This window comes from Canis lupus, chromosome 32, assembly GCF_048164855.1.
Source record: "Canis lupus baileyi chromosome 32, mCanLup2.hap1, whole genome shotgun sequence".
In the NCBI taxonomy this organism is placed as follows: domain Eukaryota; kingdom Metazoa; phylum Chordata; class Mammalia; order Carnivora; family Canidae; genus Canis; species Canis lupus.
The window spans coordinates 15,413,358-15,701,715 of NC_132869.1; the positions used below are offsets into that span (position 1 = coordinate 15,413,358).

The 288,358-nt window shown below is 40.4% G+C and overlaps 1 long non-coding RNA gene and 1 pseudogene across 13 annotated transcripts; one reads left to right on the top strand and one right to left on the bottom strand.

Moving 5' to 3' along the window:
• The first annotated feature begins 922 nt into the window (after nt 1-922).
• Nucleotides 923-178,184, top strand: LOC140622624 (uncharacterized). Of its 13 annotated transcripts, none has more exons than XR_012022321.1 (9): nt 923-1,140; nt 65,212-65,400; nt 71,517-71,693; nt 72,545-72,599; nt 73,133-73,185; nt 73,269-73,386; nt 73,617-73,725; nt 109,504-109,656; nt 175,809-178,184. It is a non-coding gene; the product is annotated as an uncharacterized lncRNA (long non-coding RNA). The 13 variants fall into 13 exon arrangements; XR_012022320.1 differs by having other exon boundaries at nt 931-1,201; nt 71,521-71,693; XR_012022316.1 differs by lacking the exons at nt 109,504-109,656; nt 175,809-178,184 and adding exons at nt 165,271-165,419; nt 165,659-166,085 and having other exon boundaries at nt 934-1,140; nt 71,521-71,693.
• A 90,818-nt stretch (nt 178,185-269,002) lies between these two features.
• On the bottom strand, nt 269,003-270,012 carry LOC140622591 (large ribosomal subunit protein bL9m pseudogene; annotated as a pseudogene).
• Between the last annotated feature and the right edge of the window lie 18,346 nt (nt 270,013-288,358).

The following is a 288,358-nucleotide window of genomic DNA, read 5'->3' on the forward strand; positions in this document are numbered from 1 at the left end:
AAGAAAAGAATCAGTGAAGATGGACTCAAAAGAGGGGAAAGATGGTTAGGCTTTCAGGAGTTAGTGGGAAGCTGACTGTAGCAGCTCTTTCCAGAATGCTGAGCTGTGATCACATCCAGTTCTATCTAGCTTCTGTAAGGTTTGAAGACTCTGGAGTCTCTTCTACTAGGGTTTTATTTTCTAAATTTCAGAGATAGCAGATGATTATTGAATGTTTCACATCAGATTTCAATGTCAGCTGCTCTTGACATTTTTTTTGACGGTTCTTTCTTTCTTTCTTTTTTTTTTTTTTTTAAAGATTTTATTTACTTATTCATGAAAAGACACGGAGAGGGAGAGAGAGAGGCATAGGCAGAGGGAGAAGCAGGCCCCGTGCAGGGAGCCCGACTCAATCCCGGGTCTCCAGCATCACGCCCTGGGCCAAAGGCAGGTGCTAAAATGCTGAGCTGCCCAGGGATCCCCCTGATGCTTATTTCTGATTGATTTTTACTTCCTGGTAAATTTTTGCAACAGATCCTAGGGGGAAAAAAATCACAATGTCAGAATTCATTGCTGTTAAAGTAAGCAAGAAAACAAACAGACAAGCCTATAACCAATTAGCCCAAACTCCTCCACGTTATTGGAGTTTTCTATTTTTTCCACCTTTAAGTAAACATAGTATCTGCCAAATTTATTTAAAAAAATTTTTTTAAAGATTTTATTTCTTTATTCATGACAGACCCACACACAGAGAGGCAGAGACACAGGCAGAGGGAGGAGCAGGGAGCCCGGACGTGGGACTCAATCCCAGGACTCCGGGATCACGCCCTGGGCCAAAAGCAGATGCTCAACCGCTGAGCCACCCGGGCATCCCATATCTGCCAAGTGTAAAGTCTGGGTCACTTTGCGCCCTGAACCCCTAAAGTGGGGGGATGTTTCTTCCTCCCCCACGCGGCTGCGGAGGGCTCCGATGAGCGGCACCCATCGTGCTGCAGGTGGCGCTGTGGACTCGATGCTTGGTGGCAGCGCGTCTCCGGGCCCTTCGTCCGGGGAGGGCGTCCGGCGTCTTTTTAGTTAAACTGCTTCTATCAGCTCAGCGTCTGCGGAGCAAGTCTGAGACACAGATTAGCCGATTTCCGACCCTGAGCGGAAGGTCAGCCGGTACGTGCTCAAACGCGGCGCTCCCCGCAGGCCGGACCGTGCCCCGCGCTGGGCTCCGCAGGTGCGCGCACAGGCCACGGCGTGACCCGGGGGTTTCCAGGGAGCGCCTCCGCCGCGCAGCCTGTCGGGGTTTCGTGCGAGGCTGCGGAGACCGCGGTAGAGGCACCGCGGCAGCCCGCGCGGACCGAGGAGTCGGTGGAGCAGATCCCAGCTCCCCAGGGGCAGCGCGGCTGCTTGGTGTTCCAGGTATCGCCCTGCAAAGGGGGCATCCGCCTGAGGGAGCCTCTTATTGCCCCAAGTCTGGAGCTTTTTGTTGTTGTTAAAACCCTTGGTGCCCAGGAAACTCCGTCTCAGACATTGTGCGTGCTCTATGGTTGTGTGATTGTGCACGCGGAGCACCTAATAGCGGGGTGCCCAGGGGGTCATTTGTCAGCCGAACTGCAGGATCTCAATTTCCTTAATTACACTTGCAGGTTTCAGGCTTCAGAAAATGAATCCCTGTCTTATATCCCTGTCTTATTTTTTTTTTAATTTTTATTTATTTATGATAGTCACAGAGAGAGAGAGAGAGGCAGAGACACAGGCAGAGGGAGAAGCAGGCTCCATGCACCGGGAGCCCGACGTGGGATTCGATCCCGGGTCTCCAGGATCGCACCCTGGGCCAAAGGCAGGCGCCAAACCGCTGCGCCACCCAGGGATCCCAATCCCTGTCTTATTTTTAGGGAATCTGAACAGGTAGAACTGAGAGCATTGGAAAGCACCTCACAGAACCGTGTGCTGGATGACCTTCTAGGATATTGCAATTCTAATTCCCTAAACGCATCTATTAAAGGCATGTCTAACTTGGAGTGTCTCTTATGTTTTCTTGCACTGGAGGGAATGAGATGACACTTCCCATCGTGTTTCTATAATGAAGGTATTAAAGTTGGATTTGATTATTTTGATTTTTTTCCTGTTTATTGTTTTCGGGTGACTTCTCTTTTTACTTGTGACCAGTAGATGGCTCTATGGCGCTCCTTGTATTGACACGCGTTCCGTTGGTGCCACTAAATAGATGAGGTTAATTCACCTCTGCCCTGGCCAGTGGGGAAAATCTTGGGCTGTGTCATTCAGTCCCGCAGGTGAGGAGAATGGGGGGTGAAGGCTCCCCCGCCCCTTGCCCTCATCAGCATCTCAGCCCTCTGTGTCTCGGTTTTTTGAGGGCCTCAGTTTGTGTGTGAGTTGTGTGGAGACAGTAGTCAGATGATGGAGCGGTTGGATACTAAGTCTGGGGCACACGGGCGACAGTCCTTCTGGATGGTCAGTGGACAACATGCTGGCCAGTGTCAATAATAGATCATCCCCATGGTAGAGGAAAGGATGATTAGCATGGCTGCTCTGCCCTATTCAAGAGGGCCTACTTGAATAGAATGGAGTCTGGGTCACCTGTGAGCATGAACGCAGTTTCCATTTGTTTTTCTGGTGCTGGTGTTTATTGCTTGAATGCAGGGGAATGTGGGGGCACATCCACATGTCTGTCCGAATGGAGGCCCTTCATCAATTCCCCACATCACTTCCCTTTTGTCACCCGTCCCTCCTCCTTCCCCATCATTCACTCTAGGGGCGAGGGGTGGGGAAGACTCACCCTATGGGTGTTTGTGCCCAATCATATATTTTCCTAAATCTTTTTGTCTTACTCTTGTGAGGAAGAGATTGCTAATGCTCACTCACATCTGGCTCTTCTTTACTTCTTGGGCACATGTGAAGATGAAGCTTTCCAGTCTCTCCTATGGTCAGGTAGGGCCATGTGACTTGTTCTAGCCAAGAAAATATGAATGGAAATGGTACTTAACTGGTTCCAGGACGTATGGACTAAACTCCATCCCTAGCCCCCACCCCATTCATATGTTGAAGCCTTAACACTACAGGACCTTAGAAATGTGACTATATTTGGAGATGGGGCCCTTACAAAGATAAATGTGGTCAAATGAGATCAAAGAGGGGGCTGCTAATCCAATACGACTGCTTCTTATAAGAAGAGGAAGACACACCACGGTGTGCATATATAGAGGGAAGACCACAAGGAGGATACAAGAAGAAGGTGGCCTTTTACAAGCCCAGGAAAAGCCAAATCTGCTGACAACTTGATTTTGGACTTCTAGCCTCCAGACCTGTGAAAAATTAATTTCTATTGTTTGAGCCACCCAGTCTGTGGTATTTTGTTATGGCTGCCTGAGCAGACACACAGGCTGAAGAATTTTAAATTTTAAAAGGGAGACCCCATTCTCTTTCTTGTTTTGTGGTACCGACTTTCATGTGTTCTAGATGATGTTGCTAAAGATTGAGGAGGAAGACCCAACCCAAATAAGTTTTCCTGTGCCAAGTCACTGATGTTTCTGGTTGGTTTTTGCTGTAGGATAGCTTAATATTAATCAGGAAGACTGATTCAACTTGGACCTTGCCTTTTGAAAACAAATGCTAAGCATTTGACCTTTTATATCTGCAGTTCCATGGCATGAATCCTCCTTGAGGCAAGCCATGCTTCATGTCTGAATGCATGACTGGGGCTGGCTCACAGGGTAACTGGGAATTGGAGGTGAAAAGAATTGGTTAATACATCAAAATATTCTACTGCTACAATTACATAGGCCTCAATGGACCTAAGAGGGTTCCTCTTAGTGTTCAAGCTGTGCCCTCCAGGTCTCAGAGATTTGCTCAGATGCTTCCGATGGGTGTCACAGACAAGGGAAGCCTCTGGCTTTTCTGTCTTTAATGAGAGCAACTCTACCTTTGTCTCTTCAGGGTTCTGTTGAGGCTTAATTTATTTATTTATTTATTTTTTAAATTTTTATTTATTAATGATAGTCACACACAGAGAGAGAGAGAGGCAGAGACACAGGCAGAGGGAGAAGCAGGCTCCATGCACCGGGAGCCCGACGTGGGATTCGATCCCGGGTCTCCAGGATCGCGCCCTGGGCCAAAGGCAGGCGCCAAACTGCTGCGCCACCCAGGGATCCCTGAGGCTTAATTTAAATGAAGAGTTCTATTGCTAAAGAAATTTTTAAAAATCACTGTGATAGTTCCAAACAGTCAAATAAATACCGATTTCATGAGGATATATAGTCTTTGTACCTTGAAGTTTTGTTTGATTCAGGCAGAGCACTGCAAGGTCATGGGGTTCAGTTCTGCTCACTTCCTTGATCTTCTAGTGACAAAAAAAAAATCTCTGACTCGTGGAAATAGACATGTACAAAGTAGAAGCTTTACTTATTGTGGGTCTTTATGTATTATGTTTAAAAGGGTATTTATGGAAGATACCAATGGCATATAGTGGTACAGTAGTGATACTAGAATCATGGCCTGAACTCTGGGTTTCACATACTGTCACTTCCCATCCTGTGCTTACAGCAGACATTGCTAATTGATCACAGAGCTAATCATTGCAGAACCCTGATATGATCCTGCAGTTCTCAACACGGTGTTCTATGCAGCCTCTTCCAACTAATTGATGTTAGTGCATGAAATGAGACCTCTTTTATCTTTATGCATGATCGATAATGATTGGAATTCATCATTGATGTCTTTGAATGCTGGATTTTAGAGTTGTATAAAGTTGGTACCAGAGTAGTCAATACTTCTGGAAGCCCACAATGGCCATCCTGATTTAAATTCAAGTTTGAAGGCAGCCCCGGTGGCCCAGCAGTTTAGCACCGCCTTCAGCCCAGGACGTGATCCTGGAGACCCAGGATCGAGTCCCATGTGAGGCTCCCTGCACGTAGCCTGCTTCTCCTTCTGCCTCTCTCTCTCTCTCTGTCACGAATAAATAAATAAAATCTTTAAAATAAATAAATAAATAAATAAATAAATAAATAAATAAATAAATAAATAAATAAATTCAAGTTTGAAATGTGTTCTATGTAAAGATCCTGTTGAGTTTGAAATGAGACCGGGTCAAGATCCTGGCTGGTAACAGACTGCATACCCAATGTGGTAAAACTAGAGAATGTACTGAAGGGTCTCTGAAGGGTCTCTGACAGGGTTCAGGGGAGGATCAAGGAACCCTAAGAGGGATGGTGAAGCACCCAGGTATTAGTACAAGTGAAAATAAATTCTCATCTTCTGGCCTGAATGCAAACAGAAGGTACAGTGTTTAAGGATACTGGGGATCTGGAGACCTGGAAGAGGCCCCTTCTATATGAACTGGTCCTTGGGCCTTAGGCTGAGGGACAGAACCAAGGGAGATGGAGCAGAGAGGGAACTGGGGGAGCAAATATCCTGACCCTTCTCTCCTTCTGCCATTTGATCTTTCAGTGCCTTCTAATGTCTGAGCCCTATGTACTGAACAGACCCTTCAGTAAATTCTTTGCCGTTTAATGAGAAAGCCAGAGAGTGAGGAGAAGCTCAGGTAATGCAGACCACAGAGCTTGGCCTCCAGGGTACAGAGAAGGGAGAATGGATCTGGTGGATGGGATGAAGAGTAATCAGCGTAGGGAAGTATCTGTACCAGCTCGCTGAGAGCAGAGACTTGATCTGACATGTTCATTGCTATATCTCCAACGGGGTACAGTGCTGGACACATAGTAAGTACTAAACACTGATCTGTTGAATGAATGAATAAATATCCTGCATACTGGACATATGGCCTTTATACCAAAATGCCCAACTTGGAATTTAGGAATTATCAGGACATTCTGTGGATGTGTTAGACATGGCCTTTGTCTACTAGGAAGTGGACTTTTAGCATACAACTAAAACAGTGTGTTTAATTTGATTCTACTTCCCTGTAAAGTGTTGGTTTGAGGACCCAATAAGTTTCTATATGTTTTACAAAGAACTTCCATTTCCATTTCAGTTATCTATTACTGTAGAACAAATCACCTCAAAACTTAGTGACCTAAAGCAGCTCTTTCCTTTTGCTCACAGTTTTTTGGGTCAGGCGTTCCAGAAGGTATCAGCTGGGTGGCTGAGGGGCTGGGAGGATCTGTTCCTAACATGGCATCTTCCTCTCATATCTGGTGTCTTAGGGGCTCCCTCGCCTCTCTTTCTCCACATGGCTTCATACTACAGGGCCCCTCCACATGTCTTGGGATTCTTGGAGTTTGTTGATCTCAGGGTTGTAGCCCTTTTTAATGGTGGCTGGTCCCCTAAAGACAAGAAACAGAGTTTCTGGAAAAGTTAAGGGCTGTGCCTGGAATGGGCACAATGACTTCTGCTGTATTTTATTGGTCACAGTAATCACAGGGCCAGCCCAGATTCAAGGTGTTGGGGATACAGGCTCCACCCCATGATGGAGCAAGTTCACACTACAGAAGAGCAGGTGGAATGGAAAATGTTGCCAATTTTAGAAAATACAGTCTGTTGTAACCCATTTGTATAGCACTTTATTTAGCTTGTTATTCCAGTCCTTTCTCAGGCTTCTCTCTTGATTTTAGCTACAATTTGTTAAGCACTTAGTGTACGCGAGGCACTGTGCTAAGTAGGCCTGTCCATTATCTCCATTTAATTCTCACAATCACCCATCAGTTATTTCCATTTTGCAGATGAGGAAGATGAAGTACAGAGAGAACAAAGATCTTGCCTGAGGTCACTCAGGTACTAACTCAAAGTGGTTTGGTTTTAGAAAGGATTTATGATGCTTTCAAATACATATAAAGCACAAAAGTGAGTAAAACAAGTAGATTAGAAAACTGTAGCTGAGGGGTGCCTGGGTGGCTCACCCAGTGAAGTGTCTGCCTTTGGCTCAGGTTATGATCCCAGGGTCCTGGAATCGAGCCCCACGTCAGGGTCCCTGCTCAGCAAGGAGTCTGCTTCCCCCCCTCCCCCTGCTCGTGTTCGCTCTCTCAAATAAATAAAATCTTAAAAAAAAAAAAATTGTAGCTGAGCGAAAGGGAGGATGAAATTGGTGGGAGGTTAGTGTGCACAGGGCCTGCCCTTGGGTTCTGGGAACTTGCCTGGGGTAGGCCATACATTTGGCATTAAGACTTCTAGTAGCCAACACAATGAGGGCAATGTGAGCAGTTCATATGAGAGAGAGGGGAACTAGTGTCACTATTCCTATTCTTGATGTTGAGCTCAGGAAAAGGATCCTCTCCATCTTTAGCAACTCCCAGTGTCTGTTTTCATAGGGCTGTTTCTCTCAAAATGCCTCAACATAGGCTGAGGCTTGAGACAGCCTCAACAAGAATTAAAAAATACATATATATGTGGGGGGCACCTGGGTGGCTCAGTGGTCGAGCATCTGCCTTTGGCTCAGGTCATGATTCCCGGGTCCTGGGATCGAGTTTGGCATCGGGTTCCCTGCAGGGAGCCTGCCTCTCATGAATAAATAACCGAAATTTTCAAATACATATATACATACATATATATATTTCAAACATCTTCATTAATCTTGTATAAAAATAAGGTCCATGGAGGGGATCTCTGGGTGGCTCAGCGGTTTAGTGCCTGCCTTTGGCCCAGGGCACGATCCTGGAGTCCTGGGGTCGAGTCAGTCCCACGTCGGGCTCCCGGCATGGAGCCTGCTTCTCCCTCTGCCTGTGTCTCTGCCTCTCTCTCTCTCTGTGTGTGTGTGTCTATCATAAATAAATAAAAATAAATCTTTAAAAAAAAAAAGGTCCATGGAGAGTTCCTGGAGCTAAGGGTGCAGCATGAGGTTGCACTTTTTAAGTTACAGGCCAGGCTCCTGCTGAGGCTAAGTATGGGTATTAGGGGGAGAGGGGTGCTGCAAGCAGCATTTGGGGCAGGGGCGAGCGATGCTGCACTCCCACCCTCCCTGGACCCCTGTTCCCCCGCTCCCACCCACCGCACCCAACCACTTGAGGTGGGCCCATCTCAGAGAAGGCTGAAGCGGCAGAGGGGCCGCCAGGGCCCAGTGGAGCTAAGGACCACCTTCCTTGGGCCATGGCTTGCCAACCACCATCCCGCACTGAGTCTATCTGCAGAAATAGTGGGCTAGAGCGAGAGGTCCGAGGTGACCTGCGTGGGGGTGGGGGGGTCCCGGAGGGGCACTGGTGAACACCTCTGTGGCCTGTGTCTGAGCAGATGTAGGGTTGATTCTGCAGATCTGTGATGATACTTTCAATGAATATATCAAATATATGTGATATATATGATATATCACAAATATATGATAACATTTATATATATGTTACCATATATAATATATAAATGATATATAAATATATAAAATGACATATACAAATTACATATAACATATCATATAAATGATATATATAAATGACATAATATCATATATAAATGATAACATTTAATATAATATATAATATATATTATAACATTTGATGTAAAAAATGTTCCCCTCTCTCTCATGTGAACTGCTCACATTTCCCTCATTGTGTTGGCTATCATATGTATATATGATAACATTTGATCTTAGGAAGCAATGCCCTTGAGTAAACTCATCATGCCTACCTCCCTACCCCCAACCATTCAGAAAGCGTTAGTCTGGGGGATCCCTAGGTGGCTCAGCAGTTTAGCGCCTGCCTTCCGCCCAGGGCGTGATCCTGGAGTTCCCGGATCGAGTCCCGCATTGGGCTCCCTGCATGGAGCTTGCTTCTCTCTCTGCCTGTGTCTCTGCCTCTCTCTCTGTGTCTCTTGTGCATAAACAAATAAAATCTTAAAAAACAAAAAGAAAATGTTAGTCTTGGAGAGAGTTAGAGGATGGTCTCTCAAGGCTCCTTAAAGGGGCTGGGGGATCCATGAGATAGGGGGTCTGGGGGGGGCAGTGGCAGGGAGGATTCCCTGGGGGAGAAGCTTTCTAATTCCTGCCTGAGGGAGGTGGGGTTTTTCTCTCACTACTGCTCCTGCTGGTGATTTTAAACCAAGTCATAAAATAAATAAAAATGTAAGAGAAGAAAAAAAGAAGAGAAAACTTAAGGAAAATGGTAAAAGCAGAGTAGAAGTCTAAGAGAACATTAAAATAAAAACATTGAGACTTGGTAAGAGAAAGTTGAGAGAAAAAGAATAGAATAAATGTTTTAATAAGAGAATAAAGCCAATACAGATAAAAGCTCAAGACTTAAAATAGTCATGAAAGATGAATTAAGTAAATTTAAGATAAAGGAAATAGAAGAACAGACAGAATCATTGAAAGAAATTGAGCGGAGTGTGCACACACACAAAGAAGCCAAAGTCAGATTGAAGTTAAAAAATAAAGTTAGCAGACTATGAATAAAATTTTAAAAATAAAAATGAAGAATTAAAAAGTAACGAGATAAAGAAGATTTAAGATAAAAGATACAATAACTTAAACCAACAAGGTCAACAAGGTGAAAGAGTAAATGCATCAAAGTAAAAGATAAAACATCAAGAGAATAAAAGACTAAAAATGGAAAAACATGCTATAAAAATGTGAAAAACATAAAAGTTGATGGGTTTGAAGCTTAAGTACAAGATAAGGAATTCAGAATGCTTTTCAGTATTAGTACTTTAACAAAGAGGATTAAGGGAAAATATTTTAAAAAGAAAATAAAAAAGCTTGAACAGAAAGGGATTGATAATAAAGGAAGAAGAAAGGAAAGGAAAATTTAAATTAGCACAAACCAAGACAATAAAATCCTTAGCAATAACAAAGAAAAAAAGCCAAATAGCTTTGTAATAGACCCAGAATGTCTACCTGATAGACAAATGTCGAACATCACAAAAATAATATTTATCTATTACAAATTCCTGAGGCAGGGCTGGGTCGCCATATTGGAGGATCTCCCGCAGTAGTAGCAGGGACATTTTGGCAAGATGAAAAAGGCAGGATAGGTATGAGATGCCCTTTACTTTCTGACTAGAAGGTTGCGCTCTCTGCCTTCAACACTTTCTTTTTGCAATATCAACATGGCAGTTGCTCTGTAACTCATCCTTCTGGGGTTGTGGTAGGGCACAAGCATCTTGGGAAAAACCCATATGGGAAAGTAATTCCACAGATGGTGGGGTACAGAGAAATGAGGGTAGATGGGAGGAGGAATTAAATTAGCTCTACTCAGATATACAAATGGTCAACAAGTACATCAAAGGTGCTTAGCATTCCTAATCATCAGGGAGATGCAATTCAAAACCACGATGAGATATCACCTCACACCTGGTAGAATGGCTATTATTGAAAAGACCAAAAAGGGGCACCTGGGTGGGTCAGTGGTTGAGCATCTGCCTTTGGCTCAGGTCATGATCCTGGGGGTCCTGGGATCAAGTCCCACATCAGGCTCCTCTTGGTATCAGGTAACCATCACGTAACCAAGATACAGAAACCACCTAAGTGTCCATTGATGGATTAACGGATAGGTGATATATATATTAGATATATCACCATGTAAAAAAGGATGAGTTCTTCTATACCATAAAAAAAGAATGAAATCTTATCATTTGGGACAATGTGGATGGATCTTGAGGGCATTATGCTAAGGTGAAATAAATCAGATAAATAAATACTGCATGAGCTCACTTTTATGTTGAATCTAAAATACCAAATTCAGAGAAACAGAGAACGGATTGATGGGTGAAGTGGGTGAAGGTGGTCAAAAAGTACAAACTTCCAGTTATGAGAGAAATATATTCTGGGGATATAATATACAGCATGGTGACTATAGTTAATAACATTGTATTATGTATTTGAAAGTTGCTAAGAGAGTAGATCTTAAAAGTTCTCATCACAAGAAAAACTGTACAACTGTGTGAGTTGATGGATATTTACTAAACTAACTGGGTCATCCTTTTGCAGTATATGCATATATTAAATCATCATGTTGTGTACCTAAAACTAATACAATGTTAACTGTCAATTATATCTTGATAAAATTGGAGCAATTTTTTAAAAAGTAGCTCCATTCAGTGAAATAGGAATTGAGATCATCTGAGCATGAGAGAGTGGGACCAAGAATAAGTAGGGTACAAATGATTGGGTACAGGGGAAAGTCCAGCAATTCAACACTTCACCCCTAATCAGTGCCCAGCTAGTGTTATGGGGAATAATAGAAATGCAGGAAATGTTGAGAGGGATTTGTGTACTTGCCATTGGATGAATTAATATAGTATATTCCATTCCAAGATTTCAGTATGAAGGATTCTGCACACATGGGCAGTACAAGTACAGGGCTTTTATTGCTATTCTTAATGGGGAGCTGTGCTACCAATAGAGGCAGGGAGGTGGGCTATTTAATATCCACTCTCAAGTTTTGGTGGATCAGAAATATGGTTGCAACCAACAATGAACAGTGAAATTTTAGGACTTAAGGGTAATTGGGAAAGGTACTGATTTGAAACTCAGGGCACCAACGAGGTTATTACAGATAGTTGGATTGCTAATACTGCTGCTAAAGTACCTTTGATTCCTGGCATATTAGACAATAGATATAAAATACTCCAGTGTGCTTGAAAAAATTTTCTGGGGCAATAGCTGCTGGCAACTCTTCCATAGGTAATTACAACACAAATTCTCACACATCTGCTTAGTGGATGGCCTATCAGTGATGCTTAATGATGATGATTTGTTTCTGGTTGGATGTGTTAAATTGTCAGCTATCAAAAATTTTATGTGTGAGACTGCTGGGAATAATGAGATTGCAGGAGCTTTTCTAAAGTATATCCTCTACAGGAACATCTCTGCGTCCTGTGCACGATCCCACACCTGTTTTTGTGAAGAAGAAAGAATCTGGACCATCAATTTGAATACCAATTAAATGGTTTAAAGATGTCCTGGTAAATACATTGATCCTGGATAATCCAGCCCAACAAAAAAGCCTTTGGCTAACAGTGCCTGGCACAGAATTAGTTCTCAATAAATATTAGCTAGCTATTGTTGGCTCAGCCACACTAATGCCAACATTCATTGAAAACGTGCTGGGCACTGCTATAAGCATAGCTCATACATTCATTATCAGAAGGTTCCTTGCTATAAAATAAAAATAATGTGGAAGACTTGGAGATATACTCTAGGTATTACATATAAAGATTAAGAGAAAAAATTAATTGTTAAGTGCTGAGTGAAATTATATTAAGTTGCCTGAGAAAACATAAAATATGCATCTGGGAGTTGGATGACAAAAAAAAAGAGAGGACATACAGAATTTAGATACATATAAAGGTTATCAAGGTGACCTATACTAAGGGAGGGGGAATTCTAGTTTAGAAAAAACAAAACTCTGTATGGTATACTCTGCTTTTTGAAAGGTCAACGTCTTAGCATCAAGCCGTCATAGCTTTGAATTGTGTCTGGGAGCATCTGTGCTTTATCCCTACTTTGTGCATCCATTAGCAAGGTGTGTTCTAAGGTATCAGAAAAGTCTATGAGAAGTTATTTTTTTGGATCTGGGAATGCTTGAACTATTTCCCATATAAACTAATGGTAATTGTTTCTTCACTTTATGGCATTTCGGCTTACAAAAGGTTTCATAAGAATGCTCTACTTTTGAATAACAGGGGAAACTCTTAATGGGGGGTCCTACTGCTCCTTAGCCCTTGGAAGCTCCTGAAAATAACCCTGAATGTTTCAGATTAACTCTTTGGTCCTTGAAAGAACAGATAAGATGCTCACCTGAATAGAGAAATTATTGTCCGTCTGTTGTGGTCCCAAAGTTTAATTACATCACTTAAACAAACTACACGGATTTTTCTTTATGAGCCAGTCATAATAATTATAATAAAAATACAATTATAATATAATTTATGTTTATGTAATTGTAAAATATAAATACAGATATAGTGTTTTGGCTTGTATCGTGACAAGCACCTTAGCTATTTCAATCTAATTTAACACTCCACCAACAAATTGCCAATTCTTTCCCACATTTTACCATGAGCAAACTGAGTTAGAGAAAGTTAATTTACCCAAAGTCACACCTATTAACCTTGAAGACAAAACTTCCATTTTTATTTTTATTTTTTTTTACCAGCGAAAGAGAAGTTTATTTGGGAACAGCAGCGAATTTCAATCTGGGACCGGCAAGCTACTGAAAAAACGATTGGCAAGTCCAGAAAACGAAGGGGAAGAACCCTCTATAAAGGAAAGTGGGAAGCTGGGAAGGCTGTAATAAAGAGAAAATCTCCCCCCAGCCCCCAAAAGAGCAAAAGTCCATTGGAGTACACTGGGAGCTGGAAGTATAGTGGCTTTTCATTGGCTGAGTTGTGACTGTCTCTCATTGGTCGGGCTGTAGGAGACGTGAGAAAATCCTTTCTTTTTTTTACTGGGATGGCGGAGCAGTGTCTGTGCACAAAGTCTGTCTTCCTGTTGGATCTGTAATTGAGACAAGCGGTAGAGGATGAGAGCTCCCTCTGCCAAACTACCTGACTCTAGTTTAGAGAGGCTGCCTTTTATTAATTTTCGCATTTCCCCCTTTACATCAAGATCTTCCTTTGAAAGCACTGCTGATCAATAGTCAGGTTTTTAATATTTAGTGGTTTAGTGGTTTAGTGTCAGAAAGGACCTTTTCTGGTAGTTATGTCCTCATTCATAGTCATTGGAAACCACTTCAGGGCACATCAGAGTAACAAGGAAGGCTATAAGAGAGAGAACTCTCAGGCACTTCCCATTTGAAGTCTACATCTTCTAGAGGTTTTGAGTGTCTAGCCAACATCACCTTGTTGGGTACATCCTTTTTACAAGAGATGAAAGAGTACAGAGTTGAAAGTAACATGACAATTCTAAACTGGGACAATGTGGATGGATCTTGTTGGTTCTGAGCCAGGACCCTACATCTGAAAGTAGCCCACTGAAAATACCTATTGGACTTAGGGAAGAAAGATTTCTTCTTGTAAAGGCAAACTTGGGGTCAGGTATGCCACTTGCAAACCCTCTTAAAGTGGCTGCGAAGTAAAGTAGTGGAATACTGCGAGAGTGCACTGAATGAAATAACCAGACACATTTGGGAAGTTACAGTGCAAATATAAACATGAAGCAATAGTTAATGAACTTTTTGCAAGAATAGCAAAACTTCTAACAGATGTAGTAAAGAAAAACATTGTGATCTCAAAAGAATTGTTTTGAAAACAAATGTTATCCAATAATATAATCTGTAAAGTTGTAAATTCAGAGATCATGAATTTGAATAAGAATCCAGTATCAGCTAATAGTTTAAATTTTTGAAAAAATGGACTTTTATGAATACTGAACCTTCTAATGCTTTAGAAAAAACAAGTGAAAGTTGACTTGTCCTGCAATTGTAATGAGACCTGTTTCTGAAAGTTCAAAATCAAAAGAAGAGGAAGTTTCCCCCTTTTGCAAGGGCTTGAGAAATGCAGACAGGGACATTGTTTTCTCATAGAGAGAAAAAGCAATAGTGAGAAAAAGATATACAAGCCTGGTCCAGACATCTTGGGAAAGCTGTCTCACCAGATGTCATCCGCTTCAATTCTGGGAAATCTTTACTTTCAGGTCACCAGATTGTGTGCAGGTTCAGTCAGGGTATGGTGCCTTCTTTAAATGTGTCATGTGAATCTAAGAGTCTATTTCCTGGAGTTTGGGGGCAACATGGGTTGGTTTGCAGTTCTTGATAAGGGTCATTCCAGTGAGGTCATTCTGGAGGTGTCCTTTCCAACAGATGAAATCTCCAGGTTGTAAGGTGAGATGCTTAAGGCAATTGTCTCCTGGGAATGCATTGTAAAAAGATTGTTCTACCAAATCATGGCTATTTTTAATAGAAACTATTAGACTTTATATTATTGAAGTATATCTCCTTTTATCAACTGGGGGTCGAGGAGGCAGGGGCCATATAAATGCTTTAGATATTCTATGACTGTCTCAAAGGGTGAATCTTTGAGTTCCCAAGAGGGTGGATCTGAGATTTAGAAGAACCAACAATGTGGGGCCAAAGTATTTGGAGAATGTCACAAATTTTGCCAGTTGAGTCTCAGTAGTGCCACTATTGTGTTTGACTAACCCTGAGGATTGAGGATGATATGCACAATGAAAGTGTCATAAAACTGACCAAATAGCACAAAATTGTCAAAAGCACCTGACTAATAAAATGGGTTCCCCAATTACTATGAAGTCTGAGAGGGGTTCCCCAGGTAGGGATAATCTTTTCTAATAGAAGCAGCAATGGCTTGTCTACAAGAGAAAGCTTTGGTCCAGTGAGAAAACATACAGACCATGACTAAAACATGTTTATCCGTGAGAGGGGGAAGTTGGATGAAATCCATTTGTACAAACATTAACAGGTTTTTCTTGATTATATACTTCAGACAGCTGGGGCAAGTGAAGTAGCCACTTTTTGTCGCCTTATTAACCTTTCGCCATCAATACTGGTCCATGAATGCTATCATTTTGTCAATAGACCAATGGTTTAATGCATTTACAGTTGTACATAGTGGAACTTTTAGAATTTTTGGTAGGACTAGCTTGTTTGGTATAAAACAAAGATCTCTCTTTTTATGAGCCAACAATTACTAGATTTCCAATATTGTTTCTCCTTTTCTGGGGCCAATTATTAGGCATCTCTGGTCAATTTTTCCAAATTGTTATTTGGGAGAACATCCCTTTGGAATATGACAGAGGTCTGTCCATCAATCTTCTGAGCAGTAGTTTTGGCAGAAATATCAGTAAGGTGGTTTCCTTTGGCCTCCAGGAAGTCAACTTTGGAATGTCACGGAATCTTAATAGTAGCTAGAACTATTGGCAAAAGTATGGGACTTAATAAATTTTGGACACAGGAGCCACTTTTAATCTTATCCCCATTGGAAGTAAGGAAACCTTGTTGTTTCCATAACGTTCCCAAATCACAAGCTACCTCAAAGGTATACAGACTATCCATGTAAGTATTTGGGGTTTTACCCATGGCTAAGGTAGAAGCGAGTAAGGGCATATAACTCAGTCTATTGGGCTGAAGCAGCCAGAGGTAATGGTGCTGTCCCAATGACTTCAGGAGGAGTTGCAATAGCATACCCATTCTGACACTTACCATTTTTTATGCTAAGAACCATCAGTAAATCATGACAAATCTGCGTTGGTTAGAGGAGTTTCCTGTAAATTGTCACAAGGAGTCAAAAGTTGACCTGTCAATCTTAATCAGCTATGAGGGGTTTCATCAATGAAGGAGGGGAGAAGGGTGGCAATGAGAAAGAGTTATATGAGGAATTAAAAGAAGGATTTCCTAGAATGTGGGGCAACTGACTGTAAAGTGTTCAGTGCGATGAGAATTTGGGAGGGCTTCTATTGCATGGGGTACAAGATGGTTAAAGGGGCCCCTGTGATTATTTCTTCAGTGGCCCTAACTAAAAGTGGCAGGAAGGGCTCTGGGACAAGGGGGCTATCCCCATTCTACAGGGTCTGGTTGTTGGTTAGAGTACCCTATGGACAGATGATGGTTTCCATGTTTTTGGGTGAGTACTCCAAGGGCATTTCCTTTCCTTTGCATACAAAGAGGGAAAAGGGAAGTTGATAATTAGAATGTCTCAGGGCAAGGGGCTTTGTTAGGCTTTTCTTAAAAGTCTCACAGGCTACATCATCCCCCTCTTTCCAAAAAATAGGGTTAAGTTTTTTGTTTTTTAATAAGGCATGTAAAGGCTGAGTCATAAGAGGAAAGTTTGGAATCCAATTTTGACAGTAGCCTGTCAGTCTAAGAAAGCCTCGTAATTGGTGCTTAGTTTTAGATTTGGGGAAATTCAGGATTCCATGAAGTCTACCTGGGTCCAAATCCAGTCTTTGTTCAGAGATCAAGTGCCCTAAATATTGAACCTGAGTTTAAGCAAATTGCTCATAAAAGGTTTTATGTCCCTTCAGGCCAAAAGTTTTAACAGGTGGATGCTATCTTTCTGTGAACAGGTTTGAGAAGGGGAGAAGAGAAGGAAATCATCTACATATTGTAACAAGGTAGAGGCTGCAGAAAACTTTTACCATCCAAATCAGCCTTTAAGGTTTGTGAAAAGTAAGAAGGACTCTCTGTATATCCCTGAGGCATTACTGTCCAGATGCATTTTCGTTCTTCCCAAGTGAAAGCAAAAAGATATTGGCTATCATTATCAACTGGAATATTAAAAATGCACTACATATATTAATTATAGTGAAAAAAATTGCCTTCAGTGGGAAAGTCAGTAGCATCTGAGGGTTAAAAACAACACGGTGCTAAGGGATAATAATGTTATTTATTGCCTAGGGGTCCTGGACAAACCACCATCCTTGGCTATTGGGCTTCCTCATAGGTGTTTATTTATAAATAGAGGTGTTCCAGGGATCAGTAGAGGAGATAATAAGGCCCTGAGCCTTGCAATCTTCTATTATGGGCTTGGTGCCCTGAAGGGCATCAATTTATTATGGGAAGAGATTTTGAGGAATCTGTTTGAATCTTGCTGGTAGGTGTACTGTGAATTCTGCTAATATCTACTGAGGATTTTGCCCACAGAGGGGATGGTAGCTGAACCAATAGGAACAAAGGATGAGTATCCCCAGACTCAGCTGTAGTGTCATCAGAATCAGAGCATAGAAAAGATGCTGAAGGGTCACTTATTTCCCTTTGTTGGCTATTTTGGTTACTACTGTCAAATTCTAGAATTGCTTCCTCCTTTTGGGAGAAATTCTGGCATGTTTACTAAGAGATCTTGGCACAATAAATGAATAGGGGCAGGGGAACTAACGAAAAAGGGTGTGTATTTCTCAAAGGGCCTAGACAAAATAGAATAGGCTTAAGGACAGGAATCTGTTGAGGCTTTTTAAAGACCCTCACTATTGTTCAAAAACTTTAGTACTCTGATGCAGGGACTGCTTTACAGCAGTGGGGTTAAATACAGAGGGTGTAGGTCCAGGGTCAACAAGGAGGGAGAGGGATTCATTCCCAGCCTGGAATATGGTTTATCTGAGCCAACCAACAGGGAGGAATGGGAAGAGCTCCTGTAGTTCCCTGAAGTCCTGTCATTGGGAATTAGGAGGACACTGTAAAAGTTGCCTAGAAGGCTGAAGGCACTTGGTGTGCTTAAATTTCTAACCATCTTTTTTCCCCCAATGTCCTGGTTCATTACAATAATAGCAGAAACTAGATTTCTGATTTTGTTTAGGGGCTTTCATTTGCTGGAATTGAACATCAAAAATTTTAACAGTTTTTCCTCTAGGTGACTCATGTAGGGTACACGTTAACTGGGTTTAATTAATTAAATTTAGAGTGGACATAATTTTCCATTCCATCCCAGTCCTTTTAACTAAAAGGGAAAGACACAGGTTAAGCCTGTTAATAAACATAAAATTCTATGCTACCAGATGGATTCAACATTCAAGGAAGACCAGAATATTCTTAAAAGATAATTTGGAGTTGATTGTAATAATCATGAGCAGATTCATCAGGCTTTTGTGTGCTAGCCTGAATTTCATTCCAATCAACAGGCTCAGGAAAAGCTATTATTATTGCTTGATAGAGATTTCCGGTGCGTTTTCTAGCATCTTACCAAAAATTAGGGCTTTGTTTCTGTAAATTCCTTTTGGGATATTCCCTTCTGGCTAGTTTGACCCGATGTTTGGCCTGAACCTCACCAACAAGTGTGTGAACTTATTAATATAATATAAGCCTGAGAAACCAGGTTGGTAAGTTTAAATAACTATGTTAAATTCTTCACCAAACTTATGGGGGTCCTCAGTCTCTTTAAGAAACACAGTGGGCACCAGAGTGGCTCAGTGGTTGAGCATCTGCCTTCTACGCAGGTTGTGATTCTGGGGCTCCTAGAATCCAGTCCCACATTGAGCTCCCTACAGGGAGACTTCTTCTGCCTATGTCTCTGCCTCTCTTTCATCTCTCATGAATAAATAAATAAAATCTTAAAAAAAAGGTCACTTATTCTCACCTCTTTAAAAAGAAAGAAAGAAAGAAAGAAAGAAAGAAAGAAAGAAAGAAAGAAAGAAAGAAGAAAGAAAGAAGAAACACTGTAACTATGGCTCATAATTTGACTTTAGCCTGGGGAACATAAGAAACTTGAGGATTATTTAGGTTCTCAGAAGATTTAATTTTAAAAAAGCAGGTTTTAACTGACTCAGAAGAGGAAGGAGTAGGGGAAAGATTTGAAGGAAAAGGAAAAATCAGCAGAGAGAATAGAGGAAAATGGCACCAGAGGCGGGGACTGACACAAAGTGGCTGCCACGTGTCTGTGGACTGAGAAGCTGGGGGAGGGGAAAAAGAAGCCTCAGAAGAGATTTTGACTTCTTTCAGTTATTTACCTTAGTTAATTTAGACATAGGACTTTGCAAAGACACCAACCCAGAATCCTGAAACCATCTGGAAGCCTCAAGGTACCTTCTAGGATACCTTCAGGTTTTTTCTTTTTTTTCCTTGTTCTTTTAAGGAGCCATGACTTTCTTTTAATTTTAAGAAAAACAAGTTTGGGGAGATTGAAAGTTCCACAGAATGGCCACTGAAGTTCTGAATTACTTTTGGCTAAGGCAGTCCATTTATTTATAAATGTGCATGTGGAAGGACCATAGGTCTTAAGCATAAAAGCAGCCAGAGTCCCAGTAGGGAGATGCACCCTCAAAGCATTTTTGAAATAGCCTGTCCTGGAAGGAATCAGACCAAAGGCCAGCACAGTTCCAGGAGGAATAGCTTGGTTCCAAAGCAATCAGACTGAAAGCTGGCACAGTTCCACCAGGAACTGTCTGGTTCCAAAAAGGAGTCAGACTGAAGACTAGCACAGTTCAATAGAACAGTCCAGTTCCAAACAGGACTCAGATTTGAAGGCCTGCACATTTCTTCTTCTTCTTTTTAAAAAATATTTATTTATTTTAGAGAGAGTAAGAGCAAAAGAGAGAAAGAGAGAGATAGAGATTGTGAAAGGAAGGGTGGAGAGAGAGAATCTTTAAGCAGATTCCCTGCTGAGTGTGGAGCCCAGTGTGGGTCTTGATCTCATGACCCATGAGATCATGACCTGAGCTGAAATCAGGAGTCAGTCACCTAAGCAACCCAGGCGCCCCTAGGGCTGCACATTTCCATCACAAACAGTTGGATTCTGAAAAGGAGCTGGAATTAAGGACAAATGAGTACTCTCAGAGGGAAAAACACAAACTGAGGCCTTAAAACAGATCCTGAATAAAGCCTGGAGAGATCAAACACAAAATGTGGAACTCAAAATCCAAGAGAAAACCTACCTTTAAACCCCAGGTTGGTGAGAGAGCAGTGAGCTCAATGGGTTCTGTGGGTACTGGCCCCTTTGCTCATTAGTCTCAGAGTTGTTGAGGGACCTCCCTGAATCCCCATACAGGCCACTGAGTGATGTTAACCTTAAAAATAAAACTTCCAGAGGTGCCTGGCTGGCTCGGTCGGTTAAGTATCCGACTCTTGGATTTGACTCAGGTCATGAGATGGAGCCCCATATTTGGCTGTGTGCTCAGTGGAAGGTCAGCTTGAGATTCTCTTCCTTTCCCTCTCCCCCTCTCCCCACTTGTGCATGCGTGCACTCTCTCTCCCTCTCTAGAACAGATAAGTAAAATCTTAAAAAAAAAAAATCCCAACAAACTTTCAGTATTTTACTAACAAAAGATGGATTTATTTGTGAATATCAGAGAATTGAAATCCAGGACAGGCAAGCTGTGGCAAAACCATTGGCAACCCAAAGAACAAAGGAGACAAATGCTCTTTTATAAATGAAAGCGTGGAGTTGGGAAGCCTTTTTTAAACAAAAAGTCCATTGGTGTAAACTGGGAACTAGAAGTGTAGTGGCTGAGTTGGCTGGTGACTGTGGTGGGAGGGGCCGGGAGCGGGCATGAAAAAAGCCTTTCTTCTTCCTGCTGGGAGAGTAAAGCAGTATCCATGTGCAAAGTCTGTGTCTTCCTGTTGAATTTGCAATTGAGGACAAGCGGTGGAGTGTGAGAGCTGCCATGCAGACTGTCCTGACTCCATTGCAGTGGGGTTTCCCTTTATTGATTTTCACACACGCACACAAGCTAAATGGTGTGGTGCTGATTGTATATGACATATTATTTTTAAAACGGAACCAATTTCTTTAGAAATCAGCTTTCCTTTCAGAATATTCATTAATAATGAGATTGTTCTATATCCACATTTGAAATTACTTGTCCCTAACTGTTATTTTATGAGGCATGACACTTCACAGCATAATTATCGGGTTATTGGGAGCCTGGCCCTTGCTACTGTGTGGTCCTACAAAGTATTGAATTGCTTAGTGCTGCTTCAGTTTAACCATCAATACATTAAAATCATATCAATGAAAAAAAACCACCCTATCCTTGGCTACTGTGGGAATTTGAGTGCACTGACAAGTAACCAGTTGACCAGGGTTCTAGGGTGCCCTGGGATGTGGGAAAACAGGGCAAATGACCACTTTTGACGTTGGGCCCTCTTTTGGTGTTCTGAGACTGATTTCCAGTGTGTGGAGGGAGAGATTTCCTAGACATCAAGCAATTCTCCAAGACCAGCTGGGTGACCTATAATTCAGTTCAATTCTGACAGTATTTACCCAGAGATAGCATCAGAATCCCTTGTTTAAAGGCTCAGGCCTACAAGACTGCTCACCACCCCCTCCCCCGGCCCCTGCTTCAGATGCCAGTCACAAACCAAGGTTGTCATCCTTGCTTCCACCTGACTGATTGTAAATCAAAGATCCCTAAGACCTTTTCCCCAGGTTTGATTAATTTGCTAGAGTAGTTCACAAAACTCAGAGAAAGATTCTACTTTCTAGATTACTAGTTCATTATAAAAGGATATATACCCAGGGACAGCCAGATGGTGGAGATGCCCAGGGCAAGGTACTGGGAAGGGGTGCAGAGCTTCCACGTCCTCTTCAAGCATGCCACACTCCCAGCACCTCCACGTGTCCACCAACCTGGAAGCTCTCCAAACTCTATCTTCTTGGGGTTTTATGGAGGCTTTATGACATAGTCAAGACTGATTAATTCATTGGTCATCAGCAGTTGAGTCAACCTCCCTGGAGGAGGAGATGGGGTTGGGGAAAGGGACTTAAGTTTCAGACCTTCTAATCCTCAGGTAGAGTCCAAATGTCATCCATTAACATAACAAGAGATGCCTTTGTCACTCTTAAAATTTAGGAAATTCCAAGGGTTTTGGCAGCTGTGAACAAGGAATTGTGGATGAAGAACAAATATATATGAGAAATAAATTTTGGTCATCTGAATGCCCAAATGTATAGTTCTTCTAAATTACAGTATGGCAGGCCCCTAAAGGAGGGGTTGTAAGAGTTCTTTTAGGAAAGGAGCTGGAGGGGCACCTTTTTCTTTCTCTTTCTTTAATTTTGATAGGTGAGGAAAGGTTAAGTGAGGTGTCAAAGGTCATACGATGAATCCCTAGGCAACGTTTGAACTCAAGTCTCTTGTCTGATACGTAAAGAGCCTTTTCTAAAAGAATCCTCTTTCCCTGTTGGTGGGAATGCAAGCTGGTGCAACCACTCTGGAAAACAGCTTGGAGTTTCCTCAAGAAGTTAGAAATAGAGCTACCCTATGACCCAGCAATAGCACTACTGGGTATTTACCCCAAAGATACAGATGTAGTGAAACAATGGGATACCCGCACCCCACTGTTTATAGCAGCAATGTCTATAATAGCCACACTGTCCTTTGACAGATGAATGGATAAAGAAGATGTGGTAGATATATGCAATGGAATATTACTCAGCCATCAGAAGGATGAATATCTACCATTTATATTGACATGGATGGAACTGGAGGGTATAAGTCAATTGGAGAAACGCAGTTATCATATGATTTCACTCATATGTGGAATATTAGAAATAGGGCAAGGGACCATAAGGGAAGAGGGGGAAACTGAGTGGGGAAAAATTAGCGAGGAAGACAAACCATGAGAGACTCCTAACTCTGGGAAACAAAGGGTTGCAGAAGGGGAGATGGGAGGGGGATAGGGTAACTGGGTGACAGGCTTTAAGGAGGGCGCTTGATAAGATGAGCACTGGGTGTTATACTATATGTTAGCAAAGTGAATTTAAATTAAGAAAATCAATCTTAAAAAAGGTCCTTTTCTTTTTCACCACTTTTATGAGGTTAATTCTTTAAGGATGTTGCTCAGTCTACATTAAAAAAAATGAGAACGTTGGCCATTTTTGTTTGTGTTCTCACTCTAAATGTGTGTGTGTTTTTCCATAGTATTACTCTATTAGGATGAAGCAGAGGTTATTGGGGAATATTACAAGGTGAACAACAGTGTAGTTTCAACAAAAGCAAAAGCCTGCCTCCTCTGGAATAGGTCCTGCTAGTGTACCCCTGCGTCATCCAGGGCTGAGTGAGGAGCTACTGTTTATAGAGTGGAAGTAGGCAAGAGTCAAACTAAAGCCTGACTTGAATGCTTCTGTTGTACCAAGTCCAATGACCCTGGGGTAGGCAGCTTCTAAGCTGGTTTCCAGTGAGACCCAAGTCCTGGCATTCAGGCCCTTGGGTTTTCCCCTCCCCTTGAGTGTGGGCTGGGCTAGGTGATTCGCTTCTAACTGATAGAATGATGATCTATGAGCAAGGGTTATGGCGTGGCACATTTGAGATAAGGTTACAAAAAGACTTTGGCCTCCCTCTTGCTCCCCTTTTTAGTTATCTTGCTTGCTCACTCACTCTTAGGGAAGCTAGCTGCCCTGTTGTGAGCTGCCCTATGGAGAGGCTCACATAGCAAGTAAACAAGGGAGGAGGCTTCCAGTCAACAGTTGGTGAGAGTTGAGGCCCTCAGTCCAACAGCACTCAAGGAACCGAATCTTGCCAACACCCAAATGAGTGAGCCTGGAAGAGGTTATCTTCCTCTTGTGACTGCGGCCTGTGAGGGACCCTGAGTCAGGGGACCCAGCTAAGCCACACCTGGGTTCCTGACCCACAGAAACCATGAGATAAAAGTGTGCATTTTTAAAGAACTGCTAAATATTGGGGTGATTTCTTACACGGCAATAGATAATGAATGCAGACACACATGTTCACTTTCGCTGAAGCGTAGTTGTTAGAGGGCTGTGGTAGTGTTCTATCCTGCGTCCCCACCTTAGTATTTTTTAGAATTAAGCTTCTGCCTGGTACAAGAATATTCTTTGCCACAGGTGTGAATTAATCTTTGGACAGCTTTACTGCCTCACATTTAGCACTCATGAGATTCTGATAGTCAACAACCTTCACAGCATCAGCCATGGCCTTGTATCGCTGGAGTTCTGAGGTGATAAAATGTTTACAGACAAGCATCTGAAGCACATTGAGAATAATGATTTTTTCCCCCAAAGCTTCCAACATTAATAGGTTACCTTCACCATCAAGCATGGCCTACTTATTTTGCAATGCACAGTAAGACTTGGAGCACATATAAATGCTATGGAAGACCCCTTGAATTTCCACATGGTTTTGGGCATTTTAGCGCACTTGCCGTCCCCTGCCATTTGAGATCTACACACTAGGATACTCAGAAGCAATCTATCCCATGCTTTTCCCTCTGCTCAGTTATGTGAAGTGCTCAGTTAGGCAGGGATTATGCCTGGTGGGACACTCAGCCTTGTGCCTAGGGCTATCTATAGTAGTGTGTACACCCAGAGATTGTTTCTGATGTTAGTGCTACGGAAATATACAAGCTGCCCCCAGAACTTGTTAATTGCTTGAAAGGATTGGGAATTATGTAACAAAAGAGCTGCCAAAGATGTGGCTTTTGAGTATATCTGCTAAACAAACATGAGACATCCTGCAAAGGGATAGTAGAAATAGCAAAGACTTGGGAATTGGATGGATCTGAGCTCAAATTTTGGCATTATTGCTTACTAGCGTGTGACTGGAGGCATGTCACTTATTCTCTGGAGCTTCAGTTTCATTATCTATAAAGTGGGTAATAATATATGATTTGAAAGATTATAATTTGTTTAATAAGGTAAAACAAACTGCTATATATATATATTTTATATATATATTATATATATATATTTTTGAGTATATATATATATATATATATATATATATATATATATACAAAAAGAATAATTCTTTTTGTTACCTACTGATGTCCTCCTATGAGTCTCTTAGGGTCTAGCATGGTACCTATCAGACAGACAATACAGAACTCTGGTTCTTCAGTTGCTGATAAAGCAAAGGGGTGAGGGTCATTGCTTGCAGGGAAGTGCTTCACCGATACAAATATCATAGCTTTGCTTTGGGTGGGGTTGCTCAGATACTGTGTTTCTGTGAATTAAGAGTTTACAGAAGTTAGAAAATCCTTATCAAAGGATCTTCCTCCTTTTTGAGAGAGTGAGCAGTGTACCTTGATTTCTTTTTCCAATTAGCAATGAAAAATAATCTTCCCTGCCTTTTAAAGTCTTTTTATTTTGAAATAATTTCAAATATACAGGCAAGTTGTGACCCACAGAACAGAAAGTTGCACGAAGGACTCCTGTATGTAGTTCATCCAGATTCACCTGGTGTTAGTATTTTACCACACTGGCTTTCTCTCTCTCTCATTCTACCTACCTATATAAAATGATTATTTTTTCTGAACCATTTGATAGTAAGCTGCAGACATATGCGCCTTTACCTCTAAATATTTCAGCGCAGATTTCCTAATTCTGTTACATAACTCAGCACAATGATTAGAAAATTTAACATTGCAGAAATACTGTGATCTAATACACATCCCATATTCAAACTTCCAACTGTCCTCATAGTGTCTTTTATGGCTATTATTTTCTCTGGCCCAGGATTTAACACAGGATCAAACATTGCATTTCGTTGTCAGGTCTTTTTAGTCCTTTAATCTGGGATAGTCCTTCAGCCTTTGTCTTTATGACACTGACATTTTTTAAGAGTACAGGCCACAACTTTCTAGAATGTCCTTCAATTTGGATTTGTCTGATGTTTCTTCATAATTAGATTCAGTTATATATTTTTGGCAGGAATATTATAGAAATGCATCACATCAGGAGGCACTTGATGTCAGATTGTCTCATTACTGGTGATATTAACATTGATCACTTGGTAAGATGGTGTCTCTCAGGTTTTTCTGCTGTGAAGTTACTATTTTCCTCTTTGTAATTAATGAATAATTTTAGGGAGATACTTCTCTGCCATTTTTTGAGCATTTACTAAGTACCAGGCTGTTTTAGTACTATGCATACTGTACCTCATTTAATTCTCACAACAAAATATGAAGATGTTTATTTCTGTAGTCTCACTTCTTCCTCTTTCATTTTACAGATGAGAAAACTAAGGGTCGTCTAAGGTCATACAACATGGCTGTCTGTGACTCCAAAGTCTATACTTGTTTGTATATGTAATGTGTTCCAGGACTAGTCAAGCATCCAGAACTCTTTTTGTCCAGAGCCCATTGTTCACCTTAGGTCAGCTTGTGTCTTTAGTAGAAACTAAAGAGATTGCCTTCATGTTTCATAACTAAGATGAGAAGGATTGAAGGAACACAAGCTCTTTGCTCTAGCCATTTAGATAAGAATAGACTGGGTTGGTCAGCCGACTCAGGTCTGTCCATACATATTTATAGTGTACAACACTCTATGGTTTGCAAGATGAAACTGACTCTTTGTGCTATACTGTGAGGGTGTGCATATGCCCTGGTCATTCACCATGATTAGAAGACTTAACAAGTCACTACTCAAGTGGCAATACCAAGGGGAGGTATTGCTTGTCATGTTATGATACTTTTTTTTAAAGGGGAGATCCATGACAACAGACTTCGGAAAAACAAAAGTTATGAGGGATTACATAAAGAAAAAATGATCAGTTCTCCTATGTGTGTGCACCTATCAACAAAGAGTCAAAATATTTGAGGCAAAGACTGATAGAACTGCAAGGAAAAATAGATAAATCCACTATTACAGTTGGAGACTTCAGTGCCTCTCTATCAGAAATGGACAGATCAGGGGATCCCTGGATGGCTCAGCGGTTTAGCGCCTGCCTTTGGCCCAGGGCCTGTTCCTGGAGTCCCGGGATGGAGTCCCATGTCGGACTTCTGGCATGGAGCCTGCTTCTCCCTTTGCCTGTGTCTCTGCCTCTCTCTCTCTCTCTCTCTGTCTATCATGAATAAATAAATAAAATCTTAAAAAAAAAAAAAAGAAATGGACAGATCTAGCAGGCAGGAATCACTAAAGACATAGCTGAACTCAGTAGTACCCAAAATCAACTGGATCTAATTGACATCTGTCAAATACTTCATTCAGTGACAGCAGAATACACACTCTTCTCAAGTTCACCTGGAACATCCACCAAAGTGGACCACATTCTGGGCCATAAAACACACCTTAACAGATTTAAATGAGTAGAAGTCATACAACGTCTGCTATCAGACACAATGGCATTAAACTAGAAATCAACAGCAGAAAGATCTCAGGGAAATCCTCAAAGATTAAACAACTTCTAAAGCACTTCTAAAGAACACATGAGTCAGAGAAGAAATCCCAAGAGAAATTAAAAGCATGTTTTGAACTAAATAAAATGAAAACACAACTTATAAAAATTTGTGGGATTCAGTGAAAGCAGTACTGAGAGAAAAATTTATAGCATTGAATGCATATATTAGAACAGAAGAAAGATCTGAAGTTAATTATCTATGCTTTCATCTTAAGAAACTAGGAAAAAGAAGAATAAATTAAATCCCAAGTAAGAAGAAGAAAGGAAATAATAAAAATTAGAGAAGAAATCTAGGAAATTGAAGATAGGAAATCAATAGAGAAAATAATCAAAACCAAAAAGTGGTTCCTTGAAAAGGTCAATAAAATTGATAAGCCTATAACTAGGCTAATTAAGAAAAAAGAGAGAGGGCACAAATTACTAATGTCAGAAGTGAGAGGGGACATCATTACAAATTCCATGGATATTAAAAGGATAATACAGGTATATTATGAACAACTTCATGCCCACAAATTTGATAATATAGATGAAACAGACCATTTCCTTGAAAGACACCCTCTGCTAAAACTTACACAAAAAATAGACAATCCCCAAAGGCCTATATCTATAAAGACATTGAATCAATGATTAATACATTTCTAAAATAGAAAGTAGTGGGCCCAGATAGGTTCACTGGTGAATTCTACCAAACATTTAAGGACAAAATTACAACCAGTTCTCTATAATCTCTATATCTCTTACAAGCATAGGAAATATTTCCTAAATTACTCTGAGGCCAGCATTATCCTAAAACCCAAACCAGACAAAGACATTATGAAAAAAGAAAACTATAGACCAGTATGTGTTATGAATATAGATGCAAAATTCCTGAACAAAATATCAAAAAGCCAAATTAAACGGTATATAAAAAGAATTACATACCACAACCAGTTGGGATTTATCCCAGGTATGCAAGTCTTGTTCAGTTTGAAAATCAATTAATGTAATGTAATTAATTACATTAATTGAAGAAAAATCACATAATCACATAAATAGGTGAAGAAAAAGTATTTGACAAAATTTGACACTCATTCATGATAAGAACTCTTTGTATATGAGGAATAGAGGAGAATTTCCTCAACTTGATAAAAAGTATCTGCAAAAACCTATGATTAACATCATACTTAATAGGAAGATACTCAAAACTTTCCCTCTAAATTAGGAACAAAGCAAGGATGTCCCCTCTCATCACTCCTTTTCAATGTTGTATTGGGAGTCCTAGCTAATTCACTGAGACCCCCCCCCCAAATATATTGTTGAAAAGGAAGAAATAAAACTGTCTTTGTTTGAATATGATATGATTGTTTATATAGAAAATCTGGAAGAGTTGACAAGTGTAAGTTCCTGGCTGGTATTTTTTTTGTTTTGTTTTGTTTTTAATGTAATGCAAGTGCCTGACTTAAGCTTTTTTTTTTTTTTTTTCAAGATTTTTAATTTATTTGTTAGAGACAGAGAGAGAGAGAGACAGAGAGAGAGGCAGAGACATAGGCAGAAAGAGAAGCAGGCTCCATGCAGGGAACCCAATGCGGGACTTGATCCTGGGACTCCAGGATCACGCCCTGAGCTGAAGGTAGATGTTCAACAGCTGAGCCACCAGGCATCCCAACTGACTTAAGCTCTTGATTGTAAAGGCAACCATTTCAAAGACACCTGGCTACTTTGAATAAATGCGTTGCCAGCCACAGGACCAAATAAAGAGTCAAGCTACCGCACACTCCCCACTCCAGTTTCATTTTGTTTTAGAGACTGCTGCTTGGCTTAGATTACTCACCATTTGACTTTCTGTTTTTCCCTTCTTGTGCATTGATTCCTACTCCTTTGTTAAATTCACCAAGAAAGAATAAGTCATAAAACTATAGGCCTTCACTCTCCACCCCAATAAAAGCAGAACCCTAGGTCCACACTCTCTTTCTCTACCCATGACGTTACTGCATGGCCCCAGGTGTGCTGTGTACTCTCTAGGTGTTGTGAGTTAAAACCTTGTCATTCAACATTTCCTGATAGTTACTGCTGAGGGTGTCTTGCAATCATAATAAAAGCAACATAGAAATGCCTGGGTGGCTTAGTGGTTGAGCATCTGCCTTCAGCTCAGAGTATGAACCCTGGATCTGGGATCGAGTCCCACATTGGGCTCCTTCGGGAGAGCCTGCTTCTCCCTCTGCCTGTGTCTCTGCCTCTCTCTGTGTCTCTATGAATAAATAAGTAAAATCTTTAAAAAAGGTGTATCACTCTGGTGGGGGATGTTGATAATGGGGACATCTCTTGCATGTGTGGGGACAGGGGGTATATGGAACTCTCTATACCTGTCATTCAATTTTTCTGTGAACCTAAAACTGCTCTTAAAAAATAGTCTGTTAAAAAAAGTGGATCCTGATACAGTCAAGTGTCTTTATTTTCCTTAATGACTACAATAAATTTTTCAGGATGTCTCACCAATTAATGACAATGTATATACTTAGATTTTGTTGAATTCAGTGATTATTTGAGGAAGGAGACAGATGGGAAGGGAAAGGAATAGAGAAAGTTGAGGAGGTGAAATTATAAAGAGAGAGAGAGTGTATAGGTCTGGAATGTGTGTGTATGTCTATTAGGAAAAAAGGCCCAACCGGAAAAACCAAAATGCTTCTTTCAGCCTTTTCTGACAGCAACATTTTGCATTTTGAACTGTGGGCATACAAGGAAATGGCTTGCCCTTTGATTCTCGCCCCAGGGCAGCCTGGACTGTGGAAGGATGCACTGCCTCTGAGAGTAGAAGGTTCTTCTTCTTCTTCTTTTTTTTTTTTTTTTAAGATTTTATTTATTTATTCATGAGACACACACACACACACACACACACACACACACACACACACACACAGAGGGCAGAGACACAGGCAGAGGGAGAAGCAGGCTCCATGCAGGGAGCCCGATGTGGGACTGGATCCTAGGTCTCCAGGATCACACCCTGGGTTGAAGGCGGCGCTAAACCGCTTAGCCACCCAGGCTCCCCAGAAGTTTCTTCTTGATCCCATAAACTGCCTGTTAAGGCCCAAGCCCAGCCCCGAGGTCTGCTCCTTGCCATTGTTTTCAGTTTTCGGGCTCAACCACTGGAACCACCTGCAACCAACTTCAAAAGGTAGCCGGGTAGGGGAGGGGCACCTGGGTGGCTCAGTGGTTGAACAACTGCCTTTGGCTCAGGTCGTGATTCCAGGATCCTGGGATTGAGTCCTGCATCAGGCTCCCTGCATGGAGCCTGCTTCTCCTTTTGCCTTTGTCTCTGCCTGTCTCTCTCTGTGTCTCCCATGAATAAACGAATAAAATCTTAAAAAAAAAAAAAAAAAAGAGGTAGCTTGGGGTCAGGATGGCAGTGGAGCTTAACCCTCAGCCATCCATGTGATGGCCTATGAAAATGACAGGTGAAGACGTTGAGGAAAACCACTTTCTGCTGGAAGGCACACATTTAGTCAGTAAAAAAGGGATGAGAAGAAATAGGAAAAGATTCTCTAGATATCCAATGGCAGTTATCCTTGTGGAAGGAAGCGGCCGGGGCTGTGGGGGAACATGGAGGCCGCACAGTCTGAGGGTGCTTGAGTTGTGTGAGGAGACCGAGTGACAGGACTGTCCCCAGAGATGGCCGCCTCGTCAGTACCAGCAGAGTCATGCGGTAAGAGGGATCAGTCAAGGAATTGGACTGGATGCCTTGAGAAAAGTCTCTTCTAATGTGAATCTCTCAGGGAAGATGAAAGTGGAGGGGAAGGAAGCCGAAGCCAGAGAAAGGTAGGAGAGAGAGGAAGAGGGAAACAGAAAAAGAAAAACAGTGAGAACCTGGTGACAAAGTAGAAGGCTTTACACTTTCAAAACCAGTCTCCTTAAAGTTCTTGACTGAGCTATTATTTTAAATTAAAGAATAGGATCAGGTCATTCACCCACTTAAGGGATCATTAAGTGTTGATAGAAACATTTATGCATAAATAAGTGGTTAAATTAAAAAATAGGTAACAGGAATAATTGAGAATGTTGCTGATAAGTTTGGATTTGTGTCTTACTAATGATTTATCAAAGTATTTGTCACACTGAAGTTTTCAGAGATGGAGTAAAATATACCAGCCTGTGTGTCTTCACGACACTAATTGGGGGGTCTGAGCTTGTTAACATGCTTCCCATGTCCCTACCTGTCCTAATTTGTTCAGGCTGCCGTAACAGAATACCATAGACTGCGTGGCCATAAATTGGGTAGGAAGTCTAAGATCAAGGCACTGGCAGATTTGGTGTCTGGTGAGGCCTAATTCCTGTTTTGGAGATGCTATAACCTCACAATGCAGAAGGGGCAAGAAATCCCTCTGGAGTCTTTTTTGTAAGGGTGGAGCTCTCATGACCTGATTGCCTCCCAAAGGTCCCACTTCCAAATACCATCTCATTGGGGATTACATTTCACTGTGTGAATTTTGGAGGGAGACACACACATGCAGTCCATAGCATCACCTCCCGAGTGTGCCCCGATTATCTTAGGGTCTGATGACTATGAAAGAATGATAAATTGTAAATTACTAGGCTCACGTGAGGAATGTATTATTGCTCTAATCCTATTTTATAGCATCAATAGCAGGGATATATAAAATCATTTCTGTTTTTCACAAGAAAAAAGTGATGTTTAGTGACATAGGCGGTTCACCCAATGCCACTTGAGAGGTAAAAACAGGCAGTTATCTTGAGGTAACCAGGTGGTCCTGTCTTCCATTCTTAGCTCTGCTCTTTAAGCTCAGTTCAGCGATTTATTTTATGGCTGGATCTCTGTATTGTCTGAGTCCTTTGAGGACGATGTTGAAAAATACCAGTGTTGAGCCTGGGCCCAGACCAATTCAGCTAGAACTTGAGATGGGAGCCCAGCATCAGTTTTTATTAAAATCTCCTCAGGTGGTTCTAATGAATGAAGGTGGCGAACCTCTGATGTAAGCTGTCTTGACTGATTGGATGTCAGAGACAACCAAGTAACATTTATGGGAGCTATGGGGCTGGTGTGGGGCTCCCCTCCTTCTGTGATGCTAACTGGCCCTAGCCAGCACTGTTCCTCTGACCCCTACATGGATCATCTACGGAGGTTAGCAGTTTGATAGAGAACCAGGCAACCCAAAGGGTATGTCCCTAGTGACAGGAAACCTAAGAGGGGAGTTGAACCAGTAATGGGGCTTCTTGTGGCCAAGAACTGGTCCTGCTGCTTGGATAGGGGTACCTGGTGAAAAGATAGGACTGCTGGGGAGGCAGAGCTACAGAGGGAGGTTGGTAAGGTGAAGGATGTGGAAAGCAGTGTGAAGTGGGTGAGCAGGAATGTCCTGGTGGGTAGAGGTGGGGAGATGGATGGGGCTCAGGCCTCGGGTATTGGTGGCCTGGACACAGTGGTCAAAATTGTGCCACGGCAGAGTCAGCTATATAGAACTCAAGGTTAGTCCATCAGGTGAAGAGTGGAACTCAACACTGGGGCAGAAGAGCCACAGCACTGGGGTCCCAGAACGAAGATGCAAACACAGAGATGAACCTACAGGCTGGGAGCAGTGGGGGCCTCTGCACTGCCCTCCCACCCATCTAAGCTGCATGAGGAAGACCCTCCCTGCCTGCCCATTTAGCCTGCTTCTAACCATATAATTAGTGGGCCCCGGGGCAGAATGAAAATGTGAAGCTCCTTGTTCAAAAATCAGGGAAGAGTGATGTTCAAAGTACCAAAACAGAAAGCTTTTTCTTTTCTCTGATGGTCTCTCCCACAATTTGTCATAGTGATTTATTTTTTATTTTTGAAATATTTTGTGATGATTTTATTTGCTATTTACCATCTTTTTAAGTTGAGTCAAATTGAAATTTGAGATTATTAGCACAGATTTTACTCTTCAACTTCATATTACACAATGCCAGTTTTATTTATTTATTTTTTAAAATTTAAATTCAATTTGCCAATATATTAATATAACACCCAGTGCTCATCAGGTTATGGGCCCTCCTTAATGCCCATCACCCAGTTGCAAGGCCAGATTGATTGATTGATTGATTTTAAAGATTTTATTTATTTATTCATGAGAGACACACGGAGGCAGAGACACAGGCAGAGAGAGAAGAAGGCTCCCTGTGGGGAACCCAATCTGGAATTTGATCCCAGGATCCCGGATCATGCTCTGAGCTGAAGGCAGATGCTCAATCTTTGAGGCACCCAAGCATCCCGTGATGCCAGTTTTAAATGCAAATATAAGAGCATTCAACTCCTATGTAGAACCACCAAAGTTACACAATTTGTATTTCATGCAAAATACATGCATATGTATTTTGTTCTGACCAGAACAGTGGAAACACTACACTAAACTAACTCAACTGTTTTCATTCACTTTGTGATATGTACACATTTTACCAACACACTCGACCTCTTTCTTGCTAAGTTGTAAGGAAGGAGTAAGAAGAAGAGAACTGTGGGTTGTACTATCTTTTCCTTTTTCTTTTATGTCATCATTTTCAGTGGGAGTGATTGGAAGTTACTGGTAACTTCCAAGGAACACAAGTAACACAAGTAAGAAAGGGTATGACAGGGTTCCTTGGTCATTCCACTTTCTTAGGAAGACCATTGGCTTCTTCTCTGCTTCTCTGTTCAAAGCAAATTCTGGTTTGAATGAAAATTATGGCTTCTGGGGGCTATCAGTGCCCCCCCCAAACTCTGTTGTAGACATAATATGTACCTTGTAGTCACTTGGAGTCTCACTGATGCATCATGGGTCCATGCAAATTCCACGTTCATGGGGCATCAAGAATGCTCTATGCTGACAGAGTGGCAAGGAAATGACAGACTATGTAGATCACGCACATTACCTCTGCACACGTGCATGCTCCACTGTCCCATGGGGCTTCACTTAAAAAAAACAGTTCAAAGATGAGGATTTCTAGGCAAGAGCAGCAGAACATTAAACCAAGCACAAGATCCTCCTGTGGGCAGGACCCTGAGTGACTGCTCAGGATGTATGTCCATGAAGCTGGCCCTGCTGAAAAGGACAAGCTGCCCCTGGCAGAAGTGCTCACAAGAGCGGGGAACAGAGGTTGTTTTTTGTAACCCAACATGATTTCCTTCTGGTTTTATTTTAATTTGGATTTTTAAAATCAAGTTGCTCATTTTTATTTAGAAATGTTATCACTTCTGTAATTAACCTCACATTACAAGCCAAATCAGCTCCTGCCTAGATTAATTTGAGCAGGGAAATACAGAGCTGGGTGAGGAGCAGGATTAGCAGCTGGGGAAGTCAGAAATCCCTGAAAAGCTGTCAATCAGGCTTGTTGGATGGAGCAGAGGGAAAAGCTAAATGCCTAGTTACCACATCTGAGAAGGCATTGTGAGAATGGACCAGCACTGGACTGGGTGACCCAGCTGGGTGGAGAGGGTAAGGAGGAAAGAAGTCGAAACAGACCCTGGGGGGTTTCAGCAGAGACGACGGGGTAGCTGTCCTGGCTGGTGGCCTAGGGAGCCTCGGGAGGGTCCAGGCAGGTATCCAGGACTGTGCATGACAGAGTCTGACCTCATTACTGGCAGTAGGTTTAAAGGATAAGATGCTAGTTTCTGGGGAACAAGCAAGGCTGATTCCAGCTCCCAGAGGACCTAGAGGCAAGGAAGGTGAGGACTCAGGAGTCCTGGGAACAATATGGACAATGGTATGTAAGGCAAGTTTTACTGTAAGAAGCAAGGCAAGAAGAAGTCCTGGCACTGGATCTGGCTATAAGGTTAGGGCAAGGACACCCCCAGGCTCCTCAGATGTGAGTCCCTGAGCCCCAGTGGTCCTTCCATTTCTCTGACTTCAGGGTCAGCCTTATAGCCCGAGGAAGGGCAAAGTGGTCCCAACTGGGAGTTTGAAAACTTTCAGGACTGGGGAGGCAGGAGAGTTGTTACCTGCATGTATTTTATCAGCTAAAAAGCATTGGTTTGCTCCCTGATTTATATTTTGTATATTGGATCAAACAACACTTTAACCACTGTTCCCCAAAAAGAACGTGGTTTGCAAATGATCCCGAAACCATACATCCATGTTAGTCTGTTAAGCAATTCTGGGCACTTGGAATTCACCTAATTGTGTGCTAGTCTTTTCCAATCAGGAGTCCTAGTGCTTTAAGCATTACACACATGATACACAAACACGTAGATAAAAATTCACAAGGCAAATCGTTTGAAATTGACAAGCTGCAAATCAGTCAATCCATCTATGGATGGGAATCAGTGAGCTACTATTAAATATTCGGTAATTTCCAAACTGTAGCCTGTGGCCAATGCTTAATGTGCTCAATCAAACGGCACACTTCTTTATCTGGCTGAGTATGGATAATGTGACCTGTCACACTTCCAGAGGCTCTGGCATAGGCTGGGGTGCTGTGATTCCCCATCACTGGAGGCCAGGGTCACTTCAGGATTCACCACAGTTCTGGAAGGCTCCAAGCTACAGAAAATTGTGCTTCCTCTGAGCCAGGAATCCAAGGGTATCTTGTCACCGGGCACATGGCTGATGTGTGTGAGGGTGTGGGGCTGTATAAGTAGGGAGCCTCCACTTCCAAAAACGAGTCCATCGTTTTCTGACTATAGTTAGTGACTGCAGTGCATCTTAATTATTAACATATTGTCCCTTGGCTTCCAAATCACGACTCCTGCATCTGTTTCTTGCCTCCTCCTTTCCATAATCCATGAGTTGTGCACATCTTTGGGAAACCCAAATAACATCTCTAGCATAGGGAGAGGGAAAGGCAGGTGGTTTGAATTCTTTGGCATTTCCCTGAAGTGGACTGTAGATCTGATCCAGTGACTTAGTTCCCCATATATAATTAACTGGGAGCCCGTTCCCAGCTCCTACTGAGCTGCCTGATTTACATTGTGAAGCTAGCAGGTGCAGGGCTGGTCTGTCAGCCAATCAGAATTTCCGAGGACAGACAACACAAGGTCACGAATGAAGATTGTGTCTTGACAGGTCTTGAAGGGAAGTGAAAATAACCAGGCTTTGATCTGCACCTATGGTCACTGTGGACTCAGAAAGATGTCATTTTTAGATATTTCCTGTGTTTTCCTTTAGAGTCACAATACGTCAGGCTCAGCTAAATGAAGAACTAAATTAAAACTGTCATTTCAGTTCATAAATAACAGATGTCTAATGCATTTAATTATTTATAGTCTTGAATCTTTCAAAAATGAAAATGACTATACACATTTTTAATGCAGTTCCTGGTAATTTGCCGCCTGACTGATAAGATTTGCCAACAATCCTGGCTTGCAAACATGAAAAATAAAACTGAGACTGTCTCGTTTATTTCACGAGACTGTTTCTGTACTCTCTTGTGGCTTTAACAAAATCTAAATTAAAGTGAAATCTAATCAAAACAAAATGATGTTCATATACTCATTAATAATTGGGTTTTCTAAAAAAAAACTAATAAAAATAAAATAAAATAAAATAATCGGGTTTTCTGAGATCATGTAGTAGGGACCTGGGTGCCAGAGACTTTTGCACGGCTTGGACAATCAATGCTTTATCCTTCTCCAAACTGTCTCCTTGCCAGGAGGTTGTGACTTCCCTGATCAAATCTTAATAGAGAAAACTTACACATGGGCCCCGAGCATGCCTCCCAGATCATATTTGCAAGCTTGGCGAAAACCGAAGTATGGTTAATAAAGGCTAATGTGACTTCAGTGACACCAGGAGGGGCCCTTCTTCCCTCCTTTCATTTGGGTGAAAAATCTTGCGGTTTCTGTTAAGACTCCAAAATGACTTAAAATGATGACTTAAAATGGCCTGGTATGTCTGGTACTGAGAGTAATTTTTATTCAGGGGAGAGAGGAAACAATGAAAGCGTCTCAATTATTTGAGGATAACTTTCTTGGTGGGTAAAGATAAAAACATTTGCTTTTAGTCTAGTGGTATAATGAGAAGTGAATTATTTGGGGGTCACAAAAACCTAAGTTTGAATCTCAGTTATAATAGTTAGAAGCTGGTGTACTTGAGTAAAGTTATTTACAATCCCTAGATGGTAATTTCTTTTTTCCTTCATTTCTTTGTTTCAAAAATGGACATCATAATATCTGCCTCCCAGGGATGTTGTAAACAGTAAATGAGTATATGTCAAACACCTGTACTTAGTAGGTATACTATAAACATTAGGGATGTTTGTGTCTGGCTGGAAGAAGAGCAACAGGCTTCTAATGAGTGAAAATATTTATATTAGAAGTCCCCTAAGGTTTATTTCAGCTAAGAGTACCTGTATCAACTGCTGCCCAATACTGCTATTTTACTCATGCAAAACCCCTCATTGACTTCCCAGTTCTGCTCAGTACTTCCCTTTGTGATTTCCCTGGGTCACTTTATAAGTCATTCTTGCTCAAACATGTGCTTTGGAGCAAGACTGCAAGTTTCCCCTGCAGAGAAAGACTAATTTGTCCCTAGCTTATCTATGGTCATGTGTAACCCCAGCATGGTACACACTGGTACATCTCAGAATTCCTGGCAGGCACCCCAGAGGTGGTGGCCAAAGCCTGTGTCTCACTTCCAAATGCTGGCAGGGACTACATGGAGCTCCCAGAGTATGGGGACTGTGCTGGAATGGGGAGATCATGTCTGCTTAAAATGGGGCAATGGCTTGTCTTTAGCTCAAGATGATTTTTGCCATGCCTGAATGTGGGCCCAATATTGCCAGGTCTTTAGATTTCTCAAAAGAAGACAGATAAAAAGGTATTTACATGAAAGCTTCCAAATTTTAATGGTGGCAAGCTACTCACATTAAACAAAACAAAATAAAACCTGTGAAGATCAATGCTGTGCCATCTAAACAAAGCAGGCCTGTGGCTTTCCAGTCTGACCTATGGGCTTACAGTATTTCATTGGCCAGACTCCTGGGTGCCATTTATCTCTCTGAGGTCTTAGACCTCCTGGGAGCAGCTACAATTTCTCCTTTAGTAGCTATAAAGATTTCTTTCTTTCTTTCATGGGGTTCATGACATTTTGATATAGCCATTTGGTTGCTGTAGTGATATTCATATCTATTTGTGACCATAAAAAAATAGCTATTGAACTTAAAAAAGTGAAATGATATCTTTAACCCTCAGTCCATCCCTGACTTTCAAGCCTCCACCCTCCTCCTGTCCCTGAATCTCACCCCAAGACTCCCCATAGGGAAGAGGAGCTTAGAGAGGAGAGAAGAATGTTTATAGTGTACAAATCTTGGTGAAAAAGGCTTGCATTTTAATGTTGTAAATTTTGGCTCTTTTGAGATGACCCAGTGTTAAAACAATATCTTACTTAAGATCTTGAAGAAATGGGTGTTTTAGTCCCAATTCCTCACGGCAGAGGTTGTTCCTCAAAGACTGGGATATTGTAGATTTATGGTCTCTTTTCACAAAGCTTGGGACAGATAGATTTCAGAATTCAGAATTGGTTTGAATTTTGGAAATATAATATATAATGGAATACTTTCAGTCTCATTTGGGAAAGCACCTAATAATATCAAAACACCAATATTTCTGTAGCAAAATATGAATATTCACACTAAGTAAGATAAACAAAGACTATAAATAGTTCCATGTTAGGTCAGATTTTGATGCCAAATGAATTGCAGAAAAGATTCTGGTTTTGGAAATCAGATTTGTGGATGAGGGACTATAAACCTCTACAGGAATCTTAGTGGTCATGTTGCTGTCTGGTGGCAATTTCCTTAGCATGGCCTCAATGGAAAATGCCATTTTGATCTTCTTTATACTAATCTATGCTTCCTTATCTTACTGAATCCAGAGTTACATAAAGCTATTTTAATTATTTTATTTTCTAAATCCCTACAGTGAATATATATTTGTAATTGGAAAATATTAACAATTTCATTTGAAACTGTAAAGCTGGGGCAGTAGCCTGTCCATAGCCATTGTGTGTGTGTGTGTGTGTGTGTGTGTGTCCTGCTGAAAACAACTTCAGTTTTGCTTTTTCAGTGCTATAGCATGAAGCCCTGTTGTGGTTCCTTCATTAGGAAGAAGTGGAGGGAGATCCTTCCTTGCTCACCAACCTCTCATCCCCTCTTCATCCCTTGACCCTCACAGGAGTTAACAGGCCTCTGTGTTTCTACACTCTTAATAAGGTAATGGCAGAACACTTTGGTTTCTGGGGGGATGAAGAGGCTCCCCTGGGAGAAGAGGAGTAAGGCCTATAAAGATGGATGGATGGGTGGATGCTGAGTTCATGCTGGCAATCACTTCGGAGGTAGTAGGATCTTAGAGGATGACTGCGTGGGCTCCCAATGGGTTGATAACTGATTGTGGTGGCGTTTAAAGCCCAGATTGCTTCTTGTGGAGGAAATAGAGCTGGCCTCTGCTTGAGCAAAGCTGCAAGGACCCCGGTGTCTGAAGAAGGCTCGACAGCACCACCAAGAGGCAGACAAGGGCAAGGGCAGAGAAGGCAGCCAGAACAGATGCGGGGGGTCCTTCTTGGCCCAGAGGAAAATGGAAGGGGCTTGCTTTCTGAGCTATGTAAGTTCCTGGGGGCCTTAAACCAACCAAAGGAGAATGAGGAGCTCTGAAAGGTAATGCTGGACTTGGACTAACCTTGAGAAAAACAAATGTGACATTCCCCGTACCTGAATACTGAGGCACTGTCTATAATTATTACCATGAAAAAATAGGTTTATGATATAGAAAATAATCCTACCAGTTTGAAGAATTTGAGTATCTCTTGTTTTATTCTATAGTATTGTGTGACCTATGTAATAGTGTTATCAAACAGGGAAAAGAATGAATGGACAGAATTCTGACATGATGGGGAGATATTTGATATCTGTAGGAGGGTTGGCAGAGAGATGACAGAGAAGGAAAAAGCCGTAGAAACTAGGGATTGGAGGGAATCCCTCTATAGGTTTACCAGGGGTCAAACAGCTTCTAGACAAAATCATAGTTAATCAGTGGTTTCCAGCCTAGGATCTTTTGACCTTGAGATCGATGCTATTGTGCTGGGACTCTATGAACATTTTTTTTTTTTAAATCTCTGAAAGTCAGACAGAAATTATGCATTGCTCTCTGAAAGGGCTGTATGGGCTGGCAAGAACACATGCTTCTTTGCTTTTGCTTAGGATTCTATTGCTTGAGTGTGGGAATGGTGAATATGCAAACTGATCAGAAGCTATGTATGCTTCTACGGCATATGAATAATTAATAGAAAAGCGGGGGAAACAAAGTCATTCATGAACCAGCAGGTGTAGTTTGTTTGATGATCAAAAATATCGCCAAAATACAGTATCGGGTAGGGGTATTTATAAGAGAAATCTTTAGGATAAGATCAGGAAAAGATCAGGAATGTGGACACAGTTCTGTCTTCTGTTCTCTGAGACCATGTAGCCAGTCATTGCCTGTGTCTTGCTGTTCCACTAAATGCCACCTGTCCCCATGGGCTATGCTGATGGGTGGCAGCTGACTGCCTCCCAGTAGATCTGTTGTTTAAATAATGAAATCAAGAAGGAGACTTTTGTTTTTAGAAGAGTGGAAGATTACAATTTTCCTTGTTGATGAACATTTAATCATACAAATTTTCATTTTTTTTTTTTTAAGATTTTATACATGTATTCATGAGAGACACAGAGAGAGGCAGAGACAGAGGCAGAGGGAGAAGCAGGCTCCCTGCAGGGAGCCCAATGTGAGACTCAGGGTCATGCTCTGAGCTGAAGGCAGATACTCAACCGCTGAGCCACCCAGGCATCCAAGTGAACTTGGACCAATTCTTTTGCAGCTTTGTTGACATAGGATTCTTTGGGTCTCTTGCCTTTTTTTTCATCACCATTTTCTTTTACCATTTACTTCATTATCCTGCTGTCTGTACTCTGCTTCTCTTTCCTCTGTGTACAATTTCTGTGGCTTCTGCTGCTGTGCCTCCCAGTCCTCCCTTCCAGCCCTGGCCTGTCGATATTTCTCCTTTATATGGTTCGATCACTTCAGACCTCCTATTATTTTATAGGTACTATGCTGGCTCATATATGAAGTTCCCTGCAAAGACTAGTCACTAAGTAAACGTTTACCTCTTTCTACCATTCTTACTGACTTCTCATGCAGAATAAATCTTATTTCACCCTTTCTGTGTGAAGCCATGTTATTAGGGCACAGAAAAATCTCATAGCTACTCATAGTGGTGGGGCTATGTGGGGAAGAATATGCACACATGCTCTTACATATCTGTCCCAGCATTCCTAAAGGTGCCTGGTCATGGGGGAGTGTGCAGCAGAATACAGTTGGGATTCTGCTCACAGTCGAACACTCCTACAGGGCCTGTGGTGTCTCCCTATGGACCCCTTGGTCTGGTGCACTTAGGGGAGGACTCTCACATGCTGGTAATCCTGAAGTTAGAGAGTGGAAAGGGAAACACTTCCTCCAAGCCCAGGTTTGCACTAAAACCTGTAGCATCCTTAGACAGCCGTTTAATTGGGTTGTTCAATTGTGATTCTCACTTGGTTGACAGAGCAAGCCTCTTCATTCATGCCTGAACCTGATTATAGAAGGTGTAGGGTTTGTTAGTGGCTACCTCCAGCACACACTGTGAGGCTAGGGATAGTCTGGCCCAACATGCTCCAATGCTCCCAAATTGAACATTAAAGTTCATGTCCCCCAGACACAAAAGGGCTGTATTAGTTTCTTAGGACTTCCATTCTCATTTCCATAGACTAAATAGCTTAAAACAGTGGAAATGTGTTCTCTCACAGTTGAGGAGGGCATCACAGTTGAGAAAGGCAGAAGTCAGAAATCCAATTGTTGCAGGGCTGATTCCTTCTGGAGGTTCTGAGGAAGAAACAACCCAGCTTTCTTCCTTCACACAACTAAGAGGCTAGCTTAGGTCCTTTGCTTGTATGTCTTGAAGACCACTAAAAGGATACAAGTCATTATCCCCAATTTCTTTGTTCTTGCCCTACCCCACCCTACCCTTCCCTAGGACTCAGGTAGAAGAGCCTGACAATGGACAGGCCTCAGCCTTCTTTAGAGATTGGAGCAGTGGGAGGGTAAGGCCACACAAATAGGTTAAAATAATAGCCTCTTACATAATAGGATACATGTTACTAGGTAGGAGATCAGAAAATTGCTTTTGGCCAAAAGGGCGGGGGGGGGGGGGGGGGGAGGGGAGCGGGGATCACAACCATAGTCTCAGCCCACATCTACCTGGCCAAATCTCCAAGTGGTGGAGAACAGAAAACCTCTGCTTTCCAGGGTATCAGAGAGGCTACACATTTTAGTACTGGTGCAGTTTGCTGTAGCTCCTGGGCCACCTGCTGTCTTTAATGCTGAGAGGAGAAAACAATCATTTGTGGTTGTATTTGTAGATCAGTGGTTTACAGTGGGGGTGGGGAGTTCGCATCCCCACCTCCAAGCCCACCCCCAGGTGCTTATGGCATGTCCAGAGACATTTTTGGCTGTCACAACTGAAAGAGGGCGTGTGCTACTGGCATTTAGTGGGTAGAGGCCAGCAATGCTGCTAAACATCCTCTAATACACAGGATTGCCTCACGGCTAGGAATTATTTGGCCCCAAATATCAGTAGTGCTGAGGTTGAGACACTTTACTATAGACTTAACTGGTCATTTCTTGCCACCACGAGCCTCATTCTCTTACCCCATCTCAGCTGCATTCTGCCCTTGACTTGTGCTAATCTCCAGGGAACGATTTCTAGGGAAAAAAATAGGCTATTTCTGGAAGAGGAGATGGGAGCTTGAAATTAAGAAATTCTGATGGAGGGTTGGAGAGAAAGGGAGGTCAGAGCTGTTTAATTTCCCTGCCATCAAGCATAAGCAATAGTGTTCAAAGAACGAGGAGGGACAAATGGCACATATGCCAAGCGGAACGCCACGCACAAATAAAATGCAGTTTGAGCCAAAAAGCAGGGAATTGAACAGGCTGTGAACCAACGGCGTCCGTTTTCAGATGAAAAGAGGATAGTGGGTCCCATCAGCCCCCAAAGCATATTGACTCGGCAAACAGATTTCACGTTGACATTTCCCGGGAATGACAAAGGCAGTAAAATACCAAGAAAACAATCTGATTCCAGTGGTAGTGGACCTGCTTCAATGATGCTTTCGAACCAGTGCTGGATTTCACAAGGCAGCGCTGGGGCGACGCTGCCCTTTCCAAACTTGCGTGGCAATATTTTCCATCATTTTGACATTTCATTTAAAATGAAATATAGGAGATATTAAAAATTCATGTTCATGACAGGTATTATTTGTTTGACTTTGAAATATACAGTGAACACGCTGTTAATGAACAGTGAGGGAAGTGTCAGGATTGTGTGCGCGTGCATATTCATGCACCGCTTCCGACTTCAGAGGCAAACAATTGCAGAATCAAAGAGGGCTGACCTTTTATGGTTCTAAAATCCATGAGCGTGTGGTTATGAATAATTGAATACAGAATAATAAAAATGACCCTTTTTGGGGGTAGTTCAGGTGAAAGCAAAATGCCACGACTTTATCCTAGAAACACGAGCCTCAATTATTTCTGAATTTGCATGAATTACATGAATATCTCACTTGAAACGTTACTGGGATGCAATCACATTAATTCATCCAACTGCCAGCATGCCATCTGTGCTTCTCCGTAATCTTTCCTCCACCCTGAGGACTGTGTGGTCCATGGCCTTGGAGGGGAGAGGCTCCCTCCCTCTGAATCCTCTGGTCTCCTCCCATTTAGATTTGATGAGGAAATTCCTAGGCTGGGAGACACATTTTCTGTGCTGCTGTGGATGAAGGGGAGGAAGGGGACTGTTGTGTGTTAATCACTGTTGGCCTGAGAGGAGGAAGTGGTGTCAGGCCTGCTGCTCTGAGGGAGGGGGAGGAAAAGAGCAGGAAGGAGGACCTGGCTCCTCACAGGACAAGAGCCCAGGGAGGGAGTAGCCTTCTTTTTTCTTTTATTCAGAAACATAATCAAATTTATTTTTTTGCTGAAAACAGTGAGGTGTAGAAGTGCCTCATTCTGGAGTTTTCTTTCATGTAAAATTCTGTGAACACATTCCAATCTTCTCACTGTTTTCCTTTATAAATTAAATAAGAGTTTCATTTCTTCATAGATCCTTTCAGCAGGCCTGCCATCTGCTGGGCACAGGGGGGAGACGGGCGCACGGACCTTAGAGACGTCTAGTGGGGCAGGACGGTCAGACGCTAGGAATTGTGAAAGAGAAGCAATGCTGATGGGGGAGGGTGAGTTACTGCAGATGTGCCTGATGGGTATTGGTGCGGGTGGGGCAGGCCCTGATCGGCTTGGTCTGGAAGTCCTGAGAAGCTTCCCTGGAGAACCTTGAGGAAGAGAGGGAGATAGCCTGCTTGGGCAAACAACAGGTGGGAAGGCTCTGACCAGGACAAGAGATGCCTTCCTAAGATGAGAAGATGATCTCCCACCTGCCACAGGGTGACCAGAGCAGGGAAACACCAAGAGAAATCAGCTCTCAGGGATGAAGCATGGTGGGATTCAGGAGGCCTGGAATCTAGTGCTGATTCTGCCATTTATTAAGGTTCAGAGAGGTTGTGATATTTATCAAAGATCGCCCAGTCTGTTTACTCATTTGTAATTTCTCTGTGTGGGGAGTAGAGTGGGGTGGGGAAGTATGAGGCGTTTGGGGTCTGATTTAGTGATCTGAAATTCCGTTTTTGAATAATCATTAGTCTTTTATGTTTGCATATATATGTAGAGGATACTGTAAATCAGTATTTGTGCTTTTACCTCTTTAAGACTTTTTTTTTTTTTTTTTAAAGATTATACATATCCCATTGGACTATGGCACTAGAATATAAACTCTAAGAGAAAAGGAACCTTGTTTTTCTTGTTCACCACTGCCTAGGAGAATTCCTATCACACAGTGGTTATCTAAAAAATGAGGCTGAATGAATAAACAAATGTTAGTAAAAATTTACAGTGTCTGTTAACATAATGTGAAAGGCCAAATTGGCCACAATCATAGGGACGCAGACCAGGCCCTTAGGTTAGGTGAGAGAGCCAGGGGGAATCTATGGGCTATAGTGTCAATAAGTTTTATTTTTTTAAAGATTTTGTTTATTTACTCATGAGAGACACACACACAGAGAGGCAGAGACATAGGCAGAGGGAGAAGCAGACTCTCTGTGCAGAGCCTGATGCAGGACTCCATCCCACGACCCCAGGATCATGACCTGAACCAAAGGCAGATGGTCAACCACTGAGCCAGCCCATGTCATAAGTATTGATCCCAGCGAAGTTTTTACTTTTTATCCAGATTCTTTTGCATCAAATATATTCATCTTTTATGTCAGCAAGTTTAACATACCTTAATTTTCAACAAAACATAGACTTTCCTGAGTGGGCTCTAAGTGGGAGATGATAAAAGGAGCAAAAACCAAGAAGGTGGGTAGGACATCAGTCACAATCAGAACCGATCCTACCATGGCTTGTCATTGAAGGGCAGTCCGATTTCTGTTCTTCTCCTCCCTCATTTTCTCTGCGTCAGACCCTATGTTTAGTCAGATTCTTTACACACTTTCATCTCCCCTCCTGTTTCTGACATACGATTGTTTTCTGTCAACCCAGTAAGGCTTTAAGATATGTTTGATTTTAATTTCATTCATTGCTTTTTCTTTCTGTAGAGAAAATAGTCATCTAGAAGGAAAGACATTTAGTGGTTTTGTTTACTTTTCTGAAATATGTGATATTGTAAATTGTACTTTTACAACAGAGTTATTTTTAGCCATTTGGTTTTTTTTTTTAGTTTGTTGCCTCCAATATGTTAATGGTTCTGATTTCAAAATGACAATTTTCTAATTTTTTTCAAAGTAAATAAGTAAAATTCTCAGTAAAAAACCAGAAACACTAAGTAAATTTAATGGTACAGCTCCATACATGGTCATTTATATTTTTATATTTTCAGGTAAGTGGACTGGAAATGTTCTGTTCAGACATTAAAGATTGGGGTGTCGCTTTTGTTTTTTGTTTTCTTCATTCTGTGAACTAGCTAATTATAAAGGAAATAGTGTAAAAACTCATCTTCATTAGTAACCAATTTATCAATAAATCACATCCCTCACTGTTGTTGAAAAAAAAAAAACAACTGACTTGATGTAATAATATCTTTGTTCTATAGCACTTAACCCTTTCAAGGGTGTTGGTGTTAAGATCTTAAAAAAGAAAATCTGCCCACCCTCTGTAATAGGGGAGATTTTCTTCATTCTGTAGATTGGAAAGATGACACCAGTGAGAGGATGTCCCTAGGGTCACAGAGTGGATCAGTCCCAGCTCACTCAAAGCAGGAAGATTCAAGGTAGGTTTAATGCAGAGATTACCCACAAAGGTTTGCACTGGTGTAGGGAAACATGTTAAGAGGTAAGGCAGATTCTAGAACTGTAAGCAGTGAGGCTATTACTCCTTCTAGGTCTGAATGCATGAAGTGATTAGCAGAACCCTGAGATAGGGAGGGATGTGTGGAGAGGCCACTTGAAAAGAGCTGAGACCTTTGTGGAGGGGTACAGCCACCCCACTGTGACACCACAGGTGGAAAGCCAGGGGAACAAATGGTTCTGTTTCCCTCTCCTCCATCCCACTGATTTGTTGCCAGAGCTCCCTCTCCAGAAATCCCAGCTGGAAGCCAGGGGCAAGGTAGTCCATACAACCTCCTGGCACCAGGTAGGTTAGGAGAGAGTGGAGAGTGATCTGGGAAGCAAAGGTGTCTGCCAAACCCATCAGTCTCAGGTAGCGTTGGGACTGGAGGTCACGTCTCCAGATACCCCACCTGTTATGTGTCCACATGCTATGCTTTCCTCGGGAGGGGAGAAAGCATAGCATGGCACCTCATGGCACCTGGCCTCAAACTATCTGCGAGCCCTCTGTGGTTTCATCACTATAAATTTGGGATTTCTGGTGAGAAAGCAAAACTTTGGGTGGATATATCATTTATCCACTTATATCCTTAACATGGACTATTGAAAATTGGCTGTATATCTTTTTTTAAAAAAATTATTTATTTATTTATTTATTTACTTACTTACTTAATTAATTAATTCATTTGTTTGAGAGAGAGAATAGGTGGAGAAGCAGAGGGAGAGGAAAAGATGCTTTGCACTGAGCACAGAGCCAGACTTGGGTCTTGATCCCATGACCCTGAGATCATGACCTGAGCCAAAATCGCCTTGGATACTCAACTGACTGAGCCACCCAGGCACCCCAGAAGTTGGCTGCATATCTGATATCTGTTTCTCCTGACCATATAATATAAAAATTTGTTTCCTTTCCCCAACTGCAAGTTGATTTTTGATACGGAACAACTGATTATGTACTCTAGCTGCACACATCAGCATGTTGATTATGTGAAATCTCATAAGGAATTATAGTCAATGCCAATCATTGTGTAAGTGAAGGTCAGATTTTACATCTTCTATTGGTGTCATCAGCATTTTTAGGATAAATCTTTGAAGCACACAAATTAATATTGGGATACATGTCAGCACGGAAGGCATCTGTGAGAAATTAAATACCTGTGGCCTACGGAAGAGAGAGTATAGGAGAGAAAGAGAAAAAACAAACAAACAAACAAACATGAGAGTCCCCATGCACAGAATTGTTGGTTTAAACTACAAGGAGACTATGATCAGTCAGCTTTTTAAAAAGTGCTAAATAGGGCTCAGATATTAAAGTTAGTCAGAAATACTGCTTCCAAATTTTAAATTTTTAGTGAGTGAGCAGCTGCGGAGAAAGACTTGTGTGCACTTGTGTACACAGGCCACACAGGTTGCTGGAGCTTCATTTAAAATTATACTTGGGGGTGTGTTTGTAGAGGGAATGTATTCCTCTGGGTTAAGACAGACCTGGATTCAAATCCTGGCTTCACCACTTACTAGCTGATTTTTCTGAGCCTCAGTTTCTTCCCATGTAAAATCGACACAATAATAATACTATTTACCTCCCAAGAGTTTTATCATTTAGATAAAACTGATGTCTTTTGCTAGAATAATGCGGTATAACAAATAAGCACAAAATCTCAGTGGCCTAGAGTATTTATTGCTCATGTGTCTGGAGGTCACAGAGATGTTCCTGAGGCAGTTCCATTGATTTTTGACTGGGCTCAATCACTTGTCTGGGTGTTGACTGGCTAATGGCTAATCTTGTATGGCCTCATCTGGGTTGACTGGGGTGACTAGCTGTGCCCCACGTGTTCTTCATCTGCCCCACGGCTAGCTTTAGCATGATCTCATGGTGATGACAGAGGCAAGAACAGTAGGCAGAAACACAGAAGCACTTTTCAAGCCTCTGTTTGCTTTATGGTGGCTAACACTTTGTTGGGCAAGGTAAATCACAAGATGGAGACCTAAGGCAGAATGGGAGGACACTACAAAGCTACTTTGCAAAGAATGTGAAGAGAGAACTGGGGCCATTAATACAACCAATCTACTGCAGGACAATGAGGTTAAAATGAGATGCTACTTGCAAGTACTTAGCACATGGCCATCATTTAATAAATGGTAGCAGTTATTATTACTCCCTATTTACATCACATCTAGTGTCTAAGGTTTTATTTTTGTATCTGGTTTGTGTGTGCTACTTCATGAACTGATAGAAATTCTTGCTTTGAAATAGAATGAAGAGATTTGGGTTCAAACTCTGACTATGAACCTTACTCTTAATACAACCTTACTGTGTGATGAGGTGGAGTGGAGTGTTTGCTGGGACCCAGACAAACCCTGGTTAAAGACTTTGACCACTTTAGGCTATTTGATCTTGCGTATTAACTTCTTCTTCAGTCTCCTTAGTTGCCAAAGGGAGATAATTGTACTTATTTTTGTGAAGATTAAATAAGAAAAATATGTCTTATATCTTTCTCAATATTTGTCACTAAGCTACTGTTCAATACATAGTAGCCATTGTTATTTATAACCATAGTAATCTTGTTTACAGAAAAATTAGGAAAGCAGTGGCCAAAATTCTATATATAGATGATAACTATTAACATTTGGATCGTTGGGGCACCTGGTGGCTCAGTGGTTGAGCGTCTGCCTTTGGCTCAGGTCATGATCCTGGAATCCTGGGATGGAGTCCTGAATCTGGTTACCTGCGGGGAGTCTGCTTCTCCCTCTGCCTATATCTCTGCCTCTCTCTGTGTCTCTTATGAATAAATAAATAAAACTTTAAAAATAAAAAACATTTGGATTGTTCAACCATAATGTTCTATGCATGTATTTCCACAATTAGACTTAGATTACTTATACTATTCTATACACCATTTTCTTTCCTTAATATAACATGATGTCTTTCCAACATGAACACACACAGATCTGGTGCAGTTATTTTAATAGATATGTCTATCCACCAGGGAGATATAGTCTCATTTATCTATCCAATACCCTATTGTTGAATCTTTAGATTGTTTCCAATTTTTCATCATATTAATAACAATGCAATGAATATCTTTTTACACCTTACATCAACTTTAGGTTACATTTTTTTGTTAAATTTTTGGAAGTAAAATTGCCATGTTAAAAGGTATTCACTTAAAAATGTTTTTATTGTTAAGTATGACAAACATATAGAAAAGTGTACACAATCTAAGTGGACAGCTTAGCTAAGTGGATATCATAAACATTCATGTAATCACCAGCCAGCTCAAAAAACAGAACAGTGCCAGCCCACAGAGGCCTTCCTCTGGTGTCCCCCTTAATCATCAACCTTGCCTACTCCCAAAGATAACTGCTATCCAGACTTTTAATATTAGATTTGCCTGTTTTTAAATTTTATATAAATGGATCCATGGTATGTATTCTTTGTCTCTGTGTTTTAAAAATCAATATTGTGGGGGCGCCTAAGTGGCTCAGTCAGTTAATTGTATGCATTCAGCTCAGGTCATGATCCCAGCATCCTGAGATTGAGCTCTTCATGGGCTCCCTGTTCAGCAGGGAGCTTGCTTTTCCCTCTCCCTCTGCCTGCTTCTCGTCTTCTTCCTTGCTCATGCTCTCTGTCTTTCTCTCTCAAATAAATAAATAAAATCTTAAAAAAAAAAAATCAGTATTGTTTTTGAGATTCAACCATATTGTTTACATAGAAATAGTTCACTTTTTTCATTTTTGTATTTTATTTCATTGTATAAATATATACTTAATTTTATTGCTGTTGGACAAATTGGGTCATTATCATTTGGACTCAAGAATAATGAAAAAAAAAAAAAGAATAATGTTGCTATTATTGTTAAATGTGTGTGCTTTCTTGATGTGTGTGTGCACATTTCTGTTGGGTATACACCTAGGAGTGGACTTGCTGGCTTAGAAGGAACGTGTATATTTGTTTTAAGTAGATAGTGCCAAACTCTTCACAGATGGTTATTCTAACTGACACTCCCTTCCGCAATACAGGAAAGTTCCTATTTGTTCCACGTTCTCTTTAATGCTTGATATTAAAAAATTTAGCTATTTTGGTGGGTGCATTGGTATTTTATTGTGGTTTTATTTTGTATTTCTTCAATAACAATGAAGTTGATGAGGAATACCACTTCATGTGTTTATTGGAGCCGCCTGGATATTCTCTCTTCAGATGTGCTTATTCAAATCTCTTGCCCAGTTTTCTTCTGGCTACCTGCTTTTAAAAAATCTGATTTGGGGATCCCTGGGTGGCACAGCGGTTTAGCGCCTGCCTTTGGCCCAGGGCGCGGTCCTGGAGACCCAGGATCGAATCCCACGTCGGGCTCCCGGTGCATGGAGCCTGCTTCTCCCTCTGCCTGTGTCTCTGCCTCTCTCTCTCTCTCTCTCTCTCTCTCTCTGTGACTATCATTAAAAAAAAAAAATCTGATTTGTAGGAGTTACTTTTATATTGTGGTTAGGGTCCTTTGTTGAAATGTGTTCCAAATATATGTTTTCTCACACTTTGGTTTGTTTTTATACTTCTGTATAGTGTCTTTTCATGCCTCTAAGTTCTTAATTCAAAGACAGTCAACTGTATAATTCCCATCTTCCCTTTTATAATTTTGGTTTTTTTGTGTGTGTTCTGTTTAAGAAAAATTTTCCTGATTTGGATAGCAAGAATCTCCTCTATACTCTTTTAACAGTTTTTCGGTTGCTGTTTGTTTGTCTTTCACATTTGGGCTTACAGTCTATCTGGATTTGAGTTTTACATAGAATGAAGTAGGAGTCAAATTTTATTGTTTTCATAAGGGCATTCCATTGTCATCCTTTGGTGACAATATTGTTCTTTCCTCATTGCTCACAGTGCCACTTTATTATTTTTTTCAAAGTTCTTCTTTTTTTTTTTTTTTAAGTAAACTTCATGCCAACCATGGGCCTCGAACTCACTACCCTGAGATTAAGAGTCACATGTTCTACCAACTGAGCCAGCCAGGCGCCCACCTTTATTTTAAATCAATGTTCCTGTATGTATATCTATTTGCCACTAATCTATTTGTCTATAAACTTTACTTTCTAGAGGGTATTAATTTTATTTATTTATTTGACAGAGAGAACACAAGTAGGGGGAGTGGCAGGCAGAGAGAGGGAGAAGCAGATTCTCCACAGAGCAGGGAGCCTGATACTGAACTTGATCCCAGGACCAGGACCTGAGCTGAAGGAAGACACTCAACTGACTGAGCTAGTCAGACTGATTCTGAGAAGTTTCCTAGTTGTCCCAGCTATAAGTGAAATTGCAGAAACAAAGGCAGTCATTAGCAATTCATGTTCTCTTTTCCTCCACCCCTGGTCCTCTCAAATATCTCTCTTATTTCCAGGAATCTACCTTCTCTCTTTCCTGTTTCTACACTCTTCCTTCTCAACTAGATTCAGAAAACTTTGCAGAGACCAACAAAAATAATGATAACACAACCCTTTCCAGGGCCATTGGCATTTTTTAAAGGTCTCCTTAGGATAAGATTCCTCCCAAACCAAAAGGAATGGGTCTCTCATGGTAGGATGTTGAAATTTAAGGCAGCCACAGATGGTTGATTTGTTCATCTGTAATAGGGTGAAGCAGGACTGGTTGACATCTTGTTCTGCAGTTCAGAGAAGTCACCTAATTAATGTGTGGGAAACAGGAATAATTAGTATCGGAAGATATATTTCTGATTTTTTTTTTTTTTTTTGGCGAGGGTGTGGGGAGCTTTCTTAGTGACCTTTAAATTTTACTAAATGAGTAATGATTTATTCAGCTTCCTGCAAAGATTAGCTCTTCTCTTAATTAATTGTTATGGAATTGCATGACTAGACTGCAGGCCTTCATTTAAAACTCTTTTAAGCATAAGTGAAAAGATAGAAAGGCCTTAAGGTGGACCTTCCTTCAGCAAAACATTACTTGTCTCCATCTGGTTCCTTTAATGAAATGTTATCCTACATGCTTCCCCCTGCTAGTTGTGGCCCCAAGACTTGTGCTTCAGCTGCCTGGGTCATTTCCTATTAAGGAATCTTAGGAAGACCTAAGTGACTCCTTTCTTTATTTTGGGCCCCGCTCCTGGCAGGGGTCAGCTGACTAAGATGTAATGCAAGGCTTGCACCCTGTTACCTACCCCCCTTCTCCTTCTAGATTCCATGTGGTTAGATCAGACTATATAAGATTCAGTTCACTTTGATTCAGTTCTCTTTTTTGAGCACCTTCTGTATGCTGAGCACTGAGGTATGTACCAGGAATACAGAGGCGAATCAGGTAAAGCAGGATTCCTGCCCTCGTGGTGCTTATATTCTAGTGGAAGGCTGGACATAAAATAAATAATGACAATTATGAGGAAAGTTTCGGAGGACACCAAAGCTACTCACATTACACATTACATGCAGGAGGGAAGGCAAATGTCAGTCGAGGGCTCTTACCGCACTTTGGCTCTAGTTACCATAAAATTCAGACAACCATGGCTCTTTTTCTCTAACCCACAAAATTTAATTACACTTAACAAACATTTATTGAGCAACTAATTGATAGGAGGCATTGTGGTGCATGCTAGGAAAACAGGACTTGGAGAGGAGGAGCAGAGCCCAAAGATGAGTAGAATTTGATTCCTGATTTCAAAGGGCTTGGGATTTAGGGATGGGGATGGGTAATAGGACACAAACATGAAAGCAATGCAAAATGTACTCTAGGAAAGGCAAGTGTAACAAGTGAATGACTTTGAACTTAGGGGAAGGAGATGCAATTGAGGGGAGGCATTGTGAAATGCTCGATAAGGAACAGATATTTATGGTGATTCTTTATGGGATGGTCTTTTTAGGTTCCCAGCCCCAATTCCAACATGGGTAGGGGAGGGACAGGGGAGTTCCCTCATGTGCAATACCAAACAATTTACAGACGTCAGTAGAGAGTCTGAGCAATCAATTCAATTCTGACACCATCTATCCTGAGATGGCATCAGATTCTACTGGTTAAGGGCTCAGTCATACAAGAGTGCCCTCTACCCCCTACTTCAGATACCATTTGTAAGCCCTAGGCTGTTACCTGGGCTTCTGACCAATTATAGATTGGAGGTTCCAATGACTGTCTCCTTAGATTTGATTAATAGGCTAGAGGATCTCACAGAACTCAGGGAGACAGTTACCATTTACCAGTTTATTGAAGGATATAATAAGGGGTATGGATCAACAGCCAGATGAAGAGATACATAGGGCCAGGTACAGGGAAATGGTGTGGAGCTTCCAGGTGTGCCATTCTCTCCACACCCCAAGTGTTCACCATCCCAGAAGCTCTCTGAACCCAGTCCTTTTGGGTTTTTTAATGAAGGAGCCATTACACAGTCATGATTAAGTCATTGGCCATTGGTTGATTCAACCTCCAGCCTCTCTTTCATATGTGGGAAGTAGGACTGAAACTTCAAACCCTCAAATCACCTGGTCATTTCTCCTGGCAACCAGCCCCTCTTCCTAGATTATCTAAGGGCTTTCCAAACGCTATCTCATTAACATAACAAAAGACATCTAATTCACCCTTGTTCAGGAAATTCCAAGGGTTTTGGGAACTGTGAGCCAGAAACTGTGGAGGAAGATCAAATTCACCTAAGACATATAAATTTTGGTTATTCAGATTTCTTGTAAATCACAGTATCATGGATGGGCAGGGTTTTAATCAGAAATTATGGGGAAAGGCTTCTGGGTGGAAGGCGTGGCATGAGTAAAGATTCAGAATCAGGAAGCTATAACTGTGTGTGTGTGTGTGTGTGTGTTGGGGGTGGGGGGTGGGTGGGAAAGTAGAGGCTGGAAATGTAGGTGGGAAGACCACAATATGAAAGGCTTTACATGGGGGATCCCTGGGTGGCTCAGTGGTTTAGCGCCTGCCTTTGGCCCAGGGCCTGATCCTGGAGTCCTGGGATCGAGTCCCACGTCAGGCTCCTGGCATGGAGCCTGCTTCTCCCTCTGCCTGTGTCTCTGCCTCTCTTTCTCTCTCTCTCTCTATGTCTATCATGAATAAATAAATCTTAAAAAAAAAAAATGAAAGGCTTTACATGAAAAAGAGGAAAAGAATGCACATCTAATTTGATTGGCAATTGTTATGGAGGGAGAAGGTGCATTATTGGAACTCTGTGCATGGACACGTTTTTCTGGCCATGGAAGAAAGGGTGGACGTGTTGAGATAATTATTTGGAGGTGATTGGGATGCCTGGGTGGCTCAGCAGTTTGGTGCCTGCCTTCAGCCCAGGGTGTGATCCTGGGGTCCTGGAATCGAGTCCCACATTGGGCTCCCTGCATGGAGCCTGCTTCTCCCTCTGCCTATGTCTCTGCCTCTCTCCCTCTCTGTCATGAATAAATAAATAAAATTTAAAAAAAAAATTGTTTGGAGGTGATTGAAATAGGCTTTGCATAAGGGCCTATGAATGTTAGAGGTGAGACAGGAAAACTAAAGGGATCCCATGAAAAAAAAAGTTGTATTTTTTTCCCCTTTGCCTCTTTTCCAGCTTCTATTCTTACTAGGGCCTGCACCCCCACCCCACTCTACACAGCCTTGTAATGCAAATAGTGTATGTCCTCCTTGTAATGGACAAAGAGGTAATGGTAACTTTGGAGTCTTCCAGCATAATAATGTCTAAGCAGTGACCCGGCAAGGTTGCCACACATTCTCTAAGACCATGAACTCCAAACACTTTGATGCCAAGACCTCTGGCTTCAGGAAATAAGTGACTTATGGAGGACATCTGGACCCTGTCCTTGTTTTAACCAGTTCCTGGATGCCTAAGAGAACAACAGACCACAATTGCCAATAAAAACCCCAGGCCCCAAGCAAAAATGAAACTCATGCTCTTTTTCTTTTCAGAGTCTCCTGGATGGTCTATCCATCTCTCTCTCTAACTCCAGTAACTCTGCTTTCACTTTCTGCTGGCTCATGTTTGATTTCTATCCTGCATGAAGCCAAGGACCCTTTTTCCTAGCCCTTTGGGACTCCTTCTGGGTCCTCAGACCCAGACTGCCTGCATCAGATAGGGTAGGGAAGGAACACTGTGGACAAAGGGGCACAGAATTGAACTATAGAATGACCCTTCCTTCTCTCTCTCTCTCTCTTAAGATTTTATTCATTTATTCATGAGAGAGACACACACACACAGAGGCAGAGACATAGGCAGAGGGAGGAGAAGCAGGCTCCATGCAAGGAGCTCAATGTGGGACTTAATCCCGGAACTCCGGGATCATGCCCTGGGCCAAAGGCAGATGTTCAACTACTGAGCCACCCAGGCGTCCCGACCCTTCCTTCATATTCCAAGATGATTCTATGATTTTGAGCCTTAGTAGCTGGGAGAAAGATGGTGTCTAAAGTGGGCAATTATAATTTGTGTGTATGATTTTCCTGTATCTACTATGTGAGGATATATAGGAAGCAGATTCTTATTTTCCAAAGAGAAAAAGAGGAAGCTAGAAGGGGCTAAGCCTCTCATTGGCTCCAGGAATCTAGGTGTAGGCACTCGACACAGGTTTAGTCAATTCATCTGTTGAGACACTGAATCTGGGACATTGACGTGGGGATCCAGGGACACACCTCCCATAAAAGCAAAGCCATTTGATGCCCCTGCACTCACCTTGCCCAGTCACACTGAGGCTCCTCCCCATCTTGACTATTATCCACTTGACTACAGAGGCCTAGGATATGTCCCTGTCTTCCCTTACCTGTTTTTCCTGGGCCAACATTATACCTTCCATGTTGATCCTACTGTAGGGTGGTGAACAATCCTGCCTGTGGCCACCAGCAGCCCAGACCAGGGCTCATCTCTTCCAACGTTAAATGAGTTCAGAGGCTAGAGATGTTGACTCACTGTTTTCAGTGTGTGTTCCTTAGCCACAAACACATTTTTAAGGGGAAGTGGAAGCAGTGAATTTTAACCTTTAGCTTTCTGGTTGCTGAATAAGTAAGTGGACAGCCTTGAGACAAGATATCTTAAGTACATATTTCCAATGCACTATTTGCATAGTCATCCATTTCCTTTATAAATACGTGTCGTGGCAGGAGAACAAAACCATGTGTGCCTGACTTCCATTATGGCCAGCTGGCAGCCAGGAGGGGGGATGGGAAAGGCCTTGTGGAAGGAGCTTATGGGGGTTCTGGGATCAGGGTTCTAGTCCCATCATTAATACCATGTAGAGGTGTGGTCGTTATGGTGAACTCTTCATTTGTCTCCTCATTTATAGTAAAATCATTTTGGCAGGCTTTAAAAGTCACACTAGCTGCTTTTACTTCCCAAACATTTCCAGCTGTCCTTAAATGCCATCTAAATGCACTTCCACGATGCAGCCTGCTGAGCTTTCCTCACTGCACAGGAATATTTGAGCAAGTTGAGAATTTGACACTTCCTCTGCTTCCTTCCTGTCCCTGACTGTATTGAAGAAAATAAGCCATAAAGAACAGAGGGTTGGGATAAGTGAATTGGGAGAAAGGTATTCTGGGTTCTGGATTTAACTGAGGAAGTTTTTCCATTTTTCTGCCTGGGGGATTAATGAAGGTGATTTTTTTTTCTTTCTTTAGAACTGGGAAAAATTGATAATTTGTAAATTGCTGCATGGATTTCAAAATTTGAACCTTTTCTGGTGTCAGGATGACTGAATAAAAATGATCTAGGAGGCTGATTAAAAATATAGCCTGGGGTGCCTGAGTTGAGCGTCCAACTCTCAATTTTAGCTCAGGCTCAGGTTGTGATCTCAGGGACATGGGTCAGGCTCTGCACTCAGCGGGGAGTCTATTTGAGATTCTCTCTCCCTCTCTCTCTGCCCCTCCCTCCTCTCTCTCGCAATAAAATAAAATCTTTAAAAAAAATATATAGTTCCTGAAGTTTGGATTGGAATCCAGGCATCTGTATTTCTTTTTTTTTTTTAATTTTTTTTTAAATTTTTACTTATTTATGATAGTCACAGAGAGAGAGAGAGAGAGATAGAGGCAGAGACACAGGCAGAGGGAGGAGCAGGCTCCATGTACCGGGAGCCTGATGTGGGATTTGATCCTGGGTCTCCAGGATCATGCCCTGAGCCAAAGACAGGCACTAAACCGCTGTGCCACCCAGGGATCCCTGGGCATCTGTATTTCCAAAAAAAAAAGGTTTGTGGTCTTATTCCAATGCACAGCCAGGCTTGGACACTTACGGGTTCTAAAGTTGACATCCTGAATCTTGCAAAAATATTGAAACTTATTTGAATGAACAACAATTAATGGCCTCATTTGTTCACTAATATTGTTCTTTGCATATGTCTTTTTTGTCTACAAGCTTGAACGATTGAGGGCAGTGGCTATTCTTAGTTATCTTCGTAACCTCGGTAACATCCAATAGGTATTAATAAGTTATCATTAAATTAAACCAGAAACACTGTGCACATTTATCCAGTTCAAATGAAGGCAATGGTATGTTCGGTTTTTTACACTAACAAGGGCTGCCTGGGTTACCTGTTCCTGTTTGTTTTTACTTTCATGGTAGGGCTTCTTCCCCCTTCTCCCTCTTGCTTTTGCCTCTTGCCTTTTTTCCTCTGCTACTCCCTATTGTGTTTCTTGCTATAGAGAACTGCATGACAGTATGAAGCCCCAGAAGAAGCTCGTATTGGTGTGAGTGGCTGGTTGGTTATCTCAGCCAAGGAGGATTAGAAAACTGTCTTTGGATTCTCAGTCCTGTCTTTTCACTAAGCCAACAATTCCACCTCTCTTCCATCCTGTGAATAAGACAACACAGGATGTTCTTGTTTGTTTGTTTGTTTCCTTCTCAAAAACACAGCCCTTCTGCAGGCGACCTCACTTCCCATGTAGGTAGGTGGTCCTTGGCACCCTTGGGGTCTTGCATCACAAAATGACTGCAGTTGCAGAGATAAAGGCAATGAAACAAATGCTATCAAGGCTTTCTTGGAGCTCCTAGTAAACGGATTTACAGGCTGCAGCTACAGCACAAACTGAAACAGTAATTGACCCTGCTGACCGCCTGTGATTATTCAAGGTGCAGTAATCTCAAGGGGCCTCATTCATCTCTTTGCTGGAGTTTTAGCTGACTGCAGAATAATTACTGGGAATTCCAGTTAAGACTTAGAAAGATTTGTCACTGGCTGGTGGGTACCACTGGCTTAGTAAAACTCAACATACTTATAATTAGTATAAGCCTGCTACAAGTAACCTCTTGTTAAAATGCAAATTATTAGAACATCTATTACCAAATAAGAAAAGTTTTAAAAAAAATATTAGGGATTCCAGGCACAGGAATGTGTGGTGAACTTGAAAAGCTTGATGCCAATTATGTGCTTCACTGAATTAAAATGAATTGATGTTATTAATAAAGACTCAAATGATCTACCCTGCCAGCCCAACCTTTTACCACCTTGCATTTTATTAGAACTGAACTTTTCAATTAAGATCTGTCTTCCCACACTTACCAAATTGAGTTTTCCAGACTTATGATTCAGTCACAGAAGCTTCAGGAACATGGTAGGGGCTTGGGTGGGAGTAGAGGTGGTGGGTCATGCCCAATTTGCCATGACAGCTTGCTAGTCTCTAATGCCATATTTCAACTTCGTTCAGAGTAATGTGGTCCCTTGTCTAGGTCCCTGACACTGAATAATTTATTCAATAAAATAGTGCAATTTAAAGGAAAGTGAATGAAGATGTTTACACTTGGTGGCAGCTCTCTAAAATAATATTTGCAGTGAAAATTGAGATGAACTGGTCTTTATTTTGCTAAGAAGAGAAGGAATAGGTAGGAATAAAAGTGTTGAAAGACCTCTTATTATTCTTGACTTAGTTTGTCCTATGAAGAGCTTTTCCAGGCAAATGGGAAAACATTCAATTTGAAATTCTGCCTAGAAACTAGATTGAGGGACTCCTGGGTGGCTCAGCAGTTGAGCGTCTGCCTTGGGCCCAGAGCGTGATCCTGGAGTCCTGGGATCGAGCCCTGCATCAGGCTCCCTTCATGGAGCCTGCTTCTCCCTCTGCCTGTGTCTCTGCCTCTCTCTGTGTCTTTTATGAATAAATAAATAAAATCTTAAAAAAAAAACTAGATTGATTTGCTGATGTTTGGCACATTAATTATTTTATAAGTAAATGGAGATATAATTTTAAGGCATGAGTCAGCACTTCTTAAAGGATCCAGAGTATGTTTCTTCTGATTCGGGTCTTTTTAAAGTGACATGATTATTTTGGAGGCTCTTTTCCACCTTCACCTCCTCTTTTCTTCAGCTGTGATCCACCTATCTTACCGGGTTACTCAGAGTTGGGAAGAAGTGCAGTGGCACTGCTGGCCATCCTCACTAGTTTATGTAACCACTTCCCTCCCTCTGGCCAGTATCAGTTGGACAAAACTTGTGGTTTTTTGAGGGGTGAGGTGAATTTCTTTGTAGCTCTCGTTTTTTTATTATATGTGCTTTTCAGCTCCCTACCAGTTTTTCAGTGGGATGTCTCTTTCCACTAAATGTTGGCCTTGTGGTGTGTTGGTCTCGTTTCCTGCTGTCTGCCTGGTGCTGTGAACAGTGCCTCGTACCCAGGGACTACATACTGATCCCCCTCTGTCTCAGCTGGTCGGTTCCCCACGCTGAGCCTAGACCATCCCTTCAGCTGTCACCCCCAACACGATCGACTCCCCTCCTCACTTCTGGGTTGTACTCACACTGTTCTCCCTACAGACCCTGCTTCCCCTCACACCTCTCTCTTACTAAGCAAATCCTACCCATCCTACTATATGGGAGATCTGTGTCCTCCATGATGGTTTCTACCAGTCCACAAAGTCCTGGTTTCCATAGTCTGACTGTATCTCACCATCATATGCTGTTCAGATCATGTGCTGCCCCAGGGCCTGGCTTAGTTCTTTCAGGGTTTCACAAGAGATGGTGTTTGTCCTCATGGATTTAGGCCTAGGTGAGTTGCATAGGTCCTATGCCTGAAACTTGACTGGTATGTATGGTCCTTCAAGCAGTAGGCATGGCACAGAGGCCTGCACTGGATGTCCAGGAGATGCTCACTGCTCACTGTCAGCCCTCTTTCCTCATCACTGCCAGGTGTGATGCCTGCCTTACCTGGAATGCTACCTCTGTGGCATTCTTGGTCATGACTTCAGGTCAGATCAGAATATGGGTAACATTCCCTCCCTCAAATTTCCTAAGCTTCCTCTCATCTTTTTTTTTCTTTCCAGATTTTATTTATTTATTTATGAGAGACACAGAAATAGAGAGGCAGAGAGACATAGGTGGAGGGAGAAGCAGGCTCCCTGTATGGAGCCTGATGTGGGACTCAATCCCAGGACCCCGGGATCATGACCTGAGCTGAAGGCAGATGCTCAACCACTGAACCACCCAGGTGCCTACTTCCTTTCATCTTTCTGGATAGTACAGCGGCATGTACAGAGAGGTTGCATTCTTAATGGTTGGCTTTTTCCTGGTGGCCTGTGTTCTAGCCTGAGCCCAGTTGCTTCTTTCTGTCTCTGGCTGCTTTTGCCTTTTCCTCTCTCTTTCCACCCATAATATAACGTTAATTTTTTTAAAAGGTACATTTTGAATTTGGTCTGTAACCCTCCTATGCATGAGACCAGTCACTCTCTATTAAAAAAAAAAAAAGCTTTTATAATTTGTACTTTTCCCTGTCATACTGACCTTCTCTGCACTTAGTTCAAATTACTGGGCTTTTATTGTATTGAGCTACTCTTTCACCCTTACATTTCAAAAAATGCCTTTTTCTGTCAAATTTTATTTAGGAGGGTTAACCGAGGAATATGACTATATGTAGAATGTTGACACCCCATAGGCTCCTTGAAATAGATGACCTTGGTTATGGGTACTGAGATAATTAGCAAAAGAAAATTGACAGAAACCAACTGCTTCCAAGATAGCACAAGGTCGCAGTCAAAGGAAGGACAGCAGAAATTGAACAGACAAGCTGATCAAAGACAAAAGCTTACCAAAGGACTTGGATTTTTTAAAGAGAATCTTTGGGGTGCCTGTTATTCATTCAACAGTAATTCCACAGCGTGAATTGAGTAACTACTATATTATCTATCTACTATATTGTTCTAGGCACCGGTATTATGGAGAAATGAGACAGGCTGAGTGACCTGCTCACAGTCTAGCAGGGTGGGAGTCAGGGGAGTGGCAATAGTCGAATATATAAAAAGGTACTGTTATGGGGAGAAAGGGTGGTAAATTTAGTTTTGAGTTCAAAGTACCTAAGTATATCTAAGTGGGACTACCACTAGGGGTTGATTTGCCCGTTATAGAGATGTTCAAGCGGGCATCGCATGGATAGCCATTAGTGAGCTTGCAGAAAGGCTGGCCGTTTGGACTAGATGAGCTCACAGAGCATATGAATGTTACTCTATTTATGCTCACAATCGCTCAGTGTGATACCTTGTCTTCAATAATACTCATGGAAGGGGGTGAGGGATTCTGTGAGCTTCTCAGCCCTTGGCCATAACACCTTCCTCTCAGAAGCAGAAACCACAAAGGAGATGTCTCCTTTCTGTAATCAAGGTTATGAAAGCAATTAAAATGTTCCATGGCTTATTTCCTGCCTTTCTAGACTGCTTTGTAGATTGACATCTGGAATGGCCTCCAACCTGGCAGCCCTGTTCTAATTGAAAGAAAGGGGAAATGTTTATATTTCTTAGGAAAAGAATGCAACACCACTCTCTTTTTCTTAAAAAAAAAAAAAAAATTTAAAGCTGTTGAAGGATGGGGGGGAACAGTTTTACCACTTCAGTAAATTTGAAACAATAACTTTTTTCCTTGTTACCAAAATACAAACTCATCACAGAGAATTCAGACAATACAGATAAGGGAAATAATGCAATAAAAATCCACCATCCTGACATAACCACTGCTAAAAAAACATCTTGGCCTTCTGATCTTTTTTTTAAAATGAACATATTGATATATATTTCATAAACAGTGGGCTCACACTATGCATACTGTTTTTGTTTTTGTTTTTTTAATTTTTATTTATTTATGATAGAGAGAGAGAGAGAGAGAGAGAGAGAGAGGCAGAGACACAGGCAGAGGGAGAAGCAGGCTCCATGCACCGGGAGCCCGACGTGGGATTCGATCCCGGGTCTCCAGGATTGCGCCCTGGGCCAAAGGCAGGTGCCAAACCGCTGTGCCACCCAGGGATCCCTGCATACTGTTCTATAATCTGCTTTTTTCATTTAAGAGTTGTATTAGTATGTTTTATCAGTTTAGAGGTTGTAAGCATGAGTTCACTTTACTTCTAATATTCTAGTCGAATTACTCTGTGGCTCCAAAATACAGGATTATCTTTCTTGGGATGCCTGGGTGGCTCGGTGTTTGAGCATCTGCCTTCGGCTCAGGGAGTGATCCTGGGATGAGTCCGGCATCGGGCTCCCTGAAGGGAGCCTGCTTCTCCCTCTGAGTGTGTCTGCCTGTCTCTCTGTGTCTCTCATGAATAAATAAAATCTTCAAAAAAAGAAAAATAATATCTTTCTTTCATTTCTCTCTCTTTTCTCCCTTTCTTTCCTGTCTCAGAATTTGAGCTCACACATCAGGGTAAGAAAACCCAAGGGTATTTGCTTAACTCTGAGACTCAGTGTTGGTCACTGTCCTGCCATGGAAAAAGACTAGAAAATCTGTAGTCAGGGGAACTGTTCCATTCTCTTGGGTGTTGCTGTTCTTTTATTTTTAATTCCAGTGGAGTAAATATACAGTGTCATATTAGTTTCAGGTGTACAATATAGTGATTCAACAATTCTATACATTATTCAGTGCTTATCACCGTAAGTGTGCTCTTAATTTCCTTCACTTATTTCATCACCCATCCCCCACCCACCTCCTCCCTGGTAACTGATAGTTCGTTCTCTATTGTTAAAAGTCTGTTTTTGCAAAAAAAAAAAAAAAAAGTGTTTTTTTGGTCTCTTTTCTTCCTTTGTTCAATTGTTTTGTTTCTTAAGTTCCACATATGAGTAAAATCATATGGTATTTGTCTTTCTTTCATTGACTTATTGGCTGTTGCTGTTCTTGATGCTTCTGTGTTGTACCTGACCACTACCAAAAGGTCTGTGGTGATGTGGGCATACTTGCCATTGACACTGATGGTCCAACAGCCTGGGATAGTCATTGACCACTGAAGAAAATGACTTTTGGAATGATGTACACCTTAGCTCAGAAACAGTTTTTCCAAATACTATTGGAGGGGGCAGGGGAAAGTTTTTTGTTTTGTTTTGTTTTGTTTTTGTTTTTTTGTTTTGTTATATATTACATTCAGCTGGGTTGTACTGTCTGCTTGGGCTCCTACAAACATACAATCACACAGTTGCAGGTTGGGTTCCTTAGAAACAGACACTAAAATGGAGTTTGGAAAAAAAAAATGGAGTTTGGGATTTAAAATGTTTATTGGGGATCAATACCTGAGAAAGGAAAGGGGAAGAAGCAGGATTGGGCAGAGAGAGAAACTGAACTGTAGTTGTGGGTCTGAGAAAGGCTCAGCCAGCCTACTGGGGAGCTCTGGAGTGAGTATTGCCCATTGGGGTTGTACCTCACTGGACTGAAATAGCTGAGCCTTTGTACCCCTGTCTCACTCAGTCTTTGCACTGGCGCTGTCTCAGGGAAGGACATGACCTTGGCCAGGCAACTCTCTGTAGCTGGGGTACACCTGAAAGATCCCTGCTCTCCCTGAAGTTGGGGAGCAAGTCCTTCCCTGAAGAGGGATCTGCATGGTGCATCTCTGACCTACTACAGCCCATAGTCTCCTTGGCTCCACTTCTTCATATATTTTGTGGGGAGCAGCTCCCCCAGGTCATAGCAATTGTTATTACTTTCCCTCTTCTATAGTCCACTGAAGATTTCTGTCACCTTCATTGACCAGGTCTGCTAGCCTCAGGGACTTATGTAGTGGCTTGAACCTGATACTCAGTGGTCTGAGACCTTGGAAACTATGCCCTTCTCTGGCACAGTTTGTTGTATCTGTTTGTTTATAGTCATAATCAGGCAAGGGAGGGCCTAGAGGTGTCCGAATAAATTACCTGAATGCCACCCATATTCTTCCTTGGCCCTATTTTGTAACAATATTCCTACCTTATTCTCATGATCAAGGATAATTACTTTATTAAGATGATGACTCCTCTTTCTGCTGAAACCAGCGGGACCAGGCAGCAGCTTATAGTTCAATGGGGATTTTGCTAGTTCTCTAGTAGGAGTTTCTTCTCAGGGACCAGATCTTAAACCCTGTGGGACACATAGTTGTGGGGATAGGAGACACATATTTTTTAATTCAGTTATTGGGAGTAATGGTAAGTGGGGTTATTTTTACTTCACTCTTCTTGTGCCCAGACCTGTTTATTCTTTCTACTGCAGACAGTGTCATGCAATGATATTTCATGTAATGTCTATACTGTGTCCTGGAAGATGGCATCTTATTCTATCAGAGTATTACTTCTGAGATGACACTTTCTTTGTGACTTTCACAGGTTTATCCAACATTCTGTTAGGCCCCAGCTCTGGATATTGAGGAATAGTATATGATCAATGGATTTTGTGATCATGGACCTACTTCTAATCCTGGCAAGAAGAAATATCTTACCACAAAATACCAAGTGACCATATATCAGGATTTGCCAATCATGAGTTCCATCAGACCTGACAACACATATGACCAGGTGGGCATAGCTATCTGTTGTAATATGAAAATTGTACATCTGAGAATGAGCATGAGCAAGATCAAGAGGTTTTCTGCTTCTTCCAGGGCCCTGTAGCATGCCAGGAGTTGTTTTTCAAATAGCATCTAATTCCCTATGACAGATAGCATGACATTGCTCTAGAGCCCCAAACCATGGCATCCATCACTGTTTTTTTTTTTTTTTTTTTCCATCACTGTTTTAACAGCACCCCTTCCCAGTTCATATCCCAAGTCTAATCTCACCAGTAACCTCTAGTTCAGATGGTATAACCTTGCTTTAGAGTCCCAGGGACCTATACTGTGATTCTCTCACTGGAGCTTGTCACAAATTCCAACAAGATTTTTTTTTTGCCAACCATTGGTACCTGTGTTATCATAGGGTCTGCTGGATCATATGGCTTAAGTGGCAGGCTATTTCACTGCAGTTTAGACCTTTGAACTCTTTCTGGCTCTGGGCTGCACTGAAAGCTGGCTGCTCTTGGGTCACCAGGCATATGGATCAGAACAATAGTCCTATTTATAGGTGTACAGTGTGTTCCAATAGAACTTTTGCACTGGTGGAAATACCTGATATCTGTGTTTTCAATATGGTAGCCACTGGTATATGTGGCTATTGAGCACTTGCAATATGGCTAATGCAACTGAGGAATTGAAATTCTAACTTAATTTAATTTAAATTTAAGTATAAATGACCTTGTGTGGCTAAGGGCCGCTATACTGGATATTGCAAGTGCAGAACATACTGCCTCCAGAATCCAAAAGGGCTTGGCATGTTTTCCTTCCTTTTTGTGGTAAGAAGTACAAGAAGCCATACTTTATTTTGAAATAAATTATTGGAGGGGATGTCCAGTATACTCCTGGTCTTTAGAGCCTAACGGTTTTACCAAAATAGTGGTTCCACTTTATGAATCTTCATAGGGTTATGTGAAATGTGTGTTTCTTATGAAATCTAAGTGATAGCTACCTCTTTTGTATCTAGTACAATCAGCATATTATCAACGTGATGGATCAATATTGTGTGGAATGTTCAGATGATTCAGATCTTTTTGAATTCTAGTTTGACAAAGTACAGAGAGTTAACATAGTCCTGAGGGAAAACTATAAATGACTAACATCTCTCTTGCACAAATGCAAAATGTTTCTAATTCTTTTTCCTGATCTACTCATCAAATCAAATCAATAGCCATATACCATGTACCTGATGCCATGCTAATTTGCTGTAGCAGATGTCACATGTGACATATGGTTCCAGCTGGGCTAGTGTTTGGTAGAGTTTGTGGTAGTCTAAATCAGGGGTTAGCAAACTATAGCCAAATGTGACCTGCTGCCTGTTTTTATAAATAAAGTTTTATTGGAACACATAGCCACACCTACTCGCATGTTATCTGTAACTACTTTCACATCACAGTGGGAGAGTTGAATTGTGACAGAAACTGTATGGGCCACAAAGCCTAAAATGTTTGGTATCTGGGCCTTAATAGAACATGTTTGCTGACCACTAGTCTACATTAACCCTCCAGGATCTATCCGGTTTCTGTAGGGGCTGGAGTGGAGAATCAAATGGAGATATTATGGGAGGCAATTACCACTTGATCCTTTACATCTTTAAGGGTGGCACTAATTTCCACTATTCCTGCCCAACCTCCCCCACTGTATTGGGTAATACCAACTGCTAATTGTAAATTTAGCACTGGAGAAATTGCCACCAGGTTAATCTGTGGATCCAGTGATCCTACTATAAACCAGACCCTGGCTATGGCTCCATTTATTACCTATCTCCCATTTATCCCTACTCTCATAAGGGTCCATGATAATATTTCAGGTCTTCAGCTATCAGCTAAGGTCCTCAAACTCTATATTCCATAGCCCTGGCTGTTTCCCTTTCCCCAGTGTACATTTACCCAAATAAATGGTCATAGGTCCCTTTGGGGAAGAGTCAGAGCAATGATAGTCAGAGCAATGCTGTGATATTACAGAGTCCTTCCTCCTGGGTATCAGGCAACCTATTCAGTGGGTTCTAGATCTGAAAATTGGCTCAAATGTGGAAACTGCATAAGGGATCATGCCTTTTGTAGAGGAGACTGTATTTGGTCTCCTGGTAGTCCATCATTAATTTCCTCTGCTGATATAAACTGAGTAGTACCCATGTATTTTGCCTTTAGATATTTGGTTTCTATTAATCATCTGTGTAACTCTCTATACCTCAGGCTTCATGACTGCTGTGCCAGCCCTGCCATTCATTACCATTACTGCAATCCTCTGGCTTTGAGCTGTTTACATCTACCATTTGTTCTCTTTTGTTTTGGGGCCCTATTATCCCCATTGCTATTAAGGAGCCTTGTTCCATAACAGCCTTGCCTACCATCACCTCTGGCCTGTAGAAGAGCAACAAAACTGAACATTTTAGCATTGGTGCCTCTCTCCACCACATTAGAGTCTTGGCAAATGGTAGGTCTTCTGGGCCTTTCTGTGGAACATAATCATTGAGCAGGTCTTCTGGCCATACATAGTATCTCAATTTCATTTCGGCCACTTCAGTCAGTCCTTAAATCCCTTCCTGCACCATTTGCCGTGATAATCCTGGCATTGCAACTTTGTTCAGGGATCATCATCTGTAATTATTAATTAATGTTCTAGGAGCCATTTTTATAGCAAGCTCATACTATCTGTTGGGGTCCTTGTCAAGGGATAAATTCTGTATCTTTGGAGACCACTTCCAAGTTGATGAACACTTTCCTATTTTAAGTTTGTGTTCCAGTCACCTTGATTAATCACCCTCAGAATCCGGTCCCATATGCACATATACTACTCTGGTATATGCTGGTACATGGTGGTGTATTTTGGCTGGGTTTGTGGCTTCCTTGAAGACATTGTCCCTTTCTTTCCTTATCAGGCCCAGCATATTCCCAGCTGGGTTATGCTGTGATTTAACCTTAGTTATAGGCCTAGTAGCAAGGGAGGTAAGTGAGGTAGATCTTATTGCCTTCTTGGGAAGAGATCTTTGCATTGTCTTCCAGGATGAGGTGGAAGGGGTAATATTAGCTCTTAATAGGGGATGGGCCACTTCTGTTGGTTCAGAAAATTCAGAGTTGTCTAGGGAGTCAAAATGTTCAGGGGCTTCCTGCCAGATGTCTTCATTGCATATCAGTTACTAGGTTTTCCCAAGTAGGGAGACCTTGCCCTGACCTTGGTGTAATAGACCTGCCATTGTTGGGCATTTGACCTTTTTTTTTTGTAATTCAGTCACTTGGACCATTAAATCTTGGCCTTGAACATTGGTTTCTTCTTTCATTGCTCTGCAGGAGATAAAGACTTCTTTGTGCTACCAAAGTGGTCCTCTGGCTTTTACACTTGGTTTCCTATTGCTTGTTAATTTACCTTAGCAACTTGTTTATTTCTAAGGAGCATCAATACCCCTTGACAATAACTACCTAATCTCATTGTCCTTGTAGTTTTGCTTGTCTTCCCTAAATTTCAAATGCTTGATATACTGCATCAATGGATGGTAAGAGATAATTTGTATATTCTCTTTCTTTTTGTTACTAAAACATATCCTATTAATATGATAGTTAGTTTGGTAGATTGGGGATCCCTGGGTGGTGCAGCGGTTTAGCGCCTGCTTTTGGCCCAGGGCGCGATCCTGGAGACCCAGGATCGAATCCCACATCGGGCTCCCTGCATGGAGCCTGCTTCTCCCTCTGCCTTTGTCTCTGCCTCTCTTTCTCTGTGTGACTATCATAAATAAATAAAAATTAAAAAAAAAATAAAATAAAAAAATAGTTTGGTAGATTGGTTTCTCAAGGGCAAGGCCATATCATATACAGTTTTATATAAATGTATAAAACTGTTTTTGAATAAATGTATATTTTAAGGGCAATGGGTTTTTAAAGATCTCTTAAGTTTTATCATAGATTACTGTCTCTATTACCTATGAGTAGAAATAGCTTAAAATCTGTTTAAAAAATCCTATAACACATTAATTATAAGAAGTCTAGCTAATATTAAGAAAGTACCTACTGTGTGCCAGGAACAGTTTGATTTATTTATTTATTTATTTATTTGTTTGTTTATTTATTTATAAAGATTTTATTTATTTATTTATTCATTCATTCATTCATTCATTCATTCATGAGAGATGCAGAGAGAGATTGAGGCAGAGACATAGGCAGAGGGAGAAACAGGCTCAATACAGAAAGCCCAATGCGGAACTTGATCCCGGGACTGCAGGATCATGCCCTGAGCTGAAGGCAGATGCTCAACCACTGAGCCACCTAGGCATCCCAACTTTTTTTTTTCTAAGATTTTATTTATTTATTTGACAGAGAGAGAGCACAAGCACAAGCAGGGGGAGTGGCAGGCAGAGGGAGAGTGAGAAGCAGGCTCACTGAAGTTTAATGCAGAGCTTCATCCCAGGACCCTGGGATCATGACCTGAGCAGAAGTCAGACACTGAATTCACTTAGCCACCCAGCACCCCTATGTGCCAAGAACTTGAAGGGTATTCACTCGTTTAGTACTCCTATCAGCCCCATGAGGAGGTTACTATTCTCATTTTTTTAGATGAGAAATAGGAGTTACAGAGTGGTCATCATATCCCCAGGGCTACACTTATTCTTTTTAAATTTTTTTTCTTAAAGATTTTATTTATTTATTCATGAGAGAGAGAGAGAGAGAGAGAGACAGACAGAGACCCAGGCAGAGGGAGAAGCAGGCTCCATGCCGGGAACCCAATGCAGGACTCGATCCTGGAACTCCAGGATCAGGCCCTGGCCTAAGCCAGGCACTAAACCGCTGAGCCCCCCAGGGATCCCCATTTATACTATATTTTAAATAAAATTACTCAAACTTTAAAAATATATATCTTCTTTAAAAAATATGGAGTGAGCTGAGAATATTTTCAACTGACGTTGTTTTCAAAAAGTCTATATTGTTTGTGGAATTCTTTGGTTAGCAGTATAAAAGCCAGATTGAAAACAGACCTCATACAACATAGAAAAGATACCTGTGAAGTTTTGGGCTCAGTGTAGTTATAGGTCTAATTAAGCGTTTTTTTCAGTCGAAGGCACAGCTCTTGCGTCATTGGTTGCTTGACTTAGAGACAACGTGATGTGTAGTACCCAAGAGGGATGACAGCCACCTCCCCTTCCTTTCATTAAAGCCCAAACCTGCCCTCATTACCTCAGGCCTTCTCTGTGCCAGCTTTTTAACATAATCACGGTATCACTTAATGCCAAGCTGATCTGGGTCCTGCTAATAGGCATTCGGGAATGGTGATTAGGACTTAGTGCATGGTTCTTATTCAAAGAGGACTGACCCAGCTATCACATGCTATAAATACTGCCCTGACAGAAGCTTGAAAATTGGTTCTGGTTGATTGTCTTTACATGGTGCTGTGACTCATTGCTTAATTTCTTCCTGATGCTTTTGCCATAAAGGTTCGATAGCCTATAATTTTTATAAAAGATATATTTAATTCATGGTGTTAAAAAGGGTTTCAGGTAACTAGTCACATTTGTAGGACATCATTGCTAGGATAGCATTTGTACTTAATATCCTTTATTTTTATTTTTTAAAGATTTTGTTTATTTATTCATGAAAGACACAGAGAGAGACAGAGAGAGACAGAGACACAGACAGAGGGAGAAGCAGGCTCCATGCAGGGAGCCTGATGTGGGACTGGATCCTGGATCTCCAGGGCCGAAGGTGGCGGTAAACCACTGAACTCTCCCCCCCCCTTCCCCCGGGCTGTCCTATCCTTTTAAAAACAAAAACAAAAACAAAAACAAAAACAAAAAACAAAAAAAACCCAAGCATAATAGGTTTAGTTCATCTGTCATTTTTATCAATAACAAATACATTGAATACCTATTATGTGAGAGGCACATAAAATTGATCCTGTGTGCTTCCCTTCTCCATCCTTTCCCCCATCCCTGCCAGCTTCTATGTACTGTACTCATTTGTAAGAATTTCTATTAGATTGGTCTCCTGTTTCTCATACTATAGGCAGATAAAACACACTTTGTGTTAGATCCCAGAACAGAAATAATACTGAAAGTATTTCTAATACTTATGTTTTTTTTTTTTTTTGCAACATGAGGCAGAGTCTAAGCACATGCTCCATCCAGTCCACTGCCCTCAGCTCTTATACACACCATAAATGCTGATAACACTGATCACTTGCATCGGATGCCACTGTGGACATTCAATCTTCTAGCCAGTGTCCTTCTGCTCCCAATTCTACACTCCAACCCAAAGTTCCACTATCTTAACAAAGGTAAGCTCTCTGAAGACAATATTCGCTCACAGTTTGGAGGCTGGAAGTTACAATTGAGGTGTCAGCAGGTTTGGCTTGAGGCTGCCCTTCTTGGCTTGTAGAGAGCTACCTAATTGCTTTGTAGCTATATGATCACTCTAGCTTTTTTATGTTTAGTGTTTGCATGGTATATTTTTTACATCATCTGATTTTACCTTTGGTATCTTTCTCTTTAAAGTGGATTTCTTGTTACTCTACCATGGCTGGAAGCAGTTGTCTCCCTCATACTTTTCTGAACTACTTTGTTCTTTCCTGTAAATGTCTTTTCTTTTTAATCAGCTAGACTTTGATTTTTGTGGTTTGCAATCAAGAACCTTGGTGTTACGATACTGCTACTGGGAGCAGACTATAAACAACCAATCCTCAAAGGGAGTTGAGGGATACAGGCTCGCTCTTTGGGGGCAAAAGTTGGTAAAAATCCCTTTATATTAGGAGATGGTCTTCTGGGTGCTCAGGGCATGCAGTGGTGAAAAGAATCCCTTATTATCCCCTGAAATGAATATCTCACTGAATACCAAACTTAGAGAAATAAAATGACTCCTGGGATTGAGGGGTATGAAGGGAGTAGGTAATTTAAAACATTATGGGATGGCCGGACATAGCCAGACCTCACAGGAAGGGAGATAAGGGAGTAAATATCCCTTATGACCTTCCTCGTGAACTTGTCTGTTGTGCTTAAGGATCTCCATTTCTCTGATTTGTTATATTTTGAGTAATTTTGGATTATATCATGTACGTTATCAATGTAATATTGTAGAGACTCTGAATGCTCTTTTTCATTTCCTCTAATGAGTCACGTTTTTTCATTCCAGCACACTTGATTAGATACGAGCTCCCAACTCTGCTTTTCTCTAGTTCCAAACTCAGGTCAGTTCTGATCTTTTACCTTTAGGTGAGGTACTTCAAGGCTGTTCCTTGCATACATGGCTCTGGAGTCAGCCAGACATGTAAGGAGGCAGAATTTGAGTATTCCCTTTCTGGTTCTTTTCCTTCCCAAATTGTTTCTTTATCCAATGGCTACAGTTACCCTGGACTCAGTACTCTGATTCCCTGGGCCAAAAAAGTGGCAATTTTCTACACATGCTTGATGCTTTATATATGCTGACTGAGCCTCCCTTCAGGTTATAAGAGAAGCAGCAAAATGGAGGACTTATTCCATGTAATGCCCCCTCTCATGCATCTCATTCTCACTAGAATCTACTTCCCTCCACTGTCTTGTGCCTTCATGTAGCTGCTTCTTGTATATGTCTGTATTTCAGAATATCTATCTGTGGAGGGTTTATTCCATGTGGAATATGCAGAGGTTTCTCCTACATGGAGCAGGATGTTTCCCTGGCTATTACTAGAAACTCAATCCTTGTCCTAAAACATCTCTTTGTTTTTTCTCTTCGTGTTTCCAGATGGTCCCTATTAACACTATTATGGTTGCAATGAATCCTTCAAATGCTTTCAGGTTGGTGGTAAAATTGGGGTTCCCGCATGTTACATGTGGAAGGGGCATTAAAGATTATTTAGCAGAACCTCTTCATTGTGCAGATGAGAAAACTGAATCTCTAGGAAGCAAGTCCTATGATGCTGGGGAAGATGAGCCAGAGTGATCTGTGAGAGATACCCGAGTTGGCCAAGTGGAGACGCATCTTCTCAAGACTGAAAGGTAATTTGTGAAACTGGCGGGGAAGAAACTTTCTTTGGTGTCTTTTTTGCAGCAGTGATAAGGATATTACAGATTCAGAAGCTTGAAATGAGTAAGAAAAAGGATTTCTTTGGAAATCTTGTCTGAAACTGCCATAAATTTTAGAAACATCCAGTTGGAAAACACATCAAACATGTCTTTTCTGAAGCAAGTTGTCACATTTCATCACCATGGCTGGTTTTCTATTTCAGTCTCTGTCTCCTGAAGCAGCTGTGTTCACGCTGAAGAGAGGCTCGGAGCTTGAGACAGACGATGACATGTGTTGCCTCCAGTGAGGAGCCTTTACCAAAAGGCTTAAAGGTTCTCTTAGTCTTTGTTTGCTTGTCTGTTTGAATGAGAATATACAGACTTCTCCCTAATGTCCTCCTCCTTCCCTCATCTCTCCTTTCTCTCCTACTCCATCCCACTGACAACATTTGGAAAAGATGACCTCAGTCGAGTCTCCTACCAGTAGTCACTCTTTATGTCAAAATTGAATCTTGACACCTTATTTATCCACTCACCTCCGTGGATTAGATGGTTAAAACTTCTTAAATTTACACTTTCTGGGTTTTCATAGTTGCTGTCGTTTAAACTCCAGAATCATAAAAGTAAGTTAAGGGAGTAGGGGAAAAACTGAAGCAAAATCAAGCAAAAAACTTGGTGGGTGGGTGTGGCATTTGAACATAGCATCAAACACAAGCACCTCGAAGTAGAAGTGTATAAATACTTGGTCCCTAAATTACATACATTTGATACAGATTGCGGGAGATTGTATCTTGAAATAGAAAGAAAAGCGGATTTTTAAAAGGTAACTTCATTTATATTTGGCAACTTTGTATTTGGAGCTATACTCCCCTCCCTGGCTCAGGGACTAGTGCGTGAGGGGTAAGACGCTGTCCTGCTAGCACTCTTGGGACTTGAAAGCCATTTGTTCCCAAGGATGGCAGCTTTCAACAGCCAAACAAAAGCACTCAATTCTTTTTTAAATGAGTAAAGAGGGAGCGGATTCATAGACCTGGAAGGATGCATTTCCTCATACATAAGCACCACAACAGAAGACTCTATGAAGTGTCTTCCTGCTCTGAGAATGAAGGCCCTCTTAGTAATGTGGTGAGATTTTTCAGATTCAGCATTTCAGTTGAATGCAGCGTGTTTAGGAGGCATTTACTGTAGGGGTCAGCACCCAGTGGATGCACCCAGGTGTTTATAGGGTGGATGAGCAGTGGAGTAAATATATACCTTACTGTCAGCCCATAATAGCATCTTGTGGCTGCTTTCCTGAGTTGGGGTTCACACCAGTAACCCCACAGGTACAAGTCTTTTATTTGGAGATCAGAAGGTGAAGAAGTAGCAATTGGACATAAAATGGTTTTCTCTGAAATCAGTTATTAAAAATAAGCTGTTGCCATCACTATCTTTTTCACTTTAAATGGAACTGACACTATGACCAAATAATTGGTGGTAATTACAGGCCTGGTGTCAGATTTAATAAACCACTCAAACCATAAATCCTCTAAAGATATGGTTAGTTCTCTATCATAAGATAGGACTTTCATATCCTTTAACACCTGATTACTGTTGCTTGTATTTTTCTTCGATATATTTCCTGCCTTTTTAATAAAGAAGCTGTCATTTCTAATAAAAATTGAAAAAAATCATCCAGGGAAATAATACAATTGATGGGTATCACAGGCTGAGACATACTGAATAAGTCCACCTCTTTAAAAACTTGCAATAAAATTTTGACCCTAAGCTGGAACTTGGGTTGAGATTATAACTCACTGCGTGAAGTGAGAGGATTTCTCATTTCTGAGGTTTCTTAGTCTGGTCCTCTTGTCTCTGGAAGGCCTCTTCCCTAGAATGAGTAGTGGCTGAGTAGAAGCTGAACACCCTTTCTACTCCTTGGGGAACAGAAGCACATTCCTTCTTTTTGGCCCATGTGATAGAGTGAATTCACAATATATTACACATTTTTGTGTTAGAATTCTGTACATCCATGCCCTTTATCATGTGACTTTGCAGTCTCTCCCATTAAGGTGAGGAGAGCGTATTTCCCTATTGATGTTGGGACTGGTCATACAACTTGTGGCTTGCTTTGGCTCATGGAATATCTGTGGAAGTGGCAGTATGCTGGTTTAAAGTCAGGGCCTCAGGAGGCATCAGGTATTTCAGTTTATGCTCTTGCACTGATGACGTACATGAGATAAACATGGCCATCTAGCTTCTGATCCAAGGAAGATGAGAGACTCATGGAGCAGATCTGATCCTGACGGATTTGCAGTCTGAAGCAGAGCTACTCCAGCTGACTTGTAGTGAGCCAAGAAAGTAAATGCTTGTCGCTATAAGCTCTTGGGTTTTGGGGTGGTTTGTTATATAGCATTATTGTGGCAACAGTTGACAGTTACAGATCTCTAGCAAGGTAGGGAATGAGCCTGTGACCTAAGGGTGGCTGATCAATTGCTTTTGAATGAGCACTTAGAATGGAATCATGGGAACTGCCCAATACAAATTTGACCCCAAAACTCCATTGGTTTGTCTACTGGCCAATTTTGAAACTCTGGAGTTCTCACAGGACCTCAGAAAACGTCGTCTTAGCAAATTCTCACGGACCTGGACAATCTCTGTAGACGCCAGGGCAAGTGGACTGAGGTGTCATACGTGCAGGCTTTCTGGGACCTCTGCTCTTGTCCCTCCCTCTGCTCCCCATGCTCTAGCACTCAGGTCCTTTTGGCCCGGCGCCGCTGCCTCCCTCCCTTCAACCTATTCCCTCAGCTCCAAAAGCCCCCGAGTCCTTTCCCCCTTCCCCTCCCTTGGAGTCTCCTGAGACCTTGGCCTGTCCACCTACTGGGGAATGCCAGCCCTCCCCCTGCCTATCCGAAACCCCCTGCCCCCTCTCCTTCTCCTCCTGCCTCCCAGCCACACACTTCTTTACCGTTTCTGGCCCCCAACCGTCACCCCCTACCTCCCCTCCAACCTCCCTTCCGATCTCCAGATCTCCACGTGCGCAAAATCCCACAAGGCCTCCTCCTCGCCCGACCTGGCCTGCCCCTGCGAGAGGTGGCGGGTGGCGGGAGCTGGAGGGGCCGTTCGGGGCCACGCTCCTTTCTCGCTCCAGGACTTTTCCCAAATTGAAAAACGGCTGGGCTCTTACTCTGCTAACCCGGGAAACTATGGCCAGGAAGTCCGTATTTGGCGCAGGCCTGTGACTTGACTTGGCCCGGTTTGCGCGTAGTCCAGGCCCCGCTCGCAGGAGGAGAGGTTGCGTATTCAGGTGCTGCCCCGGAGCACGCGCGAGGGCCGGGCCGATGCCGGCGGCGGTGGGTGCTGGGGCGCCCGCCCTGGGTCCCCGCGCGGCTCCAGGCTGGCCAGGGCGAGCGCACGGCCACTGCCTCCTCGGGGCGCACCGGCCCGCGGCTCCGACAAACTCCGGTCGCCGGGCAGGACCCAGGGGAAAACCCTGCAGTTTTCCTTAATAGGCTCCCGAGGCCGAGGCCGTAACCCAGCGCCTGCCTCGCGGCGGGGCTAGTGTCTGGGCGACCGTGTCATCCCGTGTCATCCCTCAGTCCTCCCGCATCGCCGCCGCAGGTCCTCCAACTCCCATTCCCTGCCAGGTGAAAGGGCATTTAAGGTCTTTACCTCCCGAGGGGAAGCGGCTGAACCTCAGGCAGGCCAGGCTCCAGCCAAGGTCCAAGTCCAGAGCCCCGCCTTGGTGGCGCCCTGCGGCCCGCGGGCTCCGGACGCGCAGAAAGGGGGACCCCCCCGCCCCCGCCCCCGCCCCCCGCCGGGGCTTGCAGCGAGGGCCGCTGGGCCCGCGAGGTCCCAATCCCGAGGAGCCAACGCGGCCGCGCCCCACTGGAAATCCGCCTGCCCGGTCTCGGGGATCCCCGGCGCCTCCACGCGGAGGAAGCCCTGAGCCCAAGTGCAGCCAGTCCGGCCTCCCAACGGCGACTGACGGGCCCAGACTCGCACCCCCTCCCCCAGGCCGAGCCCAGGGTCCTGCCCGCGGTGGCGGTGGCGGTAAGTCCTGTTGGACGGGGCGGCCCACTCCGTTCTGCAGGAGCGGCGGTGGGAATTGATGGCACCTCCTCCATTCCACGGACCACCCCACTCCTCTCCTGCAGCCTGGATGGGTTCCCCTTCTCCATTCCTCCCTTATAATCCCTTCCCGCCCAGCTCCTCTCCTGGGCTGGGATATCCTACACAAACTCCAGGCCACCATTTGTCTTTCTCCTTCAGGTCCCCGTGCAAGGCTATAATTGGAGCCAACTGGGGTTGGTCTGCCTGGAGACAGACTTTAAGGAATATTCCCAAGCAGCTGCCAAAACTCCCTTTGTTTCGGGGGAAATTCCCTGTCTTCTCAGGTCCAACGTGGGCTGCCTGTTCCCCCTTGTTGGTGGGAAAACATGGGTCCGCTCCTCTGTGGGAGCCGATGCGCTCTAGAACCAGGAGCCCTTTCCCTGCCTTCTGGCAGCACCTCCCTCTTCTGCCTCCCCCTCTCCCTCCCCCTCCTCCTGTTTCTGCAGCACCCCGGTAGGGCCTGCCTAGCTGGCTTCTAGGCCATCCTCGGTACCTCAGGTGCAGGGGCTCCTCCTCCCCTCACCATCCAGGAGCAAGAAGAGCACCCCCTGGACTTAACACTGCCCACTCCAGATTCCCCACCAGTGTCTCAGGTAAAAATTGACAATGGGTAGCAAATTGATTGACTTTAATTGACTTTAAGTGGATCCAGGTGGGACATAGTAGGTACTTAAACTAAATTTGTTGGTTTAACTAACATAGGTCTTGAAAATTATCACTACTAAGCCTGAAAATTTTATTCTATTGAGGTTTATTGAAGGTCATATAAGCTCTGTTATCTCTTTGCAAATTGTTAGTAAAAAACAATGGCTAAAATGATGGTTAATTGTCTGTTTCCGAGTTTCATAGGTTGTTAAGATACCTTTCAAAGTCTTTGGTAACCTGAAACCTTAAAGTTAGGCTTGGATGATAAATGGGATTAAATTCATTGGACATCTAGGTCTTTTCCAAACAGGATAAAGTGCTGAAGCATTGATTAATGGACATCAGTTTGTGCTTTTGACTTCTGATTGCAAAGGAACGAAGGATATTCGAATCTGTTGGTGAACATGCTTTGTACTTAACTGTTTCATAAATTTGCCGTCTAAAGAGTTCTGGTGTGACAGTTCAAAATTTGTTACTCCTTAGTTTTCACTGGAGACTAAGGCTTCTAAGAGTGAAAAACTCTGCTAAATAGAATTAAGACTAATGGGAATAAGGGAGGCAACTCTGTATGTAGAAAAGTAGAAGATGTGTAAGAAAAATATAAGGAATGGGAATATATTTCTGTTCAAGGTAAAAGAAAGCAATTTTGTCCTAAATGAGACTGACTGGAAAGAAATGGCTTGGGACAAATTCTGAATGCAAAGGAAGGTGTAGAAGGTAGAAGGTTTGTGAAGGGAAATCCTTGGAAAGGAATTTTAGGTGTGGTCAGGACAGACTAAGATAGAAGTGAATGGAAATACATGGATACCCATGTATTGGGTAAAGAAAGTCTGCTTTCTATTCAAGAGTTTTCTTGATTTGTTGGTCTGCTCTTGATAAGAAAATCTAAAGGGGTGTTTTCTCTTAGCCTGCCCACAAAAACCAGTTTCTATGTTTTGCCTTTTATCAGGTCTTTAATCCTATTTGGGTGTGTGCTTTAAAACTTTCTAAGTTTTTTTTTTTATTTTTATTATTTTTTATTTATTTTATTTTATTCATGATAGGCACACAGTGAGAGAGAGAGAGAGAGGCAGAGATACAGGCAGAGGGAGAAGCAGGCTCCATGCAGGGAGCCCGACGTGGGATTCGATCCCGGGTCTCCAGGATGGCGCCCTGGGCCAAAGGCAGGCGCTAAACCGCTGCGCCACCCAGGGATCCCACTTTCTAAGGTTTTAACAAACTTCTCCAAACCGCCCTAAGTAACCAAGCTCACACCATACACGCACAGGAACAACTTCTCCAAACCCACCTACAGGCTAATCCAGCTCAGGACCAGGGCCCCTTCTCCTGGATAAAACTTCTCCAACAAGGCACTTCCCTGGCCAGCCTTTCCCGTACGGGCAGTCCGCCCCACTGTTTTATCTGTGGCGCTTTGGGCAAAGCCCCCCTGGTGGCGGGTCCCCTCCTAATGCATTTAACTGCACCACCACCCACACCTCCGGGACATTATCCCTCTCTCGGTGACATTCCCTTATTCACTGACCCTCTCAACCACCAATTCCCTTTCTGTTCTTCCACCCCTAACTCTTCCCTCTGCAACGTCACTCTGTCAATGTTACCTCTCATCACGCTCTTATTGGCAGTTTCTTCTGGAGCAATGGCCCCCTTTCCAAATCTCTCCATGCCTCTGCCTCTCTCCTGTCTGCCTGTCTCCCCGGTTCCCCGATTAACCCTCTATAGTCAGGCGGAAGTAGCCCTCCTCGCCAGGCCCCCCGAAAAGCAGAAACGAGTGATCTTTCTCCCACTAGTTATCGGGTCTCCCAGGCCTCAACCCTGGTGGCCACGGAGTCGGGGACGGGGGTCTAATCCACTCCGCAGATGCCACCAGGGGCCCATCTGAAAGGCTCCCAATGGCCGAGGCCCGGCGGAGTCCCTGGCTTCCCTCCCACGCCAGGGAACCCGAGTGGCCCGGCCGGCCCTGCAGAACCCACGTGCCCGGGGCCTCCTCACCGCAGACAAGGGCCGAGCCTGCCTGTTTCTCACCGAAGAATGCTGTGACTACATCAGTGAAACAGGAACGGATCCGCCAGATGTCTCGAGTATCTGTCAACCAACTCCTCCTACACCCCTACTCCTGCTTGCCCACTCCGGGGGACCCCACGATGCCCCCTACTCAGCAGGAAGTAGCCAGATCTGAACCGATGCCCTATAACAACAAAAGGATCGGAATGTTGGGCTGCGGGATCAAGGGGGTCGGGAGGCACCAACAAAACGGCGGCGGACCCCCACGTTGTTGCCCCCACCTCAGAGCTTTCCCATCACCAGCAGACCGCCTGGGGACACGTCTTTAGGGGGAGACAGGACCTATGCAGGAAACCTGAACCGGACTTTGCCCAGACCCCACATAAGGACATGGGCAGTTACTGCCTCATGCTGTTTTCACCAGTAAAATGCCTAATACCTATCACCCCGGACAGACACACAACCCCCTTCCCCTCCCCTCTTTTTTTTTTTATTTTTTATTTATGATAGTCACAGAGAGAGAGAGAGAGAGAGGCAGAGACACAGGCAGAGGGAAAAAGCAGGCTCCATGCACCGGGAGCCCGACGTGGGACTCGATCCCGGGTCTCCAGGATCGCGCCCTGGGCCAAAGGCAGGCGCCAAACTGCTGCGCCACCCAGGGATTCCCCCCCCTCCCCTCTTAAAAAGCCGGCTCGCCCTCCCCTCCGCGCGACTTCCCCACTCTTTCCCTCTCCTGCGGGCCGGGCCGTGGAACCTCGCCCGAGAGCCTGTCCCATTAAAAGCCTGTTTCGACCAACTTTTGCCTGGCCTCTCTATTTCATTTCACTACCGATCAGATTAAACCTGACATTACTGAGTTAGTTAGGCAGCATGGCAGGGAGGGTTTAGGGTTGCAAAGCCATGGTCAATTATTGGGGCCAATGAGTGCTGGTGGTGGGTCCCGAGTGGATTGTTCTTATGGTAGGGTCCTCACTGTAGCTCACTGCCCTTAGTGTTCAGCCTAGTGTTGTTGCCAGGCTTTCTATAGCTCTTGATCATTCAGTATCCTTTGGGTAAATTCCCTTTCTGCTTAGGTTTGCAGGGATATATGTTACATATTTGCAACCAAGAACCCTGACTAGTACTCCATGAATTGGGAAGGAACTTGGTTTTCCCATGATTATATATCCCCTTTGCATGGCTTCAGTATAGTATATGTAACGCAGTCCTGGATTGTCTCCTAAAACCCTCCTTATGCCTCTATGCAGAGAATAGCAGTGTGGTTCGGAGCTCTCATTTCACAGTACAGGGTTTGCTCTCTTTAGACAACTGACTCTCTTGTTGAGCAAGCCATTTAACCTCTCTGAGCCTTAGATCCTTGTGATAAAAAGGATACCACAAAACATTTGTGTGCAGCTTAAAGGCATTTAAAATAATGTCTGTTCCATGAGAAATTGTCAGCAAGTACTAGCTGTAAGTAGTAGTAGTAGGAGAGATGATGAGGATGAGATGCTGCTGCTGCTAATATCAGTATTACTGTGTGAGAGAATAATTATCTATGACTCTCCTCTTAAGTCATGCAGATGTAAATGGTAGAGTTAGGATCTACTCTATTCTCCTGGCTTTCCATAGTTCCAAAGCTTTGTGATTAAACATAATGCAGTGGCTCTGAACCTTTTGTCCTGCATGGCTCATGTCTACAGCACTCCCAATGGCCTTGTCTAGAATTTGAAGATGCTCTTCCTATACTGTACTGGGGTGGTCATGTTTAAACCTATGTCCATTTTGGTGAACATTAGTAGCTCATACCTTACCTCTGTTTCTCTCTACTTAGATCCCTGCATTTTTCCTATATCCATTTCTATATCCTCATCCGAGAATTTCTGCATGGTGAGCTGCTGCTTCTGATGGAAGTTATGCTGATGGAAGTTTGTGTGTTATATCTCCTAGGGCTTGGGTGGGTAGGAGACTGAAAATGATAATTAAATAATCTAGTTGGTACTACAAGGTGGTGTTCTGATGGTAGTAGTGGAAGGTTTTTCTTGAGCAAGCATCCAGGAAGATGCAGCCGTGGAACCAAGAGGCAGCAGAGGAAAGTGCCGAGAGGGCTCCAGCATTTTGAGATGGAAGAGTCAGATATATCTCCTCCTTCTCCCCTTCCTCCTCCTCCTCCATTCGCTTCTTCTTCTTTTGAGAGAGAGCGAGAGAGTGCGAGTGCATGTGCGGGGGAAGGTGGAGAGGGAGAGAGAGGATCTTAAACAGGCTCCACACCCAGCTTGGAGCCCAACACAGGGCTCAGTCTCATGACTCTGAGATCATGACTTGAGCTGAAACCAAGTGTTGGATGGTTAACCGACTGAGCCACCCAGGTGCCTCTTCACTTGTTTTCTCTAAGACTCTCTTGTTCAAGAATGTTGCGGGTACCAAAGCAACAACAGATACCATAACAGATGAGAAGCTTAGCCCCAGACTCCAGAAATGTGAAATATCACTTACTTTATATCATATAATTCAGTCATTCTTTCTCTGCTAGATAATTAATTCAGCCATTCTGAGGGTTCTCCAATTACAATGCCCCCCACCCCTGGCCTCTGTCTCATGGATTTGGTTCAATGTTTCATGTATTACTTAGTGCCATGTTTGGGACATAAGGAGAAACTGCAGGACCTCTGATGATGGGTCATCTGTCTTTAAGCTGAGACGTCCTATGCCTTTGTCCCTATATCGTTTCAAGTGTTGGGATACTATTGCTTCCTAAATATTCTGGGGCTCTGAAAGTCTTTGTGAGTCCAGGGTCTGTACCTAGGGTGTCCTGTACCCACAGCACTTCCTAGCATGTTGCTTATTCCCTGACTGTGATGCCAGGAAATGGAGTCTGGATCCTTGTTGATTTAGCACACAGCTCTCTCTTTTCAGTCTTCTTGAATTTCTATTCCTTTTCTAGTCTGGGGAGAGTCTTGTACTTGCTCTTGTACTTTCCTTCCTACATCCTCTGGGAACTTGTAGAATTCTTCAGGAATTATTCTATTTTTTGAACCACATGTCTTCCTTGGGCATTGAGCAGAGTTCTGCTACTAGCTTGAATAAGGGAAGAGGAACTATGAGGAATTCTCTATACTCATTGATTAAATATCCAAAGATTTTCTAACAGCATGAGCAAATTTGAATGTGATACTCTGAAATTTAGTGTGAGTCAGCTCTATTACTACCAGTCAGTTTCTGGAGAAGTCAATTTGCTATTCTGTGCCTCAGTTTCCTCATTTGCAAAAAGTACTCCAACTCCCTAAGCTCAAGACACTGTTATGAGGATGAATGGATTAAGAGATACTAAGTGTTTTGAGAAAAGAAAAAAAATGCTACTACAGATACCTGAAATTAGTAAATGAAACCCTCAGGACTCATAGGAATGCTGAAATATTTTGTATTGGCTATAGTATTTTGATGTTGAATTTGTGGAAAAATATAATCACTGAGGAGAGGGTGAGGGAAGTGAAGAATGAAAACAAAACCTCATATGAAAAGATAATAATGATGTTTCTCATCTCAGAATCATCTCCAAATTGCCTGTTTTCCTCCCATCAAACAATTGATGGGCAATGAGATTGTGCTTATTTGCAGTTAAAGCTATTGCAATGTTGACAATTAAATGTACAGCGGAACAGAATAATGGAGCAGTCCCGTTTTATCACCAGTGTTAGCCATTTTCTCCACAGGGCACAAAAAGCTTGTGGGAGAGCACTGAGCTCTGCATGATTTGTATGTAAAATGTATCCTCTTTGTAGCCTGGAAGTGCCTCAGTGGGGTCAGAAGTTTGTGTTGGGTCATAGTGGATCTGCTGGTCATTGCAGTCACTCACTGATAATTGCTCTGGCCTTCATTCACTCCTGTCCTCATTTCTTTGATTTGACGAAGAAATTGACTTAGAAGAGTCTTTCATGACTGCTATCAGCCTCAGGGTGTGAGAGTTTTCCACCTTTATAGCCATTGGGTTCAGAGATTTCTCCACCAGTGACCTTGAGACTATAGCTTTTCAGTTTAGAGACTAATAATGGCCAGAAATGCAGCAACAATAATGAAGAGAAAGTACAGCAGATACTATTGATGCCTTGCCCCTACCCCTCAGCTTACCTGGGTTCATCAGCTGCTGTGGGACACAGTTACTTCCTACTTGTAGCACCCGTTTCTCTTTTGCTGTGCCTGAAAATTTGCTTTGGTGCTGCTCAAATTTGCTTCACCATTGTAGGTCAGCCTGGAAATATGTGTGTGATAGTTTCATTCTCAAACAATGGGGCATCTCAATCAGTAGGGGACAAACCAGTGGCTTCTTTTAATGCAGTAGTTCTCAAAGTGTGGCCCCTGAACCAGCGATATCAGCGTCATCTGAGAACTTGTTAGAAATGCAAATTCTTGGGCCCCATCCCAAACCTACTGAATGGGAAAGTCTGAGAATGGAGCCCAGCAATCTATGTTAACAAGCCCTCCAGGAGATTCTTCTGTGTCCTCAAGTCTGAATACTGTTGCTTTCATGGGATGATTCTAAGGTGGCTTTCATGCATTTTCTCAGTCTAGATGGGCTTGAGCCACTAATACATCCTTTATTGACTCTTCTTCCTTCCTGGTCTTGCTTTGCCCACCTCCTTATTTTTACTTCTGAGGATCATCTCCCAAACAAACTACTGCATCCAAACCCTTTTCTTAGGGTCTGTTTTAGGGACTTACAAATTCAGGATGAAAACCACCATGTGGTGAAGGTTTGCCATGTGTTAGGTGTTTTTTTTTGTTTTTTTGTTTTTTTTAAAGATTTTATTTATTTATTCATGAGAGACACAGAAAGAGAGAAAGAGGCAGAGACACAGGCAGAGGGAGAAGCAGGGTCCATGCAGGGAGTCTGATGTGGGACTCGATCCCAGGTCTCCAGGATCACGCCTTGGGCCAAAGGCAGGGGCTAAACTGCTGAGCCACCCAGGGATCCCCCAGGTGCTTTATATATATATATAATCTCCTTTAATCCTTCCAGATATAGAAGCCAAGGCCTAGCAAAATGAATTTATTTGTCTAGAGTTATTGCTTGTATGTGCTAGTCATCATTTGTTTACATCTCTTTCTGACTACAAAATGCATACACACACTGAGGACTGCAAAGCCAAACAATTCATACATATACTGAGTTAAGAGGATGAAATTTGGAGTCAAATTTTTGTGTTTATTTATTTTTTTAATAAAGACATTTTCAATTTATTCATGGAGAGAGGCAGAGACATAGGCAGAGGGAGAAGCAGGCTCCTTGGGGAGCCTGATGTGGGACTTGATCCTGGAACTCTAGGATCACGCCCTGAGCCAAAGGCAGAGAGACGCTCAACCACTGAGCCACCCAGGCATTCCAATTTTTGTGTGTTTAAAAGCCAATTTACTATGTCATAATTATATAACCTTGGGGAATTTTCTTCACTTCTCTGAATCTCAGTTTTTTTTTTATCTGCACAGAGATAAGCATAGCCACCTCATGGTAGCACTCACCATAGCATTCATAACATTGTTTACACAGGAAACCATGGTGGCTAAATATGGTTTCATTTAATCTCTACAACACCTTGAGGTGGGTGTCCTTTTCATCTTTATTTTATTTTTTTTATTTTTTTATTTTTTTTTTATTTTTATTTTTTTAAATTTTTTATTTATTTATGATAGTCACACACACAGAGAGAGAGAGAGAGGCAGAGACACAGGCAGAGGGAGAAGCAGGCTCCATGCACCGGGAGCCCGACATGGGATTCGATCCCGGGTCTCCAGGATCGTGCCCTGGGCCAAAGGCAGGCGCTAAACCGCTGCGCCACCCAGGGTTCCCTTTATTTTATTTTTTAAAAGATTTTATTTATTTATTTGAGAGAGAGAACAAGCATGAAGGGGGTGCAAAGGGAGAGGAAGAAGCAGACTCCCTGCTGAGCAGGGAGCCTGATGATGCCAGGCTGGATCCTAGGACCCTAAGATCATGACCTGAGCTGAAGGCAGATACTTAACCAACTGAGCCACTGAGGAGCCCCTTCATTATATTATATTATATTATATTATATTATATTATATTATATTATATTATATTATATTATATTATATTTATTTATTTATTTAAAAAATATTTTATTCATTTATTTATTTTGAAGTGGGGGAAGTAGAGGGAGAGCACAATCAGTCTCCATGCTGAGCATGGAGCCTGATGAGGGGTTCCATCCCATGACCCTGAGATCATGGCCTGAGTCGAAATGGAGAGTCAAGACTCTTAACCGACTGAGCCACCAAGGCACCCCTCATCTTGATTTTAAACAGAAGGAAAGTGAGCAGCCTGAATTTGCTTTCCCAACTCTCTCCTGGTAGGTCCCTAAAAACCTCAAGCAATTCTTGCTCAGTACAAATGTTTGTAGAAACATATTTTTACATTTCATCAAGAATATTCTGGTGAGATGAGTGTCGCTTTCTTACCATCAGGAAAAAAATCAGTACTTAGAAACATCATGCAAATTTAACAGGTAGTAGGCAGGAACACCCTTAGCAGTGCCTTTTATAGCCACAGAACCATGCATGATCCCAGGCCAGAGAGAAAGGAGCTTGGAGCTGGAAATGACCTTCAAGATAACCTAGTCTAGCTGCCTGATTTTATGGATGAGGAAGATGTAGAGGAGTTAAGGAATTTGTCCAAGGTGATATTCCAATTTAATGGGGCTCAAAGCAAGCCCTAGTCAGACTAATGGGAAAGTACACCAGGACAGTACTGGCCTCTTTTTCCTGGCTTGATTCTAGATCATGAGACCTGTCTCTGCCGTATTAGTGGCAGCTACAGAAAATCCCAACACATCGAAAAAGCATATTTTTATTGCTGCAAAACTGTTTACTACACTCATTCCCACCTCCAAAAATCACCCCATTCAGAGGGGCCAGAGAACTCTGTCAATGTGAGCCTCAGTGCCTCTTGGTTTAAATAAGACACCTGAAACTGATTCCTTCCCTAGGTGCCCAGAAATTCTTTCCCTAAAAAACCAGTGAGGATGTGGCTTCTGGTTACCTTTTCCCAGCTGCTCAAGGGCTTGGTAAGTTCTCCACAGTTTCCCCAAAGTGAAGAGAAGAAAGTGACCTGAAGCCCAGCAGAACCCTGTCTCCCATTGTTATGCTCAGAGGCCTTTGAACAGATGTCCGATGTCTACCTGTGGGGGAAGAGTGACTGGTTCCCAGAACTGCCACACTACACATTAATGGTGATCCCTAGAGTGGTAATAGCAGAGCTGTGCTGATTTCCTGCAAAGACTGACCATGTATTTCCCGATTTTCAGGCAGGCAGGATTGTAGGATAGAGAGGCACCTACTACTGCAGGACACAGCAGAGACTTGACTTACCTGCCCATGCAAAGTGTCAGTGGAGCTTCATCCAACCCTAATTACCTTCCTCACTCCCTTTTGGGCCTTGAACAATAAGAAAGTTTCCTAAATGTTCCCAAGGCCAGCTTTACTTCAGTTGGATTGTCAAAGCACAATTAATGTGTTCTAAAGCAGGGTATTAGTTGGGACTGCAGCACTGTAATTATTAATTTAGTTATGTGTTGTGTGGTGTTATATGTTGAAAATGTGAAGACTTAAAACATCTATATTTGAACGTTAGTGAAATTTGAAATATATTTCTATAAAAAGTAAAAATAGAGTATTTCTGTATATAAATCTCTCTCTCTCTCTCTCTCTCTCTCTATATATATATATATATATATATAAAGTATTATATATAGCATCAGAAATCTCACTGGAGAAAAAGGTAAGGAGCTGTAAGGATGCCCTTTAGGATAGCAGGTAAGGGGGTGGGGTTGATCACAGTATAAAATATTATTAAATAGAAACAAAATAAGAGCCACTGATGGCTTCACCATGTATAAATTTGACCAATCCTTTTTAAATCCATTTCTATTTCCTGCCTGCACCTCCTCCTGGGGGTAATGAATTCTGCAAATTTATTACCTGCTGTGTGAGGCAATACTCCCATCAAGCACACGGAGAAACCAGCTCTTCCAGCCAAGAAAGGTGAGTGAACTCTCTGCCAGTTATTTCTGCTTATTAAGTGTGGCAGGGCCATTTGTGAGGTGGAGGGATTTTCTGACAAATTGTGTCATTGTGATGCATCGTTTTCACAAATTAAGTTACTATGCAGATTTAGGAAGCTTGAGCAATTGGTATAATTTTATCTTATGGATACCAATTGTATTTCCATCTTTAAAATGATTGCTAGAGAGTGGATAAAACTGATGGTTCCGGGACACCTGGGTGGCTCAGCGGTTGAGCATCTGCCTTCAGCTCAGGGCATGATCCCGGGGTCCCAGGATCGAGTCCTGCATCAGGCTCCCTGCGAGGAGTCTGCTTCTTCCTCTGCCTGTGTCTCTGCCTCTCTCTCTCTCTCTCTCTGTCTGTGTCTCTCATGAATAAATAAATAAAATCTTTAAAAACCCCACAAAAACTGATGGTCCCCTTGCCGGTGAGTAGGGCTTCCTGGTATGCATTTTTGTGTTAGTTTCATTTTTGACCCTTGTTTGTGTCTTTCTTTCCTTTTTCTTTTCCTTTCTTATTTACTTTGAATCTATGTTTTCTTGCTATTTCTGAGATGCAGTAAACCATTTTTGAACGTGAGGTGAGGAGTTAACAAAGCAGAAACAGGCAGATCTAGACAGAAGCACACAGATGGAAGGAGGCAGGGACATGGAGAAGTGACTAGGAAAAGATGCTGAGGGGCAGAGACAGGGCCAGAGAGGGATGTAGGGTGTGAGACTTGAGTAATGCAGGGACTTACACCCTTCCTATCACTACTCACCTCAGAAATGTAGCATTCTTTGTTGACTGTTCCAAAGTTTCATGTTTCAATAAATTGATCTCTGAATAATGGCCAACAAGTGATAAAATACATCAATTACTCAACCAAATGACAAAGCCATCAATAGTCCTGTAGAAGCAGAATACATGACCCGTATTCAACTGCATTTTTTTCTTAAGTCAGATTTACCTAGGTATTGATTAAAAAGATTTTTTTTTTTAATTCAGCTGTAGCAAATGACATCTCACCCAAAGCTTTGGAGCTGCTGACTTTAACTGAGCAGTTCCAGTAAGAAAATAAATTATGGGCAGATAAGATACAGGACAGGAGGTGGGATTCTAAAGAGTAAAGCTGTTTATTTTTATTTATTATTATTTTTAAAAGATTTTATTTATTTATTAGAGAGAGAGAGTGAGGGCGAGTGAGCACAAGCAGTGGGAGCGGCAGGCAGAGGGAGAGGGAGAAACAGGTACCCTGCTGAACAGGGAGCCTGATATGGGGCTCCATCCCAAGACCCTGGGTTCATGACCTGAGCCAAAGACAGATGCTTCACTGACTGAGCCACCCAGGTGCCCCAAGAGTAAGGTTACTGATTTATTTATTTATTTTGAGTAAGGCTATTTAGAGTAAGCTTTTACAATTTCACTTTCCTTTGCCTTTCCTTTTATTGCTCATCAGAACTTTTTTTCCTGATCCCTTTCTTTCATGGGTTCCTCAGCCCAGTTACTCAGATTCTTCTCTCTCCTTCAAGATTGCATCCCAGGCCACTACTCCTTGGGTGCCCCAAGAAACTCAATTTTGTCTACTTTATTCAGAGCCAGCTGGCTCTCTGCACACCCTACTAGACTCTAGTCTTTCCTTTCCCTTCTATATTCAAAGATTCATCGATGTGCAACAAAGCTCATTTTACCTGTCATGAGTCTTGGGTTTAAAAAACAGAAAACAACTTTGGCTAATCTAAGCAGAAAAGGAATTTATTGGCAGGTCATAGCAACTTTTAGAATCAAAGGAGAGTTTATAGAGACAGCCTCAGAAAATGGGCAGGAGGCAAAGAAAGCTCAGCAGGCACCAGAGTCATGCAAAAGAACAGTCTGGTTGGGATGCTACTGTGGCACCACCGAAGATGGACAGCTTGCTGTTGGTGGTGCTGCTACCACCATATACAACGTGACAGCCACTGCATCCTTGATTCCATCATTGCAAATAGTTTCCATCTTTGAATTTTGAGGGAATAATAAAAAAATGCAGACCCAGATTGGCCTAGCCTGGGTCTTGAGATTGCTCTGCTGATTAGAGAGTGGGGACAGGGAACAGTCCCTCTTTCACTGCTATAAGCCCTGCCTCCTTCTAAGCACCATACTGTGCAGAGGATTTCCCCTAGCTGGGAAGGATGTACAGAACATTGGGGAGCCAAAAAAGGGGGAAATATCCCATGGAGCCTTCTGTTTCTGGTCCTCACCATTTAAATCACTTGGGGCCCTACAGGATTTGGCAATTACTCTGAACGATGTCAGAAGTCCTTAGAAGGTTTAGAAGAGAAGAGGGGCATGATCTGACTTGTGTTTAATGGAATTGCCTGGATTCTATGTTGATAATAGATTATAGGGGCACAGATTTTTGGGACAGGCATCCTGTTATTCTGTTGGAATTTTTAATAGCAGTATATTCCTTTGTACTCCTACTCTCCTTCCCTAACCTGATTTTATCCCTTGGCCTTCAAAAATGATGTGTCCCATTTAAAAATAGCCATTTCGAATCTGCTTTCCTTTTAATTTGATAATTTCCCTGCACTTTGGCTAGTTTTCAGTCTGGCCCTAGGAGTTAGTGTCTTAGATAATCAGTTAGGTCTGCCATTTTGGTTGTTAACCAAATGGGTGAAACAGATCCTTAACATCAAGCTAGCCAAGAAGCAGATTCTCCTCTACACATAAACATGAAGGATGACCGTTTTGGAGACATGCAGTCTCCCTCCACCCTATCCTCTCACTTACATGTTTATGAACTTAGTGTATAGAATTCCTAGCTTAGCAATGGATTTGAGAAACTTCTAGTTCAGACATTTTGATACAGCCAAAGACTTGTGAATTATTGTCTGCATAATGTTCAACTCAAAGTATATATTTTAACCTTGAGTCCCTTGGCTGGCTTCCCATCTGCTAGTCTTTATCTATGCATTGATTGAATAAATGGAAATTGACTTGCCTTCTCACACACTGTCCTAATCTCCCAGTGCTGGCTCTGCTTCTTCTCCTCATAGTGTTATTCCACCCATGTGCTGAATTTACCTGTTCTAAGGATGGTAAGAAACATGACCTTCCCAAGAAGGTCATTTGCTTTCTCATTAGCTGAGTCTTCTCTAAGTTCACACATGCAACAAATGTTAATTCTCTTGAGGTTTATTTTTATTATTATTTTTTAGGTAGGCTGAACACTCAGCATGGGGCTTGACTCAAAACCCTGATACTAAGAATCACATGCTCCACTGACTGAGCCAGCTAGGTGCTCCAATTCTCTTGAGTTTTACTCTTGAAAGCCATCTTGAGTGGTGCCTGGATGGCTCAGTGGGTTAGGTGTCTGCCTTTGGCTCAGGTCATGATCTCGGGATCCTGGGATTGAGCCCCATGTCTGGCTCCCTGCTCAGCACTGAGTCTGCTTATCTCTCTCCCTCTGCCCCCTCTCCCCCTCCTGGTGTGTGCGTGCTCTCTCTCTCAAATAAATAAATAAATTATATATATATATATATATATATATATGAAAGCCATCCTGAGAAAAGTGCATAGGGAGCCAGTAGCCCCTAAGTTTGGATGGTTTCTTTTATTTTCCTTTATTTTTCTCTAGCTATACCTCTCCCCCATTCTATTTAAGTAACTATTTACTTCCTTAGGTGGCTCAATCCACATATAGTTTATTTTTAGTTTGGATGAAATAATGAAGTTTGGAAGTGGAATATATAGAAAAGGGAGTTCAAGTATTAGTTATTTGATAAATATATGCTGATTTGATTTGATTGTTTTTCTCGCTCTTGCAATGTTTTTGTAATAGCATTCTTAGATGCTATTTTTTAGTAACAAGAGAGATTATGAGAGAGAAAGCTTCAATTATTTGGGAGCAGAGAAAAGAGAATACTAAACAATGATTTTAAAACCTCTGCTATGTGTGACTCTGAGCCAGGGAAAAGTAAACAGAGATCATAAGCAGGCCCCACTTTTGCCAGAGTAGGTTTCTAAAAACTCTCATGAAGGAAATTTCATTTCCCTTTTTAGGGCTACAATTCTTGACTAAAAGTGTAACATATAAAACAGTCTTGCATATGGTAATATATAAATATATAATATTTACAAAGGAAAATATTATAAAATCAATCTAATCATTTAAAACAGATTATATTATAATTTCCATAAAATATTAATAAATATACTGTATATATTTGCAACAGAAGGCCCCACAAAATATCACAAAACACATATAACCTACCAAATATGAATCTATTGTTTTATAAGTGACCTAAAACATGTCAGTTAATTCTCTCATGATTATTATATCCAATACCTATTTTGTTTTCATTTTTATTGTTTAGAGGATTTATAAATATAATTTTGATGGCTTAAAAGCAGTGGTTTCAGGCACATGTATCAAGGAAAAAAGAAGTTATCTTTATCTGTGCATCTATTACAGAACAAAGTAATTTCTACCAACCCCAGAGCTATACCCTCGACAGGCTCCCAGTAAATCATTGCTTTGTGTTGTGGGCAGAAGTGATTGTGTATCTTCCATGGAAAACCAAAGCCATGTTTACTAATAAAGGCCTCTCTCTCTTTCAGGTTACAGTAGGGAGATAATTCACCTTCTCTTAACCTTTAATGCTTCAGCTGGCTCTGCCCTATTGCAGAGTCCACTGCATTTTCTCTGCAGATAACACTCTAGACCACTGATTCATTATATCTCCACTGCCACCCCCTAGTGCCAGCCACCGCCATCTCTATCCTGGACAACAGCAATAACCTCCTAATTATCTTCCTGTTTCTACTCTTGCTTACCCTTCAGTCCATTAGTCAGAGTAATCTTAAAACATGTAGATTAGATAACATTTAAAGCCCTCCAATGGCTTTCCATTTAACATAGAATGAAATTGAAATTTTCTGCTGCTGCTCATCAGCCTAACACAATCTGATCTTCCCTCTCCTCTTCCTGTGCTGTTCCGTGCCCGACTGGCTCTTCTCAGCTCATGAACCCTCTTTCAAGAGTTATGATTCACCAAATCCTTTCCGTTTCAGGGACTCTGCGCTGCTGTTCCTTCTGTCTCCCTGCCAGGAATTTTGCACTCCCAGCTATTTGTGTGGCTGGCTCCTTTCCTCCCTAGCACTTATTACAACTAGTAATTATTTTGCTTATTTATCTATTTATTTTATTGTTTACCTCCCACTAGACTATAATAATAGTAGATAACTTTTATAGAGTACTTGCAATGTGACATGTTGACAGGCTATGCTGTTTAACATGAATTAACTTGTTCATTATAACAACCTTATAAAGTAGGTGCTATATTATCACCTATTTACAGATGGAGGAACTGAGGCACAGAGAAGTTAAAGTATTATGCTGTAGGTCACACAGGCTGGAAGATGGCAGGGCCGGGATGTAAACCCAGGAGGTAGAGCTCCAGCTCCCTGCCTTTCAATTCTATGCTGCGTTGCCTGCATGATGGCATGTCTGCCTTGTTGACCATTTGTACCCAGTGCCAGCACATGTCTGATCATGGTGTAGTAAGGACAGGTGTCCCAGTTTGAGGTAGGTGAGAATCAACCGTATCCATTGAACCACTGGGGCAGGGCAGAGGGAGAGAGAAACTACGCAGATGAACTTCCTCTGTAAAGAATGCCATAATTTTTGGAAGGGAAAAGTAACTGAGTTGGCCTAGTGTCCAATACTCAGATTTCTCACAGACAACAACCCCTACTGATCCTGCCTGGGGCCTCATGCAGAGAAGGAGTGTGCAGATTAGTGATAAAAAGATGTTTTATTCACAGATGTGTAATAAAATTGTAGCACAAACTGTATTGTTTTGGGGGCACCTTTAATGGAGGAGATGGGCTTTCTCTGCTTATTTTCTCAGCTCCTCCTTTGCCAAGGAGCACCATCACAAAACCTTTAGGGTACCAGTGCAGGCACCAGAAAGGGGCATCTGTGACCAATGGAGACTGTGGTGAGGTCAGGTGGAACAGGGAGCTCTTGCCAGCAGAAAGAATCATGCGTCAGCAGTTCCTGTGCACTTTTCACCAAGTGTGCATGATGTGCATATGCATGTGTATTTGCAGGGCCTTATATCTAACATGAAAAGATGAGGCCTAAATTCACTGGACTTTGAGTTAATATTGTTACTATGACTTCACTGGTGCCATAGCTGGTGAGGCTGGGGAGAGCTTTGTAATGCTTTCACTCTATACACATTTAATGAACATATACTTACTGAACACTTACTATGTTTTAGGCACTGTGATAGGTACTGTTGATACTGAATATTAATGACCCCTGGCCTTGGGGAGCTTATAGTAGAGCTTAAATCATAGGGGATATGGCTATGTAATGTGAATCACAAACATGTGATAAGTTATACTGCAGAGGGAAGTACAGAATGCTTTGGGATTCCCCAGAAAGCAGTACCTACTTCAGACTGAGGATGTGAGGAGGAAGGGCAGAGAAGGTGACGGTTGATCCGAGTCTGGAAATAGAACAAACCTGGACAGAAAGGAAGAGGTGAAGAGGACCTGAGTGTGTACAGTCTTGGAGGCATGAGAGAGTGTGGGAAACCACAGGCACCGAATATCAGTAGGAGAGTAGGTGTCAAGATGCGATGGTGGGCAGGCTGGTGGGAGCCAGATCATTGGCAGTTTGACAGGTTTGGATTTTATACTGGGGCAGGGAGATCCACTGAATTTTTTTAGACAGAGAAATGCTAGTAGTAGATCATGTTTTAGAAAGGCCAGGGTAGAGAATGGCTGGACAGGAACTAGAACGGACATGAGAGGCCAGTTAAGAGGCTGCTGCAGTAATTCAGATGGCAAAGGATGAAGTGTGAATGGAAGCCAGCCAATTGGCTGGAGACAGTGGCAGGGACTCTCGAGAATTTAGGAGGTAGCATACACAGGACCTGGCAACTCTTTGGATGTGGGGTGGGTGAAAAGCAATTTTAACATTATCAGTTTCTCACTTGACTGACTTGGTGGATGGGTGGTGTCATTTCCTTAAACAGGAAGGAGAGAATGAAGAATAATTTGTGTGTGTGTGTGTGTGTGTGTGTGTGTGTGTGTGTGATTTCAATGGAGATATCCAGTGGGGAGGATTGTAGAACTGGTATACAGTAGGAACTCATTGTATGTTTGTCCATTTAATAGAGATGGTAAAGCTTTTGTGGGACTTGATAGAGCCACCCGGTAAGAGTATACAGCCAAGAGATGAAGACTAAAAGTGGTCCTAATTTAAGGCATCGGGGGTGTGTAGGATTCTGAAAAGGAGACATAAGGAGTAGTTAGAGGTAGGAGAAACTCCAGGAGAGAGGAGGGACCTGGAGGCACATCTGGGAGATTTCAGAGGGGGTAGGCATCACTGATGTAGAAACATCAAGTAAAGGAGGAATTGGAAAGCTCACATCTAGTTTACAGATTAGGGAGAGATTGGCCAGAAAAGTTTATTATTGACCTTGCACCCTATACCAGGCACTGTAGGATGCACCACACTTATGCTCACACAGGTGTACCTCAGTTAGGGTTCAGTGGAGTGGTGGAGACTGAACCAGATTGCACTCAGTTGATGAAAGGGTAGTTTATGAGACAAGGGAGACTCAAGTAGAGAGCACACTATTTTTTAAATTAATTAATTAGAGAGAGAAAGAGAGAAAGAATGAGCGGGAGTGAGGGGAGGGGGAGAGGGAGAAGCAAGCTCCCTGTGAAGCAGGGAGCAGGATGCAGGGCTCGATTCCAGGGTCCTGGGATCATGACCTGAGCTGAAGGCAGACACTTAACTGACCAGGTACCCCAAGAGGGCACTCTTAAGGGTAGTTAGTTGGTATGTGCCGTAAGAAAAGAGATTGAGTGAAAATCAGAGGGATGTTGTCTTGAGGGAGTTTTTCTTTTCTTTTTTTTTTTAATATTTAATTTATTTATTCATGAGAGACACACAGAGAGAGGCAGAGACATGGGGAGAGGGAGAAGCAGGCTCTCTGTAAGGAGCCCGATGTAGAACTTGATCCCAGGACCCTGGGATCACACCTTGAGCCAAAGGCAGATTCTCAACCACTGAGCCACCCAGGTGCCCCATTGAGGGAGTTTCTCCTTTTCCTTTCCCTTCCCTTTGCATTCCATTTCTTTTCTTTTCACTTCCCTCTCTCCTCTCTCTCTTTCTCTATCTTGCTTTCCTTTCTTCTTTTTTTTCCCCCTTTCTCTCCTTCTCTTTATTTATTTCTTTCTTCTCAGGGTAAGGTCTTTGAGAAAGTGGGAAAGATTGGAATGGGAGCTCAGGTGGGAGGACTAATCCTGAACATCTGATGGGGACAGAGGTGTGGTTAGGAGTGCAGGCAAAGAGGTGGAGATGGGAGAGCAAAACATGAAAGGGGTTCATTCCTCCCATATCCATTTTTCTCTTTGGGCAGAGGGTGGGGAGATGGTTAGACAATAGGATTTAGGAAGGGAGATAAAGCTTAGAAATTATGAACATGAGAAATGAACCTGGAACATGTAGAAGGATTGTGAAGCACTGTGAAATGTGGAAGGCTTTTGATTTCATGCTTATCCATCACCCAAAAGTGTGTGTGTGTGTGTGATTCTCTCTGTAATGGTCCTGACGTGGAATGGACAGGTGGTCAGCGGCACCAACCCAAACTGGGGATTTGCTGAATATGTGTGACAGACCCTTCAAAATCTAACCCTAGGTAGAAGTCGCAAAGATGAGTGAACAACAGTTGCACGCAGACTGCCAGCCCATAGTACTAAAACTTTGCTGAAATAATAGAGAGTACTTCACTCTGTTGGAAATCCATAAAGCCCAGCTACTATGTCACTGCACTCTAAGAGAGCCAGATGGTAGAGTTCAACCCAGATGGCTGGAAATCCAACGAATGAATGAGTGAAAGTATGAGTGGTGAGGTGACTCCTACTGGGCAGAAAGAATGAAATATAAAGCAATTAAAGGTGTGGAATGTGGCTTTCTTATAATTACTTACTATGTACATTAACTTTCTTTGTGGAGGCACACAGATATATATTTTTTTCTAAACCCTGAGTTTTCAGTTCTGTGATAAAGAGGATGTAATGAGAGAAGTAACAGAGCCAGGGAAAAGTTACAGACCCAAGGGTGCAGCTGTTGAAGAAGAAACTCCTCCAGCCTTTTGGGTGGTGGGGTAGGAATTCATGCAGTGGTAATAAAGGCTGAGGGCACTCCGTTTTTCCGCCTCCCCCCAGCTTTTTTGAGGCATCATTAAGAAATAAAATTATAATATACTTAACAGTGTGCAAAATGATGATTTGGTATATGTATACATTATAAGATTTCCATGACCAGGTAAACACATCTGTCATCTTACATTGTTATTTTTTTTTTCTTTTGGTGAAGATGCTTGAGATCTGCCCTCTTAGCCAATGTCAAATATACAGCATAGTATTATTGACTATTGTCACCATGCTGTACATTAGGTGTTCAGAACCTATTTACCTCGTAACCGAAAGTTTGTACCCTTTGATCAACTTCTCCCCATTCCCCCCACCCTCAGCCAACCATCCTGCTCTCTATTTCTAAGAGTTTGACTTTTTTTTTTTAAGAGTCCACACATAAGTGATGCTGTACAATATTTGTCTTTTTCTGTCTAACATTGCTTGGCATAATTAGCCTTCCAGGCTTGTCTGTGTTGGCACAAATGGCAGGATTTCCTTCTTTTTTAAAGGCTGAATAATATTCCGTTGTGTATATTAAACCATATTTTAAATCGATTCATCTGTCGATAGACACTTAGGTTGTTTTTGTATCTTGGCTCTTGTGAATAATGCTGCAATGAATAAAGCAGCGCTGATATTTCTTTGCGATAGTGATTTCACTTCCCTTGCATATATATCCAGAAGTGAGATTGCCAGATCATATACTATTTTTAATTTTTTGAGGAACCTCCATACTGTTCTCCAAAGTGGCTGCACCAACTTACTTTCCTGCCAGCTGTGCACGAGGGTTTCCTTCTCTCTGCATCCTTGCCAGCATTTGTTATCTTTTGTCTTCTTGATAATAGACACCCTAGCAGGTGTGAGGTGATATCTCATTGTGGTTCTGATTTGCATTTCAGGGAACTCTGGTTTTGATGCTGCTCTGAGCTGTGTTTTATCACATAGTTTAATGTGGGCGTAAGCTGCCATAGAATTTTAGAGCTGGAAGGAATATTTGTGCATTTGCATGCCAATCAGGGTTTGACTCATAGCCCAAAGACAGCCACATTTGCATTCCATCTCATAAGAGACTGACTGCCAGTCCCTTGTGAAGCTTTCTGTCAGTGGTTGGTGGAATCTTCTGTGAGGCTATCTGACCCACCAAGCCCCACTGCTTGCTGCTCTCTAAGCTAAAGCCTGTTTTTCGGCCCCACTTGAGATGTACCAAAGTCTACTTTTTGCAGAAGATAGAGTCACCCTAGGTGATTGCAGTGCCTCATCCGGTCTCCTTCACCCGCACATGAATTTCTATCACAGATAGAGGATAGAAGTAGGATTTAGGTATTCTCTTCAGGGGTGTCAGGCAGGAGTGGCTCCTGTTAAGGACCAAAAGGCTTCTAGCTGGCTCTACTGGCTTTTACATCCTTCTGCACTCCTCGCCAGAGAATTGTGGGGATGATGTCATTTCTCATACAAACTCCAAGAAACTGCCACTTGTATCTGACTGCCTAGTAAAATGACTTCTATCAATCATTATCCTTGCCTAATAGCACTGCGACGTTAAGAGCAAACAGTTCCCGCCAAAGACTTGGGATTTTTAATATAGTTAAGTGTTGGTCTGTGGTCAAAGGTTCCCTTCCCTCCCACCCCCAGCTGAAATCTTGTTAATTCTCGGGAGCCCGTCTGAGCTGGAACAATCCGAATGAAGGCCTTTGGGGGCAAGCACACGGTGAGCCTGCAGGCTGAGGGGCGTTCGGCGGTAGATGGCGCTCTTCCCTCTGGATCCAGGCCAGTTTGCTGCGTGGGACCCGGCCTGTGTCACTTTCCAGGCAGCAACATTTAGAGGCAAGAGACGAAAAAGAGGACCTGCCTGCTAATCCATCAAAAGCCAGATGTCACCCCCAGCCTCAACAAATGGCTATTTGAGTTTCAAGCAATGATTAGCTGTGTGCATAGATTAATAAAAAAAAATCTAGCAAGCATCGTACATCATAACATCAAGCTTCCATTTTGGCCAAAGTGAAGGTACACCTATTTCTGGAAGCATCCTAGGTAGTCAGCGACGAGACTTCATTGTTGTCTTTTTAAATACATAATTGTCTCAGTTTTCATAGGACTTCTTGCTACCTTTCACGGGCCTGGGGCTCAGTTCCACAACCTGGCCATGCCCTAGTTGGGAGATTCTGTTTTACTGAGCTTAAGCAAGTCTTCATATAACCCTGTCTATAAAAGTTTCACTATTTACAAAGTAAATAGGTATTTTCAATACCTGGTTTGAATCCTGCCTCTTCCCCATCGCCCCCATCCCCGCTTTCTTCTTTTTTTCCAGCTGCATCATTTGCTTGTGTGTCTAGCTCTGATATCAGGAGGCAGGGAGTTCTGGATTAGGGATGATGTCAGACTAGTGGGGAATGAATTGATTAAGAATCCATATTTTCTATAGATTTTTAGCATTACTATAATATTGATGTCTTGCATCATTGTGTTCCATCCATGTTCACTGTAGAAAAATGAGAAAATGTAGCAAGTAAAAAAAAAGTGGCATTCTGGTATATTTACTTTTAGGCTTTCTCTGTATTTTTCTCCCCTCTCTCTCCTTTCCACTTATAATGCAGGCGCACACGTCTACACAGGTGAAGGATGTCAGGGTTCTGGCAGGAAGCAGTAGCACAATGCCTGGAGGCTATTTACAAAGGTGTGGCAGGGTTTAGGAAAACTGATAAAACACCCAGGAGCTCCAGGAAGGAGCTGCTAGTAGCCTTTACCTGAAGACCCTGAACCAGGAAGGTTAATGAGTGGTTTGCATCTCCTCTTGCCCTTTCACTTCCAGTACAGTTCCATCAGTGCAAGGCCCCAGCAGAGGCTCTGGGGACAAAGGAGAGTGAGGTCTGTGTGTTTATTCTGTGGGCTCCCCCATGCTAATTTACCAGGGGGCGCTGGGTGGCTCCACTGAAGGCACAGCTGCTGTTCTGGGCAACTTTCTTCATGCAGCTCTTTCTCGGAGTTCTGGTCACCTTGCCCTTGCAGACTCCTTGCTCTTACTAGCTCCCGGGTGTTCCTCTATCCCTTATTCATTTCCCTGCACTCCTGCTTCTGTAAACAGTTGCTTCATCAAATTTTTTTCAATTACCTGGCTTGAGAGTTTTTTTCTGTCTAGAACCTGATACTCCTATCTTTCATCAATTCTCATTATTTCTCAGCCATTATATTTTGGTTATTATTTCTATATCATTCTCTAATTTCTCTCTTGGAATTATAATGAGAAAGATTTTTTTTTTTTAACTTTTTCATGACTCTTAACTCATGGAAACATCTCATCTCATGGAAACATGAGATGTTTTCCATCTCTTTATCTTTCATTGCTGTGTTTGTTTTTTAAAGATTTTATTTACTTATTCATGAGAGACACAGAGAGAGAGAGAGGCAGAGACATAGGAGGAGGGAGAAGCAGGCTCCCTGCAGGGAGCCTGATGCAGAACTTGATCCCAGCACCCGGGATTACAGTCTGAGCTGAAGGCAGTCGCTCAACCAATGAGCCACCCAAGTGTCCCTCATTCCTGTGGTTTGGATGTTTTCCTCACATCTGTATTCTTATCAGCTGTCTCCAATCTGCTCTCTTACCTGTTGAATTTTACATTTTCACTTCTAGAAGTTCTATTTGGTCATTTTCAAATCTGCCAGTTCTTTCCACACAATGCCTGTTCTTTCCTTAAGGTTTCAAGTCTTTTTATTGTATCAATTGAAACATGATTATTGAAACAGTCCCTTTCAGGTTGTCATATTGAGGTAGTTTTAGAATATAGGTGAGGTTTGTGGGTTGAGGTCTAGAGCTGACAACCAAGAAAGAATTCTTGAGACTTCTTTGGTGCAAAATGGTAGTTTTATTAAAACACAGGACAAGACCCTGGGGCAGGAAAGCTGCTGCCCCAGGCTTGTGAGGGATTATATACCTGTGATTATATACCTGGGAGTTAGGGTAGGTAAGGAAAAGGGAGATTTTCAAAATAATTTTTGTATGCTAAAGAGTACCTACAAGAGATTGGAGGCCTTGCTATTGTCAAGTTAAGGTTGTTTTTCCCTCTAGTAAAGCATTAACTTAAGATAGTTGGGAGTTTCCTTCTGGAAGTCCAGTTGTTGATAAGAATGTTTTTTTTTTCTTGTAAATCATGGAGACATTTTGTAAACTGAGGGGGACTCAGGTTTATAGGACTATAATCTCTATAAGTTAACTATTTGTTCTTCCTTTGCCTTAGCTTTAGGGCAACCAGGAATGCCTGAGGAATGTCACATGGATCCCACCTGAGGGGATAGGGGGAGCGGGTTGTAGGGTGTCGCCTTGTGCTTTGTCCTCCGCTGGCCTTCCCATTGACCACCCAAATCTTTCTGTTTGCAGTGACTGCTGATTCTGCTTCATGGTGACCCCCTTTCTCCCATGCTCTGGAATTTTTAATTTTGAGCTCATTTTCAGCCAGAATGTATTTATTTGTGTGTGTGTTTGTGTGCCTTAGAATGTTTTGTATGTTTTAGGGTTTAGAAGGTTTGTTCCTAAACAGCTTGGTGTTTGCTTTTGCTGGAAGTCCCAGGGGTTTCACCTATGTGGAGCCCATATTTACATAATTTCTTGGCTGGAGATTCCTATACTGTGTGGTTTTTATGAATCCAGACCCCCCCACATACATGTGTAGACTAGGCCGGGGGCTGCTGTTTCTATTGGGGTATCTTTTCCCCATGTACAGTGCACAGACCAACTTTCTTTAACCTTCCCTGAGCAGGTGAGTGGATCTTTTGTCTTGTTCCACTTCACTGAGGGATAGCTCTTTATGAGTCCTGGCTTTAAAGGGAGATTTCAATTCCTCCTCCCTAAATTGTACATTCTGAGACTAAGCTTCTTGCTCCTTGGTGGATGTTAATCCCCTGCCCTTATTCATACGCTTAATTGCTTTGGTTTTGTGTTCCTTCCTTTCTGGCTACTGGGGATTTTCCTTTCCTTTCAAGCTCAGCTTGGTATATATTTCTTTTAGTTCTTTACCCAGCATTTCTATGAGTTTTTACTAAGGTAAGGTTCCATGCTTGCTTTCCAAAGTGTCCCTGTATACAGTTCTGTGACTTGCCTTTCTACATAATCACATTTTGATATGGGAAGATGGCTACTCCACGTAGCTTTTATCTTTAATGACTATATGGCAGAAAGAGTTTGAAATAGAGGTTATAAAGGGCTATCTTTAGAATCACATTTCCTGGGTTAACATTTACTATTAAATTATTGACTAGTTCTGGAACTTAAGCAAGTTATTTGAACTCTCTATGCCTCTATTGTCAGGTCTAGAAAGTGGAGATGATAATATATCTTTCTTGCAGATTTCCTAGGGAGGTTGTAATGAATTATTATGCATTTGGTGGCTTAAAACAACAAACGTTTTGTCTCACAGATCTGGAGGCTGGAAGCCTAAGGTCAAGGTGTGAACAGGGCCATGCTCCCTCTGGAGGTTCTAGGGGAGAATCTGTTCCTTGTCTTTTCTAGCTTTCGGTGGCTGCAGGCGTTTCTTGGCCTGTGGCTGCATCACTCCAATCTCTGCCTTAATCTTCACCTTGCCTTCTCCTCTGTGGTATTCATCTGGAACTCCCTCTGTCCATCTCTTATTGTGTATCTTGATTCCCATGTAAATCATACCTGATGCTGGGCTTAGGGAAATAGCTCGCTCCTGTGGCCATTGGTGTGTGTCTCAAGCAGGCACTGGTCTTTGATTCCCAACAACATCATACATTTACTCATTTGTTTAATCCTATAATACATTTAAAACAATTTCAGAATTGCTGTGCCAATACCTATACAAGAAACAAAGATATTATAAGAGTTAAAGGGGTGGCCCAGTTGGTTAGGTGGCCAGCTCTTGATTTTGGCTGGTCATGATCTCAGGGTCCTGGGATGAAGCCCTGAGTCAGGTTCCATGTTCAGCAGGGAGTCTGCTTGGGCATTCTCTCCCATTCTCCTTCTGCCCCTTCTCCTGCTCACTCTCTCTCTTTTACTGTAAAATAAACAAATCTTTAAAAAAAAAAAGTTTAGGATTTGTTTGTAGCTCTTGTTATCATTCCATCTTACCCAAGACTGGGGGACTTACAAATCTTCCTTGACTTATGATGGGGTTATGTCATGATAAACCTATAGTAAGTTGAAAATATCATGAGTTGAAAATGCATGAAATGTACCTAACCTACCAAACATTATAGCCTAGCCTAGCCTATCTTAAATGTACTCAGAACATTTACATTAGCCTATAGTTGGGCAAAATAATCCAGCACAAAGCCTATTTTATTTTGTCTTATTTTATTTTTTTTTAAGTAGCTCCATGCCCAGCATGGAGCCCAATGTAGGGTTTGAACTCATGACTTGAGATCAAGACCTGAGGTGAGATGGAGAATTGGTTGCTTAACTACCTGAGCCACCCAGTGCCCCTACAAATCCTATTTGATAATAAAACACTAATAGCTCATGTAATTGATTGAATACTGTACTGAAAGTGAAAAACAGAATGGTTTCACAGATACAGAATGGTTGTAGGTTTACCTTCGTGATCACATGGCTGACTGGGAGCTGTGGCTCACTGCCCCTCTCCAGCATCATGAGAGAGTATTGTACTGCATATCGCTACCCAGGAAAGAAAATCAAAATTTGAAGTACAGTTTCTACTGAATACATTTCTCTTTTGCACCATTGTAAAGTTGAAAAATCGCCAGCTGAACGATCACAAGTTGAGGACCATCTGTACCGTCAAATACTGTGCTCATAAGTTACTTGGATTAGTTCTTCCTTTTGACTTTATCTCTACCGTGGTTGTAGAACTCACTTAAAATACAATTTGTTTATTTGTTTTAGCTTGGTTTTAGGTTTTTCTTTCCTCTATCATTGTTTCATTTTATTTTTTGGATATTAACATGATCCCGTAAATCAGAACTATACCAAAAGGTATACTTGGAGAGGTGTCGCTCCCTCTTATATGTCTTCTACTCTGTTCTCTTGCCTCATACCTTGTAAGTAATCAGATTGTTTTCTGTTTTATCTGTCCTATGTTTCTTTTTTGGTGAAAAAAAATATATACACTTTTTATTTCTCTTTCTTACACAAAGTATGTTCTTTTGCATTTTGGGAAGATTTTCTTAATGGGAGAGACAAATAAGAAAGGATAAGTTACCACCTTCACTATTTTCAGATTTATTTTTTAAGATTTTATTTATTTGAGAGAGAGAGAGAGAGAGAAAGAGAGAGAGAGAGAACAAGCACAAGCAGAAGGAAGGGTAGAGGGAGAGGGAGAGGCAAACTCTCCTGAACAGGGAGCCCAAATCGGGGCTCCATCTCAGGACCCTGAGATCATGATCTGTGCCAAAATTAGATGTTTAAACAACAGAGCCACTCAGGTACCCTGTTTGTTTGTTGTTGTTGTTTAAGTTCTCCTTTCTGGCTTCTCTCAAAATATTTAAAGGGTGGAACTGATCATCTGAGCTGGGGTGAATTTTAATGTGCACATGAATCACCTGGGCTGACGTAGTAGGTCTTGGGTGGGGCTAAGATCCTGCATTTCTAATATGCTGCCAAGTGAGGCCAAGGCTCCTGGTTTGGGACCACATGTTAGTAGCCGGCCCCCAGACAGCATGTGGGTGTGACTGCATCATGGGGGTTTCCCCTGGCACTCAGTGAACCTCAGACCATAGTTCCCAAAGTAGCTTTTAGAGCAAATACATGTTTGTCTGAACTGGTCGGTTTAGTTCAGAAAAGGAGCTAGTTTTTATATGACTGATGCTTCACTTTGGGGGTGGTGGTGATAGTATGCTGGAGGAGATAAACAGGAAATGTGACTTCATATTTTGATGAAATGTAAAATATCTTTCTTACTTATTTTCTCCTCCTATTTCTCTGTTACCTTTCCTGTCCTCTATCCAGTGGCTTAATAAGCTGCTTGTTTTGTTGTGTTTTTACAGAGGTTCAAGTCCTTTGGGCAAGGATGTTAATTATTGAGTAATACACCAACTTTTCTCTAAAAGGGTAAAGATAGAGCATGACCTGTGTTGTGGTCTACTATGACAAAGGGGATACTGTTTAAACCCAGGTACTCAGGGTAATCTATCCTCTGACTCCCAGTAATGGAAACAAATATGGTAGTGTTTTAAAATGCACATTTTTCAGACCTTACACTTCTACCTTCTCATACAGGCACTTGGTTCCTCCTCATTTTGGGGAATTCTTGGATCCCATCTCACTTGTATTCAGGTTTAAGCCTGTTCTTGCTCATTTCCTCCATTTCTTTGGGGTTTGACACCCGCATCCTTTCCATCACTTTCCTCTCTCCTGGTTATCCTCCTATAAACCCCACTCTCCTACTTTATACAGGCAAAATAAAACAGAAAATCTTGCATATCAATAAATATCAGGAGCAGGTCAGCAGCCCACTAGTTTTGCAAAGAGTCAAACGCTACTCTAGTTGGCTATTATGACATTGAAAAATTAAGCATTTCATTTATTCCTAGCTTTCAGTTGGGTAAAGTTGTGTCCAGAAATGTACAGAGCATGCCTATGTTTCATTCTAGGAAAGAATGGCAATGACTGTTCTGGGGTTATAGCTTCTAATTAGTGAAACTACTTTAGTACTTACTACCTCCCCCGACAAACCAAAAGTCCAATTTATAATAAGAGCCTTTGCCTTTTTACTCTGGAATGAAGCTTAAGTAGCTAACCAGACTGATTCCTCTCTCACTGCATGAGGTTCTTTAGTCCTTACTGGACAATAGTCATAATCTAAAATCTATTACATGTAATTTCAACATCATTTAGCACAGCTGTCAATCTGTGAAAGCAGAACCCACACACTGAGCTTCCATGGAGACCAAATCATCTTCCTTCTAAACAGGTCATCTGAACGGTTGGCTGGAGGTCACTCGGAAGAGAGCACAGGGGAACTTTGGTTTGCATCCCTTTGTTCCTGGCTACTTACCTTCTCATAAAAATACGTCTTCAATTTACAGACATAGCGGCATAAGCTCCTTCAGCAAGTGCAAATATTTACTTGGGAGAGGAAAACAAAATAATGTCTGAACCAGGGCTTTCATTTTCTGTTCGACTTTGATGTTACCTTTTTATTTGAAGTCCACAGAGAATAATAAATTGAATTCCTTTTGTAAAAGTGAGGCATGGGAAAGGTTGGATTAAAATTCAACTCAGTTTGGAAATTAGTTGAGGAGAAAAATGCAACTGTTCACTAATAGAATGCATATGGTCTATACATTGTTTTTAAAGCATCATCTTTTTTTTTTTGGCAGCATATTGGGGAAGAAATTTTATGTATATATGACCAAGTTGCTGACTGATGGAGTTCATGGATGGCTTTTTTGAAGTGAGAGCAATCTAATCCTGGAGCCACAGAGCCACTCCTAGATGTCACACTAGATCTCAGCTGTCAATATGCCACCTTATTTTATTGCCATTTTCTTTTGCTCTTGGCTTCCATCCGTTATTGTTCTTCAAATAGCTGGACCAAGCTGTAGCATGTTGTGAACACATTTTTTTCTACAGATATAACTGAGGACGGATGTCACATGTCTGTGACGGTTACTTTTAGGGAACTTTGTCATTTAAGGATATGTCCAGGGAAACTTTGTATGCACTGGAGTTACTCATACCACGTGGCTCTTGGAGAGTAGGTCTCGTGGAGGTTAAGTACTTTTGTCAAGCAAAACCCCATTTTTCTTTAAAGTGAAGGGATGTGAGGGAATGCCAGGATAAAAAGCTATTTAGGACATCTAATGAGATTTCATTTTGTAGCTGTAGTAAAAAAACAAACAAACCCACAAACACCTTGGGATTTTTTGGTGCCAAACTGTTTGCATCCATGTGACTCTGAGCTTCAACACATATGATCACTGGCATGTAGAAGATATCAGATAGTTGCCCTGAGAGGGATATATGGCGTGTGTGCTGAGGCTGTGAGCACCCTGGTGTGCGGGCCTGCCTGGCCATGTCCACAACCCTGTGGTGACGGGCCACAGGCTGCTGACTTTTTTGAGTTTATTTGCATGAGGATGTGTGTATTTGTCTCATTTTACGTGAGCTGTGTTGGTGGTGGGAGATGGGGAAGGGAAGACAAGGAAGAGAGGAGGATCCACCCTTGACTAGAGCTGAAGCTGAGGGAGCTACCTTTAATGACCGAGCCTCCAGGTCAAGGCAGCAGTGCTGGTATTCTCCTAGCTCAGAGGATGACATGGTGGAAAGAAGCATCTTCCCATTTGTGTCTGAGCCATGACATGGCTCTGGCACAAGGACAGTGGAAAGAAATGTGTCCTTTTGGCATTTAGAGGGTTTGGCAGTGTCAGGAACAAGGAAGATTATGCTTTCAGTGTGGTCTCATTGTGGCCATGGCAGCAGAGATGGCAGGAAGAGCTGCTTGGGAAATGATATGCAGAAGGGGGACTCAAACAGGAGGGGAAGTGCATGGCCAACTCCACAGGGTGATCACAGCTGACAGACTGATCTCTACGTATGTGTGAAGCCCGCTCAGCAGGCCTGGAGCAGTAGCTGGGGGAAGCTTGCAAATGGCTGGAGAACTAGAGCTAGAAGCCATAGGGTTAGAACCATTGAAATTTGGGTGTTTCTCATGACTCTGTACACACAGTCTAGTGGAGCTTGGGGAAATTCTAGCTGTATCATGCAATGTTTTCTTTTTCCTAGCAACTTAACAATGACTAATGCTAGGATTAGGGAGACTTATTCTCCAGGATGGATAGAAATCACAAAGGGCCAATAAGAGTCATCACAACGTGTGTGGGATACTTCTATGGCCCCCCTCACATCCTCTTAGCTCGCCGGTCTACGTAGTTGTTGCTGTGGTAACCAGCTCTGCTCAGGTGTAATCGGACTGCACCTAACTTGACTGAACCATTTGTCACTTGCTTTATGTCCCGGGGCATCTCTGCTACCGTCATCTGAGCCTCCTGCAAACATTTGCTCAGTCATTCTGACAGCCAGCCATGCACTGGAAAGTATGAGGTAGGTAAGCTCCCATAAGTAATCCTTGATCAGTGGGTAATGGGAGCATGTGGATATCTTCTCTCATCTTCTGGCCTTGGGGAGACAATTCTGAGGTACTTTCTTTCTTTTAAAGATTTTATTTATTTATTCATGAGAGACAGAGAGAGAGGCAGAGAATTAGGCAGAGGGAGAAGCAGATTCCTATGGGGAGCCCAATGCAGGACTCAAAACCAGGATCCCAGGATCATGCCCTGAGCCAAAGGCAGATGCTCAACCGCTGAGCCACCCAGGTACCCCTCAGGTACTTTCTACATAGCCCTTCAGACTGTCCCCAGTGGAGGGGATCCCTAGTTGCTGAAGGGGGGCCCAGCTCAATAACACCCCTTATTTTGACTTTCCTTCCTTTCCTTTTCAATTCTTCCTGGCCTTTCCATACCCACCTCTGTTCCCAGAAGTCCTTGCCTCAAATTCCACTTTTTGTTGGAACCCAGGCTCAGAGAGATCTACCTGCATTGGAGGTTCCCTTAACTTTCCCACCAGTGACATATCTGGAAAGAGATGAGAGTGAGGTGGGGGGAGGGAGGCTGTCCAGTTTCCAGTTGATAGCAAAAGCCTGTCATTGTCAAACTTAGTGAGCATTTAATATTCCACTACCATCTAGGGACCATTTTTATTCGGAAATCACTAAGACAGGTCCTGCCATTAGCAAGCTCACAAATCATTTGGGGGAGGCAAACATGTTCATATCTTACAAAGTAAAAAATGCTAAAGGAAGGATTAGCATGCATTAAGAGTGTAAAGAAAGGAACGGTTAATTTTGACTGGGAGTGGGAGGTGTTGGGATCAGGGAGGCCTCCACAAAAGAGAAAGCATTTGATCTGGACCTTGAGAGATGAAAAGACTATTGAAGATAGTGAATTGAAGGGTTGCAGAAGCTTAAAAAGAATCTTACTAAAATGGAATTGGAGTGAGCTTTACTGTCTTCCTAGCTTAAGGGGCAGAGACCTACAGCCCTCCTTGGCCCTAATTCCTCTCCCTTTTGTTCCCCTAAATAGTGTTGTGATTGCTCTCCTACAATCTGCCTTCTCAGAGAAATCCTGCATTACCTTTTCCCTTTGTATGCTTTCTCATCTTTTCTATAGGAGAGAGTCAGAGCTATACTTCGCTACCTTGCCTGTGCTTGCTATGGAGGCCTTATCTCTGGATGCTGGACACTGGGAGAAGGCTTAATGGTTCTGAGGGGTCTGTCTCCTACCAAGAACCGGGATCACCTTAGTCCACATGGGGCTTTACAGGTGAATAATTATTCGAGTCACAAAATTGCTGGGTGCAATATTCAAGCATAGCATTTTAACCTTGAGGGTGGAGAGGTTACCTTTCCTGTCCTGATTCTGTCTACATTGCTGATCGTGAAATGTTACTTCTTAGATCACTGAAGGGTGGTGAACAGGGATTCTTTCTTTCTTTCTTTCTTTCTTTCTTTCTTTCTTTCTTTCTTTCTTTCTTTCTTTCTTTCTTTCTTTCTTTTCTCTCTTTCTCTCTTTCTCTCTCTCTCTCTTTCTTTTCTTTCTTTTCTTTCTTCTTTTGAATAGGGATCAGAGATGCATTTATTTCCTCAAATGTAGAGACCTAGAAAGAATTCTACAACTTGGCCTCAGAAAGGGCAGGCTGGTGGGAAAGGCAGATGACTAGTGGGGCAGGACCACATTGTGCTCCTCAGTCCAATTCTCTGCTGATAACCTGACTCAGTCACCCTCTAGTTGTCTGTACCTCTCCATCTCTTTCTCTCTCTTTTTAAAATATTTTATTTATTTGAGAGAGGGAGCACGAGAGAGAACACACAAGCAGGGGGAATGGCAGGCAGAGGAAGGAGGAGAAGCGGGCTCAATGCTGAGCAAGGAGCCTATGCAGGACTCTCTCCCAGGATCCTGGGATTATGGCCTGAGCTGAGGCAGATGCTTAGCTGACTGAGCTACCCAGGTACCCCTGTACCTCTGCATCTCATTGACATCCAGATGATGAATTTTTGAGTTTTAATTTTCCATCAAGGGAAGCAGAATACTCTAGGACATCCTGTCTCATCAGGTCAAGTTAGAGATTGTTAATGGTAGTACTTAATTCTGCTCAGTTAATTGACCTTGCTGTGAAGAGCAAGGTCCAGATCATTGGTGGGCAGTTTAAGGTAGATGGAGAAGCAGGTATGACAGGCATCTGTCTTGCTATCTCTAGTTATCTGGCCACCAGACACATACCCTTTTTCTTAGATTTACAAAGATCCCCTACCTGGCATATTCTATCATTTGTGTTTCTGTAAATGCTCACTTCATTTCAAACATATAGGCAACCCAAAGGCATACTATCATTCAGGGTTCCAAGGGATATGGGTGATCTTTTCAAAATGATATAGTTTGATAGCGTTCATTTATAAAGGGACTATTTATAATAGTTTAGGTGAGGAGAACCATCAAGGGTAGTGCAGTATCCTAGAGCTTGTATCACCTTTTGTTTTAAAGGGATGGGAAGAGGAGATTGCTTTTGAGATCTTTAAGAACTAAGAATCATATAGAGTCAACTCCACTGAGAGGATCAATGACTTCATACTGAGGGACCATGGCTAGCCTGAAGCAGCCCTGCAGAGAGAAATAATTTCAGGGAAATAATGATCTTGCTCTTGCTGTTTTCTCACATATATCTCCTGTTGGGGTGCTCTCCATTGGCCAAGCCAACCAGAGCCAGGGGGCATACAACCCCGTTTATGTACTGTGTATAGGTCAGCTTCCAGGCAAGGAGCTGGGTGAAGAGTAGATGTGGAGGGGAAATTGGCACACACACACACAGCAACTATATCACAAAATATCTCAAGGTCAGTGTAGGAATGTTTATCAGTCTCTCCATCTACAAGCTACCATTGCCATCCATTCCCTCTGGCTTCATTGTGACCCTACCTAGCTATTGTTCAGTATTCTACTGCTTCTGGATAAAACTGAGGTGTGACAAGCACTCATTGCAGGTAGTGCGGATCAATCATAGCTCTCTTTTTCACTTAGCTTGGGCTTGGCACCAACATCCCTCTTAATACAGTGAGCTTGGCCACCAATCCCAAATAGGCGGGAGTGATTTGAGATGAAAAAAATTCACCATTCCTTGTCTATTTAGTATACCTATCGCCTACCTACTTCATATACAACAATAGAGGGCAAGCCAAAATGTGATCGAGACAAGCAAAATGAAATAATCACTCTCATTTTTTAAAAGGGAAAAGACAAAAACAAGAATAAAACCCCTTTTTCAGTCCTTGTATGTTCTGGTAAGAAATACAAATGGTGACCACAACCCTTGATTCTAGAATTAGCCATGCAGCCATAATTGGCACTGATGCTTTTCTCCATTGGTACTGTTGCTAAACTGTTATTATTTAACATCTACAGTGTCCTGGACACCGTGTTAAATACACAGTGATCTCAATCCTTACATCAATACTCGTTGGAAGTTACTTGTTTTCTCTATTTTATAGAGGAGGAAGCTGAGGCTTAGTAGGTTAAGGAGCTTGTACCAAGTGATGAGTGATCAGTAGAAATGACATTCAAACTCATATTTCTCAGACCCTAAACCTATGCTCTTCACCTTTAGATAATATGACTCATTCTTCAATGATTCTCTGTCTCTGACCAACAATTCTGCTTTCTGGAAAACTGGTGAGGTCACCACTCCTCCATCCCTCACTCCACAACTTAAAAGCAGTTAACTTCTGCCTGATTCTCCAGGAAGAATAAACACTACTGTGTTTATGCCTTTAATCCTTATATCTTCCATGCATATGTGTGAAGGGCCTGGGGAAACTCGTACTGTATCATACTTCCACTAGATACTCCCACCCAGAAACTTGAGGAATTCTCTAGAGGAGAAAGTCAGGCAGCAGGCTAGTATCATCTTACCCTATAGGACGGATACTGGCTACAACATAGTTAGATGTAGTATTACGTGAAGAAGGCCAAGACTTTCTCTGGTTAGGCTTTATTCAACAGATATTCAGTGAATTCTATGTATCAAATGCTGTGCTGGATGCTGGAAATATTAAAATGAACAGTGCATTCCTGCTGCCTTCAAGATATTGAAAGACATTGGCATAGTCTGGAGTTCGGCAGCGCATGTTTTCAATGTCATTTGCCATTGGACAAGGTTAACTTCATTCAGGAACACATTCAATACCTCTGGCCTCAAGTGACCAGTTTCCCTATTGCTCTTCTCATCAGCAGTTGTTGACTGGGATCTCTTTTGAATGAACTGCTCAGTCACTTCTGTATCAAAATGTTTAGCTGGGTCTTGCTGATATTGGTCATGCCCTGCTTGATTGCTACTTCCCTAGTGTGATGGTCAACATCTCTTCCAGGGATTTAACATACTGAATAGAATACAGACTGGAAAATCAAGTATTCTGAGTTTAGATCTCCGTCCTGCTATTTACTCTCTGTGATTTTCTGGGCAAATCACTTTCACTTTCTGGGCTCGACACCCTTAGGTGACAATAGTTTCTACAATCTTGCAGCTATCGCAGATACTCATAAAATTTTCTGGAACCAGGGTATGTCACACGTTTTAGCAACATCTGTTTTCCTTGACAGGGAAGTCTTTCTGTAGTTGCTTTGTCAATTTACAGCTTTATTGCCTCCTGACGGGCTGGCCAATGTCAGAGTTTATTTAGATCCTTACTAGTCCTAGTGTGGTCTGTGGAACAGGAACATTGACATCACCTGAGAGCTTATTAACAATGTGGAATCTCAGATCCTAGCCGGACCTGCTGAATCAGAATCTTCATTTTTTAAAAGCTCCCCAGGTGATTGTTCCTTACATTAAAGTTTGAGAAGCATGAAGCCCAGTGCACATGGGAATCATATTGATTCCAAGAACAATTAAATCAGAATCGCAGTGGTTGAGTTCTGGGCACTCAGATGCTCAGGTGAGTTTTAGCATGCAGCTAGAGTCGAGCATCTCTGAATTGCCTCACACAGAGTGGAAACATTTTGTGTACAATGGGAAAAGAAGATGGCCTCTAATTCAGCCAGGGGAAGGATCAGGATGGAGAGAGCCCTCTGAAGGCAATGCTTGAACTGCTTAGAGAACACTTAAGGTGAGCTAGGCAGAGAGGAGTGAAGGGCATTCCTGGTGCTCTGACTCCAGGGGAGGATGCTGCCAGTTGGCATGGCTGGAGTGTGGGGGGAGGGGTACTGCAGGAGATGGGGCAGGGGCCTCCTCCTTGGGACAGTGGGTGGCGGTGGGGTTGGGGCTGGGTGATGCCTGAAATGGTCGTTTTAAGCAGAGAATGATGTGATTAGATTTGCATTTTAGGAAGCTCTCTTTCAGCAATGTAGCAGATTGTTTGAAGGTGGAGGAAAATGAAAGCAGAGAGAACACTCTGGGGACTCTTTCAAATAAGCAATGTGTCAGGAAGAATGGAAAAGAGGAGAGAAACTGAGAAATACTTGGTTGGTGGCTAATGCTATGAAAGAATACAACGAGGGAGTGGTTTAGAATGATCCCAAGATTTCAGATGTGGTGTGGGGGATGGTGGACAGTTCACCAAGAAAAGATATAAAAACCAGGAGACAGAACAGGCTTGAGGTGGGAGTAAAGTAAAGGTGAAAGGAGGAGATGACCAAGGCTTTTACAGGTGTAAAAAATCTTACAACTTATTGCCTGTGAGATGAACCAGTGTAGATATCAAGGCTCAGGAGAACTGTGTGGCCTAGGAATGCAGATTTGAGAATTATTAGTAAATAAAAGAAACAATCAAATGTATGTAGTGTTTTGTCTATTATGGCCTGAATTATCCTCTATTTGTTTCTGATATATTTATTTATCACTCCAGGAGCTCACCTGTCTGTTCTCTTAACCGATTCTTGGTACTGCTTTGTTTTTCTTGAGGACGTTGCTTAGAATTGTTCTAATGTAGCATTGAGGCCAAAGACCATGGGGGACACACCTGGAGTAAAACCCAAAAGTTATGTTGGATGATTCAAGGGAGGAATCGGGAGAGCAGGGGCTGGTTCTAGAATGGATGGTGTTAAAAAGCAGGGGCATTCAGTGACTGGGTATCTTCTTAATACATTTTTTCAGAGGCCGGTTGATTATAGGTGGGCTAGGAGTTCTTATTAGGAGAGAAACTGCAGTCTCGTGTTAATCAGAAGAGGGGGTGTTTTGTCATTGTGAGATTGTGGAGTGGCCTTGTCTCTGTCTTGTTCCAAACACTGCAGGAGTATGGCCTTGTCTGAGCGCTGTTTATATTTATTGTTTATGTTCAGTTAGGAATAGCGCTGTCTGGCTGCTGGCAGGGCCATTTTTCTTGTTTTTAGTAGCTTCCTCATTTGTAAAGTGAGAGGATTGCATAAGATCAGTGGTTTCTAGCTGTGCTCCCCAATGATCTAGGGTTCTGAGGAAGACCCTTGGGGGCCAAAATAGCTGCCTTGGAAAGGCTGAGTGGGCAGGGCACCTGGTGCTCTGAACTCTCTTTAACAAAGCAGCTATATTTTTTCAGTTTTACATTTGGGGGTTATGTGTTAAATGACATTTTAAACAAAGATTCTTTTACTAAAGAAGAGCTTCAAAATCGAGACTAGATAAGCTTGAAGGTCTCCCTATTGCTCCGTGGCACAGAGAAGTAAAGACAATTTGTCCCAAATTTATAGAGCTAATTAGACTCAGTAGCTTAGGTTTAAGCCTCAGCTCTGCCACATATCAGGATTTTGCTTATTTGATTTATATTTTCCCCACTTTGTTAGGATTCCAGTATTCCATGTCTAAATAGCTGGATGGAAAGACGCTGGACATTTATTTTCATGAGAACCTCAAAAATCTCATGAAAAAGACTGCATTAAAAAAAAATGAGACTCTTATAAGTTTGGCTCAACAGTGTAGGAAGACAAGAATGAGATTAAATTAGTAATAGAATTCATTTTTACCATCTAGTTGGTGAGTTCTGGGGACTCATGGGTTTCATATTATTCCATGATTGATCAACTGTGCAATAGACAAATTTAGCACAGATTAAACTAGGTTCTTATTTATTATACAATTCTTTTGGGATAGGTATGCTTCCATTAATTTTATGAAACTCGTATATTTATATTATTAGCTACTTGCTTATTAGATGTTTATTTTCCATTTTATCTCTCCTGTGGCAATGTGGCTGTTGGGATCTTCCCTTTATCCTATAGGTACAATCTTGGCACATTTTGACTCTGTGTGCATATTAGATGTTTGAGGTCCTAAAGTTTTATGGTTATAATTTATTACTTTATAATCATCACTAATCAGACTAGCAATTGACTCAACTGTAACTTGTCTTCATTTGGACTCCCTTTGAGTTGACAGTGATGTATTAGAATCTACAATAAGGATGTTGATTCTGCCTTGACCAGGGATTTAATAGCTGCTGTTTACTTTCATATTACAGTCTTTGCTCCTTTAAATATGAGATCTGGAACTTTGAATGGTTATGTAAACTTAGGGGAACAAGGGACAATTTATAAGATGAACTGAAATCTGGAAATGAGCTTATTAATGCACCAGGAAAGAAAGCTCTGCTCCTAGAATCCCTTCTTGGTTCTCTGATTGAACCAACTCACCAGAAAGAAATACCACAAAGGAACTGATTAGATTGCAGGTTGGGAGAAGTTTGCCCAGTAAACAAAGTAAGGAGGGTTGGACATCATCATCATCATCATTATTATTATTATTATTATTATTATTTTGAGAGTTGAACATTATTAAGTTGTGTTTCTCACTGAAGCATTTTGAGAATCACTTCAGTTATAAGAAACATTAGTCTGGGGATGCCTGGGTGGATCAGTGGTTGAGTGTCTGCCTTTGGCCCAGGGCATGATCCCGGGGTTCCTGAGATGGACTGTATCAGGCTCCTGCCAGGGAGTCTGCTTTTCCCTCTGCCTGTGTCTCTGCCTCTGTCTCTGTGTCTCTCATGAATAAATACATGAAATCTTAAAAGAAGCCAAAAACCTAGGTCAGTTTCAGGGGTCGGCAAACTTTGGCACATGAGCCAAATCCAACCTGTTACCTGTTGTGTATGTTCTCTGAGCTAAAAATAGTTTTAAGTTTTTAAATCATTGACCTCACTGATAATAATCAAAAGAAGAATAACATTTTATGATACAAAATGCTATAAAATTCAAATTCCAATGTCTATAAATAAAGTTTTATTAGAACACAGCCACACTCATTCATTTTCATATCATCTATGGCCGTTTTGTGCTACAATAACAAAACTGAGTAGTTGGAAAAGAAGCCTTATGAGCTGCAAAGGCTAAAATACTTGTTATCTGGTTCTTTATAGAAACAGTTTGCTGACCCTTGGTCTATATGATAGTGTTACACAAAGAAAAGATTAAAAACTGCTCTTAATAAACAACCTCATTGGATTATGACTGTTTGCTGGTGAACACTTATTTATTTTAATTTTTTTTGAAGAGGTATTTTTTGGAATCAGCTTATTTTGTTGTATAGATAGGCCTTGAGAGGGCTTTCAATCTCTTTCTCTCCAAATCTGTTTTGTTTAAAGGCACATTTTCTAATCATGGCATTGATCTTTCCTGTTTTTATGGAAAAAAGTTATATTTTGTATTCTGGTTATTAATTTTTCTCCATGTTTCTGCCTGTGGATGTTTTATACATTGCCAGATATATGTATATTAACTTAGCTCATAAGTACTGGGGAAGTGAGTATGCTTAGGTTTAAAGGTATCCATGTCCAAATAAGGACTGCATGAAAGACAGAGTCAACATAAGAATTCAAGTTCTAAGGGGCAGGGGAGAGAAGATACAAGTACTTAATGAAGTCATGGTGATAATTTGCCAGCAAGTGCAGACCAGCAAAATGCTGCTATTTGAAATTTCAGAGAGCCGCTCAAGTTGTAGTTTGTATTATACTGGGGATAGAATCTGGAGTAACTGAGCAGAAAATGCCTATTTTTTTTTTTCCCCCACTTCTCAAGTCACTGACAGGTAGAATGGATTAATCTTTGGTTCAGGGTAGATACAGGGAAAAGAATCTGAGTTCTTAAGGAACAAGTCTAATGTGTGAGTGCTGTTTGTGATGAGCTACCAAGAGTTCACAAGAAGACAACTAAATTTCCAGATGAGAACCTTCCCCCAGGGACAAAGGATTCTAAATTGAGGGGCATATTTTACATTTGCAGGCTCATTCCATCTGTCTTTCCTAATCATGCTTGTTAGTTACTGTGAAATATAGGTTGTTATGGTGATATGCGGACAGAAACCATCTGCCTCACAGAATCTTAGAAAACTTTATGGCTCCCATAATGTTGGCAAAAAGAAGAGAAGACAGGATGTGACGTCTGAAAACCGGCTCAAATGTGTAAACTTTCACTAAAGTTGATTTAAGTCATATTCCACTCTTCATGGCATAGCTTTTCACCATATTAACCTAGTTCCATCCTCTCATCTCATCTTGAAAACCTCTAAAAACTCTACCTTCTAAGTAAGCGACTTCTATCCTGTATGCCTAATGACCAGTATCCTGACACTATTCCTTGAGTACCACCTTCTTAAGTCTTCCCCAATCTGGTAATTTTGAACATCTGGTGGTTGAGTAAATATAGAATCCTGTATGTCATCAGTTTTGTGGTTAAATAGACTGTATTTTTTCAGTACAACTGCTGAGGGGATTTATTAGCATTTGCCTCTCCACTAAGAGGAAGATGGATTTTCACAGTAACCGGTTCACCTTTACGGAAGAGAAGACTCTTTTTTTTTTTTTTTTTTTTTTTTTTTTTGAGAAGACTTATTAAATCAAGAAAGTTGCGAGCATCTTTGTCACGTTCTCTTCTAGTGGTGTGTGGTAATCACAGGCACGAAGACATTGTGACCCATTGTATGTTTAGTCAGTTTCTTGATCTGTTCACATTTTGGGTCAGATAATTCTTTGTTATGGGAGGCAGAGCACTGGAGGATGTTTAGCAGCATTCCTGGCCTATACTCATTAGATGTTAGTAGTACCCTTCCAGTCATAATAATACAAATGTCCCCAGATGTTGCCAGACGTTCCCTATGGGGTAAAAATGCCACTGCATGGGAATCACTAGTTCCTTTTGGATGCAAAAGGAAAAAATGCCCCTGCAAAGTCAAGTCATGGGGGGCTCATCATGCACCTACATGGGGCCTTGTCTTGGAAATGTAAAATTTCAAGGAAACAAGGCAGATAAAGGGACTAGCTCTGGTCTCCACATCTCTCTGGTAGGGTTCATGGGCGTTCTTTCAGGGCAGCACTTTCTCTGCTCTCCTACTTGTCCTTTGTCCTCTCTCTCTTCACTGGTTTCCTCTGTTTATCCTCTTTCTGATCCTGTCTCCCTTCTGCCCAATGTTCCTTTAGCTTTTCAACTCTTCCTCTGGAATTTATTCCTTTCAGATCCTGCCCCACTGTTTTCCTTGAGAGATAAAAATTTAGTTCCACTAATAACCACATCTCTGTCATTATGTCAGACTGCATTATAGGTAGAGACTGCAGATCAGCCTGCAGAGAAGCTGTTTCTGGGTCAGATGCTTATCTCTTATCCCTCAGCTATGACTGGGAAAGAAGGGGTTGCTTGAAATCAAGCATGAGTGCCAGGCAATAGGAACCATGGGCTGCTGACTCACTCAAAAGGAGGTATGAACAGATTGAGATTGAGATCTCTAAAGAGAAATTTGAAAAAATTCCATCTATCAAAAAATGGAAAAAAGTGATCCATGAACATAACTGATCTATATGAGATAAACTGGATAGAAAATTTAATATGTTACATGGGATTACTATAAAAATGATTTTACAAATCAGTGCGTAAAGAAGATGATGTACAAAGGGCAAGAACAAGCAAAATGACAAAATGAGAACTACAGTGGCCACAGATATTTGAAGAAATGTTCACAGAAAGTATAAGAAAGTGCACATTATTACAAGGCAAACATAAAGTTAGCCTTTCAAATTAATCAAAAATTGAAAGTAATAATCTTTCATCCAATATTGGTGAAAGGTAAAGAAAACTCTCATCCTGGCACCAAAAGCAAAATTGCTGATTTAGTGAAAATCAGCTCAGCAAGTTCTTGGGCATAATATAGCAATATAGATCAAAGCACCAAAATTGTTCATACCTTTCCAGTCAGTATTTTTTCCTTTTATGAGTTTACCCTAAGTAAATATTCAGAGCTGTGAAGATGAAATGTTCATCAGAGCATGTTTTATTTTAACAAAATACTGGAATTGACTTAAGTATCCAAAAGGGATTGATTAAAGGTATTTTCAAAACATATTTAATGATATGAGAAATGCTTAAGATATTCTGTTTAGTGAAATTAATGGGTTACAACGTGATTTCTGGTAGCATTTAAATTTCACATGCATGTTTAGAGATACAAGTGCAGAGCTGAAGTCAGGGGAAAGATTCTAAGTATGTAACAATGGCTATCTATGGTTGTTTGAGGGATTCTTATCTTCTTGCAAATTCTCTGTATGTTTTAAAGTTTCTACAACAGGAGTCCATTACTTATTTTTTATTTTTATTTTTAAAGATTATATTTATTTATTCATGAGAGGCAGAGACACAGGCAGAGGGAGAAGCAGGCTCCCCACAGGAAGCCTGATGTGAGACTCGATTCCAAGACCCCGGGATCACAACCTGAGCCGAAAGCAGACGCTCAACTACTGAGCCACCAAGGTGCCCAGAGTCCATTACTTATATAGTCAAACAAATAATATGATTGAAAAAATGAACCCCTTGCAAATGGTACCTTTAAGGTGGCTTATAGGTTGTCTTCCAAGAGGCCTTCCGAAGTAAGAATTCACTGGATCCAGAGTCCAGGCTTTTAAGTTGAGAAATCCATTTTGAGGGGGCTGACTTAATATAGTAAAATTTCTCAGGGGTATACTTACATTAACTAAACTTATGGAGACTGATATCTAAAACCATTATGCTGGTGAATTAAGTTGGAATAAGAACTGTGGAGAAAACCAGACACCTGTTTCCTCTGGCTAACTTATTTTCCCTCTGTAGCTCATTGTGTGGGAAACCAAATTATAAACCTAATATTATCTATGTGCAATAAATCAGAATTAGAGGTGTTAATAACATTTGCATCAAGTTTTTTTTTTTTTTTAATGCATCAAGTTTTAATTGTATGAGGAACCATGGTACACAGCAGGAGGAGTGAAGCTACTAGGATCGGGTAAGTTGAGTCCTCCTATGTAGATGGAGATTGAACAGGTACTGCTGAATTGTGCCTTGACTTTTAAAAAATCATGGTCACCTTTCTTTAATTATGTGCAGTGATTTGGATTGGCTTCATATTGGTACATGCACACAACTGCAAATAGTCTAAAAATTTAATTCTTAATTTTTATAATAAAGGCTACATAACTTTGGTTCTGTATGGCCACATAGACTCAGAGCTTACACTGTGAATCAACCCAACTTCCAAGGCCTCAGAGCCCCCAGTGAGAGGGTGCGAAGCTAAGAGCGATGCTGTGCACATAAAGTGGGCCTTGCCAAATCTTTGAGGCTTAGTTTTGAATTGCAACAGTGTCCCCTTTATACATGACGCTTATAGATCACCAGTCTTTATGTGTGTATGTGTGTGTGTGTACATATAAACACAAATTTTGGGGCGCCTGGGGGGCTCAATCAGCTAAGTATCTGCCTTCAGCTTAGGGCTCAGGTCATGATCTTAGGGACCTGGGATTGAGCCTGGATTTGGAGGGGGCCGGGGGGGGGGGTCCCTGCTCAGCAGGGAGTCTGCTTCTCCCTCTCCCTCTGCCGCTTCCCCTGCTTATGTGTATTCTCTCTCAAATAAATAAATAAAATCTTAAAAAAATAAACACACATAATATGTTTAGATTTCATTATGTATGACATATAACACTTAAGAGCATGTTTTTATACAGAAGGCACCACTGGTCCTTTACCTCTGCTCACTCACTTCTGGCCAAGCCAGTCAGGATGAAGCAGGTTATGCTCAGGTATCTTGACTTCAGTTTTCCAGTGCTCCAGTCCTGATAGGTCAATAAGTATTATGAAATGGGATGAAAACTAATGCCTCTATTGTGTCTCAGCCTTCGCCTCCCTGCCTGACTGAGAAGATTTCTAGGTTGGTTCAGTCAGTCTGCTTCCCTGCCTGCCCTGTGAGTGTGATCCTGTGTCCATAGTCAAACTCCTGGGGGGCTTTATTAGGAAAAATTTGGAGAAAAGAGTGAAGGGTAAAAGATAGAAGATGCAGGAGTCTTGGTTGGGAGGTGGAGTTTTGTAAGAAGTTTGGAGACAAAGAGGAGGAAATGTTCTGGAACAGTGATGGTGTGAAGGAAGTGGAAGAGCGAAACAGGCGTCCTTCATGGTGTTCAAGAGATGTAAGTAAAACTTACTTGATTTTTTTAGAAATAGCTTTTGTCTGCTGACTGTGTTTCTTTGGAGCTGAGACTGTTCTGAGAACTAGACCACACGAATCATTGTTTTATTTTTGTTTATGTTTTATTAATTTCTGATTAATATATGTGTACATAGTAAAAATTCATATAGAACAAAATGAAAACTCAGCCTTCCCTCTTTGCTCAGACCATGAGCAGCCAGTTCTCTTTCTTTGATGCTCTTTCCTTTCCATATTATCAGTTTATATTTTCAGAGATAGTCTAAACATAGAGATGCATATGGATATAAATAAGTCCTTGCCTTAAAAAAGAAGTAAAATACTCACTGTTCAGGACTCTACTTTTTAATTTAGAAGCATATCTAAAAGTGTTCCATATGTGTGTCTCTATATTTTTTTGCCTCGTTTAAAAATAGTAACCATGCCTTTATCAGCATCATAGTCCAATGAATGAAAAAGGGCTGCATTGTTATTGTAAGCAGTGGCCACATTTCGGTGTGGTATCTTGCTAGAGATTTCTACTGGGTGATCCCTGCCTGCTCAATTGCTGTTCTGGGGTCCTCACTGTTTCTTCTCATTATAGGTAGACACAATCCAGGGCGTAGGCAAATGTAATGAGGGAAGCAAGATGTGGAATGCAATGATCAGAGAAATGAAATAGTAGGAAGAAAGAAGACAGCTACCACTGTCCTAGAAGTCTCTACTAATTTCAAATTTGGTGGATTTTACCCAAATCTCATATTAGGTCTCTCGCAGACCCCAGACTGCACAGTCCAGAGAGTCTCTGGATTTTATCCAACTCTCACCGTCAAGAAGCCCATAGCACATCACATAGTACAAGTTTTGTTTATTACCTCAGTAACCCTCAGAATAGCAATTTTACTTTCAAGTACCCTATCTTGGACTTGTTCATACACTATACACATAATAGAGGGCTGAGAAAGCTGTTTTTCATATTCTCCCAGGTAAAGTGAAAATAGTTTTCTCAAGTGTGTCTAAATAACACGGAGACAAAACTCAGTTTTCACTGTTCCCAGTCTCCTCACTGGACACTGCCCATTATACAGCTGCTATTGAAACCTCAAGCCTATGAGACCCACATAACAAAAATCAGCAATGTTTCTTTTAATATCCATAGTTGGACTCAAGTATTTTTTTCAATTATAGCTGGGGGGTGGGGAAGAAAATTGCAAGACCAGAGAGATGAAACAGATTCCCCATAAGAGACTTTTATTTATTTATTCAGGCTTTTTTCATCTCCTTTCTCAGTCTGGATCTCCCTCTTTCCCACCACTTCAGCTGAGAAAGTAATTATAGACAACACCGAAGAGCATACAAACACTTCCAAAGCCAATTCCTGTTATAAATGAACCGTTAGGAAGTGAAGAGTTTTGCAGCAGTTTTAAAAATCTCTGAACCTGGCTGGAATGTCAGGACTAAGTATTTGATCCATAAAAATTTCCTAAACAGCTCCACAGAAATTGTAACCATATGTTTACAACTTTAAAATGCGTATCTGAATTGAGATAAACCTGGCATCTGATGCATATGCCGTTGATGCAAATAAAGCATTTTCTCACAAATACAATTTACTTAAATGAGGAAGCGAGTTAGATATAGTGGGGTCTCAGTGTTTCATTTTAGCAAATTGTCTTGAAGTGATGCTATGATTTTAAAATATGCTCGCAACTCACTCAGCACCAGGATAGGCTGTCTCAGTGACTGTCACCACTAGGATGACTTTCCCTGTTTGGATTTGACTGTACTGATTCTTCTGATTACAAGAAGATGGATATTTTAGGACACATACAATCAGGGAGTCACCAATGGGCTTTATTCACCTTTTGTTTCCTATCAAATAACATGTCACGTTATCTTCAGATGTTATCTGTTCTGTCAGATAAAGCCTCATACCACTAGTTAGTTCCTCTGAACTCAGAACATGGTTTAAATACTTTTGGAATTTGGAGCTGCCTTCTTTGTTGGTGTTCACACTGAGTGTTTTGTCTGTAGCCCATTGTGACCACCTAAACCCTTGTGGGGTTCGTGAGACAACTTTTCCAGCAAAAAGTTGAGGAACATTCTAACTGCATTTATTACCTTCCTTAGGCCTGTCACATATCCAATCAGAACTTTCCTTTATGTAGGATACCAAAGAATACGTTTTCTATCTATTTTTTTCCAAAGATTTTATTTATTTATTTGATATAGAGAGAGAGTGCACAAGCAGGGGGAATGGCAGAGAGAAAGGGAGAAGTGGGCTCCCCGCTGAGCAAGGAGCACAGCCTGGGGCTCCATCCCAGGACCCTGGGATCATGACCTGAGCTGAAGGCAGACACTTAACCAACTGAGCCACCCAGGTTCCCCCTATATGTATATTTTTAGATATTTCCACCTATCCATGTAAATTTGAAGCAAGCAGAATTTCTAGTGAAAATACATCCTGCAGAGGGATCTGCAGGTTTTAATTTTTTTTCTTAGAGTAGAGATGTGTCATATATATTGTTGCAAATATTATATCTCTATAGATTTTAAATATGTACAGCAACCCTGACAGTGCTGTGCTTAAGGACGGGCCTCCCACCTCATCCTGTGAGAAGGAAACATCATTAGAAGATGGGGCTAAGGATCAGAGACTTCACTTAGGGCTCTTTTCTTTTCTTCTTAAAAGATTTTATTTTTATTTTTTCATGAGAGACACAGGCAGAGGGAGAAGCAGGATCCCTGAGGGGAACCCAGTGTGGGACTCGATCCCAGGACCCAGAGGTCATGCCCTGAGCCAAAGGCAGACACTCAACCACTGAACCACCCAGGCACCGTAGGGCTCTTTTCATATACAGATGAATTTTTTGAAATTCCACCCAGTAATGCTGGAAGCAAGAAAGCCTTCAGAGATGAATTGAACTGAGTACAGAACAAACATTCCTGGTCTGATTCACAGGAATGTGTTCGCTGGGTATGGCATAGTGATATATATATTAGAATACAGTGTATTAATAGAAGATTTGAGGTACAGTAAGGCCACCAGGTCAAGAGATGATTGACATTAGAAATGTCAGTTCCCAAGAGGAAGGGGCATATCATATAAATGTCAGTTCCCAGGGAGGCATAGGGGGCTGGCCAGACAGTAGAGGAAGAAGGGGTAACTGTGGACAAAAACTTTTATTGTAGTTTACATGGGAGGACTAGGTGAGGCAGGGGATTGCTTTGTTTGAATACTTTCAGTGGCTCTGGGGCATGGGGCCTGTCCCTAGTTGTCTGCTTTCTGGCCATAGGGTAATTTAGCAGGTGGGTAGTGGCCTGGAGTATGAGAGCCTGATAGAGGTGGTTGGTGGTTGGGGGTCTGAGCTCTGTATTGGTAAGTTTGTATTTGCAAAGCATGCTTCTGGGAGGAGGAGGACTCCTGAGGAAGAGGGTGTCAGGTGACAATGGGGACAGAAAGCCAAGGCAAGGTGATTCAAACATGGTGGTGTTGTATTGCCCAGAGCGAGGCTTGTGTGACATATGCATGTAGGGTTAAAGTGCGTTAAAGCATCAGGTTTATAGAAGCTGGAAACATGGTTAATACAAACAGTCAAAAGCAGATTTTATTTGCTTAAATGTGAATCCTGGCTCTCTACTATATTGGCCATATGTCACTGAGAACATTTCAGAACTTGTTTAATCTTTATAACTCAAGGGTACAGGTACTATTATTAGCCTGACTGTATACGGGATAACTGAAGCTCAGATATAGAACTACATGAAAATGCTTAGAACAGTGCCTTGCACCTAGTAAATGCCAAATAAGTATTTGCTACTATTATTAGTCCCATTATCATTATTGGTATTTTCTGAGTAACTAAGCCAGCTGTGGTCACACTGCTCACTCACATTCAATGGGTAAAGTTGGTGCTACTGCAATCTGGAAGATTGGGATCACTCAGTCAAGTTAATAGTTGATTTTTGACATGGGGTGCCCTACTATACAACAAAGAACTACCAGACTTTTCACTAGAACAAAAAGATGGCATGATGGACAGACCTATCTGGAACCATGCGTATGTAGAAGATGGCTGGTTCACTGGCTTCCTCAGCCTATGATATTAATTCATGGCATGAGGCTCTTCTGAGAGGCTCTTCTCTGTGGCCTTGGCCTGGGAACTGAGTGCACTTCCCTTTACTTTGTCCACCTTCCAGAGGAAAATCTTTTAACTAAAGGAACAGTTTACTCTCAAGTCAGGTTTCTAGAGCACAATAAAATCTGCCAGACTGTGGGCATGAGATGTAATGAATGGAACAGATGGGCATCCGCAGTGATGTGGTGGGAGATGAGCTGTACCCTGAGGTATGCTTCAAGCAGGCACAGAATCTGAGTGTAGAATTTAGGGCATGGATCTTAATTCTGAGTGCTGGACCTAGCCTATGCTTGGCCTTTGTTCTTATCTGGCTCCCTAGGAAGGCTTGGAAGCATTTTCATTCACGTTCTAAGTTCCAAGATGCTTCTCCTTGTTTCATTGTGATTCACATAGAGGATCTTGGGACTATCCAGGAAACAGCCTTTCTAAACAACTCATGACTTAATTATAACTTTTTTCTTCTCTAATCATCCTCCTCTTTACCGTTTTTTGGAGGGGTTGGGAGGATGGAGGATACCTTTATGTTTCTTGGACATATTGTTTGCTCATCTAACCATACATGTATATATCAGCCTGACTGCTTGGCCTATGATACCGCATTTAACTATTGTTCAATTAGACTGTTGGGTTTGATGGAAGGAGAAAGTGGGTGTAAAGATGGCATTTTCAAGTTAGTCTGTACTGTTTGAGCACAGGGATGCAGTTTTCCAAATTACTTCAACTGTTCCTACATATAATTTGAAAAACTTGCATCCCTGTGTTCAAACAGTACAGGCTAAATCCTCCTCTGTACAAGTGCACAGGTAGCTGTGTGAGTGCCCCTGTAGGGACTGCCCTAGGATAACAATGCTTCACTGATCTGATTACAAGGAATGCCTGACAATGAATAATCAGGACAATAGATACTGTTTCCAGCCACTGCTGATGTTGTAATCACTCTTCTTGATGAAAATACCAGATTGTTCTGCAAACCAGTGAGCTGGGTCTGTGGAAACAGAACATACATTTATTTTGGAGAAACAAAAGCTTAGAGCAGTCAGTAAAACTCCCCATTTCATTTCCTCCAAAGCAGTGTTTGGAACAAGAGGCCCCCTGCTCCTAGTTCCTTGGGAGGAGTTGTTCAGCCTACCTCTTCAGAAGGCATGAAAAGAAGCAATGAGCCACCAACACACCCACCACCCTCTCTTTAAGGAGAGCAGAAACTGGTCTTTGTACCTAGTATATTAGTTGATTCTTAACTTTCTGAGGCCATTAGTTTTGGAGCCTAATTTGTAAAGATTCCTTAGGGTATAATAAGGATGCCTGCTTATTTTGCTGGAATAAAACACTTGAAACCCTTGGCCAAGACTTAGATATACAAACCTGGGTTGAAAATCAAAACCACAATGAGATACCACCTCACACCAGTGAGAATGGGGAAAATTAACAAGACAGGAAACAACAAATGTTGGAGAGGATGTGGAGAAAGGAGAACCCTCTAGCACTGTTGGTGGGAATGTGAACTGGTGAAGCCACTCTGGACAACTGTGTGGAGGTTCCTCAAAGACTTAAAAATAGATCTGCCCTATGACCCAGCAATTGCACTGCTGGGGATTTACCCCAAAGATACGTGCAGTGAAACGTGGGACACCTGCACCCCGATGTTTATAGCAGCAATGTCCACAATAGCCAAACTGGAAGAAGTCTCGGTGTCCATTAAAGATGAATGGATAAAGAAGATGTAGTCTATGGATACGGAATATTCCTCAGCCATTAGAAACGACGAATACCCACCATTTGCTTCAACGTGGTTGGAACTGGAGGGTATTATGCTGAGTGAAGTAAGTCAATCGGAGAAGGACAAACATTATACGGTCTCATTCATTTGGGGAATATAAAAAATAGTGAAAGGGAATAAAAGGGAAAGGAGAAAAAATGAGTGGGAAATATCAGTGAGGGTGACAAAACATGAGAGACTCCTAACGCTGGGAAACGAACAAGGGGTAGTGGAAAGGGAGGAGGGCGGGGGGTTGGAGTGACTGGGTGACGGGCACTGAGGGGGGCACTTGATGGGATGAGCACTGGGTGTTCTATGTTGACAAATCGAACTCCAATAAAAAAAAATATACAAAAAAAAAAAAAACCAACCCAAAACAAAACAAAAAAAACAACAAAAAACCAAATCTAGGTTGAAGTCCAAGTTCTACTCTAGCTATTTAGATAGACTTTAGTAAATCATTGAATTTCTTTGGAGGTCCAGCTCCTTCTTCAGCATAAATTTAATTTAAATTAAAAAAAATTCATCACATTGATTGTAGAAAAATCAGAAATGTCAAGGAACAAAAAGAAGAACTGCAAGGTTATCATAGTCCCACTAAAAAAAAAACAAAACCCTCTTAGAAACTGGTGAATATCTTTTCATTCTTTTCTTCCTTTGTTTCCCTTCTCCCTTCCTTCCTTGTATTTGCTTGTCTATCCATGCATCCATCCAACCACTCACCCACCCACACACTAGCTCATACATGCAATGGAATCATTCTGTGCATAGGGTTGTGTAATTTGCTTTCTCTTTTCAACAGCGTTCATGAATGTCTGTCTTTGTCACTATTGTTGGTTACCTTTTTGTTGCCTTTAGAAAGGAAGACCTGGACAACCTAGTATTACTGAATTATCAACCAATTTTTATTTATTTTTATTTATTTTTATTTTTATTTTTCAACCAGTTTTTAAATTAGTTCTGTAATCCCAGAGGCCAAACCCGGTATTGTTTACTTTATCAAAATGAGGCTTAAAGAGATTATTGTGATGTATTTTAATAAATTATGCACATTTTCCCTTTTTTATAAAGCAATGCATTTTTTTTAGGAATATTTAGAAAATACCTAGGAAAACAAAATACAGAGATAAGCCTATTTATTTGTATTATTATACTCCATGTACAGTTAATTTTAAAATGAAAATGTTATAATAAAAAATTCAGATAGTATGATAATGAGAAGTAAACTCTTTCCTACCCTGTGCTTTCAGACTTCCTCCACAGGGGTAAAGACTGTCAAAATGTTTATGTGTACTTCCATATATTTTCCTATTTACACATTTTTCAAAGACATTGTTAATGGCTTCATGTTATTCCTGTGTAGATGATGACAACTTTCTTATATTATCTGATCAATGGCCATTTAGATTGTTTTTAAAGTTTATTATAGACTATGCTTAAAATATATGAGGGCCAAATCATAAGGCCTTTGCAAATCCCAATTCTGCAAGTACCTCCAAGTTGAGAATCAAAGCACAAAAAGGCTTTGCCTTACTTTTTTTTTTTTTTTGTAATATTATTGTGATGGTTTTAACTTGAAAAGAAAAAAGCTTATGAATATATTGGCCTGATAGTTTGTGGTCATCGAACATAATCCAGAGTTGGCAATCAACCTGTCTTTTCTTTTATGTTCAAAAGAAAATAGTTCACTATCCTTTTTATTCAAATTTCAAAAACCATGCACTCTATAAATTTACTCAGGAACCAGGCTACCCTCTGTAGCCTGCAATTCAATATTTGAAATTAGGGCTGAAATGGAAAATTACAGCAATTGCTCCAAAAGTTTCAGGTTACTATTATTATCCCTGTAAACGGTCCTCAGACAGTTCAGCCAACGCTGGGTCTTGTCTCTATCTTTATTTGAGCTCATAAAATGTGACATTATAAATTCAGAAATTAAACAGCATTGCTAATACAGAACTACTTCTGGAGGTGGTAGATGAATGCTAATTATCATCCTTAAAATAATTCCCCAGACACCAAACATTTTCTGAAATAGTTATGTTATAATAAATACATCTGCAAATCATCCTCTTATGGGCCTGATTCATGTGTGCATGCATTTCCGACTGTGTGATAAGAGGTAGGGAGTAAGAACAATCATTTTCACTCTTCCTTAAACTTTTGTGGTCTCCAGAAAGGACTCAGGTAGTCCTGGTGAGTGTAACATACCTTGTATCTTTGGTGTTTTATTATAGGGATGGATTTGTAATTTAGTAATGATTTCTCTAAGACATATAAGGTCATAGTTTGAGCACACATTTTTACTTCTGGGCTTGTCTCAGGCACAGGTGGATTTGGAGTCTCCCACCTAGCTTCATTCAAAGCCTCAAGAGGGCCTATTTTGCCCATCCCCTTGAACTCCTGAAATTTTACAGGTAGAGATACACTCTTTGATAAAGGAACTATTAACACAGTGTCTTTTTTAGAAAATGGACTTACTGGGATACCTGGGGGGCTCAGTGGTTAAGTGTCTGCCTTTGGCTCAGGGCATGATCCTGGGGTCCTGGGATTGAGAGCCATGTCAGTCTCCCTGCAGGGAGCCTCCCTCTCCCTTTACCTATATCTCTGCCTCTCTCATGAATAAATAAATAAAATCTTAAAAAAAATAGATTTACTGTTCAGGATGAGATTTAAAATACAGATATCTTGGGATACAGCGATCTAGATAAGAGAAAACTTTGTGGGGTACTACATCAACCTATTGGACAGTGAAATCTTAGTATAAATAAGTTTACAAAACTTAGAACAAATGCATAATTGATTGACAATGACTCAGTCTTGGTTCTGGGGTAGAATGAGACCTCAGTGGCAAGGAGCTCTGCATTACACTGATAATTTCTGCTGTGGATTTAGAGGGAGGAAGCTGTGGAATTCAGGCTGATTTTTTTTTGCCATTCAAGGCCAAGATCTTTGGTGTTAAAAATGAATAGTCTATTTCTTAATAAAAATCGTGATAAAAAGGTGCCTGGGTGGCTTAGTGGTTGAGTATCTGCCTTTGGCTCAGGTAGTGATCCTGGATGATCCCCACAGGGAGCCTGCCTCTCCCTTTACCTATGTCTCTGCCTCTCTCTGTCTCTCATAAATAAATAAATAATCTTAAAAAAATCGAGATAAAAATATGCAAGAGAAATTTTATGCTATTTCTGGGTATGAGGGCATAATTTAGATGTAGACATAATGGAATTTCTGGTATACTTTTATGATTTATGGGACCTATCAAATATTTAAAATGAAATCTGTCCTGGAACGTCTATGGTTAACAAAATAGGCTGGATGAACTGGACCCATAGCATTGAAGATGTGCACATGCTGCCAGAGGGGTGGTGAGAGGGATGGAAGGAAAGAGGCTTTCAGAAGATGTGATAGTGCTGGGAAAGCTCAGGCTTGAACAGGAAATGCTAATGTTTAGACAAACATTCCAGTGTAGCTCCTAAAGAGAGTGTTCATAAGCTGACTTCTCTCCCTGTGTGGGCAGACTTTCCATTACTTAGGTCTTGAAGGTAGATGTCTCCTCCAGATTGACCTTGGCCTTTGAAAGAGCACAAGTGATTTTACTGTGGTTAACCAAGTAAATGATACATTGCTACCCACATCTGAGAAAACCAAATCAAGTTGGGAGGGGTCAGGAGAGATCACTTATTTTATTTTTGAAGATTTTATTTATTTATTTATGAAAGACACACAGAGAGAGGCAGAGACATAGGGAGAAGGAGAAGCAGGCTCCCTTCAGGGAGCCTGAGGAGGGACTCAATCCCAGGACCTTGGGATCATGACCTGAGACAAAAGCAGATGTTCAACCACTGAGCCACCAGGTGCCCCAGGAGAGGTCATTTAAAATTATTGTCTTGGGGGATCCCTGGGTGGCGCAGCGGTTTGGCGCCTGCCTTTGGCCCAGGGCGTGATCCTGGAGACCCGGGATCGAATCCCACATCGGGCTCCCGGTGCATGGAGCCTGCTTCTCCCTCTGCCTATGTCTCTGCCTCCCTCTCTCTCTCTGTAACTATCATAAATAAAAAAAAAATTAAAAAAAAAATTTATTGTCTTGGGCAGCCCAGGTGGCTGAGTGGTTTAGCGCCGCCTTCAGCCCAGGGTGTGATCCTGGAGATCCAGGATCGAGTCCCATGTCCGGCTCCCTGCATGGAGCCTGCTTCTCCCTCTGCCTTTGTCTCTGCCTCTCTCTCTCTCTCTCTTTCTGTGTCTCTCATGAATAAATAAATAAAATCTTTAAAAAAATAAAATGATTATCTTGTCATTAGCCTAACATCCATTGGGTAATTTAGAAACTGGAAAAATTTTGAACTACTCAACTCTTCTTTTGACTCCACTAGGCTGTCACTGAATTCCCCTCCTACATCCTCCATTTTTTCCAGTCATCCAGGGGGGTCATTTTAGTGCGGAGGGGAGCCAAGAAAGATCCTATGCACCAAACACTGAATACAGCCCCCATGAGTTGTCACAAACCTTTTCCCAGGTGTGTGGCTTCAGGATAGGAAGAAATAAAGAAGCTATCCTCTTTCATATGTTCTCTTTCTTTGCTATTTCCTCCTGGGCTGCTGACCACAGCAGCCCATCATAGCCTGGGTGCAATGTTATTTGACATTTCTCTTGCCCTTTTCCCACTGATGCTTGGGCCAGCAGTTGGCACTCTTGGCCCAAACTACGTAATCTTGCCACAACTATTTTGAGGCCATGTACATAGCTGATGCTAGATGAGTGAATTTTTAGAGAGTCAAGATTCTGCTGGTTGGCCAGTCCTTGGCCTCAGAATTCTTGAAGAACTCTCTGCTTGATCTCCTGCCATCCTGATCAGGGAATTGACACCTTCTTCTCTCAGATGGTTTCTAGCTCTGGGTAGAATGGTGACCTAACTTCAATTTTTTATGATTATTTACCCTTTGGGATTATGACCTAAAGAACTTAGCTTGGAGTTGGTGGATATTGATCAGGGACCATCTCCTTTTTTCAGCTCTCCTGGGTAGAAGACATTACCTATCTGATCTTTTTCAAGAAAGGTGGCTGGGAAAGATTAGCCTTCTGCATGGGTATGTGATGCAGTGATGCTAGCTCTTGATTATACTTATAATGCCTCTAATTTCTCAAAAACTTCTACCCTCTATTAAAAATTCCATCTCTCATATTACTCATACTCATTCTCTCATATTAGCTCCCATTTCTCATTTATGATACTCTAGTCTTCCTTATCTCCACATTACACTCCCCAACTTCTTTTTTTTTTTTTTTTAGACATGAACTTTGTTATTGTCATGGACCAAAGCTTAAACCTTTTATTGTTTAAGCCAGTCTAAGCTGTACCGTATTTTCTGTTATTGCAGTGAAGACCATCTATCCTCTTGATACTTTATGGCACTTTAGACTCTGTGCTGCAGAATCAGCAACAGGGAGGCACAGTGTGGTCTGAGAAGATTCTGTCCAATATAACCCATTGTGTCACTGGGTTTTAACTGTTTCTTGGGGAGGGAGGGGGGGTCAGTCAGGTTCATTTCACAGCTTGTGGTATGGGGTGATAAGTCAGTCATTCAGCAAAAGCATGGCTAAAAAGATGCCTCAAGTATTGAACTTGATCCTCTAGGAGCTCAAAGGGCTTGGGCTTCCAGAGCCATGTGGGGCAGGTGTTCTTTATGAGGGGTTCCTTGGACTTCTAGAGGGTCCATGGAAAGATGTCAGGAAGTCCATGAACTCTGAAACAGGAAGGTGGCTGTGTATCTCTTGGTGGTGGTTTCTAGACTTCTGGAGCAGGAAATGCAGAGGATCTTAAGATCAGTTTCACATCTGGGAGGAGTCTTTTCTGAAGGGTCTAGCTTTACATTTCTTGCTAAAGACACCATGGGAAATGGAGGGGATAGAAGTGTTTCATTGATGAGTGAGGTCAGAAGCACAAACCCCTGCATGTCTATAATTACAGAATTTCTTCATGCTGGCAGCATGCTGGGGAATGTGTTTTCAGTTGTCTAGGTTGGGAACTGTAGGTATTCCTGATTGCTTTGTGTGATCCGACGTGGCTCTCTGTAAGGCTGGCTGTTCCTCAGATCTTAGGGGAAGGAAGGTGTCCTGTTTTTTCCTCTGAGGCTGATGACTTAACCTCCTTCCCCTTCCTCTTCCTCGGGTTAGGATCTCTACCCCTTCCTCATCTGTTCCCTGGGTCTGAAATCACTATCCCTCTCTCACTCCCCAACTACTACAACAACAACTACTACTACTACTACTACTACTACTACTACTACTACTATTTCTTCTTCTTCTTCTTCTTCTTCTTCTTCTTCTTCTTCTTCTTCTTCTTCTTCTTCTTCTTCTTTTTAAAAGATTTATTTATTTATTAGAGAGTGTGGATTTGGGGGTAGGGAAGAGGGAGGGGCAGAGAGAGAAAGAGACAGAAACACAAGCAGACTCCTTGCTGAGTATGGAGCCGATGTGGGACTTGATTTCATGACCCTGAGATTATGACCTGAGCTGAAACCAAGAGTTGGACACTTAACTGATTGGCCAACCAGGCATCCCTCACTCCCCAATTTCTTATGTCCATTTTCCTAAGTCACTGCTGGAGATACTGGCATATAGGTCTCAGAATAGTTTAAAATTCCTGAATTACTTTTCAGTTTAAACCAGTATTAGGAGAACTTCTAGGACTCACTCTGGCACACCTTGGTTCAGCTTGTCCCAGGCTTACATGCCACTGTGGAGTCCTTTCTGGCTCCTCTAAATCACTAGACCCCTCATTTACTCTTGTCTGAACCTCAGGTCTGCTCTCATTGTCAAGTTAATGCCTCCTCTTTCTAGGGTGTGGATTGTAGATTATGCCTTCACTCAAGTCTGATTGAAGACAGTATCTCCATAAAGAAAAAAAAATCGGGGATCCCTGGGTGGCGCAGCGGTTTGGCGCCTGCCTTTGGCCCAGGGCGCGATCCTGGAGACCCGGGATCGAATCCCACGTCGGGCTCCTGGTGCATGGAGCCTGCTTCTCCCTCTGCCTGTGTCTCTGCCTCATTCTCTCTCTCTCTCTGTGACTATCACAAATAAATAAAAATTAATATAAAAAAAAAAAAAAAAAAAAGAAAAAAAAATCATTTGAGAAAGGAAGAGTGGAAGAGGGTGAAAAGATACCTCTGCCGGAGTGGGGAGAATAGGAGTAACAATAAATATACATGGAAGAAGAGAAATTTGCCCATTTTACTACTTTTTTAGTCAGCTTTTTCTTAGTAGTTTCATGCAACAAGTTTATTTGAAATCATACTACCTTGGTTCAAAGTTTGAATTATGACTTCCTACTATGACTGTGGATGAGTCCCTTAACTTCTCTGACCTCTGGTTTTTCATCTGTAAAATAAGGATAAAGGTAATATCTATTTTTTGGGTGGGTATGAGCATAGCATGCTGGCTCATCAGGATAGCAGTACCTCAACCAGGTGCCCCAGGCTCTCCAATGCAGGGGGCAATTTGGGGAATAGGAACACTGGATTGAATCAAGAAGTCTGGGGCTCAGAGAACTGAAGTTTTTTTCTGAGTGGAGATGTACTGGGAATGAAAACTGTAATGGACTCTACAAACAGTAGGAGGAGTCATTACCTGCTCTGCTACTGGAGGGACCAGAGCACCTGCGGGTCTCTGTGCATGTGCTCATACAGAGTAGGGATTTACTTTAAGCACATGGGTATTGGTACTTGGGCTTTATTTTGGAATCTTTTTTTTTTCACTTACAGAATATTTATTTTATTTTTTAAAGATTTTATTTATTCATAAGATACAGAAAGAGAGACAGAGACAGAGACAGGCAGAGACACAGGCAGAGGGAGAAGCAGGCTCCACGTAGGGAGCCTGATGTGGGACTTGATCCCAGGTCTCCAGGATCAGGCCCTGGGCTGAAGGTGGCGCTAAACCGCTGAGCCACTGGGGCTTCCCTATTCTGGAATCTTTAAGAAAAAGAGTTTGCAAAAGAATATGGCTTACAGCAAAATATCTACATACATTTTTGTCTCCCGGAGGCAAACTCTGTCAGCTGGATGTTAGTTTGGGTACTTCAAAAAACAGATGTCAACCTGGGTTTAGACGTAGAAAAGATTACTGGGGAAGACGCCTATGAGGGACAGTGAGAAGTGAGTCAAAGGAGATAATAAGAGCCAGCAGATTGCAATGCCGGAAGCGAGGTCTTAGTAATACAGTTCCAAGAAAGTTTAGGCCTGGCCAATGGGGAGTCTTTGAGACAGTCTTCTGTCAGGAGTCATGCATCTTCCAGAAATGGGCCTGCCTTGGTATCTCTGCTGTGTTTAGTCATTTGGTGGGGAATGTGGCTTTGATACTAACCCAGCAATGGATTTCAGAGCACAGTAGCTGGGATCCATTGGTCAACTGTGCTCCCTGCAGTAGATAATCTAAGACATATGTTGTCATGGCCTCTGCAGGGCTTGGGCTTTGTCTTTCTGCTTTTTTCCTATGCCTGTGTAAGCTCCCATATTATTACACACACATATATATGCATGAATATGTATGCATATCTATACAAATGCTTATAGTTTTGTGAATGGGGTCATACATTTTGTTTTACAACATGCATTTTTCGTTGACTGATAATTTCATAGGAATATCATATCAGTACAAATAGATCTTCTTCATTCTTTTCACAGCTGAGTGGAATTTCATTGTTTGGCTATCCTTCATTTTATTCAGCCAGTTCTCGATTAGCATTTGAGTTCTTTCTAGTTTTCACTTGCACACATAAGGCCATAAAACCTACTATCACATGTATGTATTTATGTAGATATAGCATTTTCAGTGGGACAAATTCTCATAGTTGAGATTGCTGAGGCAAAGGATATGAAATGTAAATGTTGGTAGATACTGCCAAATTGATATTCAGAACGTTACCAGTTTGTTCTTTCCTGAACAGTAAACTACAGTGCACCTTTGCCCACTGCTATACCAACCCTGGGTATTGTCATTCTTTTAAATTTTGCCAATTTAATGAGTGAAAATGAGCATGTAGCTTTTAAATAAGTCAGTTTAAAAGGTTCCCCTCCCCCATCCCCAAACTCATGATTCTATTGGTGGATCTATGTTAGAACCATCCTCTTTTGGGAGCCTGAGGGGTTGGACTTAGCTGAGCTTGGAGCTCTCAACTCAGAAGCAGAGAAGCAAAGTATGTATGGTCTCTTGCACCAAATCTCAATCACAAACCCTGAAAAGGTGTCCAAAATGACACCATTAGAGACTTGTTCCCTTTGAAATCTGAGAAACCTGCAAAACCCTGAGCCCTCTATTAAAGTGAAAACACTCTATTTGACCCTCAGATATAATCCAATATCTATGTTTTACAGATGGGAAAACTAAATTCTTTCCCAGAGGGTGCTTCGACCAGGGTCACGGAGCTAGTTAATGACAGAGTTCAGAATAAAACGAAATTTTCTGACTTCTAGCCTAGTACTCTACACTGTGAGAATACAAATAGCAGTTATTTTATCATAATTATAGCTAGAAATGCTGGTGTTAGCAGACTTCATGAAAATCATCAAGGTACTTAAGTAAAATAGAATGAAAGCTAAAGCACTGCATGTTCCATATTGGAAGATTCACAATTTATATATTCATGTCACTGTGTAGTGTATATTGAATCAAATACTGTGACTACAGTAATTTAAAAAATAAAAACGTTTGCTATCATGTTTTAGGGAAAATGCTTATGATGCGTTAGCACTCTGACAAGTAATCTTTACTTGTAGTTACTAGGCATATATAAATACGTATTAATAGGAAACTTGTGGCATAGTTTAGTAGCTGTCTGAAGACCTTCATAATTTCCAATTTACCCTAATTATGTGGAGTCTAAACAAATCACTCCAAACTTCTTTCCATGATTCCTCAGAGCTGGCTGAAAACATTCCTTTGATCAGATAATTCTTGTACTCTGAGATGTAATTTATTTTAATCCGGAAACCTGAATTCTTAGGGTATTACTAGGGTCTCTAAGTAATTTTTTTTTTTTTTTCAAATCAATCTTGGACTTTGGACCCAAAAGACAAGAATAGTTCTCATTAAGAAGGACTGAAGATTCCACTCTTCAATTGGAGATCGAAATTCTGGTCTCTCATCTCTGCCATCGTGAGAACCTATTAACGTGAATCCCTTTGCCATGGGTAGTGAGTCTACTTTTTCTTGTGTATATTTCTGCTTTGAGTTTATTCTGCAATATCCTGATAGATTTTAGTCCTTCTTAGGATCTATCTTTTGTCAAGCCCCCGTTTTTCAACTTTTATATAACTTCTTTTCAGTTCCGAGGTCTGAGATCACACTTATTTTTCTTAACCTTTTATTGTAGAAAACACAGCGAAAAAAGACACATAAAGCAAGTGTGTGGTTTAGTGAGTTATTATGAGGCAAGCACTCTTATAACTATCACCCAGGCGAAGAAACAGAACTTTGCCACCCATCTCGAAACTCCTCCATGTGCCCTGTTAAAATTTCCATCCTCTCCCTCCCTCCAAAGTGCCACTCATCAGGCTTTTATAGTCATCTCTTCTAGACAGTGTACCTTAGTCTTGTTCATTTTTATTTGCTCTTATTTTTAAAACATTTACAGTGTCTCTCCATCCCTTTTTTCTCCCTTATAAGTTATCTGTTGAAGAATCTGAAGGTATTTGACCTGTAGCATTACTCACAGTCTGGATTTTTGTCAACTGCATGTTTCTGGTGCACTTCACTATGCTCTTTTGTCCTGTGAATTTCCTGTACTTTAGCAGCCAAAGCAAAGTATCAGATTTATGATCAGTGCCTTTGGCAGGACTCTACCTTCAGTTCCACACAGACCTCGAATTCTTCCAGCATCTGGCTACTGGTATATTGTGCTCTGTGTGGGTCCCAAGGCTGATGCAGGATTTTTCTCAGAATTGCAGTCTATTTTCAGCCCCCAGTGGGCATTGCAGACCTGCCCCTCTCAGGGTTTTTTTTTCCCCATGCTCTGGCCCCTTCTTAAGGGCAGATTGCTGTTGTTAGGCTTGGGGTAGAGGCGAGGTACAGGGTTTTTTGCTTATCTGCTTGCTTTTGTTTGTTTTTTTCAAAAATATCTTACCATCTTAGAACTGTCCATGGAAATTTCAAATGTCAGAATTTTCTTTCTGAGAATCTCTAATCCTGGAAAAGTATCTTCCCTTTTAAATGATCTAACCCTGGGATTTCATTTATAGTCAGGATGGCATCTAGGTTATATGCCCAGTGATAGACACTATTCTCATCATTTGTTATGGCACATTAAATGGTTTCTTCTATTACAACTGTGTCATGGACTACTACTTTCTTATTGGTCAAAATATGGAGTATTTGTTTCCTTAACTTTTTGAAAGATGAAATAAATAGTGAGACAGGTCACACATTGAGCTCTCCCAATTCTTTTTGGAGATGTGCAGTTTAAATAGTAAATGGAGTCAGAAATTTTTTGGAAGTTCTGCCTTTAGTAGAAAATGATTTCCAAGAGAGGTCAGCTTTGATGATGTCAGACAAATTGGGTTTAAAATCTTGCGTTACTTTCAGCAATTTAATTACTTTATTATTACTCAGTTCTACCCCTCTGAGAAATGGGGACAGTTACACTTACTCAGGTTTTGCAGCAAATGTTTACTGAGTGCCTTTTAAGTTGCAGGAATTATTTTAAGTTTTGGGGATACAGCAGTGAGCAAACAAAAAACTCAGCCCTCGAGGAGCTTATATTCTATACCCAGAGGGTTCATAAAGATGAGGTGAGACCTACTGTCACCTTCCTGGCTCAGAGCTTGCATGTGGTAGATGCTCCATAAATGTCAGCTCCCTTCTGCCTCCTTTTAATAGATGTTTCCTATCACTTCTGAAATTGATACTTTTAATTTGTTTAGCTCTTTGGCATTATTATTTCAGTAGTCAATGGTTTCCCAAGCAACAAGAGTCTAGGCAGTTTAATTAAGGCATAAATCAATGTTACATTTTTGTCTGATTTGCAGCAGTATTAGCAAAGCTTCTGCTGTCTTTGTTCCCAAATACCTCCAAAATCACCCAGAGAGTCACCGTGAATGCCCCTAAATGCCCGTCTCCTCTAGCTAGGGCATGGCATTCCTGCCACCTGTGGCTCCCATTCCATGGCTGGGTGTCATCCCTCCCTACCCTAAACGCTTCTTGCTTGATATTACCCATATTGAGGTGGCAGTAGCATTGCTTTATTTGTGGTCAAACTCAGAGGGTTATGGCATACTCTCCCTGCACCTCTCTAGCTCTTTGAAGCTAGGGCATGGGATAGACTGACCTTATATTTTCAGTTCCCTTCAATGACCTCAGCTTTTATTTTATTTTTTATTTATTTTTTAAAGCTTTTATTTATTTATTCATGAGAGACACAGAGAGATAGAGAGGCAGACAGAGAAGCAGGCTCCATGCAGGAAGCCCGATGTGTGACTCGATCCTGGGACTCTCCAGGATCATGCAGATGCTCAACCATTGAGCCACCCAGGTGCCCCTGACCTCAGCTTTTTACTTTGTCTGAACTACCTTCTCTTTTCTAAAAAGTACAACTATTGGATTTTTTTTTTGGGGGGGGGCAGAATTCCTTCCCTTTCCTAAGATATGTGGCTCTCTTTGATGAAATCTGTAAATTTTTGGTTTTGTGAGCTAATGGCCAAGAAAGAATTTTGAGACATTTTTGGTGCAAAAGGTGATTTTATTACAGCATGGGGACAGGACTCATGAGCAGAAAGAGCTGCCCTGGGATTGTGAGGAGTGACTGATCATATACTTTTTAATTAGTGGGGGTTAGGGATAAGTGTAAGTCGCTAAGGAATTTGGAAGCAAGGCTTTCAGGAGCCATAGGGGCTAGCTGCTGTTAGGACAAAGTTACTTTTAGTCTTTACTAAAACATAAACATGAAGGCATGAAGGTGGCCCTGAGTTCCCTGAGGAAGGTCATGCCACAGCATGTTTCAGGAATCAGTGGGCTGCAAACTGTAAGGATATTTAATTTAAGCCACATTTCTCTTGCCTCTGTTTCCTTCATCATTTTACTCCTGAACAAATTTGACCCTTAAATCTTTAAGGTTGTTGAAGGCAAAAGGTCTTATCTTCTGTAGCTTCTTCCTACTGAATATGGACATAGAGATGTCTCTACCTAGGGATCCAGGTTGGTCAGTTGACAATTTAATAGGAGTTAGGAAAGGCTGAGGCAGCTGTATCTAGAGGTGATAACATATGGGAGTCTCCTTGAGCAGAAAGGATCATCTGTTAGCTTGAAATTATGGCAGTGAAGGAGTCTCTGTACCAGGTGGAAAGACATAGGAAAACACAGCAGCACCTGATTAAAATAGGAAGAGAGGGACGCCTGGGTGGCTCAGCAGTTGAGCATCTGCCTTCAGCTCAGGGCAAGACCCTGGGGTCCTGGGATGGAGTCCTGCATCAGGCTCCCCCTGGGGAGCCTATTTCTCCCTCTGTCTGTGTCTTTGCTCTCTGTCTCTCATGAATAAATAAATAAAATATTTTAAAAAATAATGAGAAAAGAAGTCCAGTAAAAGACTTCTGATAGTTAACCAAAATCCTACTCTAGTCCAGGAGTTTAACCAGTTATTAAAGAAGAGGGAGGATTGTTTAAAGCACCAATATATTTATATTTTTTAGCAATCCTGTTATATTTTTGTGATGATCTGGAATACATATACAACATGTCATTTTAATAATGGTGCATGCTCTACCTCGTACAGCTGTTAAAGCATCTAATGACATTTTATTTTGTAGCACTGTGTTATGCATCTGAGTTATTTTAGTGTTTAATAATATAATGCTATTTTGAGAGCCATTTAAGGCCTTCATTGTGTAGCGGGTGTTGTTAACCATCACATAGACTCTGTTTTGTTTAGCAAGCAATCAGGTAATTAATAAGAGGCGCTTTTATGAAACAAAAGAAAAATATAGGTGAATGGTTAGAGTAAATTATAAAGTCAGTATCTGATTTTGAAGTCCTGCCAGTGAGAAAATTTTTAAATGTCAGACTTAAAGTATCCTCAGAGTGGGAATAGGCAGAGGGAATCAGATAGGTTTTTCTGGTTTGTGATTCGGATGTCTCTGGTGGTCCTTTCGAATGGCTTATAGAGCAACAGGTACAAAGATTGTCTATACTTGAGTTTTGTGGCAATTTTTTGAGGCTGACCTCAAGTTGTTCAGCATCAGTTTTCAAGGCTTTAGGAGAAGGGGCAGTTTTAGTTTTTAATGACTTTAAGTCAAGAGAAGAGAAGAAGATTGGAAACCTGTTTGGAGAGCCATATATTTGAGGAAACCAGAAGAATTCAGGAAATAGTGTTAAAATCTAATATTGGCTAAATCTTTTTTGGCTAAATCAAATCTAATATTTACAAAGATGTGTTATTGAAACACTTTCCTCTCTTCAATCACCTTTATTTTTAATCAGAGATACCTAAATCGAGATTAATTTGTTTGGAGTACCTGGGTGGGTCAGTTGGTTATGCATCTCCCTTCAGCTCAGGTCATGATCTCAGAGTCCTGGGATTGAGCCTCAAGTTGGGCTCACTCCTCAGTGGAGAGTCTGCTTCTCCCTCTCCCTTTGCTTCTCCCCCTGGTTTGTGCATACTCTCTCAAATAAAATCTTTTAAAAAAATTAATTTGTTAAAAAAGCAAGTCCAAAACAAACTTGACCTAGTTATTTATTTATATAAGCTCAGCAAGAATAGTGATTGACCATATTGATCTTTTTTTTTTTTTTTTTTTTTTTTTTTTTAATGAGGGGAGAGAGAGAGAGTGAGAGCATGAGTGGGAGAGGGGGTAGAGAGAGGGAGAGAGAGGATCCTAAGTGGGCTTCACAACTCTGAGATCGTGATCTGAACCAAAATCAAGAGTCAATGCTTAACTGACTGAGCTACCCAGGTGCCCCGAGTGTATAGATCTTTTAAAATCTATTTTGCTGGAACTTTTCATAAGGAATCTCAATTGAACTTTTAATAGCCTCTTGAGGCCAGAAGCCAAGCCAACTACTTGCCATCTGACATGCCTGTAATACTTGTAGATTTAGGTGAATTCTTCTCGAGGTCCCCAAAATATCCTGAAGTTCCTGCACCTGCCCGGAAGTGACATTCTCTACTCACTCGGGAAGGCTGCTGGGAACTTTGTAAGCAAGGTATCAGGCCAACATTTCCATAGGGCTTTATTGGCTCCATGGTTCATAAAGTCAACTTTAGTTCCTTAAAGTGTCTGGTCATATCTGGGTCTATGCATGTCTCTCTCAAATATGACATTCCAGTCAAAGTCTTGGTAAAATAACCAGTATTTCCAATGGTGTCCTGTTATGAGAACAGATTCTTATTGAACTTATGCAAATGCTTATAATTGCCATAGAAGAAAAAATATTCACTGAGAATTTCGGAATTTCAGAGGGTTCGGTAGAGAGAAAAGTTAAGTGCTTCAATTTGTATATAAAAGAATATTTTATCCTGTTTCTGTCTTTTATGGATATATATATAAACATTTTATTAATTCATAAGAGACACACACAGAGAGAGAGAGAGGCAGAGACATGGGTAGAACTAGGCTCCCTGCAGGGATCTGATTCAGGTATGGGACTCCATCCCAGGACCTCAGGATCACAACCTGAGCCAAAGGCAGATGCTCAACCACTGAGCCACCCAGGTGCCCCTATATCATGGATATCTTAAGAGAAAGTTGCTTTAGTCTGCAAGAGAAAATATTAGAGAACCAGCAATGTTTTAAACAAGAGTCACAACACTATAATCATCTTTTTCAGTTCATTTAGTTCCATGTTCTTAATTCTTGTTCAGTTTGAATTCAGCTTTTCTGTTCTAGAAATTTTTACCCATTTTAGTTTTATGATTTTAAAGATATTAAAACCTGTATTTGTTGAAAAAAGTCCTTCCTATGAATCTCATTGAAGATGAAGTTTATTTTATTTTATTTAAAAAAATTTTTATTGGAGTTCAATTTGCCAACATATAGCATAACACCCAGTGCTCATCCTGCCAAGTGCCCCCCTCAGTGCCCATCACCCAGTCACCCCAACCCCTCGCCCACCTCCCCTTCCACTACCTTTTGTTCATTTCCCAGAGTTAGGTGTCTCTCATGGTTTGTCACCCTCACTGATATTTTCACTCATTTTCTCTCCTTTCCCTTTATTCCCTTTCACTAATTTTTATATTCCCCAAATGAATGAGACCATATAATGTTTGTCCTTTTCCAATTGACTTATTTCACTCAGCATAATACCCTCCAGGTCCATCCACATCGAAGCAAATGGTGGGTATTTGTCATTTCTAATGGCTGAGTAATATTCCATTGTATACATAGACCACATTGAAGTTTATTTTATAAATGACAAAAGACTATAATGCAATTGACAAGGAAATTCAATTATTTTTGTGACACATAACACTTCAATAATCAGAATACCAAGTAATGACCTTATTATTAAAACATATTAAAATTTCAGGAATCATATATATGTATATGTATATATACATATGTATATATTTGAACAGTTATAGCATTTACCCAAGCAATATGACCTAAGGCTATCATTATTTGTTTGACAGTGCTTTCCAAGTAATTTAACGTACCAAATAAACAAACCTCATTGGTCAAAAAGACTTTCTTTACATTTTCAATCTTGGGAAAGTTTGTTAAAAACCTCAGAAAGTTATAAAGCATATGCCTAAATAGGATTTACAGATCATCACAAAACTTAAAGTTTAATTATTTATTTAACCAAGGTGGCAATAGAAGATTCCACAGGCCACTATGAAGAGTTATATAGCTGTTAGCAAAACTTAGCTCCTTTAATATTAAGAAGTTTTAACTAAGTTATTAAAGACCTGATAAAGATAAAACATAGAAACCTTGGCTTTCTGAGGAGACAAAAGAGAAAAAATTTTGTTCACATTTTTTTCTTTTATTATCTAAAGGAGGTCAATAATCTGAGAAAACTTTGTCTTTTTAACAGAGAAAAGCAGAATTCAGTCTTATGCCAGTGTACTTTAAAAATCTATTTATTTCAACCTTAGTCCTGACTGCACATAAATTTCCTTTCCAAAGATTTCTCTTTATAAATCTACAACTTGTTATTTATTTAGGTTTTGACCTAAACTCTTTTTTAAAAAAATCAGTCTTAATTACATTTAGCAGACTTTTAACTCTTAGGAACCTTAATCTCTTAGTGAAAACTAAGTAGTAACCAATTGAGAACTGTTACATCAGACTTCTTTTAGATCTGACATTTATAAATACATTTTATAATTAACAAAAAACATTTTTATAGTATAATCTTTTAATAAAGCACAAAGCACGTTTACCAACAGACCCAAGTATCCTCAGCTTCTCTGCAATAAGAAGCCAAAAGCACACACCTGCATTTAGTAATCAATGCTTCAGCACTCCATCATATTTGGAAAAGACCTAGATGTCTAACAAATGCAATCCAATTTATCAGCCAAGCAAAACTTTAAAGTTTCAGGTTACCAAAGACTTTGAAAGCTATCTTGACAATTACCCATGACAACTTTGAGACAGAATGAACCATCTTTTCAAGTCATCCCTTTGCTAACAAATTGCAACAGAGATAACATGAGCTTCTTTGACCTTCAGTAAACCTTGGTAGAATAAAAAGCTTTATATTTAATGCTGATAACTCTAAAGACATGTATATCCTAATTACACCAACAATCTTCAATTAGTTTGAATACTGAATGTGTTTCGCCTGGGCCCAGTTAAAATCAATTTGTTCTCCATCGTCAGTTTTTACCTGGGACCCTGGTGGGGAAATCTGAAGTGGGCAGTGTAAGTCCAAGGGGGTGTTCTGCGCTCCTTGACAGGGAAGGGAGGAGTGGATGGTACAGAGAGTCACTGAGGATGGTATAGGAGCCAGTTTTGCAAGCTGCACCCAAGGTGGTGCAGAAACAGGAGGAGGAGGAGGGGAGACAGAATAGGTGAGGTCCTGCCAGGAAGTCTGGAGGTGGATAAAAGCCCAGAGGTCTGAGAAAGAGGTCTCCCAGTCCCAAAGCTCATCAGTGTGGATGGATGAAGATAGGTTTTTTTTTCCTACCAACAAGTGGAAGTATGCAGACCATGTCAGGCTGGAGAAGACAGGGAATTTCCCTGAAACAAAAGGAGTTTCGGCAGCTGCTTGGGGTAGACTAACCACAGACAGTTGGCTCATTACCATAGCCTTTAACCTAAGAAATGAATGAGGGAGAAGCTCCTACATACAAGAGTAACCTGAGTTTATTAGGAGGAACAGTGAGAGAGAGCGTCCCCTTCTTTGTGATGGCCTATTTTTTCTCTGGCAATCTGGGTTTGTTTGGAGAAGGCTTGTTTGGACGATCAACATCCAGTGTCCAGAGGTGGTTCATTAACTTGGCTGGTGGTTAGACACATTCTGCAAGAGGACCTTAGATTAGGGTCCTGATTTAGGGCCATTGAGGGCCTGACATAGGGTGCCTCAGTCCATTTGCCGTGTTTCTGCAGGAGAGATCTAACTGATAGGTCATACTGAAGCTTAATGTCCCATTAATGGGCATTTCTCTAAGAAGTATTGAGGCTGTGCAATATTACAGAAGACCAGTCCTTTTTAAATCTTGCAATCTGAATCTATTCCAGTGGGATAAAGGCATTCCTAGGGAGAGTTCTTGGGAACTAAAGAAGAAGCCTAAAAAAGATCCATTACCAAAAATCTCCCCTGACTCCCAGGTGGGCATCCCACACAGGATATGTCAGAGGTTCCAGGCGTCAAAAGTGAGCGGAGGTGTCCCTTGAACAAAATCACTGTTGATCACCATTCTGCCATAAAGGCCCCACAGGAGGTGTGCTGGCATCTCCCAACTTACCCATTGTCTAATTGGGTACCAGTGAATGGACTAAAATACCATGCTGAGCAGTGAAGAACCTGCTATTTCCAACTCACGGAAAACACCAGAAAAGTTTTACAAGGGGAAATTACACAATTCTGTGTCTTCAATCATCAGTAGGAGACACCAATGAAAAATAGTGAAGATCGAAATCTACCATGACCTAAGTGACATTCCAACACGTATAGTCCTTATAACCGACTTCTCTAGGGAACAGTCTCCAGTTGAGTTTTAATTCAATTGAGTACTGGTTTCAGTTGGCTCGGGTCAGAGGTTCCTCAGCCAGGAGGGGCTAGACCAGAGATGTGAAGGGGATCACAGTAGACTGATGAGGAGGAAACTTCTCATGGAGTCTTAAGATTGGCTGCCATCCTGGTGACCTAGGCGGCTGTCCCATGCCCAAAAGACAACTCTGTATAAGAATAGGAATAAAGAGAGGGTTTATAGTTTCTGGATCTTATTACCATTCCAGCCAGGGTACTAACTTCCATCCAAAAGGCAGTCTTTCCACCCTGTAAAGTAGTCATGGGCTAGGGGTTTGGAGCCTAAGTAACTGACAGGAAGGCATTCCAGTAAGACTGTGCTCATTGAAAAGCCCTTGAGATGAAAGGAAGGGAAGAGAAGAAGAATTACCAGTTTTGCACCAAGGCTCAATCTTTTCAGTGGAAAAGATTCGAAGCCCCACATAAGGGCCCCAAAATGATAAAATTTGGAAGTTTCTGGGTGTGTGAGCAGCCAATAGAGAATTCTTGAGACATTTTTGGTGCAAAAAGGTGTTTTTATTACAGCATGGGGACAGGACTCGTGGGCAGAAAGAGCTGCCCTGGGATTGTGAGGAGTGACTGATCATATACGTTTTAATTAGTGGGGCTTAGGGATAAGTATAAATCGCTAAGGAATTGGGAAGCAAGGCTTTCAGGAGCCATAGGGGCTAGCTGCTGTTAGGACAAAGTTACTTTTAGTCTTTACTAACACATAAATGTGAAGGCATGAAGGTGGCTCTGAGTTCCCTGAGGAAGGTCATGTCACAGCATGTGTCAGGGATCAGTGGGCTGCAAGCTGTAAGGAGATTTAATTTAAGCTACATTTCTCTTGCCTGTTTCCCTCATCATCTTCCTTTGGAAATGCCTATTTCTCTATTCCCATCATTCTAATTTATATGTGTGAGGGCGACCACACAATTTCCTGGGCCCCAAATGATCTAGGGTGGCTTCCTTTCAAATCACCACTGTGCCTACCTGGTCACAGTTACTAGGTCCAGATATGGCTTCAAAATGTAAGAGTTCGATGATTTAAGATCCTAGGTTCTACTCCAGGGTTTTCCAGGTGAAACTGACAAATGAGATTTAAGTTCCTTGACAACAGTGACTCTGTGGGATTGTTTGGAAGCCTTGCCTTCTCTCATTCAATGCATTGATTAGAGAGTTTATTGATAAGCTATCTTTTTCCTGATTGTGTGGGAGGTCTTAATCTTTGTCTTAGTATGGTCTGCTAACAAATTACCATGAATTTATTTCTCAGGATTCTGGAGGCTGGAAGTCTGAGATCAGGGTGCTAGCATGATCAGTTCTGGCGAAAGCCCTCTTCAAGTTTGCAGACTGCTGTTTTCTCATTATATCCTCACATGACAGAGAGGGCTAGCTGGCTTTCTGGTCTTTTCCTATAAGGGCACCGATTCCATTCATGAGGGCTCCACTCTCATGACCCAATTTTCTCCCAAAGGCCCCACCCCCAAATACCATTACATTGAGATTAGAGTTTCCACATATGAATTTGAGGAGTGACTGATCATATGCTTTTTAATTAGTGGGGTTTAGGGACAGTGTAAGTTGCTAAGGAATTTGGAAGCAAGGCTTTCAGGACCCGTAGGGGCTAGTTGCTGTTAAGTGTTATAAGACAAGGTTACTTTTAGTCTTTACTCAAACATAAACATGAAGGCATGAAGGTGGTCCTGAGTTTGAGGTGGGGGCAAGGGGGACACAAACATTCAGCCCCTCGCATCCCCTGAGGTACAGGTTCTTTCCAACATGCCTAGAAAAACAGTTCGGGATCTCTGATTCATTGTGGATATGCAGCTTAGTCTCTCGCTGCATGTTATTTGCTCCTTAGAACATCCTATGAGAAAATTAGAGGAGATACAATTTTATACAATCTTAGTCTCTCTCTCAGATAATGAGATTAAAGGTGGCAGAATGTTTTGTCCAGTATCACCTGAGTAAATGTTGCAAAGCCAAAATTATAGCACAAGAGTCTGGGTGTTTGATGTTCTTTCCTCTATACTATTTTGCAACTTTTATCATCTTTGTTAGCAAAATATTATCCAAATATGTTGCTTGATATGCCCTCAAAATTGTATCACCTTTGTATCTCATCATTTTTTAAGACATTACTTAAATACTTCCTTAAGGCTTTCTTCCCTTGGCTTTCCCAGCAGATTTCCCAGCAGATTTCTTGATTCATGGTGCTGCTTCTCAGTGGTTTCTCACCAGTCCTTCGTGATTTCTTGGCAGTTCCATCTCCTATTTGTGTTTATGCTACTGGTTCTTACTGACTACAAACCTGGAATACGGGTGCCTGAGGTCTTCAGGTATTTTCGGATTGCTTCAAGCTTGTTTTTCCTCACATGAGGGAATCATATTTGAGGAAAAGAATCTAGGTCTTCCCCAGGGTAGAAGAGAGAAAGTACAGAAAGAGGAGAAAGAAGGAAAACATCCCCTACCACCGGCATGCTTTGCTCGGCAGAAGGCTGGCTTCACATGGCCCTAAGCAGCACTCGCTCCCTATTCTTACCCTCCTCAGTGACCTATTCTGCTGGATCCGTGGTGCTCATGAAGTCAGATCGCAGACATTATACTCACATAACCATCTTCCCTCTATTGCAGGGTCACAGGCACTTACCCCAACCCAAGCTAGACCCACGCCAGTTTAAGCAGGTAGAATGGTGTCAATAGTGAGAGGGGAAATGGCTTTTTAAACTCACAGAATGTCAGGGAGCTCTTTCTTGTCACCACTCAAGGGCTTTAGGATCCTTCTTGGTTCACTGCCTTTTCTATTGCTTTTTATGCAACTGTGAATAATACTCTTGAGTGAGAATATTTTTGAGTGAAAGGACACTCTGTATAACTACTGAATTGGTCAGTGTGGTGACTTTAAAATAGGTCCTAAAATCCTTAGCTATCTCTTCCCCATTTCCATATATGAACTTAATTATCCTTCCCTTGAGTGGGAGCTGGACTCCCACTAGTGGCTAGCTCCTTACACATAATGAGGCAGAAATGATGGTGTGTGGTGTCTGAAATCGGGACACAAAAGGTATTGCAACCTCCTCTTGTTCTCTTTTTTTGGATCATCTACTTGGGGCAGAACCTGTTTGCCTACTCAAGCAGCCTTATGGAAAGACTCATGTGGCTAAAAATTGAGGCCTCCTGCGAGTGAGTTGTCTGGAAGTGGACAGTCTGGCCCCAGGCAGGCCATCAGGTGAATGTAGCCCTCAATGACATCTTGGCTGCAAGCCCTAGAGAGTTCCTGAGCCAGACCACCCCATTAATCTGCTCCTGAATTCCTGACCACATAAACCGCAGTAACTGATAGGAAATGTTTATTGTTTTAACACACTAAATTTTGGGGCAATTTGTTATGTAGCAATAAATAAACAGATTTTTGGTCATGCTCATTTGGACTGGATTCGGATGCCAATGTCCTGGACTTTGAGTTGGTGACATAAAAGGATAAGGCTTTTGAGGGATCTTGGGAGATGAGTCCATTTTGCACATGGGAGGAAAATAAATAATTTTCGACCAGAAGACAGCTGTGGAAGTTTTAATATAAGTCCCTATTTTTTTTTCTTTTTATGCTCCTTTCTTCAAAGGTGGGGACTTCTCCTTCCCCAGCCATAAATAACTAATACAATTAACTTGTTCAGGGTGGATTTATGGGTTTGCAACCTGTGCAGTTGCAGGAGCCTCTTGCTTAGATAGGCCTTGTACTTGGCTTCATGCTCATTGTTGCACTTTAAACTTAATAATTTTTGAGCAAGAGACCCACATTCTGCTTGTAATTCTAATTAGGACCCACACATCATGTGGCTACTCCTGAGCTTCTGTTTCTGCTCTTATCTTTAGGTCACTGGCCTTTCTTGATAGTTGGCTTTATTTTTGTCCTCAAAGCCCTGTGAGCTCACTTTCCATGGCCTTGGGAATATGGGAAATGGCTCTTCATTTCACTTTACCAGTAGGAAAAAACCGATTTTCTTCTGGTCCCTTGAGCCATCAGCCCAACTGGTGATTCCACAATTCTGAGGTAAAGATAGTCAGTGAATGTCTATGGTCAGTATCTTATGGTCCCATGTAATTCTTCCTGGGCTCAGGTATCACTCCACTTAGCAATTCTGATTCTCCCCATCTCTTCTCAGCCTCTGTTCCCTTATGGGGTCACAGAGCATCCAAAAACCTGTTGTTTCACCCTTTCATCTGGGCTGCCAACATGCCATCCAGACTGAGCAATGTGAGCCATGGTCAAGGTCACATAGGCAAGCACTGGAAGCACCCAGGAAGCTGGAGGGTAATGCTGGTGGCATGCATCACCACAGGATCAACTTGGGCAAATATCTCTTAGGTTACTTTGGAAAAGTTGCTATGAGACATTATCACTTGAAGAGGAACCAGAGCTTCTTCTCATCTGTCAACTTTGATAAACTGTGGACTTTACTCAGTGAGTAGACATGAGTAAATGCTGCCAAAGACGAGACTGGAGCTGCTCCTATCAGTGACATGGTGTGATTGGGCTGCTGCAAAGTTTTGGGAAGGGGAAAGCTCCTCGAACAGCCTGTCATCCTGAAGGCCAAATTCTTCAGTAGAAGAGCTGAGAAGATTATTAGGGATATATGTGGGTGGGGAGTGGAAGGGCTGCTTTCTGGTAGTTTGAAGCCACATGAAGGGAGTTTCATTAAATGCTAACAAATGCTTTTGTCTTCTGGTCTGGGTGTAAGTTCCTTAGCACCCCTACCTCCCTTCCTGTACATTGGAAACCTACCTAAAAGATTCCAGGAGTCAGGGTATGAGGGCCTGATCTCCTCTGCCAGCAACCTTCAGAAAGTCTGCAAGGGATAGCGCCAGCCCTTAGAGGACTCGGCTCATTATCTAACTAGAACATTTTCATTATAAAGTGAGAATGATACCTGTGAACAAAACAAAACTTGCTGTTTCTTTTTTCTCTCCAGTTATTTCCCTTCCCTTTTCCAGGGATCACACTTTTCTTCACTATCTGGGAAGTACCTTTCCAAGTTTCTGAATCAGAGCATTCTTTGATAACATTAGCATTTAATTTAATTACAGTGAAGTATTACTTGTATCCAGGTTGGACACATTCTTAAATCCATAACATTTCTACTTGGCAGAAGAAGAGACCTAAGTTCTTTTCTTTTTAATAAATTTATTTTTTATTGGTGTTCAATTTGCCAACATACAGAATAACACCCAGTGCTCATCCCGTCAAGTGCCCCCCTCAGTGCCCGTCACCCATTCCCCCCATCCCCCGCCCTCCTCCCACTCCACCACCCCTAGTTTGTTTCCCAAAGTTAGGAGTCTCATATTCTGTCTCCCTTTCTGATATTTCCCACACATTTCTTACCCTTCCCTTATATTCCCTTTCACTATTATTTATATTCCCCAAATGAATGAGAACATATAATGTTTGTCCTTCTCCGATTGACTTACTTCACTCAGCATAATACCCTCCAGTTCTATCCACGTCAAAGCAAATGGTGGGTATTTGTCATTTCTAATGGCTGAGTAATATTCCATTGTATACATAAACCACATCTTCTTTATCCACTCATCTTTCGTTGGACACCGAGGCTCCTTCCACAGTTTGGCTATTGTGGACATTGCTGCTAGAAACATCGGGGTGCAGGTGTCCCGGCATTTCATTGCATCTGAATCTTTGGGGTAAATCCCCAACAGTGCAATTGCTGGGTCGTAGGGCAGGTCTATTTTTAACTCTTTGAGGAACCTCCACACAGTTTTCCAGAGTGGCTGCACCAGTTCACATTCCCACCAACAGTGTAAGAGGGTTCCCTTTTCTCCGCATCCTCTCCAACATTTGTGGTTTCCTGCCTTGTTAATTTACCCCATTCTCACTGGTGTGAGGTGGTATCTCATTGAGGTTTTGATTTGTATTTCCCTGATGGCAAGTGATGCAGAGCATTTTCTCATGTGCATGTTGGCCATGTCTATGTCTTCCTCTGTGAGATTTCTCTTCATGTCTTTAGCCCATTTCATGATTGGATTGTTTGTTTCTTTGGTGTTGAGTTTAAGAAGTTCTTTATAGATCTTGGAAACTAGCCCTTTATCTGATATGTCATTTGCAAATACCTTCTCCCATTCTGTAGGTTGTCTTTTAGTTTTGTTGACTGTATCCTTTGCTGTGCAAAAGCTTCTTATCTTGATGAAGTCCCAATAGCTCATTTTTGCTTTTGTTTCTTTTGCCTTCGTGGATGTATCTTGCAAGAAGTTACTGTGGCCAAGTTCAAAAAGGGTGTTGCCTGTGTTCTCCTCTAGGATTTTGATGGAATCTTGTCTCACATTTAGATCTTTCATCCATTTTGAGTTTATCTTTGTGTATGGTGAAAGAGAGTGGTCTAGTTTCATTCTTCTGCATGTGGATGTCCAATTTTCCCAGCACCATTTATTGAAGAGACTGTCTTTCTTCCAATGGATAGTCGTTCCTCCTTTATCGAATATTAGTTGACCATAAAGTTCAGGGTCCACTTCTGGGTTCTCTATCCTGTTCCATTGATCTATGTGTCTGTTTTTGTGCCAGTACCACACTGTCTTGATTACCACAGCTTTGTAGTACAACCTGAAATCTGGCATTGTTATGCCCCCAGCTATGGTTTTCTTTTTTAAAATTCCCCTGGCTATTCGGGGTCTTTTCTGATTCCACAAAAATCTTAAAATAATTTGTTCTAACTCTTTGAAGGAAGTCCATGGTATTTTGATAGGGATTGCATTAAACGTGTAAATTGCCCTGGGTAACATTGACATTTTCACAATATTAATTCTGCCAATCCATGAACATGGAATATTTTTCCATCTCTTTCTGTCTTCCTCAATTTCTTTCAGAAGTGTTCTATAGTTTTTAGGGTATAGATCCTTTACCTCTTTGGTTAGGTTTATTCCTAGGTATCTTATGCTTTTGGGTGCAATTGTAAATGGGATTGACTCCTTAATTTCTCTTTCTTCAGTCTCATTGTTAGTGTATAGAAATGCCACTGATTTCTGGGCATTGATTTTGTATCCTGCCATGCTACCAAATTGCTGTATGAGTTCTAGCAATCTTGAGGTGGAGACTTTTGTGTTTTCTATGTAGAGTATCATGTCATCGGCGAAGAGGGAGAGTTTGACTTCTTCTTTGCCAATTTGAATGCCTTTAATGTCTTTTTGTTCCCTGATTGCTGAGGCTAGGACTTCCAGTACTATGTTGAATAGCAGTGGTGAGAGTGGACATCCCTGTCTTGTTCCTGATCTTAGGGGAAAGGCTCCCAGTGCTTCCCCATTGAGAATGATATTTGGTATGGGCTTTTCGTAGATGGCTTTTAAGATGTTGAGGAATGTTCCCTCTATCCCTACACTCTGAAGAGTTTTGATCAGGAATGGATGCTGTATTTTGTCAAATGCTTTCTCTGCATCTAATGAGAGGCTCGTATGGTTCTTGGTTTTTCTCTTGCTGATATGATGAATCACATTGATTGTTTTATGAGTGTTGAACCAGCCTTGTGTCCCGGGGATAAATCCTACTTGGTCATGGTGAATAATTTTCTTAATGTATTGTTGGATCCTATTGGCCAGTATCTTGTTGAGAATTTTTGCATCCATGTTCATCAGGGATATTGGTCTGTAATTCTCCTTTTTGGTGGGGTCTTTGTCTGGTTTTGGAATTAAGGTGATGCTAGCCTCATAGAACGAATTTGGAAGTACTCCATCTCTTTCTATCTTTCCAAACAGCCTTAGTAGAATAGGTATGGTTTCTTTTTTAAACGTTTGATAGAATTCCCCAGGGAAGCCATCTGGTCCTGGACTTTTGTGTCTTGGGAGGTTTTTGATGACTGCTTCAATTTCCTCCCTGGTTATTGGCCTGTTCAGGTTTTCTATTTCTTCCTGTTCCAGTTTTAGTAGTTTGTGGCTTTCCAGGAATGCGTCCATTTCTACTAGATTGCCTAATTTATTGGCGTATAGCTGTTCATAATATGTTTTTAAAATCGTTTTTATTTCCTTGGTGTTGGTAGTGATCTCTCCTTTCTCATTCATGATTTTATTAATTTGAGTCTTCTCTCTATTCTTTTTATAAGGCTAGCTAATGGTTTATCTATCTTATTAATTCTTCCAAAGAACCAACTCCTGGTTCTGTTGATCTGTTCCATAGTTCTTCTGGTCTCGATTTCATTGAGTTCTGCTCGAATCTTTATTAACTCTCTACTTCTGCTGGGTGTAGGCTCTATTTGCTGTTTTTTCTCTAGCTCCTTTATGTGTAAGATTAGCTTTTGTATTTGAGTTCTTTCCAGTTTTTCAGTGGATGCTTGTATTGCGATGTATTTCCCCCTTAGGACTGCTTTTGCTGCATCTCAAAGATTTTGAACGGTTATATCTTCATTCTCATTAGTTTCCATGAATCTTTTTAATTCTTCCTTAATTTCCTGGTTGACCCTTTCATCTTTTAGCAGGATGGTCCTTAACCTCCATGTGTTTGAGGTCCTTCCAAACTTCTTGTTGTGATTTAGTTCTAATTTCAAGGCATTATGGTCTGAGAATATGCAGGGGACGATCCCAATCTTTTGGTATCAGTTCAGACCCGAAGACCTAAGTTCTTATAGGCTAGCAGTTCACTCGTTTTGAGAAGATTCAGAGCTTCCCTACAGTGTCAACAAATGGGGTGGTTGTTGAAAATTGTATTATCTTAGCTCCTGAGTTACTACTCCATTGATTAATAGCTCTCAAGCAGAGATTTATAGTGTGAATGTCTTCTCTACTCTGGTCTCAGTGTTGTAGAATTTCCTACACATGCTCAGAAATACTGCAAACATCATAACGTCAGAGCTTAGGCCGTTACTTTATCTCCAGCACTTTTTATTATGACCAATGTATGTTAACTTGCAAAATGTTGACACTGGAGCTGTTTGACACTTGGAGTCTGACTGGAGAATTGTAGCCATGAGTAGTTTTTCTGGTTGAACTAACTATAAGCCATTTGACTTCTTCTTCAGAGCAAGCTAATTAGAAAATAGGACATAGTTTCAGAGATGATGGTAATGTTTAAACTTTCCTCTCTTCCTTACGATTATTCCAAATCTCTTTTGACATGGAGATGTCAAGAAGATGTCTGGGTACACATTAAGAAGAGACTCAGAGGAACTTAGAAGCTTTTGGAGATCAGAGAGGGTTGAAGGACTCATTAAAAAAGTAAAATTTGTCCAAATTTTCATGAGGGGCCATCCAGCCTTAATTAGGTCAATATATATTCAGGCCCATATATAGGATAAAACCTAATTATTTTAGCTAGCATAGTGACAGACACAGATGCATTTCTCGGATCCTCCTTCAAGAAAGGACTTGCTGCTCAAGCGTGGTTCGCTGGCAGCCTCCTGCTGTTTATTTCTTTAGGTCCATGTCAGCCTTTGAGCTGGCACTCCCCAAATGGGCAATCTTTGCTTCAGAGTTTCTTACTGGGCAGGCTGAAGCTTTGTCCAATACACATTATGGGCTCTTTTTCTTTCTGCTCAATCCTACTTCTCCCTTTTCTTTTCATGAGTATTATTCTTCAATCTGCATTCTTAGTTCTTTCTCAACACCTGCTTCCCAGAGGACCTCACTGACACAGTGGTTCCAGGAGTGCTAGAGGAAAACAGGTGGTAAGATGAGGTTTTGGGCTTGGATCACTCAGTGCCTGATTGGCAATGAGAATCCTATCCCAGGTGGTATGTGGGGGGCACAGATTAGTGTCTGGCATAAGATGTTGGCCCAATTGCAAAAACTTTCTCTGCTGAATTGAGACGATGTTCCATTGCGATGGTTTAGGCATTTGTAAAAAGATAAGGGAAAAAAATTCATACAAGGAGAATAGAATTTTCTGATTGTTATTAAGTAGCATTGATGCTTGTTAGAGGGATTATGAAAAGCTGAAGGCAGTTAAAAATTGGTAACTAAGGATATCAGAAGTCCTTTTTGGTAGCTTAAAAAGAGGCCTTTATCTTCAGCATTGGAAGAGAAGAAACAGACCAAACGCAGGGTTAAATAGAATCCAGAGCTTCAAACATAACTGGTTATGTGGCTGAAGCATGTCTGTTATGCCAAAGTTAGGATTCTGCTTGAGAAAACTGTCCCCATCCTAACACATGTGAAGGGGATATTCTGTTGCTGTCTCCCAGATGTTGGCTCTCCAAACTCCTCTGGATTTTCAGAGCTTTTAGAGGTGGTCCCTTTCCCTACTAAGAACTAATATACAACCCTTTCATATGAGGAGCCATTTCTGGCCATTCTTCTGTAAGCTCACAGGCTTCTCTCTAGCCTCAACAAGATATGGGCGGAACCTCTTATCTTGGATGCTTGGCCTATAACTAGGATCATATCATAGCATGTCCCAGATGGGATGTCCTAGATCTTATAATAAGGGAGGAATGATATTATACTCTATAGGAGCTACAAGATCTAGTCTGCATGTACCACCAGAAGCTAGGGGAGTACTCATGGTACTGAAATTTGACGGTTCTTTAGGGGCCAGAACATAACATTGCATATGAGAAAGTTTATTGGCTTGGAGGCACTTTCTTAGGACAGATGATTTACTACCTTGGCAATGACTCACTGTTAGGATGGCTTCTAGAAGTAAGAGAAAATGATGGCCCATGCTGACTGAAGTGGATATGCCAGAATTGCCATTGCAGGTATCAGAAGAAGAAAACAAAAGTCTCAGGGAAGTGGACTTGCTGGAGTGGAGATATTATATAAGTCCAGAAGATCCACCACTGGATTATATTCCATGGAAAGGGGCTGAGGACACACCTCATTTTCCAAAGCTATTGGGAAGGCACTTGTAAAAGATATACTAGCACCATTAAGAATTTCACTGGTAGTTCTCCTTTGAAGATTAAGCCTGGTGGTAGAAGAAACTTTAGCAGAAGTTAACTCATTGATTGCAACTCATACTAGGTGTCATATTACAAATTTATGAATGGTGCTTAAGCCCATATTCCTGGTAACACAAAAGACTGCCATCCTTTAATGGACTCCAAAACAAGAGAGGCATTGCAACATGTCCAGGTTGCAGCACAAGCCGCCCTGTTTCTTGGGCTATTTGATCCAACAAAGCCTTTCAGTATGAAAATAAAAATGCAGACCCCTGTTGTTCTGGAGCAAGGCCATAGTACCTTTGGCAAAACAGCTTTTGACACCCCAGTAGTGCCTTGTAGAGACAGAATACTTGGCCATTGGACCACTGAGTAACCATAGGTTCAGAATTTCCCATCATCCATAAGGTCTTGTTGAACCGCCAACTCATAAAATCAGGTGTATACCTAGCAGTTTTTCACTGTGAATTGGAAGTGGTACATGTGGAATCTAGAACAAGTAGGACCAGGAAGCACAAACAATCTATGAGTTAAGTAGTCCAGAGCCCCACAGTAGTCACCAGAGTTGCACCAGCAGCCCTTTCCTTACCACACATCTGTGGTGTTGGACATATTGTACCACCCAGAAGCAGTGGCTTAGTAGAGTGTTGGAACAATCTGCTGAAGGTGCTGCTGATACACAGGTCAGAGGAAACACTGTGAGGATATAATGCCATCCTCCAGAATGCAGGATGGCAGCATATCCTCAGAATGCAGGGCACACACACATTATGAGAACCCTCTATGTGGGGCTTGTCCCTCAAAGAAAGAATACATGGATCCAGGAACCAATTAAAGAAGATGGATTGAAATATATTTTTATACAAATTTATTTTAAAAAAAGGAGGCTTGGAACTCCTGGGTGGCTCAGTGGTTGAGCATCAGCCTTCAGCTCAGGGCGTGATCCCAGGGTCCTGGGACTGAGTCCCACATCAGGCTCACTGTGGGAAGCCTGCTTCTCTCTCTGCCTGTCTCTGCCTCTGTCTCTGTGTCTCTCATGAATAAATAAATAAAATCTTAAAAAAAGGAAAAAGGAGGCTTATTAAAGAAATTAATGGTTAAAAAGGAAATGTTTATCCAATGACAATGAAGGACAGTTCCCTGGTATTGCTAGAGTGCTAAATTTATATATATGCCTTTTGTTTCTGGATTATTTACATTTTGCATTCACTTACATGAGAGTGTCTAATGTATCAAAGGTAATGGAAAAGGATTTAAGGTATAATCTCTGAAAGAAATAAAATTTCATTTTTCAAACTATGTTGTATAAGGGAGATTTCATTGATGCAAAGAGTACATCTCTGTGAATTTTTTAATTAGATGGCAAATGAAGACTTTGGGCTCTCCCTCTCTGGTAACAAAATGTTAATACTGTCATGCTTTCCCCCTTCTTCTTCCCTCAGCTGCCCAATAAGAAACCCCATATTAAGACCTATTCCTATCAAGAAGTTTTCTCGGATTGCACCAGGGAAGTACCGTGTCTCACCTCTTCATTCTTAGCAAACCTGTTCCACATACCTGGCATTTAGTTAGGAAAAATTTTATTAATTAATTAGGATTATCTTTCATCTCTTCAAATCAGTTTTTTAAAATTTTTTTAAAGATTTTATTTATTTATTCATCACACACACACACACACACACACACACACACACACACACACACAAACACAGAGGCAGAGACACAGACAGAGAGAGAAGCAGGCTCCATGCAGGGAGCCCGACGAGGGACTCGATCCCAGGTCTCCAGGATCACACCCCGCTGAGCCACCCGGGCTGCCCCTTCAAATCAGTTTTAAGTGATTCCAAGACAGGACTGTTTCATTTATATTTTTATTTTTCATTTTATATCTGCTCAGTGTTTGAGAAAGAGAAAACACTCAGCATACGCAATTTACTTTTCTTGTTTGGAGCAGCCATTCTTTGCCCATAACATGGGCCAGAAAGGAGCTTTGTTTTTTAAAGGGAAGATTTCATTCAATTATTGTTCAAGTGTTTAATACGTACCTTAGTTAGTATGCAGATATACAACCTTAGCTAGTTCCCTTTACCTCTCTGGCCTTTAGTTCCTCATTTGTAAATTAAGGAAAATAGATTATATAATTAAAGTCAACTAACATTTATTAAATACTTCCTATGACCCAGGCACCTGAGTAAGTAATTTAGATGTACTATTTTATTCAATTCTCATCTTCTATAAGTGAATTCCCTAGTTTAAAAAATTGTAATTAATTGCCCACAATCTTCAGCTAGTAAGTAGTAGTGCAGGGCTTGAATCCAATCCTGAATAACTTCTAAACCCATGCTACACTATCTTGTCTCAGTTTTAAAAGCTGGTGAACTACCAGGGTTTTTTCCAACTCTAGAATTTCATAAATCTAGAAGTGCTGAGGTGGAGCAAGTCAACATCATCTCTCTGTATCTAGTGGCTTCTTGAACACAAAGAGAGAGATGAGAGCTCTACTGTTTTGTGAACATTGCTTCTGGGTCTTCTTTTAGGGTTTTAGGAAACATTAGGCAACTGACACACAGAGGAAGGCCAAATATTAGCAGAACTACAAAGAACCAGAATAGCTAAATGTATTATTAAAGTAGTTTGACTCAAGGTTACACATGATTCTTATTTCAGCCTATAATGAATCCTCTTTTCTCACATAGCAAAAGATTAACCTGAGTTCTTTCCAGAAACTTCTAGTGCCTTAGCGTTGTTATTGGGAAATGAATGATCATGCAACCTCAAACCTTGGTGGGATAAGTTGATACAGTATAAGTAGAGACAGTAAGTACTAAAATTATGATACAGAATTAGAGGATATAGAAGGCATATGGAGATTTGGTTGAGTGGATAAATCCATTTTTGTTAGTTTGTTGTTTTAACTAGTTCCTGAGGAAGCCAATAAGCTAATATTACTGTGTAAGTTCAAGCCTGTGCCAGGTGCTGTGGAGAACACAGAACTCTTAAAAATGGCCTCTGCCTTCAAGTAGCTTATATATAGTAGCTCAGATTAACAGATATGAATACATGAAAACTTAGTGAACAATATAGCATTATGCATGATTAAAGGTTAAGTTCTATCTAAGGGAACTTAAGGGCTTGAGGTTCCCAAATCAGCCGTTGGGGCTGCCATACTGAGATTCCCTCCTAGGAATGGTCTGCTTAGGGCAATTATGATAGTATTTGGGTGGTATGACTCTAGACAGGATCAGAGGTGGTCACATGTCCTCAAAGCAGCCAGTGTACAAGCTAGCCAGCTATCTATAATAGGGCCTGGTAGAAACAACAAAACAACAATAAATCAATTGACCTGAATCAGAATCTCCTGAGAGTTTGCAAGAGGAAATCATGAGACACTGAAGTATTGCAAGCTGAGAGCAGAGTCTCATGTTCCTTCCTTCTTTTTCTCCTTGGGAGATGGAAGTAAATGAGGGAACAAATTCTGATTCAACAAAACTTTGACATTGGGGAGAGAAAGATGGAATGCAGAGGGTGAGGAAGCCATTTGGTAGAGAGACATAGACACCTGGAAAGTTGCTAAGTGACCTTGATGACTGATCACCTTATATGTCCTAATGAAGACTTGTGAAATTCTTCCCAGAGTTAACATGGATGGACGCATAGTCAACTAAGGTCTGAATTTTGCTTGTTCTTGGACTCCTATGATTGCCCATTCTTTCAATGAGCCCAGAATTATTTGAAGTAATTGGAACGAGTTTCTATTTCTTGGAACCAGATAAACCTAACTAGAATAGTACAATAGGAGATTGGGGGGAGGGGAGTCAAAGCTATACATAGAGAAAGAGGTGTTTGATTTGTGGAGAGAGTCTACAGAGAAGACATATTTCTTTGTGATTTTCTTTTTATCTTCTGGAAAGGTTTATGGGTTCCAAAAATTCTGATGCATTTAGAGTTCCAATGATTCCAGAATTTGCTACCATTTATCCACAACTGACAATGCACTGATTGTTCTCATGTGCAAAACGATAGGCTTGTTAGGTTTGAGCTAAAAGTCAGAACTTCTTTTGGTTAGATGTGGAATATTTTTGTACATTGTGCCTTTAACCCTTAATAGTATGGCTCCAATTGTATCTATTATCAAAGCATCAAAAGGATATTTCTGAAAATTAGCATTTTTTAAGAGCAGTAGAGCTGATGGTCTTTAAATTTTTTTCCTCAAGGATTAAAATTTCTGATGTTCAAAGAAATCCATGAGAGTGATTACTTTGTACAGATCCTCAAGGAGAAGACTGTCCTTAGGTGAGGAATATCTCATCTAAGTATAAGTGAGCCACAAAGGTAACAAAGTTGGCAAGGAGCCCTGTAGCACATTCTGAGCCCCATGGGTCCCATCTTGCCTAGAGTTTGATAATTGCAAAGAAAGCTCAATTAACAACTGCTATCCCCTCTGTTTGACAAAGATGAAAAGCTTAGCAATACTGAGGGTGGAGAAGGCAGGTTTTGCTTCCTCTTGACAGATTAAATTCCAGGCAATCTGGTGAGAGGGGAAAGAAGGAAGGTCTGAAATAAAAACAGAGTCCCTTTAATTTTGAAAATGGTAGAATAAAATTAAAATAGCAGAACAAGATCCAGTCCCAGAGGCACATAGTTTGTGACATGAACACCAACGAAATAGACAAGGTAAAATAACAACAGGAAAATGTGGGAGTAATATGGAAGGACCTTATCTGCTACCCCACATTATTTACTTGTAAACTCCCTACACTCAGCCTTAGCGCTAAGTGTGGACCATACAAAGTCTGGAATTGGAGGTGTGTGGGGATTATTTGCTAGCTTTGTTACTTTTGACTGATTTCTCTCCCCTGAGCTGGCACAGGCACACAAACTCTTCTCAAGGTGTTCAGGACAGGACTCTACATTGAAGACAGGGTGTCCAGCCTGGCCAAGATGGTTATAGTGTGGAGCAGAGTATTCCATGAAGGCTTAGGAGCCATTGGGACTCTTTTGTACTTCTTCCATAAAATGGTAGATTTCTCTGCCTAAGAAAAGTCTTATTTAATTAGAGAAGAAGCAGCCAGGGAATTGTGAAAAAGAAATGCTAGATACAAGTAGTTCATGCTTTGTTGTGAATCCAGGCAGGTGAGATGAACAACTGAGAGTGGAAAGAAAAGGTGCCATGGGGGAACAATGAGAAGAAATCCTGTTCAGCCTGTCCGGCAGTAAAGAAATAAACTTTAATCAAACACTAGAATCTGCTCAGCCTGGATCAGTACCTCAGGAGGCATATTTAAGTAGGTTCTTCAGTCTAGATAGGAAGACAAAACATATTTGTGTATGTGTGCTTGTGTATATACATGTGTATGTATAAATTTTATAGAACACCATAAAATCAAAAGTAGCTTTGGTTGGTTTAGACAATTAGCGGTGCATGAATTCTGAAGGGAGGGATGTAACCAAGATTTAGAATAGTCAGAACATTCTGGGAACCACCTCATGGTCCCAAACTACCTTCTTTTGCCACTTAGCACTCTATCTCTACCCCCCTGAAATCAGTACAAGAAGGAGCACCTTGGAACATATCCTCTCTTTTATGGACAAGTGCAATTTTTATAGAATATAGAGTTTGAGGAGGGCAGAGGGTAGGGCAGGAAATGTGGCTGGGATGTTAACAATAATGGTGATGGTTAATGTTGATGATGATAGCCAATGTTTAGGCATTGCTTCTAAGCAGTTTTAATGTGCTAAGAATTATATTTTCAACAAATCTATTAGGTGGCCATTATAACAACAACAACAACAACAACAACAATAATAAAATCAACAATAGTAACTGTCTTAGTCTTTCTTGGTTCCCAAGAAAACAGAAGCTCAGACAGGTTTCTCTATTATTTTATTAGGAAATGCAATCTCAGGTAGCAGGAGTAAAGGACCCAGGTGAATAATGCAGGCAAGGAGGGAGAGCCCATGTGAAGGTGCTATTTAATGGGCCACCAGTGTAATTAATTGCTCAAATCAGGGGACTACATCTCTGAGAAGTTATATAAATTGTGTCTCAGGGGATCCCTGGGTGGCGCAGCAGTTTGGCGCCTGCCTTTGGCCCAGGGCGCGATCCTGGAGACCCGGGATCAAATCCCACATCAGGCTCCCGGTGCATGGAGCCTGCTTCTCCCTCTGCCTGTGTCTCTGCCTCTCTCTCTCTCTCTGTGACTATCATAAAAAAAAAAAAAAAAAAAAAAATTGTGTCTCAGAACTGTCCTTGGGTGGGAAAAGGGAGATAGGGGAAGAATTTATCTACTGACCCTTGCTTTCCATTGTCAAGGGTATTAACTTCCCAGCATTTCCTGATTGTGCCTGTGGGCACCATTTAGGGTCCAGCAACAGCTTCAACAGGATAGCACTTGGGAGAGAGAAAGGAAAGAAGCAAGACTTGGGGAGAAGGTGAGAAGGTGAGGCGGTGTTGAGATGCAACTGCTTAAGAAAGATGCAGATAAGAAAGCATGCAGAGCTGGAAGGGATGGTGAAGTTTCAAGGACTTGGGTGGTACATAGGCAGGGTTTGATAGTTTCTCACTTGTATCACGCAGATGGTGTTCTCTGTGATATCCAGCACCCATATTACTAAGGCGATAAAGGGGATGGTTCTTTTCTTTTTCTACTGATGAGTGATGTGATGGAGAGTACCAACCTTGTTTTCCTTAAGCCTTGGAGGGTAGTGCTAATCTCTGAAATTCCTTTTGGGGTACAGTATTGTTTGTGAGTTACTATTTAGGCCAAGGCTGGGGCTGTGTTAGAGGCTTCCACTTGGCCTTTCCCATATGGTTCTTATCCCATAAGTTGGACAAAAAATGTGAATATTCTTCTAGGAGTAAGCATATCTATCCAATTATATACTTAGGAACTAGGGAATAACCATAGGACAGGTCTGAAGTCCTATTGAACCCTCTTTAAAATGATCTTTGTATGATCTCTATCATCACCTGGCCTCAATAGACATTCACCTTGCCCAGGGAGCTATTATCACATTTTGGGTTTCTTATTATTAGTGGCAGCTCAGTTCTTGTATCTCACAATCCTCAAAAAAATTTTCATATTCTGGACATTCCATTTCCTGGTGTACAGTTACCCTGATAAATAGCTTCAGATCATTTAGGGGAAGAACTGGGGAAGTATTCGTTGTAATAACTTATGTGGGTTACATGGTTTTCCTCAAGAGGATCAGGCTTCCTCTTCAGTCAACAGTTTCTGAATCTAAGAACAAGAAAATAAAAAATGTCTTAAAAGCTATGGAACTAGAACATTTCAAGGAGATTGCTATATATTTACCCAAACCAATTTCCTTCGCCTCCTAGCTGCATAGCCAAGTGACTTTTCTCTAGCAGTTGCTTGGGGCCATGTGACTGAGTTCTGAGCAACAGAATACAGGCAGTTTAATATACACTACATGTGCATGGAAAACTTATTTCATAAAAATTTCCCGCATGAGTTTCTGTCTTGTCATTTCACTCATCTCAGGGAACAGAACAGAGAGATGAGGGGCACCAAAGATGCAATTTGCCTGATTCCTGTCTTCGCCTTTGTCTTCTCTCAGTTGTCCAGTGATTCATGCTCTTTAGATGAGAGATGATTGAATTGGAGTAGGAGTCCTGGATCTGTCCCCTGGTTCTGTCTCCCGTCATCCCGAACAAGGCACACAACCTTGACTGTCTTAGTTATTTCATCTGTGAAAGGAAGCACTGGGTAAGGTGGTCTCTAAGCCTCTTCTCGTCCTTAGAATTTTATGAAAACTAAATATAACCTAAAATCAGTTCACTTAAGGAGCCAATGATGTATTTTGGAGGTTGCCCATCCCAGGGGTCTTTCATTTTAGCAGGTGTGAAAACCACTTCCTGGCTTGTCTTGTCTTGTTGGGGAGTTAGAACAGTCTCAGTCCTGACTCTAATGAATCCATTCCTTTCTCACTTTAAATTCTACTATAGATTGATGCTGGTCCTGAAGATTAGTTCGGAGCCTTGATATCCCAGGAAAATTGCAGCAAGGCAACCTGCTAAGATGTTCTTAATCTGTGGAAGAGTGCACAGCAGGCCCCTGGGGGGCTTATGTCCTCCAGAGAATATGATTGAACATTCGAGTAAAGTTTCCATGAATGGAACTTTTATGCTTAACATCCACTGAAATAACATTTTCTTTTTTGATCTTGAAGAAATCCTCGGAAGAACAAATAAAATGTTCACACCAAGGAAGAACACTTTATAATCATAATTATGTTACTCTAAAAGGCTATAATAAACTTTAAGCAAGTACTTCCTATTTTATTTTCACTGCAAACAATTTATAAGCTGAACTGTCCTCTTGACATGATAATGAAAGAGCAGTCACACATGTCAGCTGGGGCAATTATGTTCTTCAGATGTCTGCTGTAAGTATTGTATGATTCCTTCCTGCTGACACCTTATCAACTGTGACGTGCATATTAAAAAGAACACCCAAGAGAGCTAACTTTAAAATTCTGAGTACTTTCAAGAAGTTCCATCTGTATCAAAAAGCCTTGTATCTCATCTTCCAAGATAGTCTTTGCTATCTGATTTTTCTTGGGCCTCACATGGAAAAAAGAAAGAGAGAGAGAGAACAAAGCCCACACAGGAAAAATATATTTTGATAATAATCATCAGCCTAGTGATTCAGGGCCTAAAAATATACCTGGTTTATTATCTCAGTGAAGAAAAAATCTGGAGTCAGACAGATATGGGTTCCAATTTCAGCTCTGTCATTTCCTAGCCCTTTGACTTTGGTCAAGGGACAGACTCTTTGAGCTTCACATGTAAAAAGGAAAAGATAAAGATTGGATTACTCAGGTTTCAGAGAGACCTGAGTGAGAGAACAAGTGTGGGGGCAGTAAGCTTAAGGTCAGGTACTTGATCACTGAAATGTTAGTTCCTCCCTTTCTTGGAAATTTTTAGCAGGATCCAGAGGGTACCCGCTGTGTGCGTACTTTGAATATTACCTAGAGAGACCCCAAGCCCCATGGTGTTTTTCTTGAGGAGGAATGGAGGCTAAGAGGGTCAGAAAGCATTTTGCACCTCAGTTCAGTTCCAAAATTCTCAGCCTATAGTTTGCACATTTTTTTTTTCTCTTCCTTTCCTGTCCTCTTTTCTCAAGACCCAAACCATCTGGCCCAGTTCCTCAAAGCTTTCACTAGCTATTATTAGTGTCCACTGCCCCTCAGCCTCTCCATTGGTCAGTGTGAGCCTTAACTCTACCACTTACCAGCTTTATGGCCTTGGACAACTCATATTTGTCCTTCTCAGGTTTGTATTTTTCCATTTCCTAGTGAAGAAAATCACTACTTTGCGGTATTGTTGAGGAACTAGGGAAGGAGGAAGATTATAGATAATTTACACATAATTCCTAGCACATGGTAGCTACTCCTTTACACTTATTCTGGAGTCCAGCTGTATCAGTAAAGGATGGAAATAGGCTAGGCCTTTTTCTGGAAATAATAACCCAACTAAGTCACAGTGGGTTAAACTGCCTGAGAGTTCTATGATCCAGACCACGTTCTCCTGGTTTGCTTCTGAAAAATCTCCTGAGGCGGAGACTCTGGAAGTTTCACTGAGCTCAGGAGAGTCTTATCTCTGGCTCTCCCATCCCTGCTGCCCTTGTTTAGATAAACTGCCCTTGTGTAAAATTAATGTGGTATAATTTGTAGCTCCCTAAGCTATTCGATTGCACTTGTTAGCGCTTAATTTTCTGAGTGATTATAAATCGATCATTTGATGATCTGCTCCAGTGTCACCCAGGGTTTGTGACATTAAGCTGACTTATCTATCATTTTCAGGGTCATTCTTCTTTTCTCCTTTCTAATTTGGTAGAAAGTACTGACATTTGCTCTTTTCCCAAACGTGGAGATTTCTCTAATGGAATTTATTTAAAAATACCAAGTAGCAGCTTGACAGTGATGTCGCTCATTGATTTAAGTTTCCCATCACCACCAGCCCTTGTCCTGGAGTGACCTGGCATGTTAGAGGAGCCCCTGTTCTTGCAGATTTGGAGGTCTGTGGCAGAAAATCTTTAATTTAACTCTTATCTTCACTGTTTTCTGTCTTTGCTTTTAGAACCTTAGAGCACATAAACTACTAGAGTATAAATACTTTTTTTTTTTTTAAGTGAGAATACTCAATTAACTTCATCCGAGTGGGACCTGCAGTTATTAAAGGGCATTTTGTGTCTCTGTCACCTAAAAGGAAGGGCTGCTGCTGTTCTCCTGGAATAATCTGATGTGGCAGCTAGTTTGTTGCAGTGAATACTCACTGAGATCAAGTTGGGGAGAAACTCACCCATCTCTTGTTAATCAAGTAATGGCCAACATTTTTTGAGCACTTTCTATAAGCCAGGCACTGTGTTAAGCCCTTGATATGCACCTGCACTGAGAACATCTGTATGGATTAGATTCTATTACTATCCTTATTTTACTGATGAGCCTCAGTTTAGCTCCAAGCCCCATGTCATAGCAGGGTGAATGTGGCAAAATACAGGGTAGGGCTTCCAAACTTCACCTAGACAATGTGGTCTTTCTGTAATACCACCAGATATTAAAAACTTCAGAAATGGTCTGTAAAACCATAGATAGAGAATCTACATCTTAGCAATTGAAGTCACCTCTAAAGATCAACTTATCTAACCCCTCTTTTAAGGCAAGTTTTGACACCATTGACCTGTTCTAAGCTTTCAGATCCTTATTTGTAGAAGCTCTATTGTTGGGTATTGATAAAAGTTTGACCTGCAAGCAGCAAGGAAGAAAAGATGGGTAGTTGCAAGTCTTGCATTGGCTTTTTTCACTGACAAAAAGCATCTATTAGTTCTTACTTCGTGCTTACTCATAAGGGCACACTGTAAAGTCCATGGTGTATGATGAACATATGGGTTGTGTTTATATAAACATAAAAAGTGTCTGAACAGGGTGCAGAGTAGAGTGAATGGTATGTGTGGAGACTTTATGTGATATATCATTTGCAAGTATCTTCTCCCATTCTGTAGGCTGCCTTTTAGTTTTGGGGATTATTTCCTTTGTTGTGCAGAAGCTTTTTATGTTGATGAAGTCCCAGTAGCTCATTTTTGCTTTTGTTTCCCTTACCTCCAGTGGTGTGTCTAGTAGGAAGTTGCTATGGCTGATGTTGAAGAGGTTATTGCCTATGTTCTCCTCTAGGATTTTGATGGATTCCTGTCTCACATTTAGGTCTTTTATCCATTCTGAATTTAGTTTTATGTGTGGTGTAAGAAAGTGGTCCAGTAAACAAACAACAACAAAACAAAAAAAGTGGTCTAGTTTCATTCTTTTGCATGCTGCTACCCTGTTTTTGCAGCACCATTTGTTGAAGAGACTGTCTTTTTTCCATTGGATATTCTTTTCTGCTTTGTTGAAGGTAAATTGACCATATAGTTGTGGGTCCAATTCTGGGTTCTCTCTTTTGTTCCATTGATGTTTGTGTCTATTTTTGTGTCGGTACCATACAGTCTTGATGACTACAGGTTTGTAATATAGCTTGAAATCAGAATCATGATGCCTCCAGTTTTGTTTTTCTTTCTTAGGATTGCTTTTGCTATTTGGGGTCTTTTGTGAATCCATGCAGATTTTAGAATTGTTTGTTATAGCTCTGAAAAATAATGATGTTATTTTGATAGGATTGCATTAAATGTGTAGGTTGCCTTGGGTAGTATAGACATTTTAATTATGTTTGTTTTTCCATTCCATGTGCATACAATGCATTTCTAGCTCTTTGTGTCTTCTTTAATTTCTTTAATAAGTGTTCTATAGTTTTAGCGTACAGATCCTTTAGCTCTTTAGGTAGGTTTATTCCTAGGTACCTAACTGTTGTTGGTGCAGCTGCAAATGGGATCATTCCCTGATTTCTTTTTCTGCTGCTTCTTTATTGGTGTGCAGATTTCTGCACATTGATTTCATATTCTACAATTTTGCTGAATTCATGTATTAATTCATGTATTAATTTTAGCAATTTTTTGGTAGTCTTTTGGATTTTCTACATAGAGTTTCATGTTGTCTGCAAATAGTGAGAGTTTGACTTTTTCCTGGCCAATTTGGATGCCTCTTGTTTCTTTTTGTTGTTTGATTACTGAGACTAAGACTTCCAATACTGTGTTAAATAACAGTGGTGAAAGTGGACGTCCCTGTCGTGTTCCTGACTGTAGGGGAGAGGCTCTCAGTCTTTCCCATTGAGGGTGATATTAGCTGTGGGTCTATTGTATATGGCCTTTATGATGTTGAGGTATGTTCCATGTATCCTTACTTTGTTGAGAGTTTTTTTTTTTTAAGTATGTATGTATGTATGTATTTATTTATTTATTTATTTATTTATTTATTTATAAAAGACACACACACACACACACACAGAGGCAGAGACACAGGCAGAGGGAGAAGCAGGATCCATGCAGGGAGCCCGATGTGGGACTCAATCCCAGGACTCCAGGATCACGCCCTGGGCTGAAGGCAGCGCTAAACCACTGAGCCACCCAGGGATTCCCTGTTGAGGGTTTTTAATCAAGAAAGGATGCTGTATTTTGTCAAATGCTTTTCCTGCATCTACTGACAGGATCATCTAGTTCTTATCCTTTCTTTTATTAATGTGATGTATCATGTTGATTGATTTGCAAATGTTGAACCACCCCTGCAGCCCAGGAATAAATCCCACTTGATCGTGGTGAATAAATCTTTTAATGTACTGTTGAATTTGATATGCTAATATTTTATTGAGAATTTTGCATCCATGTTCATCAGGAATATGGGCCTTTAATTCTCCTTTTTCGTAGGGTCTTTGGTTTTGGAATCAAGGTAATGCTGGCTTCATAGAATAAGTTGGGAAGTTTTCCTCCATTTCTATTTTTGGGAACAGTTTGAGAAGAATAGGGATTAAGTCTTCTTTAAATGTCTGGTAGCATTTCTCTGGGAAGCCATCCAGCCCAGGACTTTTGTTTGTTGGGAGATTTTTGATGACTGACTCAATCTCTTTATTGTTATGGGTCTGTTCAAATTTTCTCTTTCTTCCTGTTTCAGTTTTGGTAGTCTGCAAGTTTCTAGGAATTTGTCCATTTCTAAGAATTTGTCCATTTCCTCCAGATTGCCCAGTTTGTTGGCATATAATTTTTCATAATATTCCATCATGATTGTTTGCAGTTCTGTGGTATTAGTTATGATCTCTTTCATTCGTGATTTTATCTGTTTGGGTCCTTTCTCTTTTCTTTTTGATAAGAGCGCTAGGGGTTTATCAATTTCATTAATTCTTTCAAAGAACCAGCTCTTAGTTTTGTTGTTCTGTTTTATTGTTTGTTTCCATGCCATTTATTTCTGCTGTAATCTTTATTATTTCTCTCCTTCTGAGGACCTTAGGCTTTATTTGCTGTTCCTTTTCGGACTCCTTTAGATGTAAAGTTAGGTTGCATATTTGAGTTTTTCTTGCTTCTTGAGGTTGACCTATATTGCAATATACTTCCCTTTTCAGTCTGCTTTTACTGCATTCCAAAGGTTTTGGTCTGTCATGTTTTCATTGTCATTTGTTTCCATGTATTTTTAAATTTCTTCTTTTATCTGAGGGCTTTTCAAATTTTTTCTTGTGATTGGCATCAAGTTTCATAGTATTGTAGTCTGAAAAAAATGCATAGTATGATCTCAACTTTTTGCACTTGTTGAGGCCTGATTTGTGACACACTATGTGATCTCTGGAGAATGTTCCATGTGCACTTGAAAAAAATGTGTACTCTTGTGCTTTAGGATGAAATTTTCTGAATATGTCCGTTAAATCCATCTGGTTCCGTGTGTAATTCAATGCCATTTTTTCCTTATTGATTTTCTGCTTGGATAATATGTCCATTGCTGTAAGTGAGGTGTTAAAGTCCCCTACTATGATTGTATTATTGACAGTGAGTTTCTTTATGTTTATTATTAATTTATATATTTGGCTGCTCCCAATTTGGGGGCATAAATATTTACAGTTGTTAGATCTTCTTGATGGGTAGACCCCTTAATAATGATATAATGCCCTTCTTCATCATTTGCTACAGTCTTTGTTTTAAAATCTATTTTATCTGATATAAGGATGGTTACTCTGGCTTTCTTTTGACGTCCTTTTGCAGGATAAATGTTTCTCCATCCCCTCACATTCATTCTGCAAGTGTCTTTAGGTCTAAAATGAGTCTCTTATAGGCAGTATATAGTTGGATATTGTTGCTGTTGTTGTTGTTGTTTAACCCATTCTGTATCCCAAATCTTTTGATTGGAAGAGTTAGTCTGTTTACATTTGGAGTGATTATTGAAAGATATGAATTTAGTATCATTGTATTATCTGTAGATGGTGATGCTGTTTCTGATCCTTTCTGGTCTTTGTTGATTTTGGTCTTTTATTTCTTTTTTTTTTTTTTTAAGATTTTATTTATTTATTCATGAGAGGCACAGAGAGAGAGAGGCAGAGACACAGGCAGAGGGAGAAGCAGACTCCATGCAAGAAACCTGACTTGGGACCCAATCCTGGGTCTCTAGGATCATGCTCTGGGCCGAAGGTGGTGCTAAGCCACTGAGCCACCCAGGCTGCCCTGGTCTTTTATTTCCACTCAAAGAGTCTCCGTATTTCTTGTAGGGCTTGTTTAGTAGTCACTTAGTAGTTCTTGTTTGTCTGGGAAACTCCTTATTTTTTCTAATATTCTAAATGACAGTCTCCTGGATAAGGAATTCTTGGCTGCATATTTTCCCCATTTAGCACATTGAATATATCCTACTACTCTCTTCTGGCTTGTCGAGTTTCTTTAGTTCTCTTTTTCTCTCTCCTTCTGGGTCTCCTATCATATAAATATTATTTCATTTTAATAAGTCTGAGTTCCCTAAGTCTATCTTCATGATCCATGACCTCTTCTTTTCAGCTTTGTTATTTTCTATAATTTTATCTTCTGTATCACTGATTTGTTCCTCTGCTTCATCCATCCTCATTTTTATGGTCTCCATTTGGATTTGTATCTCAGTTATAGCATATTTAATTTTGGCCTAAGTTTTAGTTCTTTATTCTCTGTAGTAAGGGATTCTCTAGTGTCTTTTAAGCTTCTTTCAAGCCCAGCTAGTATCCTTATAATTGTTATTTTAAATTTAGTTCAGAAATCTTACTTATATCCACATTGATTAAATCTCTGGCTATCATTTCTTCCTGTTTTTTTTCTTTTGGGGTGAATTCCTCTCTTTTGTCATTTTGGAGGGGAAAAAGAAAAAAAAATAATAAAAAATGGAAAAAAATTAAAAAATAAAATACATAAAGGAAGCTAGATCCTAGGTGTGTTATGGTCTACTTATTACAAGAAGCTTGTTAGAAAAAAGAAAAGGAAAAGGAAAAGAGAAAAAAGAAAAATTAAAAATAAAATAGTATAAATAACTAATTGCTCTATGTCCAAAAAACACATAAATAAAACCAGACCAAAAAAAAAAAAAAAAAAAAAACAAAACCAAAAAAACAAAACCAGAAACAAATAACAATCAAACCAACAAACCAAAAAGCCCCCAAATGCTAGATCCTGTTTCCCTTAAAGCTGAAGCCTTCTGGCTTTCTATAATCAGTGGACTTGGTATGGGTGAGGAGTTTGTGCTGGTCTTCCTGGGGAAGGATCTGCTGCTCTGATTCTCAGGTGGAATTGCCCTAGTGGTGGAGGTGTGCCCTAGTGGAGGGCAGGGGAGGGGGAAGCTTGGTGTAGCCCTTTATTCTGCTTTTGGTGGTGCTATTTAGCTCACTGAGGTGGATCAAGCTGGTGGGTGTGGGGAGAAAATGGTCTTGCCTGGTTTTCTCAATGCATGTCACCTCTTTTTAGTGAGGCCCCCTGTATCCCTGGTTTCTGTCAGATTTCTACCTTACTCTGTCTGTGTTAGAGCTGTTTACCTGCCAAATGGTACAGCACTCCTATGTTTTATCTCAGGCATGGCTGTGTTTCAAAACCCCACATTTCAGAGACCCCTGAGGTTTAGACCCACCCTGATCCTCCTGGTGGGGGTAGAGAGAGTTTCCCTACATTGTGGCCAGTGCTGGCTAGTAGCAGAAGACAGTGGTGCAACCTTTTAGCAGTTCAGAGTTTATGGTGAATTGCAGCACACAGCTGGGGCCAGGTTATGTAGCCCTCAGCCAGTGTCTTCGTTCCATACTGGTGGGTGGGACAGCTCAATGGGCCCTCAGGGTCCTTTGCCCACCAGAAAGGCCTATCACCTCTCCCAAATGCCTCAAGCTGTGGCCAGTGCCTGCATGTCCCAGAAGATAGTGGCACCACCATGCAGCAGTTTGGAGTTTATGGTAAATTGCAACATACAGATGGCACTGGGATTTGTAGCCCTCAGTGGGTGTCTTTGTTCCTATATTGGTGGGTGGCGGCTCAATGGCTCCAATAGGGTCTTTTGCCTTAAGAGAGGCTATAGCACCTCTCTGAAACACACCACTTCTCTCTGTGACCCTTGGGATCCTTAGGCTGCCCACTGCTGGGGCTCAGCCCTGCTCTCCCCCTTGAGCACCCCTCAGTTCCTCAGGCATTAACAGGGCTATGTCCCAAACCTCTGATACCTTAGAATCTCTACTGTATTTATAGAAAACTGGTGGTATTGTACTCTTCTCCTTTTCTTCCATCAACGGTTTTGAGCAGTAGTTTTCTTGTGTGTATTTTCACTCTTTATTTTTTCCCCTATGGGTTTTCTCTCTCTCCTCCTCTCTTGCTACTCCCTCTGCAGACAGGGTTCCCTCACCTAGGGAGCGCCCACCAACCGTCCATAGTTCCTACCTTCCATGGGTCACTCTTCTGATTTGAGGACATGCAGCTTTGTTCTCTAAGACTTCTGACTGATTTCTTGGGTTCTCAGAATGATTTGATATTTATCCAGCTGTGTTTGAGTGAGGAGGCAGGCTAGGGGTCATCCTACTCCTCCACCATCTTACCTCCCTCTGATGGTGAGGTTTTAGAACTCAGAATGCAGTAAGTTTAGAACCTAGAACTCTTACGTTTTAATCGAAAGAGCACCAGAAAAAATATCACATTTGGGTTGATAAGTTCAGTATTTCCCCTCCTGGATCAGGAAAGACTAGAATCTGAGAACAGCGGGCAGAAGTGATTAAAAGATCCTGGAGTTAGTATATGAGACAAGAGTTTAGGGCTACAGTCTGTGTAGATATAACCCTTTCTCTAACTTGTCTAAAATTAGTGAGGCAGTTTGGACTTATTGACAGAAAATGAATTCATTCCCTGTCTACTAAACAAGGTTTTTTTTCATGACTTTATGCTGTCACATATATTTGCACCGAAACCCATGTCGTTGACCAACAATGAGAGGAAAGACAAAGGAAGGTTATGGAGGAGGGTGAGAAATTTCATTTGCAACAAATCTCAAATATACCCCCTCCTTTCTATTCCCTTTACCATAACTCCAGTGCAAGATCTTATGTTTCACTTAGTGTTGCCTTATAATGATAATAAATGCGATAGTAAAACAAGCTTACATTTTTAAGTACTTAGTATGTATCACATATCAAGTGCTTTCCATATATTAATTCATTTAATGCTCACAACCAATCTCTGCAGTAGGTAATATTTCTATGCCTACTTTATAGATGTGGAAATAGGCTTAGGGTGGTTGAGAAACTTGCCTACTACATTCACACAGAAAGCACCAGAGCAGGAATTCCATATCAGACAGTTGGGCTCCAGAGCCCAAGTCTGTAATCACTAATACTTTGTTGTCTTCCAACTAAATGTCTTGCCTCTTGGCTAGCCTTATGCTGCTGTCAGATTTAATGTTCTTAAAATACTACTTCGAACATTTTATTCCTGTGCTCGAAAGCTTTCCTGGCTTCTCCCCAAATACCGAATGTAAAGTCCAAACTCTTCAGCCAGGCAACACACAGTCTGGCTCCAGGCTAGCTTGCCAGCACTGTCTCCTCTACTACTCTCAGTGACCTTGCACTCCTGGCAGGCTAGCCTACTCAGTGCCTCTCTCACCCCTGACTCAACTCTTCTCTGAACTTACTAGGTACTTTTTTTCTTCTTGACTTCTTGTTTATATACCATTTTCTCTGTCAAGTATTTTCTCCTCTCTCTTCTCTTTTTCAGCTATTTAGACTCAGCACAAGACTTGCATTCAGCAGAGTGACCAGGATGTGATGGGATCCTAAATCATGCTTAAAGGAGAAAAGACTCAGGGAAAAAACCACCATCTTTAATTAAAAGGCTGCCATGTGGAAGAGGTTTAGAGTCGTTTTGTTCAGCCCGAGGCAGTGACAGCTAACTAAGACTTGTGAAGAGAAAGAAGTGAACGGAAGACAGCATGTCCTTTCATCTTGGGAGAGTTCTAAGTTTTAAGTTTAAGATCACTAGTGAATAGATGGTCTCTTTACGATGGTGATTAAATTATATTTTGTGGCCCACTGCTGGTCAAAAAAAGTCTTCTTGATGAGTCAAAACCGGATCCAAAATTCAACTCCCTTCTTTAAATGGCATCTACTCAGAAGGCACGATTCCCTTGGATTTTGGTTTTGTTAGCCATTGAAGGTATCTGAATGAAGACTTATAAAATGTTGTTCATAAATGAAAATATGTGCACTTACCAGCTTACAGAGGAGGAGTAATTTAACAAATGGTGTTTAGCAATTGCCAGCATGGCAAAACTATTTTTGTATATTTACAGATAGAGATTAGGAACTCTCAGAAAAGTTCCAGATGCATTGCTTCATAATTAATTGCTGCCTTTCTTTTTAAACTATGATAATTTGATAATATTTATGATGCATTTATAACAATGTTTGAATTAAAAATTATTAGTTTAGCATCGTTATTTAGTTAATTGTGTGAATTGTTTCATTAACACTATGGATATAGTAGGATATATTTGCTTCAGGAGCATTTTGCACCTATAATTTACCATTAGCTAGACTTTAAAACTATATTTAGCTCAAAATGAGTTATTCTTACCTCTGTTGACATACCTATATGTATATAAACCCAAACCTCCTCTCTTCCACTTTCAAATTGCTTTGCTTATTCAATGGCTTCATTTTTATTATCACCAAGTATTACCCTATTTCCAAAAGAAGAAGACAGGCCCTGGGATCCAAGTATGTTTCTGACAAAAATGTCTACGTGATATTTTTCTGCAGTGAGGATTCAAAAACCAGATGGATGATTCAATGAAATGGCATTTCTGTTTTCTTCTGATTTTTCTGTTTTTTTTTTTTAAACATATAATGTTTTATTCATTACGGGTACACTATATAGTGATTCAACAATTCATACACACCTGGTAATTTACTATCTCAACAACTTTCCTATGTATCTTACAGTGTTAGTTATTGTTATCATGTTGCACATTACATCCCTACTACTTATTTGTCTTATAACCAGAAGTTTGTTTATAAATTCTTCCAATTTCCCCCTGGCAAGCACACATCTGGTCTCTTTTTCTAAGTCTTGGTTTTTTTTTTTCCTCAGATTCCACATAGAAGTGAGATCATATGGTGTTTATCTTTCTCTATCTGACTTATTTCACTTAGCATAATGCCTTCAGGGTCCATCCATGTTGTTGCAAATGATAAGATTTTCTTGTTTTGTTTTTTTTTTAAACGGATGAATAATATTCCATTTTATGTAAGTGTATGCATATATGCATATTATATGTATGTTTATATATCCATATATTTTTATATTTCACAACTTCTTTATCCATTTATCTATTGATGGACACTGAGATTGTTACCATGTCTTGGCTATTGTAGATAATGCTGCTATGGACATAGGGATGCAGATATATTTTTGAATTAGTGTTTTCATTTACTTTGGATATAGTCCAGGAAATGGAACTGCTGGATCATGTGGTAGTCCTATTTTTAATTTTTTAAGGATCCTCCATAGTTTTCCACAGTGACTCTACCAATCTACAATCCCAACAATGCACAAGGGCTCCTTTTCTCCATATCCATGCCAACATGTGCTATTTTTTTCTTGTAGGTGATGGTCATTTTGAAAGGCATAGGTGATAATATCTTATTGTTGTTTTAATTTGCATTTATCTAATGACTCGTGGTGTTGAGCACATTTTCATGTACCTGTTGACCTTTCATATATTTTATTTGAAGAAATCTCTGTTCAGGTCCTTTGCCCATTTTTAATTGGGTTATTTGTCTTTGGCTTTGTTATTGAATTGTATGAGTTCTTTATATATTTTGGATGTTAAGCCCTTATCACATGTATGATTTGATACCTGTGACTTGTCATATGGCTTTTATTATATTGAGATATGTTCCTTCTATGCCTAATTTGTTAAGAGTTTTTATCTTGAATAGATGTTGAATTTTGTCAAATGCTTTTTCTGTGTCTGTTGAGATTATATAATTTTTTTCTTCCATTCTATGAATGTGATGAATCATATTGATTGATTTGTGTATGTTAAATCATCCCTGCATCCTAGCAATAAACCCACTTGATCATGGTGAATATTGCTTTTAATGTGCTGCTAACTTTGGTTTGCCAGTATTTTGTTCAGAATTTTTGTATCTGTATTACTAAAGTAGTTTTCCTTTTAGTAGCATCCTTTTCTGGTTTTAGTATCCCGATCATGCTGGCCTTATAAAATGAGTCTGGGAATACTTCCTCCTCTTTAATTTTTGGAAGATTTTGAGAAAGATTGCTGTTAATTCTTCTTTAAATGTCTGGTTAAGTTCACCAGTGAAGCCATCTGGTCCTGGACTTTTCTTCATTGGAAGATTTTTGATTATTGATTAAATCTTCTTACAAATAATTGATCTATTTAGATTTTCTATTTTTTCCTGATTCAGTCTTCATAAATTGTAAGTTTCTAAGAGATTTTCTATTTCTTCTAGATTGTCCAGTTTCTTGGCATATAGTTGCTCCTTATGATTATTCGAATTTCTGTGGTATCCATTGTAATATCTCCTTTTTAAAAATGTATAATTGTGTTGGTCCTTTTTCTTTTTTTCCTTGATTATTCTAGCTGAGGGTTTGTCAATTTTGTTTGTCTTTTTAAAGAACAAATTCTTAGTTTGGTTAATCTTTTCTGTTCTTTATTTTGGCTCTAATAGTTATTATTTCATGTCATTGGCTAACTTTGGACTCAGTTTGTTCTTCTTTTTCTAGTTTCTTAAGGCTTGGAGTTAGATTCTTTATATGGCATTTGTTTTGTTTCTTTTTTTTTTTTCTTTTGGCATCTGTTTTGTTTCTTAATGTACATTTTTATTATTATGAACTTCCCACTTAGGACTGTTTTTGCTGCATCCCACATGTTCCAGTATGTTGTGTTTCCATTTTAATTTGTCTCAAGAAACTTTTATTTCTCTTTTATTTTTTTTTGATCCATTAGTTATTTAGGATAGTGTTAATTTACATGTGTTTATGAATTTTCCAATTTTCCTCTTGTCATTGATTTCTAGTTTCATGTCATTGTGGTTGGGGAAGATACTTGGTATGATTTCAAAGTTCTTGAATTTACCAAGACTTGTTTTGTGGCCTAATATATAGTCAATCGTAGAAAATGTTCCATATGCACTTGAGAGATGAATGTTTTTTGGACAGATTGTTCTGTATATGTCTGTTAGGTCCATTTGGTATATAGCATTGTTCAAATCTGTTTCCTTATTGATTCTCTAGATCTAAACAGCATTATAAACCAAATAATAAATGGTTAATACATCAAGAAGACATAACAAACATTTAATCAAGCATTGTTGAGTGGGGTGTTAAAATCCCCAACTATTTTACTATGTTAATGTTTATTTCTCCATTTAGCTCTGTTAGTTTTTGCTTTGTTTATTTAGGTGTTTTTTTAAATTTATTTATTCATGAGACACACACACACACACACACACACACACACACACACACACAGGCAGAGACAGAGGCAAAGGGAGAAGCAGGCTCCTCACAGGAAGCCCCATGCAGGACTCTACCCCAGGACCCTTGGACCATACCCTGAGCCGAAGGCAGATGCTCAACCAACTGAGCCACCTAGGTGTCCCTATGTATTTAGGAGCTTTAATATTGATCTTAGGGTAGGGAGATTGAGCCCTTCATTGGGCTCTGTGATCAGTGCAGAGTCTGCTTGAGATTCACTCTCTCTCCCTCTGCTCTTGCCTCTGCTCATGCTTTCTCTCTCTCAAATAAATACATAAATAACTCTTAGAAAAAAATGAGTCGCTTGTAGGTAGCATATTTTTAGATCTTGCTTTTTATCTATTCATCTATTCTATGTCTTTTAACTGGAGAATGTAATAGAATGTAATATGTTTACATCAAAGTTATTGATAGGCAAGGACTTACTATTAATTAATATTTTGCTAATTATTTTCTGTTGTTTTGTAGATTTATTGTCCTGTTTCTTATTCTGATGACTTTTTTTGTGTGTTTGATGTGTTTTGGTATCGGTAGGCTTTCACTTCTTTATCATTTTCTTTTGCATAATTGCCACAGACCTTTTCCTTGTGGTTACCATGAAGCTTACATAAAATATCTTAAACTTATAATACCCTATTTTAAACAAATAACTTCAATAGAATTTATAAACTTTACACTTTTACCCCCCCCTTAAGTTATTGATGTTAAAATTCACGTTTTTCATATTGTGTAACTAACATAGCTTTCAGATTGTTGTAATTATGATTATTTTTACTTTTTTTTTTAACTTTTAAACTATACTTGAAAGTGAATTAGATACCGCTGTTACCATATAGAAGAATCTAGCTATGACTATGTGTTTACCATTAGCAGTAATATTTACATTACCTTTTTATGTTTTTATGTTAATGAATGTTCTTTTACTTCTCAAAAAATTCCTTTTGCATTTCTTGTAAGACAAGTCCGGTGTTAATAAACTTCTGCAACTTTTGTTCGCTCACCAAAATCTTTATCCCACCTTCATTTTTGAAGGACAGCATTACTGGGTATCTAATTCTTGGTTAACAGTTACTTAATTTCAATATTTTGAATATGGCATTTCATTCTCTACTTGCCTGAAAAGTTTCTTTTTTTTTTTTTTTTAAGATTTATTTATTTATTCATGAGAGACATAGAGAGAGAGGTAGAGACATAGGCAGAGGGAGAAGCAGGCTCCCCAGGATCATGATCTGAGCCAAAGGCAGATGCTCAACCACTAAAATTCACTGATAGGCTATGGGGGTTCCCTTAACTTCTCTCTTTTCCTTTGTTGCTCTTAAAATTCTTCTTTGACCTTGACTTTTGACAATTTAATTTTAATGTATCTTGGTGTAGCCCTTTTCAGGTTCAACCTCTTTGGGGTGCTTTGGGCCTCTTGGATGGGTGTCCATTTCCCTCTCTGGGTTTGGGAAGCTTTCAGCAAATATTGCTTTAAATATATCTTCTGTCCCTTTCTTTTTTTCTTCTCCTTTTGGGATTCCCATAATGCAAAGAATGTTTCTTTTCATTTTGTCTCATAATTCCCATAGGCTTTGTTTACTCATTTTCATTCTTTTTCTTTTTGCTTCTCTGACTGGATAATTTCCTAGTCTTATCCTCTAGGTTGCTGATTTTTTTTTTCCTCATGGTTAAGACTACTTTTGAAATTTTCTATTAAATTCTTCCTTTCAGTTTATTGTATTTTCAACTCTAGGATTTCTATTTTTGGGTTTTTTTTTTTTTTTGATGGTTGCTAAGTTCTTTGCTAAACATCTCATTTTATTCATACATTGTTTTCCAATTTCATTTAGTTGTCTGTGTTTTTTTGGTAGTTCACTAAACTTCCTTAAGAGAATTCTAAATTCTTTGTCTGACAGTTCATACATCTCTATTTCCTTAAGGTCAGTTATTGGAGTATTACTAGTTTCTTTTGGTGGTATCATATTTATCTGATTTTTTGTGATCCTTAATTCTTTATGTTGGTTTCTCTGCCAGTTGAACAACTGGGCTCCTTTTCCTGACTTTACAGGTTTACTTTGGCAGAGACAGTTCATTAGTTAGCTCATTTTGGGTTTTTCAGTTGTGCTTACTGGTAATATTTTGGGCAAGTGAGTCCTGCTATTATGGTCTATTTTTGGGTGAGGTGACTGTTTGAGCCCTGAGGACAGGGATGGGCAGTGTGTCACTGTCTGAGTATAGTTAGATAGGACTGCTGGGTTGGTTCCCTACCCAAGCAAGTGTATAGGATAAGCTTGCATTTGTCTGAATTCTCTAATCAGGCTTATTAGATGGTCAGGACTGTGTACTATATTCAGTAGTAAATGGGGCTATGAATTAGCTTCCTTGCTCTGGCAGGGCAGCAGGACAGACTCAGGGCCTGTATAGCTCATTGTTTGGGGATCTGAATAAGGCCAGAGTGTGAATTATCCGATTATGTGAGGCCACAGGTTTTGCTCTGCAAACAGGGGAAGCTATGAGCTGTGCTCTCTGTTCAAGTGTTACTGTATATGGAGCTGTTGAATGGGTATTTTAGCCACTTCCTGTGTGTTCTTGTTAGGTTCCCTGGCCAGCAAAGCTGAAGGTTATATCCAGTGATGAATGGGGCTGTGAAGTATGTTCCCTGCCTGGATGCAGTGGGAGAAGCAGCTCTAATGCCAGTAAAACTCTTCGGTCTCTTAATGTGACTTAGACCTCAATTTCTTGACCAAACAGGGCTGCTGGCTTTATTATGCAATGCATTGGCCCTGCCTGCCCACCTGTTAGCTCAAGGACCACTGGGGCACAGAATGTCTTTCTGGTCAGATAAGGCCAAAAGACACTCTCCATAGCATGTAGGGCTATGATTCAGTTCTTTGTCTGGGTAGGACTGGGAAGGATTGTTTTACTCTCAATTTCCCAAAATGACTTTCTGGTTGTGAAGGGCTGGGAGCTACCTGTAGTCTTGGCTATGAATTAATCCCCCTGCCTGTGTATAGCATGGGAATAGACCATGACCCGTACTGGCTTTGCTTTGGAGGTGAGCATCTCTGCATGCCCACATCTTGGCTTACACACCATTGGGCTGCACAGCTTCCAGGAGTTGTCTAGCCTTTCTGGTCAGATGGGGGCAGGAGATTTGCCACAGCAGGTGTGGTTGTGATTCAGCCCCTTTCCTGGGCACAGTTAAGCTGGGCTCTAGGGCTAGCAAATCTTCTTGAGGATTCAAATCAGGCAGATCTGTACCCTACTGAGTTCCCTGGTTAGATTGCTCCTCTGACTTGGTTCTACAGATGAGGAAATCTGCTGGTTGAACGATCCAGATATAAACTTGGTCTGTCAAGATCTGTGTGCTAGTTGTTGCAAGTCCCTCCCTCCTTCTCCATCATAGTCAAATTCCCCTGCAATCCCTGTGGTGGTGCAAGATCAAAATAAGGGTTACCTCAAAGTAATTCACAGTGCTGGGGTGGAAGGAGCTTGTTGTCCTTCTAGGTTCTTTTTTTCCACTGGAGGAACCAGAGGACCAGAGGAGACTCTCCACATGGTGCTGTGCTGGTTTGGGGGAGGATCACGTGGTTAATGTGTAAATGTTCCTCTTACCCTTCTAATGTAGTCGGTCCTGGCCTCTTTGGTGCAGGGGAGTGCTTTAGCCTCGCACTTGTGTTTTGGAAATTCTCTCAGTGGTATCTTGTTCTTGAATAGTTGTTAGTTCTTCGTGTGTGTGTGTGTGTGTGTGTGTGTGTGTGTGTGTGTGTGTGTGTGTAGGTGGTGGGGAACAGACTTGGGAACAACCTATACCACCATCTTTTAATTTCTAGGAACAGCTAGTGCTTTGACAGTGTAGTTTAAAAAAGGAATGATTATTCAAGCAGATAGCAGCAAGGTATTTCCAACAGAGCTTCATTTTATACTATTATAGGCTTTCCCTAAAAGAAACAGTAATCTTTGTGATGAGCATGGGGAAATATTTCTTCAATACAAATCCAATTTATTTTGGCCAGCTGATTGGTGCTTGCAGCCAGATCATTGAACATGATATTAATTATTCATTAAGGTACTTGGAAGGACAGAGTTTGCATTCTCATGCAGTCAAAATTGATGAGGTTTTGCATTTGTACTATAGGAATAGCTTCCAACTCAGTGCTAAAATTCAATATAATCTTAATAAAAATTTTTGAAAAAGGCACCAATAATTTGAACTTTCTCATATCCACAGAACATTTGTTTTATTGGACCCTAATGTCCTATTAAAAGTGTGTTGAAAATATTCTTTTTCTATCTAATCATATGGATATGGCTTTTAAAAATCTCAAGAACGGTTCAAATGAAAGGTCATAATCACTCTAATAGAGCTTAAAAATTGTGATATGGAGAACAAAATTACAACTCATGTCTTTATAAAAGACATTTACTGTAACACATCTTTAGTATTTTGGTTCTCAGATAAGAAAATATTGAGACTGTAACCATTTTTAGTAGGGACACAAGTAGTATTCCCACAGATTAGAAATGCCAAGCACAAAAGAGCTTTTTTGCTCTTAAATCTTAAATCTTAAGTCTTAAATCAGGAATATGTTTGGAGATATTACATAAAACCATGCTCTTTTTGTTGCACATAACAGACTTTGTCTGAGATTCTGACTTGCGTCTATGGCCACAGATAGATCCATAGAAAGCGGGCCACTGCCACTGCCACCCCCTTTATCTCACACTCTCAGGGTTGTGTGGAATGCTTTTCCAATATCTGGCTGCAAGAAAGCGGGAGCAGGTGTGTCTCACATTTTGGTGCTTTCGTTAGGAGGCAAAAGTGGCTAGTGATACTGATTAATATTTTTCTATACAATGTCTTGAAGTCTGTAAAGAAGTTTTAGTTCCAATGGCTGCACATACTTTAGAAGGAGATACTTTTAGTAAAAAGGTGTGTGTGTTGGGGGGAATGTGTACTGATTAGGATGTCTCTGGCTACAAGTAACAGAAAGCCTAGACACTTTCAGACTTGAACAATAAGGAGAAATATCTCACATAACTGGGAACCCAGAGGCAAAGCTGACTTTAAGCATGGTGACCCAGGACTCTGGTTCTTTCCATTTCTCTGCTCTATTACCTTCTAGGGCTGTTTGTTTTTTGGTTGCAGAATGATCACCAGTAGCAATCAGGGTACCATGCTTCCTTGTTCACAACCAGTAGAAGAGTGAGGAAACATTTTCCCGTAGCAAGAAATATACATTCTTCCCTTTGGTATGATTGACCCATCATGGGTCATGTGCTCCTATCAAGATCAGTAATCGTATCAGGAAAATGCTATATGCAGATTGGGACAGGATCAGGATTTCAGGAAATGGGGAGGATGCATGGACAACACTGGGGTACTATTAGAAAAGATAAAGAAAAGAGATTGATGTGGGTAAAAAACCGAAGTGTGTTCTGCCAAAGAAGAAAAATGATCTTTTTTAGTTAAGGAAGGACTGCATCTGGAGCTGTATTTGTTCAGATTCTTTTTTTTAAAATATTTTATTTATTTATTCATGAGAGAACGAGAGAGAGGCAGAGACACAGGCAGAGGGAGAAGCAGGCTCCCTGCATGGAGCCTATTGCAGGACTTGATCCCAGGACCCCAGGATCACGACCTGAGCCAAAGGCAGATGCTCAACCACTGAGCCACCCAGGTGCCCCTTTATTCCGATGCTTACTTTAGTAGTCTGCTTTCCTATCTCCATTCTTCCTTTTTTTCCCTCTCAAACTTTAATAAATGCCTGTAGTATACACTGCTATTGACTTCTGTGTGTTCTATATTTTACAAACCTCTTCAGGTGTATTTATTTCCTCTAAGTTAGAGGTAATAGAGAAAACACTTTTAATATATATTGCCCAGCATTCCTCTAGAAAAGGTGTACTAATGTGTGTTTGCACCAGCTCCATCTGAGTGGATACTCCTTGGATAGTATCAATTAGAAAATATCCTTTGTATCAAATATCAAATACTCCTTTGATAGTATCAAATTAGAAAATAGATTAGGAAATAATAGTATGTTTTCTTGTTTTAAAAGTTATATTTTTGAAAGCTATCAAATTAGAATAAATTAAAAAATATTTTTACATATTATCTCTTAAAAATTGCATTTTGTTTATCCTCAATGAAATTTAATATTTTTATTTGCCATCTGTATATCTGTCTTTTTGTGTGTGATTACCTGAGCCTTTGCCCCCTTATTAATTGGAATAAGATCATGTTCTTAATTGATTAATGATGTTTGGGACATTGATTGCATCAATAGTCACAAATTTTCACCTATGCCCATTGACCTGTGACTTTAAAGTTCCTCCCAATAAAACAGAGTCTATTTTCCACCCTATAGAACTTCCTTTTTCAATAAAATGAGGCAGAAATGTGTTGCTTTTGAGCTTAGGTCCCAAACATCTTTGCATATTTCCACATTTCCTCCTGTATCTCTACCATTATCATGAGTATATATGTGCCAGAATTACCTTGCTGGAGGATGAGAGACATGTGGAAAGGAGAAGAGGACTTTTTTTTTTTTAAAGATTTTATTTATTTATACATGAGAGACAGAGAGAGAGAGGCAGAGACATAGGCAGAAGGAGAAGCAGGCTCTCCATGGGGAGCCTGATATGGGACTAGATCCCAGGACCTGGGGATCACGACCTGAGCCAAAGGCAGATGCTCAATGATTGAGCCACTCAGGTGCCCCAAGAACATTTTAAGTCAGCTGACAGTAGCTGACTTCTAGATATGAGAGTGAATCCAGTCAAGATGAGCAGGACCATCTAGCTGATGCCTAGCTGACCCTGAACTGTGAGCAATAAATATCGTTATTGTCTTCTGAGGCTTTGATTGCTATGGTAATAGATAACATACAAGTATTATCCTATTTTTAGCCATTAAATTACAAATATGTCCTAGATCTTGCCTTTTAATTTTGTTTATGATGTTTTTACTTCTAGAAGTTTAAGGGGTTTATAAAACCAAATCTGTTTTTCCCCTTTGTGATTTCTCCATTGTTTTAATGTGTAGAAAATCTGTCACTGAGAAATCAACTAAATATATGAATGTATTTTATTTTATTTTTTTGGTTTTAATTTAAATCTAACTTTTACATATATTTAGGTTATTTGGTTATGGTTATGGAATGAACTGAGGACTTAGAATTTTTTTTTTCCAAAGATGAATTTCTCAACTATTATTCAAACAATCTCTTCCCAATTCAGTTAATGAATTACTCCATGTATTTGGCTTTTAGATGTATATCGATATTTACTTTAAAAAAATCTTATTTTAATGGTATTTTAGGAATTGTGGTTTTATAATATATTCTAATATTTGTAAGGGTTAGACATCCTCCATCTGTGAAAATAGCAAAAATGATGTTGAATAAAATATTTAGAGAAAGACTTGACAACCACTTGGCAATTCTCTCACATCCTAATTTTGCTGCAATTTTTTTTTTTTTTTTTTTTTTTTTATTTTGCTGCAATTTTGATGGGAATTTTATTAGATCTATAGATTGATTTGGAAAGATCAGTTATCTTTATAATAGTTGATCATCCCCTTCATAATCATTTCAATTTTGCCACATAGGTCATTTATATATTTTAGCATATTTTCTACTGTGAGACAGTATACACACTCTAAAATTTTTTTCTCGAATTTTTTCAGCTTTTATTGCTTGGAATTCTTCTTATTTATGTTTTAGAAAGATTTATTTATTTTATTTTAATTTTTAAAAATTTTAATTTCAATTCAATTTAACTAACATATACTGGATTATTAGTTTCAGAGGTAGAATTTAGTGATTCATCAGTTGCATAAACACCCAGTGCTCATTACACCAAGTGTGCTCCCTAACGCCCATCATCCCATTACCCATCCTCCACCCACCTCCCCTTCAGCAACCCTCAGTTTGTTCCCTATAGTTAGTAATCTCTTATACTTTGCCTCCCTCTCTGCTTTTCTCTTATTTTATTTTTCCTTCCCTTCCCCTATGTTCATCTGCTTTGCTTCTTTTTTTTTTTTTTTTGCTTTGCTTCTTAAATTCCACATATGAGTGAAGTCATATGGTATATGTATTTTTCTGACTTATTTTGCTTAGTATAATACCCTCTAGTTCCATTCATGTCATTGCAAATGGCAAGATTTCATTCTTTTTGATGGCTGAGTAATATCCCATTGTATTTCTATACTATATCTTCTTTATCCATTCATCTACTAGAATTTTCCTCTATTTCTGGGGTATTGTGAACTTAGATTTTTCTTTTTGTGTATTTATCACAAGTTGAGCTGTATTTTCAGAATTATTAATTTGAATAATCAGTTGATTTTATGATTCAATGTCAAAGGAAATTATAGATCTTCCCCGACTTACAGTGAAATTACGTCCAGAAAACTCATTGGAAGTTGAAAATATCATAAATTGAAAATGCTTTTAAATACTCTTTTTTTGTGTGTCTTTTTTTAAATTGGAGTTCAATTTGCCACCATTTAGTATAACACCCAGTGCTCATCCCACCAAGTGCTCCCCTCAGTGCCCATTACCTAGTCACCCCAATCCCCCGCCCACCTCCCTTTCCACTACCCCTTATTCGTTTTCCAGAGTTAAGTGTCTCTCATGTTTTGTCACCCTCAGTGATATTTTCACTCATTTTCTCTCCTTTCCCTTTATTCCCTTTCACTAATTTTATATTCCCCAAATGAATGAGACCATATAATGTTTGTCCTTCTCCGATTGACTTATTTCACTCAGCATAATACCCTCCAGTTCCATTCACGTTGAAGCAAATGGTGGGTATTTGTCGTTTCTAATGGCTGAGGAATATTCCATGGTTACATAGACCACATCTTCTTGGTGTCCATTGAAAGATGAATGCATTTAAATACTCTTAACCTAGCATTGTGGACATTGTGGCTTAACCTAACCTACCTTGAATGTTCTCAAAACACTTACATTAGGCCACAGCTGGGTGGAGTAATCTAGCAGAAAGCCTATTTTATAATAAAGTGTCAAATATCTCATGTATTTGATTGCATACTGTACTGAAAGTGAAAAAACAGAATGGTTGTAGTGTTTGGCTGTTTACCCTTGTGATTGTGTAACTGAGGGAGCTATGCCTCATTGCCACTGTTCCGCATCTGGAGAGTATCATGGGGCATATTGCTAGCCCAAGAAAAGATAAAAATTTGAAATAAGATTTCTACTGAATACATATCATTTTTGCACATCATAAAGTAAAAAAGTTGTAAGTTGAACCATCGTAAGTCAGGGATAGTCTATACTTTCTTCCTTTGAGCAAATAAAATGAGCAAATATGGAATCAAACCAGAGAACACAGTTCCCCTTTTTTCTGAGGAAAAAAATCTGATTTCTGATGTTGGAAGGTCAGAGCGGTAGACAGTTCTCATCCTAGATATCAGATTAGAAGAAAAGGCCTGGATGATGGGAATGGGGAAGAAGAGCTCCTTCTCTTCTGCCAGTTGGTAGTAGCAGAAGACTTGTCATCTTCTTTATCTCTGGGGACACAGGACTGAGATTTGTGTTCCCATAGCATTTTCTAAGAACTGTAGTATTTGTTAAGTATGGTGATATAATTCCTAGTTTCCTTGGGATCGTTCTGTTTTATGCCTGTTGTCCAAGTAAAACTGTTAATTGTTCCCTTTCACTTTTAAAAGTGTTCTGGTCTGGATAATTAATTACATAGTTCCCCTACTCATACTGTACCATGAAGCAGTGACTGCAGTTACTCTGCCCACTGTACCCTTAAATTGTGAACTGAGATGAGGAGAACAGGTGCTTAACACTTAATGGAGCTTCTGCCGCCACAGGTACAAGACTTAGACTATTAGTTAGGAGTGGCAAAGGTTATTTCTGTGAGCACAAATCCCTTACTCCTGTTTACAGAACTGTATATTTTGATGGAGAGAGAAGTGGCAGGAGAGAATGCTTTTATAAATTTTTGCACCAATCTCTGTACCAAGTAGCAAAGCTTTCTTTTCAGAACCCTGGGTTATTACATTAGCCTAATTAAAACAGAACAGTGGTTGGTGCATCCTAAAGTAGCAACTAAGTAAATCACCTCAAACCCAAGCAATAAGCAAGGTTCATGCTGAGCAGGCGATGGGAATGAAGATTTTATAGAGTGACTCAGAAAATTCCATGTCCTTCCTGTGTTACTGAAAAGGCTTGAAAAGCAGCATCAGATGCAGGATGTCATTGCTGTGCATGTCTTGATGGCCTCACACTGTATGTGTCACCATCTTTCCTAAAGCCATCTCCTTACAGATCATGACAGAAGTGAAGACTCCTGGAAACTTGGTTCATGAAGGAGGACTTCAATTAGGCTTGACTGTGCTCCCTCTCTTAGGCTGTTGGCCTTTTGTTCTCTAGGGCATGGGAACATCGAGAAAGAGCATAGTAGGCTCCTGTGACTTGGTCCTATCATTTCCCTAAAATACCATTTCCCAAAGTGTATTCTGCAGCATTACAGTTCAAAGGGGTGATAAGAGCTGTACTAAAAAAAGGGTGAGGGGTAAATTTGGGGAACAGCATCCATGGTCTTCCATTTCAACTAGAGGTTCTTTGTGAAGTTCTCACAAAGAGAATTGAGTTGTTTTTGTTTGTTTTTCTCTTGCTGGAGAGGAAAGACAAGCAGCTAAGGCAGGAAAAGAGGACTATTATGGATCTTAACAATGTTAGTCTAGGTATAATATGGTAAAGGACTGAAGCAGCAATGGGAAAAAATAAATTAGATGTAAAAAAAACCCATAGAATTCTGCAAGCATCAGTATGGTGGTGGCAACAATGGCCAGTAGCAGTGTTATATCAACAGGAGCTAAAAATCTGTGCTGTGTATTGTGCTGAGTGAACACAATCTATGCATTATCTCATTTAATCCTCCCAAAGATACTAAAAGGTAATGTTAGCATTTTACTAATTAAGAAATGGAGATTTGTTGAGGCAAAGTTATTTAAATAACCTAGAGTTAGTAAATCGTGCATCTTACATTGAACCTCTGCAGAGCTCCAGAGATGCTGTGGGATAAAGGAGTGAAACTCTAACCCAGAGAGATTGCCCAGAGGAGGGGATGACCTGAGGGAGCAGGTGGCTACCTCCCTTTTGAATCTTATAGGCTCTGAGGCAACTGATAATGCTGATTTCACCACAGAGGAGGTGGGTTTAGTTCTCCTGTCACTTTGGGGATGCCTAAGTGGTGGAATAGATAAAAAGAGTGGCCTGGCTGTTGGTTTGTAAACTACCCTTCATACACAGAAAGCAAGGGGAGGCTGAAGAAAAAGGCAGACCACTCCAGATTGGTAGGTAGCGTGTTTAATAAGCAAGAGAATTACCTTGAGGCTAGTCTTGGGTGGCTGCAAGACAGGTAGATCTCTGTACCTACCTGCCAAATCTTGAAAATTTATATAGAGATCCCAACTGGGCTTGGTCATGTACATTGTCCAGATGGTCTCAGCATCACATTACTATTTCAAGGCTAAATTGAGGCAATTTCTAGGGTAGAGAAGGCAAAAGGAATGCACATTCCAAGGACAGGGAAGGGAGTAAGGACCTTCTGGTTGGCTGGGTTCAGCTTGTAGGTTGATCAGTGGGCATGTCCTCTCAATGACCTCCTCTGACCGTCCACCCCTCATGACCAGTTCTTACAATCTCAGACACCCCCCTGTTCTGCAATGTGTCCTGAGTGGTCGGCAAGGGGTTTTGCTAGCTTGGGTATGGCTCAGTGGCAGCTCTCTGGCTGCATTGGAGGCAGATACCATAGCAACAATACAGGACACGCAAAAGAAAATAAATTAAGACAATCATTTCCAACATCAGTGAAAACTTTTTCCACCAAGAACTGCATGATCTGATTCACTGATTTATTAAGTCTTCTAGGCACTCAGAGCATTCACATGTCCTCTTGTAATTTAATAAAGATGACACATAGGCAGATGCATCAGGTATGAACATACAGCATTGTTTGGCTAATGGCACAGGTGCCTTTTTGTGAAGCAGTAATAATATCCAAGGCCATCCTATTTGGAGGACAACCTTTCTCACTAGAGACATTTAAGTGTTCAATAAGGATGGGCTGTTATTTAAGGCTTGCTGGGTGTATATAGTAAGGACTTTTCTGTGTGCTATAACATTCTACAGGCCAAAGGCGGGAACAATGATGGTGGCCAAATGATCATACCACTGGAAAACAAAATGTACTTGTCTGGACTTGAGAAGAGGGAGGTTGACAGATTTAGGAGCTTGACCTGACTGTATATACCATACTTGTTAGCTGGGGGAGACAGTACTGCCAGGCATGAGAAGATGGACTGGTTGTCACCAGATATGCCAGACCAGGACCCCCCACCCACCATCTTCCCTGTTTTAATGCTGCATGGTCCATTCCAGGTATAGTTCCATTCCACTCCATTTCAGTAGGTCCACCTTATAGCAGGACAAAGGAATCTCAGTGGAGAAGGAGTAGTTCCTCCTTACCCAGGGGTGTGAAGTAACTCACCCATCCTGGTGGGACATCCCATTATAAATTCTAATAGATAACACCTTTTCCAGGTCTGATGGGGCTTAGTGTTCTCAGAAGCATAGCACATTGATCTATAGTGAGAGTGGGCAATGGCGTTTCCCTTCGACTTCCATACCCTTGTGGCCCCGGGTGTCTCAGCAGGGGTTCTCAGTCTAGCATATGGGACAGTGGGCCTTACATTCATATGTATTAAAACCTGGGACAGTACTTTGGTCTACCCAACTGAGGTAGTTTTACTCATTAGTTTATTCTGCTGGTTTAATATTTCATTTTTCCTTTCTACCAACCCTGCTATGTGCAGGTTATAGGAGAGATGGACCTTCTGTTCAATGGCATGTTCTTTTATCCAGTCTGCACATCATGACCTTTGAAATGTGACCCCTATTTACTTTTTAGTTAATGAGGATATCTATACATGGTACTCAGCTTCTCTAAACCCCCAGTGGTGGCAGCCTGATTTGTATGGTCATGGGGAAATTTGAGTGAGTGTAGATATGGGGTCTGCATAAACCAAGGCATATGTACAACCCTCACTCAGATGGAGGGGCTAATATAATCAATTTTCCAATCACCTACCAACTGGGTCATCTTTGTACCCAGGTGGGATGGCATATTGCCAAGGATACTGGTTTGCTTTTGAATTATAGTGACTTGGTTAATGCAATACCAGCATTCTAAACAACCCAAGTGCAATGATGGCCACTCTTCCTATGCACCCAATCTGCTATATCTACAGAAGGGTCAGTTGTTAGGGCTTATACCTGGGTTAGGGTATCAGCTTCCTGATTGCCAGGGAATACCAGTGCATTATGAGCCAGGACATGGAAGATAGGGAAGAATGTCTCAGGCTCCTGCAGGTGAACCCAAATTTCCTTCCACTCATCCTGACCCCACAAGGATCCACTCATCATTATCCATATCTTGGCTTCCCATCATATAAGCCATAATGCTAATCCCCTTAGAATAGTCCAACTGTTAGTGCAAACAGTTAATGGTCAGGTATCATGAGTGATCACCAGCCAAGCTGCTCTGAGTTCAGCCTACTGGTTACTCCACTGGCTTCTGTATGAGAGTATCTACCTGGAGGAGAACTGCATTCCTAGGTAAGAACTGTTGCTCTAGGAGATATTTTGGGTTTCTTTCCCCTTTTAGAGCTTGGACCAGAATCCTAAGGTAGTCTCTTCTGTTGTTTTTGCCACAGCGTGTGACCTATAAATTCCAGAATATAAGCACATCTAACTCAAATGGTAGTCCTGCCTGGGAGATGCCCAGAGCTTCACTTTAATTTGCCTCACTAGTATTTTTGTCTTTCCAAAGGCAGCTTACTGTTCTAATCCTCATTCCCACACATGCCCTTTCTTTACCAGGTGGTATGAGGGATGGAAGCAATCTGCCAGGTGAGGAAAAAAAGTCCTTCAATCCTAAAATCTCTACAAAGGCTTGCATCTCTTTTACATTCTTAGGGGTTGGATAGGCTTGCATCTTGTCAACAATGGTTTCTAAGAGGATGTATGTCTTGCTTGACCAAATGACTCCCAAATACTTTGTGGGGGTGCCTTGGCCTTTTTTTCTGTGGGAATTTTTGTGAGTTTACCACCCAACTTCTCCCTCACAGATGTTTCAGCAAAGCCTGAAGAGTGTCTAACAGCAGAGGCAAGTCTTCACATGTAAACATTATATTATCAATGGAATTGCTCATTTTACTGATGCGGGGAAGAAGAACAGGGACAGGTCTCAGGCTACCATCCCATGACATATTGTAAGACCACATAGGTAGCTTTGGGGAAGCATATGTAAGGTCCATTGTTAACCTTCCCATGTGAAAGCCAATTGATCTTAATTATCAGAAAACTGTACCTGGCAGAGTCATTTCTGTGAATCTCTTTGAAGATGAAACACTTTTGCAGGAACACTTTCGCAAATATCAGAGTAAAACAATAACTGTTTGTAAATGGCAAAAGATTTAAAACAACCTATGGTTAAAGATCTGATGAGAGTTTATTATAATGCAGTTGACAAGGGAATTTATTTCAGTGACACACATTTTAAAGTTATAACTGATAACATTATACCAGGACGTGTCAGATTTTTAGGAATTTCATACAAATATATCCCAAGGAAAGTTTAGTATTATTTCTTATTTGACAATGTTTCCCATGAAATTTGATATACCAATTAAGCCTAATTAGTTCAGCATCTTGCATTCATAAGAAGAAAGAATATATCTTTTGAGATGGTCCAGGACCCTTTGGAAAAGTCCCAAAGTTAGCTCGGGGTCAATAAGACTTCATTCAGGATTTGATTTGGGGGAACTTTGTTAAAAATATCAAAATGTTTAAAACATTTGATTAAATAGGATCATAGGTCACTGTGAAACAACACTTAGTTATCCATTAATGAAAGTGACAAAGACTTCAAAGTAAATACAGAAAGTTACATAGTTGTAAAAAATCTTAGCTTTTTGAATAGAGAAGACTCAGTTTTTTCCAGTAATCAAAGACCTGATAAATACAATACAGAGCACAAGAAATTAGTTTGATAAAATACAGAATCTTTGTTTTTTTTTTGGCATATTACTTAACAAGGAAAGCAAAGACTTTCACAACCCTACCAAGAACAGACCAAGAACTTTTAGCAGATGAAAGAAAATTAGTTTTCAGTTTTACATAAATACACCTTGATATTAAAGCCTATTTTTCTTTAGGTCAATTAAATAGAGCTCTTTTACAAATCAATTTTGTAAATAACCTCTAGAGGTACAAAAAAATTACTTATACATAACACACATCCATAGACATACACAAACATATTGACAGACACAAACAGAGACCCATAGCTTTTATTCCAAAATCTTAGCCCTTGATGAATAATCATATGGAGGCTGAACTAGATTTTGGACAGGGGAGCTTCTGTAGCAGTCCATATTTGAAAAAGTCTCTTTCTCATCCTTCAATGACTGATCTGCATGCAGCAATATCAACCATCACCTAACCAAAAGAGCTTTTTACTAAGGACTGTGTCAGGGTATATTGTGCTTGGTTTGCACATGTGGTTATTGCCTTAATTCTTATTTTTTTTTTCCCTCTACAATCAATATGAAGCCATATCACAATGATGGTAGTAATAATGCAATGTTTATAAGGCATAATTTTCACTGTTCTTATTCTAATCAGAATCCCAAATTAAATAAAAAATCACAAAATAAATAAATAAATATCACAACAATCTCTAAAAAAAAAGTCTTTGTGGATAGTGTTTTAGTTATCTCCTGGGGTGTTTATATTTCAAAGACATTTTAAGATTTACAACTTCAAAGGACAGAGAAAGAATGCAACTTTTCTCCTAGGAGTTTTGAGGTATTTTTCTTTATTATCAGAAGTCTAGATATTTGCTATTTAAAATTTTCCTTTGTGTTAGGGGTCAGACAGCATGGGATACTCATGTTTCACTGTCAATCACAACATCCTTCCCTTTGCTTTCCTTACTGTCCCAGGGATTCTACCTTTTAGCATCCTAATCAGGCTTTGTCACAAGGCCTCCTAGCTTTACAAAATGGCACAATAAGTTCTCCCAAGTTATTCTTCAGCTCTTCTACCTTGCCTGCCAGCCTGGAAGCTAGCAGCGTAGTGGGAGATTGCACATCCTTCTCTAACTTCAGTTCTCCTCCCTGCTTTCTAACTTGAGCTTTAGCTTCTAGTTGGGCATCAGTGTCTAGCCAAATTGCCCAGAGTAGAGGCCAACCCTCTGTGTCAGCCATTCATTTCACTTCTTTGCCACAATGCACCATGTGTAGTTTCCTAAACAAGTGCATTCATGCAGCCAGTGTTTTCAGGGAATCCTTTTACTCACATGGCAGTCCACAAAATATCTAACATATAGGCTATCCCTCCCTGTATAGAGGTCAATGGCCAACTTGGGATGCCTCTTTTCCACCCATTTCTTTAGTTTCTGGGATGGTTCACCCACTATTGGTTAGCAAACTGACCCCCTTACACTGGGAGGAAAGACAGACCGAAGAAAGAGGCAGGCCACTCCAGATAGTAAGTGGGCAGATTTAATAAGCAGGGGAACTTACTTGCAATGCTTGTCTTGGGCAGCCAGTCACAGGATTAGTCGATATGGAAGTCCTAACTGGGTTCAGTTGTGTATACTGTCCAGATGATTTTGATACCACATAACTATCTGAAGGTTATGTCTTTGGGGAAACTTTTAGCTTGGGAAAGGCCAAACAAAATACACATCCCAAGAACATGGAAGGAGGTGAGAAGCCCCTGAAGCTCAGGTCCAGCTCATGGGTCAACCACTGGTCATGTCCTCTCAATGACCTCCTCCAACACTGGCTGATCTGGACAGCAGCGTGAATGTGACAAGTCTGATAAAGGAGAGTTACCATCTGGAGGCACTAGGGGCTTTGAAGAACTCTGGTGCCTGTAATATTAATTTCAAGTTAACATTTACTCAAAGAAAATAAGTGATAAAATCACTTTCTCTTATAATTTGAAATGGACATCAAAATCCTATTAAAAATCTGAGGATGACTGAAGACTCTCTACTCAGGGGGAAAAACAGTTTCTTGCTTTTGTAAAATGACTATCAAATATGTCAAGTATTTACTTCCCATTGCAGTTATAATGGTACTTCAATATCTGTGTGGTTGGTGGTAGAGGGGATTGAGGCATTTGTATAATTTAAAAAAATAAATTATGATGCCAAATATTCTTCACAACAATTTTTAGTCAGTTTCTGAGCAGGTCTATAGAGGCTGTTAAAATGTGAGATTACAACAGAAAACCAATTTCAATATAAGCCTATGGAGATCCCATTACAATATAAAAATGAAATGTTGCCAATGCATGTTATACACTACACCCAGAAATAGATAGAAAGCAATACAAAAACCCTCATGCCTATATAATATTTTGGTTCAGACTTTCATCCATTGATTGAGCAGCATTCTCTGAAAGGAAGCTGACACAGCATCCTTACCTTAAATTGTAGTTGTTATCATACCACAGATGATGTTTTATTTAAATGTATCATGCTTTAAGTCACCTGGGAGAATTGCAAAGAAACTGAATTCAAAGTCTTAGGCCAACAAGACAACTCAAAGATAATAACTGAGAAATTTAGCACAGTAGTGTTTCTCAACTCTGGCTGCATATTAGAATTACCTAGGCTTTTAAAAAATACCTATGCCTAGGTTCTACCCCCCGAAAGACTAATTTAATTAGTTTCCTGGTGCTGTACAGGTATCAATATTCTAATATGCAACACTAATTTAAACCCAAAAGCTGGGTTTAGCAGAGTCTGCTGTGTTTTGCCCACCCAAAAAATTGAAGGAGTCCTGCCAATCAGGAACAGAAATTGCGTGCAAATGGATACAATAGCTTATGCCAATTTCTCTCTCACCCCATCTGCTATATCACTTTGGAAATTTGATGGAGGAAATATTGAGGAATGGTGGGTTAGAAGTGGGAGGGGAGCATTTAAGGTGTATCTAGGGCAGCTTGCATTTCTGATTACTTGCATACTGATTTGAACTACCACTGGGACAGACACATAGTAGTCAAACTAAATTCATTACCCAATTCTAAATTCCTAGTGGATAACAACACTCTGGATCTATTTAGGTATCCATCCCATCTCCAGCTTTCAAGATGAGGAGTGAGCATAAAATCTAAATTTGCTGAATTAGAAAAGATTTATATTCCTTCCCTACCACTCATAACCAATATTAACAAACAAACACATAACCCCCAGTAGCAATCGATGCTGTCTTGAAATAATGAAGGTTATCAGGCTTAGGAGGAAGTTGTACGTAGGGAGACAGAGTAGAACAGATAGAAAGAACCTGGGTCTTTGATGACATTACTGAGTTGCTGACCAAGGGTACCTGGAAGCTTACTCTGTTTCTGGCCCACTTAAATCATATAGTTCCTCATTGTTTAAGCTAGTTTTGTGCAAATGATGCATAACTAGGAATCATTTCAGATGGACGGAAAGAGAGAGTATTCTGGTTGGAATTAGGAATCTCAATCTGACACTAACTCAATGATCTTAGACCAAGGGAAATATCTCTGAACCTTAGCTTCCTCTTTTGTTAGTGTTAGGGATCTGGACATGATTCTAAGATTCTTACATCACTAATATCTGAGTGTATGCTTAAGAATTTTCAATTCAAATTATGTTTGCTACTCAGTGCTCTCAGAGAAACAGTATTACTTTCAAATGTGGTTAATATATCTCTTCTTCATAACCTAGCAGTTTCAAACTTTCATAGATAGTCAATCTCAAGTGAAATTTGAATACATCTTTATTGATATTTCAGTCTGGGATTGTCAGTTTCGAGAGATCAAGGCCAATCTAGTCTTTGGTTCCTATTCTATCTTTATATTCTGTCTCAGACTTGATTTTTTCCCCTCCCATGGTAACCTTCTGTCTGGCTACTTCCTCTTGAATTGGCATTAGATGGGTAAACCGATCATATGTGCTCACATTAGGCTCTGAGCTCAAGGTCATGAAATGAGTAACATCATCAGAAAAAAATTGTCTAACAGGGAACGGTGGAGGTGCAGGTAGAGTGCAAGGAGTTTTGCTCACTTTCAGCTGTAGGATCGGGACTCTAATAGTAATGCAATGTCTACCTAGGTGTATGACAGTATCTAAGAGGCTTATTAATGTGGGCTTTATAAAGACTTTTGTCACTTTCAACAAATCCCTTTGATCTTACATTCAAAAATGAAAATGGTATATAATATGTATATACTAAAAGAACAAAATTTGAAGATATACTGTGTCTCTCAATGTCAGTCTTTAATCTTCTCTCATTAAGATTGAAGTTCCATAGCCCATGTGCTAAAATGGCAAAAATCTTACAACTCATCTGATCTATACTTTTTTCTGTGTTTCTCACATTGCTCTTGTTCTGATGACTCAACAGCTACTTCCTTCTCTCCCTTTCTCGTCTCACCTTCTCTCTAACAATTGTTAGTATCTAGCATGTGGCAAGCACTGCACTATGTAGTAGATATACAAAATTGCTCCCTGTCTGGTGGGGGGGGGGTAGCAAACAAAACAGATGATTAAGAAGAGTGTAATATTTCCACATAAAAGGAGGGAAAAATAACTGCCTCTTTGGTAAGACATGATCTGGCAAGAGATTACATTGTAATGAGTTTTGAAAAGAGTAGAGTAGAAAAAAAATTTTTACTATGTTTTTGACACACAAAATGCATGACTTAGTATGTAAGTGCATAGTAAAAACTGGAATAGTGTATATGAAATTCAGTATACTTCCTCTAGTGCCCTCTTCCACTTCATTCATAGCTGTGTGAAACTTCGCAGAATGGAGTGGCTCTGTGAGGTCTGAAGGCTTAACTGTTATCTCTACCACGGCACATGCAATGGCAGCTTGGTTTGTGGCTGCATGTAATTGTGCTGTAGCCCCAAAGTAGTTCTAGTTTATAAGCTCTTTAGAAAGAACTCCCTTCTACAATCTTACTTCAGTCTGAGAAAAAACAAAACTCTTTAAAGAAGATTTCTCTCAGAGTAGAGAGAAATCTGCAGAGGAGTTGATGGTTCTTGTATTGACAAGTCTTATTCACTTGTAAGCATATGGTCTTTATGGTAGGGCTGCCCAGTTATTTAAAAACTGCCCAACACAGAGTCTAATCATGTAACAGATGCACAGATGGTGCTGGAATGAACACACTGGTGGACTCTGAAGTTAACTTCCCTCATTCTCTGCTGCATTTTAATTTGTTTTGTGACTTATTGACAATGGATTTGATTAGAGTAGAAATCTGCTAGCTAGTTTCCAGGTGGCATGAGATATGTGTCTGGTAACCTCATGGGAGTGTGTGTGTGTTGTCTGGTTAGTGTTAGGTTTTAAAAATCTTGTCTTTGAGTAATACTTGAGAAAATATGACTGCCCAGCTCAGAAAATTGAATAAAATAGTAGCTGATGCTGTATTAAGAGACATAGACAATGAGCACATAGACTTCTGTGCTATAATAGACCTTGGAAGCAGAAATAAGTATAAGGATTATTCTCCCTAAAGAACACTGTATCTAGGATTTTTTGGTATTTCTTTGGGGTTTGGGTTTTAATAACTAGCTGTGTGGGCAAACGTAACTAATCTACCTGGCCTCACATTCTTCATCTGTGAAATAAGAGTTGCACCAAATCAGAGTGCTTTCCTGCCAAAAAGTTTGAAGGTAATCTTTAGATAAAATTACAGGGGGAAATAAATTATATAAAACAAATACAACTGAAGCTGTGGTTGAAGTAGAAATGTTTGAGAATCGAGGACCCAGAAATGCAGATGATATCCTACTGAGAAACAAAGTAGCTCTTTTAGTTAGCAATAGGGGTAAGGATGGGGGTCTCTTCCCTGTATTGATGTTACACTCTGCGATATAAAATAATGTGATGTGTGGCTGTGTGGCTCTTCTGCAGTGGCAAACCAGGGGTGTTTGTGTCCAAGCATGCTGCCTATGCAGTGGTAGTAAACTAAATCTCTTCTTGCTCCAAATTGAATTTTGAGATGGGTCATTTAGTCTTTGGCATCCTGTCATCTTCAAACTATGGGATTTTGTTTCTAATCCTCCCAAGTATAGGAAAACACATTAAAATGCACAGTCTTCTAACATAATCATCTGTTTCTCAAGTGGCGACACTCCTGGAAAAAATCTCTCATTGTCAGAAGCTGGCATATAGTAGTTCTAAGCCGGGCCCCCAAAGTCATTCCATTCCATTAACAACTTACAGTGACTTGGTCAATCTGGAGTTGATTTTCTACCAGACTGGAAGTACTCCCCCTTTCAGCATTTATTTAACGTCTGCCATATGCCAGACATACACTCAATGCAAGAGACAAAGTAAAACTCTTCATCTTCAAGGAAGTTAAGGTGTCAAGTGGGAGACTGCCAACAGCTAACAATTCTAATGCACTGTGGTAAGTCCTACTGAGGTCTGAACAAGGCGTTGTAGTGAGCACAGAAGTAAACCAACTCAGCCTCGTACGAGAGGCTTCCTGGAGGAGATGATGCCAGAATAAGCTGAGAAAGAAGCTAAGAGGAGGAAGAAAAGTGTTCTGGGCAGAGGAAATAGCACGTGGACCACAAAGGTGAGAAACAATAAAAAGAGTTAAGGATCTCCAAGTACTTTGCAGTGTCTAGAGAATCAACTGTGTGTGTACGTAGGCAGGAAACAAAGCTAGACAGGTGGGCGAGGCCTGCCTCACATGCCACAGATAGAGGATAACACTTTATTTGAAGGGTGGAGAATCTCTGACGGTGCAAGTAGGGAAACAACAAAATATAAATTCATGTATTAGCACGCTTTCTCAGTCAATAATGTAGGCGATCCACTCTGATGGAATGATGAGGAGGGAGGGAAGATGAATGAACTTAGAAGGCAGGGGGCCAGTTACAAGACTGGTCCAGGGAAGAAATGATCAATAGCAAAGGGAAGGTTGTGGCCTCTAATTATTCTTGCGCCATCCTTTCATTTCTCAGTAAACTTTATTTGGTTGTGGGACATTTTTTAAAATGTTCTGTTGGATTCTATTTGCTAATATTACATTAGAGATTTTTGCATTGACATTAATTAGCAAGATTGAACTTTGTTTCTTATTTGTTTTGTATGCTTTGAAGGAGTGTAAATAATATCACATTATTCGTTCCTTGAAGATTTGACAAAATGCATTTTTGCATCTTTTTGACCTACTTTTGTTGGGGGACTAGGGAGATGGGGAGTAGTTATTCTTTGACCCCAGAAGAGAAAGAAGATAAATCTATAGACATGAAAGAAATTAAGAATGCTCTCAGTTTTGGTACTTTTTAAACTCTTAGAAACTATCCATTTCATCTAGGAATTCAATATTTTGAATTTGAGTTTTTGCAAAGTACTCATAATTCTTTTAAAAATCTTATGCATATGAAGTTTCTTCCTCCCTTAGTCTCATTGTTAATGATCTGTGTTTGCGTTGTCTCCTTTCTATTTTTTGTTTAGACTAACTGCTGATTTATCTCTATTTCTTTTCACCCTAAGAATCACTTTCTGGTTTTACTGATTAAGTTTACTTTCTCTCCTTTGTTTTATAATATATCATTTCTGCTTTTTATCTTAAATAATTTGTTCCTTCTGCTTGCCTTAGGTTTTATTCTTTTTAAATTACTGAGTTGAGTTTGTATTTAGTAATGTGTTAATAACTTCATATTTTTTACAGTGCATAGCTTTAGCTATTGACATGGGGTTTTATTAATGTAGTGTTTTCAATATTATTATTTGCTAGATATTCTGTAACTTTGGAGTCAATAAAGAAATCATGAACAGAATTGTTAAAGAATGAATTATAACATTTCAGGTGGTTGGTTTTATTAGTTACTAATTTCTACTCTAATTGGCTTATAACCTAAGACCATGGTCATTACTATTATTACCATTTGTTTTTAAGTACTTTTTTGTGCCTAAAGTATGGTCAAGTTTGGTAAGTGTTTTTAGAAGTACCTGAAAACAAGCCTATTCTTGTAATAATAAATGTTAATCTGATAGATTAGATTACAGATTCTTTATACTGTTGCTCATTTTGAGAATTTGACTTTTTTGCAGCTGAAAGAAATAAATTAAAATCCTTCTCCATTTGGAGCAATCTCTTTAAATTCCCTGTATTTTAAGCTTTCTGTGTTTTTATGTTACAATAATTGGAATGTAAAATATAACGGTAGTTATATCTTCATTTAAGTTTGAATGTTTTTGTAATGATAAACTACTCTTTTGTCTTGTTTAATGCTTTTTGCCTTGACATCTGTCTGGCAGACATGACAAATTATTGCCAAAAAAAAAGAAAAGGAAAGCCAGAATCACATGTCATATCATTCATTTTACTTTTAACATTTCTGAATGACTAAGACATATAGTTATTGTTTATTAAATACAATTTGAGAATCTTTGAAGAATTTTTTATATTTCATATATATATAGAACACATTTATTACATATATAATACATTTCAATTCTGTCATTTTGTGTTTTCGCTTTCTAATGCTTCTGTTGCTTTTCATCTTTTGCTATATGGTTATGTCTTTATTTTGGTTCTATTGCTCTCCTACTATTGATATTTTGAGAGATTTATAATCTGGTTTTTAGTTCCTCTAGTGGCTACCTTTATGATTGTTAATATTTTTTAAAGTTAGGTCTATTGACTTCTTGCTATGAAATATGGGGAAATCCTACATCACCCCTACATCACTACTTTGCTTTTTAGTTCCTTTATTTTCACAGCATTAAAGTTTACAACACTTCTAGTGAATGTAATAAACTTCTAATGGCTTCAGTGTTCGCCACCAGTCCTTAAAAATCACAGTGCCCTCATTTCTGGTTCTTTATTTCAGGTCCTCTTTTGGCTAGCTGGAGTTCATTCTCTCTCAGTTTTTCCCATTAGGGCCTATGATTGCTATGTTGTGATTCTTTGTGTAGTTGCAAATGCATGGCTAATGACTATATTCATGATTGATGTTTGATTAGTTTGAAATTATTTGGGACATGCTTATTTCTCCCCTGGCCTCTCTAAACATTGCTCTGGCAAGGAAGATTTTGTGGACATTTGTTATATTAATCCAGTGTTTCTATTTTCACTATTATTATATTTATATACACATATATAACACACACACATATACATATATCTCATATGTTCTAATTGCATTACTGCTTTCTCTCTGAAAGATCCTTTAATACCACAAATATACTCTACATTGTTTACTCTTATGGCCTCTGGTGGGCCACAAACTATTGTAATATCTAAGATTTTTCTCAGTCCCCCTTACCCTCTGAGAACCAATTTTTCTCCCCTTGGAGGTGATGTCATTCCTGTTGAGAATATATGTGCCAACCTGATACCTTCTATCCCCTTGCATGTGACTTTTTCAGTGAGGATAGTGCTTTCCTGCAAATTTTCTTGGGCCACAGTGTGATCTTTGCTACTGCAGATTTAGGGCTTGCTTTTTTCTCTGCCAACTTTTATTATATTTTTGAAAAAAATTTGGCGTCCATCTGTTCCATTCCCTTATTGAGAACTATCAATTATGTGTGTATTAGTTATCTGCTTTCATCTTCCATGCCTCTGATCTTCTCTTTAGCCTCTTCTTTTGTCTTTTTTTTTCCCCATTTTATTGCCTAGCTTCAAAGAGTTCATGTCACTGCATTTCAGATGTCTCTCTTTTCTTTTTTGCTGCTTTTAATGTTTTACATTTTTGTAGTGGCTTTATTATATCCTCTTTCTGAATTTTCCACCATAGTTTTTCCTGATATGTGTTCTTCATTTTTCTTTTGCCTTTTAAATTTCTTTTCTCATTTTGGTATTTCCACGCATCTATGCTACTACCATCCCTTGGGTTTTGGGATAATCTTCCCCTTGTCCCCTCTATGGGGATGCAGATCACCAGGCAGGAGACCCATGTGAATTTGTAGTACAGCTCCATGGCTTGTAGGTCTTTTGTTTGGTGATTTTGTACTTATTTACCTTGCTTAGTTGGGTGTAAGAAGCAAGAGCAAATCTAGTCTCTCTTCAACCTTCTCACCTCTGGTTGTTTCAGGCCAGGAGTCATAACTGGAGAACGTGAAAATAGACACAACACTTCTTCAATTCTTGTTCTGTTCCTCAGTGTGTAACAGTCTCCATGGTGGTCTCTGCATGGGCTGGGCATGCACTCATACTCATCCTTCCAGGTAAAGCTAGGCCCCTTGGTCTCTCACTGATTTTCTGAAAAACCTATATTCTTATTAAGACCCAAGGATGTATAAAAGACACATACTCTATTATCCTATTCTATAATTAGTATGATCTATTTATATGAAATTTTTAGAAAAGGCAAATATACTACCAGAAAGCCAATCAGTGGTTGCCAGTGGCCAAGGAAGGGATTAACTGCAAAGAGACACAAAATAATTTGAGGATAATGGAAATATTACATATCGCCATTGTGGTGGTAGATATGCAATGATATATATTATATACATTTACAAAACTCACCAAATTATATCCAGTAATTGATGAAGTTTTTGATTTTTAAAAATTAAATGAAGATAGCAACAAATGTGCAGTATTTATATATTGCTGACACAATTCTATTTGTTTCACTGTATATACTAGATTCTTAATCCTAAGAAAGTTTTGACAACACATGAGCATAATTTGAGATGAAAAAATATAATAAGAGATGTTTTCCTTACTGCCTGCTGTGATAGTTCCCAAACAGATATACACCAGAATTCCTTGAAGATGTTGTCTAAATGCAGCTCTCTAGGCCCCACTCCCAGGCCCCACTCCCAGAGGTTCTGATTTAAGGCTGAGTATAGGGGATAGACCTCTGTGATCTAATGGTCTCTTCAGGTGATTATGATGCATGGCAAAATTTGAAAACCATCCATCTAGTATAGAGGCTGACCTTGAAGTAAAATGAATTGATGTCATGCTCTGGTCTATTTCAGAGACTTCTGAGAATAATATCAGAAACATCATAAAAGACCTTGAGGCAATAAATTGCCAATTGCATTGGCTACATAGCTCTATGAGGAGGTTCAAGTCGTGGCAAAGTTGCCTCCCAAAAGTGCGAGTCTTCTGATATTGCCATTGATCCCCTTCCCTGACCTTGGCCTGGCTACAAAACCATACTGAATCTTTGAGTTTTAGTTTTCTAATTGGTTATTTGGTAGGATCAATAGTACTTACCTACCTCCTATGGTTGTTTGTCAGAACTAAGCAAGATAATTCATAATAACGCTTAGCACAAAGCCTAGTACATAGTATGTATGATGAAACCTGGAAAATTTAGATAACCTTAACTAGTAATTGATTTCCAACCTCCACAGCAGGCTCACCTTGATCATTTCATTAACTTTATAATAATGAGACCTCAGATTTCATGCTTTTTAATTATTTGCACCATTATACCATTTACACCACTATAGCTCATCGTTAATGTCAACATTGATGTTGTCAATGTAGTTAGCATTATCATTATGTCTTATGTTTATTTTTGTACTTATTATCATCATCATCTCAGTGATGATCAACCATCATCTTCCTCCTGCCTGGATTTACCACTCATATTATTCTGTGGGATTGAAAGCATTCCTCTTCTGAGTATCCAGACAGATCTTTAGTTGCCTGTTAAAGTGGAATCCTTTGATAGCCACTGTTTACCTTTAGCAAGCCATTTCAGATAATTCTACAGATGCAAGGTAATGTTAAAACTTAGAAAAATATAACAAAGGATTAAATTGTAATAGAAGAATGACATTCAGCCCTCTTCAAGTCTATTATTTAATGACCTAAAATCAACCCAGTGGTACTTCCAACCACATTGTCTCACTTTTCTTTTCTAGCCTCTGCTTTCCAGGGGCTTGGTGGAGAAGGTGATTGTTGATATAGGTGAATGGAAGTGATTCAGGTGGGCAGTGACAGCAGGGGGTTAATGATGAGGGTTCATCAAAGTCTTCCCTTCTCCACTCACTGCCCTCGTCTGAGCTGTTCTTCTGAGGTAGTCAGGCAACAACTAGCATTTTTCTCAGGTACACACATCAAGCAGGGCATTGTGATCAATCTTGAAGATTCTGTATGCACCAAAAAACTGAAGTTTTTACAGTGTAATAATAACTGATGTTTGACAAAGTGCTCAATAGTCTATAAAATCAGAAGATATTTTCTGAGGCCCAAAGAGATTGTCCTTGGCAGAGATGACACAAACAGTGTTGTGACTTAAACCAGATTTCGTGACTTTAAAGTCCATGGTTCTTTTCACTCTCTGTGACACCCTTTCCACGAGAGGGAGACTATGTTAGTGCTTCTCAATTAATAGCTTAAATGAGAGCCAAAATCTTAACACTCCTCAGCCCTCAAGGTGGTCTGGTAAAAACTGTGTGCCAAGATAGCCTGGTTGGTCTATGCTTGGAGGTGAGCTACCTCTGATCTTTACCCCAGTGTGCTATGTGGACTGTGATGTGGAAAATGTCAGGAAGCACTGATATATGTTATCTGATGTTGATGTATTAATCTTTTATGTTTTTGCTTTATACTTCGAATGAGTGGCATTCATACCTTGAACTATTGGGATTTTGAGAACTCAAAAGCCCTTTTTCCCTCTGCCCACAAGTACTGGTGCTGATGGAATCAGACCTCTTCTGGGAACTCCCAGGCCAAAGGGATTGGTTAGACTAGAGAGGTCACAGAAAGACAAAATTTGTGCAATTTTGATCCCCTGTGTTCTTCCCAGGTATTCCCATAGCACCCCATACTTCAGGATATCCCACAAACTATAACACTGAATTATAATGTTCTCCTTCCTTGTTGATTTGTCCTGCTAGACTATAATGTTTTAAAGAGCAGATCATTCACTATCATACCCTGACCAGCATAGTGCCTAAACCACTCTAGTAGCCTCCTAACTAGCCTTTCTACATATACTCTTGCTTTCCTATGACCCTTCTTCAAGTTTAAGTAAGATTTTAAAAACAGAAACAAAAATCATGTAACCCCCTTGTTTAAAACACTCAAATGGTTGGAAATGTTCTGTATCTTGATTGTGGTGGGATCATATGACTCACCTTTGTCATAATTCATAAAATTGTACACCTAAGAGGGGTGATTTTTACTATACATAAATCATACTTCAATAAGCGTGATTTGAAATTTAAAAATTTTTAAATTGCAAGTAACTCTCTATTGTACTTAAGACAAAACCCATACTCTTTGCCATGGCTGATATGGCTATATGAGTCAGGGTTCCATGGAAAATAGATGACACATTCAAATTTTAAAAAAGCTGTAAATACTTTGCTGAACTTTCCTTAAAAGTGTGGGCAGACTATCCTGAAGCAACAGGTGGTGTGGAGTCCCCAGAGATAGTAAGAGAACGGCACAGATGGTACCCCAGGTCTGAAAGGAAGGCTACCTGTTAACTCTAACGTGAAGATGGACCGGCTGCGTGGAGCTGAGACTAGCAGTTAAACACTCAAGCCCCTATATTCTGTCATCTGCTGGGACTCATCATTGGCTGGATACAAACAGAAGGCAGAAGGTCAGAGAAAGTTGCCCCCAGGACACAAAGCTGGGTGAAGAGTGAACCTGGAGGGTCAGATGGGAGCTATCCACTAAAGATGGTAAATGGTCTGACCCCTCCTTACCTCTATAACTTCATCTCCAGCTCCCTCCAGAAAGCACTGTGATCCAATCAGACTGGCCTTTTTGTTCCCACCTTACTACCTTCATAGTTATTTATCCCTGTGCCCCAAGTTCTCTGCCCCTAGATCTGTGCAAAGTGGTTGCTTATTAGACCACACTCTCAATAAAAGTAAAGCCTACTCCTCCCTTCTTAGCATTCATCATCTGGAGTCATCTTGGTTATTGTTTGCATACATTTCTGTCTCTCTCCAATATTGAAAACAGAGCCTGGCACAGACTAAATGCTTAAGTGTTCAAAAGAAGGAAAGAATGAAAGAATGATGACAAGTGATTGCTTTGTGCCCTGAGTTTCCATTTGGGGCTGGTTATATGGTCACAGAGATGTGGAGTGTTGAGATTGAGACTGGGGAGGAAGGATGATGGGGGTAGAGGGGTGTGAGGCCTAAGTGAGTGGAACACTCCCGGGATCATGAGACAGTCAGGGCTAGAACAGACACACATAGCCAGGATATCCTGCGATCCATTGGGAAATGTGTTTTTAGCTTCTTCAAAATTAGCAGAAATCACTCTCTATACATAAGAAAGCAGCAGAGCTATTGTCAGAAGAAAGGCCTAACCGGTAGACCAGCATGGGTCAAATCATGGGCACTCAATAAATATGACCGATATTCTAATTTACTGAAGTTTGGAAAGGAAAGAGACATTCTCCCTTTCTAAGGGAAAAAACAAGAGATCATGAAAAAAATAGTCTTGATTTCTTAGTAAGATAAATATTTAGTTAGCAAGCTGTATTTATAGCAAGTTAAAAAGGTCTTTTAACCAAGTTGGTTTAAATAATTTCTAGAAAGTGTTGTTTTTAGATTTTCATTATGCCTTATTCCTAAAAACAATTAATTGAGGCAATTTCTTGGTAATTAAAAAAATGCATTTGCAAAAATAAGTCCTCCAAACTAAGGCTGCTTATTTCTTGCTGCCTTTTAGCTATTATTTTCCTGTAGTTTTGTAGGCAAAAAACACTGCAAAAGTGTTTCCAGCATTTAGTCAATTTTGTCCAGAGCTGCTAAATTCTATATACAGTAGCTCCCCTTTTTTGCTACAGAGCAAATCTCATGAATTGCAAAAATGTGAACATTTTAAATTAGAATGAAGGTTTCCGCAAATCATTTTCTGTGTATGGAATAGTCTTTCATTCTCAGCATTCCCCAGTTTTAAAAGAACTGACTATCCCAAATATTGATTGGGATTTTTCTCCATGTAGTTTAGAAGACAGCAACATTGATTACACTGGGTTTTTCTTATTTACCACCTTTTCATTCATGATGGGCCATCTGGGTATTCAGTGTTTAGCTATGTATGTCTAAACTCTTTGAGGAAGACAGTTTATTTGTCAGACTGCAAATATCTAGAGAGTTGGTAACAATTTTCTTTCAACAAGCAATTGTCAGGCTTCTTCTGGCTTGGAACCTGCCAGCTCAAATCCTCCTGGGTGGCATGTGTGGTCAGACACAAAATGGCATAACAGACTCTGAACCTGACTTGGATCCAAAATTTAGCCCCAGTCACCTAAGAGTTCATGGATGAATTTGTGGGGCAAGATGCCTGGAGCTTAGTGTTCAAACTCTTATTTTTTCATATATATACAATATATATGTATGTATTTTATATATACATATAAATAAAAGTATGACTAATGAAAGTATATACTAAATATGTGTATACATGGTGTGTGTGTATATTTATGTATATAAAGAGAGACAGAGAGAGATTTCTTCTAGGAATAGGCTGATGTGATTTTGGAGGCCAAGAAGTCCCCTGATCTGCAGATGACCAGTTGGAGAACTGCTGGAGGGGAAGAAGGGAAGGATGTAAGTAAATCTCCATATAAGTCCATAAGCCCAAGACCCAGAAACACTGGTGTCCAAGTGTAGGAGAAGATGGATATCCCAACTCAAGCAGACAGCAAGTTTGCCCTTCATCCACTTTTTTGTTCTATTTAGGCCCTTAACAGATTGGACGATATGCCCACTGGCATTGAGGGAGATTATCTTCTTTACTCAGTCTACCAATTTATTTTATTTTATTTTATTTTTTTCAGTCTACCAATTTAAAAGCTAATCACTTCCAGAAACACCCTCACAGACACATCCAGAAATAGTTTTACTGTCTCTGTGGGTAACACCTAGTCCAGTCAAGTTGACACATAAAATTAACCACACACCTCCACCACCACCAAGAAATTCCCATCTCATGTATTCCTTTGGGCTTCATTCATCCACTCATCAAACAAGTATTGTTTTTGAGCATTTACTCTCTGTCACGTGCTACCAGTACTGAGGATATAGCAGTAAGCAAGATGTTCCTTCTTGCAAGGAACTTGCAGACTAGTGGGGGTGACAAGCAAATAGAAATCACAATAAGGGTAAATACATGTGTTTACAACTTGTTAGGAGAATGGTGAAGGGAACTGACATGGGAAGTGATGTCTAAATGGATGCTAGAAGAGTGAATAAAGGCTAAGTGAGAAGAAAGCAGCAGGGCTATAGCGTACATTGGGGGCAGTTCTAGAAAACATCAGGCAAAGGTCTGAAGCATAGCAGAGCCCAGTGAGTTCAGGCTAGGGAGAGGCAAGAGACTGGGGGAGGCTGGAGAGAAAAACTGGAACCACATTATACAGGGCTTCTATAAGTCACCGAAAGGATTCAGTAGTATAGTGTAATGGTGAGGAGGGCAGGAGCTGGCATCCTGAACTTGCACCTGAATCAGGGCTGTCAAATCGAAACAATTTACCTGCTTTAGTGGGATGTGGTAAGGAGTTACTGAGCTAACCCATAGAGAATGTTGAATACAGTGCCTGGCATATACAAAGTACTTGGTAAAGGATAGTTATCATTATTGCTGTTGTTATTTCAGTCTGAGCATCATGGCAGTCATGGGGGCATTCCAACAAGCAAACAACATAATCAACCTACATTTTAGAAAGGTTGTTCAAGGGACAACCTCTCTCATGTTGAATACGTTTACACAGGACAAGGCTAATGGCAGGTAGAACTAACGAGGAAGCTGTTGGGCAGGAAACAATCCCTTCCAAATTCTTCATGGCACCTAATAGGTATTTAAGAATGCTGACTGACCATAGCTATTAAACATTTGTGGGAGAAACACCTTAAGATATTGTGCATGGTTAATACCTATGTGTCTTATGTATTAGAGATCAATTTTGATATGAGGGGAGACCAAAGCAAGAGAGCCTTGTGTGTAGGGAACCATAATATGAGGAGAGGGAGCATCCAGATGAGCAGAAGACCTTACATACCTGGGAAGAGGCAGACAGGTAGGGATAGAGGCAGACAGGGTGATGGGAAATGCTCTAGAGATAAATTCTGTCTACTTCACAGTTTTACCCCAGAACCAGTCCTTCTAGAGTTATATCTTGTCAAAATATACTCTCCTGTGCTACACATCCAGTTTTTCACACTAATGTTTAAAAATGATTTGGGGCCTATCTTAAGCGACCCTTCCTTTTGTGGGAAGCATTCTCCAGAAGTAAGCATTGATGAGGAGTTTGGAATCAACACCTTTGAGAGGAAGATGAGGTAGCAGGATTGGGCTGCTGTCCCATACTCCAGAAAGATAACTGGATTACGTACAAATAGGCCTAAATAGCTAGGATGGGAGGTGGAGCCTGTCCAGAGCACATGCTGCCTTTCAGAGGAGAGGCCGTTGCTCTCTCTTCCAGTTGGAGAGGTTGGGGGAAATGGTTGTTCTTACTGGAGAATGTTCTGAGGAGTCTAGGGAGATAAAATCTTCAAGGGCATTTACACAGAAGTTTCCATCTGGTGTGTTAGTGTTGTGTTTTCCTAACCTAGGCCCTGATCTCAGGATAAGATGATTGTCCTGTTGGGGTGTTTAATTCTTTGATGTTGAACCACTCTAACTTCTAAATCCTCTGCCCTCCTCCTGCTGGAGATGAGAGCTACGCTATGCTTCTATTTATGCTCAGCTATTAGTTATCTTTCTGGAATATGGAAGACAGGCATAACCATGCATTCCTATTATCCCTAGAGTTACTATTTCCTCTATGGGTCTCAAACACCTGACATGTTCGCTAGTGCATCTACCATACTTTCAAAAGTGCATCATTCCAACTTAGCACTGTCAAATGTTTTCACAGTTCAACAGCGCCAGTGGTACTAGGAGCTGATTATCCTTCACATTCTTCTAATGATGGGGAGCTCAGTGCCAGCCAGGACCAGCAAACCATCTCCAAGTCCCAATCTGAGCTTTCTCAGAAACAGACACCAACTGTCACAGACTGGATTGTCCAGAGGTAGACATCTAGATGGAGTTTGGGATGGAGGCAGTTTGTTAAGAGTCAACACTTGGGAAAGGAAGGGTGTGTCAGTGGGAAGCAATTGTACTGCAATGCAGACCCAACTTGTCTCCAGGAAGCTGGTGGGAAGTTTGGGAATGTGTGTTGTCAATCAGAACTATCTGGTGGACAGACATAGGAGGACTTTGTCCCTCCATTTCACTCGGTCACTAAATATAGGCTGTCCCAGGAAAGGCAGCAACCTGGCTGAGCAGCTGTCTGTAGCTGAGGCAGATCCATCTTGTTGACCATATTTCCCACAATCTGATAGCTTAGTAGATTTCCTTTTCTGAAGGGTGGCATGTATTTGTGTCTAGCCACACTTGTTCTTCCTACCATCTGAGGATGTTTTTTTTAAGGTTTATTTTGCTGCTTTTTGTTCCAGGTTTCTTAACTCTGGGATCTTTTTTCAAACTATTCCCATCAGACTCAGCAAATCAGCACATTCAGACATACACACACAGATACACACACGCACACACACACGCACACACTTCATGTTCCAAAACTGCACCTTATATTGATGGAAATTGCATCTTGCAAAAAGATTGTATGTTTTGGTGTATGGAAGCTAGCTTTTGTGGATATGCAGGGAAGGAAGAGTCTAGAAGAAACATGTTACTGCTTTGATTATAAAGGTTGATTCAGTTGATCTGATTGGTTAGAGTGATACTGGTTCCTGCTTTATGGTTTTTCAGGCCTCCCTCTTAACAGTATGAAATTGGGCAAAAGATGACCTTCCCCAGGGGGAAGAAATAGCCCTGGGGGCTATTTAAATAGCTATTTAAATAGCCTAAAGTTTATCAGTATTAATATGGTAGAGTAAACCTCCTAACATTCAGAACTTGGTCTTCGGCCATAACTGAGATTTAAATGACATAAATAACAGGGCTGAGAATGATTAGATATGATGTTCCTTAATTTTACTTTAGCCTATGGAGCCAGTACGAAGAGATCTACCTCCCAGTTAGTACTCTTATCCAGTACATTGCAGCACAGTCCTGACTGTCTTCACTCAATAGTTACATGATTCACCACACACAACACTTTACTACCATTCCTACCCTGCTTTCTCTTTAAAATATTCACTAAAATGATTCATTTGGATGGAAGAATATTTTATTCTGTTCTGAATTATAAAATACCTAGGTAAAATTGTTTTTTTTTCTGTTCTTTTACAAAGAAAATTAAATGAAGTCACTTTCTATTTGTATGGGTCTTGATTGACTATCCACATCCATCACCCACAACTCCATTGTGGTAGTAATACTTAAAAAAGAGGAATACCCCATAGCGCCATAAATGTCAGCATTGGTAACTTATGTTTAAACCTCTTCGCTTGTTGTCTTCTACAAAGTAGTCCTATTACCTACAGCATTCTTCCACAAAATAAAGGCCAGTATGGATGACTCCTATACTTCTCGTTAAAAGAAAACACCAAGGGGCATCTGGGTGGCTCAGTCAGTTGAGTGATTGACTCTTGATCTCAGCTCAGGTCTTGATCTCAGGGTTGTGAGTTCAATCACCATATTGGGCTCCATGCTAGGTGTGGAGCCTACTTAAAACAAAACAAAACAAAACAAAAAAACAAAAAAGAAAACACCAAAATAAAGGGGGAATAAAAGAAAGAAAAGATAATTAAATATTGGTTTGTTTTAAGAGAAGTTCTCAGGTATCAAAATAGCTTTGTAAAAATCTCTCCTGAATCAGGCTTAAAGGGAGAGGCATGGCAAACCAGCCCATGTGATACATGGGAAGAGGACCTGTGCTGAGTCTTCCAAGAGGTGGCTGGAGTAGAAAGTCCCTGATTTTTCTCCTATTGATGTTCTTAGAGATTTGCTTATTTTACTTACACATGAAAAAAAAAATTCAACCATGCTGTCCAGGGGAGAAACAGAAGGAAACATACATTGTTACTAATCCTGGGAGTCTAGCACCTCCCAGGGCAACACAAAATGCAGGCAACAGGGCATGTTGGACACAGATCCAAATGAGCAAGAATCAGGAGTCAGAGCAAAGACAGTGGGAGATTTTCTCGAGTTCCTTGATCTATATCTGTTTTAAAATATTCAGTAGCAAGACTCACAGCAGAGTGTCCCTCGCCAGCTAAGTCGCAACTCTCTATTATATGGTCTTCCAGGAATTGATTCTAATTTGCTAAGTGATGCTTAGATCCACACAAGGAAAATAAAGCTAATGTAGGCCCCATGGAAACTTCAGGGACAAGCTCCATATATTTATATACTAAAACTGCAGGTACACAGTGGCATAGCAGGAAGCTCTGAGACCCCAAGCAAGATTTCAGAAAAGCTTTTTTTTTTTTTTTTTAACTAGGAAAATAAATAGGCCTCTAGCTCCTGCACTAAAATGGTCTGTGGAGTAGTATTTACACCTGTGGAGAGTGGAAGGCAACAGCTGAGAGGATCAGGGTTTTTCTCTTTGACTCTAACTGGCTTTCCATTATTTTTGCAGTGACTTCATGCAGGCCAGAGATCCAAGAGTGTTTTACTCAAGCTGTGTATATAACCCCAGGAAATGGGCAACTCTAATTTTAAAAAGCTAAGTTAAAATGGATAAGTGCCAACTGGCTGTCTTGGGTCCCTCTATTTCAGAGGAGACTGTAATGGGGGTGGCCTTGCGCATGTAGCTGATGGCCTGGGACAAATTGTCTAAACTCTCTGAGTATTCCTCCCCTTCTGTGAAATGAAGGTGGCACCACTTCAGGCAGATAAAGCTTGATGATTAAACTGGAAGATTCATAGAAACATTTTAGAGGTTTCAGGATTAGGAATCTTCAAGATGTTTCAGGAGTTCATTTTTCAGGTGATATGGTGCTGGTGGAATGTGGAGGGTGGTTTTTAGATATTCCTTCAATGTCTAATCCCCAGACTTGTGTCTTGAGGATAGAGATAGCTACACCGATATGCTTGCTGTTCTTTTTCCTTCTTACCTACTCTTTTAAATCATCCCCTTCCATTCTAGAATTCTAAATCTTTTCTAGTACCCTGTATTTCATTTCTGGCCCTACATGTTCGTATTAGTTAATACTGTGGCACTTATGCCAATTACATGATGTTCTGATCATGATGATGCAGTTGATCAGCCCAAGCTAGCTTTAAGAAGTTTTACCCAAAAAAAAAAAAAAAAAAAAAAAAAAAAAAAAAAAAAGTTTTACCCAGGGATGCCTGGGTTAAAGCATCTGCCTTTGGCTCAGGGTGTGATCCTGGGGATCGAGTCCCACATCGGGCTCCCTGCATGGAGTCTACTTCTCCCTCTGCCTGTGTCTCTGCCTTTCTCTCTCTTTCTGTCTCTCATGAATAAATAAAGTCTTAAAAAAATAAAATCTATTATAAAAAAAAAAGAAGTTTTACCCATTAGGTTCTATAGAAAGTAGACTCCTCAATGGGGATTACTGGGCAGGAGAGTTGTTAGTAAGTGAGGAAGGAAAGGGAAGAAAGCCAGATTGTGTGGAGGGAGAAGTTTAGTTATAGTTTCAAGAAAGGCCTCTGCCAAACCCTATAGGGAGTTCTGAATCCTGTAGGGACAAAAGGTCATATCCCTGTGAAGATCACTCTTTGAATTCAGGCAGCCTTGGGAAGAATCATCACCTTCAGCCATGGCAATAGGTAACTGACAGCTGAGATCTCTTCCATCAGCAGTCTCAGTAGCTGGGGGAATAAATCCTTTACTCCTTGTGAGGGATCTGAGTAATGCATCTCAGCACTCTTCTCTAGAGGCCATTAAGCCACCATGATTATATCCACCATTTACTGAGGGGGCTGACTTGACCCTTTATGTTTCTGAATAAGGAAACACATTACCATACTATGGCATCAGATACAGAATTTGAAGCAAGAGGTGCAAGCTACGGGCCCAAGAAAGATAAGGCAAGTAAGTCTAGGAGGTTCTCATTATTTGGAGTAAGTAGAAACTATGGGAACCAGGAGAAAAACCAAATCAGGAGGATTAACTAGGCCTCAGAAATCAGGATTGGCAAGAATGCAGGTCTAGGTGTAAGTATAGTAGGAAGACCTAGAGCCAGCACTAGTAGTAAATTCACAGATAGGGCAGAGGCAATTTCTACTCTCACTGTTTGTTATCACCTGAATGTTAGGCACTTCCCCTTCCTAGCTCCTCTCCTCCAAAGAGGAGAATAATCTATCTTTTGCAGTTTAAAACATATAAGGGATATGTAGTGAGATAATGAACAATAGTTATCTATTGAACAAATCCTTATTATGAATTCTTTTAAAGCCAGAAAAAAATAGTTGCTTACCACTGGATAACATGCTTTCTTTTATCAAGGTATTAGAACTGAATCAGCCATTGTGATTTCACTCCCCAACCTTCGATTCTAGGAAGCTTAGAGTTAATTTCAGTGTTGCCACAGAAAGCCGGCAGAATTTTCCTTCTCTCTTTTCTCTGTCCCTTTTACCCTTATTTCTCACTCTTATGTTTAAAACTATTTTTCATTTATAGATTAACTTAAAAATTTTTAACTATCTAAATCCATTAGTAAGCAAGCATGAGATATTTAATAACTAGTGGCCTATTCCCTGATCCTAGTCACAACTCAGGGCAAAGAGTATAGTATAATCTGTACCAATTTGGAGAAGTGCATAACCATGAGCTTATAATATCCAGCCAAAGACAGAAGATAAAGGTATACTTACTCTTCTCCCTTCCCAAAAGGCCATAGATATAAAAATAATAAAAATTAGGTATCAAGCTATAAGTAGAAAAAAAAAAACACAAACACATGAAGGCTAAGCAATATGCTACTAAAGAACCATTGAGTCAACAAAGAAATCAAAGAGGAAGTTAAAAAAATACATAGAAATGAATGAAAACAAAAATACAATAGTCCAAGAATCTTTGGGATGCAGCAAATGCAGTTTTAAGAGGGAATTTTGTAGCAATACAGGCCTACATCAAGAAATAAGAGGGACGCCTGGGTGGCTCAGCAGTTGAGTGTCTGCCTTTGGCTCAGAGCATGATCCTGGAGTCCCAGGATCGAGTCCCACATCAGGCTTCCTGCATAGGACCTGTTACTCCCTCTGCATATGTCTCTGCCTCTCTTTGTCTCTCATGAATAAATAAATAAAATCTTAAAAAAAACAACAAGAAAAATCCAAAATAAGCAATCTGTATGCCTAGAGGAATCAGAAAAAGAACAAAGTCCAAAGTTAGTAGAAGAAAGGAAATAATAAATAAATAAGTGGAAATAAGTAATATAAAGACCAAAATAAAATGACAGAAAAGCAGCAATGTCCACAATAGCCAAGCTGTGGAAGGAGCCTCGGTGTCCATCGAAAGATGAATGGATAAAGAAGATGTGGTTTATGTATACAACAGAATATTACTCAGCCATTAGAAACGACAAATACCCACCATCGACATGGATGGAACTGGAGGGTATTATGCTGAATGAAATAAGTCAATCGGAGAAGGACAAACATTATATGGTCTCATTCATTTGGGGAATATAAATAATAGTGAAAGGGAATAAAGGGGAAAGGAGAAAAAATAAGTGGGAAATATCAGAAAGGGAGACAGAACATGGAAGACTCCTAACTCTGGGAAACAAACTAGGGGTGGTGGAAGGGGAGGAGGGCGGGGGGTGGGGGTGACTGGGTGGCAGGCATTGAGGTGGGCACTTGATGGGATGAGCACTGGGTGTTATTCTGTATGTTGGCAAATTGAACACCAATAAAAAATAAATTTATTACTAAAAAAATAAAATGACAGAAAAGATAAACAAAATTGATAAACCTTTACCCAGACTCATTGAGAAGAGTAACAATTAACACTACAGAAATACAAAGGGTTATAAGAGACTACTACAAAAATTTATATGGCAACAAACTCGACAATGTAAAAGAAATAGATAAATTCCTAGAAATATGTAATTTTCTAAAACTGAATTAGGAAGGTATAGAAAACATAAACAGACCAATTACTAGTAACAAAATTGAATCAGTAATAAAAAAGTTCCCAATAAACAAAAGTTCAGGACTGAATGACTTCACAGGCGAATTATACCAACTATTTAAAGAAGAATTAATATATATTCTTCTCACACTATTCCAAAGAATAAAAAAGAAAGCTTCTAAATTCATTATGTGAGACCAGCATTTTCCTGATACCAAAGCCAGATAGTACAAAAAGTTTACAAGCCAATATCCCTGATGAACATAAAAGCAAAAATCCTCAGCAAAATATAAGCAAATCTCACATTCAACAATACATTAAAAGGGTCATCCACCATGACCAAGCAGAGATATACTTCAGGGACACAAGAATGGTTTCAATATTCACAAATCAGTAACATGATACATCACATTATCAGAATGATGGATTAATACTGAAACAGGGATAAATAGAAAATCTGAACAGATCCATAACCAGCAAAGAAATTAAATCAGTAATCAAATATCTCCCAACAAACAAGAGTCCAGGGCCAGATGGCTTCCCAGGGGAATTCTACCAAATATTTAAAGAAGAATTAATATCTATTCTTCTGAAACTGTTAACAAATAATAGAAATGGAAGGAAAACTTCCAAATTCATTCTATGAGGCTGGTATTACCTTGATCCCAAAACCAGACAATGACCCCACCGAAAAGGGGAATTACAGATCGATATCCCTGATGAACATGGATGCAGTGGAAAAAAGAATGAAATCTTGCTATTTGCAATGATGTGGAGGGAACTAGAGGGTATTATTCTAAGTGAAATAAGTCAGAGAGAGACAAGTACCATATGATTTCACTCATATGTGGAATTTAAGAAACAAAACAGATGAACATGGGGAAGGGAAGGAAAAATAAAAATAAAATAAGATGAAAACATAGAGGCAAACTATAAGAGATCTTAACTCTAGAAAACAAACTGAGGGTTGCTGGAGGGGAGATGGGTGGGGTGTTGGGGTAACTGGGTGATGGGCATTAAAGAGGGCACTTGATGTAATGAGCACTAGGTGTTACCGATGAATTACTAAATTCTATCTCTGAAGTTAATAACAATAATATGCTACCTAAATTGAATCCAAATAAAAAAAAGTTAAAAATATATGGGGCATCTGAATGGCTTAGTTGGTTAAGTTTCTGTCTTCAGTTCAGGTCATGATTCCAGAGTCCTAGGATCGAAGCTTGTGTCGGCCTCCCTGCACAGCAGGTAGCCTGCTTCTTCCTCTCCCTCTGCTGTCCCCGTGCTTGTGCTCTCTCCCTCTCTCTCTATTTCTCTCAAATAAATAAAGTCTTAAAAAAAAAACCCTCAACATATATGGTAATCTCAATAGATGCAGAAAAAGAATTTGACAAAATTCAGTATCCTTTTATGTCCTTGATAAAACTCTCAAGGACATATTTCAATATAATAAGCATATATATAACCCACAGCTAATGTTATACTCAATGGTGAAGAATTGAGAACTTTTTTCTCTAAGATTAGGAATGAGACAAAGATGTCCTCTACTCTCACCATTTTTATTCAACAGGATCCTGAAAGTCCTAGCCATAGCAATCAGACAAGAAAAAGAAGGAAAAAGCACCCAAATTGGTAAAGAAGAAGTAAAACTTTCACTATTTGCAGATGATATTATACTGTCTATAAAAAACCTTGAGGGATCCCTGGGTGGCGCAGCGGTTTGGCGCCTTTGGCCCAGGGCGCGATCCTGGAGACCCGGGATCAAATCCCACGTCGGGCTCCCGGTGCATGGAGCCTGCTTCTCCCTCTGCCTATGTCTCTGCCTCTCTCTCTCTCTCTCTCTCTCTGTGTGACTATCATAAATAAAAATAATAAAAAAATAACAATCTTTAAAAAACCTCCCTAAAAAAAAATAAATAAATAAAAATAAAAAACCTTGAGAGTCCACCAAAAAGCTATTATAACTAATTATTGAAGTCAGTAAAGTTGCAAAATACAGAATCAATGTACAGAAATTCACTGCACTTCTATACACTAATAACAAAGTAGTAAAAAGCAAAATTAAGAAAACAATCTCATGTATAATTGCACCAAAAAGAATAAAATATCTAGGAATAAACCTAACCAAGGACATGAAAGACCTATTTTCTGAAAACTGTAAGACATTGATGAAGGAAATTGAAGACAACACAAACAAATGGAAAAGAAACACCATACTTTATGGGTTAGAAAAATTAATATTTTTAAAACTACAGTTTCAATGTAATATCTATCAAACACCAATCACATTTTTCACAGACCTGGAACAAATGATTCTAAATTTTGTATGTAACCCTGAATAGCTAAAGCAATCTTGAAAGGGAACAAAGCTGGAGGTATCACAATCCCAGATTTCAAGGCATACTACAAAGCTATAGTAACCAAAACAATATGGCCAGGCACAAAAACAGACATGTAGATCAATAGAATAGAGAGCCCAGAAATAAACCCATGCTTATATGGTCAATTAATCTATAATAGAGGAGACAAGACTATAAAACAGGGTAAACACAATCTCTTCAATAAATGGTGATGGGAATATGGATAGCTTCATGCAAAAGAATGAAACAGGATGATTTTCTTAAACTTTATACAAAAATAAAGTCAAAACAGATTAAAAACCTAATGTGAGGCTTAAAAACTCCTAAAAGAAAACATAGGCAGTACTCTCTTAGACAAGTGTGGCAAGAAAAGGGAGCTATTATGCACTGTTAATGGGAATAAATTGGTGCAACCACTTTGTAAATCAGTATGGAGTTTCCTCAACAAATATAAAATATAAATACCATTTCCAGTAATTCCACTCCTGGGTATTTACCCAGAGAAAATAGAAAGACTAATTTGAAAACATATATGCACCCTTACGTTTATTGCAGCTTTGTTTACAACAGCCAAGTTGTGGAAGCAAACTAAGTATCCATCAACAGATTAATTGATAAAGAAATGGTATATATGTGAGATATATATATATATATGTAAATGTATACATATATATAATAGATGTATATATGTATAGATACATATATAATATATGTATAATGAAATATAATATAATATATATAATGAAATACTACTCAATCATAAAAAAAATAGGATACCGCCATTTGGAACAACATGGATGGACCTAGAGTGTAATATGGTAAGTAAAATAAGTCATACAGAGAAAGATAAATACTACATGATTTCACTTATATGTAAAATCTAAAAACCAACCAACCAACCAAACAGCAACACATAACAAAACAGACTCATAAATACAGAGAACAAACTGGTGGTTGCCAGAGGGGAGGAAAGAGGGAAGATGGGCAAAATTGGTGAAGGGATTAAGAGGTACAAACTTCCAGTTATAAAATAAGTCACAGAGATGAAAAGTACCATATATATATAATTTTAATAATGTATGCTGACAGATGGTAACATCTTATGGTAATGTATGGTGAGCCTTGTGTAATGTACAAAATTGTTGAATCACTGTGTTATGCACTCAAAACTCATACGTCAATTATGCTTCAGTAATAAAATTTAAAAAATAGAATAAAAAAAATCCATCTAAAATGAACATAGGAGGGGATCCCTGGGTGGCTCAGCGGTTGAGCACCTGCCTTCTGCCCAGGGCATAATCCTGGAGTCCAGGGATCGAGCCCCACACCAGGCTCCCTGCCTGGAGCCTGCTTCTCCCTCTGCCTGTGTCTCTGCCTCTCTCTCTCTCTCCCTCTTTCTCTCTGTGTCTCATGAATAAATAAACAAAATCTTAAAAAAAATAAAATGAACGTAGGAAATAGCAGCAAACTCCAATCACAGACAATGAAGGATGTTGTCCAAATATAGTAAACATTTTGACTTAAACTCCGGAAAGTGAAAACCAATTCATACTTCCATCATTTAGCCTAGTGCTTTTGAGACTCATCCAGGTTGTTCTCTGTATTTATTCTTCCTTTTTATTGCTGTATTCCATCAGATAGATACATTGCAATTTGTTCATCTGTTGACCTATCAATAGACGTTTGGGTTGTTTCTAGTTTCTAGCTATTATGAACATATTTGTGTGGACATATTCTTTATCTCCCTCATATAAATATTTAGGAATGGGATTGTTGGGTGAAATGACGTCTGTTCAACTTCATAAGGAACTGCCAAACTATTCCAAAATGGCTATAGTATTTTATACTGCCACAAGCATAGACTGAGAGTTCTAGCAGTATCATACTCTCACTGGCACGGTTTTGTCAGTCCTCTTCATTGTAGCCATTCTAGTTATGTATAGGGGTATTTCATTATGATTTTAATTTGCATTTTTCTAATGACTAATGATATTTGGTATATTTAAACAGCTTTATTGTGGTATAATTTTTTTTTTTTAAATTTTTTTTTTTTTAATTTTTATTTATTTATGATAGTCACAGAGAGAGAGAGAGAGAGGCAGAGACACAGGCGGAGGGAGAAGCAGGCTCCATGCACCGGGAGCCTGATGTGGGATTCGATCCTGGGTCTCCAGGATCGCGCCCTGGGCCAAAGGCAGGCGCCAAACCGCTGCGCCACCCAGGGATCCCATATTGTGGTATAATTGATATACAAAACCGCACATATTTAATGTGTACAATTTGATGAGTGTGGACATATGCAAACACCTGTGATATCATTACCACAATTGAGGTAATGGTGTATCCAACATCTCCTAGAGTTTCCTTGCTTACCTTTTGTTTTTGATTTTGTTTTGGCAAGAACAGTTAACGTGAAATCTTCCCTCTTAAACTTTGAAGTGCAGGATACTGTTCTGTTAACTATAGTTACTACGTTGTACTGCAGATCTCTAGAATTTATTCATCTGGTTAACTATAACTCAATTTTCTTTTCGTATATATTTTTGATGGAGTATCTATTAAATCTTTTGTCTGTTTGAAAACTGGATTATCTTCTGTTTTGTTCTAAGAATTCTTTAAATATTGTTAGGTGTTGGCACACTTTTTCTTAAAGGGCCTGCTAGCAAATATTTTATGCTTTTGGGCTATAAGGTCTGGATTGCAATTACTTGATTCTGACATTTTAGCTTGAAAGAAGACAAACAAGTAATAAAACTTGACTTACAAGAACAGGTGGCTGTAATTTGCCCACCTCTGTTCTAGATACAAGTCCTTTATTAGATACATGTTTGGCAAACATTTTCTCCCATCTGTAGCCTTCCTTTTTCATTTTATTGACAGTATCTTTTGAAAAATTTTAATTTTTATGAGGTTTACCAATGTTTCCTTTTATAGATTGTGCTTCTTGTGTCTTACCAAAAAAAATCATTGCTAACCCAAGAACATAAAGATTTTGTCTTGTTTTTTTCCTATGGTTTCTTACAGAAATTTTGTACTTTTAGGTTTCACATTTAGGTCTATGATTCATGTGATCATACTCGGTTGTTAATATTTTTGTGAATATTATAATATTAATATAAGGTAATGTTATTTTAATATTTAATTTCTTTTTTTTAATTTTTTTTTATTTATTTATGATAGTCACAGAGAGACAGAGAGGCAGAGACACAGGCAGAGGGAGAAGCAGGCTCCATGCACCGGAAGCCCGATGTGGGATTCGATCCCGGGTCTCCAGGATCGCGCCCTGGGCCAAAGGCAGGCGCCAAACCGCTGCGCCACCCAGGGATCCCTAATATTTAATTTCTGTTGATGCTATAAGGCAACAGTTAAACTTCTTTTTCTTTTTATATATGAATATCCCATTGTTTCAACACTATTGAAAAGTCTATCCTTCCCACATTGAGTTGCGTTGGCACCTTTGTCAAGAATCAACTGGCAAAAAAAAAAAAAAAAAAAATTGTGGGTGTATTTCTTTTTTTTAAGTTTTTATTTATTTCTAGTTAGTTAATAGTTACTATACAGTGGGTTTTTGGCTTGCTTTGTTTAACATACAGTGTTATATTAGTTTAGGTATATAATATTCAACACTTCCATACATCACCTGGTGGTCATCACAAGTGCTCTCCTTGATCCCCAACACCTGTTTTACCTCTCCCCCTACCCACTTCCCTTCTGGTAACCATCAATTTGTTCCTAATAATTAAGAATCTGTTCCTTGATTTGTCTTTCTCTTTTTCTTTTCCTTTTGCTCCTTTTGTTTCTTAAATTCCACATGCGTAAAATCTTGTGGTATTTGTTGTTCTCTGACTGACTTATTTAACTTGGCATTATATTATCTAGCTCCATCCATATATGAATATATATATGCATATCTATTCATCAATTGATGGATATTGGATATTTGGGCTGCTTCCATATCATGGCTATTGCAGACAATGCTGCTATAAACACAGCGATGCATGTACCCTTTGAATTAGTGTTTTTATATTCTTTGGGTAAATACCCAGTAGTGCAATTGCTGGATCGTAACTTTTTGGGGGAACCTCCATACTGTTTTTCACAGTGGCTGCACCAGTTTGCATTCCCACTGATGGTGCAGGAGTGCTTCTTTTTTTCCACATCCTTGCCAATACCTGTTGTTTCTTGTGTTGTTGATTTTAGCCATTCTTACAGGTGTGAGTGATATCTCATTGTAGTTTTGATTTGCATTTACCTGATGGTAAGTGATAATGAACACCTTTTCATTTATCTGTTGGTCGTCTGGATGTTTTCTTTGCAGAAATGTCTGTGTCTTCTGCCCATTTTAAAATTGGATTATTTGTTTTTTGGATGTTGAATTTTATAAGTTCTTTACATATTTTGGACACTAACCCTTTATCAGATATGTCATTTGCAAATATCTTCCATTCCACAGGTTGTCTTTTAGTTTTTTTGGTTGTTTCCTTTGCTGTGCAGAAGCTTTTAATTTTGATGTAGTCTCCCTATTTATTTTTGCTTTTTATCTGTTGTCTCAGGGGACTTACCTAGAAAAAAGTTGCCAAAGCTGATGTCAAAGCCTGTGCTCTCTTCTAGGATTTTTATGATTTTAGGCCTCATGTTTAGGTCTTTAATCCATTTTGAGTTTATTTTTGTGTATGGAGTAGTAAAGTGGTCCAGTTTCATTCTTTTGCTTGTTGCTGTCCAGTTTTCCCAACATCATATTCTTTCCCTCTTTGTTGAAGAGGTCTTTGTTTCTGCAGGTCAATTAATTGGCTGTAGGTTTATTTCTGGGTTTTCAATGCTGTTTCATTGATGTATGTGTCTATTTTTGTGTGGTACCATACTGTCTTGATGACAATAGCTTTATAATGTAGCTTGAAATCTGGAATTGTGATGCCTCCAGCTTTGCTTTTCTTTTTCAAGATTACTTTAGCTATTCAGGGTCTTTTCTATTTCCATACAAATTTTAGGATTGTTTGTTCTGGTTTTGTAAAAAATGCTGTTTTTTTTTTTTTTAATAAGAATTGCATTAAATGTGTGGGTTTCATTGGGTCATGTAGACATTCTAACCATACTTGCTCTTCCAGTATATGAGCATGGAATGTCTTTCCATTTATTTGTGTTTCCTCATTCTTTTATCAATGTTTTAAAGGTCTTTCACTTCTTTAGTTAAGTTTATTCCTAGGTTTCCTATTATTTTTGGTGCAATTGTACATGGGATTGTTTTCTCATTTCTCTGTTTGCTGCTTCATTATTGGTATATAGAAATACAACAATCTCTGTACATTGATTTTGTATCCTGTGACTTTACTGAATTTGTTTATCAGTTCTAGCACTTTTCTAGTGGAGTCATTAGGGTTTTATATATATATATACTTTTAATTGGGTTAAATTTCTCTGTATCATGTCATCTGCAAGCAGTGAAAGTTTTTCTTCTTTCCTACTGATTTGAGTGTGCTTTATTTCTTTTTGCCATCTCATTGCTTGGTTAGGACTTTCAATACTATGTTGAATAGAACTGGTGGGAATGGACCTGGCCAAAGGAAGCTGCTCAACCACTGAGACACCTAGGTGTCCCAGTTTAGGTTGTTTAATTGAGATTTTTCTTGTTTCTTGAGGTAGGCCTGTATTGCTATAAACTTCCCCTTAGAACTGCTTTTGGTGCATACCAAAGGTTTTAGACCTTTGTATTTTCATTTTTATTTGTTTCCATGTACTTTTAAATTTCTTATTTATATCCTGGTTGACCAATTCATTTTCTAGTAGCATGTTATTTACCTTCCATGAATTTGTGGTCTTCCCAGATGTTTTCTTTTTTTTTTAATTTATTTTTTATTGGTGTTCAATTTACTAACATACAGAATAACCCCCAGTGCCCGTCACCCATTCACTCCCACCCCCCGCCCTCCTCCCCTTCCACCACCCCTAGTTCGTTTCCCAGAGTTAGCAGTCTTTACGTTCTGTCTCCCTTTCTGATATTTCCCACACATTTCTTCTCCCTTCCCTTATATTCCCTTTCACTATTATTTATATTCCCCAAATGAATGAGAACATATAATGTTTGTCCTTCTCCGACTGACTTACTTCACTCAGCATAATACCCTCCAGTTCCATCCACGTTGAAGCAAATGGTGGGTATTTGTCATTCCAGATGTTTTCTTGTAGTTGACTTCTAGACTTCTAAAAGTTGACTTTTATAGTGTTGTGGACAGAAAAGATGCATGGCATGATTTTGATATCCTTAAATTTGTTGATGCTTGTTTTGTGGCCTAATATGGGATCTGTTCTAGAGAATGTCCCATGTATACTTGAAAAGAGTATGTATTCTGCTGTTTTAGGATGGAATGTGTTGAATATATCTGTTAAATCCATCTGTTGCAGTGTGTCATTCAAAGCCATTGTTTCCTTCTTGATTTTCGGTTTAGATATTTCCATTGATGTAAGTGGGGTGTTAAAGTCCCCTACTATTAGTGTATTATTATCAATTAGTTCCTTTATGTTTGTTATTAACTGTTGTATGTGTTTGGGTTCTCCTATGTTGGGTGCACCAATATTTATAATTTTTATATCTTCTTGTTGGATTATCCCCTTTATTATTATATCACGTCTTATTTTGGCTCTTGTTACAGATTTTGTTTTAAAGTTTATTTTATATAAGAATTGCTACTCTGGTTTTCTTTTGACATCCATTTTCATAATAGATGTTTCTCTATCCCTTCACTTTTCTTTTCTTTTTTTAAAGATTTATTTATTTATTCATGAGAGATACAGAGAGAGAGAGAGAGAGAGAGAGAGAGGCAGAGACACAGGCAGAGGGAGAAGCAGGCTCCATGCAGGGAGCCTGATGTGGGACTCAATCACAGGACTCCGGGATCACGCCCTGGGCCAAAGGCAGGCACTAAACCACTGTGCCACCCAGGGATCCCCCCCTCACTTTTCAATCTGTATGTGCTTTAGGTCTAAAATGAGTCTCTTCTAGGTGGCATATAGATGGATCTTGTTTTCTTAATCTATTCTGTCACCCTATGTCTTTTGATTGGAGCATTTATTACATTTGCATTTAAAGTAATTATTGATGGATATGTATTTATTGCCATTTTATTACTTGTTTTATGGTTGTTCCTAAAGATTTTCTCTGATCCTTTCTTGTCTTTGTGTCTTTCATGATTTGCTGATTTTCTTTAGTGATATATTTAGATTTCTTTCTCTTTATTCTTTGCATACTTATTAGTGGGTTTTGATATCTGGTTACCATTAGGTTTGTATATAACATCTTCTACATATAGCAGTCCATATTAAGTTGACAGTCATTTAAGTGTGAACACATTCTTTTTTCCTCTCCTCTCCACTTTTTAGGTATATGTTATTATATTTTATATCCGTTTTCTTTTTTGAGTTCCTTGACTGATTTTTTTTAACAGAAGTATTCATTTTTACTGCTCTTATGTTTCCTACTTTCATATTGTGTTTTTTGGTCTTTCCTTTCCACTCAAAGAATTCCCTGTAATTTTTCTTGCAGGACTAGTTTAGTGGCAATTAACTCCTTTAGTTTTTGTCTGTTTGGGAATCTCTTTATCTCTCTTTCAATTCTGAATAGGGGCCTTGCTGAATATAGCATTTTCAACTACAGATTTTTCCCAGTCAGCATTTTGCTTTTGCTTTTGTTTTTTAAAGATTTTATTTATTTATTGATGAGAGACATAGGCAGAGGGAGAAGCAGGATCCTCAAGGGGAGCTTGACATGGGACTCGATCCCAGTACTTCAGGGCCACACCCTGAGCCAAAGGCAGATGCTCAACCACTGAGCCACCCAGGTGTCCCTCAGTCAGCATTTTGAATAGATCATGGCTCCCTTTTGGCTTGCAAAGTTTCTGTTGAACAATCTCCCACCATCCCTATGGGTTTTCTGTTGTAAGTTATTGACTCATGTTGCTGCTTGCAAATTTTTTATCAGTATATTTTGCTAATTTAAATACAATATGTCTTGGAGTGGGTCTGCTTTTGTGGATTTTGATGGGAGTTTTCAGTGCCTCTTGGATCTGGATATCTGTTTCCTTGGGCCCTAAATTAAGGAAGTTTTCAGCTATTATTTATTCAATTAAGTTTTCTGCTCCCTTTTCTCTCTCTTCTTCTTCGAAGACTCCTATAATATAAATGTTATCACATTTGATGGAGTCTCTGAGTTTCCTAAGTCTATTCTCATTTTTTTAAAATTCTTTTTTCTCTCTTTTGTTCAGCTTGACTACTTTTCATTACTCTGTCCTAGGTCATAATCCATTCCTCTGCTTCTTACATCCTGCTGTTTATTCTATTAAGAGTGTTTCTCATTTCATTTATTGAGCCCTTTATCTTTACCATGTTATTTTTTCCCTCTGTGTTAAGAGTCTCACTCATGTCTTCCATTCTTTTCTCGTCTGGTGAGTATCCTTATGATCATTGTTTTAAATACTCTATCAGGCATGTCACTTAGATCTGTCTTGCTTAGATCTCTGGTTGTGGCCTTTTCCTGTACTTTCAATTGGGTTAAATTTCTCTGTCTCCTCATTTTGTCTGCCTCTTTGCATCTGCTACTCTGTGTTAACAAAGTCAGCTGTGTCTTCTCTTGAAAGTAGTGACTATGAAGAAGAGGTTCTGGAGTGATCTACAGTATAGACTCCCCTGTTCACCAGACCCTTGCACTATAGGAGAATATCCTATGTGTGTTGTTTACACCCCATTGTTATGTCTCTGAGTCACTTTTCCTTTCAGTGCAGTCATCTGTACTGTCTGTCTGGTGTTGCTGTCTATGGTGTTAATGGGATCCAGACTGGCCAGCTCCGAGGCAGTGTGCCTGCTGGGGAACTTGGGAGTGGGGCAGGAGTGTTAACAAAATTTGCTCTGGGCCTATGCTGCTTTTCTGATGTGCTGTGGCAACTGTGGGCTGTGTGCTGGGGGCAGAAAGCTGGGGGTGGCCTACAGTGATGGTGGGCTGGGCACATGATGGTGGTTGAGAGCATGTGGCTGTGTATGGTGTAGCAGATGAGGTGCCATTTGGTAGTAGCTATGCACCCAGAAACTGGGTGCAGCGCACAATGGTGGGTGGGAGCAAGTGGTTGGTACTGCGTTGTGGCTGGGTGTGGTGCACAGTGGCAGCTAGTCTCTCAGCAGCAGGGAATGGGATCTGAGCAACCTTAACAAAAACAAAACCTGAGCCCTGGGCCAAGCTACCAGTGTCTGTGTACTTCATCTGCCACACATGGCTCTGTATTTATGCTGGGGGTAGGCAAGGAAAATGGCACCTGTCAGCTCCCTAATTTTCAGAGAAGTACCCCAACACACTCAAATCAGCGTAAACAGATCTGCCTCCTACTTGTCCCCTATGCTGTGTAGACTGCTGTTTTTATGTTGCCTCTCTGCACAGGCTGCTGTCTCTGTAAGGGCTGTGACCCAGCTATGACTTGCCTTCCCAGCTCACCCGTGCTGAGATAGCTGACTTTTAAAGTTCCAAGCTCCAAGTCCCACTGGTTTTAAAAACTCATGAAATTCAGCCCCTCTGAATATTTTTAAAGCCAAACATTATGGGGATTAGTCTTCCTAGTATGAGCTCCCTGGTGTGAGGATCCCTTTCTCTGTCCTCTTTGTGTGTCTTTCCTTCCCTCCTGCAGGCAGCCTCTGTCTGCTTTTCTGACCTTCCTAACCTTTCAGATGCAGCTTTTTCTCTATATTTAGTTGCAGAGTTTTTTTTTCTGCCAGTGTTTGGATTGTACTCTCCGGTTTGTTGACTTGGATGTGGATGATATTTAGTTGAAAATGTGGGATGGGGTGAGCTCAAGGTCTTTCTACTCTGCCATCTTCCCAAGCTCCTGTTCTCTGTAATGGGGTATATCTCTTTATATAAATGCTCCAGTCTCTTATTGCTCTAGCCTTACAATGTACCTTGAAAACAGGAAAGTTCTAACTTTCTTTTTTCTTTTTCAAAATGATTATGGCTATTCTAGGTCTTTTGTATTTCCATATAAATTTTAGAAGCATCTTTTAAAGAAATATAAAAATACATGTGGTATTTTTCTGTGATTGTGTTGAATTTATAGGTCAGTTTGGGGGAGAATCAATATTTTAACATTATTGAGTCTTCCAGTTTATGAGGATTAGAAATTTCACTCCACTTATTTAAATTTTCTCTAATTTCTCTAAGCAATATTTTATAGTTTTTGCTGTACAAGTTCAATGACTTTTGTCAAGTTTATCTCTGTTTCACACTTTCTGATGGTATTTCAACTTCCAATTGTTGATTTCTATTATATAGAAATATGATTTTGCATATTGATCTTGTATCCCACAACCTCACCATACTCAGTAGTTTTAGTAGCTTTTTTGTATTCCTTAGGATATTCTCCATAGATCATGTCACTTGCAAATGAAGAGTTTTACTTCTTTTCAATCTGTATATCTTTAAAAAAAATCCCCCCCCCCTTCTTTTTGCCTTAATGCCTTGGCCAGGATATCTATCACCACATTGAATAGAATTGGTGACAAGCGAACATCTCTGCCTCTCTCCTGATCTCAGGAGGAAGCATTCAGTCTTTTACCATCAGTAGGATATTAGTTATATGCTTATCATATATGTTATTTATCAGGATATTTCTATTCCTAGTTTTCTGAGAGCTTTTTATCATAAGTAGATGCTGAATTTTTAAAATTTCAAGTGCTTTTAATGCAACTATTAAGGTGATCATATGGCTCTTTTTAGCCCATAAATAGCAAATTATATTGATTGATTTGAGGAACCAATCTTGCATTTTCAGGATGAACTCTACTTGGTAAAAATGCTTTGTTCTTTTTATCTATTACTGGATTTAATTTGCCAATATTTTGTTAAGAATATTTGCATCTATGTGTGTAATTTTCATTTTTATTTCTTATGATATTTTTATCTGGTTTTCTGTCAGGGAAATGCTAGCCTCATTAAAAAATATTTGAGAAGTATTTTTCCTTTATTTCCTAAGGAAGTCTGGGAAGGATTAGTATTATTTCTTCTTTAAATATTTGGTAGAACTCACCGCTGATGAATGAAGTTTTACTTTTGAGATGATTTTTATCTAAGAATTCAATTTACTTAAAAGATACAGGACTACCTAGGTTATTTATTTCTTGGTGAGTGAGCCTTGGCATCTTAAGAGTCTTGTCACAAATGTGCATTTAATTTGTCAAATGTATTGGCATAAATGTGTATAATATTCCTGCATTATCTTTTAAATAACTATAGGGTCTCTAGTGACGACCCCTCTTTAATTGCTGATATTGGTAATTTCTGTCATTTCTCCTATTTTCTTAATTAGCATGACTAGCTAGAGGCTCATCAATTAAAAACATTTTTTAAATTAATTGACTATCTCCATTGTTTTCTTGTTTTCTGTTTTATTGAATTCTGCTTTTATCCTTATTATTTACTTTCTTCTTATTATTTGGGTTAAATTTACTCATATTTTCTAGTTTATTTAAGTGGAGATATACATAACTTACTGTGAGACTTTGTTTCTTTTCTAAATACACTTATTGCTATAAATGTTCTTATAAGCTCCATCCCACAAATTTTGAGATGCCATGTTTTCATTTTCATTCAGTTCAAAAATATTTTTAAATGTCCCTTGTGATTTCTTCTCAACTCATGCAGTTATTTAAAAGTGTGTCAGTTAACCTGAAAATATTAGAGATTTTTTAGTTATCTTTCTGCTATTATTTCTAGTTTAATTCTTTTTCTGGTTATAAAACATGTTTTGTGTCATTTAACTTCTCTTAAAGTTGTTGAAGCTAGTGTCACGGTCTAGGACATGGTCTCTTTCAGTGCACATCCCATATGCAGTTGAAAAAGATGTGTGTTTTGCAGTTGATGAGCTGTGAAATAAATGTCAGTTTGGTTTAGTTGATAATGATGTTCAAGCATTCTGTATCCTCATTGACGTTTCTCTCTGCTTGTTCTGTTAATTACTGAGAAAGATATGTTGAATTAGCTAACTTTAATTGCAGATTTGTCTATTTTCAGTTCTTATAGTTTTTGCTTTGTCTATTTTGAAGTTCTGTTATTGGGTACATATACATTTAGGGTTGTTATGTATTGTTGTGAACTGATTTGTATCCCTCCAAAATTCATATGTGGAAGTCCTCCTACTCTTCAGTACCTCAGAATGTGACTATAGGTTTTTTAAAGAGGTAACTAAATTAAAATGATTTCATTATATGGACTCTAATCTAATATGATTGGTTTCCTTATAAGAATAGAATATTAGGATATAGACACACTCAGAGAGTGTGAAGACCCAGGGAGAAGATGGCCATCTACAAGGCAAGGAGAAAGGTCTCGGAAGAAACCAAGCATACTGACACTTAGATGTTATACTCCTAGCCTCCAAGATTATAAGAAAATAAATTTCTGTTGCTTAAGCCATCTAGTCTGTGGTACTTTGTTATGGTAGGCCCAGCAAAATAATGCATATACTTTTGATGAACCAACCCCTTTGCCATTATAAAATATCTCTCTTTATTTGTGGCAGTATTTCTCAAACTAAAGTCTACTTGCCTTAGTATAGCTTTTCCTTCTTGCTTTTGATTAGTGTTTTTATTGTACACACGCACACACACACACACATATATTTAGAGAGGGAGAAAGAGAGACAGAGAGCAAGCAAGGAAGGAGGGGTAGAGAGAGAGGGAAAGAGAGAATCTTAAGTAGGTTCCACATTCAGCACAGAGCCTGATATGGGGCTTGACCTCACAACCCTGAGATCCTTATTTTAGCCAAAATCAAGTGTTCGAAGCTTAACTGAGCCACCCAAGTGCCCCTATTGTACATATTTTTATATTGTTACTTTTAAACCTATTTGTGTCTTTTAAAATTATCTTTCACTTCTTTCTCCATAATGCCTATATTTTTCTCTAGCTTTTTGATCATGTAGAACATATTATAGCCTTTTTTATGGTTTGTGTGCTAGCTGATTGCCTCAGCCATTTTGTGATCAATTTTTTTTTATTTTACTTTTTGCATTGGCTAGTTATAGGTCAAAATTTTCTGCTGCTTTGTATACTTTATAATTTGTTATTGCATGCCCAACATTTTAATTTTACATTGTTTTTAGTTTTGGCTGCTGGGTTTTGTTTTTATTAAATAATGCTGCATTTTATTCAAATATGCAGTAAAATTACCTTGAATCAGTTGAATCTTTGAATTTGGCTTTCAAGAATTGTTAGAGTGGATCCAGATGATCCTTTACTCTAGCATCAATTTAACTCCATTATGACAGTTATAGTCTCTTACACGATGCACCTGGTGTTGTGATATTTTTATACTCTGGTCAGTAGGCTAAAAATCTATTCCTATTTTGAGTGGGCTTTTCAGGAATTTTTCTTCCTACTTTTTTCTTTTGATTATTTCCCTGTTACACATGCACTTCTATACTTAACCAAAGACTCTAGAGGATCCCGCTGTAGAAATCTAAAGCTCTCCTTTTTATTGCCTTTCCTTTTTGGTTTTCTGCCCCACAAATTCTAGCTGTCTTGGCCTCCTGTACTCTAGCCCATCTTCTCAATTCAAGAAGTGCTGGGCTATTTGGCTTTTTCCTCTGCACAAAGGCCTGAAAATTGCTTCTAAATCATAAACCAGTAAAGTTGTAGATATCTTCTCATTTGTTTCCCATCTCTCAGGGACTTTTGTACTGCTATTTTGTCACTTAATATCTAAAAAATGTGGTTTCATATATTTTGTCCAGGTTTTTAGTTATTTAAGTTGGGAGGATAACTCCAGTTCCTATTATTCTACTAGACAACCTTATTTGATATAATTCTAAAAATTATCTTGCTTTTAAAAGTCAATCTCTTGTTCTTAGAAGGATTAGAGGTCTAATAACATGTATATTTATACAAGTAATATATTACATACAAGTATATATATATATAATTGTACAGGTATTATGTTACATATGAGTGTGTGTGAATAAATATATATATATATATATATATATATATATATATATATATATACATATACATATGTACTTTGCCTGTCACTATATTCTTGTTTGGTTCAGTCTCAGCTATCTTTCTGGTGTCTAGATCTCTTTTCCAGCTGCAACCCAGAGTATTTCCCATAGGAAATGGCACTGTTCCTTTGGCACCTCCAGAAATTACCCCAGTCTCAAATCTTCCATATTTCCAAAGTTCCAAGGAACTGTCTAGACCCAGATCTACTGAACTAAATATTTACATTCTAAGTACAAATTGCCTTATATGCACATGTATTCCCCAAGCAATCCAGTGTTTCCAGTACCAAACACATATCTTAGAATCTAACCACAAGTTGCTATTTTCAGTAAGAGACCACCACAAAGATGAAGCATATTTTGGAGATAATATAAACCAAGAAAAGATGAGAGAGAGGGGGAGAGAGGGAGAGAGAGAAGGAGAGAGAGACTTTTAGTTTCTCCATAGGACAAGACTAATTGGTACCTATTGTCTAGCCTACTTGTGTTTATTTATTTATTTATTTATTTATTTATTTATTTAATTAATTTATTTATTTATTTTTCAGGATTAACACAGTTTATTTCACGGTCAGTCTTACAAGTCACTGAGGTTGGGCAAAGCCAGGATAGTAACTTAAATCTCAAGCACTTTTGTCCAGTGACAACCCAATTACCAAGGCCCTGTTACTGAGCAGGGGGCAGTGGAAGGCACCTCAGGAACCACAGCACATGTACCAATGTTAAAAACCCCTTCCCAGAGGTGCTAGCTGGGGCGTGGCCCTCCCAGTTAGAGGGCCACTCTGTTGGCGCTTGGTCCCCACCCACTGGCCCCCTGTGGAGGAGGCAAGCTGGACCCGGCAGACGGCAAGATGGGAGCTTCCCCACCGAGGTACTTGCTCTGGCCTCCATCTTCCCATCCCGATGGCACAGCCACACCACTGCACAGGATGGCCAGCCTGTCCCCTGCCTGGGGCGAGACCAACAGCCAACGGATGTGGCTGTTGCTTATTCTTCTCTTTTCTTCCCTACTTGTCAAACTATTCCCTAGTTACAATGTGGAGGAGGAGGGGACAGGCACTTAGGACTGAAGGTGGGATGAACAGCCCCCCCCCCCGCCTTTTCTACCCTGGTGAGAAGCACCAGCCTACATGGGGCTGTAATAATTAAGATCCGGGGTCAAAGCCCAGGGATCCCTCCCACCCTCTCCATTTAAAACTCAAATGTAATAGTTCTGACAAAGCATTTTTACACTGTAATTGTCATGTTTGGTGGGGAGAAGAAAGGGGAGAGGAAGGTAGGCACAACTCTGAAACATTCCTTTCTTTTAGTAAAATCTCTTAAGTTTGGGATGGTAAGATTTTTCATCCAGGTAGTTTGTAAGGCTCCTTTTTCCATTTAGTGTACAGATCATATATTTTAATTTCAAAAAAAAAAAAAAAAGGAGGAACCAAGAATGACTTCTATCCTTTTTTTTTTGGACATTGGAATTTTGCTACTTTTCTGAAGAGTCCACAGTCAAATGAATTCAGGATCATACCTTGTAAAAGATGCTGTTGGTCCCCCAACCATGTCTTTTTGAGCCTAATGTTTGTGGTATATTCCCTATCTTACTTCCAACTGCCAGGATTTGCACATATTTGCTGGAGCTACTAAGGTAGCTGGAACTTACTGCTTGTACCTAAGTGCCACAGAATTGATGCCCCATAAGCAGCCCTTAATCAATAACTTGGGTGGGATATCTCTGGATTGCCTGTTCAACCATGATTCCTAGTTTCCCAGCAGGGTGAGCCTCTAGTGGCCCACAGTGATTAGCTGGCTTGATACCCTCCCTTTCCTGCCTCATTTCCCACTTCCCTCCAAGTGTTTCTTGGAGCATCTCTGAAATAAACAACTTATACTCAATTCTTTGTCTCAGATTCTGTTTCTGGGAGAATCCAAATTAAGATACTCCCACTTTCTGACAGGCAAGCAACTCCTCGCAGATAATAGGAGACTGTAGAAGTAAAATTCACGGCTTTGCATTCCCAGAAATGCTAGTCTCCAGTCCTCACTGAATGTAGGAGAAAGAAGGAAAACAAAAATAGAATAGTGAGTTCACTGCCTCCTACTATTTCTTCATACTGTCAGATCCAAAGTGCACTTCCCCAACTAAGCTGAGCCTGCCCCAATCCAGAAATGAATTCCTATCAGTGTCTGAAACAAGATCTTGTTGCTTCAGGTGAGATTAGATAAATAATTGTTGTTATAATTTGTACTTTAGGAGTGAACCTGCCTTAGCCCTTAAGATGAATCCTTATCCCCCTGAGATGACTTTTAGAACCAGTGATGGAGAATATCTCTCAATACCAGAGATTTTTTTCTTTCCATCTGGGGCTTTTCCCATGAGAAGTTAAGTTTCTTTTGCAGTTTGATCTTTTCTTTCTTTCTTTCTTTCTTTCTTTCTTTCTTTCTTTCTTTCTTTCTTCCTTCCTTCCTTCCTTCCTTCCTTCCTTCCTTCCTTCCTTCCTTCCTTCTTTCTTTCTTTCTTTCTTTCTTTCTTTCTTTCTTTCTTTCTTTCTTTCTTTCTTTCTTTCTTTCTTTCTTTCTTTTCTTTCTGAGCAAGAGTGAGAGTGAGCTAATGGCAGTGGTGGTGGTGAGGGACCAGAGGGAGAGAGAATCTAGGTAGGCTCCACATTCAGCATGGAGCTGATGCAAGGCTTGATTTCATGACCCTGAGGTCAAGACCTGAGCCAAAATCAAGGGTCCAATGTTTAACCGACTAAGGCACCCAGGTGCCCCTGCAGTCCATCTTTCTGAGTAAGCCTATCTCCCATATCCTGTACTGTTCTGCATCTAGTCACTTCCATCAGGTATGATTCTGGGAAAGATATTCTTTTAAAGATTTTATTTATTTATTCATGAAAGACACACACACACACACACACAGAGGCAGAGACATAGGCAGAGGGAGAAGCAGACTCCCTGCAGGGAACCCGATTCGGGACTCAATCCCAGGACCCTGGGATCACAACCTGAGCCAAAGACAGATGCTCAACCACTGAGCAACCCAAGTGTCCCTCTGGGAAAAGATTTAACTGGTATCCTGAATCCTCAAATCTTTGCTCAGCTGCCTACCATGATTGCTGCCACTTCCATTAGTCGCCAGGGATACATACCTTGGGTTCATTCCAATGTAGCCAGAGCTTTAGCCCACACTCTTTTTTTTTTTTAATTTTTATTTATTTATGATAGTTACAGAGAGAGAGAGAGAGAGAGAGAGAGGCAGAGACACAGGCAGAGGGAGAAGCAGGCTCCATGCACCGGGAGCCCGATGTGGGATTCGATCCCGGGTCTCCGGGATCACGCCCTGGGCCAAAGGCAGGCGCCAAACCGCTGCGCCACCCAGGGATCCCTTTAGCCCACACTCTTAAGCAATATCTTACCTTCATGAATTTGTCATAACTAAGAGTGAAATGTGAAGGCTACTAATGTAGAGGTTTTTGCCGCATTTCCATACTTTCTTGCTTCTGAGATCCCCACCCAAGAAGAATCCCTCCTGTCCATTATTTTCAGAAACACCACATGAAGAAGTGGGTTCTTAGAGAATAAAACTAGTCTTAAAGAGGGAGGAAAAAGAACTCTCTACATGGAAAACAAGTTTATCTCTGCTCCACAGAAAACTCCACATTCTATATCTGATTGCTTTTCTGAGTATTGATTTCACGATGTCCTTAGATACTCCTTGAGAAGGGTGTAAGGTAAGATTGGGCTACCAGACTGGTTGGAAATCAGTATTTTTTTCGCGTTCCAAATACAGCATATAAAACTTGAACCAGTGTTAATAGAATTATAGAAATATCTAAAAGGAAGAAAAGCAAACAGAAAACCAGGACTTTTGTAGGTATTTGGAATAAGTACAGAATTTGTTCCTGGTTGATGCCTACAATGTTGCTGCTGTGTTCTAGAAGACCAGGCTAAGAGAACTCAATTTTGGGATAAACAGATATACTGATGAAGAAGAAATAGAAGATAAATGTGATAGTAAAACAAGAAAAGGTCTTAAGAGAAGGAACAATGGGAATATTATCAAGCAACTGTGTGAAGTACTTCAAATGATGCTGTATTTCAAAGGTCAAGTAAGAGGAGAAGAAGAGGACTAGTCGGGAAAGGAAGTTGGCTGGGAGGCATGTCAGAAGAGGGGGAGAATAGGAAGGAGAGCAATGGGGAATTAATAGGTGCAATGACATGTGATTACACGTGAAAGAGATCAATGATGAGTAGTAGTGAAGAAAACAGGTCAGGACGTAGAGAGAGATGGACTTAGAGCAACAGTCAGCAGCCTGCGTGTCACATCTGACCAGCTGCCTATTTCTGTAAATAAACTTTTACTGGCACCTGGCCAAGCTCTTTCATTTACAGATTGTCTGTGGCTACTGTTGTGCTAAAACAGCAACATTAAGTGGTTGTCACAGAGATGATATGTGGCCTGAAAAACCTAAAATATTTAAAGATTGCTGACACTTCTGGACTAGAGAAAAGGTAAGTGAAGTAGGAAAAATCAACTGATTAGTGAAACTGTCATAGCATAGATGACCAGTTACCAATAAAAATGGCTTCAGTGGGTGTTGATGGTGCCCCACCCAGATCTCCCAGTTACTGTGAGTGTTGACAAACATGACAGATGTTCCCTCTTGAGACCTGACTTTGGCTGATGACTGCCGCAAGTATGTACAAAGGTTGTCTCTCTTTTGGCAAAGTGAACTAACTCCGTGTTGCAATTCATACGCCAGAGCTTCCCCAGGGATGAGACTCAAGCTCGTCTCCAGCTGAGAGTACACTTTTGCTTCCCTTTCCTCCCCCTGCCCTATCTTGCTTCCCTCATGCCCCTATTCTTGAAAGTACTCTTCCCACAAATCATTTGAACAAGTACTCCCTCTCAGACCCTGCTTCCATGGATTCTGACTTAGGGATATTTAGTGCCGAGGTATGCACTTTGCCAAATTTCTAATAGAAATAAATGCAAAACACAAAAAGCTGCACTGAATTTTATACTTTCTATTGAAAATTTTTTATAGATATGATTTTCAGTGATAAATTAAATTACAAATTATGGTCAGAGAAGCATACTAAAGCAATTTACCATCTTACATTCTTCTTGGTCACAAGCACTGGATTTGCGTCAACATACAGTAGATGCATACATGCAGGTTTGAGACCTTTTGTCATCCATGGAAGAGCTGCTCTGGGTAAGTGTCTCTGGTCAGGGAGCCTTTCTTACTAGCTGCTGAGTTCAGATCATTCAAAACTTTCTATGTGGCACAAAAGCATTTGTGTCCTGACCCAATCAAAAAAAAAAAAAAAAAAAAAAAAAAAAAGCAAAGGGATAAAGGGATGTCTGTCCTGTCCTCAATCTATTGAGTTTCTGCTATTCCTTTTCGTCAACCTCAGAACATTGAGAGACAAAAAATATTATATATCCTGTTCATGGCTTCTGCTTGTGGCAGTCCAGAAAAATTAGACTTGTAGACCACAGCAGTGCTTTTCAGCTATGTGGAGTTCTTTTCCACTGTTGGATATGTCCTAGGATAACACCCACTAAAACAGCCAAGAGGCAGAATTGTGGAGAGTTAATATAAACCAAGATTTTAGTAGTATTGGTGAGGTAGCCATGGGATCTTTGGAAGAAGCAGCAGGACTAGAGTTAAAAACATTTTCTCCAGGGAAGATTAGCCTGAAATACTTTCTTTTTTACTAAAAACCTGCCTTCAAAATTCTATTAATCCTTCAAGGCTCAGTTCTAAAAAGGGCTCCTTTCTTCACATTTGCAAAGTTAGCATTATTTACATGTGTATTTATCCAACTGTATCTACTTTTCCAGCAGAAATTGTCAACTTGTATTAAGGACTATGTCCAAAACTACTAATCATGTACACAAATCAAGTACTGAAACTTATTTACACATTTAACTATCACACTTTTAACTAACAGTGAGTGACCCTAAATGCCCATGTAGTGATTTGGGCAATGCTGAGGCAAGAACTGAAACTGACCATGTGTGAGGCTGTTGTGCAGCAGCAAACCACTTAGCCAGGTGGTAAACCTCACTGCATCCCAGTGAGATTTGGCCATCCTCTATGCATGACCCCTCAGGTAGAAATTCTGCTAAAGTGAAACAAACACTTTAGTTTTCTGTGAAAAATATTGACTCTAATAAAGTCAACTACTTGTACTGGTGAAGACCAGGAGAAGTTCGAAGTAGCTCTAAAACCAGAGTGACCCCCGGGTCAACAAAAAATGGTATTTCTCCCACCATCCTTTGCTCTCAAGCCCATGCAGGTATTAAAAATTAGTGATTTGTTCTTTTCTGCTAAGTTTAGATCTTGCCTCACAGTCCTTGTAAGCCTAACTCATTAGGAAGTCCCCAACAGCATATCAGAATAGGCACTTGAAGTACTTGCGGTAGGAGTGCTAACAACTCTGACAGCATCTTTGGAATCCCATCTTGTTCATGTTTGTGTGGTGACCTACCTCGGGGCTATGTGTTCCAGGCTCCTGGGAGGTTAATGTACACTCTGACCAGAACGCAAGAAGGCTTGTTATGATCTTCCCTCTGGCACACAGATGGCACACTTTAGGTCACAACCCTTTGACTTCACCACGATGCCTCTCATCCTATAAAAGCTGTGGATTATGGTCTGGGAGAGAATAGCTCCTGGATTGTTGTCTGCCCAATTACCCCCCTGTTGGTAAGTTACCCTGCATAAAACTGTACATGGTATGGAGTAATTCGCTTTGTTTTTTTGGTCTCAAAGTACCTTCTCAGTCTGGAGACTGGTACTTTACTGTTTTTCCTCTACCTTCTAATTTTACCTTGGTTCCAAGTAACTTTTTTGAGCATCTTTAATCCTTTTTTTGCATAGCTCAATTCACATTTTCTGGACTTACCATGTTCTTTCCCTTATTGGTACCTATGTTTTGCTGGTTCACACTTTTCAATTGATGTTTGTTGTTTATAAAACACTACAGCTACTACTGTATTAAATTCTTATAGTGGGCACATATGAACTCCTTTGGGTATATGACCATTTATGACTGGGCATTACAGACTGCTTTTTGACTGAATTTTCTAGTCCAAGCCATGTTTGCTCACTGAAGTGAAGCTTTGAATAACCACTCTCACAGTAGAAGTCATATTTCAAGTGTTTTGTATTACATAATTTTTTTTGTTCTATGAATATTTGATAATTTTTAGCTTGCTTTTATGAATGTAATACCTCAAAATACGATTCCTTTTAGAAGTAGCTGTAAATACATGCTAACCAATGTTATACAGTTTGTTCCAATTACACTTAAGTAAATGAACTGGGATCTTACATATAAATCAGCATTACAGTTTAGTCTGCGGTTTGTACTTTATCAAGATTCTTCACCTGTGAGATCTACAGACATCATACGGTGTCTGTGACCCTAGACAAGGTCAAAGAAAGTGATGTTTCTTAGTTGAATTCAATGTTCTGCATTTAATTTGTCCTAATGATTTCTAGCTCTTATTCTGACCAACCAGAACAAGTTTACCATATGCACTCTATGGAATAAGAAAAGTGACATACATTTCAAGGAAGGTTTTGGTTAGGTCTAGAATGGCTTAGTAGGTAAGAGAGAAAACTTCAGTGTGGCTATCCAGCAGTTATCTCAGTGATTGGGATCGTGCTCAGGAAACTCATGACTGAGTCTCTTTGTAAATGTGATCCAAAGTCGAGAGGTGGCACAGTCATCTTACTGAAGCATCAGGAGTTAAAGGCTTGTCTGTCATTGTTGAACCAAACTTTTGTGGAGTAAATAATATGTGAGGGGGTTGTTCATGTATTGAGGAATTAGCCAAAGTCTCCAGACAGCACCCTTATGGATGGCAAAATCTGCTATGTTGAGTATTGAGCGCTATGTTAGTTCTTTAACATATGAAATAAAATGTGAAAATTTTCTCTTTCAACATGTTTGAAAAGCCATTGTGCTAGGCACTGTTGATTGAAATGAAACAAATGTGAGTTTTTTCTTTTTTGCAGCACATGACTAATTGGTTTATTTGGTGGTTTTTCCTCTTTTAATACATTCCAATTAAGAAAGATTGATTAAACACATCTCATATACCAAGCATTGTGGTAGGTCCTGGTGATATAATGGTGCAAGAAAAATAAAGTAGAAGAAATTTTGTGATTATTTGCCAATAGGTGCCATGAAGGAAAGGAAACAGTGCTATAAATGGGTAACAGCTGGGTGTGATGAGGTCTTAGTGATCAGGGAAAGCATTGATTTGGCATGTGAAGGAGGGTGAATTAACGGACTGAATAGGGAGAGCATTTCAGGGAGAATGCACAGCAAGAGCTAAGGCCCTATGGCAGGAAGGTGCCTGGAACTAAAGAAGATAGCTGAGGAAATCCAGGCAGGCCATTGTCACTGAGCACAGGGAGCAGAGGAGATAAGTGTCTCCCAGGTCATGCAGAGCCACATCAGACATAGCAGGTACTTTTTGTTTTAAAGTGATTGAAACCTAAATGAGCCATGAGCCTCTCTTTCTGACAGGATCACTCAGACTTCCATATTGAAAGTTAGAATGGGGCAAGAGTGTACAGAAGAAGATCTGTGGGGAAGCAATTGTTGGAGACCAGGAAAGAAGGGATGCCAGCTTTGAAGGATGATTTGAAGCAACTGAAATCACTACCAGTCCATCCTCTAAGTTAAAGAAAAATAAAGTTCTTATAAAAATGTGATCTGGAGCCTCACCAGTGTCACACACAGAGAGGTTTGACAGACTAGTTCTGGCCCAGAGAGAGGGCCCAGAGAATGGGTCCTAGGTTAGCATACAGTAGAACCCAGAATACTTGTGTGGAGGTATGGTGTGGACAGATTGTGCGGGTCAACCTTGGCAGTTGGGAGTTAGTGGAGGAGCCTTAGACCTCACACCTGGTAGTGCTAATTGACTTGTAATTAGAAAAATAGATACAGAGAAGCCCAGAGAGCTAACCCTATCCCTTCTCTATGATGCTCAGTGTCTACCCTGTCATGTGTCTTATGAATTCATGGAGACCCCTTTTTACATAGAGTATAGAGTTGGAAAGGATGTGACAGGTATCTAATGTAGTGGTTCTCAAAATGAGGTCCAGAGACTTTTGATTCTGGGAGGGTGGAGAAGCACTATCCCACCTTTCTGTTTCTCATAGTAAGTAGAATGTCCTAAACATTTTATATAAAGCAAACATAAGACTCTAAAGGGTGGAAACATAAAGACTGGTTAGGGATCTCAGGACCCAAGGAATGACATAGTGATGAGTTCCCTGGGCTTTCTTTTAGTTTCACATATAGACTTTTAGCTGAAGATACTGGCAACCCAGAAACACCAACAGCCACAGACAAACAAACAAACAAAAACATTCTGCAAAAAATCCTGCTCTTGGACTTGGAAAGGAGCAACCTGGCAAGAGAAAACTTCTAGGTAATAATCTTTATACTCTAGACAAATGTGGCACCTGGACCAGCAGCATCAGCATCACCTGGCAACTTACTAGAAATGCAAATTCCCAGGTGTGCCTGAGTGAGTTAATTAACTGAGTCTTAGTTAATCGTCTGATTCTTGGTTTTGGCTCAGGTCATGATCTCAGGGTTGTGAGATGGAGCCCTGCATTGGGCTCCACATTGGGCATGAAGCCTGCTTAAGATTGTCTCTCTTCCCACCCCACTCCCCCACTCTCTTAAAAAAAAAAAAAAAAAAAAAAAAAAGCAAATTCCCAAGCCCTACCCCAGACCTACTCAGAAACTTGGGGATTGAGTTTAGCAATCTCTGTTTCAACAAGTCCTCCAGGTGATTTTGATGCATCCTATAGTTTGAAACCTGCTAATGTGGTACCAGATGGCCTCTCTTCAGATGAGAAAACTCGAGACTGGAGGCTGGTTGGTTTTCCCCAGGTAACAACCTTTGTGTAGTCTAGCTCTTGTCTAGATTTGTGCAGTATGCCTCTTCTAGCACTAAAACCTAAGGAAAACAGAGGAAATTTTAAAATATATGTTTGAATTAACTGTTAAGTGTTAACCTGTGTATCTGGCACATAATATGAGTTAGATAAGTTATTGAACAAATTGTTAGTCTTAGATTTTAGAGAAGATGCTGAAAGAAAAGATCTTTTGGAAAAATCTCAAACTAACATGTACAAAAGCATCTCCCACATCTGTCAAACCTGTCCCAGAGGATGGCTGCTATAGGTAAAGGGCTTGCAGGATGTTCCTTAATATTCTGGCCTACTTTTTCTCCACCCTATATGAGGCTTTCTAAATACCTGACCTCATCCCATACCAGTGTTTCTTAACTTTGAATTATTACCTTCTCTTGATGGGGGAGGAAGGAAAGTCTAGATTTCTGTAGTTCAAGCACTAAGTCTATTCTCCAGGTATGTTAGAACATGGGTTTTTAACAACAAAGCAGTTTGTAATTGTTCCTCCATTGCATTGTGGTCCCAGCCCACTGAATGATTACATTTAGCATCATTAAAACTTTGCTTTAATTGGACTAGAGCAAAACATAAATGTCTGCTGCTTGGAAGACAAATACTTTTCGTATTTTCTGAATGTTTATTTTAGCTGATACTTACAATTGCCTGGAGACTAAATAAGGTTTTTATATTTATTTTAAAAGTCATAATTGCTAGGCTGGGCTGATGAAGGCCAAGTTTGAATTCATAGTGTGTTTTTACAAGTAATTGTTTAATGACTCTCTCTGTGTAACCCCTTATGTCTGAGGAGAACTCAAGGGTGACTGTAATTATGGTGGTACAATTAGGCATTTTGACCTTGCAGACACATAGGGAACCTAAGGCTACTAGTCTGGCTGCTCCTATAATTTCCCATTTTATGTTTTGTAAAGTTAGTTGGAAACAGCAATAAAGCTTAATATTGAAGATTTTTCAAGGCAGTGGTTTAACGGATGAAGAGGCATGTAACTTGGTGAGTGCCTGAAAAGTCTTCAGAAATAGCCTATTCTAATTCTCATTACCAAAGCTAGGACAATCTAGCAGGAGAAGTAGAAACAGTCCTTTAGGAAGAGTAGTGAGACACTTTCTGAGGGGAGCAGGTATATACAACTCTGGTATCTACCTTATGGAGGCTCTTTGATGCCAATTTGCAAATTCACTGCGATATTCCACTCAGTTCCTAACTCCAAAGGAACTGGATGTTGGTTTAGACTCGTGGTTCTCCAAGTGTGATGTCTGGACCAGCAGCCTCAGCATCACTGGGGAATGTGTTAGAAATGCAAATCTTGGGTCCCACTCCAGACACCCCAATCTGAAACTCTGGTGATGGAGCCCAGCAGTCTGTGTTTTCTGAAGTCCCCTAGGTGACTTTGATGCAAGCTAGAGGTTTGAGAAGTCTTAGAGAGTGACTTAAAAGAGGATGCATCTTTTCAAAGGGATACAGCGTCTCACTGCTGACGTGGAAAATCAGTTCAAAAGTTGGAGAGGAAAACAGAGTAAATATGGTTTTATTTTTCAAAATGTTATTTAAATTCTAGTTAGCTAACATATAGTGTAATATTATTTTCAGGAGAAGGACTTAGTGATTCATACTTACATTTAATACTCAGTGCTTGACATGACAAGTGCCCTTCTTAATCCCCATCACCCATTTAGCCCATCCTTCACCCACTTCCCTCCATCAATCCTCGGTTTGTTTCCTGTAGTTAAGATAAGAGTCTCTTATGGTTTGCTTCTCTCATTCTTCCCCTTCTCATATGTTTATCTGTTTTGTTTCCTAAATTCTACATGAGTGAAATCATATGGTATTTGTCTTTCTCTGACTTTTTTCACTTAGCATAATACACTCTAGCTCTATCCATGTCATGGCAAATGGCAAGATTTCGTCCTTTTTGATGACTAATATTCCATTGTGTATATACGCCACATTTTCTTTATCCATTCATCAGTTGATGGACATTCATAGTAAGTATGTTAAAGGCAAGAAAGAAGTCATTTAAGAACCAGAAACAAAACTCATGATCTCCTGCTGGATTTGAAAGTTGAAAATTCAAGGGAATCTAGAAGGGAAGCAAATAGGCACTTGGCTCTCATATAAATATGAAATTAATTCATCTAGTTATTCTCATATATTCTCTGCCTTCAGCTTTCTCTAGATTGTTTCCAGTTAGTAAATATTCTACATCCTGTTAGTGAGCTTGACAGTAAAAGTGACAGACACCTCCACCTCTTTAACCTTCCTTCTTGTCGTGAGTGGGGAATGGGAGGTACAGCTTGTGTAAATAGTGTCTAGATATTTGAGGATGACTGGGAAGCATGCCTACCTGAATTTATTACATGAGTGACAGGGGAGCCTCCTGGGAAGGACCTTCATCTTAAGGAAGAGAGAATTAGATACGGTTGACCCAGTGACCAATATTGAGTCACCACTGGGATCCTTCCCTGGTAGGGGAAGCCTCATAGAAAATAAAGCACCGGCCTTATAGAGAATCTGGTACAATGTGGTGGAGGGTTTGCATTTCCCTCTATTTCCTTCGCTGTATTATCTTGTCATTTTCAGCTGTATTTGTGGTTGACAGGGAGGGGTCTGGTGAGGTACAGGACAAATTCGTATCTTCATTTCCTCTGTCTCACACTGTAATACCTAGGTCACAGCTCAAGATACATAACAGGTGTTCGACTAATTATGCTGATTGAGAGACCTGGGAAAGCAAAGCTTTTAAGAATGATTTGATGCTTAACAAAAATGCGGCATGCCTATGAATTATAAACAAGCTGGGTCCATTTAGTCAGTCAGATTTACCCAGCCAACCAGAAACCTCTTATTGAACTCCCAGGGCTGGGAGACCAGGAAAAAAAGAATCAAAGGATGTTAAAGTTAGTTGGAGCAATTAGGCTGGGCACTGCCTGTTTCTCACTTATGAATTCTGCTTGAGAACCCTGCCAGGACCCCAGCCTTGTGGTGAATGCCAGTGAGTGGCTGAGCTGCTCGACCTTCCCTGACTGCCTTCCTTGGCCCTCTCCATTCGCCCCTCACTCTCCACTCTTACCACCTCTGTGCTTCACTACCTCCCGCTGGTGTGGGTGCTGCACTGGGGCAGCTCTCTCGGAAATGGCCATGACCTTCCTGATGGCAAATATAGTCTGATGCTTTTGTTTTCTGGTGTTCCCTGTGTTGGCAAATGCCTTGGCTACCAAGAGTTGCTGGGCCCTGCTGTACTTTCTTCGCTGTTGCTACCACTTGGCTGTCCTCATCCAATTAGGTTAAATCATCAGTTTCAGTCTCCATGTGAGCTCCACCATGTTCCCTGGTGAGCACATTTCTGATCCTTCCCTATTATTACACTTTATGAAATGATACTTAGGTTGAAAAAAAAAAAGTGTGCACATATTGAACATGCTAAATAGGAGGAAAGCGTTGTGTCTCAACCCAAACATTAGTGATGTTTTTAAGAGTGTGGTCTGTGGACCACTTGCATCAGAATCACCTGGGAGCAAATTAACAAAGAAAATTTCTGAGCCCTACCTCCAGCTACTGGTTTTCAATTCTGTAGATCTAAGACACAGTTAAAACAGCAATGAAACCTCCTTTAGTTTGAGAGTTGCTGCTTTACATCTGGTTCCTAATCTCGGCTGTAAGTTCTAGGGTGGAGGTGAGGGTAGGGAGGTAGAGAGGTTCACCTAAAAAAACACAGAACACCCAGATTCCACCACACAGCAATTAAATGAGAATTTCTGAAAGCAGGGACTAGGCATTGGTGTTTTTTAAAAGCCTCCAAAGTGAAAGTAGAGTGTAGCCAGGTTTGAGAACCACTTTAGTCTAGATGATTCAATATAAACAATTTCAAAAGTCTGCAATGTGAAACTTCTTTAATAAAATTATTTCTTTACCTATGTTGCCTAAAACCTTCCTGTCTATAGGTGATACCAATAAATATATTCCTTTCTGTGTTTTGCTATTGAATCATCTTGCCACTTTTCTGTTCTTTGTTTTGGTTTTGGATGTTTTCCTTTTTCTCTTTTTTTAAAAAAGATTTTATTTATTCATGAGACACAGAAAGAGGCAGAGACACATAGGCAGAGGGAGAAGCAGGCTCCCTGTGGGGAGCCCAATGCGGCATTCGATCCCCGGACCCTGGGATCCCACCCTGAGCTGAAGGCAGACACTCAACCACTGGCCACCCAGGTGTCCCTTTGGCTTTTTTTTTATGATTAATAACAGGAAAAAATTATAAATTTGGCTTTGCAAGCTGGTGGCTCACAGCTGACATTGGTGTAGCAGGTGTGCTTTATTTAAAATTTTATTTAAATTTTTATTAAAATTTATTTTAAAACAAGGTTTCTAAAAAGATTTAAGGCAATAGTTAAAAGTTGAGATCTTTTCACATAAAAATTCAGACTTGTCACTATAAGGGAAAAACCACAAGTTTCATCAGCACTGAAGTGGTCTTTCCCAGGAGCACTGAGCAGCAGCCCCACTGAGTGACTCCCTTGCCCTCAGGCCCTCTGGGACACACTTATGCCTGGCCCCCCAGACAGTTAGTAGTGTTTAGGACCTTTAGGATAGAGGTATGGATTTAATGTGTTTAATCAACATTTGGGCACCTATGAAGTTTCAGGCACTCTAGGGTAAATGTTTTTCTTTTTCTCCCACAAACCTGTGAAATATGCATTGCCCATTGCCCTCTTTATCGGTAACTCTGAGGTTGGGCTGGGCTGAAGGACTAGGTCCGAATTCCAATCCATGCCTGCATTCTGCCAAAGTCTCCCCAAATCCTCATGCTTGCGGGAACTGCAGAAGCTTTGGCTTGGTTCCATACCTCTGGGATTAGAGAGATGGAACTTTTTGGGGACACCTGTGAAGTATTTAGCATCCCATTAAGTTTTCATCACCTGGATAAAGGAAATTTAGAAATCAGTAAATCGGGGGAGGGGTAGTCTAATTAGCTTCAAGTGTAAAAGCGTAAGCCTTTTGGGCAATTTAAGACAGATTTGCAATCCTATCAAGTGGATGTAATCATGTATGTAACCTGAACATTTCAAGGAGAGTTAATAATGATTTTTTAGGCACCTCAGGGAACTGAATGGGAAGAACATTTGTTCAATGCAGTTAGTTACCGGAGTTATTTTTTTTGTAACACAAATTCTTAAGTGTAGTGAAATGAGGCCTTCTGCCCACAACCCAAGAGCACTTACTTCAGCTTGTGGTAGCCTGGAGTACCACCATTTTAGTATAGTTTTCAACTGAGGTTATAAATATTTTATCAGAGTTAGTTCATAAAATAGCATTTTATGTTCTTTGTGTGATTTTCAATGACATCTTGGGGCCAGAATTATTCCTTTATAAATGGATCTCAAGTTATGAGGTATTAGTGGAAAAATTCCATTTCTACATCCCTTTCAGTAACACATCTCTCGCATAATCAAAGCTTGCAACTGTTTTTTATCTAGAGTACTTCAAGGTCACTGAGAACAGGTTGAAAAGAAGGCAAGTGGCTATCCATTCTGTTCTAGAGAACTTTCAGTTTCTCAAGTAGATTGTGTGGACTGGCAAGTTAGGGGAAGATAGGAATGGTAAAAAGAAACTGAAAGACATTTAAACAATGTTAATAGTTATCAGAATAGGAAAACACTTGCAGCTATCTAACGAGATCAGGGTCAATGAGGTTTTGACTTCCTATTCTTGTGGTGTCTGCTGTGGGGTTGGTGGCTGTAACTATTAAAATGTCATCAACCTCAGTCCTTGTTGGCTCAGGGTCCAGCTCAGCCTAATCCTAAAGGAGTAGGTCTTCAACATCTGTAGCTGACAGACCAGAATTGACCAGATAGATACTTCCCCTTCCCTATTTCCAGAAGAGGCAATGGGAAACCCAGAACTGAAGGGAACCTTGTGCTTTCTTGGTTACAATCTATTCTTTTACTCCCTCTTTGACCAGAACATTGCAGGAGCTACCAAAATCACATCTGAGATGAAGGAAGAATCTGCTATCCCAATTCCCAGGGTGCTGCTCTAAACTACACTGAGAGGGAGGGCAGCTAGGTGAGCTCATTTGCTCAGCTGGTCTGCTCCTAGTTTTCTGGGTCAACTTCCTTTTTTTCCCCCCACTGGTATGGATAGATTTCTCCAATGCTGGGAATCATTTCTTTTTCTGTTATGGATTTAAAACCTGGAGATTCTGTCCCAGACCTTGAGAAGTTAGAGAAATCACTATCCTCAGGCCATCAAATGAGATCTTGCAGTCTCTTGAAAGAAAGAACCTTGGACTAGAGACAATGTTTCCTGGAATTCATCCACAGAGATTCCCACAGGTCTGTCTTAGCTCACAGGCTTATGCCACAGCTAAGGATAGTTTTCTAGTTTCCTTTGTTAGAAGTTGGCCCAGCTACTGACAGCTCTCAATCAGGCAACAGTCTTGTGATGTCTCAGTTAGGAGGTGGTAGAGTGTAGTGATAATAAGTTCAAGACTTGGCATCATTCAGACCAGCATCCAAATCCTAACTTAGCAATTAGTAGCTGAGCACTCTGGAGTACAGCTCTGAGCCTCAATTTTCTCATCTGTAAAATGGGACTGTATCGCTGAGATCTGGGGACATTAAGGCTTAAATAAGGATGTATTTTAAGAGTTGCCACAAAGCCTGGCACATTAAGTGTCCAATAAACATTGTTTTTAGTGAGAAAGTATTCCTAAAGGTAACCTCAATTTCTCAGTCATCAGGTATCAAAAGGGTCTTTGAAATTTCAGAGGAATAACCTCTTTCAAAGATTACCATCAACAAGAGTGAAGGTACTGGGGTGCTGTCTGGTCTGGGAGAATGCTCAGCATCCTAAAGTCCCCCATTTATCAGGGGACAAGTGCTTGCCTGTGTTCAGAATCAGACCACACGCTCTTAGCAATCCGCCATCAGCAGGATCAGAAGGGAGTCAGCACCCCACAGACCACTCTTTTATGAGAAGGTAGATTGAGCCCCCATTCAGAAAGATCACCCTTCTGTAGAGTGTGCTTCCTTCAGCAAGAGTGAATTAGGAGCTCAGACATGTCTCCCTCATCCCTCTCCTCTCAACACAGCTTCTCTATCACCATGTGCCTTGGGACCAGTGGCCAAACTCTGAGCATACCCCTTCTCCCTGTTCATCACAAGTTCAAGACTGAAATCATTCATCATCTCCATCATCTTTGTGTCCATTGCCTTCTCTGACCCCTCTCCCTTGCCTCACCATCTCTTGAACTCTTTCACGTTGTCCCCAGGAACACGAGGTCAATCTTGATCAAGATGACCTTTATCTGGAGCCTCTTCTGTGAATGTTCTCTTCACTTCTTCCTCTGAAACCTGCTCTTTTCTTGACAATTCCTCTACAGCCCTTCCGCGTGGGGTGTTTTCTATCTTTTATGTCTATCCTCAGAAGGAGTCTGGAGGTCAGGAGGGTGTCCTCCTTCCTTTCCATATCCCCTTTCATATCTATTGCTCTTTTTTTCTCCATAAAAATGCTCAGCTCTGAACCACATATAATCAGACTATGTCTCCTTCTACCCGTCTTTGTTGCAGTCCTTTGCTGTCTCCTATCTCCAGCCCATTCCCTCTCATTTCTTGATTTTCTTAGATTCTAATTAACCCTTCAGTGCCATGTATGTTCTAGTGCCTTGTGAATTAATATACATTAATGGTCTTCCTGATACCCTGGCTTCCTGGACTGATCCTATTAAAATGTATGATCAAGACACTCCTTGTTCGAAATCCGCAGTGACTTCATACACCATTCAAGGGGGCTGATCACAGACTAGGACCTGGAAAATCATAGTAAAAATTCATTCTTGCTGTTATTGTTCCTTCCAAACAGCTGCACTGATCCCTTTGCTATTCTTTGTGCACACCATGAACACTCCTGCCTTAGGGCTTTTGCACTTACTCTTCCCTCTGCCTGGAACTCTCTTCCCCAAGATGGTTAAGTCTCTCAAATCTTGACCCAAAAGCCACCTTATTGAGGTTTCCTCTGACTATCCTGTCTAAAATGTAAACGTTGCATAGAGGATTTCACATATGAATTGGTTCTTATCTTTTCTCTTTGGCATTTATCACTATGTAATATAGTATTTTATTGTTTAGTTTCCAATAACTTCTGCCCTCATGATATAAGCTTCATGAAGGCAGGAATTTTTGTCTGTTTTATATCCCTAGTGCCTAGAAAAGTGCCTGGTATTTGATAGTTAATACACGTTTGATTATTATTGACAGAAGATCAGGCTCCTAGAGTAAAGTGGGAAGTCACTGGAGGATTTTGAAAAAGAACTGACATGATCTGACTTAGATTTTAATTAGAACAGTCTGGGAAGCCAAGGTATTGTCACTAGCAAGGTTCTTCTCTATTATACCCACCATTCATTCATTCATTCATTCATGCAATAGACAGTTTATTTTTATTTATTTATTTTTAAAGATTTTATTTATTTATTCGTGAGAGACACAAGAGATTGAAAGAGACACAGGCAGAGCGAGAAGCAGGCTCTACACAGGGAGCCCGATGTGGGACTTGATCCTGGGACTCCAGGATCACACCCTGGGCTGAAGGCAGGCGCCAAACCGCTGAGCCACCCAGGGATCCCCGCAATAGATGGTTTAATTAAAAAATAAATACTCTTTGTCCTGGGTGGCTGAGTCAGGTAAGCATCTGACTCTTGATTTTGGCTCAGGTCATGATCTCAGGGTCCCGAGATCGAGCCCTGTGTCAGGCTTTGTGTTGGGTGTGGAGCCTCCTTAATATTTTCTCTCCCTTTGTCCCTCATTTCTTTAAAAAATTAAACAAAACAAAGCACCCTTAACCTGGAGCGAAATGATCATACACATAGTTCTCTTTTCTATTCATTCCCAAGGAAGAACCAAGCAGATGACTACCTTACAGCTTTTTCCAATGCCAGGCAGCTATAAACTAGGTCCATATTCAAAACCAGTATCCCTGCATTCAGTTTGAACAAACACAACCCTGGTCGAGGCCAGCATATTGATCAAGCACCATAGTCCAGATATAATTATCAAGTGAGAAAGCTTTTTGTTTGGGCTCTGTATGACTTCTCCAAGCAGCAGTCCTGCTACTGTCTCAGGATATACTTTTTTTCAGGTGCTTCTCCCGCAGGGCCCTCTGGAGCCCCACCTTGGCAAGAAACAGTACACAGTTGCATCATGAACAGAGCTCAGTGTAATTAAATTAAAAATGAAAATTGAAAACTTGAATATTTGGCAAAGACTTAAGGAGCAACCTTTCACAGGGATATTATAGTCTTAAGTGGGAATTGAAGTCCAACTTACTGCCTAGCTGGTAGAGAAGATGAAGGTGGAAAGTTCATAGCCTCAGACTTAACAGGTGTTCCTGGCTGCATTTCTAATCTCCTTTAAGAAGGGAAGGGATAATAACTGCTTGGATCAGTCATTCTGAAAGTTTGCTGACCCCTGGCCTATAGCACCACATGATGAGTTTGCACTCAATACCAGTCACAAAGAAGATGCAAGTACAGTGTTGCTTGATTTTAGAAATAGACAGCTAGATGCAGTAACAAAAAGGTTTTAAATAGTAATTCATCTTTGTTGAATTTAACATAATTTATTTTCTAATAACATTTTTAAAAGCTTTAGAACATTATTATAGTCTGGTTGTACACTCTGCTAAGACCTTCGATCCTCCTCTCCGCCCTATTGGTCTTTTTGAGAAAAACTGGAGGGAAAACAGAGAGAAATGAGACCTGAAGAGGAGAGATTAAAGGTGAGGAGGAGAAACTTGAAAGTTTTTACTTTCAAGTCTGATTTATTGATCTTTGTATCTGGTATAGATAAACTGAGACATGAAAGCACCTAGGGAACATCACATATTTTGTTTCATAAAAAATGTCATTCTGGGTAAACATTAGCAATTACATGTCATTACTGGAGGTTTAGTTTGGTCACTCATCCTGTTCTAATGTAAAGACAAGTAAAGAATGAACAGCCTGTTCATTATATTTCTCTTTGTAAAATATCTTTGTTCTTCCATGATTGATTTATAGACCTTTTCTTTTAAGTGATGTGAGGTAGAACTAACATGAACTCTGTGTCAATACAGACAGATTGTCTTTACCATTAACTAAAACTTCAATGAAGTTTATCCTCAAGAGGTTACTGAGCAAAGCTCTGAAAAGTTTCTCAGAATTATGTGAGGAACAGTTTTATAATACAAGTGATTTTTATACTTGGCAAAGATATTTACATTATTTTCAACAAAATGTGTTCTATCACCTTGACAACTTACTGTCTAAACCTATACAAATATGGCATTAATGAAGAAATTGAAAAAATACACATCACCATCAGCTAACTTATCAACATCATCAATACTCATTTGCAATTAATGTGATTAAATACAATATGATGTGTGAACACTGATTGTTTCCATGACTTGCTGGTTTAAGTTTTAGCTGATAATATTGCAGGGCTGTTTATTTTGGAATTGTATTGCATTGTGATGTGTCTAATATATGAGAATTTTCTAAATGGAATATTCACAGTTGGGAATTAAATCTTGATGTAGGCAAATTACATTTTTAAACCTATTGGCTTAATATGAAGAAAATACAAACTTGTGATATTTCTAATGTTTTTTACTTTAAAATGCATCCTTTACAATTAATTTCTACAGAATTAGAGTTGGGTGAAGTGAGGAGAAATAGATGTACTGGAGTATTGAAAATTCAAGGTGACTTTTGTAAAAAATTGAATCACTCTACTTTGGTTCAAATACTAAAGTTTTCCACTTCCTAGACCTTGTTTTGCAGATGGCAATACAGAATGGTTCTGGTTCAGTTAGTGCCCTGCTGGAGTGAATTATGAGAGGTCCAGGCAGGACTTAGTGAGTTGGAGCTGCTGCACTGAGTCCTGAAAACAGCGTATGTAGTCAGGAAACATCAGAAATAATCACATAAAAAATGACCTCATAAATCTTAAACACCTCACTGAAAAAACACATCCAGAAACTAATGCTTACCACAGAGTGTTTCATGTTGAGGAAGCAGAGATTCCTTGGGTTATTCGATTGAGCCAATTTCTTAAGCTCAGCTGGCAAATAATCCATAGCCAATTGTTCCTTGTCTAAAATAACAGGCACTAGGATAACATGGATAAATGGGATGGCATCTTTAATTTATAGTTTTAGTCTTTGATGATGTGCCCTTACCTTGCTTTATAATCATGGTAGTTCTTGGGGAAGTGTGTAGAATTTGAAATAATTGGTACCTGAGAAATGCACCTGACATTTTGTATGAGGTGAATGCTTAGATTTCGGGCATGGCCCTTTGGTTAAAAATCATCCCATACAGAGTTCATTGGCTTGGACAAGGGGTAAAACAATATACTTGATTGATTTTTGAACTAACCAAATTGGAGACCCCCATGTTCACAGTTATTTGTAAATGAACAATTTCAAATTAACAGAAAAAAAGCTTCTCCCCTATGATTTTTAATCCCTTAAAAAGTCAAATAATAACTTGGTTTCTGCAGAAGCTAACAACTCCATTTATTGTTCATCAAAAGTCTTTCCTGCCTTGCTTGCTAGGACATGTTCCCTTATTATATGCTTTCAATGCAGCATGTCTATGCATATATTTCCTTATGTGATTATTTTGTTGATGTCTGTCTTACATACCTCTATGTGAGATACATGAAGTCAGGGATCTTGGCTGCTTTTGTATTTTTAGTGTCTTTACAAAGCACATTTAATGGATATTTGTTGGCTGAATAATAGATGAAATCAGTCTGGTCCATTGTCCTGAGGGCTCTTATAGCCTACATAGATAGAACCCATGAATTAATGTGACTCAGTAATGCTCACAGGATGATATAGACTTGTGCATAGAATATACTAGTGAAACCATGTACCTCAAGTTCTGAGATTTATTTCAAGGAGCAATCGGATGACAAAGGAAAATGCAGTGACACTGTCTCCTTTATGCTTAGCCAGTTATAATATATGTATAATATTTATACATTATTTTGATGCAAGTAAAGACACATCCTTTTTTTTTTTTTTTTTTTTTTACACATCTCCTTCTTCATTATTAGGATTTTTTCATGTGGAAGTGACAGAAAACTTAAGTCAAGTTGGGTTTTAACCAAAGGAAGTAGAATTCCATTTCTAATAATATTAGTTACATATTTGACCTGACCATTCCTCCTAGAACAAATACAAATGCTATATTAAATACAACTATTTTAAAAAGTATTAGAGACATGCTAGATTGTGAAAAATTAAAGGCGGGAGACTTTACTTTTTCAAACATTATCAAACAAGGTGGGAGCCCAGAGAGGTAAATTGAGAATTCTTGTTTTGTTCAAAGAATATTTACCAGGGCCCCTGGGTGGCTGAGTCAGTTAAGCATCTGCTTTTGGCTCAGGTCATGATCCTAGGGTCCTGGGACTGAGCCATGCATCAGGCTCCCTGTTCAGTGGGAAGCCTGCTTCTCCCTCTCCCTCTGCCTGCTGCTCCCCCTGCTTGTGCTCTCTCTCTCTCTCTGTCAAATAAATAAAATCTTAAAACCCACACACAATATTTACCAAACCTGTTTTTCTTTGGTGGGGGGTAGTTTTGTTAGGTACAGCAGTCAAGACAAAATGTAGCATTTTTTCAAGATGGGGCACCTCATGGGAGACCACCCTCAATAAGGCTGGAACTCAAAAGGTCATTCTTCAGAGTAAGGGTGATCCAGAATTAAATCTATTCCAGAGGGGCACCTGGGTGGCTCAGTGATTGAGCATCTGCCTTTGGATCAGGGCATGATCGTGGGGTCCTGGGAACGAGTCTTGCATCAGACTCTCTGCAGGTAGCCTGCTTCTCCCCCTGCCTATGTCTCTGCTTCTCTCTGTGTGTTTCTCATGAATAAATGAATAAAATCTTTAAAAAAATTAGAAAAATTCTGCTCTAGAGCTCTACCCCCAGGAGCCTGTAGGAAACTACTTTTATGCTGAGCAGAGCAAAACTTAAAAAGTTTTGAAAAGTTTGAATAATAGATTGGCCCTCAAGTGAATTTTTAGTTTAAATTTGCATCACGTTGGTGGTTCAAGAAGCATCCCAGAATTGGCAGAGCAAATACAAATCTTCGGATAAATATATCTTTATCCTGGGTTCTGAATTTCTACAAAACACTTGCTAAGTTAAATGATAAGCTAAAAAGAAGGGGTGTGGTGGTGGTGACTGGGCAACTAAGCACAGAAGAAAATGGGAAACCCTTATCCTAATCATTGTAGCAGAATCCAAGACAAGGATTTGAAGGTACATAAATATCTGGGCAGTGCAAGTGAAATGAGCTGGGAAGGGGAGATGTGATATAGGGAAGGTAGACAATAAAGCCCAATGTGGGAGATTAGAATTTAAACTCATGAGGAAACTGGGAAATAGTACAAAACACACATCTCAGAATAATCCCATCTAAGAGGTGAGGAAACTCGCCTTTTATGCCAGTCCTGGTCAATCAAACATTGGCTGGTTGTTGCTTTAGTGTGGAGGTTGATATTGTGAATTCCTTTGCACTAGTAACCAGCCACACACATAGGTAGCACATGTGCCTTGGTTCTGAGCCATTGTGTGCAGAATAGACAGCAGACAGTGGCAATTGGAACTCAGCAGAGTACCAGAGGTTCCCAAGGATAAGGGCAGGGCACTGACAGCAATGTCTACTGGGGAAATAATAGAAACAGACCCAGAAAGACCAAAGATAAAATGATCAGACACTGATTATAAAACACTAAAATAAAGACAAATTTGAAAAATCTTAGGATGGTACAGACAACTATAAAAAGTGAAAAGAAAATTTTGTAAATAACCCAAATAGAAATTTGGGGAATAAAAAAATGTAATAAACTAAAAAACTCAATGGGTGGCAAATTGTACTACAATAAAGTTGGTTTAAAAAAAAAAAACCCCTCAGTAGATGGGGCTTAATAGCAGATTAAATGTAGGTGAATAGAACATAAGTGAATTGGAAGATAGGTCAAAAGAGGGAAAATGCAGATAAGAGTAAAAAGGTCTGACATCTGATTAGAGTCTGATAAGGAGACAAGAGAGTGAAAAAGAAGAGATATTTAGAAAGAGAATTGGTAGCTTTCTAGAACTGATGACAGACTAATCCAAAGACTCAACCCAAAGAATCCAAAGCAGGAAAAGTAAAAAGAAACTCATATGTTTCTTTTTCACTCACAGCGAAACTACAGAGAACTGAAGATAAACGGTCTTAAAAGTGGTCATAAAAAAAGATTACTTTCAATGAGTGGCAATTAGCAGACAGCTCCTTAATGTTAACAATGGAATCCAGTATTCAATGGAATATGATCCTTAATAAGTTGGAAATATATCTGCCAAAATAAAATCCTATACCTTAAAAAAATATTTCAAGATCAAAGATGAAATAGATATTTTAAATAAAAAATCGATACTTCCTTACTAGCAGGCCCTGACTAAAGAAAGTTCTGAAAGTCAACAGGAAGAAAAATGATTCCACATTGAGGGTTTACCATGCAAGGAACAATTCAAAACAAAGAAGTGATAAATATATATTGGTACATTTTTTTAAAAAAAATTTATGATAGTCACACACACAAAGAGAAAGAGAGAGAGAGAGAGAGAGGCAGAGACATAGGCAGAGGGAGAAGCAGGCTCCGTGCACCGGGAGCCCGACGTGGGATTCGATCCCGGGTCTCCAGGATCGCGCCCTGGGCCAAAGGCAGAGCACTAAACCGCTGCGCCACCCAGGGATCCCTATATTGGTACATTTAAATGAGTATTGGCTGTATGAAACAATAATGTCTAATGGGGTTAAAATGTATAATCAAAGTACATGACAATAATGGAAAAGTAGAGAAGGTGTTAAGTGGAGCTGAAGTCTTCAAAGAAGTAGGGAGAAGGTATAGATTAAACAGACATAGGACACACGTTGGAATTTTTAGGTCACCACTACACCAATAAAAGAGTAGACACTGAAAGGAATGTAAACTAGCTGAGGGAAAAAAGGAGGAATAAAATATAGTCAACTCAAAAGAAGGTGAGAGTAACAAAAAAGACATGGGGAAGGTGGGACCAATAGAGTATATAGAAATGTTAAGAGTGTATCATGACCTAAGGTTTGTAATTAATGTAATTCTGTGCACTCGAATTTTTTTCTCAGTTGACTGAATTTTTTTTCTTTTTTAATTTATTTTTTATTGGTGTTCAATTTACCAACATACAGAATAACCCCCACTGCCCGACACCCATTCATTCCCACCCCCCGCCCTCCTCCCCTTCCACCACCCTAGTTCGTTTCCCAGCGTTAGCAGTCTTTACGTTCTCTCTCCCTTTCTGATATTTCCCACACATTTCTTCTCCCTTCCCTTATATTCCCTTTCACTATTATTTATATTCCCCAAATGAATGAGAACATATAATCTTTGTCCTTCTCCGATTGACTTACTTCACTCAGCATAATACCCTCCAGTTCCATCCACGTTGAAGCAAATGGTGGGTATTTGTCGTTTCTAATGGCTGAGGAATATTCCATTGTATACATACACCACATCTTCTTTATCCATTCATCTTTCGATGGACACCGAGGCTCCTTGCACAGTTTGGCTATTGTGGACATTGCTGCTAGAAACATCGGGGTGCAGGTGTCCCGGCGTTTCATTGCATCTGTATCTTTGGAGTAAATCCCCAACAGTGCAATTGCTGGGTCATAGGGCAGATATATTTTTAACTCTTTGAGGAACCTCCACAGTTTTCCAGAGTGGCTGCACCAGTTCACATTCCCACCAACAGTGTAAGAGGGTTCCCTTTTCTCCGCATCCTCTCCAACATTTGTTGTTTCCTGCCTTGTTAATTTGCCCCATTCTCACTGGTGTGAGGTGGGATCTCATTGTGGTTTTGATTTGTATTTCCCTGATGGCAAGTGATGCAGAGCATTTTCTCATGTGCATGTTGGCCATGTCTATGTCTTCCTCTGTGAGATTTCTGTTCATGTCTTTTGCCCATTTCATGATTGGATTGTTTGTTTCTTTGGTGTTGAGTTTAAGAAGTTCTTTATGGATCTTGGAAACTAGCCCTTTATCTGATATGTCATTTGCAAATATCTTCTCCCATTCTGTAGGTTGTCTTTGAGTTTTGTTGACTGTATCCTTTGCTGTGCAAAAGCTTCTTATCTTGATGAAGTCCCAACAGTTCATTTTTGCTTTTGTTTCTTTTGCCTTCGTGGATGTATCTTGCAAGAAGTTACTGTGGCCAAGTTCAAAAAGGGTGTTGCCTGTGTTCTCCTCTAGGATTTTGATGGAATCTTGTCTCACATTTAGATCTTTCATCCATTTTGAGTTTATCTTTGTGTATGGTGCAAGAGAGTGGTCTAGTTTCATTCTTCTGCATGTGGATGTCCAATTTTCCCAGCACCATTTATTGAAGAGACTGTCTTTCTTCCAATGGATAGTCTTTCCTCCTTTATTGAATATTAGTTGACCATAAAGTTCAGGGTCCATTTCTGGGTTCTCTATTCTGTTCCATTGATCTATGTGTCTGTTTCTGTGCCAGTACCACACTGTCTTGATGACCACAGCTTTGTGTAGTACAACCTGAAATCCGGCATTGTGATGCCCCCAGCTATGGTTTTCTTTTTTAAAATTCCCCTGGCTATTCGGGGTCTTTTCTGATTCCACACAAAACTTAAAATAATTTGTTCTAACTCTCTGAAGAAAGTCCATGGTATTTTGATAGGGATTGCATTAAACGTGTAAATTGCCCTGGGTAACATTGACATTTTCACAATATTAATTCTGCCAATCCATGAGCATGGAATATTTTTCCATCTCTTTGTGTCTTCCTCAATTTCTTTCAGAAGTGTTCTATAGTTTTGAGGGTATAGATCCTTTACATCTTGGTTAGGTTTATTCCTAGGTATCTTATGCTTTTGGGTGCAATTGTAAATGGGATTGACTCCTTAATTTCTCCTCAGTCTCATTGTTAGTGTATAGAAATGCCACTGATTTCTGGGCATTGATTTTTGTATCCTGCCACTCTACCGAATTGCTGTATGAGTTCTAGCAATCTTGGAGACTTTTGGGTTTTCTATGTAGAGTATCATGTCATCGGCGAAGAGGGAGAGTTTGACTTCTTCTTTGCCAATTTGAATGCCTTTAATGTCTTTTTGTTGCCTGATTGCTGAGGCTAGGACTTCCAGTACTATGTTGAACAGCAGTGGTGAGAGTGGACATCCCTGTCTTGTTCCTGATCTTAGGGGAAAGGCTCCCAGTGCTTCCCCATTGAGAATGATATTTGCTGTGGGCTTTTCGTAGATGGCTTTTAAGATGTTGAGGAATGTTCCCTCTATCCCTACACTCTGAAGAGTTTTGATCAGGAATGGATGCTGTATTTTGTCAAATGCTTTCTCTGCATCTAATGAGAGGATCATATGGTTCTTGGTTTTTCTCTTGCTGATATGATGAATCACATTGATTGTTTTACAGGTGTTGAACCAGCCTTGTGTTCCGGGGATAAATCCTACTTGGTCATGGTGAATAATTTTCTTAATGTACTGTTGGATCCTATTGACCAGTATCTTGTTGAGAATTTTTGCATCCATGTTCATCAGGGATATTGGTCTGTAATTCTCCTTTTTGGTGGGGTCTTTGTCTGGTTTTGGAATTAAGGTGATGCTAGCCTCATGGAATGAATTTGGAAGTACTTCATCTCTTTCTATCTTTCCAAACAGCTTTAGGAGAATAGGTATGATTTCTTCTTTAAACGTTTGATAGAATTCCCCTGGGAAGCCATCTGGCCCTGGACTCTTGTGTCTTGGGAGGTTTTTGATGACTGCTTCAATTTCCTCCCTGGTTATTGGCCTGTTCAGGTTTTCTATTTCTTCCTGTTCCAGTTTTGGTAGTTTGTGGCTTTCTAGGAATGCGTCCATTTCTTCTAGATTGCCTAATTTATTGGCGTATAGCTGTTTGTATTTCCTTGGTGTTGGTAGTGATCTCTCCTTTCTCATTCATGATTTTATTAATTTGAGTCTTCTCTCTCTTCTTTTTAATAAGGCTGGCTAATGGTTCATCTATCTTATTAATTCTTTCAAAGAACCAACTCCTGGTTCTGTTGATCTGTTCCACAGTTCTTCTGGTCTCGATTTTGTTGAGTTCTGCTCGAATCTTTATTAACTCTCGTCTTCTCCTGGGTGTAGGATCTGTCTGCTGTTTTTTCTCTAGCTCCTTTATGTGTAAGGTTAGCTTTGGTATTTGAGTTCTTTCCAGTTTTTGAATGGATGCTTGTATTGCAATGTATTTCCCCCTCAGGACTGCTTTTGCTGCATCCCAAAGATTTTGAACGGTTGTATCTTCATTCTCATTAGTTTCCATGAATCTTTTTAATTCTTCCTTAATTTCCTAGTTGACCCTTTCATCTTTTAGCAGGATGGTACTTAACCTCCACGTATTTGAGGCCCTTCCAAACTTCTTGTTGTGATTTAGTTCTAATTTCAAGGCATTATGGTCTGAGGATATGCAGGGGACGATCCCAATCTTTTGGTATCGGTTCAGACCTGATTTGTGAGCCAATATGTGGTCTATTCTGGAGAAAGTTCCATGTGCACTTGAGAAGAATGTGTATTCAGTTGAGTTTGGATGTAAAGTTCTGTAGGTATCTGTGAAATCCATCTGGTCCAGTGTATCATTTAAAGCTCTCGTTTCTTTGGAGATGTTGTGCTTAGAAGACCTATCAAGTATAGAAAGAGCTGGATTGAAGTCACCAAGTATAAGTGTATTATTATCTAAGTATTTCTTCACTTTGGTTAATAACTGATTTATATATTTGGCAATTCCCACATTCGGGGCATATATATTGAGGATTGTTAAGTCCTCTTGTTGGATAGATCCTTTAAGTATGAGATAGTGTCCCTCTTCATCTCTCACTATAGTCTTCGGGGTAAATTTTAGTTTATCTGATATAAGGATGGCTACCCCTGCTTTCTTTTGAGGACCATTCGAATGGTAAATGGTTCTCCAACCTTTTATTTTCAGGCTGTAGGTGTCCTTCTGTCTAAAATGGGTCTCTTGTAGACAGCAAATAGATGGGTCCTGCTTTTTTATCCAGTCTGAAACCCTGTGCCTTTTGATGGGGTCATTAAGCCCGTTCACGTTCAGAGTTACTATTGAGAGATATGAGTTTAGTGTCATCATGGTATCTATTTAGTCCTTGTTTTTGTGGATTGTTCCACTGAACTTCTTCTTAAAGGGGAATTTTAAGAGTCCCCCTTAAAATTTCTTGCAGAGCTGGTTTGGAGGTCACATATTCTTTCAATTGCTGCCTGTCTTGGAAGCTCTTTATCTCTCCTTCCATTTTGAATGAGAGCCTTGCTGGATAAAGTATTCTTGGTTGCATGTTCTTCTCATTTAGGACCCTGAATATATCCTGCCAGCCCTTTCTGGCCTGCCAGGTCTCTGTGGAGAGGTCTGCTGTTACCCTAATACTCCTCCCCATAAAAGTCAGGGATTTCTTGTCTCTTGCTGCTTTAAGGATCTTCTCTTTATCTTTGGAATTTGCAAGCTTCACTATTAAATGTCGAGGTGTTGAACGGTTTTTATTGATTTTAGGGGGGGATCTCTCTATTTCCTGGATCTGAATGCCTGTTTCCCTTCCCAGATTAGGAAAGTTTTCAGCTAGAATTTGTTCAAATACATATTCTGGCCCTCTGTCCCTTTTGGCACCCTCGGGAACACCAATTAAACCTAAGTTTTTCTTCCTCAGGCTGTCGTTTATTTCCCTTAATCTATCTTCATGGTCTTTTAATTGTTAGTCTCTTTTTTCCTCAGTTTCCCTCTTTGCCATCAAGTTGTCTTCTATGTCACTCACTCATTCTTCCACCTCGTTAACCCTCATCGTTAGGACTTCTAGTTTGGATTGCATCTCATTCAATTGATTTTTAATTTCTGCCTGATTGGCTCTAAATTCTGCAGTCATGAAGTCTCTTGAGTCCTTTATGCTTTTTTCTAGAGCCACCAGTAGCTGTATAATAGTGCTTCTGAATGGCTTTCTGACATTGAATTATAATCCAGATTTTGTAACTCTGTGGGAGAGAGGACTGTTTCTGATTCTTTCTTTTGAGGTGAGGTTTTCCTTCTAGTCATTTTGCTCAGTGCAGAGTGGCCAAAAGCAAGTTGTATTGGGAAAAGGAGAAAAAGAGAGGAGAGAAAGAAGGAAAGAAAAGAGAAAGAAAAAAAAGGAGAAAAAAAAAGAAGAAAAAGAAAGAAAAAGAAAGAAAGGAAAAAAAAGGGGGTGGGGGAAGGAAACAAATCAAAAAGCAAAACAAAACAAAACAAAAAAAAAAAAAAAAGAAAGAAAGAAAGAAAAAAAGAACCACGGGGGAGTATCTTCTGATTCTGTGTACTTTAAGTCCCTTGACTTCCCCTGGAACTTGTCCGTCTAGCTGGTCTTCTGGGGGAGGGGCCTGTTGTGCTGATTTTCAGGTGTTAGCACTTGGGGGAGCTGCTCTGCCCCCTGCCTGGTGCAGGGCTCAGTGGGGGTTGTTTACCCCGTGAGGCCGCAGGAGGAACAGCCCCAGTGGCGGGGCCAGCTCTGGAGCCCTGGAGTCAGCTCCGGCAGTAACTCCGGAGCTCTCGGTCTGCAGGGCCTGGAGGCTCCGGGGCGGGGCCACTGATCTGCTCAGCTGGGGCAGGAGCGTCCTCGCTGTCCTGGGCCCTCCCGGCCTCTGCCTGTCCCGGGGGAGGCTGGATCCTGGGCTGTGTCCCCGCGCCCTGTGCTCCGGAGCCTGCGCTGTTGGATTTGCGCTCCCGCCCCGCAGCCCCCTCCGCGGAGCCGCCCCCGAGCCCCCCCGAGCTGCTCCGGGTCCCGCCGTGCGCGCTGCAGCCCTTAGGGAGCTCGGCGCATCTCCCGGGGCGCAGGTGTCTGTTAGTGTCCCCGGGAGCCCGAGGGCATCCCCGCCCTCCTGGGTCCTGCTCCAGCTCCCTGCGAGCCCCTTTCCGCCCGGGAAGGTTGGTGCAGCTCCTGCATCTCCGGGACGGGGCTCTCCTGTCCTGGGGACACTCGCCCCGGCCTCAGCCCGGCTCCTCGCGGGGCCCCTCCCCCTTGGAGGCCTTTTGTTTCTTTATTTCTTGTCCTCCGTCTCCTACCTTGATAGAAGCGCGAACTCTTCTCACTGGAGCATTCCAGGTGTTCTCTCTTTAATTCTCAGGCCGAATTCGTAGATTTTCAGGATAATTTGAAGGTTTTCTAGGTAATTTGGTGGAGACAGGTGATTTGGGGACCCTCCTCTTCTGCCATCTTGCTCCTCCCTCAGTTGACTGAATTTAATAAATGTTTATGAAATACCTTTTCTGTATGAGGATTTCTAATTGAGGTGGCTTTCGCAGGGGAAAGGCCACCTCCTTGGTTAGAAGGCATATTCCCATGAGGAAGCAAGGTAGGAAGGGCAGGCTTTGGCTTCAAGTTTGTGGAGGAGGAAGGGATGGAGGTAAGGAGAGTTCAGTAGGGGCCAAGGAAACTGGGCTGAATCAGTCTGTTCCAGGATGGAGGCCATAGTGAGGGGAAAGGAGGAGATGAGGGAGGAGTGGCAGAGGGTGGAAGAGGTCAAAGCCACAGGGAAGACAACCAATTGAAGGTGAGCAGGAGAGGACGGGAGAGGGGGCTCAGAAGAGGTTCCATGTAACATGAACAGGAGAATGAGATACAGGACCCAGAAACAAGTCAGGAGGAGGAACTGTTTTGTGGGGAGAGAGGGAGGAGGAGGAGGAGGAGGAGGAGGAGGAAGAGGATGGGGCAATATTAATGGTATTTAACTGTAGAGGTAGTAATGATGAGGACCAAGGCCAGTAGCGTCCTGAAGCCCCCACCCCAGCACTTACCCCTTAGTACATGCCAGGATTGGTGGGTATGGGTAGGTTTTGGGAGGGAGAAGTTCTTGAAGAGGGGACAAGGTACCAGGCAGCAGGGGTTGGAAGTATTTTATTTATTTTTGGTTTTAAGAGTAGTAGTATTTAGTGACTTATCACTTAAATATGGCACCCAGTCTACACTTCAAATTTAGGAAGTTTAAAAAATTAAATAGCAAATAGCAAAACCAATCTAAAAATTGGAAAGAAGGAAATAAAGGTAGAAATTGTTGAGCTAGAAAACAAACAATAGAGATTTTTAAAATCCATAATCTATTTCTTTAATTCATGACTGATTTTGTTGAGTTTTTTTCAAAGAAAGAAAACATTAATATCTATTATCAGAAATAACAGGACCATCACTATAGATCCTCCAGTTCTTGAAAGGTTAGTGAGAAATAGGGTGCCCGGGTGGCTCAGTGGACTGAGCCTCAGACTCTTGATTTACACTCAGGTCATGATCTCAGGGTTATGGGATTGAGTCCTGTGTTAGGCTCCCCAGTCAATGAGGAGTCTGCTTGTGATTCTCTCTTCTTCTTCCTTAGCCTCTCACCTGGCTCATGTGCATGTGCTCTATCTCTAAAATGAGTAAGTAAATAAGTATTTTTTTAAAAAAGCATAGTGTGAGAAAAGTAGGAACAACATTTTGCTGATAACTTTGAAAATTTAGAAAAATGGAAATATTTCTATTAGAGAAGTGAACTTATCAAAGCATATGAAAAGTAGCAAGTATGGATGGTCACCTAAAGGATTGGAACCATAGTTAAAACCAAAGAATATCTCAAATTATATTTTCCAGTCAGTTCTTTCTGCCATTCCAGAAGAAATACTTCCAACCTAAAGCTCTTTCAGAGAATCAGAAAAGATGACCCTGTTCCCAATTAAAATTTTAATGTCATAATAATGTTGCTGCCACCTATTAAGATGTGAAAAAATTGCACTCATGAAGAGAAATCATGAACAAAATATAAGCAAACAGAATTATCTAGCTTCTACTGTCATCAAATGCCCAACCTGCCAGCGATAAAGACCAGTTCTAAGCCCCTGATATAGTGTCATCTGTCTAGGGAATCAACCCATCATTTGGGAGCAAGTATAACTTATAAGAGTTGAAAAACCAAAGAGGGATGTTGGTTATTACCAGGGATTAGAGTTCCTAGTAGGAACTCCTTGGGTTGGGGAGACAGAGAGAGTAGGGAGTATTACCAGGGGCCCGGAAGCTGGGGCCTTCAGGTAGAGGCTGGAAACACAAAGAGAAGGGCTGTGCCTGGAAGGAGTGTTGAAGGGGAGACACAGCTGCTGCCAGCCACTGCCCTGGAGCCTGAGTGACAAAGAAATTCCCTGGTTTCTCATCTCTAATATTCTAATTTTCTTCCAATCCCTCCCTTTGGTCACATTCAACTGAAAACCAGAGGACAAGAGAATCTGTTAATGTAATACATAAATGTATTTCTCTTGGGGTCCAGAGCAAGGTGAAAGATGGAGAGTAAATTTTGAGGGCAAACAAACTATACAGTACAGAGGAGGAATAATTATCACAAAAGTTAGGCAGACTTACCTCTGGGGGTGGGAGAAGTATACAAGTGCCTTCTGACGTGCTAGAAATATTCTCTTGCCTTGATTGGTGGTTAGATTGATGTTTGCTTTATAATTGTTTTTGCTTTTATTATTTTATTCTCTTAAATGAAAGGAACACAGCCTCTTTATTCTCTCATGAGATACAGCTGTTAGGTTTGTGTGAGAACAGCCCCAGTACTGGAGACAGTGGCTAGCTTTTCCATTTGTTCCAAAGCATTCCCGTGGAGGAAGAACCTAAACAGGATCTGGACTGTTTCCATCTGTTAATATTCAGCTTATCAAATCTATAGCCTGGTACTCCTTGAGGTGAATTGACTGCCCCAATAAGGCCTGATGTGATAATACGTAAAGACAGAGGTGCGAAATACAGAGCATTCAAAGCAGATGTGCAGTTTAGGTTGATGTTGCCATATGTTCTCTAAAATTTCATTATTTGGTCAGAGCTGGGAGTGGGTGGTACCAGGGTGCTGGCCCATCTTTGCTGCACTGCTCCTCTGATTCTGTTCTTCTGCTTTTGAGGGAGAGTGGGTTTAGATAGTCCCAGAGCTGGTAGGGCCCATTCCCTTGGCAGCTCGCTGGGATAACCAGTAAGCTTTTTGGTCTTGGGCCTCTCAAAGTTCATCACAGACATAGGCACTCTCACCATGTCAAGTCCACTTATTGTCACCTCACACCTCACACCACTTGCCCTCCGTGTAATGGGCTCTTCCAGTAACTTTAATGTATGTGGGGCAACCACAATACCTATTTTTTAAAAAATTAAATTCTATTTAGTTCACATATTATTACTATACTTTAATTATTTTAATTTAAATTCTATTTAGTTCACACATTATTAGTTTCGGGGGTAGAATTTAGTGATTCATCAGTTGCATACAACACCCAGTGCTCATTACCTCATGTGCCCTCTTTAATGTCCATCACCCAGTGACCCCATCCCTCCATCCCCTTCCCCTCCAGCAACCCTCAGTTTGTTTCCTAGCGTTAAGAGTCTCTCAGGGTTTGCCTCCCTGTCTGTTTTTATCTGATTTTAGTTTTGAAGAAATGGCGGGCAACTCTTGCAGGGTTTAGTTCCCATTTGAAGTTGTTCTTCATCTCCACCTCCGGGTGACAGCTTAGACCTAGATCTGACCTAGATCTTCTAAAATGTTTCTTCTCTCAGCAATTTCTACTCCTCAAACAGTTTGTTTTCAGGTGATGCATATACAGCCAGACCTTGAGGCAGTAGTTGATTTTGGCTCAAAGATTTCTTCTGAAACCAGGTCACCCAAGACTCCAAGTCTTCCCATTGCCTGCATGAGGAGGAGCTTCAGGTTGCTTCTGGACCTGTGTTTGTGTCCTTTACCAGCTTGTAGATGGGGTGCTGCTGGTGCAGGTGTGGCTTGTGGTCCTCCCTGGCTGGCCAGCAGCACCTTCCATGCATAATGACCTTGCCCCAATTGTGAGAGAGGTTGAAGTCCAGCTCCAGGCTTTGGGTGGCCCCTGCCCCCACCTCTAGCCCTCCTCCTGCTGGCAGGGCTACCTCCAGCCTCCAGGCCATCTGCCCAGTTCCCCCATGCAGAGGGAGAATATAAGTGCTTTTAAACTTCACAAATATTTTACGTTCTTTTTTGTATGGATGATACAGCTCATAAAAGTACAAAAAAGAAAATTCAGAGTCCTAGAACTAAAAAACCCAGAAGTAAGATTAACTTTAAGGATTGACCTTTTATTCAGAGGGTCAGTTATTGCCAGCAATGCTCTTTGCAGTCATCCCACCTCCTCAGGGTGGCCACAAAAATCTCACCTTTTTTTTTTTAATATTTTTTAAAATATTTTTTTAAAATTTATTTATGATAGTCACACACAGAGAGAGAGAGAGAGAGAGAGGCAAAGACAGGCAGAGGGAGAAGCAGGCTCCACGCACCGGGAGCCCGACGTGGGACTCGATCCCGGGTCTCCAGGATCACGTCCTGGGCCAAAGGCAGGCGCAAAACCGCTGCGCCACCCAGGGATCCCCAACAATCTCACCTTTGACCACACTGATTCCCCCTCTCCATTTCCCAGAAACTTCAAAAAATATTTCATTACTTCCTTCTGCATCACATGCCTATTCCTTAGCCAATTATTGTGGATGAGAGGGGAGGGAATAATTCCCATATAAATTTCATCAGCTTGGAGGACAGATAAATCCTCCCAAAGGATGAGTCACATAGGATGAAGAACATGGTGAGGCCCATCCCAACTGGGCCATCTCAAGTGATTCCTTTTAATCAGTCCTTATCTACCCATTTCCTGGGTTGATGGTCACTCACGTGTGGTATAATGCAACTAGAAGTTGGAGAGACACACAAAATGAGGGACATGGCAACTGAGCTCTCTGTGAATTTGTGTTTCTGTTCTGAGTCCTGACAAGTTATCCTTAAATAACACTAGTTGATTCCAGGAAATATTATCAAATAATTGCTTAGATCACAGTATAAGTTTCTCTGAGTTGTCCCCCTCTCCTTCACCCCAGACATCTTAAGAGTTCACTGCATCAGGCTCTGAGAGGGATTAGACATATAAGCAACTGAGAGGCTCACTGTATGAGTGAAGGCAACTGTTCAGTGGGGTACCAATAGCACAGACTCGGCATTTGGTTTACTGCATGTGTAAGCAATAATTTCAGATATTTTAAACACTCCTTTTTAAAAAAAAAAATTATTTGACAGAGTGCGAGAGTACACAAACAGAGGGAGGGATGAAGCACGTTCCCCATTCAGCAGGGTGCCCCATGTAGGGCTTGATCCCAGGACCCCAGGATCATGACCTGAGCTGAAGGTGGACACTTGACCGACTTTCTTAATCATTTCTCTTGAACAAAAAAAGCTTATGTGTCCTTTACGTCTATACATTAATATATATTTATCAACTTTTGCTTTGAAACATAGTATTGAATAAGTGTTTTAACTGTAAAGTTAATTGTTTAACACAATTAATCTCAGGTGTGATGAACAGGAACACCTGCTCAGATTCCCACTTATGGGGAAGAGTCGTTGCCCTAGCTGCAGGGAATACCATTAGCAGATAGTTTTCAGCTGTTAATCCCTACAGAAGGCCTTAGCTGTAGGAAGCCATCTTCTCCCCAAATCATGCCTTTCTGGGGTGGCACGATGGTTAAATGTGTGTGTCAACTTGACCACTATACTCAGATATTTGGTCAAACTTTATTCTAGATGTTTCTATGAAACGGGTTCCTCGTTTGGATTTTCCTGATCCACTATTCATCTCCGTGATACATTTCTCTTTGTCCATGTGATGTGGAAATGAGATCTAATATAGCAAAATAGTTTGAAAATTTAACGTAATGTAGTCATCAGAGAATTGAAATTGGGTTGTTTCTTGCTGCCATAGACCCAGAAAGAAGGAATGGCAAATTTGCCTAGATCCCCTTTCCTGGGAAGGTACTAAGTCTTTATTCTCAATCTCCTTTCCTGAGAAGAAAGTCTCAATCTCTTTCCTCCTCCACTGTGGTAAGGAGAGCCCACATTTTAGGAACAATTTTTTGGGACTTGAATTTTTCTTTAAAAGAGGCACTGATATTTAGTGTGGGGAGAGAAGTGAAAGTTGTTACCTTAAATAGGTGGGAGTTGTGTGTTGACTGGGAAGAGGCATGAAGGAACTTTCTTGGGTGATGGAATTTTTTTTTTTTTTTTTTTTGAGAGAGATTCGCATTTAAATCAGAAGTCTCATTTCAGTAAAGCTAATTGTCCTCCTTGAGTTTTTTTTTTTTTAAAGGGAAATGAGGCAATTGGAATGTCAATTTTATTTAGTAATATATTGTAAAAACTTAAACAGCATATCCGGCTGGCTGATTGACAAAATCCATCCAACTGTTAAGGGCAAAACAAAACCATCTCAAGAGGTACAGTTATGCAGATCTTGCAGATTTCAGACTGACCAGGCCTCCACAATTTTGTGAATCCTTTCCTTAAGATAAAGCTCTTTCACTGGCTGTCTGCTGGGATTTTGTTGTAGCTTGACACCTACCCACTCTAGCTTCCTTCCCCTACTTCTACCTGTGTTGACCCCAAGGTCACACTCCCTAATAAACATACTGAATACTACACTCCATTGGAGTTTGCTTCTTGGTGGTCTTAACTTACAACAAAAGGAAGATCAAACGTACAAGGAAAATACAATAATTCCCTTTCTCCATGAGAAAAATATTCCAAAGTCTGGAAGGAGGATATAAAAGGCAAACAACTGAAGCCTGGACTGGAAAGCAAGTTCGCTCGGAAGAGAATTCCCTAGTTTGGAAACAGAAAGGAGAAACGTGGGAAAGCTTAAAATCAAAGCATTTATCTCTTCCCTTGAATAGGAAACAATATTCTCCCTAGCTGGCTACCTCTGAGGTGTGAAGGAGAATGATTAAGAGAGAGTTGCAGAGCAAGGGATAGAAGCATTGGATTTCCAGTGCTCTACCAGGGCACAGCTCTATGAGGAGATGGGATGAGGGGTGTCTGTATCTCTGGGGGGAGAAAATGAGAAATAATATATTCCATTCTCCCTTCCTTTCTTTTTTTTTTTTTTTTTTCCCCTCCCTTCCTTTCCCTGCTCTCCTCCTTCCCCAATACACTGGGGACTGATTAGTTACATGTTCACACTCTAATTTGTTACATTCCGCAACCTAGGGCATCTGCTATTAAAGGTTAAGCTTTCACTGTTCTGCCATTATACCAGTAACTCTCCTTAATTACTCAAGAAATAGGCTTAAAGTTGGGGCAGTTTAATTTAGATTGCAAGGTGGTGTTTGAGTCCTCAATGAGCCCACAGACTTTGCTATTGTTGACATATTTATTTCTTTTAGAAAGCTCAGTTTCTTTGTTTGGATTTTCCTGATCCACTGTTCATCTCTGTGATATATTTCTCTTTGTCCATGTGATGTGGAAATGAGATCTAATATAGCAAAATAATTTGAAAATTTAACGTAATGTAGTCATCGGAGAATTGAAATTGGGTTTTTTGCTGCCATAGACCCAGAAAGAAGGAATGGCAACTTTGCCTAGATCCCCTTTCCTGGGAAGGTACTAAGTCTTTATTCTCTAGCCCAATCTCTTTCCTCCTCAACTGTGGTAAGGAGAGCCCACATCTTAGGAACAATTTGTTGGGACTTGAACTTTTCTTTAAAAGAGGCCCTGGGGATGCCTGGGTGGCTCAGCGGTTTAGCGCTGCCTTCAGGCCTGGGGCGTGATCCTGGAGACCGGGATCAAGGCTCCCTGCATGGGGCCTGCTTCTCCCTCTGCCTATGTCTCTGTCTCTTTCTCCGTGTCTCTCATGAATAAATAAATAAAATATTTAAAAAAAATAAAAATAAATAAATAAAAGAGGCACTGATATTTAGTCTGGGGAGGGAAGTGAAATTGTTACCTTAAGTGGATGGGAGTTGTGTGTTGACTGGAAAGAGGCATGAAGGAACTTTCAAGGGTGATGGAAATGTTCTCTACTTTGTCATGTAGCTATTACCCAGATCAATATGCAGATGTAAACATCACTGAGCTGTACACTGTATCTAAATTCTATATGTATATATACATAAATTGTGTATATATGCATAGAGATGCACTAGTTGACAATGTCACTGTTCCCAAAACAGCCACAAGCCTGACTCTCCAGAAGCTGGAACTTAGATTTATCCCCTTGCCACTAGTCTGCCCTTGTGGACATTTATTCTGTAAAAGAATGTCAGAGGATATGCCTTGGAAGTTATAATTACCAGAAAGTATTTGTCTGGTAGCAAAGTTAAAAGGATGATTACTATCATTTCTTCTATGTAGGGCAAAGGAAAAAAAAATTATAAAATTAAGTAAAATTTCTTTCCTCCTTTCCAGGTTTACTTCCTACGGTCTGATACTTCCATTGTCAGCTTGGTAATGTGAAGGGGATAGACACTGTTGTTAGCATCTAGGAAAGCAGAGTCAGAAATCAATCCAATGAACTGATTGGAAAATGTGTTCCTTTTTGTCATTGAATTTGTTCCAAGGAAATTTCCATTTTTTTCTCCTCTTTGGCATAAAGTCATTTAGACCAACCAGTATACCTTCATATACATCAGTGACTTTTGGCTTTTCATGGACACTGTGTCCAGTCCTTTATTCAAAATGATTCCATTGGACCGTTTGCTTGAGCTCTAGGATGCTGTCATTATGAAGCTCCTCAGTACCTGAAGACGTTTGGTTGTATTCTTGATGTTTAAGATCTGTTTCTTCTGGCTGGTGGTCAATTTCTTAGACCTATCTAAATTTCAGTTTTTCTTTCTTTCTTTCTTTTTTTTTTTTTTTTTTTTTTAATTTATTTTTTTATTGGTGTTCAATTTACTAACATACAGAATAACACCCAGTGCCCGTCACCCATTCACTCCCACCCCCCGCCCTCCTCCCCTTCTACCACCCCTAGTTCGTTTCCCAGAGTTAGCAGTCTTTACGTTCTGTCTCCCTTTCTGATATTTCCCACACATTTCTTCTCCCTTCCCTTATTTTCCCTTTCACTATTATTTATATTCCCCAAATGAATGAGAACATATAATGTTTGTCCTTCTCTGACTGACTTACTTCACTCAGCATAATACCCTCCAGTTCCATCCACGTTGAAGCAAATGGTGGGTATTTGTCATTTCTAATAGCTGAGTAATATTCCATTGTATACATAAACCACATCTTCTTTATCCATTCATCTTTCGTTGGACACCGAGGCTCCTTCCACAGTTTGGCTATCGTGGCCATTGCTGCTAGAAACATCGGGGTGCAGGTGTCCCGGCGTTTCATTGCATTTGTATCTTTGGGGTAAATCCCCAACAGTGCAATTGCTGGGTCGTAGGGCAGGTATATTTTTAACTCTTTGAGGAACCTCCACACAGTTTTCCAGAGTGGCTGCACCAGTTCACATTCCCACCAACAGTGTAAGAGGGTTCCCTTTTCTCCGCATCCTCTCCAACATTTGTTGTTTCCTGCCTTGTTAATTTTCCCCATTCTCACTGGTGTGAGGTGGTATCTCATTGTAGTTTTCATTTGTATTTCCCTGATGGCAAGTGATGCAGAGCATTTTCTCATATGCATGTTGGCCATGTCTATGTCTTCCTCTGTGAGATTTCTGTTCATGTCTTTTGCCCATTTCATGATTGGATTGTTTGTTTCTTTGGTGTTGAGTTTAATAAGTTCTTTATAGATCTTGGAAACTAGTGATCAAAACTCTTCAGAGTGTAGGGATAGAGGGAACATTCCTCGACATCTTAAAAGCCATCTACGAAAAGCCCACAGCAAATATCATTCTCAATGGGGAAGCACTGGGAGCCTTTCCCCTAAGATCAGGAACAAGACAGGGATGTCCACTCTCACCACTGCTATTCAACATAGTACTGGAAGTCCTAGCCTCAGCAATCAGACAACAAAAAGACATTAAAGGCATTCAAATTGGCAAAGAAGAAGTCAAACTCTCCCTCTTCGCCGATGACATGATACTGTACATAGAAAACCCAAAAGTCTCCACCCCAAGATTGCTAGAACTCATACAGCAATTCGGTAGCGTGGCAGGATACAAAATCAATGCCCAGAAGTCAGTGGCATTTCTATACACTAACAATGAGACTGAAGAAAGAGAAATTAAGGAGTCAATCCCATTTACAATTGCACCCAAAAGCATAAGATACCTAGGAATAAACCTCACCAAAGATGTAAAGGATCTATACCCTCAAAACTATAGAACACTTCTGAAAGAAATTGAGGAAGACACAAAGAGATGGAAAAATATTCCATGCTCATGGATTGGCAGAATTAATATTGTGAAAATGTCAATGTTACCCAGGGCAATATACACGTTTAATGCAATCCCTATCAAAATACCATGGACTTTCTTCAGAGAGTTAGAACAAATTATTTTAAGATTTGTGTGGAATCAGAAAAGACCCCGAATAGCCAGGGGAATTTTAAAAAAGAAAACCATATCTGGGGGCATCACAATGCCAGATTTCAGGTTGTACTACAAAGCTGTGGTCATCAAGACAGTGTGGTACTGGCACAAAAACAGACACATAGATCAGTGGAACAGAATAGAGAATCCAGAAGTGGACCCTGAACTTTATGGGCAACTAATATTCGATAAAGGAGGAAAGACTATCCATTGGAAGAAAGACAGTCTCTTCAATAAATGGTGCTGGGAAAATTGGACATCCACATGCAGAAGAATGAAACTAGACCACTCTCTTTCACCATACACAAAGATTAACTCAAAATGGATGAAAGATCTAAATGTGAGACAAGATTCCATCTTTCTTTCTTTTTTACTTTTGTCTTTGTTGTTGTTGCTGAGGTTGTATGCTATTTTTCTTGAAATAGCCAGTAGCTCTCTGGGGCCTTTTGGAACAACAATACTAGACAATACCAATACTTCCCTTGCTCTAGCAGGAGTAGGCTTGGGTACAGTTTACTAATCTTCAACTCATCTGGGATGTGAAGCTTTGGCTTCCAGAAATTTGCTATTTTTGTATGTCAAGAAAGTTACAGATGAAAAGTAGGCAATCTCGAGAGAGGCCTTTGTGAGACAGCCTAGGACTGTCATGGGTAGAGTTCGGTGAGGACAAGATTCTGACTCTCACATTTGTGTACAGAAGGTTTGCTGGGGAATGCTCTGGCACCTGTAAAGAAGTGAGAAAAGCAGAATTTTCTGAGGGAGAAGTTTAACAGTGATATGGTTGCAATTCTCAATATTAACATAAGGAGCTCCACAGCTGGGATGGCCTTTCAGAGAAGTACCAACTGGCAAAGAGACTAGACCTTTGTGCCTCCATATGGATCAGCTGGGGAGGGAGCAAAACCTTAGTTGAAGCAGACTCTTAGCTGAGGACAATTCCCTGTGCAGAACACAATTTTGAGTCTATAGCAGCAGATCTCTTTCCAGTGGCTGGGGAAATGAGTGCCTTGGTTTTGATCCATTAGGATACATTTTGTGTGTGTGTGTGTGTGTGTGTGTGTGTCACATAGACCCACTTGTTCTATGTAGTAAGTTTATATACCACCTGTGAAGATATCTTCTAGGATCCTGGTTAGTTTCTTTTCCTGGAGAAACTTACAAAAAGAAAATCAGGGGGGATATACTCTTGCTCCTGATGCTGTTGCCGATCTTGACAACACAACTGATACTCATCATCTCCTTCTTCTAATACCTTTTATAGAAGCCCCTCATCTTGGTTAGTACCTCTGATGCCCTATATGGCTTAACTGAAGGGCTATGCAGACCCTAATCCATGAACATTGATGATGATTTGGTTGGTTATTTAGAATAAGAAAGATTAGAGGATCAGAGAAGAGTGGCCTGGGGGGAGACGCAGGTAAGTATTGGCATGAAATGTGAAGATCTTCATATATAACGTGTTGGCATCACCAGAATATATCAAGCATAGAGTGTTAGTACTTAATAACCAAGTACACAGAATAACTTAACTAGTGTTAGCCAGCTTCTGTCAGTAGCTACCCATGTGCTTGGCACTTGAAGTAGCCAGGGTGGCAGGGATGGAGGCTAGACTGCTATTGTTTCTGAAAGTTTCACTCTGTGTGGTTGGGCTATGTCTTCCATCATCATTCAGGTTTTTATCTAAATAAACATGGGCCTAGCTCAAGGATTCCATGTACCAAAATTGGTGGAAGATCCAAAATCATTTACTTGGGGGAACTGTTTCATTGGTGATATACAACAAATGTTATGTTACTTTACTTAGAGTGTGGTAGAGTAATTTACCTTAGAGAATTAATATGAATTACCATGATAGTTTCTATTGCTCAAAATATTTGCTCCTTCCCCATAGGGAAGGATCGCATATCCCCACTCACTCCTTTGGTATCAGTCTCAGCTCTGTGTGTTGCATGAAGTGAAAAGGCTAATGAGTAAAAATGATGTGTGTCAGTCCTGAACAGAAGCTTTAAAAGCCATTGCATAGTCTACGACTTGGCCCTCCCCACCATGCATTTTTTTAAGTAGGCTCTATACCCAGCATAGAGCCCAATGTGGGGATTGAACTCATGATGTTGAGATCAAGAGTCAGATGCTTTACTGACTGAACCACTCAGGTGCCCCTTGATCCCTTTTACCTGTCTCATAAGATGAGAAATATTCCAGTTAGCAGTTGCTGTGTCAGTCTGGGCTTTAACATAAAGATTCATAGAGCAGAGCTACAGCTGATTCTTGATGAAAATATAGAGTGAGGGGGAAGTAAAACCTCTGCTGTTTCAGGAATGTTGAAAGGTTGTTATCATGGCATGATTTCACCCAAACTGACTGATACAGTTGAATTTCCATTTGTTTCATCTTGTGCATTTTCTGTTTGGAGACTTGATACTTTCACTTAATAATGCCTAAGGGGCACCAGACTAGTAATTCTGTCTCTGGAAGGAATATTGCTAAAATACAATTGGCTATTGGATCTCATTCCTATAATCTGGTTGTTTTTCATGTTTTGTTTTGCTTTTAGTTTTGCGGCAATAGCAAAGGCTAGGAGGGGAAAGGAATGCAGGGAGGGACATGGGGAAATGGAATTGGTCTAAAAAAAAAAAAATCCCTGACTGGGGCTGGGGATGATGGGTGGGGATAATAGCAGCTCTGTAATTAAAAAGAAAAAAAGATCAATTGCTAATTTTGAATTTGCATTTTTGTAAGATATATGTTATTATTTGGAAAGTGATACTGTAAATAGTCTATTCTGAAGTGCTGTTAGGATCAAGGGGAAAACATAAGGCTTTCCTGCATCTAGCTCTACACTTAAAAATAGTACACATTCTGTAGATCTAAACACACATATAGAAACACATATAATCAGTGAAGGTAAGCTTTTATTTTCTTCACTGAAGTTTAAGCCTTAAAATAGTAACACAAGCAGCCAAAGATATTTTTAGTTATCTTAAAGAAGTTTTTGTGTCTTGGGAGGTTTTTGATGATTGCTTCAATTTCCTCCCTGGTTATTGACCTGTTCAGGTTTTCTATTTCTTCCAGTTCCAGTTTTGGTAGTTTGCGGCTTTCCAGAAATGTGTCCATTTCTTCTAGTTTGCCTAATTTATTGGAGTATAGCTGCTCGTAATATGTTTTTAAAATCGTTTGTATTTCCTTGGTGTTGGTGGTGATCTCTCCTTTCTCATTCTTAATTTTATTAATTTGAGTCTTTTCTCTCTTCTTTTTAATAAGGCTGGCTAATGGTTTATCTATCTTATTAATTCTCTCAAAGAACCAGCTCCTGGTTTTGTTAATCTGTTCCACAGTTCTTCTGGTCTCGATTTCATTAAGTTCTGCTCGAATGACGTATCAGATAAAGGGCTAGTATCCAAGATCTATAAAGAACTTATTAAACTCAACAGCAAAGAAACAAACAATCCAATCATGAAATGGGCAAAAGACATGAAGAGAAATCTCACAGAGGAAGACATATACATGGCCAACAAGCACATGAGAAAATGCTCCACATCACTTGCCATCAGGGAAATACAAATCAAAACCACAATGAGATTCCACCTCACACCAGTGAGAATGGGGCAAATTAACAAGGCAGGAAGCCACAAATGTTGGAGAAGATGTGGAGAAAGGGGAACCCTCTTGCACTGTTGGTGGGAATGTGAACTGGTGCAGCCACTCTGGAAAACTGTGTGGAGGTTCCTCAAAAAGTTAAAAATAGAGCTACTGTAGGACCCAGCAATTGCACTGCTGGGGATTTACCCCAAAGATACAGATGCAGTGAAACGCCGGGACACCTGCACCCCGATGTTTATAGCAGCAATGGCCACAATAGCCAAGCTGTGGAAGGAGCCTCGGTGTCCATTAAAGATGAATGGATAAAGAAGATGTGGTTTATATATACAATGGAATATTACTCAGCCATTAGAAATGACAAATATCCACCATTTGCTTCGATGTGGATGGAACTGGAGGGTATTATGCCTAGTGAAGTAAGTCAATCGGAGAAGGACAAACATTATATGGTCTCATTCATTTGGGGAATATAAAAAATAGAGAAAGGGAATAAAGGGGAAAGGAGAAAAAATGTGTGGGAAATATCAGAAAGGGAGACAGAACATGAAAGACTCCTAACTCTGGGAAACGAACTAGGGGTAGTGGAAGGGGAGGTGGGTGGGGGGTGGGGGTGACTGGGTGACGGGCACTGAGGGGGGCACTTGACGGGATGAGCACTGGGTGTTATTCTATATGTTGGCAAATTGAAAACCAATAAAAAATAAATTTATAAAAAAAAATTTCTTCCCACATAATCAGAAATAAAGTAAGTGTATTGTGAATCATAAAAAAAAAGGAAGTTTTTGTGTTTGCCTAACTTATATTTTTAATTTTGGAGGAGGCATGGGGATTCTTGTTGGTCCATACAGCTTAAATTTTCATATAACAGTGTGATTAGCCAAAAAATAACCTACAACTCATTATACAACTCTTAAACTAATAGCCACCATTAAAAATATACTTTTATGTGAGACACTGTGCTAAGTATGTTAGAGGATATATAGGCAATAACAAGATGGATAGCCTTATCTGGAAAATGAAGCTTTGAAGACCAGACTTACTGATTTGTCAAAATAGGAAGTAGTTTAATGAGAACGCATGTGGAGTGCATGTGTAGTGCAGCGTCCAGCACACAGAAAATAAGAATAAATGAGAGCTAATATACGCCCTGACTTAATATTTCTTCCCACCAAAGAATACAAGTTTTTAGCTTTAGTTTTTTCTACTTTTTGCATGAGAAAATGCTAGTGAACATTGACTAAGGCCACTGTACTGGGACAAAAAACATCGCATGTGTTCTCAGTATCTCCTGGATTCTTCCTTTCTCTCTTTGGTGTCCCAGCAACACTGGCAGCTCTTCAGCTTTTGGAATTGGATATGGCAGGTGGAATTCTAAAATGTCCCCAAGCTTCTGCCCCTGTTATACATGCCATGTATCGTTCCTGCCTATTGAGCATGGACAGAACCTGTGAATATAATGGGGTATCATTCCATGATCTGTTACTAATCCATTGAGTTAATCAAAAGGGAAATTACTCTGTGTGGGTTTGACCTGATCAAAGGTCAGGTTTGTTTGAACATTTTTTAAAATTTTGTGAATACAGTATTTGCAATTTGATAGCCATGCATCCTCCAATTTGACTATCCGCTTTATGACCAAATATTAATAGATTCAGGGTATTTTTTCATGCAAGTTGTGGGAGTGTATACATTGAAAAGCAAACACTCCAGAATCAAATATATATGTACATTGTTTATATACTGTACTGTTTACTGTAAATAGAAATATCCTAGGAAAAATAAGAAAATGTGGAATCACAACATGTGGTTTCTGGTTTAAAACAGACCTAGCTTCTCAGCAAAGCACATTTATGTAGACATAAAGCAATGAATATTTTTTCAAGTTAAAATGTATGTATGAAGCATGAAATGCTCTTTCATCTATGAACAGCTCCCACTTTGACTCAGTTTGGTACCACATTAAACCAGTCAAAAATACTCTGTGATCCTGAAGGCACTATTGCTTATCTGGGCCCAGGGTCCTCCAATTAAACCTCACAGGTTATCTAAGGCTAGGCGGGCTATGGAAACTATGATCCCCTGCCCTTTGCGTCTGGCGGGAAACTCATCTTTGGCCAGAGCTGGACAAATAATTCAACCACTGAGCATGGACATGGGGGTCAGGAGGAGAATGAACGTGATCTTGTTCAGGTTCAGGCAAGCAGGCCCTCATCACCCCTGCCATAGTGGGTTTTCTGGACCATTAGTGGATGTAATGGCTGTAAGCTGTGAGGGGGGCAACTTGGCAAAGACCCACGAGAGGCCTCTAGGAACTGAAGTAGTCCTCCCCTAACAGCCAGGGAGAAAATAGAGCCCTCCCTCCTATGGCTACAAAGAAATTAATTCTGTCAACAAGCCAAAAGAAGAGAGGAGCAAATCTGTCCCCAGTTGAGCCTTGAGATAAGGATGCAGCTAGCTGACACCTTGATGTCAGCCTTATAACACCCTGAACAGAGGAGTCACAGAAGTGGAGATAACTTTGACCCACAGAAATGGAGATAACTCTGTTTTATGAAGCTAGGTTGGGGTAATTTGTTATGCAGTAACGGAAAACTAATATAAAATGAAACACACACCACAGTGCATGGGATCTGGTCTCCTAAGGGACTGCTGGAGTCGGGTGACACAACCCAGAAGTACTGGGAGTCAGCTCCCCAGCTATGAATTTCGGTGAATGGGAAAGATGGGAGGAAGAGAGGAGCATTAATTCCTAAATTCCCACCCTCTGTGGGCTACTCTTAAGTTTTGTTTTCAATTTGTAACTTTTCTAAGGAAGTACTAGGTATGTGCCAAGGGAATGCACCTGTTGCTGCGCTTGCTTTGTCTTTTCATAGCTTGTTGTGAATAGTAGTTAGGGTGGGAGGGCGTCACATCACATACTTTTCTCCTTTCTTTGCTTTTCATCCTCACCAATATGTCTTGTGTCTCCCAAAGAAGATATTATCACTTTAATCTTTCCCCCAATTTCTTCTTTCCCTAGAACCTAGGTCAGTCACATGATTCAGTGGCAGATCCAGAGTTTGAATCCAAGTCTGACTCTGCAACATACATCCAGGACGCTGTGTTTCACTTTAAGGAAGTTAAATTTAAAGGTGGAAAACACATATGTGGTAGAGGCAGCACACAATTTCTATGCCAATGACAAATCAAGAAGATATGGAATAGGGGTTTTAGCTTGTTATTTCAAATAGAGTTGATCTGTTAGAAGGAATAATTTCTGGCTCTTTCATGAGGTTCAATCTAATATACACACATTTGGGAACAAGGAGCTTTGTAGCATATGTGATACGAGGTTACTGCAATGCTTATTGCTAGCACTATCTTGGGGTAGTAGTATGATAAGGAGTCGCTTGCTTTTTCACAGTGGAGACAGAATTTCAGGCATACTTCCTCTCAGTGTTGTGGGTTTTTTATTATTTATTTTTTTGAGTTGTCAATACATTTCCTCAGGCCTTGAACCATTTCTGAGATGCTCTTTTCTTTGAGTGGTATTTAATGAGCCTGAGGCAGAGTTTGAGGCAAATAAACAGAAACTGTACCCAAGTGCATGTTTAATAGTGAGTTCTGTTGGTAAATGAAAATGTTCCTTTCAGATTAGTTAATCTGTTCAGCACATTAGGGCCTAATAGGGTGGGCATCACATTTTGCTGCTTTAATGGTAGGTCCCAGAGCATAGGTAAGGCCTTATTTCCAGCTTATTTTTCTCCCTTCTGAACTCTTGGTCACTTGATGATCATGATCACAAGTTGAGCATGTTGCTTTTAAATATGTGTCCTTAGGATTCAGTGGCAGATTCCTTGGAGATGTCTGTGCTGCCCTGGTTACCTTTGAGATTTTTACGGATCATCTGGGTTGAGTCCTTTGGCAGTGACTTTTATATACTCAGTCACCTGTGATTGAATGAGAAGTGGATACCTAACGGAAGCCTGGCCAAACCCATTCTCTGTCAGGAATTTGCAGTTGAGATGGAAAGAGGGCTGATCCCTGACCAGGTGATCTGTAACCCTGAGAGCTACAGGGTAGCCATCTTTCCCCATATGGGGGAGAAGCTAAAAAGCCAACCTGACTTTACTCTATGTGGATTCTGTTCTTCCCCGTTTTTCATAGGCATATGGTATGAAGAGAGAATGTCAATAGGGATGATATTCATGTTCCCCCTCTGAATCCACTCTTCACTCTTCCCCCTTATTTGTTTCCCAGGGGGTCTGATCTCCATCATCTGATTCAAGGTGACTCCCTCATCCTCTGGCTTCTGGGTGGGTTTGGACAGTGTCATCATTAGGAGATCAAAACGTAGGAAGTGGAAGTGAGGTCGGAGTATTTATTTCCTTGCTTCCTCATTCTCCGGCTGTAGATTTGCAGCGGTCGCCTTTCTGTCACAAGGTCACAGAACTTACGGGATCATTTTTCTCTTCCAGCTGTAGCTATAGATCTCACTGCGTTTCAGGGAATGCCCTCTCAGGTCTAGGGACAGGCAGACAGGAGGGGGAGGGAGAAGGAGAGGGGGAGGAGGAGCTTCATCTGGCCCTGTTGGTTTCTCTTTATTCTGCCTTTGACCTTTTTGTAACTAATCTAATTATACCTTTTGAGAATGCCTTCTGTTTCCTGCTGGGATCATGACTGAATGATATGCTCCTGAGGCTCTCATCCCTTTTGGGTTCCTGACTGTGAGACAAACCTATGATCTTACAATAAACTTGTTTTGCTCTAACTAGTTAAATGTGTCTTAAAACCAAATGGCTTCAACAAATGAAGCTTCCTTGAATTACATGTAAAGCATACATAGTACTTAAATACATAAAAAGTATCTACTCATAGAATACATATATATATGTGTGTGTGTATATATATATACTTAGAACTAAACAATTTTTCAAAACAGATAAGTTTACCAGTAAATTAAATGGATTATGACTGTATACATAGTACCATGATACGCATCGCATCTGGTTTTTCTCTTTGGTTTTATCGAGCTGTAAATGGCACATAACATTGTATTGCTATCAGGTGTACAACATGAGGATTCAGTATATGTATGTACGGCAAAATGACCACCACAGTCAGTTTAGTTAACCTCCCTCACCTCACAGTTATTTTCTTATGATGAAAAATCTTAAAATGTATTCTTAGCAAAATCTTCAAATATACAATATGTTATTGACTTTAGTCAACAAGCTATATATTATATCCTCAGAATTTAATTACCTTGTAACTGGAAGTTTGTACCTTTTAACCACATTCACCTATTTTGGCCACCCACCCCACCTCTGGCAATCACTAATCTGTTCTCTGTATCTATGAGTTCCACTTTGGTTTTTTTTTTTTTTTTTTTTTTTTGGTGATTCCTCCTATAAGTGAAATCATACATTTGTCATTCTCTGGCTGACCTTTCACTTAATATAATGCCCTCAGGATCCATCCACGTGGTTGCAAATGGCAGAATTGTCTTCTTTTTACTGGCTGGAAAACCCTTCCTTGTGTATACATACCACATTTTCTCTATCCATTCTTCTGTTGTTGGACCTATGGTTGGTTGTTTCCATATGTTGGCTTTCATAAACAATGCTGCAGTGGGAGCCCAAAGTGGGACTCCATCCCTGTACTTGGGATCATGCCCTGAGCCAAAGGCAGATGCTCGACCACTGAGCCGTCCAGGCTTCCTCCCATACTTTTTTTTGTAGTGGCTGCACAAGGTTTCCTTTTTCTCCACAAACTCCCCAACACTTACCTCTTAGTTTTTGGCTTTTACCAAAAAGCCATTCCAACAGATTGAGGTGGTTTTGATTTGCATTTGCCTCTTGATTAGTGAAACTGAGCACCTTTTAATGTATCTGTTGGCCATTTGTATGTCATCTTTGAAAAAATGGGTTTTAAGTTCCTCTGCTTATTTTTCATTGTTACTGAGTGAGTTTTTATATAATTTGAATATTAACTACTTATTGGATTTATGATTTATAAATATATTCTTACACTCTGTAGGTTGTCTTTTCATATTGTGGATGGTTTTCTTTGCTGTTCAGAAACTTTTTATTAGTTTGATGTAGTGCCACTTGTTTGTTTTTGCTTTTGTTTGAAATCATCACGAGAAATCATTGCCAAGACCAATTGCAAGGAGTTTACCCCCTATGTTTATTTCTAGAAGTTTTATGGTTGCAGGTTTTATGTTCAGGTCTTTAATCCATTTTGAATTGCTTTTTACATATGCTGTAAGATAGGGGTCCAATTTGATTCTCTTAAATGTGGCTGTCATTTTCCCCATTATCATTTTTTAAAGATTTTATTTATTTATTCATGAAAGACACACACAAACACACACACACACACACACACACACACACACAGAGGCAGAGACACAGGCAGAGGGAGAAGCAGGCTCCATGCAGGGAGCCCAATGTAGGACTATATCCTGGGGCCCCAGGATCAAACCCTGGGCGGAAGGCAGGTGCTAAAGCACTGAGCCACCTAGGGATCCCCCCATTATCATTTTTGAAGAGACTATTATTTCCCTATCATATACTTATGGCTTCTTTGTCATATTAATTGACCATATATGTGTGGGCTTTATTCTGGGCTTTGCGTTTTATTCCATTGATCTGTGTCTGTTTTTATGTCAGTACCATACTGTTTTGATTACCATAGCTTTGTAATATAGTTTTAAATCAGGAAGTGTGGGGCCTTCAGTCTTTTTCTACTTTCTCAAGATTGTCTTGGTTCTTTGGGGCTTGTTATGTTTCTGTACAAACTTTAGGATGGTTTTTTCTAGTTCTGTGAAAAATGCCATTGGAATTTTTATAGGGATCATGTTGAATCTATAGTTTTCCTTGGGTATTCTGGACATTTTAACATTAATACATGAACATAGAATATCTTTGCATTTATTTGTGTCTTCATTTTCTTTTCTCAGTGTCATAGTTTTCAGTGTACAGATCTTTCATCTCCTTGGTTAAATTTATTCCTACATATTCTTTTTGATGCAATTGTAAATGAAATTGTTTTAAGTTTTCTTCTAGTTTGTTCTTAGTTTATAGAAAGACAACTAACTTTTATTTATTTAATTTTATTTTTTTTAAATGTTAGGTTTTATTTCATTTTTTTTAAAGATTATTTATTTATTCATGAGAGAGAGAGAGAGAGAGGGAAAAGCAGGCTCCATGCAGGGATTAATCCCGGGTCTCCCTGGTCACTCCTTGGCCAAAGGTGGCACGAAACTGCTGAGCCACTGGGGCTGCCCGACAACTAACTTTTATATATTGATTATATATTCTGCAACTTTACTGAATTTGTTGATTAGTTCTAACAGTATTTGTGGATTCTTAAGGGTGTATGTGTATCTATATATCTGTATATATCTGCAAATGGACAGATGCACTTCTTTTCCAACTTGGATGCCTTCTTTTTTCTTGCTAATTACTCTGGCTAAGACTTTCATTACAATGCTTTGTTGAGATTTTTACCATGAATGGGTCAAATGCTTTCATTAAATTCTTTTCTTGTATCTATTCAGATGATCATGTGATTTTTATTCATGTAGTGAATGTGGTGTATCACATTGACTTGTGTATGTTGAATCATCCTTGCATCCGTGGTATAATTCTCACTGGATCATGGCATATCATTCTTTACTGTAGAATTCAGTTTGTTAATTTTTTGTTGAAGACTTTTGTATCTGTGTTTATCAGGTATATTGTTCTGTGGTTTTCTTGTGTGTCCTTGATTGATTTTGGTATTAGGGTATGGCTGGCCTTGTAAAATAAATTTGGGATCATTCCCTCTTCTATTTCTTTAGGAAGAGTTTGGGAGAGATGGGTATTTTTTAGATGTTACCTAGAATTTTTACCAGTGAAGTCATGTGGTCTTGCTCTTTCATTTGTTGGAAGGTTTATTATTATTGATTTAATCTCCTTCTTTCTTCTTGGTCTGTTCAGATTTCCTATTTATTTATGATTCAATTTTAGTAGTTTGTTACTTAGAATTGATCCATTTCTTCTAGGTTGTCCAGTTTGGTCTGTAATAACTCATGGTGGTCTCTCATGATCCTTTGAGTAAGGCTGTGAAAATAGTTTGATTTGAAGTAAGACATGCCTGCTTTGGGGCTCCTTCCAGGTGGCTCCTTTAGCTAGAATAAGAATAAATGTCTCAGCAAAATAGTGACAAAGTCTTTAGCTGATACTGAAGATTCTACATAGTTCCCTAGGTTACTAACTCTGGAAACTGGATGTTTCTTTTGCAGCAAGGCTATTTTCTCTTACCATGTGACTTCAGGGCCTTTTAATCCCAATTAGTAGATGATTGTTGGTGTGTTCTTGTTCCTTCTTCCCCTA